The following is a 288,358-nucleotide window of genomic DNA, read 5'->3' as shown; positions in this document are numbered from 1 at the left end:
ACTCGATGACAACAGGTCTTTTTTTTTTTAATTGAATTATCAGCAGAATGTGAAATTGAAATTTGCTATTTTGTGTTAATTACTATACAAAACTGTTCTTCAGCTGGTGTTGTTGGGACTCCAGAAGTACAGATTCTCTTGAGTTCAGAAAGTCTCAACTACTGCCGTGCTACATGATGGCACGATTCTCCATCTACTTTTCTCTTTTCAATGTTGTATGCACTGGTTAAGGAGGGTGTTAGCAGCCATTACAGACAGTCCTTGAATTTCCAATGGCTGAACACAATAAAAGTCGGCTTCTCGTTCACGTCATAGTCTCGTCAGGCAGCCTCCTGGGTTGCCCTTCAGATACCCAATCTCCTTACGTCTTGTGGCTCCACCTGCCTTTAGTCCTCAGAGGTCTTTCCGTTCAGCTGGCAGATGAGAAAGAGAGCAAGTGCTGTACATGGGGTGGGGGGATGGGTGGGGGAGGGCTGTGGAGGCCAAACCTTGAAGTGGCTCACATTTCTGCCGTACCCAACTTCAAGGGAGGCTAATAAATATAGTTTAGCTGCACTAAAAAAGGAAAAAGAAACATAATAACAGAAGATTCCTCATTATGAAAAACCATCACCTTCTTCAGTGAACTAGATGTTCTTACATGAATCCAATCATAAACACAAGGGCCCAAATGAGCCCTGTAATCGTGTAGCATCGACCAGTTTAAAGTGACTATCCACGTGATCTGCATATGCTTATACTGTTTTAGATTATCCATGAATAGAAATGTAAAATGCCAAAATTGTCTGAAAACTCGAAGAGCTCTGAGAAAATGTATAGAATTGCTGAGCCTGAGCCCTATTTTTAGGAAACATTACCTTAAATGGAGTCTTTATCCCAGTCAGGCTGGAACGCTCACCCATGTCTGTTCATTCACTGTTATTATTCCTGAATTTGGGCTTTTGTTTAGGTGATTTACCTGCCTAAAATATTACATCTTTTTCTTTTCAGAAGTTGATCTAAATTCTACTGACCCCGTAGCCAATGGCTCCACACCCCTGTGAAGGCACCCCTAGCCTTCCCATTCTCAATGAACTCTGTATTTTCACAGCTCTTATCTGGCATTGAATTAAAAACTGGCTCATGTCATTACTGAGTTTACAGGTAAATGACTTGTCTCTTCAGTGCAGATCAAATGGTTTCCCAACAAGAAGCTGGAGTTTTTCATTCCACAAAGAAATGGGGAGAATGAGGACAGATACTGAGTTTTTAAAAAAGTTCTATTAATTCAGTTTTCAAAATTATGCTTTTCCTTGAAAGTATGTTTTTTTTTTCCTATTCGTTTTACTGTTAAGATGACCTCACTTTTATAAAATGATAATTTGAGAAGTATAGACCAATCTCTGTCTCTTTCTGTCTTTACCAGCGAGGAAACTGAACTCACAGAGCTGAAGTAATGACTTCAAGGTTACGTTTAAAGTGAATCAGGGTATCCTGGACTACAAGTAACAGAAAATTCCATTTGCAATATCTTCAACAATAAAGAAACTATAGTATGCCAACAATAAAGAAACACTTCACAGGGTTGATTCATTCAGCGACTCAATGATGTCATCAAGAATCCAGATTCTTTATTTTCTGCTCAACCTTCTTTGATAGGGTGGCTTTTTCCTCTTTCGGTTTTAAGGTAGCAGTCACAGTTCTAGATGTCATAAGCAGATATGAGAGCATTTAACAACAGAAGAAAATGGTTTTTCTGTATTTGTCTTTTGTAATAGTGAGGACATTTTTCCCAGAGATCATCCAGCAGACTTTTCCCTCACCTCATTGGCTAAAAATGTGTCACTTGCTAAGACCCAAACTAATTACGGTGGCAAGGGGAATGGAGTAATCGTTGATTAGGATTTTGGTTAGGGTTTACCATTGAGTTGGGAATAGGGTCACTTTCTCTAAGGACTAGAGAAGGGAACAAAATTGGGTTTTGTAAACACATAAGAAGGGGAGAAATTATTGTCAGTAAACAACTATTAAGGTCAACTATACTAGATTGCTTTATTATTTGCTCAGCATACAGATTGAACAAGTGTGGTGAAAGGATATAGCCCTGGCACACACCTTTTCTGATTTTTACTCATGCAGGATCCCCTTGTTCTGTTCTAATGACTGCCTCTTGGTCTATGTACAGGTTCCTCGTGAGCACAATTACGTGTTCTGGAATTCCCGTTCTTTGCAATGTTATCCATAATTTGTTATGATCCACACAGTCGAATACCTTTGCATAGTCAATAAAACACAGGTAAACATCTTTTTGTTATTCTCTGCTTTTAGCCAAGATCCATCTGATAGCAGCAAATATCCCTCGTTCCACGTCCTCTTCTGAATCCACCTTGAATTTCTGACAGTTCTGTTCGATGTACTGCTGCAACGGTTTTTGAATTATCTTTAGAAAAATTTCACTTTCATACGACATTAATGATATCGTTCCATAATTTCTGCATTCCATTGGCTCATCTTTCTTTGGAATGAGCATCTCCAGTACGGCATCCATTTGTTGAAACATCCCAGTTGGTATTCCATCAGCTTCCTGATTGCCTTGTTTTTCACGAAAATTCCTTCAGTGCAGCTTGGACTTCTTCCTTCAGTACCATGGGTTCTTGATCATAAAGTACCTCCTAAAATGGTTGAACATTGTCTAATTCTTTTTGGTACAGTGACTCTTCATATTCTGTCCATCGTTTCTTTTTTTTTTTTTTTAATTTTTATTGTGCTTTAAGTGAAAGTTTACAAATCAAGTCAGTCTCTCATACAAAACCTTATGTCCCACCTTGCTATATATTCCTAGTTGCTCTCCCCCTAATGAGACAACAAGCACACTCCTTCTCTCCACCCTATATTTCTGTGTCCATTCAGCCAGCTTCTGTCCCCTTTGACCTTCACATCTCCCCTCCAGACAGGAGATGCACACATAGTCTCATGTGTCTACTTGTCCCAAGAAGCTCACTCCTCACCAGTATCATTTTCTGTCTTATACTCCAGTCCAATCCCTGTCTGAAGAGTTGGCTTTAGGAATGGTTCCTATCTTGGGGTAACAGAAGGTCTGGGGACAATGACATCCAGGGTCCTTGCCGTTTCAGTCAGACTATTAAGTCTAGTCTTTTTATGAGAATTTGAGGTCTGCATCCCACTGCTCTCCTGCTCCTTCAGTGATTCTCTGTTGTGTTCCCTGTCATGGCAGTCATTGGTTGTAGCTGGGCACCATCTAATTCTTCTGGTCTTAGGCTGTTGGAGTCCCTGATTTATGTGGCCCATTCTGATTCTTGGGCTCATACTTACCTTGTGTCTTTGGTGTTCTTCATTCTTCTTTGCTCCATGTGGGTTGAGACCAATCGATGCATCTTAGATGGCCGCTTGCTAGAATTTAAGACCTTAGACATTGCTCTCCAAAGTTGGAGGCAGAATGTTGTCTTAATAGATTTTATTATGCTAATTGACCTAAATGTCCCTTGAAACCATGGTCCCCAAGCCCCCACCCCTGCTATGCTGGCCTTTGAAGTGTTCAGTTTATTCAGGAAGCTTTTTTGCTTTCGGTTTAGTCCAGTTGTGCTGACCTCTCCTGTATTGTGTGTTGTCCTTTCCTTCACCTAAATTAGTTCTTGTCTACTATCTAATTAATGAATCCCCCTCTCCCTTCTTTGCTCCCTCCTCCCTCTCGTAACCATCAAAGAATATTTTCTTCTCTGTTTGAACTATTTCTTGAGTTCTTATAATAGTGGTCTCATAGAATATTTACCTTTTGCAACTGACTAATTTTACTCAGCATAATGCATTCCAGATTCCTCCATGTTATGAAATGTTTCACAGATTCATCATTGTTCTTTATCGATGCATAGTATTTCGTTGTGTGAATATACCATAAATTATTTATCCATTCATCCATTGATGTGCACCTTGGTTGATTCCACATTTTTGCTATTGTAAAGAGTGCTGCAGTGAACATGGATGTGGATATATCTGTTTGTGTGATGGCCTTTACTTCTCTAGGATATATTCCAAGGAGTGGGATTGCTGGATCCTGTGGTAGTTTTATTTCTAGCTTTTTAAGGAAGCGCCAAATCCATTTCCAAAGTGGTTGTACCATTTTATATTCCCACCAGCAATGTATAAGTATTCCAGTCTCTCCACAACCTCTCCAGCATTTATTATTTTGTGTATTTTGGATTAATACCAGCCTTGTTGGAGTGAGATGGACTCTCATTGTAGTTTTGATTTGCATTTCTCTAATGGCTGATGATCGTGAGCATTTCCTCAAGTATCTGTTAGCTACCGGAATGTCTTCTTTAGTGAAATGCCTGTTCATATCCTTTGCCCATTTTTTAATTGAGTTATTTGTCTTTTTGTTGTTGAGTTTTTACACTAACATGTAGATTTTAGAGATCAGACGCTGATCAGAAATTTTAGTCATAGCTAAAATTTTTTTCCCAATCTGTAGGTAATCTTTTTACTCTTTTGGTGAAGTCTTTGGATGAGCATAGGCATTTGACTTTTAGGAGCTCCCAGTTACCTAATTTCTTTTTTGGCATTTGTACAGTTCTAGTAATGTTTTTTATACTGTTTATGCCATGTATTAGGCCTCCTACCATTGTCCCTATTTTTTCTTCCATGATCTTTATCAGTTTAGATTTTATATTTAGGTCTTTGATCCATTTTGAGTTGGCTTTTGTGCAGGATGTAAGATATGGGTCTTGTTTCATTTTTTTGCAGATGGATATCCAGTTATGCCAGCACCATTTCTTAAAGAGACTGTCTTGTCCCATTTAACTGACTTTGGGCCTTTGTCAAAATCAGCTGCTCATATGTGGATGGATTTATGTCTGGATTCTCAATTCTGTTCCATTGGTCTAAATATCTGTTGTTGTACCAGTACCAGACTGTTCTGACTACTGTGGAAGTATAATATGTTCTAAAATCAGGTAGTGTGAGGCCTCCCACTTTGTTCTTCTTTTTCAGTAATGCTTTACTTATCTAGTGCCGCTTTCCTTTCCATATGTAAGCTGGTAATTTGTTTCTCCATCTCATTAAAAAATGTCACTGGTATTTGGATCGGGATTGCATTGTATCTATAGATCACTTTGGGCAGAATAGACATTTTTTACAATGTTAAGTCTTCCTATCCATGAGCAAGGTGTATTTTTCCACTTATTTAAGTCACTTTTGGTTTCTTGCAGTAGTGTCTTATAGTTTTCTCTATATAGGTCTTTTATGTCTCTGGTTAGATTTATTCCTAAGTATTTTTATCTTCTTAGAGTCTGTTGTAAACGGTATTGATTTTGTGATTTCCCCTTCGTTGCTCTCTTTGTTGGTGTAGAGGAATCCAAATAATTTATGTATGTTTATCTCGTAGCCTGATAATCTGCAGAACTCTTCTATTAGTTTCAGTAGTTTTCTTGAGGATTCTTTAGGTTTTTCTGTGTATAAGTTCATGTCATCTGCAAATAGAGATACTTCTACCTCTTTGCCAATTTCAATGCCCCTTATTTCTTTTTTTTGTGTGTGTGTTGTTGACAGTTTCTTTTTCCTATTTACCTTTTTGTGCTGAGTAGTTTGTCTTTATGTATTGTCTTTTCACCTTATTTGTTGCTGTTGATTTTGTATTTTATTTTGATGAGTAAGATAGTCTCCTTTGTGGTTACCTTAAAATTTACCCCTACTTTTCTAAGTTTAAACCCAACTTTTTGTTTTCCTCTCCATATGAAAGATCTATGACTACATTTCTTAGTCTGTCTTTATTATTTTAACATGGCCTTCTTTTACATAATGACATTACTGTTTCCCTGTTTTGAGCATTTTTTAAAAATAATTTTTATTGTGCTTTAATTGAAAGTTTACAAATCAAGTCAGTCTGTCACATATAAGCTTATATACACCTTACTCCATACTCCCACTTACTCTCCCCCTAATGAGTCAGCCCACTCCCTCCTTCCAGCCTCTATTTTCGTGGCAATTTTGCTGGTTTCTAACCCTCAGTACCCTCCTATCTCCCCTCCAGACAGGAGATGCCAACACAGTCTCAAGTGTCCACCTGATACAAGTAGCTCACTCTTCGTCAGCATCTCTCTCCTACCCATTGTCCAGTCCCTTCCATGTCTGATGAGTTGTCTTCGGGAATGGTTCCCGTCCTGGGCCAACAGAAGATTTGGGGACCATGACCGCCGGGATTCCTCTAGTCTCAGTCAGACCATTAAGTCTGGTCTTTTTATGAGAATTTGGGGTCTGCATCCCACTGATCTCCAGCTACCTCAGGGGTTCTCTATTGTGCTCCCTGTCAGGGCAGTTATTGGTTGTGGCTGGGCACCATCTAGTTCTTCTGGTCTCAGGATGATGTAAGTCTCTGGTTCGTGTGGCCCTTTCTGTCTCTTGGGCTCATAGTTATTGTGTGACCTTGGTGTTCTTCATTCTCCTTTGATCCAGGTGGGTCGAGACCAATTGATTCATCTTAGATGGCCGCTTGTTAGCATTTAAGACCCCAGACGCCACATTTCAAAGTGGGATGCAGAATGTTTTCATAATAGAATTATTTTGCCAATTGACTTAGAAGTCCCCTTAAGCCATAGTCCCCAAACCCCCGCCCTTGCTCCGCTGACCTTTGAAGCATTTAGTTTATCCAGGAAACTTCTTTGCTTTTGGTCCAATCCAGTTGAGCTGACCTTCCGTGTATTGAGTATTGTCCTTCCCTTCGCCTAAAGTAGTTCTTATCTACTATCTAATCAGTAAATGACCCTCTCCCACCCTCCCTCCCTCCCCCCCTCATAACCACAAAAGTATGTGTTCTTCTCAGTTTATACTATTTCTCAAGATCTTATAATAGTGGTCTTATACAATATTTGTCCTTTTGCCTCTGACCAATTTCACTCAGCATAATGCCTTCGAGGTTCCTCCATGTTATGAAATGTTTCTCAGATTCGTCACTGTTCTTTATCGATGCGTAGTATTCCATTGTGTGAATATACCACAATTTATTTAACCATTCATCTGTTGATGGACACCTTCGTTGCTTCCAGCTTTTTGCTACTGTAAACAGAGCTGCAATAAACATGGGTGTGCATATATCTGTTGGTGTAAAGGCTCTTATTTCTCTAGGGTATATTCCGAGGAGTGGGATTTCTGGGTTGTATGGTAGTTCTATTTCTAGCTGTTTAAGAAAAAGCCAGATAGATTTCCAAAGTGGTTGTACCATTTTACTTTCCCACCAGCAGTGTATAAGAGTTCCAATCTCTCCGCAGCCTCTCCAACATTTATTATTTTGTGTGTTTTGGATTAATGCCAGCCTTGTTGGAGTGAGATGGAATCTCATCATAGTTTTAATTTGCATTTCTTTAATGGCTAATGATCGAGAGCATTTTCTCATGTGTCTGTTAGCTGCCTGAATATCTTCTTTAGTGAAGTGCATGTTCATATCCTTTGCCCACTTTTTAATTGGGTTGTTTGTTTTTTTGTGGTTGAGTTTTAACAGAATCATATAGATTTTAGAGATCAGGCGCTGGTCGGAGATGTCATAGCTGAAAATTCTTTCCCAGTCTGTAGGTGGTCTTTTTACTCTTTTGGTGAAGTCTTTAGATGAGCATAGGTGTTTGATTTTTAGGAACTCTCAGTTATCTGGTTTCTCTTCGTCATTTTTGGTAATGTTTTGTATTCTGTTTATGCCTTGTATTAGGGCTCCTAATGTTGTCCCTATTTTTTCTTCCATGATCTTTATCGTTTTAGTCTTTATGTTTAGGTCTTTGATCCACTTGGAGTTAGTTTTTGTGCATGGTGTGAAGTATGGGTCCTGTTTCATTTTTTTGCAAATGGATATCCAGTTATGCCAGCACCATTTGTTAAAAAGACTATCTTTTCCCCAATTAACCGACACTGGGCCTTTGTCAAATATCAGCTGCTCATATGTGGATGGGTTTATATCTGGGTTCTCAATTCTGTTCCATTGGTCTACGTGCCTGTTGTTGTACCAGTACCAGGCTGTTTTGACTACTGTGGCTGTATAATACATTCTAAAATCAGGTAGAGTGAGGCCTCCCACTTTCTTTTTCAGTAATGCTTTACTTATCCTGGGCTTTTTCCCTTCCATATGAAGTTGGTGATTTGTTTCTCCATCACATTAAAAAATGTCATTGGAATTTGGATTGGAAGTGCATTGTATGTATAGATGGCTTTTGGTAGAATAGACATTTTTACTATGTTAAGTCTTCCTATCCATGAGCAAGGTATGTTTTTCCTCTTAAGTAGGTCCTTTTTAGTTTCTTGTAGTAGTACTTTGTAGTTTTCTTTGTATAGGTCTTTTACATCTTTGGTAAGATTTATTCCTAAGTATTTTATCTTCTTGGGGGCTACTGTGAATGGTATTGATTTGGTGATTTCCTCTTCGATGTTCTTTTTGTTGATGTAGAGGAATCCAAGTGATTTTTGTATGTTTATCTTATAACCTGAGACTCTGCCAAACTCTTTTATTAGTTTCAGTAGTTTTCTGGAGGATTTCTTAGGGTTTTCTGTGTATAAGATCATGTTATCTGCAAATAGAGATAATTTGACTTCCTCCTTGCCAATCCGGATGCCCTTTATTTCTTTGTCTAGCCTAATTGCTCTGGTTAGGACCTCTAGCACAATGTTGAATAAGAGCGGTGATAAAGGGTATCCTTGTCTGGTTCCCGTTCTCAACGAATTGAGCATTTTTTAAATCTTGATTTATTTTTGTGATTTCCCTGTCTGGATTGACACCTGATTGCCCTGTCCAACATTCTAGTCTTAGGTTGATACCCGATATTATTGATTTTCTAACCAAAGAACTCACTTTAGTATTTCTTGTAGTTTTGCTTTGGTTTTTATGAATTCCCCAAACTTCTGTTTATCTGGAAATGTCCTAATTTCACCTTCATATTTGAGAGGTAGTTTTGCTGGATATATGATTCTTGGCTGGCAGTTCTTTTCCTTCAGTGCTTTATGTAAGTTATCCCATTGCCTTTTTGCCTGCATGGTTTCTGCCAAGTAGTCTGAGCTTATTCTTATTGGCTCTCCTTCATAGGTGAATTTTCGTTTATCCCCAGCTGCTCTTAAAATTCTCCCTTTATCTTTAGTTTTGGCAAGTTTGATTATAATATGTCTTGGTGACTTTCTTTTTAAGATCTACCTCATGTGGAGTTTGATGAGCATCTTGGATTGATATCTTCTCATCTTTCACAATACCAGGGAAGTTTTCTGCCTACAAATCTTCAACAATTCTCTCTATATTTTCTGTTATCCCTCCCTGTTCTGGTACTCCAATCACTCGTAGGTTATTTCTCTTGATAGAGTCTCACCTGATTCTTAAGATTTCTTCATTTTTTTAAATTATTTTATCTGATTTTTCTTCAAATATATTAGTGCCAAGCGATTTATCTTCGAGTTCAGAAATTCTAGCTTCTACTTGCTCAGTTCTGCTCCTCTGACTTCCTATTGAGTTGTCTAATTCTGTAATTATACTGTTAGTCTTCTGAATTTCTGGTTGCTGTCTCTTTATGGATTCTTGCAGCTTATTAAATTTTTCATTATGTTCTTGAAGAAACTTTTTAATTTCTTCAGCTGTTTTATCTGTGTGTTCCTTGATTTGTTCTGCATATTGCCTGATCTCCTTCTTTATGTCTTGAAGAGTTCTATATATTAATCTTTTCAATTCTGTATCTGGTAATTCCAGAAAGGCACCTCATTCAGAAGATCCTTTGATTCTCTGTTTTGAGAGTCTTTTGAAGCGATCATGGTCTGTTTCTTTACGTGGTTTGATACTGACTGTTGTTTCCGAGCTATCTGTAAGTTATCATATCAGTTTATTTTATGTTTGCTTACTGTATCCTAGTTTCTTGCTTTGTTTTGATATGCCCAAATGAGTTTCTTGAGTAAGCTAGCTTGATTATTTTCACCTTTGGGGCTCTGACGTCCTGTCACCAGATGGCTAGAGCTGTTATCAGGTATATGAGCTTATCAGTCCGTTCACTTTTCTTGTGTGAATTCAGTTCAGGTGTCAAGGTAGCTGTCCATCAAGTGTGTGGTACAGGCACTGTCCTACAGTCTTAGAGGGGTAGGGGTGTTTGGTGTAGGTACCGGTATCTGGTTGCAGCAGGAGGTCATGCTCTGAACAAGGCAAGGGGCTGAGAACCAACCCCCGACTGTCTCTGAGGAAAGCACATCCCTGTTCCCTAGAGCATACAGGCGGGTGGGTTCTGCAGACAGACCATGTTAGATGCCCTTTATTTCTTTATCTATTCTTATAGCTCTGGCTAGGACCTCCAGTAGAATGTTGAATAAGAATGGTGATAAAGGGCATTCTTGCCTGGTTCCTGTTCTCAGTGGGAATGGTTTCAGTCTCTGTTTAGGATGATGTTGGCTGTTGGCTTTGTATAAATGCTCTTTGTAATGCCTAGGAGTTTTCCTTCTATTCCTATTTTGCTGAGAGTTTTTATCATGAATGGATGGTTGAACTTTGTCAAATGCCTTTTCTGCATCAATTGATAAGATCATGTGGTTCTTGTCTTTTGTTTTATTTATGTGATGGATTACATTAATTGTTTTTCTAATGTTGAACCATCCCTGCATACCTGATATGAATCCCACTTGGTCATGGTGAATTATTTTTTGCTATGTTGTTGAATTCTGTTGGCTGGAATTTTGTTGAGGATTTTTGCATCTAAGTTCATGAGGGATACTTGTCTGTAATTTTCTTTTTTTGTGGAGTCTTTACCTGGTTTTGATATGAGAGTTATGCTGGCTTCATAGAATGAGTTTGGGAGTATCCCGTCCTTTTCTATGCTCTGAAGTACCTTTAGTAGTGGTGGTGTTTTAACTCTTCTCTGAAAGTTTGGTAGAATTCTCCAGTGAAGCTGTCTGGGCCAGGGCTTCTCTTTGTTGGGAATTTTTTGATTACTTTTTCAATCTCTTCTTTTGTTATGGGTTTATTTAGTTGTCCTGCCTTTCTTTGTGTCAGTTTAGGTGGGTAGTGTGTTTCTAGAAATTTGTCCATTTCCTCTAGGTTTTCAAATTTGTTAGAGTACAACTTTTCATGGTATTCTGTTGTGATTTTTTTAATTTCAGTTGGGTCTGTTGTGATATCGCCCATCTCATTTCTTATTTGGGTTATTTGCTTCATCTTCTGTTTTCTTTTGTCAGTCTGGCCAATGGTTTACCGATTTTGTTAATTTTTTCAAAGAACCAGCTTTTGGTCTTGTTAACTCTTTCAGTTGTTTTTCTGTTTTGTATTTCATTTAATTCTCTGATTTTTATTATTTGCTTTCTTCTGTTGCCTGAAGGTTTCTTTTGTTGCTCTCTTTCTATTTGTTCAAGTTATAGGGATAATTCTTTGATTTTGGCCCTTTTTTCTTTTTGTAAGTGTGCACTTATTGATATAAATTGACCTTTTAGCACTGCTTTTGCTGTGCCCCAAAGGTTCTGATAGGAAGTGTTTTCATTCTCGGTGGATTCTATGAATTTCTTTATTCTGTCCTTAATTTGTTTTATAATCCAGTCGTTTTTGAGCAAAGTTTTGTTCAGTTTCCATGTGTTTGATTTCTTTTCCCTGATTTTTCTGTTATTGACTTCTAGTTTTATGGCTTTATGGTCAGAGAAGATGCTTTGTAATATTTCAGTGTTTTGGATTCTGTTACGACTTGCTTTATGGCCTAACATGTGGTGTATTGTAAAGACTATTCCATGTGCATTGCATTGGAAAAGAAAGTATACTTGGATGCTGTTGGGTGGAGTGTTCTGTATATATCTCTGAGGTTAAGTTGGTTCATTGTGGCATTTAGCTCTCCTGTGTGTTTATTGAGCTTCTTCCTGGATGTTCTGGTGTGTCGAAGGCTCCTACAATTTTTGTGGAACTATCTATCTTACTTTTCAATGCTGATAGAGTTTGTTTTATGTATCTTGAAGCCCTGTTGTTGGGTGCATAAATATTTAATATGGTAATATCCTTCTTGTATATTGTCCCTTTAATCATTATATAGTGTCTTTCCTTATCCTTTGTGGTAGATTTAAGTTTTAAGTCTATTTTGTCAGAAATTAGTATAGCTACTTCTGCTTTTTTCAAATTGTTTTTTGTTTGATTTTTTTTTTCATCCTTTGAGTTTTAGTTTGTGTCTTTAAGTCTAAGGTGTGTCTCTTGTAGGCAGCACATAGACAGATCATGTTTTTTAATCCATTCTGCAGCTTTCTGTCTCTTTATTGGTGCATTTAGTCCGTTTACATTCAGTGTGATTATAGATAGGTATGAGTTTAGTGCTGTCATTTTGATGCCATTTTTTGTGTGTTGTTGATAGTTGCATTTTTCCACTTTTTTGTGCTAAGTTTTTCTTTGTAAATTGCGTGTTCCTCTTTTTCATTACAGCTGAATTTTTTTGCTGAGACTTTACGTTTTTCTTGTTTTTTTATTTTGAAGTGTAGGATTGTTAGTCTTCTTTGTGGTTACCTTAATATTTACCCCTATTTTTCTGAGTTTAAACCTAACTTGTATGTCCCTATATCACCTTGATTTCCTTTCCATATGGAATATTTATGCCTACTTTATTTAGTCCCTCTTTATTTATTATTGTCATCTTTTACATAATGACATCTCTGATTCCCTATTTTGAGTTTTTTTTAAATCTCAATTTATTTTTGTGATTCCTCTCTCTGACTTGATATCTAGTTGCTCTGTTCTGTGTTCTAATGTTGGGTTGATATCTGATATTACTGATTTTCTAGCCAGAGAATTCCCTTTACTATTTCTTGTAGTTTTCATTTGGTTTTTGCAAACTCCCTAAGCTTCTGTTTATCTGTAAATGTCTTAATTTTGCCTTCATATTTGAGAGACAGTTTTGCTGGATATATGATTCTTGGCTGGCAGTTCTTCTCCATCAATGCTTTATATATGTCATAGCATTGCCTTCTTGCTTGCATAGTTTCTGCTGAGTAGTCCGAACTTACTCTTATTGATTTTCTTTGTAGGTGACTTTTAACTTATCCCTGGCCACTCTTAAAATTTTTTCTTTATCTTTGGTTTTGGCAAGTTTGGTTATAATATTTCTTGGTGACTTTCTTTTGGGATCTACCTTGTATGGGGTTCAATGAGCATCTCGGATAGATATCCTTTCATCTTTCATGATGTCAGGGATGTTTTCTGGCAACAATTCTCTCTGCATTTTCTGTTATCCCTCGCTGTTCTGGTATTCTGGTATTCCGGTATTCCAATCACTTGCAAGTTATTCTTCTTCATGGAGTCCCACATGATTCTTAGGGTTTTTTTCATTTTTTAAAATTATTTTATCTGATTTTTCTTCAAATATATTGTTGCCAAGTGTTTTATCTTCAATCTCACTAATGCTACATTCCACTTCCTCAGTTCTGCTCCTCTGACTTTTTATTGAGTTGCCTAATTCTATAATTTTGTTGGTAATCTTCTGAATTTCTGATTGCTGTCTCGCTATGGATTCTTGCAGTTTATTAAATTTTTCATCATGTTCTTGAATAATCTTTTTAATTTCTTCAACTGCTTTATCTGTGTGTTCCTTGGCTTTTCCTGCATGTAGCCTGATCTCGTTCCTAATGTCCTGAAGAGTTCTGTGTATTAATCTTTTGTATTCTACATCTGGTAATTCCAGGAATACATCTTCATCCAGAGAGACCTTGATTCTTTGTTTTGGGAGTTGGTTGAAGCAATCATGGTCTGCTTCTTTATGTGATTTGATATTGACTGTTGTCTCCGAGCCATCTATAATTTATTGTATTAATTTATTTTTTGTTTGCTCACTGTGTCCTAATTTCTTGGTTTGTTTTGTTTTGATATACCCAAATAGTCTACTGGAGTGAGCTAACTTGATGATTGGAGCCTTTGAAACTGTAATGTCTTGTTACCAGGTGGCTAGAGCTGCTACCAGGTATATGTGTCTAGGAGTCCATTCACTATTTTCGTATGGATTCAGCACAGGTGTCCTGATAATCGGTCTCCTAGTGTGTAGTGTAGACCCTCACCTATTGTCTTAGAGGAGCAGTGGTGTATGCACAGGTTTCTAGTAGCCACAGGGGGTCACATTCTGAGGAAGGCAGGGAGCTGACAGCCTTCCCCCTTGTGTCAGTGAGGAAGGAGCATCCCTGTTCTGTAGAGCGCTCTGGTGGGTGGGCTCTGCAGCTGTACCTTAGGTACCCAATGCTTATGCCTGTAAGGACTGGTATGCGTCACTATCCTTGGACCCCTTTCATGGGGGGCTAAGTGGCATGGGTGGAGCCTCCAGTCCTCAGGCTCCTGCTGTGGGTAGCTGAAGGCCCTGTTTAATAGGCAGGGTGGTATCAAACCTCTAAAACCTGCCTTTCCACTGCACAGCTGAAACAGTTACTGTCAGGCCTCAAACAGATTCACCCTTGCAATATAATAGCCACCTGGATCCATGCAGGGGTGAAGAACAAAGTCTGTGGATCTCTTGTGCCTGGACTGGAGCCACTTCTGCTCTGAGCGTCCAGATTAGGGGAGTTGGCAGAGTATTTTTACCCCATTTGTTAATTTGTTCCTTCTCCAAGGCCAGGAGACTGGCTCAGGGAGTACAGCAGGTCCTATTTCAGGCTCAGGGAAATTAACTGTTAGCGAAGCCAGCTGGGGCAGAAGAAGGAGGGATCAGATAGATAAGAGAGAGTTCTTTCAAAAGAAGATGCTATTAGATCCATGTGTGGTAAATTAGACAAAATCACTTATCTTGTGCCTGGAGCACTGTTTTATCTCAGATTCCAGAGGCATGTGTACCCTGTGTGTGCTGGCTGGGTCTCCACAGAGATCACCCCAAGGGGTTAGGGCTGCATCCTGCTTGCTTTCTTTCACTGAAGCAGCTGTGTCCTAAACTCCACTGCCAGTCCCATAGCCATCACACCAGGGGGTCAGGGATGCCGGCACTTCAGTTGCCTTCTTTTGCTGAAGCAGCTGCTTCCTAAAGGCCATAGCCAGCCCCACTGTAGACACACCACAGGGTCAGGGGTGTGTCACTCTGCTTGCCTTCTTTCACTGAAGCTGCCATGTCCTGGGAAACTACCATCAGCCCCTCCACAGTCACAACAAGGATCACACCAAGGAATTGGAGCTGAGGAGCTGCTGTGGGCTCAGCAATTCCTCACTGCTTCTGCACCATCTCTCCCTCCCCCGTCACTCAGTCCGATTGCTTAACTTTTCCTTTGATGCTCAAGGTTCCTAGCTTGTCATATATATAATCGATTCACTTGTTTTTTAGAGTCTTCATTGTAAGAGGGATCACCAGAAGCATTTGACTACTTCGCCATCTCAGCCCTGCCTCCTGGGTTTCCATCCATTTTCTTTTGATGCAATGGTATTTTCAGTTGCCTCATATGCATGCAAAAGCTGGTCAATGAATAAGGAAGACCAAAGAAGAATTGATGCATTTGAATTATGGCATTAGGAGAGAATATTGACTGTACTATGACTGCCAGAAGAATGAACAAATCTGTCTTCGAAGAAGTACAGCCAGAATGCTCCTTAGAAGTGAGGAAGGGAAGACTTTGTCTCACTTACTTTGGACATGTTATCAGGAAGGACCAGTCCCTAGAGAAGGATACCATGCTTGGTAAAGTAGACCATCAGTGAAACAGAGGAAGACCCTCAATGAAATGGACTGACACAGTGGCTGCAACGATGGGCTCAAATGTAGCAATGATTGTGAGGATAGCACAGGACTGGGCAGTGTGTTATTCTGTTGTGCATAGGATTGCCATGAGTCAGAGCTGACTTCATGGCACCTAACAACAAATGACAATATACCAGATTTATTCTAGAGGTCTTTCTACCACACAATATACCGGCTGAATGAATAAAGAGAAGTAAAAATACACGTGTGGAAGAAAGATACTAAGAGTAAAAATTGAATTGGGAGAAGGGGAATTGATTCCTCATTCCTTTCTTTAGAACCGTTAAATCTTTATAATTTATGATAATGTACATTCGCATGTGCCATATAAAAATTCCTCCCTCATTCTCCTTTATGGTGCTATAAAAATGAATGAACTTTATAAAGTCACACCATAAATATAAGTTTTTATCACAGTATTAATTCAACTCTATCTCTAAGGAGCTATAGAAATTTCATAAAAAAAGAAAAATGAAACTCTAGGAGATGCATAGAAAAGCCTAACAATTACACAGATTTGTAAGCAGCATTTTGTCAAAAAAAAGTCAGAGCTTTGTAAGTATACAAAAAAAAATTTTTAAAGTTCAGCTTCACTAGTAATAAAAAAAATGCAAATTAGCATGACAAACATTTTTCACCTATCAAACTGGCAATTTACTCTTATACTTGTATTAAAGATTGGTGAGCATGTAAGGAAATAGACATTCTCATACACTGATGGTAGGGATGTAACTTGCTACATATTTTCTGGTCGTCATTTTAACATAGTATGACAAAGGATTGTTTACTTTCTGTGTCCTTCACTAGACTCTGGGGTCATTGAGTTCAGGGACTCAATTTGCTCCACTGAGTGTTCCTGCTGCCCAGACCACTGCCTAATAATGTAATAAATATGTATTTAATATTTATTGGATAGTCACATAATATTTGTTGGATTAATAAGCAAATGTTTAAGACAGTATGCCTAGCATTTAGCCAAGCATTAAAATATTTAGGAATATATGTAAAAGAAATGAGTTATATACTAAGAATGGTCTTGTTAACTGCTGTCAAGTTGGCTCCAACTCATGGTGACCTTTTATAATACAGAACGAAACCTTGCCCAGTTATGTGCCATCTTCATGATCATTGGCATGTTTGAGTCCACTGCTTTGGCTATTGTGTCAATCCATTTAATTGAGAATTTCCCATATTTTCTCTCACCCTCTACTTTACCGAAAATGATATCCTTTTCTAGGGATTGGTCTTTCCTGATGATGTGGGCCAGGGTCTCACCATCTTGGCTTCTAAGGGGCATTCTGGTTGTATTTCTTCTAAGACTGATTTGTTCATTCTTCTGGCAGTCCATAGTGTATTCAATATTCTTTGCCAGCAACACAACTGAAATGCATCAGTTCTTCTCCTATCTTCCTTTTTTCATTATCCATCTTTTGAATGTTCTTGAGGTAATTAAAAAGATTGTGGCTTGGGTGAGGTGCACCTCAGTCATCAAAGTGACATCTCTAAAGAGGTCTTTTGCAGCAGATTTGCCTAATGCAGTATGTCATTTGATTTCTTGACTGCTGCTTTCATGGACAAATGATTATTGATTCAGGTGGAATGGAATCACTGACAACTTCGATTTCTTCTTTGTTTATCATGATGTTGTTTATTGGTCCAGTTGTGAGGATTTTCATTTGCTTCATGTTCAGGCTAATCTGTACTGAAGGCTGTAGTCTTTGATCTTCATCAGTAAGTGCTTGAAGTCATCTTCGTTTAACTGACGAAGGTCAAGAATTATTCATAAAGATGGTAATCCCATTGTAATTTACAGTAACAACAAGAAAAAGATGGTGGCGAGAATAACTTAATGCTTAGCAATAAGGAATTAGTTTTCTAAACAGTAGCACATTCAGACAATGACAGCTATTAAAAGGACATTGCAGAAGATCATGTCATAACATTGGGAGATGTTTATGATGTATATTATCAACTCAAAAACATTTTGAAATAGAATGTCTCTTTTTTTTTTTAACTTTTATTGAGCTTCAAGTGAACGTTTACAAATCAAGTCAGACTGTCACATATAAGTTTATATACACCTTACTCTGTACTCCCACTTGCTCTCCCCCTAATGAGTCAGCCCTTCCAGTCTCTCCTTTCGTGACAATTTTGCCAGCTTCCAACTCTCTCTATCCTCCCATCTCCCCTCCAGACAGGAGATGCCAACACAGTCTCAAGTGTCCACCTGATATAATTAGCTCACTCTTCATCAGCATCTCTCTCCTACCCACTGTCCAGTCCCTTTCATGTCTGATGAGTTGTCTTTGGGAATGGTTCCTGTTCTGGGCCAACAGAAGGTTTGGGGACCATGACCGCCGGGATTCCTCCAGTCTCAGTCAGACCATTAAGTATGGTCTTTTTGTGAGAATTTGGGGTCTACATCCCACTGATCTCCTGCTCCCTCAGGGGGTCTCTGTGTGCTCCCTGTCAGGGCAGTCGTTGATTGTGGCCAGGCGCCAACTAGTTCTTCTGGTCTCAGGATGATGCAGGTCTCTGGTTCATGGAGCCCTTTCTGTCTCTTGGGCTCATAGTTATCGCGTGACCTTGGTGTTCTTCATTCTCCTTTGATCCAGGTGGGTTGAGACCAATTGATGCATCTTAGATGGCCGCTTGTTAGCATTTAAGACCCCAGACGCCACATTTCAAAGTGGGATGCAGAACGTTTCCATAATAGAATTATTTTGCCAATTGACTTAGAAGTCCCCTTAAACCATGGTCCCCAAACCCCCGCCCTTGCTCCGCTGACCTTTGGAGCATTCAGTTTATCCCGGAAACTTCTTTGCTTTTGGTCCAGTAGAATGTCCCTTTTTGTTAAAAACACAGATATGTGTAAATGCTGAAAGAATATACAACAAAATGTGAACAGTGATTACTTCACTGATGTGGATACAGCTGATTTTAAAAAACTATTTTTTCTAGACTTGTATTTTTTTGTAATAAGGAAAAGTAGATATTCTTTTATTCAAGTGAGTGATCTGGAAAAAATATCTCTCTATTTGATTGCTTGATTACTTGCAATCAAATGTAATTATTTTATTTTGGTAAATAGTGATGGCTTGATAATGATGTACACTTTATCAACCAAACTCAGCTTAAAGAACTAATTAATGGTATTTTTGTGACTGTTCGTGGAATATTTTCTGATTGTGATTTCTGAAGAGGTACAGGTTTGAAGTGATATTTTTTAAGTTCTCAAAAAGAAAGAAAAACCAAACAAAAAAGCCATAAATTTCTGTCTAAATTGTGGAAAATATACTTTAGATCTGACCCTGAAAATTTAGTCTATTGTATTTGAAGTTAAGCTTCAACCTTGTATATCTCATTAGCAAGAGCAGCGACTTAGTGTTTTTAAAAGCTGCTAGCCTGCTTCCCTCTCCTTGCCAGTGCTATTTAAAGATCATTGTAAGCACACTTATTGATAGGATGTATGAGTCACATCAATAATTATAAGCAACAGCAATACTTTTCTCTAAGATGTGCAGCATTTTATTTTTTTAACTCTGAGCAAAATGGAATTCTAAATGCAACTGAATGATATCAGGGCTATTTAGAAGCAGTGGAGTCTTCCAACACTTTTGGTCAATCCGTATCCAAAATAAATCAAATGATCCAGTAAGCCTAACATGGGGCATTTTTACTACAACACATTTAATGCATGTATTTTTTTTATTAGCAATAAACCCATTGTCGCCAGGGCATGATACAAATTTCTTGACATGCTTTGCCAGGCCCACCATATTTATGAGCAACTCCCCAGGTAGCTCTCTGGGTTCTTCACGGTGGATGTTTGCAATTTGTTTCTATTCTTATCAGACCTATGATTCCACCACCTGCCCCATCACACTTAACATATGACCTTGACACTTTCATCTTTCAGAAAATAGAAGGCACCAGACAAAAAATGACTCTACTTTCCTCCTTAAATTTGCCTGCCTCAGCCCCCACCAGTCTTCTTTCCCTTGTGTGGTTAACACTTCTACCTGCACTCTTGATTTTATCTTCCCCTGCCTTCTCAGGGACGATATTCCACTAATTAGTCCTCTCTTCTATATTTTCAAGGAGACCAGGTGGCTCAGTGGCTGAGTGTTCGGTTGCTAACTGAACCCACCAGCTACTCCATGGGAGAAAGATGTGATTACAGTCTTAGAAACCCTAAGGGGTAGTTTTACTCTGTCCTATAGGGTCACTGGAGCCCTGGTGGCATAGTGGTTAAGCATTTGGCTGCTAACCAAAAGCTTGGCAGTTCGAATCCACCAGCTGCTCCTTGGAAACCCTATGGGACGGTTGTAGTCTGCCCATAGGGTTGCTGTGAGTCAGAATTGACTCCACGGCAATTTTTTTTTTTTTTTTTAATATGGTTGCTATGAGTCAGAATCTACTTGATGGCACACAACAACAACAGGGGTGCTCTAAGAGTCCCTGGGTGGTGCAGAGGGTTAAGTGCTTGGCTGCTAACTGAAAAGTGGGCAGTTTGAACCCACCCAGAAGTGCCTCAGAAGAAAGCCGTTGTGGCCTACTTTTGAAAGGTCATAGCCATTGAAAACCCCGTGGAGCACAGTTCTACTCTGACAAACACGAGCTCGCCATGAGTGGGGATTGACTCAGCAACAAGTTTGGTTTTGGGGATGTTCTAAGTACTAAATGAGAGCATACCTGTAAAGTACTTGGAACAATGCCTCGCATGTAGAAAGTCCTAAGTAAGTGAAACCTATCATTAATATTGCAACTCAATGACTTTGTAAAATGAAGGCTAAAATATGTCATTGAGTACTTTTTTTTACACCGGCCCCACTCTTTGCTTTCCTTTTGCACTTCTTTCATTATCTATTTTCATTTTTTGAAAAAATATGTATGTATGTACCTATGTGTGTGTGAGGATATATAAATATACTGTTGTTGGGTGCTGGCATGTCAAATCCTACCCATATTGACTCTGTGCACAACAGAACAAAACCCTGCCCAGTTCTGCACCATCCTCACAATCCTTATTATGTTTGAGCCCATAGTTGCAGCCACTGTGTCAATCCATCTTGTTGAGGTTCTTCTTCTTTTTTGATGACCCTCTACTTTACCAAGCATGATGTCCTTCTCCAGGGACTCATCCCCCCGATAACTTGTACAAAGTATGTGAGATGTGTGGTCTTGCCATCCTTGCTTCTAAGGAGCATTCTGGTTGTACTTCTTCTAAGACACATTTGTTCATTCTTTTGGCAGTCCATGGTATATTCAACATTCTTCACCAACACACAATTCAAAGGCATCAATTCTTTTTGTTTCTATAGGTACTATTGTGTGTGTATGTGTGTGTATATACACACACATATATATATATGTATATATATGTACTATTGTGTGTGTATGTGTGTGTATATACACACACATATATATATATGTATATACACACACACACATATATCCATTCTCACAATTAGTTCCCCCAAAGCAAACACTATTAACCTTTTTTGGTTTAGTTTATTTGGTGATTAGCTCTACAATTCTAAATAATGTGCTTGTTCTATACCTCTATTTCTAGATTTATCAATTCTAGACATTATGTAGTGTCTCCTTGACACATAATTTGTTGACTGTTTGATCCATTTGTACCTCTATTGGTTATAGCTTTACTCGTATAATACATGCACCCCTTGTTTTTTTCCATGAAATATAATTTATCTTTTTTCTTTAATAATTTATTTGTTGAGAATATACACAGCAAACATATACCAGTTCAACAATTTCTACTTGTATAATTCAGTGACATTGATTACATTCAAGTTATATAACCATTCTCATCCTGTGCCTTTCGCTGGGTTCTCTAGGGAAGCAAAACCAGTAAAGCGTATAAATATACATGTTGTTGTTAGGTGCTGTCAAGTCGGTTCCAACTCATAGCGACCCTATGCACAACAGAACGAAACACTGCCCGGTCCTGAGCCATCCTTACAATCGTTGTTATGCTTGAGCTCATTGTTGCAGCCACTGTGTCAATCCACCTCGTTGAAGGTCTTCCTCTTTTCCGCTGACCCTGTACTCTGCCAAGCATGATGTCCTTCTCCAGGGACTGATCCCTCCTGACAACATGTCCAAAGTATGTAAGAGGCAGTCTCACCATCCTTGCTTCTAAGGAGCATTCTGGTTGTACTTATTCCAAGATAGATTTGTTGGTTCTTCTGGCACTCCATGGTATATTCCATATTCTGCGCCAACACCACAATTCGAAAGTGTCAATTCTTCTTCCGTCCTCCTTAACCATTGTCCAGCTTTCACATGCATATGATGCGATTGAAACTACCATGGCTTGGGTCAGGCGCAGCTTAGTCTTCAGGGTGACATCTTTGCTCTTCAACACTTTAAAGAGGTCCTTTGGCAGCAGATTTACCCAATGCAATGTGTCTTTTGATTTCTTGACTGCTGCTTCCATGGCTGTTCATTGTGAATCCAAGTAAAATGAAATCCTTGACAATTTCAATCTTTTCTTTGTTTATCATGATGTTGCTCATTGGTCCAGTTGTGAGGATTTTTGTTTGCTTTATGTTGAGGTGTAATCCATGCTGAAGGCTGTGGTCTTTGATCTTCATCAGTAAGTACTTCAAGTCCTCTTCACTTTCAGCAAGCAAGGCTGTGTCATCTGCATAACACAGGTTATTAATGAGTCTTCCTCCAATCCTGATGCCCCGTTCTTCTTCATATAGTCCAGCTTCTCAGATTATTTGCTCAGCATACAGATTGAATAGGTATGGTGAAAGAATACAACCCTGACACACACCTTTCCTGACTTCAAACCAACCAGTATCCCCTTGTTCTGTCTGAACTACTGCCTCTTGATCTATGTAAAGGTTCCTCATGAGCACAATTAAGTGTTCTGGAATTCCCATTCTTCGCAATGTTATCCATAATTTGTTATGATCCACACAGTCGAATGCCTTTGCATAGTCAATAAAACACAGGTAAACATGGTTCTGGTATTCTCTGCTTTCAGCCAGGATCCATCTGACATCAGCAATGATATCCCTGGTTCCACATCCTCTTCTGAAACCAGCCTGAATTTCTGGCAGTTCCTTGCTGCTATACTGCTGCAGCCATTTTTGAATGATCTTCAGCAAAATTTTGCTTGCGTGTGATATTAATGATATTGTTCTATAATTTCCACATTCGGTTGGATCAGCTTTCTTGGGAATAGGCATGAATATGGATCTCTTTCAGTCAGCTGGCCAGGAAGCTGTCTTCCATATTTCTTGGCATAGACGAGTGAGCACCTCCAGTGCTGCATCTGTTTGTTGAAACATCTCAACTGATATTCCATCAATTCCTGGAGCCTTGTTTTTTGCCATTTCCTTCAGAGCAGCTTGGACTTCTTCCTTCAATAACATCGGTTCCTGATCATATGCCACCTCTTGAAATGGTTGAACATCAACTAATTCTTTTTGGTATAATGACTCTGTGTATTCCTTCCATCTTCTTTTGATGCTTCCTGCATCATTTAATATTTTCCCCATAGAATCCTTCACTATTGCAACTCAAGGCTTGAATTTTTTCTTCAGTTCTTTCAGCTTGAGAAACGCCAAGCGTGTTCTTCCCTTTTGGTTTTCCATCTCCAGCTCTTTGCACATATCATTATAATACTTTACTTTGTCTTCTCGAGCCGCCCTTTGAAATCTTCTGTTCAGCTCTTTTACTTCATGAATTCTTCCTTTTGCTTTAGCTGATATAAATATATACAGAGAGATTTATATCAAGAAAATGGCTCACAAGGTTGTAGAGGCTGCAATGTCCCAAGTCCATGGGTCAGGATAGAGGCTTCTCTTGATTCACGTGGCCTCAGGGGCTGACCCACAGGCTGCGAAGACTGACAAATCCTAAGATTGCAGTCAAAACTGCAGATAAGCTGCTAGCTCAAGTCCCAAGAACCAGAGGTCAGAAGAACAGGAGCCAGCTGCAGGATCCAGAATGAGCAAAAGCCCCTGAGCCCTACCAGAATGTTTGCCCACACTCAATGCAGGCCACACACCCGAGGAAATGCCCCTTCAACTGATTGGCTACTCACAGCAGGTCTCATCATGGGGGTAATCAAGGTCAGGTCTCAACAGGGAAGTGACCACAACATCACATGACTGCCAAAACACTGAGAATTATGGCCCAGCCAAGTTGACACACAATCTTAACCACCACACCCTGCTTTTCAGAGTTGTTGCTCCCTCATTAACATAAAGTCCCTGCCCCCTGAGTTTTTTAATCTAATCTTTCCAGTTGTTGGTGTCAATTTGATCTCATATAGGTAGGTCTTAAGAGAGCACAATGCTCAAGGCAGACATTCTTTAACCTCTTTTCTTGTTTAATCAGTTTTAAAGCGTATTCTTTGAATTCCCTGAAGCTATTAGTTCTTCTTCTCTTCCCTTCATATTTCTTCCCTCCCTGCTTCTATCTGCTAGACTTTTATTTTTCAATCACCATGGTTAATGTTTATATTTTGTTCTGTCTGTCCGTTTTCTAGAACTGTGCTGTGCAATACTGTGGCCACCAGCTACGTATGTCTAGTGAGCACTTGAAATGTCATTGGTCTAAATCGAGAAGTGCTGTGAAGTGTAAAATAGATACTGATTTTTAAAAACATAGTATAAAAAATGTAAAGTATCCCAAATATTAATTTTTAAATATTGATTACAGGTTCAAATTACAGTATTTTAAATATGTTGGGTTAAATAAAATATAATATTAAAACTAATTTCACCTGGTTCTTTTTTTTTTGATTGTGTCTAAAGAAAGTTTAAAATTACATGTGTTTCAGTAAGATCTGAGATCTATTTTAAATATGTAAAATAGCTCACATTATTTCTTATTTCTCTTTACATAAATATATATAGATGTTTCATTCACAATAGCCTCAAGCTAGAAACAACCCAGATGTCCATCACCAAGTGAACGGCCAAACTGTGGCAGATCCACACCATGGAATTCTTACTACACAGTAACAAAGATGAATGAACCGTTGGTACATGCAAAAATCTGCATGGATCTCAAGCAAGTCAGGCCAAGCAAAAGTCAGTCCCCAAAAGAGCATAGTGCACGATCCATTCATATAGTGCTTTTGAAATAATGGCATTATAGAGACACCACAGATTAATGGCTGCCAGGGATTAGGGCTGGGAAATTGGTGGGTAAGGCTACAAAAAGAACATAAGGAATCTTTGTGGTGAGGAAATCAGTTTTGTATCTTGATGATGGTGGTTACACAATCGACACGTATGATAAAATTGCGTAGAAGTAAACACACATATACACACACACAAACATGCATGACTGTATGTAAAACCGGTGAAATCTGAATAAACTCTTAGGATTTTATTTATGCCAATTTCCTGATATTATACTACAGTTATGCAAGATGTTAGAATTGGGGGAATCTGGGTGAAAGGTACACTGGACCTCCCTGTATAGTTTTTGCAACTTCTCATGAATGTATAAATGTTTTTAAAGGAAGAGTGAAAAAAAGGCCGATTTAGTATGGCATGGATCATGAATGCCTGGTATCTGTGGGTGTTTTTTACTGGAATAAAATGAATTGTAAGCCTCTGATTGTCTGTGCGGGAGAAAGGGCGTATTTTCTTTGGATGGCACTTGTAAAAACTGCTTGGGGGCAGTATCTGATGTCCTTCAGTCCCATAAGGGGGAAGGAGAATCAAGGTCAACAGCCCAAGGCCGATTCCTATGAGGCAAAGGTCAGACGTGGCTTCTCTCTCAGCATCTTTACCACCTCGAACCCCAACTGTCGCTCCCACTGCACTCAACTTCTCTTCTCGGTTTACTTATTCGTTGCAATGGCCACACAGAATTCACAGACCATACTCACAATCACGGGGTTTGTTAGGGAATAACCGTTACAAATCAGGCTCAGAAACACTGAGGATACAGTTGTTCCATCAGAATAGCCTCTCACCAGCTGCTCGCAGGCACGCCTCTCTGTGGCCCTTTAGTCTCTGCCCAGAGGTACTCAGCTTTCTCGCTGCCATCCACTGTGCCTTCTCCTGCTGCTGGTCTCTCCTCCCTTGGTGGTGAAGGGCTCATCCATGCTCCGGAATTGGCTTTCTTTTAAGGCAAAACTGACCAATCCCCTTGGTAGGCCACAATTACCCTATCGCATAATCACCTGGGTGGGAGTTACAAGACCGTGGCTAGAAAGGCCACACACAAAAGTAATTAATCCACTGCAGTGCTGATCTTAAGCTTGACTCTAAAGGTAGAACATTAATAAGCAGTGTTTATATTATCATAAAATGTGATCGTTTTATAACAATTATAAAAATTGCTCATTGCAGAAGCAGTTTGCCTTGATTATATTTTTTCTCTAAAAGTTTAATATTATGATCATTGAGCCACTAAAAAACAATAAAGTCAAATGGATTCTTTTTTTCTTCTAATCCATTAATCTCTCAAAACTATGCCATATTTTAGTTTCATAATTGGACCATAACTTTCTCATAAAGATATTTTTGCCTTAGAGTTTCTATAACTCCTTTTTTTCCCCCAGGACAATAGAATAGGTGCCTTCACCATGGCTTCAAGATTATCCAGCGTTTCTACCGTTTCACTTTTGCCTAGTGGCCAGCTTTCTAGCCCCAAAGCGGACCTGTTTCTGCCTTTTTTCTCAGAAGGTGGTAGGCAGAGAGGGATGCAGCTTTACGTTTGGGAAGTTGTCCATAACATTTAAGAAACTCTTCTTGGAATTTCTTTGTTCCAGAATTTATAATTTCTCATTGTTACTTTTCCTTGACATTGTGGTCTTGTTTTAAGGAGACACCTTCTCAGAGCTCACTGAAACATGATTCAGAAGGTTTTGAAGTTCTCTTCTGTTGCCTAGTTATTTATTTCCTCAAGTCAGCCATACTTTTGCTTGTCTCCCACGTTAAAGAATACTTCCCACTGTCAAAGTTTCTTTCTTCGTTTTCCTTTTTTATGTGTTATAGTGTCGCTATGAGTCGGAATCAGCTTGATAGCAACAGGTTTGGTTTTCCAGTATTGTGAAGTCTTATCAAGCAAATGTCTTGTGTGTAACTGACTCAGATTAAATAAAATAGGACCAAAAACCCTGAGAAGTCAGTGGGGATAAATTTAAAAAATCTAAGGTCATACTAGCATTAGGTGAGTGGAGTAGTTGCGAGCTAGTATTCCCATAGTTGTGCGAAGAAGAAAATGAGGACCAAGATGCTACTAGGACATGCCCAAAAGGCCATCCTCTAGCAACAGGAAAAAAAAAAAAATTAAAGAACTTTCTTTCAGCTATAGCGGCCTAAGCCACCAATACCGTCTAACTTTTTCCTTGCTATCACCCACCTCAGAGAAGCCTTTTGTGGTACCATATTTTATTGCATACAAGATACAATCATTCATTATTTTATGTACCACTAAGAAAGAAAAAAATGCTGCTGGTTAAACTATGGAGCTCTTGTGAGACAGTGGTTAAGAGCTACAGCTGCTAATCAAAAGGTCAGCAGTTTGAAACCACCAGCTGCTCCTTGGAAACGCTATGGGGTCGTTCTACTCTGTCCTTTAGGGTTACTATGAGTCGGAATTGTCTCGATGGCAACAGGTAAGAAATTAAAAATGCCAATGAAGCTATGATATACCATCAGTCATAATTTACATTCAGATTTTAATGATGTTAAAATGTGAAAAAGATGTGTTTATAACCAATCGAATCTAGCATCTTCTCTGTTTGTCCTGATTGTGGGTGTTCAGAACATACCGGGGGAAAAATTAGTTTAAAAAGAATGTTGAGAAGACTTGGTGAAAGGACCTGAATGTTGACCTGCCCCTGTCAAATGATTACCTCCCTAGTTCTGCCAGTTACAAGCTGTAGAACCCATTGCCATGGAGTCTACTCTGACTCAGAGCGACGCTAAGGGACAGAGTAGAACTGCCCCATACGGTTTCCAAGCCTGTAATCTTTATGAAAGCAGAAAGCAGACTGTCACATCTTTCCCCCACTGAGCAGCTGGTGGATTTGAACCTCACCAACCTTTTGGGTAGCAACCAAGCCCGTAACCAATGTGCAACCAGGGCTCCATACAAGTTGTATGACCTTCAGTAGATTAACTCTCCAGAGGACTTTCTTCCTCTACAAAATGAGGACATTGATGCTTAACGCACAGGGTTGCTGGGAGCATTAAAGGCGATAAGTAGGTGGAAAGTGCCTGTCACTTAGTAAATATTCAATAAATATTAATTTTTTTTCATTCCTTCTATCTAAGATCGATGTTCCAAGTTGTCACTTTCCGTGAAATATGGTAATGACTGTTATACTGATGTCAGAGGTTGCAATAAGTGTCAATTTTGATAATATACTAATTTAAGTATATTATGTGAGCAGTGGTGGTTCAGTGGTAGAATTCTCACTTTCATGTGGAAGACCCAGGTTCGATTCCCAGCCAATGCACTCAAGTGCAGCCACCACCCATCTATCAGTGAAGGCTTGCATGTTGCTGTGATGCTGAACAGATTTCAGGGGAGTATCCAGACTAAGACAGACTAGGAAGAAAAGCCTGGGTATCTACTTCCAAAAATCAGCTTCTGAAAATCAGCCAATGAAAACCCTGTGGATCACAGTAGCCTGATCCACAACTGGTCATGGGGATGGCACAGGACTGGACAGCGTTTCATTCCATTGTGCATGGGGTCACCACAAGTCAGAGGCCAGCTAGACAACAGCTAATGACAGCATATATGTGTGTATATAATATATACTTTTATATATAGGATATAAATACAATAATTTATATAATAAAAATATGTAATTTTTCTTTTTAAGAATAATAGATCTTATATAATAAAGGAATTGCTGTATCATTATGGATTTTTTCTCCCATCATTATTATGCAGGCCACACTCCACTCCATCATAATTGAGAACATTTTATTATGTTCTTTAATACCCCAAGCCTCTATGTATAACGGATCAAAAACTAAAAAGAAGAGAGAGAAATGGCTTGATTTTTTGAAAAGAAAATGTGAAGTTTCACAAAGTTTTGTACCAACTACTGTTCATTAATGGTATCAGTCAAGGTCATTAGTATAAATTTTTCACTAAGAGTGACTTGTTGCATTCAGACAGATGTAGTACCAGTAAACAATAACCAAAAGTAGTGTTACTTGAATCTGGTGATCATTAGCATCACTGCAGAAATTTAAAATATATATATATATATATATATGGATTTTTTTCATGCCACCCAGACATACTGAGTCAGAGTTCCTTGAGGTGGGAGCCAAGAATATGCATTTTTATAATGTTCTCGACTGATTCTCTATCATATTTAGAAGCCACTGATGGGCAGGGTTTTAACCTTAAATATAATAAAATAGCCATTATCTTCTTTAGAAGAAATGAAAACTATTTTTTTTTTAGTGCTGCTGGATGTTATTGGAGAGATTACTCAAAGAGTTTGTCCAGGCATTGACTTAGATGAAAACTACAGTTACCAGCCTCCTTTGCACGAAGGTGTGATCATGTGACCAAGTTCTGGTCAATGGGATGATGAAAATGAGGTATGCAAATTGGAGTCTTGCTTTTAAAGCAGGGTCTTCTCATGTTTTTTGTTCTAAGGACCTCTTTTGGCAGTCTGGAGAAACTAAAACATTCCTTCTTAAAATAATATTTTTATAGGTATGCATAGAAGAGGGTTACAAAGGAAGCCACTTTTATGACATACTGGTATCCAAATATTAAAAGAACACATTTGTGATGTAGTGATATAGATGCTTATCAACATACTCAACAGGATTTAACAACAGACCAATTTCAGAGTTATGAGCATCAGAAAAGCTTGGGTTGAAGGTGGAAAGCAATATTTCAGGGTAGGGTAATGTCTTGGATTCAGAGCCCTTAGGTTGCTCTCGATTTTAAAGTTGAATACGCTCTATTCTCATGTTTCCCAGGCCCTGGAAAGTTGTAACTTTGCCTCTATTCTACCCAAATTGTTGATTTACAGCAGTTACTCAGAGAGAAAAAATCACGTAATGGATACGACTATCCTTCAATTAGGAAAGTAAAGAACAGATTCAGGAAAATTTTTAAACAAGTGCAGGTTTCTTTGAAAGTACCCTGACCTGGTTGAAAGAAGTGATATTTTCTTTATTGGACTCTTCAGTACCTAGTTCATCTACCCACCCATTCATCCACCCATCCACTAAGCATGCATTTTTGAGCATTTGATGTATTCTAGGTACTGTGCTTGGCCACATAATAAGTGTTAGTGACTCGCAAAGCTGAGAGATGTTGAGTACTGGTTATGGCCTGTGTTGCTGTTAAGTGCCATGAAGTCACTTCCAACTTATTGTGACCCTCCTTACAACAGAATGAAACACTGCCCGATCCTGCGCCATTGTCACAATTGTTGCTACGTTTGAATCCATTGTTGCAGCCACTGCGTCAATCCATCTCATCGAAGGTCTTCCTCTTTTTCCCTGACCTTCTACCTTACCAAGCATGATGTTCTTCTCCAGCGACTGGCCCCTCCTGATAACATGTCCAAAGTAGGTAAGAGAAAGACTTGCCACCCTCACTTCCAAGAAGCACTCTGGCTGTATTTCTTCCAAGACAGACTTATTCATTCTTCCGGCAGTCCATAGTATATTCAGTATTCTTCACCAACACCATAATTCAAAGGTGTCAGTTCTTCTTGTCTAGCTTTCATGTGCATATGAGGCAATTGAAAATATCATGGCTTGGGTCTGCTGCACCTTAGTCCTCAAAGTGACATCTTTGCTTTTTAACACTTTAAAGAGGTCTTTGGCAGCAGATTTGCCCAGTGCAACATGTCGTTTGATTTCTTGACTGCTGCTTCCATGGGCGTTGACTGTGGATCCAAGTAAAATGAAATCCTTGACAACTTCAATATTGTCTTCATTTATCATGATGTAGCTTATTGGTCCAGTTGTGAGGATTTTTGTTTTCATTATGTTACGGTGTAATCCCTACTGAAGTCTGTAGTCTCTGATCTTTAGTAAGTGCTTCAAGTCCTCTTCATTTTCAGCAAGCAAGGTTGTGTCATCTGCATATCTCATGTTGTTATTGAGTCCTCCTCCAGTCCTAATGCTAAGTTTTTCTTCATATAGTCCAGTTTCTTGGATTATTTGCTCAGCATACAGATTGAATAAGTATGGTTGAAGAATTCAACTCCGACACACACCTTTCCTGATTTAAACCATGCAATATCCACTTGATCTGTTCAAACAACTGCCTCTTGGTCTATGTACAGGTTCTGCATGAGCAATGTTCTGAAATTCCTATTCTTTGCAATATTATCCATAATTTGTTATGGTTCATACTGTCAAATGCCTTTGCATAGTCAATAAAATACAGGTAAACATCTTTCTGGTATTCTCTGCTTTCAGCCAAGATCCATCTGACATCAACAATGATTCCCCTTATCTACATCCTCTACTGAATTCGGCTTGAATTTCTGGAAGCTCCCTGTTGATGTACTGTGGCACAATTTTTGACTTATCTTCAGCAAAATTTTACTTCTGTGTGATATTAATGATATTGTTCGATAATTTCCACATTCTGTTGGATCTCCTTTCTTTAGAATAGACGTGTATATGGATCTCTTCCAGTCAGCTGGCCAGGTAGCTGTCTTCCAAATTTCTTGGCATAGATGAGTAAGTACTTCTAGGACTGCATCAGTTTGTTGAAACATCTCAATATTCCATCAATTTCTAGAGACTTGTTTTTTGCCAATGCCTTTAGTGTAGCTTGGACCTCTTCCTTTAGTACCATTAGTTCTTGATCATATGTTACCTCCTGAAATATATTTTTTCAACAATATAAATGATGACTACATGTGGACCTTAATGGATGGAATATACAAGAATCAAATTGACTACATCTGTGCAAAGAGAGACAATGGAGAAGCTCAGTAGCAGAACAATGCCAGGGTCAACTGCAGAACAGACAATCAATTGCTCATATGCAAGTTCAGATTGAAGCTGAAGAAAATTATAAGTCAACAATAACCAAAGTATGACCTTGAATATATACCGCTTGAATTTAGAGATCATCTCAAGAGTAGATTTGATGCATTTAATACTAATGACTGAAGACCAGATGAGTTGTGGGACAACATCAAGTACATCATACATGAAGAAAGCAAAATGTCATTAAAAAGACAGAAAAAAAAAAAGATTAAAATGGATGTCAGAAGAGACTCTGAAACTTGCTGTTATGGATTGAATTATTACCCACCAGAATATGTGTCTCAGTATTATGTAATTAAAAAAAAAATTACCCTGCATTATTTGATCAGATGTAATCATCCTCCATTTTGTGATCTGATATAATTATCCTCTGTTTGTGACATGATGTAATTATCCTGTGTGTTGTAAGTTGTAATCTCTATGATGTTAATTGGGTTGCAGTCTACAGGATTAGGTTGTATCCTGAGTCAATCTCTTTTGAGTTGTAAAAGAGATTAAACAAGTTAGCCTAGATGGGGGGACCTCCTACCACCAAGAAAGAAGAGCAGGGAAGGCAGATCCAACATGGTGTCCTAGACAGACACATCATGCTCTCCTTCTGCAGCAAAGACCCAAGAAATTAAGGAAGACAGATACAAACATCAATTCTGGAAACTTAAGCATCAAATAAAGGGATAAAGAACTAGATCAAACACCGAATGGAAGAAGAAACTGAAGGAAAACAGAATGAGGAGAGATAGGGAGAGGAAGTCCTCTGCCAACTAACATGGCACAGGATCCCCATCTTGGAGCACAGCCAGCAACAACCCTGGACACAGAGTATGGGAAGGCAACTTCATGGAGCTTCCAACAGGAGACAGAGCACCTGGTAACCAGAGAAACACGCTTTCCCACTGCTTACCCTTCAGCCATGTACAACACCTCCACATCTTCCCAAAAGGCCTTGGCCAAGGAGCTGCTGGCCTGTTGCCAGCCTGGGTCCACCTCACCGAAACTGCCAGCTCCTGTAGTGATATTTCCCCCCCATTTTTCCTTTTCTTTCTCCCTCCCACTTGTCCCTATGCACCACCTCTGCTGCTTCCTGCTGGGCTGTGCTATGCCATTGTGGGTGGAGAGTTGTCAGTCTGCTGCTGACCTGGTTCCCCATAGACCCCAACTACTGATCCCCAGCATGCCACTTTTTTTCCTCTGCTCTTCATTTTCTTTCTCACTCCCACCTGGTGTCACGTGCCACCTCTGCCTCGTCTCACTGTGCCACATCATGCCATGCTGCTGGGGGTGGGAGCTGCTGGTCTGCTGCCAACTGGGGTTCCCTGTGTCCACCTGCCCCCACCCACCACCTCCTGCTGTGCCATTTTTTCCCCTTTTAACCTTTTCTTTCTCCCTCCCACCTAGCCCTGTGCATCACCTCTACCCCTTCCCACGAGAACATGCTGCATCACTGTGAGTAGAGAGCTACTGGCCAGCTGCTGACCCGGATCACGCTCACCCCCACTCACTAGCTTCCACTGTGCCATTTGCTTTTATTTGATTGATTGATTCTTTTTCCCCTTTCTTCCTTTACTTTCCCCTCCCATCTATCCCCGTAGAGTACCTCTACATTTTCTTGCCGGACCATACTGTACCACCACAGTTAGAGGGGCATTGGTCTGTTGATACCATGGGTCCCTCTTCTGCCCCACCCACTGGCTCCTGCTGTGCCATTTACCCCCTTTATTAGTTTTCTTTCTCCCTTCCACCTGGCTCTGTACGTCACCTCTATTCTTTTCTGCTGGATCATGCCCCACCAATGCAGGTAGGGAGCCACTGGCACACCACCACACTGGGTCCGCCCTGTCCCCACCTTTTTCCCCCTTCTTCTTTTTATTTCTCCCTCCTACCTAGCTCCATAACCCCCTCTCCACTTCCTGCAAGCCATGCTGCACTGCTGTGGCTAGAAAAACACTGGCACACCATTTTCTACCTCCCACCTAACCCCATATGCTACCTCCCCACTTCCCACCAGCCTCCAGCTTTGCCCTACCCCCACCTGCCAACTACATTTATTTATTTATTTTATGTCTTTCTCTTTTTTTCTTTGCTCTCCCCACCTAGCCCCATATACCAGCCCCCTTCCTGCCAACACCTGCTGTGCCTCTGCAGCTACAGCACCCCAGAGTAGGCCTGCCACCACACTGGACACTCACTGGTCCTCCTTCCCACTACTTGATCAGCTGCTGAACAGAAGGAAGTGAACCCATACCACTCCCTGTCTGATACCCTTGTCTATTTGGTTAGAGGCAGTGAATGCTCCCACAATGCTGGATCAACATCAGGAGACAGACAGTGCCCACCCTCAGCCCCTGTTTGCCCTCAGCCCCTACACCAAACCAATGTACTGCTCACCCTGCCAGCTGCTGCCCTGCCCACCTGGACAAGATGGTGAGAGCTATCGTGCCCACAGATGAGCAAGCGGCACAGCATGCCTGGCCCACCTGCCTGGACATCAAAATGAAACAAAAAAAGCAGGAAGAAACAAACATACAATCAATGAATAAAGAAAATAATACCTTAATGTCTTGGAGACAGCAGCCAATATCCAAATGTATAAAAAAGCAGGTCACGATGGTTCCAACAAGAGACCAAAATAAAGAATACTATGACCTTCCAGTAGAAGATAAATCAGTGGAACTACCTGATATGATATTGAAAAGACTAATACTTAGGGCTCTCCAAGAGATTAGAAAAAAGATCAAGGAAACACAGACAAAATCAAGGAATAGACAAAATCATGGAAAACACAGATAAAACCAATGAAAACATAGCCCAAATCAAGGAAAACACAGACAAAGCAACAGAAGAATTCAGGAAAATACATCAAAATAACAAAAACATCAAAATAAATAAACAATTAGAAACCATACAGAAACAGCAACTGGAAACCTAAAAGATAAACAACAAAGTTTCAGAAATGGACAACTCAATAGAAGGCCTTAGGAGCAAATTTGAAACAATGGAAGTCAGAATCAGTGAGATTGAAGGAAAAAAACCATTGATGCCACTTTGTTTGAAGAAAATCAGAAAAAAGACTGAAGAAAAATGAAGGAAACCTAAGAATTATGTTGGATACAATCAGGAGCAAAAATGTGCATGTGATTGGAGTTCCAGAACAGGGGGAGAAAATGGAAAACACAGAGAAGATTGTTAAAGGTTTGCTGGCAGAATACTGCCAGATATCATGAAAGACAAAAAGCAGACCATCCAAGAAGCTCAATGGACCCCATCTAGGACAGATCCCAAAATAAAGTCACCAAGACGTATCATAATCACACTTGCGAAAACCGAAGATGAAGAAAGAATCTTGACAGCAGCTTGAGAAAATTGGAAAGTGATTTTCAAAGGGGAAACAATAAGACTCTGATTACTCAGTAGAAACTATGCAGGCAAGAAGGCAATAGGATGACATATATAAAATCTTGAAAGAAAAAAACTGCCAACCCAAGAATAATATATCCTTCAAAACTCTCTCTCAAATATGATAGCAAAGTTAGGACATTTCCAGATAAACAGAAATAAAGGGAATTAAAAAAAACTAAACCAAACTTAGAGGAAATATTAAAAGGAGTCCTTTGGTTAGGGAGCCAAAACATCAGACAACAACTGGAATCTAGGACACAGTACAGCATCAGCCAGACATCAACCTAGGTAAAGAATTCTCAATAATAAAACAAAGCTAAAAGACTTAAAAAAGGGAAACAGAGACCTTAATCTGTACATGACAACATCAAAACAATAAAAGAGGGAATAAACTGTGTAGGTATAGAGCTTTCAAATGGAGAGGTAGTCAAGGCAATATCAAGTAACAAAAGACTGGTTCAGACTTAGGAAGATAAGGGTGAATTTCAAGGTAATCACACAGATTTCAAGGTAACCACAAAGAAAGTTAACACACCTATTCATTAGAATAAAAAAGAAGAACAGAAAGTCTCAGTAAACACAAAATCTATACTAATGAAACAAAAGAAAATCCACAAACAAAAGGAATTCAGCACAGGAAAGTAAGAGGAACAAAGAAAATGTCAGCATCACAAAAAAGTACAACAATATGACAGCAATAAACACAAACTTATCTATAATCACACTGAATGTAAATGGCTTAAACGCACCTGTAAAGAGAAAGACGGTGGCAGAATGGATTTAAACAAAACAAAACGACCCATTAATCAGCTGTCTACAAGAGATACGCCTTAGACACAAAAACATACATATATTAAAAATCAAAGGATTGGAAAAAATATATCAAGCAAACAGTAACCATAAAGAGCAGGAGTGGCAACACTAATCTCAGATAAAATGGACTTTATGGCAAAATCAACCATAAAACATAAGGAAGGACATTATATAATGATTAAAGGGACAATCACCAAGAAGACATAACCTTAATAAAAATCTACACACACAGCAACAGGGCTCTGAAATACATAAAACATAGCACTGAAAAGGATATAGACAGTTCCACAATAACAGTAGGAGATTGCAACATACCACTCTCAATAAAGGACAGAAAGTGTAGAAGGAAACTCAGTAAAGATACAGAATCTAAAGGCCAAAATCAACCAACTGGATCTCATAGACATGTATAGAACACTCCACCAAAAGCAGAAAATTATACATTCTTTTCCAACACACATGGAACATTTTCCAGAGTAGACCACATTATAGGCCACAAAGCAACCCACCATAACATCCAAAACATCAAAATAATACAAAGCTTTCTCTCTAATCACAATGCCATAAAAGTAGAAATCAATAACAGGAAGAGCAAAGGAAAAAAATCAAATACATGGAAACTGAATAACACCTTGCCTAAAAACAACTGGATAATAGAAGAAATCAAAGAGGGAATAAAAAAATTCCTAAAATCAAATGAGAGTGAAAACACATCATACCAAAACCTTTGGGACACAGCAAAGGCAGTGCTAAGAGGTCTTTTATAGCAATAGACAAACATATCAAAAAAGAAGAATGGGCCAAAGTCAAAATATTAGCTTTACAATTTGAACAAATACAAAGAAAACAGGAAAAGAAGCCTACAGACACCAAAAGAAGGAAAATATTAAAGTTTAGAGCAGAAATAAATGAAATAGAAAACAGTAAAAAAAGAAAAGAAACAAGACAAAAAGTTGATTCTTTGAAAAGATCAACAAAATCAACAAACCACTGGCTAAACTGACAAAAGAAAAACAGGAGACGAAGCAAATAACCAAAATGAGTAGGAGGACATTACAACAGACCCAAGTGAAATAAAAAGGATCATAACAGAATAGTATGAAAATTGTATTCCAGCAAATTTGAGAACCTAGAGGAAATGGGCAAATTTCTAGGAACACTACCTATCTAAACTAATACGAGCTGAGATAGAAAATCTGAACAGACACATAACAAGAGAAGAGATTGAAAAGGTAAAAAAACGAAAACAAAAAACTCCCAACAACAACAAAGCCCTGGCCTAGACAGCTTCTCTGAAGAATTCTATCAAACATTCAGAGACAAGCTCACACACTTCCGAGCAAAGAAAAGGAAGGAATACTCCTGAATTCATTCCATGAAGCTAGCATAACTCTGATGCCAAAGTCAGGGAAATATAGCACAAAAAAAAAAAAAAAAAAGAAAGAAAATTACAAACCAATACCTCTTATGAATGTAGATGCAAAAATTATCAACAAAATTCTAGACAATAGAATTCAGCCTCATATCAAAAAAAATAATACACCATGACCACGTGAACTTCATATCAGGTATGCAAAGAATGGTCCAACATTAGAAAATCAATCAACATAACCCACCACATAAATGGAACAAAAGAAAAGAACCATGTGATTTTCTCAATCGATGAAGAAAAGGCATTTGATAAAGTCCAGCACCCATTCCTGATAAACACTCTCAATAAAACAGGAATAGAAGCGAAATTGCTCAACATAATAAAGGGCATCTATACAAAACCAACAGCCAACATCATTCTCAACAGAGAGAGGCTCAAAGCATTCCCCCCGACAATGGGAACAAGACAAAGATGCCCTTTATTGCTACTTATATTTAACATTGGGCTAGAAGTCCTAGCTAGAGCAGTAAGGCAAGAAAAAGAAATAAAGGGCATCCAAATTGGTAAGGAAGAAGTAAAAGAACTCCACAAGAAAACTACTGGAACTAATATAAGGATTCAGCAGAGTAGCAGGATACAAGATCAGTATTCAAAAATCAGTTGGATTCCTATACACCAATGAAGAGAACTTCAAAAAGGAAATCAGAAAAGCAATGCCATTTATAATAGCCTCTAAAAAGATAAAATACTTAGGAAAAAAAATCTAACCAGGGTTGTAAAAGACCTATACAAAGAAAACTACAAAACACTATTGCAAAAACCAAAAGAGAACTACATAAATGGAAAAACATACCATGTTCATGGATAGGGAGACTCAACGTTGTGGAAATGTCAATCCTACCCAAAGCTATCTACAGATATAAGGCAATCCCTATCCAAACATCAACAGCATTCTTTAATGAGATGGAAAAACTAATCACTGACTTGATATGAAAGGAAAGAGACTCCGAATAAGAAAAGCGTTATTTTAAAAAAAAAAAAAAAGACAAAGCAGGAGGTCTCACACTACCTGATTTCAGAACCTACTATACAACCATGTTAGTTGTCTTAGTTATCTAGTGCTGCTATAACAGAGCTACCACAAGTGGATGCCTTTAAAGAAGAGAAAGTTATTTCCTTAGAGTAAGGTAGGCTAGAAGTCCAAATTCAGGGCGTCAGCTCCAGGGGAAGACTTTCTGTCTCTGTCAGCTCTGGAGGAAGGACCTTCTCATCGATATTCCCCTGGACTAAAAGTTTCTCCATGCAGGAACCCTGAGTTCAAAGGATGCACTCCGCTCTTGATACTGCTTTCTTGGTGGTATGAGGTCCCCACTCTCTGCTCACTTCCCTTTCCTTTTATCTCTTGTAAGATAAAAGGTGGTACAGGCCACACCCCAGGGAAACTCCTTTTACATTTGGTCAGGGATGTGACCTTAGTAAGGGTGTTACAATCCCACCCTAATCCTCTTTAACATTAAATTACAACCACAAAATGAAGGACAACCACACAACACTGGGAATCATGGCCTAACCAGTTTGATACATATTTGGGGCAGACACGTTTCAAAATCTGTGACAGTAGTCAAAACAGCCTGGTACTGGTGCAATGACAGACATACAGATCAATGGAACAGAATTGAGAGCCCAGACATAAATCTATCCACTTATGGTCAGCTGATTTTTGACAAAGGACTGAAGTCCATTAGATGGACTTTAACAAATGGTGCTGCCCAAACTGGATATTCATCTGTAAAAAAAAATGAAACAGGACCCATATTTCACACCATACACAAAAACTAACTCAAAATGGATCAAAGGCCTAAGTATAAAACCTAAAATGATAAAGATCATGAAAGAAAAATAGGAACACCAGGGGTCCTAATGGAAACCCTGGTAGCATAGTGGTTAAATGCTGTGGCTGCTAACCAAAAGGTCAGCAGTGTTGAGGAAATGCTCACAGTCATTAGGTATTAGAGAAATGCAAATCAAAACTACAATGAGGTAACATCTTATCCCAACATTACTGACACTAACCAAGAAAAAAAAAGCCAGAAAATAACAAATGTTGGAGAGGTTGCAGGGAGATTGGAACTCTTATGCACTGCTAGTGGGAATGTAAAAATGGTACAGCCACTATGGAAAATGACATCTTGCCTCCTTAAAAAGCTAGAAATAAAAATACCATAAGATCCAGCAATCTCACACCTAGGAATATATGCTAGAGAAATAAGAGCTGTCACAGGAATAGACATATGCACACCCATGTTCATTGTGGCATTATTCACTATAGCTCAAAGATGGAAGCAAACTAAGTGCCCATCAACAGATGAATGGATAAATAAACTGTGGTACATACACACAATGGAATACTACTCAACAATAAAGAACAATGATGAATCTGTGAAATATCTCATAACATGGATGAATCTGGAGGGCATTATGCCGAGTGAAATAAGTCGATCACGAAAGGACAAGTATTGTATGAGACCACTATTATAAAGACCAAAGAGATTTACACACAGACAAAAACAATCTTTGATGGTTATGAGGGATGGAAGGGATGGAGAGAGGCAATCACTTATTAGATAGTAGACAAGTGTTAACTTTAGTGAAGGGAAAGACAACACACAATATAGGGGAAGTTAGCACGAGCTGACCAAGGCAAAGTCATAGACGCTTCCTAGACACATCCAAACACCTTGAAGGACCAAGTTACTGGAGCTGAGGCCTGGGACCCATGGTCTTGGGGGACATCTAGCTTAATTGGCATAACGTAGTTCATAAAGAAAATGTTCTACATTCTACTTTGTTGAGTAGCATCTAGTATTTTAAAAGCTCGTGGGTGGCCATCTAGAATACATCTGTTGGTCCCATCACATTTGAGCAAAGGAGAATGAAGAAAGCCAAAGACTCAAGGAAAGTATTAGTCCAAAGGAATAATGGACCACATAAACCACAGCCTCCTCCAGCCTGAACCCAGAAAACTAGATGGTGCCCAGCTACCACCACTGACTGCTCTGACAGGGATCACAGTAAAGGGTCCTGGACAGAGCTGGAGACAAACACAGAGCAAAATTCAAATTCTCAGAGAAAGACCAGACTTACTGGTCTGACAAAGACTGGAGAAACCCTAAAAACTATGGCTGCCAGACACCCTGACAGCTCAGAACTAAAGACACTCACAAAGTCCACCTTTCAGCCAAATATTAGACAGGCCTATAATGCAAACAATAACACACATGAGGGACATGATTCTTAGTTTAATCAAGTATATGAGACCAAATGGGCAACACCTGCTCAAAAGCAAAAACAAGAAGGCCGGATGGGATATGATAACTTGATGAGTGGACATGGAGAACCCGGGGTGAAAAGGGAAAGGGGGAGAGTGCTGACACATTGTGGGCGTTGCAACTAATGTCACAAAACAATTTGTGTATAAAATTTTTGAATGAACAACTGATTTACTCTGTAAACTGTCACCTAAAACATAATACAAATTTTTAAAAAATTCATTAAACAGCTGAAAGGAAAATAAACAAAAAGAAAAATGCGCTGGGAGCCTACTGCATCCTTTGGACCTGTGGTTCCTGCAATTAGAAGCTCCTAGACCCAGGAGAAGATTGATGCCAAGGTACATGTCAGTCTCTAAGAACACTGGGCTCACAGATGTTTACAGTAGACAAGAACCTTCTCCCAAAACTGACAGAGAAAGAAAGTCTTCTAGAGCTGGCACCCTGAATTCAAACTCCTAGCCTTATAAATTATGAGTGAGTAAATTTCTGTTTGCTAAAGCCATCCACTTGTGGTATTTCTGTTATAGCAGCAGTAAACAACTAAGACATTTGAGAAATGAAGTAAAAGAGCTGAACATAGATTTCAAAGAGTGGCTTGAGAAGACAAAGCATCATAATGAAATATGCAAAGATCTGAAGTTAGGAAACCAAAAACGCTCAGCATTTCTCAAGCAGAAAGTACTGAAAAAAAATTCAAGCCTTGAGTTGCAGTATTGAAGGATTCTATGGGCAAAATACTGAGCAACACAGGAAGCATCAAAAGAAGAGGGAAGGAATATACAGAGTCAATGTACCAAAAAGAATTAGTCGATGTTCAACCATTTCAGGAGGTAGTATGTGACAATAGGCCTGTAAAAAAACTAAATCCATTGCCTTCGAGTTGATTCCAACTCATAGTGACCCGATAGGACAGAGTAGAACTGCCCCACTGGGTTTCAAAGGAGTGAGTGGTGGATTCTAACTGCCTGCCTTTTCATTAACAGTCAAGCTCTTAACCGCTGTGCCACCAGGGCTCCATATGGCCTATAAAAACCAAAACCAAACCCATTACTGCCAAGTCGATTTCGGCTTGTAGCAACACTATGAGACAAAGTAGAACTTACCCCCTAGAGTTTCCAAGGAGTGCCTGGTGGATTTGAACTGCTGACCTTTTGGTTAGCAGCTGTAGCTCTTAACCACTACGCCACCAGGGTTTCCAAAAGTGAGAGGTAAATGGCATTTCAACCTTGAGTCTGATCACATCTGCTTATGCAGTTAGAACAATACAGAAATTAGGTTTACAAAGAACTACAAAGGGATATTTAGGAACTGATTAATTTTTGCTCCCTGTTTCAAGTTTGTCCTATAACTGTCTAATCTTTTGTGAGTGTATCTGGTTCTGTCTTTGAGCAAACTGCCAGGCTGTGGTAGTCAGATGAACCCAGGAAGAGCACACACAGTCATTTTTAGGAAACCTCCCAGAATAAAAACGTTCTCTGTGACCTAATGATTCAACCTTGCCATCTGCATGATTCAGAATAATTTGTAAATTGGTTGCATCTTACATTTCCATTTATTTATGTCACTCAGACTTATCTTGTCTATACCACATGACACTTGCTGTATTTAATGGGTGCTTATCTTGGAGTGGGGCAGAAATTATGTCCTGTTTTTTATTTTTAATGAGCATTTGAATCAGGTTTAAATTGAAAAAGTCTGAAAAAAAATCCTCTCTAGGAAAATAGGCACAATGTGTAAATTTTAGTTGTTCTTTCCTTTCGGAAAGCTAATCTTTGGGCATCCTCTCATGCTATCTGCCTAGCCTGTCTTTGTGAGGGTCAAATGAAATGTTATACATGGCTGGGCCTTGTTAGCTCTAATGCTCTAAGCAAAAATAAGGTATTGTCAATGCTATGGATTAAATTGGGTCTCCCAAAATATTTTGGAACCCTAACAGCTATACCTGTGGATGTATCTTGTTTGGAAATATATTTTTCTTTGTTATGTTAATTAGGGTGGGTTCTAAACCTGATCACTTCTTCCTTATAAAAAGAGCAGATTAGACACGGAGATAAGCACACTTAGGGGGAAGGCATCACGTGAGGATCATTTGTAAGCAAAGGAATGCTAAAGATCACCTGCAAACACCAGACGTAGGAGAGGTGCTCATAGAAGGAATTGAGATGGCCAAGACCTGATTTAGACTTTTAGCTCCTAGAACTGTGAGTCAATAAATTTGTTTTTTAAAGTCACTCATTTGGGGTATTTCTATTAGGGCAGCACTAGAAAACTAAGACCTAGGAAGTCATTTTCTCCAAAAGAAGTTGTATGGTTTTTCCCCATTCTATTTTTATGTATCTGTTTTATCTTTTACTTTTGGCCCGTTTGTTCTTTTTCTCGTCTATATGAGACTGTAAACCACTTATCAGAGAGGACTTTGAATCCTATCTGCATCCTGTCCACTATATTGCTTCGTGGTTTCACTTGAACAAAAGGCTTCCAGGTTTTCCAGTTTAGTGTTTTATTGGATTTCGTTATTAGTTCCACAACCCCCCCACCCAACAGGAGATTATGAAAAAGTGAAGGACAGTGTCATATCAGAAAGAGATGGATGCAAGTGGCATAGAAATTAATAGATTAGATAAATAAGAATTGCTTGGCTGCTTTTGAACCTGCCTATTGTTATCATCTACTACCCATCTGTCAGTTTGCTGTACTGTGCTGCTTTGCTTGTTGCTGTGATGCTGGAAGCTATGCCACCAGTATTTCAAATACCAGCAGGGTCACCCATGGTGGACAGGTTGCAGTGGAGCTTCCAGACCAAGACAAACTAGAGAGAAAGGCCTGGTGATCTACTTCCAAAAATTAGTCAATAAAAACCCTATGGATCACAACAGATTCTTTTTTGATGTAGTGCTAGAAGATGAGCCCCCTAGGTTGGAAGGCACTCAAAATACACAGTGGCCACAACAAGGGACTCAAGCATACCAACAATCGTGAAGATGGAGCAGGACTTGGCAACATTTTGTTCTGTTGCACATAGGGTTGCCATGAATAACAGCCAACTCCGTGGTGATTAACAACAAATTGCTACCATATTATCCTTGATGTGTTACACAGCTATCTCCATGTCTAAGTGTACGGAAAGTAGCAAATATGTTTATTCGCCTTTCTATATTCTCTTCTGCACTCTCCCTCAACTTCAAAATAAGCGGTTCGAATACAGGTAAATGAATAATTTATTTTATAAGCATCAGCACAAAGCTGGTTCCTATGAGGTGGAGATTAAAGATGTCCCAAATATCTAACTTTTCCAAGTTGCTGTACCACTCCATCATCTCTAACATCAACTACTCCCCCCCACCTCAGTAGTCTCCCTCCTGTCTTTGGGTTCTCTAATTTCTTGGAATGTCTCATGTAACTCACGGACCATATAAAGGAAATGGCTCATGAGGTTTTGGAGGCTGGCAAGTCCCAAATTCGTGGGTCAGGTATAGATTTCTCCCTGGCCCTCTGTCTCTGCCGCAGGCACTCAGCTTTCTCGCTCCATAGGCTGGGAAGCCCACGGAGCCGTCTCCTGTGGGTCTCTCCTTTTTTGGTAGTAGTGGTCTCTCCTCTTTGCTCTGGAATTGGCTCACTTTTAAGGCAAAACTGATCAGTCCCCTTGGTAGGCCACAGTTACCCTATCATACAATCGCCTGGGTAGGAGTTACAAGACGATGGGTACAAAGACCACATACTAAGTAATTAATCCACCGCAGTCCACCCCCTGACTTTTCTAGCCATGGTTCTTTCATATTTGGAGGATAACTTCCCCCTCCCATTCATTTCACCAATCCAAAACAATCATTAAAATTAGTCCTTCACCAATGGAACAGAATTGAGAACCCAGACATAAATCCATCCGCATATGAGCAGCTGATATTTGACAAAGGCCCAGTGTCAGTTAATTGGGGAAAAGACAGTCTTTTTAACAAATGGTGCTGGCATAACTGGATATCCATTTGCAAAAAAATGAAACAGGACCCATACTTCACACCATGCACAAAAACTAACTCCAAGTGGATCAAAGACCTAAACATAAAGACTAAAACGATAAAGGTCATGGAAGAAAAAATAGGGACAACATTAGGAGCCCTAATACAAGGCATAAACAGAATACAAGACATTATTAAAAATGATGAAGAGAAACCAGATAACTGGGAACTCCTAAGAATCAAACACCTATGCTCATCTAGAGACTTCACCAAAAAAGTAAAAAGATCACCTACAGATTGGGAAAAAATTTTCAGCTATGACATCTTCGACCAGTGCCTGATCTCTAAAATCTACATGATTCTGTTAAAACTCACCACAAAAAAGACAAACAACCCTATTAAAAATTGGGCAAAGGACATGAACACACACTTTACTAAAGAAGATATTCAGGTGGCTAGCAGATACATGAGAAAATGCTCTCGATCGTTAGCCATTAGAGAAATGCAAATTAAAACTACGATGAGATTCCATCTCACTCTAACAAGACTGGCATTAATCCAAAAAACACAAAATAATAAATGTTGGAGAGGCTGCGGAGAGATTGGAACTCTTATACACTGCTGGTGGGAATGTAAAATGGTACAACCACTTTGGAAATCTATCTGGCGTTTTCTTAAGTCAGACATAGAACTACCATACAACCCAGAAATCCCACTCCTCGGAACATATCCTGGAGAAATAAGAGCCTTTACACAAACAGATATATGCATACCCAAGTTTATTGCAGCACTGTTTACAATAGCAAAAAGCTGGAAGCAACCAAGGTGTCCATCAACGGATGAATGGTTAAATAAATTATGGTATATTCACACAATGGAATACTATGCATCGATAAAGAACAATGATGAATCTGAAACATTTCATAACATGGAAGAACCTCGAAGGCATGCTGAGTGAAATTAGTCAGATGCAAAAGGACAAATATTTTATAAGACCACTATTATAAGACCTTGAGAAATAGTTTAAACTGAGAAGAACACATTCTTTTGTGGTTACGAGACGGGGGAGGGAGGGAGGGTGGGAGAGGGTTATTTACTGATTAGATAGTAGATAAGAACTACTTTAGGAGAAGGGAAGGACAACACTCAATACAGCTCAACTGGACTGGACCAAAACCAAAGAAGTTTCCTGAATAAACTGAATGCTTCGAAGGTCAGCGGAGCAAGGGCGGGGGTTTGGGGAACTATGGCTTAAGGGGACTTCTAAGTCAATTGGCAAAATAAATTCTATCAAGAAAACATTCTGCACCCCACTTTCAAGTGTGGCGTCTGGGGTCTTAAATGCTAACAAGCGGCCATCTAAGATGCATCAATGAGTCTCAATCCACCTGGATCAAAGGAGAATGAAGAACACCAAGGTCACAAGGTAATTATGAGCCCTAGAGACAGAACTGGCCACATGAACTAGAGACTTACATCATCCTGAGACCAGAAGAACTAGATGGTGCCTGGCCACAACTGATAACTGCCCTGACAGGGTGCACAACAGAGAACCCCTGAGGGAGCAGGAGAACAGTGGGATGCAGACCCCAAATTCTCATAAAAAGAGAGATGCTGATGAGGAGTGAGCTACTTGTATCAGGTGGACACTTGAGACTGTGTTGGCATCTCCTGTCTAGAGGGGAGATGAGAGGGTAGAGAGGGTTAGAAACTGGCAAAACAGTCATGAAAGGAGAGACTGGAAGGAGGGACCTGGCTGACTCACTAGGGAGAGAGTAAGTGGGAGTGTGTCGCAAGGTGTGTATAAGTTTATATGTAAGAGACTGACTTGATTTGTAAACTTTCACTTAAAGCAGAATAAAAATTATTAAAAAAAAATAAATTAGTCCTTCAATAGGGCAAAGAGTCCAAAGGGTGAGTTTACTCAGTTACCAGCCATTCAGGTCTGCTGTGGGTTTCCATCTAATCTGGTCAGATTCTCCAGAAGTCATCTCATCTTCACCCTTTCTGGCCTCTGACAAAACTCAACTGAGAGATTATTCCCTTGCTCTGAGTGTCTCTCGAGGTATCAGCATGTTAGATTTCCCCCACTGCATAACCCATTTATTCATTTCTTTACCTTTAGCTATTATTTCTCCTTCCTTCCATTTGTCATTTATTTTTACCCAAACTTTTCCACCTTGGAAAGGAACATAGGGTTCAGCTGCTGTACTAGTGCAGATTGCTGGTAGCAAGACCTGTCTAGCAAGTGCTTTCCTTTCAGTCCACTCCCATCCATGTTGGGTAGGGTTACATAGATACAATACTAGGGGGCTGTCTCATCTGCTAGGCAATACAGCCGTATTCATTGTCAACCCCAATTTTAACAGATGGGGGGAAGGTACACTCCATCCCACTAGGCCCTTAGGAATTCTGGCATACATGTTCAGGGGTATAGTTACAGTCTCTTGTTTAAGGGTCACCCCTGCTTCTGGTACCCACAACTGCATCCCTGGTCCTGGAACTGTAGCATCTGATAGGAAAAAAAATTTTTAGGTGATGTAGGGAAGAACTGTACAGTGGCACGAGCATCCTCCCCCACCTCCTCTTTCTAGATCCCCCAGAGAAGCATAGGCATCTGTCCAGTGGTGATTCTCCCTTTATCTCCCTCATGTTGAGTGGGAGCACACACTCATGAAGGTGTGAGCCAGTTCTTCATGACTTTATTTCCCCAAGTTTTAGATAACAAGTATTTCAATTGCCCATTCCGATTCTCTATCAAACCATTACTCTGAGGGTAGTATGCAATATGGTATGTCCATTTAATATGATGTTTCTTGGCCCATTGCTACCCTGTGGGCTGTAAGGTGTGTTCCTTGGTCTGATGAAATATAACTCAGTGATCCAAATTGGTACAGTATCTTTTGTTTCAATCCCTTAATGGTATTTTTGGCATTTGCGTCTGTCACAGGATATGCAAAGCCCAGTCCAGAGTAAGTATCTATTCCCATGAGGATCCATTTGTAGCCACCTGGTGCCATAGGTGTCATTGGTCCAATATAAACAACTTGCCAGCTATGTGCAGGGCTCTTCTCCCCAGGGAATCTGCCCCACAGCTATTTGCAACTTCTGTCTTTCTTGCTGGCAGAAAGAGCAGTCCTTATTGGCATTTTGTGCCTCAGAGGGTGCAAGGGGAATGTGTCTACATTCAGCCCATCTCTGCATTGCTGTAGCACCCCCATGTGTGCTCATTTCATGGATCCAATTGGCCATCTCAGGTGAACGTACCAACAGGTCCACTTGCTGATTCCAATCACCTTCCGATCCAGGAAGGGGGGTTTTCTGATGGTCATCGACATGCCCTACTCTGATGCACCCTCTAAGTTCTCAGAGTGCTTTCCATAGGCTCATGCCCTACATGGGTATCCCCTTAATAGTCCACTTTTCCATCGCCCATTCGCCTGACCATATAGCTAAGTCATTGGCCACTGCTCATGAAATTGGTAAAAATCCAAATATATAGGCTCTCACCATTCTGCAATTCTTCCATCACAGCGTGCAGTTCAGCCCATTGAGCTGACCCGCTCTTAGCTTCTTCAGCCAGAGTCTTTCTATCTGCTCGCCTTAACGCAGCAGCTCTCCACATCACATGTTGTCCATATACCCCAGAACTGCCATCTGTAAACCAAGCAGCCTTCTGCTGGTCAGCAGAAATTTGCTCATAGGGCACTGTCCTTGGCGCAATGGGCTCTGGCAGCTTCTCAGGTGCTGCCAGGATAGGACCTATGAGAAAAGAGTCTACCTGCTTGCAGATATAGTGGGTGCCTCCCTGCATTCTCCCAGTAGTTTATTCTTGTATGAACCATTTCCATTTTATTATGGAACTATTTTGGGCACTGCCTTCCATATTAGAGTGTTTCCCTGACATCACCCAAGACATTACAGGTATTTTAGGTCTCATGATGACTTTATGTCTTTTTGTCATTGAGGCAGTCTCAACGCCCAATAGCAGGCAAGTAATTGCCTTTCAAATGGCATGCATTCTGCTGCAGCATCTGAAACTTTCTAGTCTAAAATCCCAGGGGTCATCATAGGGCAGCATTCTCAGGCTTTTGCCTTAAGCTCCAGTCTGCGTAAGCACATGTGGTAGACACCCCCAAAATCATGTCTGAATGTGGATGATAAGGGCCTAAAGGCAGTGAAAGTGAAACTGCTTTTTGTGATTCAGACATAGCCTGCTGTTGCTCTGGCCCCCATTTGAATGCAGTTTTCTTCTGAGTGGTTTTATGGATGGGGGCCAACAATATTCCCAGATGTGGAATATGTGTTCTCCAAAATCCAAATAAACCAACAAACCATTGGGCCTCCTGCTTAGTCTTAGGGGTAGGTAGTGAAAATGACATTCTTAGTTGCCTGTGCAATGTCTTGGGTGGCTCCTGCCTAAGTTATTCCCAAGAATTTCATTGTTTCGGCAGGGCCCTGGATTTTTGCTGTATTTATTAACCAGCCTGTGTTGGTCATGTGGGCCACCACTGTATTCAAATCAGCCCTAGCCTGTTCTTCAGTGCTTGATATTAACATGATATTGTCAATGTAATGTATCATTGTACTTGAGATCCACACCAAATCCAAGTCTCTTCTAACCAAACTATGACAGTAAGCTGATGAATTCAGGTAACCTTGTGGCAATATAGTAAAAACAAGCCGAGATGCTTCCCATGTGAAAGCAAACTGTGGCTGGCTCTTTTCTGAGATTGGTATGGAGAAAAAGGCATTTGCAAGATCAGTCACTGAGTAACAGTCTCCTTTAGCCTGCTGTATTTTTTCCACCATCGATACCATGTCTGATACAGCTGAAGCCACAGGTGACACTACTTTATTTATGCCTTGATAGTCTACTGTCAGCCTCCATGAGCCATCTGCTTATTTCACGGGCTATGCTGGGCTGTTATACAGAGATTTTGTTGACATCAATACTTTAGCCTTTAGCATATCTTTAATCAAGGCAGTAATCTCATTTCGTCCACCAGGTATCCTATACTGTTTCACATTAATGACCTGGGTGGCTTTGGGCAATTCTAATGGTTCCCAGTTAGCATGTCCAATCAATACTGGCCTAAGGGCACACTTGCATGCCTTCAATTTTATAATATCAAGTAGTGGGAGTGTCATGTATTGAATTATGTCCCCCCAAAACTGTGTGTATCACTTTGGCTGGGCCATGATTCCTGGTATTGTGTGATTTTCCCATATGTTATAAATCCTGTCTCTATGATGTTAATGAGGGAGGATGGGCAGCAGTTGTGTTAGTGAGGCAGGACTCAATCTACGAGATTGTGTTGTGTCTTGAAGCAATCTCTTGAGATACAAAAGAAAGAAGCAAACAGAGAGACAGGGCGACCTCATGCTACCAAGAAAGCAGTGCCAGGAGCAGAGCACATCCTTTGTACCTGGGGTTTAAATCTTCCAATTCTCATCCAAACTTTCACCTTAGCCCCATCAACCATTGCATCCCCATATCCCACATCCTGTGCTCTGGCCTTCAAGTCTTAAAGCTCCACAAACATGATATTTCCAAACTCACCCATTGCCATCAAGTCAAATTCTGACTCATCATGACCCAAACCTTTTTGTTAGTAGCCAAGTGCTCAAATGTTTGCACCACTCAGGGACCACTCTGTTGTGAGCTAGATGAGCACTAATCATTCTCTCTGTGTATGGGGAATTCTGGTACCCTGGAAATATCATTCATATGAGTGATATTTCCAGATGTCTTGGTCATCTAGTGCTGCTATAACAAATACCACAAGTGGATGGCTTTAAAAAACAGTAATTTATTTTCTCATGGTTTAGGAGGCTAGAAGTCCAAATTCAGAGCCCCAGCTCTAGGGGAAGGCTTTCTCTCTCTGTCGGCTCTAGGGGAAGGTCCTTGTCTCTTTTAAGGATCTGTAGGCCCAGCCTTCCTTGGTTCCTTGGTGATCTTCACGTGGCATCGCTTCTATCTTCCCTCATCTTTGCTTCCTCACTTGCTTGTTTAATCGCTTTTATATCTCAAAAGAGATTGATTGAAGATATGGGCCCTACACTAATCCTGCCTCATTAACATAATAAGGACAACCTGTTCCCAAATGGGATTATAACCACAGGCATAGAGGTTAAGGTTTACAACACATATTTTTGAGGGACACAATTTAATCCATAACACCACGGTACCAGAATTTCCTATCCACAGAGAAAATGATTAATGCTCACCTAGTTCACAACAGAGGGGTCCCTGAGTAGTGCAAACGTTTAAGCACCCCACTACTAACCAAAAGGTTGGTGGTTCTGAAACCACTCAGAGGTACATTAGAAGAAAGGCCTGGCAATCTGCTTCCAAAAGGTCAAACATTGAAAACCCTATAGAGTGCAGGTCTCCTCTACAACACATGGGATTGCCGTGAGTTGGAATCAGCTTGAAAGCAACTGTTTTTTTTGTTCTGTTTTGTTAGCTCACAATAAACTCTATGTAAAGACAAAAATGCTCATATTTAACTGACAACAGGAGTTTTAACTGCCTAAGAGACTCTGCTGGTGAAACCTACCTGAGTAGTTAAGTGTTGACCAGAGGGTTCCTTGGAGAGCATGCAAACCCAGCAGGGCAGGGCAGGCAGCAGAATGAGCCAAAATTTTAAAGCCCTCAGGTTATGACAGCCTGGGACTGAGACTATCACCAGGATGAGATAAGGTTGGACTCTTGAAGCAGAGCATTTCCTCCTCTGGAAATTTCCTGCCCTGCAGGTGACTTGTGTCTGCTGGACATTGCTTGGATGAGCACTGTAAATATTTCTCCAGGCTTCTAGCACAATGCACGGAACAGGCAGTAAGGAAAAATTAGATAAATGGCACTCATAGCACATAGTTGTAAAATGACCTTATTCTTATCCTGCATTCATATCAGGAAGTGATCATCTTTCTGAAATAAGACACCAAGAGGTTTTCCTTTATTCATCTAGCCAGGGAATAAAGGTAACACATTAAAGTATTCAAAACAAAAAGAGGGAAGAAAAGAAAAAGAGAAAAAAGGGAGGCAAGGGGAGAAGGTCCTATCCTAAATAGATATTGCTCAATGTTATTTAATGGCTTATTTCTGTAATTAAAAGCTTTTTAATAAACAGGCGCTCCCAGGAGATTTAAGTCCACCTAGCCCTCACAACTTAGTTCAATTAATTCATAGGGTTTTTTTTTTTTTTTTTTTTTTGGTGAAGCCTAATGCTTGATACACAGAAAACAATGATTAGGAATTTTAGAAATCCATCACTCCTACCCCTTCACTTTAAGTAAGAAGAAACTGTGTCCTAGAGATTCTCAGTGTCTTGCGAAAACTAACACTACTGATTACTTTTCTCCTATTGCACAGTTGATAATGCACTGAATAAATATGCACTAAATAAAGACAGGAAATTTTGGTTTGAGAGAGAGGAAGAGAGGACGAGGTACTTTTTGAGAATGAGATATTAGTAGGGGGTAAGTGGGCCTAAGGGCCCTGGTGGTGCAGTGGTTAAGAGCTTGGCTGCTAACCAAAAGGTTGGCAGTTTGAATCTACCAGCTGCTCCTTGGAAACCCTATGGGGCAGTTCTACTCTGTCCTATAGGGTCGCTATGAGTCGGAATCAACTCCATGGCAACGGGTTTGGTTTGGTTTTGGAAGTGGACCTAAGTGGAGACCTGATGGAAAGGCCATAGGATGCAAAAAAGGAAATGATGCACATCTCCAATGCTATGATTTTCCTGGGCTAGTTGGCAGCTCACACGCCAGGCTTTTTGTAGAGCTTTGGTCTACCTCGTCAGCAAAACCAACTATGTGAAACACAAAACACTTTGCTTTGTTGTCATTGTCAAGTATGTAAGGGGAAAACAGCCACTGGAAGATGCTGATTTTCTGGTTAACGGAGAATTTATAATTTATAATGAATTTCTGGTTCATGGAGAACTTATGAGAGTGTGGTGATCTGTAGATGGTGATCATTTTGTTTCAATCACTATTCATTGAGCACCTGTCCTGAGATATACACTGGGCCTAACCCAGAGGGTGCAAAGGTAAATAACACATGATACCTGCCCTCAAGATGCCACAGTCCAAAAGAGGAGATACGCAATGAAGTAACTACGGTCCTGCGTATTACACCCAACAATTAAAGTGTGTACGAGGTACAGCGGTAAATAATATAGGGATGGGAGAACGGAGTTCTGTTGGGAGTGGTTAAGGAAGGTTTTACAGAGAAGGTGATCTATGAGCTGAGTTTTGAAGGATGAATAGGATAGCATGAATTAAGAAAAAAAAAAAAAAGGAAGGTGCTCAGTCATCCAAATTTACCACTGTATAACCCAGGCTGTTGCTGATAACAGTCTTATCTGGATGAGCATTTTTTAAAAAAAAGTCTCTACACATTATTTCCAAACTCCTTATTATGGCATTCTTGAGCTTCCATTTATCCACTAATTCATCTTCGTTTATCGAGGCTCTGTTATGTGCTAGTTGCTGAGGATAAAAGCCAAGCAAGAGGAGATGTTGGCCCTGGAGGAGCTGACAGTATAGTACAGTGATTCTCTACCCTGGCTGCAGTTTAGAACCAATTAGGCGGGAGGGGGCTTTTAAAACACATGAGTGCCCAAGTTCACTTCCAAGTGCACCACTGAGGTTGAAAACCTCTGGTGTAATGAGGCAGGCGGATATGTGACCAACAGATTAGTGTACTGTTAAATGATAATACCAGTTGCTGTAGAGTTGACTCGGATTCATAGTGACCCTGTGTGCCCCATAAGGTTTTCAATGACTGATTTTTTGGAAGCAGGTCATCAGGCCTTTCTGCTGAGGCACATCTGGACAAACTCAAACCTCCAACCTTCTGGTTAGCAGTCAAGCATGTTCACCATTTGCACTACCCAGGGACTTCCAGTGTTGTATAATGGAGGTGCCTAAATAGTTGTAGGAATAACCAGGCAGAGTCCCCAATCCATCCTAGGGCTGAGGAAAGGGCCCGTGAAGCCTTTACAGAGAAAATGATTCTGGGTTGAGTTGAGCTGTGAAGGATAAGTAGAGTTTAATTAGGCAAAGCGTGTGGGAAAATGTTTTAAGCAGATAAAGGAGCCTGGGCAAACATTCAGGGATTTACAGCCTTTCCCTCTCTCGTCCTTTTCACCTTTCATACCCGTAACCATGGCGATAACCCTGACCTCCACCCCCCACTACAGCCCTGACTTCATGAACCCTGTGTTGCAGTTTCCCTAACCTACTTTCCATTCATAACGCACCATGCATGCCTGTATGTCTTTATGAGTGTTTTCTCCTTTGCTGCCATGCCTTCCCCCATTACTCTAACAAAAGCTTACTTGTCACAGTATAGTAAGTACAGTGACTCTCTACCCTAGAACCATGGCCTAGCTCTAATTGTCCCCTCCCTCCAAACCAGGGGTCAGGAAACTATGGCCATGGGCGGAATCTAGCCTGCCACCTCTGTTTGTAAATAAAGTTTTACTGGAACACAGCCATGCTCATTCCTTTAAGTATCATCTATGGCTGCTTTTATGCTACCAACAGCAGAGTTGAGTCATTTTGACAGAGACAGTACGGCCCCCAAAGTTGTGTGTTCCTAGGGAAATAACTGTTTAACCCCTTGGTGCTTCAATTTCCTTACCAATAATAATAATAAAAAAATACCAATAGCATGGCAATAATTTAAAAAATTGCAACATGTTTTTATAATGATTGAAATGAAATCATGTGCATTTGGTTGATGCTGTTATGATGCCACTACAGAATGAGGATTTATTCCCCCAGTTGTTAGAAGATAGTACTTAGCTGTTAGCCTTCTGCTGTGGTGGAAGAAAGCTTCCTCACCTACAGTCATGTCTCCTTCCTGGGGGCAGCCTCATCTAGTGACTTATCAGCCTGAAGGTATAAAGACCTGGACCCTTACCCCCCAACTCACATCAGCTCTGAGGAGACATCCTAGCACCAAAGCCCCCCATGGATCTGCTGAGGAATTGCATTATAGTTCAGCCTCTCCCTGTGCCCAGTCCTGCTTCCTTCTGCACCCTTCCACTGGTGTTTGTCCCAAGAACATGCCCTAATAACTGTCTTGCACACTGAGCTCCTTGTCGGAGTCTGCATCCAGAGAAACCAACCCTTGATTGTAGATTCCAGGGTTGATTCAAGAAAGCAGACACTAAGATGGGATTTAGAATCTGGATCACCGTCTTCTGGCTGCCAGTGAGGGTTCCATCGCCGTAGGTGGAGCTCATATAGCCCAAGCAGCAGGAGTGGATTACCCAAAAAGCAAGGTAAACATGGGCTTACTTGTGCTTACTTCCTAATCAGTAGTGAACAATTTTATAGGTGTTTCACTACATCTCTTCTCCCATCTCCCCTCTTGGCCAGCAGAATTAAGTCACAAAATAACCCTGCCCAAGGACATGCTGGGTCTGGTAAGAGAGAAAAGGACTGACTACCTCTAGTTTAATTTCCAGAGTAGCCAACTTGGAGAACATGCATGCGCCTGGATTCCAAGGGTGCCCAAGCAAGGTAAGTGGAAGATAAATTGAGATAAAAGTAAGTTTATTGTCCAATGCGGCTCTGGTTTAGGAGACCCTGTTATGCAGGGCAGTCCTAGATATTTGTGCCTTTTTTTTTATGAGGTGGACCCCACCATTTCCAAGGGGAAAATTTAACAGGGGAAGAAAATAATACAGCTGGGTGCCTTCTGTGTGATAATCCATTAGAAGGCAATCTCTGAGCTTTCTTTTTGTGGCCTCAATCTATACTATCTATTGATTTGCAGACTCCAGCATGTCAGCTATTTTACATGGATTCTTTGCCATTTTAAAAATCAACAATGTATATAGTTTGGAGATTTGGACTTCCCTTACCTGTGTGAACATTGTTCTTTGGGAATGATGAACTGAGAATGCCTGCTTTTTGATTAGCCAAGCGACCTTAGCCCACACAGCAATTCTTCCCTGGTTATTTGTTTTTAAATTCTTCTGCCTCGTATCATCTTGATTTCCTACTGGTGGAATAGACATTCACTCTAGTTACAATTCAAAGAGAGTTAGTTTAAATTCCCATTTCTTCTTACACTAACTGGCTTCCTAGAAACATTCTCCCAAAAGATACTAGAAATTCCATTATAATAAAACCACCTTCTTTCTCCTTTGCTCCAGATGAGTATAGGCCAATAGTTGTATCTTAGATGGCCACTCGCAAGCTTTTAAGACCTCAGACACTACTCACCAGACTATAGAACATAAACTTTATGAACTCTGTTATGCCATTGACCAAGTTGTCTCATGAGACTATTGTCCTAAGCCTTCAAACCAGGGCTTTGAACCAGCTCAAACCACTTCAGTCATGGCTGAGAAAGCAAAACAGGAACAGATCTGAAGTTTTAAAATTTGGTAGATTTGTCAAGGTACCTGGAATGGGAAAAATTACAGGTCGAAGCTGGAATGGGAGATTTGGAAGAGGTGTAATGATCCCTTTTGGGAGCCTGATGCATGAGACTGGATTATTGGCAGGACTGTAGGAGAGCGACACACATTCAAAGTGGTGCGATCAGCTGCCATCTTTTAGCAAGGTGCCACCATCTTTGAGGAGGACAGCACTGCTTTGGACTGTGCTCATGATCTGGGGACAAGAGATTCGGTTCATAGGGAACTCGTACAGTGCTCTTGTTCTCTAAGAAGGGGATTAAGTTTCTAGCAGGGCTTTGACCCATAATTTTTCCTGTTCTGTATACCTTCCTGTTCACCATAACTTTAAAAATTCAGCTTTGTCCCAGTGATACTTCCTCGACCACAACTGAACTGGGTAGAATTTGCGTGAAGCCCTGCTTCAAACCCAGTAAACTACGTTCTGTGAGGTGTTTGGTTATATCTAGAAATTATTCATAATAGTGCTCCCTATGTGCTTTGTTATATGTGAACATATATGCAACACTCACAAGCGTGTATATAAATATGCCTACAGATATACCTATGTATGCACGCATACACACACACATATTTCCTTCTATACACATATTTGCATACATACCTACCACTGTAACCTCGTACATATTTTTTGGTTGTTATTGCTATTATTGCAAAATTATGTATGTTATAGCATTCACCAAAAACGTCCCTTATTCTTGTGTACTTCTTATTGTTATCATCTACCTTGGTGAAGTTATGTACACTTCACCCACATTCAGTATTGCCTTTCCCATCACCAAAAATAATAAGTATCTACTATCTATCTATCATAGCGTCTCTATCAGTTGGAATCAACTTGACGGCAATGGGTTTTTTGGTTACTATCTAGCAACTAATTTTCCCTCCCTCCCCCTTCCATCCTTGGCAACCACCAATGAATGTTAATTTCTGTATGTATACCTATTCTTTTCTTTTTATAAAAGTGAGATCATACAATATTTGTCATTTTGTGATTGACTTCCCATAATATCCTCCAGATTCATCCATGTTATGTTTCAAGAACTTACCATTATTCTTTATAGAAATAGCTGTGTAATATTCCATTGTGTGTAGGTATCACATTTTCTTTATCCATTTGTCTTAGTTATCTAGTCCTGCTATAATAGAAATACCACAAGTGAGAGGCTTTAGCAAACAGAAATTTATTTTCTTACTGTTTCAAAAGCTAGAAGTCTGAATTCTGTCTGCTGGCTCTAAAGGAATGTCCTTGTCTCTTTTCAGCTTTTCTTGGGTGGTCTTCACGTGGCTTGGCATATCTCTTCCCCCATCTCTGCTAGCTTGCTTGCTTGTTTAATCTTTTTTATATCTCAAAAGTGATTGACTTAGGACACACCCTACACTAATCCTGCTTCATTAACATAACAGAGACAACCCATTCCAAAATGGGATTGTAACCACAGGCATAAAAACAAAAAACTGATAGTGACCCTGTAGGGCAGCGTAGAACTACCCCACGGAGTCTCCTAGGCTGTAAATCTTTATGGAAGCAGACTGCCACATCTTTCTCCCAAAGAGTGGCTGGTGGGTTTGAACTGCCGACCTTTCAGTTAGCAGCCAAGTGGTTAATCACTGTGCCACCAGGGCTCCTCTCCACAGGCATAGAGGTTGGGAATTACAACACATATTTCTGGGGGACATAACTCAATCCATAACACCATTCATCCATTGATGGGCACTAAGGTTGTTTTTATCTTTTTGTTATTGTGAATAATGCTGTAATGAACTTTAGTGTGCATATGCCTATTTGTGTCATTGCTATTAGATCTCTCAGGTATATACCCAGGAGTGGGATTGCTGGATCATAGATAGGTACATCTACTTCTAGCTTTTTGAGGAAGCACCATATCATTTTCCATAGTGGTTGTACCATTTTACAATCCTATAAGCAGTGGATAAATATTCCAATCTCTCCACAGCCTCGCTAGCATTTGTTGTTTTCTGTTTGTTTAAATTAGTGTCATTTTTGCAGGGTGAGATGGTATCTCATTGTAGTTTTGAATTGCATCTCTCTAATGGTCAATTACTGCAAGCATCTTTTCATGTGTTTGTTGGTCACTTAAATGTTCTCTTTGGTGAAATAAATACATTTTTACCAAAGGGAAAAATTAGGATATGATCTTAAACATATTGGCTTACTTTTTTTCCTTTGTATTTTCAATTTCAAGCAACAAAAATAATCAAATGATCAAATAATAACAAATAGCAATAATATATTGTGCTAAGAACTATATGTATATTATTTCTTTAATTCTGATAGTGAAACTGAGTGTCTTCGTTACTTAGTGCAGCTGTAACAGTGGCTTTAAAGAACAGAAATTTATTTTCCCACAATTTTGGAGGCTTAAAGTCTAAATCAGGATCTTGGCCATGTTGATTCCTTCTGTGAGCCTTTCTCTTAGTTTCTGGGGTCTTTCAGTGATCTTGGTGTTCCTTGGTGTCTGTCTTCCCCGTGTGTGTGTCTTTGTGTCCATTCCAGTCTTTTATAACCTAGAAGTGATTAGGTTTAGCATCTACCCTATACTGGTATGACTTCATTAACATAGCAAAAACCCCAATTTCCAAACAGGATCACATCCATATGTACAAGGGTCAGTAAGTCAACACATATTTGGTGGGGGGAGGATGTAATTCAATTCATAATACTGAGAATGAGTAGCTTTATTCCCATTTTAAGAAACTGAGATGCAAGAAGATGAAGTCATGTGACCAAATTCACAAAATTATTAGTGGCAGATCCAGGATTCAAAGCCAGCATTGTCTGATTCCAAATCCCAGGCTCTTAGTCACTTTGCTCTCCTATCTTCACCTAAAGTCATCTACTCTGAGGAAGGTGTGCTGTATACTGGGGACAGAAGGCTGAGTAAAGTCATATCCCTGTCTTCATCAAGCTCATTTGTTAAAAACAATAAGACTTTGACAATTAGAGATCAATTATTTACTAAAAGAGAAAGAGAGATGTTTGTAAACAGTTCTAGAAAAACTGCTATTGCTGTCCAGAAGCATTTTTTTTCTTTTTTTTTTTTTTGCTTATATGGGGTTTGTTTGGGAGTTATGCTATTTACAATCTCATGATAAAAGAAAAAAAATGTACTGTTGGTTTTTTGAAGTTATACAGTCATGCAGAAGAGCAAGTCACAAGGAATACACAAAATCTTGGAGATACCGCCATAAGAAACTTCTAGGCTAAACATCTACTATCTGTTCAAAGTGAGCAAGGTTCTTGGGAAAACAGAACAGGCATTTTTTTTTTTTTTAATTTTATTGTGCTGTAGGTGAAAGTTTACAGTGCAAATTAGTTTCTCATTAAAAAGTTTATACACAAATTGTTTTGTGACATTGGTCACAATTCCCAAAATATGTCAGCACCCTCCCCCTTTCCGTTTTTACCCCGTGTTCTCTGTGTCCATTCATGTAGGTTTCCTGTCCCTTCCTGCCTTCTTGTCTTTGCTTTTGGTCAGGTGTTGCCCATTTGAACTGATATACTTGATTGAGCTAAGAAACACATTCCTCGCGTGTGTTATTGTTTGTTTTATAGGCCTGTCTAATCCTTGGCTGAAAGGTGGACTTTGGGGGTGGCTTCAGTTCTGAGTTAGCAGGGTATCTGGGGGCCATAGTCTCAGGGGTTCCTCCAGTCTCTGTCAGACCAGTAAGTCTGGTTTTTTAACGTGAATTAGAATTTTGTTCTACATTTTTCTCCCGCTCTACCTGGAGCCCTCTATTGTGATCCCTGTCAGAGCGTCAGTGGTGGTAGCTGAGCATTGTCTAGTTCTTCTGAGCTCAGGCTGATAGAGGCTGTGGTTCATGTGGTCTATTAGTACTCTGGACTACTGTTTAACTTGTATCTTTGGTTTTCTCCACTGTCCTTTGCTCCGAACGAGATGGAACTGATAGATGTATTTTAGATGGCCACTCGCAAGCTTTTAAGACACCAGGCAGTACTCATCGAAGTAGGATGTAGAACATTTACTTTATGAACTATGTGATGCCAATTGACTAGATGTCTCCTGAGACCATGGTCCCCAGCCCTCAGCCCCAGTAACTGGTCCCTCAAGGTGTTTGAATGTGTCAAGGAGCTTCTAGGGCTTTGCCTTTGTCAAGTTGTGCTGACTTCCCCTATATTGTGTATTGTCTGTCCCTTCACCAAAGCTAACACTTGTCTGCTACCTAGTATCTAGTTAGTGGTATTCCCTCCCCACTCCTCACCTCCCTTGTAACCATCAAAGATTTTTTTTTAATGTGCGTAAATCTTTTCTCGGGTTTTTTATTTGCTCCTAAGGCCTTCTATTGAATTGCCTATTTCTGAAATTTTGTGGTTTATCTTTTGGATTTCTAGTTGCTGTTTTTATATGATTTCTAATTGTCTATTTATTTGTCTTTTGTGACTGACTTATTCCACTCAGTAAAATGTCCTTCAGATTCATCCATGCTGTGCGTTGTTTTGTCGATTCTTCATTATTCTTTATTTTTGCCTCATATTCCAGTGTGTGTATACCATAACGTGTTTATCCATTTATCTGTTGATGGGCACTTCAGTTGTTTCCATCATGATAAACGGAAACAATATTGAAGTTGTCAAAGATTTTATTTTACTTGGATTCACAGTCAATTCCCATGAAATTGAATGACATATTGCATTGGGCAAATCTGCTGCAAAAGGTCTCTTTAAAGTACTAAAAAGCAAAGACGTCACTTTAAGGACTAAAGTGTGCCTGACCTAAGCCATGAAGTTTTCATATGCATGTAAAAGCTGGACAATGAATAAGGAAGACCAAAGAAGAGTCAATGACTTTGAATTATGGTGTTGGTGAAGAATATTGAATATACCATGGACTGCCAGAAGAACAAACAAATCTGTCTTGGAAGAAGTATAGCCAGAATACTCATTAGAAGCAAGAATGGTGAGACTTTGTCTCACATGCTTTGGACATGTTATCAGGAGGAACTAATTCCTGGAGAAGGACATCATGCTTGGTAAAGTAGAGGGTTAGTGAAAAAGAGGAAGACCCTAGACAAGATGAATTGATACAGTATTTGCATCAATGGGCTCAAACATAGCAACGATTGTGAGGATGGCGCATGAGTGGGCAGTGTTTCATCCTGTTTTACATAGGGTCCATATGAGTGGAACCAACTCAGTGGCACCTAACAACAACAAGGACGTTTCCCCATTTAATGGACTTCGGGTCTTTGTTGAAAATCTGGTGACTGTAGGTGGATGGATTTACATATGGGTTCTTGATTCTGTTTTCTGCCAGCGAATCTTCAATAATCTTCTCTGAGTTTTCCATTTTCTCCCTCTGTCCTGGAACTCCTATCACACAGATTTTTGCTCTTAGTTGTGTTCCACATAATTCTTAGTTTTTCTTTATTTTTTTTTCCCTCAAACAAAATTGTGTCCATTGATTTGTCTTCAGTCTCATTGGTTCTGTCTTCTATTGTCTCAAATTTGCTCCTAAGGCCTTCTATTGAATTGCCTATTTCTGAAATTTTGTGGTTTATCTTTTGGATTTCTAGTTGCTGTTTTTATATGATTTCTAATTGTCTATTTATTTTGACATTTTGTTCTTGTATTATTTTCCTGAATTCTTCTATTGCTTTGTCTTTGTTTTCCTTGATTTTGGCTATGTTTTCATTGGTTTTTATCTGTGTTTCCTTAATTTCTTTCCTAATCTCTTGGAGAGCCCTAAGTACTAGTCTTTTTAATTTTATATCAGGTAGTTCCACTACCTTTTCTTCTAGTGGAAGGTCATGTGATTCTTTATTTTTGTTCCTTGCTGGAACCATCTTGTCCTGCCTTTTTATATGTTTTGGTATTGGCTGCTATCTCTGAGACATTAAGGTACTATTTATTTACTGATTGTATGTTCCTTACGTTTCCTCCTGAGTTTTTGTTTTGATGTCAGGGCAGGTGGACCAGGTGTGCTTTGCTGCTTGTTTGTCTGTGGGCAAGATAGCTCTTACCATCTTGTCCAGTTGGGCAGGGCAGCAGCAGTCAGGCTGAGCCTGCTTCACTGTATACTGGTTTTGTAAGGTGGCTGATGGCAGACAGGGTGGGCTCTGTCTGCCTTCTGATGTTTTCTGGTGGTATGGGAGCATTCACAGCCCCTCCCTGATAGGCTGGGTTGTCAGGTAGGGAGTGGCACTGTTTTGCTTCCCACCATTCAGCAGTAGGCTGGGTGACAAGAGGTGAAGGGCATGGTGGGCTCAGTGCTGTGGCTGGCCTGAGTCCTGGGGATGATCTAGCCACTGTAGCATGGCAGGGGACAGCATTGAAGGGGGATGGCATATGGGGCTATGTGGGGGTAGGAAGAAAGAAAAGAGATTGAAAAAAAAGGGTAACCAGCTAGTAGGAGCAGGGTGGACGTGGGGGCCAGCAGGAAGGGGGAGAATGTGGCATATAGGTCCAAGTTTGAGGTGGAAAGAAGAATAAAATAAATGGCAACATAGTGTGGGCTGGCATGTGGCAGTGGTGTGTACCTGGGCAGTGGCAGGCTGTCATGTCATTGGCTGTCTATTCATCGTGGTATGGTGGGGGCTGGCAGGAAGGGCAGGAGATTGCCTACAGGGCTAGATGGTTGGGAGAAGAAAAAGTAAGAAAGGAAAAACATGTGGTCTGGCTGGGGCTGGCAAGTGGGGGCAGGGTGAACCTGAGGTCTGGTGGGAAGGGAGGGGAGGTGGCAGACCCAGACTGGCAACAAGTCAGCAGCTCCCTAGCTAAGGCAGCATGGCATGTCCTGTCAGGAAGAGGTGAAGGTAGCATATAGGGCAGGAAGATGAGGGGTAGGAAAGTGTGTTTCTCTGTTTACCAGGTGCTCTGTCTCCTATTGCGAGCTCCATGAAGTTGCCTTCCCATACTCCCTGTCTGGATTTGTTGCTGGCTGTGTTCCAAGATGGCAGTGCTGTACCTTGTTACTTGGCAGGGGACCCTCACTTCGTATCTCTGCTTGTTTTCTGTTTTTCTTCTGTTTCTTGTTCCGTTCGGTGTTTAATCATTTGATGGTTCCGTTTCCAGGATTGGCATTTGTATCTGTTTGTCATGGATTGAATCATGTTCCCCCCAAAATGTGTGTATTTTGTTAGTCCATGACTCCCAGTATTCTATGATTGTCCTACATTTCATGATTGTAATTTTATGTTAAAGAGGATTGGGGTGGGATTGTAACACCCTTACCAGGTCATATCCCTAATCCAATATAAAGGAAGTTTCCCTGGGCTTTGGTCTGCACCACCTTTTATCTATCAAGAGATAAAAGGAAAAGGAAGCTAGCAGAGAGTTGGGAACCTCATACCATCAAGAAAGCATTGCTAGCAGCAGAGCACGCCCTTTGGACGTGAGGTTCCTGTGCTGAGATGCCCCCAGACCAAGGGAAGACTGATGACAAGGACCTTCCTCCAGAGCCAACAAAGAGAGAAAGCCTTCCCCTGGAGCTGAGGCCCTGACTTTGGACTTGTGGCCTACTAGACTGTGAGAGAGTAAGTTTCTCTTTGCTAAAGGCATCCACTTGTGGTATTTCTGTTATAGCAGCACTAGATGACTAAGACACTGTTTTACTTAGTTTTTTGGGTCTTTGCTGCAGAGGGTTGGCATGGTGCATCTGTCTATGGCACCAGGTTGGCTCTGCCTCCTAGAAGAGGCATTCTTTTATTTATTTTTTTTTGTACTTTAGGTGACGGTTTACAGAACAAACTACTTTCTCGTTAAACAGTTAGTACACGTACTATTTTATGACATTGGTTAACAACCCCATGACATGTCAACACTCTGCCTTCTCAACCTTGGGTTCCCTATTACCAGCTTTCTTGTTCCCTCCTGGCTTCTAGTCCTCCCCCCTGGGCTGGTATTCCCCTTTAGTCTCATTTTGTTTTATGGGCCTCTATAATCTTTGGGTGAAGGGTGAACTTCAGGAGTGACTTCATTACTAAGCTAAAAGGGTGTCTGGGGGCCAGAAAGAGCATCCTTGAGAGATTAATGAAGTTGGTTTGCAGGGGTATATTTAATGATAAGACACCTAGAAATCTTGGAGCATTGTCCAGGCTTCTGGGGAGTTCGATTTTAACATATTTAATGTTTGGATGAACATGATCAAAGCTATTAGTGAGAGGCACATCAGAGTGAAATTAATGATTACTGTAATTTTTCATATAGTTAATAGTTTTTACATTTTGAGGAAAAACACATTCCATTTTCAAAAGGTAAAAATGAGAGAAGAATGTATGGTGTATCTTGACTTCAGCAAGATATCAGACAATATTTCATAAAATCCTTAATAGAGAGTTGAAGAAATGTGATTTGAATGATAGTATAATTTGGAGAATTTAGGGCTGATTGAACTTTCATATCAAAGTGTCTGGCTAATAGTCAAGGTGAAACTGGAGTGAGAACTCTAGAGGTGAGCCATTGGGCCCTTCCTAGCCCATGACCTATTCATCATTTTTAACTATGCTTTAAGGCATTGACTTGTTTGGCATACATAAATCTATGAGTGACATAAAACTTTGAGAAATAACTGGCATATACGATTAAAAGCTACAAGATGATCATCATTAAAGAGAATATAAAGCTTTGGATATAGGTTCAGGCAGTCAGTTGCATTAATTTAGGATTGAGAATAATATCAGTTAATGTGAAAAGATTAAAGAGTACAGCATGTCCAAGAACCATGTCAAAAATAAACAACTCAGAACACCATTAACGGATTGCTGTGCAGGTTTAAAAAACAACCTTAAAGTTGGATAGCAAGCCATTACCAAGTAAATCAGTGCCTTGATATATGAAGATTTTCAAGGTATTTATATATAATTCATTAGTAACTTTGAACAAAAAATTCTTGATTGGTTGACAATTATATCAGAATACATAAATCTTATAAGAGAGCAGCATGTACTCAAACATTATCAGAGCTTAAATAGGAACCTTTCTAAGACAATCACAAGATCAGTGAGCCATGGTTGTAAGACCTCTGGAGTCCTGGAATCAGGACATGTTCATCAATCTTCAATTGTTTTTTGAAAGAATATGTTTCAACTGCTTCAGTGAGCCTGATCACCCATGTACAATTATGTGAAACTAGACAAGTTACTTTTAAAAGTTATAGTTCAAGGCGTAACTATATAAAAAAAACTATAGACATGTAAAAAAATCGTATATATATATATACATATCTTATTATATATTTTTATATGTAAAGATGTCACTTTGAGGACTAGGTGCATCTGACTCAAGCCGTGATGTTTTCAATTGCCCCATATGAATGTGAAAGCTGGAAAATGAATGAGGAAGACCAAAGAAGAATTGACGCCTTTGAATTACGGTGTTGGTGAAGAATATTGAATATATGACGGACTGCCCGAAGAATGAACAAATCTATCTTGGAAGAAGTATAGCCAGAGTGCTCTTTGGAAGTGAAGATGGCGAGACTTCGTCTCATGTACTTTGGACATGTTATCAGAAGGGACCAGTCTCTGGAGAAGGACATCATGCTTGGTAAAGCAGAGGGTCAGTGAAAAAGAGGAAGATGCTCATCGGGATGGACTGACACAGTGGCTGCAACAGTGGGCTCAAACGTAGCTACGACTGTGATGAGGACATAGGACCGGGCAGATTTTCATTCTGTTTTTTTTAGAGTCACTATGAGTTAGGACCGACTCGATGGCACCTAACAACAACAATATTATATATTTATGATTATACAGCACATAGGTTTCTAACGTTTCATAAGATGAGCTTTAGTGTCGTAGGCAGGAAAATTCTGTTTTCATACGGTAAAACTTATAATTTTATTTCACAAACTCGATGTTGCAGCTAATGGAGCAGGTATAATCTTAGGCTGCATTAATAGAAGCATCCCATTCAGATAAAGGAGGATAACGGTTCTAATGTATTCAGCATTGGTTGTACTTTCTTGAAATGTTGCAACATTCCAGGTGTTTCCCTTTAAATGAGATATTGATCAAGCATTGAAAGGCAATAGAAATAACATTGATTGAATACCTACTGTGTATCAGGGGACAGTGGTGGTTCAGTAGTAGAATTCTCACTTTCCATATGGGAGATGTAGGTTCCTGCCCAAAGTCCCTTATGTGCAGCTACCATCTGCCTACCAGTGGAGGCTTGTGTGTTTCCATGATGTTAAACAGGTTTTAGCAAAGCTTCCAGACTAAGACGGACTAGAAAGAACATACTGGTGATCTACTTCTGACAATCAGCCAATGAAAATTTTATGAATCACAATGGTCTGATCTGCAAATGATCATGGGGATGGCACGGGACCGGGCAATGTTTCCTTCAGTTGTGCGTGGGGTCCCCATGATTCTGGGACCGATTCAACATCAGCTAACGATAACAACTGTGTATCATTTTATACGCTAGGTGATTTCACACATACTATCATTCAAATCTCACAAAATCCGTCTAAGGAACTTTTAAAGAAAGCTGCAGCAACTGAGCCTCAGAGAGGTTAAGTTGTTTGGAGTAGAGCTGAGATTTTATCTGAGGTACATGTAACCACAAAGCTCATGTCCAGGCCACTAGATCAGGCTCCCAGAGAGTACAAAACACTGAAGGGAACAACTTGGGGTGGGGAAGAATGAATGGGGAATAGGTAAGAATGGAGAAGAGGCAAATTAACATTTATTATGTATCTACTTACTATTTAATAAACTTAGACTATTTGCATGCATACACTCAGTTCATACAGCAACTCAATGAAATAGGTGTTATCACAATTCTCATTTTAATATGAGAAAACTGAGACTCAAAGAGTTTGAATGCCTCATCTAAGATCACCTAATAAATACGTGGTGGATTTGGGATCACGCTGCTCATCTCTTTCATTCTGTGTAATCATAGTTTTGCCATTATTTCCCAAATGTCAGATATTCCACACTCCAACTACATAGATTTTGTGATATCTGAGTTCCATCTATTTTGTAATTTACTTAGTTTTTCTTTAAATCTCTCTTTTAAGACTTTTTGTTGTTTGCTATTGAGTTGCTCCAACTCATTGCAAACCTATATGACAGAGTAGAACTGCCTGCCACCCCAAAGGGTTTCCTAGGATATGATCTCTGCTGAAGCAGATCACCAGGTCTTTTCTTCCATGGAGCCACTGGGTGGGTTTGAACTGCTGACCTTTCAGTTAGCAGCCGAGCACTTGACCATTGCACTACCATGGGTCTTTTTTTTTTAAGACGGAAGCGCAATTATTTAACTAGATAACTGTATACAAAATCACCAGTAAGGAACCAGGTCTACCAATTCTATAGAAGGAAAACTAGCATCCCTGATGCCATTAACATAAATACAATATAAACAAAACGATGTTATTGGATTCTAGATAGATACTGTTGCCTGCAGTAAGTTCTAACCCTGAAGTCTCCTTTCTTTGTGCAAAATCTAAATTAACAAGATCATAGAGAGGTGGAAGACCTTTTAGTACCAAACTGAGACCATCTCCTTGACTTGAAAGGATTGAAAAATTAAAACGGGGCTAATTCCCTCATTATGTCATTATTTGTAATTCAGTGTTGTTTATTGCACTGTCTGTGACTTACCTGAAGTGGTCTCCTGAACCACATAAAGACATCTCATGTTCTACCAGTGGTTCACATCCCATATTTTCATTTTGCTTAATTGCCTTGAAGAACAGTGGGATGATTAATCCAGTAAAGAGAAAATTCGGGACAGTCACCACAATTTTCAAATACTTTAAGACTGGTGTGTGGGAGACAATAGTGATTTATTCTTTCTTGCACGAGAACATCAAACTAGGACAAATTGGTTGACATTTTGAAACGTACCTTTCAGCTCAATGTAATTTACAATATTATCATTAAAGCTTACAAAGGAGATGGCCTTCACTCTAAGAACTGAGTTCTTTGCTCCTGAAAGTTGGTAACAGGTGATTCCCACTCCCGTGGCTGATTTTTGGAAGTAGATTGCCAGGCCTTTCTTCCCAGTCTGTCTTAGTCTGGAAGCTCCACTGAAACACGTTTGGCATCACAGCAACATGCAAGCCTCCGCTGACAGACAGGTGGTGGCTGTGCACGAGATACTTTGGTCTCCCACCTGGAAGGTAAAAATTCTACCACTGAACCACCTTAGTCCCTGTACCAAACTTCCAAAATGATATAAAAGAAAAGATTTTATTGTTTGGGAAGTTGGAGTAAAATTTAAGATCATTTAGGACCTTAAGATTCTTTTCAACTCTATCATCTCCTATGACCCTATGATGCTTCTGTAGGTCAAAGATCTCAGAACTTCTAAGATCCTGTAGTTGAGGCTCTCGCCTCAGACGATGGTTTTACAATCTCAGCACTACTGACATTTTGGACCACATAATTCTCTGTTTGGGGTGAAGGTGCTTTCCTGTGAGCATAGGATGTTTAGCAGTATCCCTGTACTTTACCTACTAGATGCCGGTAGCATCCCCTCCCCCTGACCCACCCTCCGCTGGGTTGTAACAAACAAAAATGTCTCCAGCCATTGCCACATGTCCTCTGGGAAGCAGTGTCACTGTTGGTTCAGAACCATTGTCCTAGGCCAATCTGTCTTGTTCAGGGTCTTCTTGTTTTTCGCTGATTCTCTACCTTACCAAACATGATATCCTTTTCCAGGGACTGATCCCTCCTGATAGCATGTTCAAAGTATGTGAGACAAAGTATCACCATCCTTACTTCTAAGCATTTGGCTGTACTTCTTCCAAGACATATTTGTTCATTCTTCCGCTAGTCCATGGTATATTCAATATTCTTCACCAACACCATGGTTCAAAGGCATCAATTCTTCTTCAGTCTTCCTTATTCATTGTTCAGCTTTCTCACGCATATGAGGTAATTGAAAATACCATGGCTTGGGTCAGGCGCACTTTAGTCCTCAAAGTGACATATTTGCTTTTTAACACTTTAAAGAGATCTTTTGCAGCAGATTTGCCCGGTGCAATATGTCATTTGGTTTCTTGACTGCTGCTTCCATGGGTACTGATTGTGGATCCAAGTAGAATGAAACCCTCGACTACTTCAATATTTTCTCCATTTGTCATGACGTTGTTTATTGGTCCAGTTGTGAGGATTTTTATTTTCTTTATGTCGAAGTGTAATCTATACTAAAGGCTGTAGTCTTTGATCTTCATCAGTAAGTACTTCAAGTTCTCTCCACTTTTCACAAGCAAGGTCGTGTCATCTGCATATCGCAGGTTGTCTTCCTCCAATCTTGATGCCATGTCCTTCTTCATATAGTCCAGCTACTCAGATTATTTGCTCAGCATGAAGATTGAATAAGTATGGTGAAAGGATAGAAGCCTGATGCACACTTTTCCTGACTTTAAACAATGCAGTATCCCCTTGATCTGTTCGAACGACTACCTCTTGGTCTAGGTACAGGTTCCTCATGAGCACAATTAAGTGTTCTGGAATTCCCATTCTTCATAATGTAATACATAATTTGTTATGGTCCATGCAGTTGAATGCCTTTGCAAAGTCAATAAAACACAGGTAAACATCTTTATGGTATTCTTTTCTTTCAGCCAAGATTCATTTGACGTTAGCAATGATATCCATGTCCACTTCTGAATACAGCTTGAATTTCTGGCAGTTTCCTGTCAATGTACTGCTACAACCACTTTTGAATGATCTTCAGCAAAATTTTACTTATGCATGATATTATTGATATTATTGGATAATTTCTGTATTTTTTTTTTATTGGATCACCTTTCTTTGGAACGGGCACAAATATGGATCTCTTCCAGTCAGTTGTCTGGGTAACTGTCTTCCAAATTTCTTGCCATAGATGAGTGAGCACCTGCAGTGCTGCATCCCTTTGTTGAAACATCTCAATTGATATCCTGTCCATGCCTAGAGCCTTGTTTTTCACCAGTGCCTTCAGTGCATCCTGGACTTCCAGTGCCATTGGTCCTTGATCATATGCTACCTCTTGAAATGGCTGAACTTTGACCAAATCTCTTTGGTACAAATGGAAGGAATATTACTCATATTAGGCACAAAACAAGTGGAAGAAATGAAAGCATATTACAATATATAATTACTTCATTTCCATCATGCATTGTATCATACTTAATCAATATTTATGCCAGTTATATTTCTAATTATGTCAGTGCTCATCATTCTGGTTAGTTAAGTCAATAACTTTGAGTAAAGAAACCTGTACACATCACATCCTGATAAACATCTGATGCTTGCGCTGCCCAGCATCCATTCACTTTCTTCTAAGAACTTCATTCCAGTTTGTCTAGGAAACCACCCCCTTCCCACTCGAAGCTCCTGTGCTTCAGCTGTCTGCATCCTTGATCGAGGGGTAAAAGGTACCACATTTCACATTGCCCTGGCCACGATGATTGTTTCAGGATTGGCACGTGGGCCAATCAGAGCAAATAATGTGATGAGGTTTTTTTTTTTTTTTTTCTGTAGCTTTTGGGAAAGGACCAAGAATTTTTTCCCTGATCTTGAATTTGAGACTGTAAAAAGTCTACAGCTGTTGCCACCATCTTGTGACCATGAAGTGAGAGATGCCAGAGAATGCAGTCAATATTGAGGAGACAGAGAGACAGACAGACACAACCAGTGTTCTGTGGACATCGACTGATCCTACAACCAATCTTTGCCGGTGGCAAGTGTGACCGTGGATTATTTTTGGTTATGTGAGGCAGTGTTTTCCCATTTGGCCCACAGGGTTTAGGTTGGTTTTCTGTCACTTCTAACTCATAGGTCTTACTTATACATGCCCCAAACCCAAATTACATGTGGTTCATTTCACAACATATTGTAATGTTATATACATGATGATAATTTTAATGCTCCAGGGGAAAAATAAGTGATTCTGAATTGGAGTTTTAGTAAATATTACGTAACATCAATTCATCTAATATTTACTGAATCCCTATTATGTGTCATTGCACAAGAAATTTGGAAACAAACCAAAATAAAAAAAATAATAAGGACAATTGCTTCTCACATATTTTCCCCCTACGAATACATGAGTTTGCCATGAGTAAGGGTCTGACTTGACAGCAGCTAACAGCAACAGCTGTCACCATTAGGATTAGATATTTGTCATAAACCTAATTAGTGTCTTTCGCATTTCATATGGAAGAGCTATCTATGACTGGTAAATTCTTTCATTCATACATAATATTAAAAAATCATCCTTTTAGAAATATACACAGAAAAAGTAAGTTTTTTTCTTTTTTAATTTATTTTTGTTGTTGTTACTGAGAATATGCACAGCAGAACATACACCAATTCATCAACTTCTGCACGTATAACTCAGCGACATTGATTACATTCTTTGAGTTGTGCAACCATTCTCACCCTTCTTTTCTGAGTTGTTCCTTCCCCGTTAACATAAACTCACTGATCCCTAAGTTTCCTATTTAACCATTCAAGTTGTGGTCAATTTGATTCCATATAAGTAGATCTTAAAAGAGCACAATGCTCAGGACAAACATTCTTTACTAATTAAGCTAAACTATTTTTTGGTTTTAAGAAGACATCAAGGAATAATTTTGGTTTGAGGTTTAAGGTTTAAAGGTGAACTCAGGAGTACAGTTTTGAGGATTCTTTCAGCCCCCATAGCTCCAGAAAGTCTGGAGTCTGTGAGAATTTGAGATTCTGTTCTGTGTTTTCCCCCTTTTGATGTGGATTTGTCTATAGAATCTTTGATCAAAATGTTCAGTAATGGTAGCTGGGCACATTCCAGTTCTTCTGGTCTCATGGCATAGGGGGCAACTGCTCATGGAGGCAATTAGTCACACGTTCCTTTTCCTCCTCCTATTGCTGGCTTTCTTTCCTCTGTGCTCCAGTTACATAGAGACCAGTTATAACTTGGATGGCTGCTTGCAAGCTTTTAAGACCCCAGCCACTATGCAATGAACTAGGAGGTAAAACAGAAGCACTAAACATGATTATTAGGCCAATTAATCGGGAAGTTTCATGAAACCATGACCCTAAACACCCAAACCAAGGAACCAAATCATTTGAGGTATTTGGTTATACCTAGCAGCCTCAGCACCTACTTTTTCTTTTTTTGGTCATTGTTGTAAATATACCTATCAAACAGCTTTAGCAATTCAGCTTTTTACAGATGTACAACTTATTGACAGTGTAATGGTTAAGATTGTGTGTCAACTTGGCTGGGTCACAATTCTCGGTGTTTTGGCAGTTGTATAATGTTGCGATCACTTCCTTGTTGAGATTTGATATGTCATCACCCCCATGAGGGGATCAGCCGTGAGTAGCCAGTCAGTTGAAAGGGATTTTCCCTGGGCATGTGGCCTGAATCTGAATATAAGCAGATGTTCTGGCAAGGCTCAGGGGCTTTTGCTCATTCTGGACTCTGTAGCTGGTCCCTGCTCATCTGACCTCTGGTTCTTGGGACTCGAGTTAGCAGCTTACCTGTAGTCTTGCCTGCTGATCTTGGCATTTGTCAGTCTTCACAGCCTGTGAGCAAGAGCCTGCTTGCCGACCTGCCCATCTTGGGTTCAACAGCCCCTGCAGCTACATGAATCAGGAGAAGCCTCTGTCTTGATCCATGGTCTTGGGACATTCCAGCATCTACAACCTCGTGGGCCATTTCCTTGATGTAAATCTCTCTCTATATAGATATTTATATGTTTTACTTCTCTAGAGAATCCAGCCTAAGACAGACAACAATAACATTAATTGGCTATGTAATTCTACCCTTAATCAATGATATCTACATCACTTTAAACTGAAACTCAGTGCCCTCTAAGCAATACCTCCTTTTCCCTCCCTTGGTAACCACTAATAAGCTTTGGTCTCTATACATTTGCCTGTTCTTGTCTTTTTATATATGTGAGGTCATATAATACTTGTCCTTTTGTGATTGCCTTATTTCAGTCACCGTAATGTCTTCAAACTCCATCCATATTGTAGCATGTTCGCTATGAGTTGGAGTCAACTCAATGGCAATGGATTTGGTTTTATGGAGATTTCATTTCTCTTACTAGCTGAGTAGTATTCCACTGCGTGTATGTACCATATTTTATCCATTCATCCATTAATCGGCATTTAGGTCGTTCTTATGTTTTGACTGTTGTGAATAGTGCTACAATGAACATTTTTATACAAGTATCTTTGAGTCTCTGCCTTCAAGTCTTTTGGGTATGTACCTAGGAGTGGAATTGCTAGATCATATGGTAGTTCTAAAACTCAACAGCACTAGGTTCTAGGTTATGGTAGTTCTATGTTTAGTTTTTTGAGGACTTGCCACACAGTTTTCTGCAATGGCTGTATCATTTTGCCTTCCCACCAGCAATGGATAAGGGTTTCAATTTCCCCACATTCTCACTAACATTTGTCATTTTCTGTTTCTTTCTTTTGTTTTTTTAATGTATCTTTCCCATCCCAGTGGGAGTGAAATGGTATCTCATTGTGGCTTTGATTTGCATCTCTCTGATGGCTAATGATGTTGAACATCTGTTCATGTGTTTGGTGGCCATTCGAATGTCCTCTTTGGTGAAATGTCTATTCAAGTCCTTTGCCCATTTTTTGATTGAGTTATCTTTTTGTTGTTAAGTTGTTGAAGTTTTATATGTTTTTTGGTTATTAGATTTTTATCATATATATGGTTTCTGAAAGTATTTGCCCAGTTGGTAAAGGAAGCAAGTTTTGATATTCATATATGGTTTTTCCAATAATTATACTTTTATATATTCAAATACTATTGTGAGAATTCATTGTAACATTCTTTTTTTTCCTTTAAAATGTATCTTTGGTCATTTAACTTGAGTTTCAATTAGTCTTTAATTTCTATTTAAAACTTACACTTATCCTAAGGGACAATAATTGGGTAACTTTTCTAATGATTGTTGCATTGGGCTTTCTGCTAGGGTAGAGCCCACATGTGTCACGGCTTCTAGGAGCACGAACTCTGTCCTCAACTGTTCTCAGCATGTGGACTATCGTAATGTTAGCTAAAGCAAACATCTTCCCAAATCTGGGACCACTGCACACTCAAGCCTTTAAGCTGGACATTGATATTCTTGAGTAAAATCACTTCTTCTTCGTGGCCAAAAGAATTAGCACCTGAATTGGATTCATTCCATCCTCTAGGTCTCAGTTGTCAATGTTGAATGTTGGATATATGAAAACGCTTCTAGCTTAAGGCAGAAAAATTGACAACTAGTTTCCCAAAACATGTTTGCTATCTACTAATATAGAGAAACAAAGTCCTGAGGAAGATTATTGAACAAATTCAAAGCTATGCTTCTTACTTAGGATATTTTTGATATTTCACAAAGCTTAACAAAATTTGTCCAACACAGAATTGATTATATGAGCTAAGTAAAATGTTAGGTCTGCTTCTGGTTTGAATTATATTAGCTCAATATGATAATACTAGACAGTTCATGTTGATACAAGCTCTGATTGGCAGTTACTTCGGTGTTTAATTAATGAAACATGGGGAATTCATTTAACAATTTTTATTGGGTGTCTATCTTATATTAGTATCTCTGATAGATAAAATGTTTAAAAACTTAAGGCCTAAGGCAGAGAAATAAGGAAATGAGTCCTTGGGAATAAAGATGTATACAGCCAGTGATAGAATGTAACCATTCGTCTTGCAGATGAGGAAACCATATTCTGAAAAAATGGAATGACTTTCCCAAGGTATCATTGGCTAGTGGCTGAGCTGGAATAGGAACCATAGACAGTGATTTTATTAACTGCTTATTCCTTGTCACTAAAAGTTAAATGTCTTTGTAATCCACGTTACAACAGAAATGTAGACAATACAGCGCCAGGTCAATGGTATTTGCTTTGAGCTTACTCTCCTGGCTGGAATGGCGTGTAAGCTAATCCTTGTAAGGTGCTACTTCAGTCCCGGCATCAGTAGTGTGAGTAGGTGATCAGGTAGCAGCTTATATGGTACTTAAATAAATCTTCCTGCACCTGGCTGACATAACCTTATTCAAATTGCAACTCAATCCTCTGGTTTTGAAATTTTCCTTTCTTCATTAAAATTCAGGTAAAACGTATTCCTTTCCCCAAACTTCTCCAGATTTAATTGATGTTCTACAAAATAGAAGTAGCTTTTCTCTAGCTTATTTTTCTTTCTACAAAACTCTGGGCTGCCTGTAATCTCTTGTCTTTTCTATATATGAATTTTTCCAACAAAACTGCAAGGATGTTATTGGTAATGATGGATCTGGGTAGTGATATATGAGGTTTTTTTTTTTTTTATCCTCAATTTTTAAAAAAATGAACATATATCAATTTTACAAAAGTAATTAAGTAGCTACTTAAACATAATGGACTTCTTTAAAATAAGTAGTATTAAAGAAATAGCATACTTCCACACTGTCATCCATATGAGTCATTCCAGCTTCAGTCTTACATGCCTTTTATCGTATTGATATCATTTAAAATCTGACATCTAGTATACATGGTATTATGGATTGAATGTGTCCTCCAAAAAGATATATTGAAGTCCTAACAGTGGGTACCAATGACAGTGAAATAAGGTCTTTGAAGATGTTATCACTTGACGTAAAGCCATGCCAGAGTAGGGTGAGTTCTAACCCAATATGACTAGTGTCCTTACAAAAAGAGAAGAGTAAGCACAGAGCACAGACAGTGGGAAGATAGCCATGAGACAAGAGAGCTCTGCTGCAGCGGCCAGCCGAGGAATGCTCTTCCTCTGGAGCACGTGGAGAGAACATGGACCTGCCAATATCCTGAATTTAGATTACTAGTCTCCAGAACTATGAGATAATAAATTTTGGTTCTTATAAGCCACCCATTTGTGCCTTGTCATGGCAGCTCTAGGAAACTAATACCCATGGCAACATGCCATTCACCAATCATGTTAGAGGAATGTTAGGGTAACACTTGAAAGCTATTAATTCCTACTCCTAGAGGTGGCACAGAGAAAGAAGACTAGTTCCAGGTGGGCAGGACAATATCTGTTTTGTACATTGCCATATCGGCAGTGCTTACAATATAGATGCTTAATAAATGATTACTGAATGAACAAATAAGTGAATGAAATATATTTGTACCATCATTACATTGGAGCCCTGGTGTGCAGTATTTAAGAGCTACGGCTGCTAACCAAAACGTCAGCAGTTTGAATCCACCAACTGCTCCTTGGAAACCTTATGGGGCAGTTCTGTTCTGTCCTACAGGGTTGCTGTGAGTTGAAATCTACTCGACAGCAAGGTTTTTGTTTTTTATCATTATATTCTCTTAAAAATCAACGAAATGAGAATCAAGCCGTCTCTCTATTGCCAGTAAATGGGGAGATGAGATACTCACATACATAACTACTGCTGCACAGATAAAATAATTCTGGGAAGGCCTAAAGATGTTCCTTCAATGGGTATACAATTCTGTGTTCTCACTTAAGAGCTAGAAAATCGAGATCGTTACAATGCGCTATCCATTAAGGCCTCCCACTCAGAAGAACGCAATTTTAAAAGGAATGTATCCCATCTCAAATTTTTGGTGTGCTCTCTTCCCCCCCCCCACCAAAGCATAACGAGCTTGTCAAGAGTTTCCATGGTGAACACGGGGCACCATGGAAACTGATAGATTTAGCTACATGAAAAGAATAAATAAAATAGGCAGGCACTTATTTCACTGTACAGTGACAACTTCTAGATGGGAGAGGAAAAGTGGCTTCTCGTTTAACCCACCTGCCCTACACTCTCTGTGCCTCGTGAAAATAGGAGTTGTTCTCCCTGGATCCTTCTGCTGTCATATGTGGATCGGATTGTTATTCTCCAGAAAGGCCCTTCTCCCCTGTTTGGTTTCACTTTGGGGTATGCCTGGGGTCACCAGCAATTGCTGGAAACAGTGTAAAATGTGACTACAACCCAGATGCAGTGAACAAGCGAGTCATGGCAAAACTGAACACGGTATTCTTCTCAGTCTACGGTGATAAGACAATGTGAGAGGGCAGCTGGAGACAAGTCCCAGGTTCATCCCATACTAACAAGGTGGGCAAGCTAACCTCCCTGAGCCTCGGTTTCCCCATCTGTAAGATGGTTAAAATACACTCTTTTCCTACTTCATAGGTTCATTGTAAGGCTCCAAATGAAATAATAGGGGACAAAGCCTTTTAAATAGTCAGATTTTATCTCTCAAGAAGGATTGTCTAGATGCAGGTATAATTACACTAATGTTGTTAGTTGCCATCAAGTTGATTCCAACTCTCGGTAACACCATGTGTGCAGAGTAGAACGGCTCCATAGGGTTTTCGAGGCTGTGACCTTTCAGAAGTAGATCACCAGGCTTCACTTCTGAGGTGCCTCTGGGTTCAACTGCCAACACTTCAATGAATAGTTGAGCATTAAGTATTCGTGCCACCCAGGGACTCATATTTACTCCTATTACACTAATAAGGGGACCAAAATGTCCAAACTGATCATGCTATATTCCAGTTCTTTATCTTGAGCAATTACAGGTTTAGGATATACTGGTCCCATCCAGTTGTTGTTGTTGTTAGTTGCCGTTGAGTTGGCTCCAATTCATGGCAACCTTATGTACAGCAGAACAAAATGTTGCCCGAGTGTTTGAGTCCGTTATTGTCGCTAGAGTAGTGCCTTCCAACCTAGGGGTTCATCTTCCAGCACTGTATCAGACAATATGCTGTTGTAATCCAAAAGATTTTCATTGGCTAATTTTCAGAAGTAGATTGCCAGGCCTTTCTTCTTAGTCTATCTTTGTCTGGAAGCTCTAATGAAAGCTATCGACCGTGGGTGAACCTGCTGGTATTTAAAATGCTAATAGCATAGCTCCCAGCACCACAGCTACATGCAAGCCTCCACAATAGGACAAACTAATGAATGGGCGGTGGGTCCCTCCTAGTAGTCAGTAGTTTGGAGACCACTTGGCTCCATCTGAAGTAGGGAGAAATGTGACACAAAGAAATAAAGCTTTTCAATTTTTCTGTATGTTTGAGAATTTTCATAATAGAATGTTGGAAAAACAAATAAATGAAATAAAGTGCTTTCTTACTTGTTTGTCCCAATGAATTATTCATCATTACCACAAGCTTACTACAGTCTCTGATTTTCTTTGTCCCTAAAATATAGACAATACATCCTTCTCTTGAAATTCAGCATTCATATGATAAATCTGATGAGCACCTCCTATTATCCAAGTACTGTGGTGAGGGAATATAGTAAAGACAAGGACATGGTCCTTACCTTTAAGGAGCACACAATCTTTTGAAGAAGATAGACTGGTAATGGAGCAATTATAGCACCCCAAGAACTCAGAGGAGGAGCACTTAACACCTAAGGGGAAGAGGAGGTGTAAAGATTTCCTGGATGGGGGCGGAGGAGAGGGGACAATTAAGCTAAGGGAGAGTGGGTGGTGGAATGAGGTAGTAGGGTGTAAGGTAGAAATCCATAGGGGTAAAGCAAATTCACAGCATGTGGGAGACTGGAAGGAGAAGAGCCTGAAGAAGCAGTCAGGGCTACCTCATGAAGAGCCCATGCCAAGGAGCGTATCTTTTCTTCTGAAGGAAGTGATGCGGAGCAGGGGTGCACTGAAGATGCATTCTATTGCTAGATTTTGTTCTGAGAAAGTGTGTTGGCGAAGGTTGAGTCTAGTCATTACTGATGGGGAATAGTGATAGTAGAGCATAGCAGAGAAACACATATTGAATAGTAATCTCCGAGGCTCTTTTCAGTTCTAATATGTCAGGAATTTAAACACGGGCTATAGAAAGGGTCGAAAAATGAAAATTGCTGTTTCCCGGTGTCTTTGGAGGCACAATAAATATCCTTTGTCACATACTCTACCATGGGCAAACCATGGCTTATTAACCAGAAGCTGGCTTGCCATGTGCTTGGGTTATGTTTTAAAGGTGATTATGAAAGTTCTGCAATTCTTTCCTGCTCCAAACCTCAGTACCTGCGAGAACACTTTCCTGGGAATTACCAGAATGGGAGTCAATATCGCGAGAGGACCAGGTCTGTGACTGGAGAGCTGGGGAGAAGACAAGGTGTAGGGGAGAAGCTAGGACTTCCTCATGTGTGGCTGAGCTGGGCTGCCTGGCAACAGCATCAAGGCTTCTGGACCCTGAGGCAGCTGCTTAAAACTCAGCTGGGAATGGAAGCAGGACTGTGCTCTGCTGGAAAAAGCTAACTCTTACTTACATGAAGAGGGCCAAGCCCATGCCATCCAGAAGGCCATGGCCATTCCTTCTGTTTATGGAGATCAACTTTATTTAATGATTGCTCATTTTGTTAACTACACTTCAACATTAATAAACATCAAAACAAAATTCCCTAGTGGTGCATGGAAATCAAATCCCACTTCTCTGATCAAATGTGTTAATCAATCCAAATCAATTTCTTATCAATTCTATTCCCCTCTGTTCTACTTCTGTCCTGACACCAGCTGCACACATGGCACTTCTTCCTCTGACTCTAACCACCCAGGGCTAGGACAAACTTCACAAGTTAAAGGGCACAGTCTTCCAGACTGCCATGTCTGCCAAGACCTCAGATGTTGGCTGCAATCTTGAGGGTCTCCACACCATAACTTCTTTAAAAAAAAATTTTTTTTTAAATTGTGCTTTAGGTGAAAGTTTACAGCTGAGGTTAATTTCTCGTACAAAAATTTGTACTTACATTGTTATGTGACCCTAGTTGCAATCCCCACAATGTGACAGCACACTCCCCCTTTCCACCCCAGGTTTCCCATATCCATTCAGCCAACTCCTATCCTTTTCCGCCTTCCCATCCTGCCTCTGGACAGGAGCCGCCCATTTAGTGTAGTTTTTTTTATCTACTTGAACTAAAAAGCACACTCCTCGTGAGTATTATTTTATGTTTTATACTCCAGTCTAATCTTTGCCAGAAGAGTTGGCTCTGGGAATGGTCTCAGTCCAGGATAACAGAGAGTCCGGGGGTCGTGTCTTCTGAGGTTCCTCTAGTCTCAGGCAGACAATTGTCTTGCCTTTTTGTGTGAAATTGAATTCTGCATCCCACTTATCTCCTGCTCCTTCAGGGACTTTTTGTTGTGTTCCCTGTCAGGGTGGTCATTGGTGGAGCTGGGCAACTTCTAGTACTTCTGATCTCAGGCTGATGGAGTCTCTGGTTTATGTGGCCCATTTGTCTTTTGGGCTAATATTTTCCTTGTCTTTAGTGTTCTTCATTCTCCTTTGCTCCAAGTAGGTTGGGACCAATTGATGCATCTTAGATGGCCACTTGCAAGCTTTTAAGACCCCAGATGCCACTAATCAAAGTGAGATGCAGAACAGTTTCCTAAAAAACTTTGTTATGCCAATTGACCTAGATGTTCCCCAAAACCATGGTCCCCTAACCTACTCTGTCCCTCGAAGTGTTTTGTTGTGTTCAGGGAATTTCTTAGCTTTTGGTTTAGTCCCCTTGTGCTGACTTCGCCTGTATTGTGTGTTGTCCTTCCATTCACCTAAGATAATTCTTTCCTGCTATCTAGTTAGTGAATAGCCCCTCACTCTCTCCCTGCCCTCATAGCCATCAAAAAATGTTTTCCTCTGCTTTTAAACCTTTTCTTGAGTTCTCCAAATAGGTGTCTCACACAATATTTGTCCTTTTTTGACTGACTGATTTCACTCAGCGTAATGCCATCCAGCTTCATCCATATTGTGAAGTGTTTCGCAGATTCATCATTGTTCTTTATCTTTGTGTAGTATTCCATTGTATGTATATACTGTAATTTGCTTATCCATTTGTCTGTTGATGTGCACCTAGGTTGTTTCCATCTTTTTGCTACTGTGAACAGTGCCGCAATGAACATGGGTGTGCATATTTCTGTGTGATGGCTCTTATTCTCCAGCATATATTCCAAGGAGTGGGACTGCTGGATCGTGTGGTACTTGTATTTCTAGGTTTTTGAGGAAGGGCCAAATCGATTTCCAAAGTGGTTGTACCAATCTAAATTCCCACCAGCAGTATATAAGTAAGTGTTCCAGCCTCTTCACAACCTCTCCAACATTTACTATTTTGTGTTTTTTGAATTAATGCTAGCCTTGTTGGGGAGAGATGGTATCTCATTGTAGTTTCGGTTTGCATTTCTCTGGTGGCTAATGATCATGAGCATTTCATCATGTATCTGTTAGCCATCGGAATGTTTTCTTAGGCGAAGTGCCTGTTCATATCCTTTGCCCATTTTTTAATTGGGTTATTGGTCTTTTTGTTGTTGAGGTTTTGCAGTATCTTGTAGATTTTAGAGATTAGGCCCTATGTTATTTATGTCATCACCAATTTTTTTCCCCCAGTCTTTCCATGATTTTAACTATAGCATAAACACCATTTTTTTAAGACTTCACATTATATTATATATATTTCCCGTGTGGCTACATATTTCCCCTAATGCTTTTAATAACTGTAAAATATGCTGCTAAGTAGATATATGCTAATTCAGTAGTCTGCAATTGTTGGGCATTTGAGTTGCTTTCATTAAAAAAAAAAAAAAAGATTGTTAGCTGTATTTGTTTTAGGGAACCAGCATATATATTGAAAATTTTTAATCAGATCCTCTTTCAGAATAAAGAGCTGACATTTCATGACCTTTCTTTTGTGAGGTTTGTGTATATAGGCCTTGGCTGAGGGAGTGTAGCTAGTGTGCCAGCCCTTAGGATGACAAGGAGAGTGTGGTCTGCAGAATCAGGAGAAAGTGGCAGGGAAGGAGGTTAAGTCTCCAAGATGCAATGCAGTGACTTCAGCTTCCAGGACTCCTAATTCTGAGTCCTTAGTAGGGTACTTAACTGTCCCATTTTGCTTGGGAGTAAAGGGTTTGCTGGAACACAAGACTTTTGGTGCTGAAACCAAGGAAGTCCCTGGCAACAGTGATAAGTTGGTACTAGACGTTGGTTCAGGGGAGGTGAAGGAACTGAGAAGGGAATGCATCGTTTACATGATCCAGGCCTCTGCAATAAGATCACATTTCAGTGAAAGTCTGCACATTGACTGCAATGAAACCCTCAGTCTTTATGCAGACACCAAAATAGGTATTTATCCCATGTTATTACTGTGCTCACAAAGGAGCCTTTCATTCATTTATTCAATAAATATATATGGACCACCGGCCCCTGTTCTAGGCATAAGACAGGTTCCCTGCCTTGTGATGTTTCCATTAGTCGTGCGTGTGTGGGTGTGTTTGTGGAGAAAGGCAGATAATAAACAAGAAATGAGAAAACTTTAGATACTGATAAGTGCTATGGCAAAAATAAGGAGACAAGCCAGTGATGAGAAGAGCCAGCCTGGTGAGGATGCTCAGGAGAGCATTAGGGGCAGAAAGAACAGCACCTACAAAGGCCCTGGGGTAGCAACCAGGTAGCCATGCTGGAGAATTTAGTAAACGACTCTGTGGCCATAGTCTAGGGAAAGAATGCTGAGCTAGAATCAACGTTAGCAATGACCCAGTGCAAACTCCATTTTCACAAATGAGAATCATCAGGCTGCTGAGACCCACGTGCCTTGTCCATAGTCTCTTGATTCCTAATCCATTACTCTTTCCACCAAGCCATGCCAAACCACCATTACTTGGTTTAGAGACTTCAATTCCTCCTGTTGTACAACCGGAAGTAAACCAAAGAGGTTTATTTTAGACATGAGAAAAATTAATATTGGAATGGTTTGTGGACAGGCTGATGGGTCAAAACACTGGCCCCCAGTAAGGTTCAGTAAGACATGCTTCCAGGACGCCACGTGTGGAAGACTATGTATTCTGCAGCCCGTGGAAACTGAAAATAAAATTAATCAACAAAGTAGTCAACACTAACCGACCTTTCACCAGACCTTGAACTTCTGCAATTTCAGGTGGGAGAAGTCCAAGGTTTGTCCACCAATGGCCCAAAGAGTTTAGAGGGCAGAGAAAGGCAGATGCGCCTCTAAGCTTCCCAACTGGGGGCGGGGGGGTGCTGGGGAACTGGGGGTAAAAGCAAATTTCAGTTCCAAGTAAAGGTGCAGGGCTGGAAACATGGACTCTTCAAGCTCCTTCCTTCATCTTTCGCCCTCTGCGTGGGTGACTCAGCCAGGGTGAGTTAAAAGAACTGCAATGAGAGCAGTGATTTTGGAAACTCAAAGAGTTAATATCAAAAACTAACGCAGTGGAGAGAAAGACCACACCCCACGGGGGCGCAGAGCCAACTCGCGGGAGAGAAATCCTATTGGCATTGAGAAGGCAGGGAGCCAGCCCCTGGGCGCGGCCTGCAGGGGGCAGGCGATCCTCCGGGGAAGCGGGGGGCAGGACCGAGGCCTGAGCCGGTGCCCGCTTGGCCGCCTCCCGAAGCCCCAGGGAGCCCTCGCTGCGCCTCCACCAGGTGCATCCTCTTCGCTCCGCGGACCCCGCGCTGTGCTCCCCGCTGACATGTGCGCCTCACGGATGCCGCCCCTGGCGCACATCTTCCGAGGGACCTTCGTCCACTCCACCTGGACCTGTCCCATGGAGGTGCTGCGAGATCACCTCCTCGGCGTGAGCGACAACGGCAAAGTAAGTGGCTGCGGGCGTCGGGGGGTCTGGCGCGCTCCGACGGGCCAGCGGCCGGGCAGGTAGAAGGGACCCGCGCGGTGCGCTGCGGCGAGCGTGCAGGTAGAAGGGACCAGCGCGGTGCGCTGCGGCGCCAGGAGCTCGCCGGGTGAGGAGCCAGCCCTGCGGCTCCGGAGTTGAACTTGAGCGTTTGGCTGTCGGGGAACGCGAGCAGAACCCTGGTGCTGGGTTCGTGGGCTGGCTTGGAAGTAGGGTGTTCTCAGAAGCGGGGAGCAGTGGGGTACTCACGTCTGCGACTGGATTGACAGTCGTCCGGGCTGCCAGGGAAGGGGGAGATCGTTAATAAACCAGAACCTTGCCTCATTCATCTCTATATCTCCAGAGCCTGGCACAGTGTCTGGCACAGGGTAGACGGTTCGTAAATTTGGTTGAATTTATTGTGAAAGAAAAAATAACAGAGGAGGGGTCATTCGATAAATGTGGTTTAGCCATAGAGTAAGCAAAGAAATGATTTCATCCACCCGATCATTCAGCAGAGAGATGTACTCATGATTCAGGCTGAACAACTTGACTAGAAAGGATGGTCTGAGAGAAATTTCTCTCTCACATCCAACCACAAACCATATCCATTTGCATCAAAGCGAGCAGTTCCATTTTCAGGTTCAAAATGTCTTCTGTGAGTGCATCTTTTGCACTTCCTTTTCTGAAATCGGAATGTCTACAACCCACATAGGTAACTTGGTGTCTAATATTTACTGTCCCATACACACAGAGGGAGACTGTATCAGCAGTAGCCTGGCTAGTTTTATAAGTGAAGCCATTCCGTTTTTAGAAGAAAAAAATAAAGACGGGGATGGGATATTGTCGAGCTGTTTCCCAACTTACTGCCAGTTTGGTGAGGAAGAGTGCACATGCTTGCGATTTGTCAGGTTGAAGCCTATTCCTGACTAAAGTTGCTACCAAGTCAGTGACAATTTTGAATCGTGATTTGTATTTGGGGGACAGGGGGAGAGTAACTAAACCCAATCGTTTTAATGTGCTTTTAAAAAATACTCTCTATCTGTGCATATTCAGGGAACCTGCCTTTGTGTTTCCTAGGTGATGGAACTCTCAGAGCTCACCCAAATGGAGAGGCCCCAATAAACCCCGAAACTGATGAACTCCCAGGCTTAGGCCAGCTCCCAGAAAGCAGGGAATGGAGACTGCTACACCAGTCGAAGATGAGAGGTGTTAGCCTACTTAGAAGGATTTGTTCAACTCCTGGGCTTCTTTTTTAAAGTTAATTTCCCATATCCAGAATTTTTAGTGGGAGGGAAGCAGGCAAGAGAGTGGGTGGGGGACTGACTTTAAACAGTGGAGAGGAGTGAGAAAAGGAAGCCATTTATCTACAAAATTGTCTTTGCAGGGCGTTGTGCAGAAGAGGAATAAAAGAGGGTCCCGAACATGCAATTAGTAGTTGAGTCAGGGAGTCTGTTCTTAAATAGGGAGCATACTGAGGTTATAAATTTAGAACACATGCCATTCATTCCCCCACAAGATGAAATTAACTGGGGATTGAATACAAAGGTGAGGTAGTCAAATAGCTTAGATTTAGGGTGTAAAAATCCCTAATCAGTGAATTACTAACTGGGTATTGCTGTCTCTCCCTGAGTGCAATAGAGTTGATTCCTGACTGCCTGTAAAGGGAGGGCATGTCATACGCATTTCAAGACTAGATTTCCTTCATTTTGAAACGGGGAATACCTCACCTTTAGGGATGCTGGGATAAGTATTTTCCTCGTTTCAAAACTTCCAGGGGTCTATAGAGAAAACAGTTTGTCCATGAGATAAATAGATGTGTTAAATAAATAATCAGTGTGCTGAGTCATCGTGATCTTTAAATTTTTGTTGTACTCCTAAAGCTGTTCTCGAGCATTGACGTGAATCGGAAGCATCTTGTGGTGAGGGGTAGGGGAGCGAAGCTTGTTAAAATGGCGATTCCTGGCCCTCATCCTCAGAAAGTCTGAATCTGTAGGCCTGCAGTGAGCCCAGGAAGTGGCATTCTGACAAGTATCCCAGGAGAATCAGAAGGACTTAGTGTGGGTGGAGTACATTTTAAGCGACCATAAAGGTTGTGTGATGGGACTGGTTGTGTGTGGTCTCGGGGCCTCAGTTCTCCATTTCAAGCCCAAGTCAGGGGTAGCCTCTCAGAGAGAAGGGACACGACTGTCCTTCTCCGCCCTTCTAGACCTCACCCCCCATCTCATATAACTTCCTTTTGACCCAGAGAATGGGAATGACTAAGTACTTTCAACTCATTAAAATAAAAGCTCATTCTAATTGAGGTTAGTTTTTAGAAATTAACATTTTAATATTGGGCATTTTGAATTCAAAGTTAGTTTATTTACTCAACTGGCATGTAGCTTTTTAAAACAAATAATCCAGAATGTATTATACTTCATTTGCAAATATTTAAATAATTGTGAAGCTCTGTTGAAATATTACTAAATTACCTAATTCTTCCCACATACAAAAAAAAAAAAAAAATGGGCCTGGTTAACTTTAAAGATACATAAAGATGCCTGGTGGGTCTTTTAATGTACATTTACCCAGAAGCAGGAGAAAATCATCTTGATGCTCTGGGGTGGTGGAGTCTGTAGGTAGTACAAATGGTTAACATGCTTGGATGCTAACCAAAAGGTTGGAGGTTTGAGTCTGCCCAGAGGAACCTCAGAAAAAAGGCCTGGTGATCTACATCTAAAAACTTAGCCATTGAAAATCCTGTAGAACACAGTTCTACTCTGACCCACATCGGGTCACAGGTCTGCTTTTTTTTTTTTTTTTTTGCTCTGGGGTGGCAGGAGCAAGGCCTATGGTGAAACAGAGACCTGGGTTCAAATTAGAGCCTCCACCACTTACCAGCTCTGTGACCTTGGGCAAGACAATTAACCTCTCTGATCCTCAGTTTTCTCATTTGTAGAATCAGAATAAAAGTGAATGAATGAAAATGCCTGGCAGTTAGTGGGTGTTCAACACATATTATGTTCATTCTGTCCCTTTCCTTCCTTTTGCCCTTAGCAAATCCTTAACTCCTACTCACTGCAGCATTTTTGCATATTTCCACATGGTGGCACTCATATAAGCCAAGTGGTACAGAAGGAAGCCATGGCTTGGGATGGCATGTGTGGAAAGATGGGAGGATCGAGAACCAGGAATGACCTGTCAGGGAGCCCTGGTCGCGTAGTGGTTAAGAGCTGAGCTGCTAACCAAAAGGTTGCTAGTTCGAATCCACCACCCACTCCTTGGAAACCCTATGGAGGCAGTTCTACTCTGTCCTATAGGGTCGCTATGAGTCGGAACCTACTCGATGGTACCTAACAACAACAGGACCTGTCAGAACTTGAACGAGTTTGGAGGTGGAGGGAAGGCTTTCCTGAGGAAGTGACATTTAAACTGTGATCCGAAGAATGAGTAGAAGTTAGCTAGGTAAAGGAGGCAGGACTGGAGGTAGAGAAGAGCCTTCTAGGCAGAGGCATGGCTTCGCAAAGGCTCTGGGGTAGGAAAGAATAAAAGGACCAGTGTGGTTCAAGTCCAGAGTGTGAGGAGAAGGGTAACACAAGGTGAGGGAGGTAGGACAGGTAGGACAGGTGATGTGTGTGGGAGGGACCTTGTACTGTGATTAGATTTTGCATTTTTAAAAGACCATTCTAGCTTCAGGATAAAGAATGCTTTGGAGGAGGGTTGAGTGCAGGCAAGGAGGTCAGTTAGGAGGCTGTTGCGGTAGTTTAGAAGAAGTGGGTTGGAGAAGCAGTGTTGCGGTGTAGTAATTAAGACATGAACACTTAAGAATATTTGTATCGCTTTTGAGTTGCTGATTCGATTCCAACTCATGGCGACCCCACATGTTACAGAGTAGAGCTGAGCTCAGTAGGGTTTTCTGGGCCGAAATCTTTAGGGAAGCAGATCCTTCCTTCTGAGTGCAACCGTTTGTACAGCCCAGGGGCCTTTATTTGCATGCAATTTCATTTAAATTGATGAAGGCTCCTATTCACATGTAGATAAAGAAAGGAAAGTGGAAATCTCTAATCCTTCCAGCAAGCACGGGATCTTGCAGAGAGCATAGATGCTGAGTAAACATTTATTGAACGAATGTTCTGAAAAATTATAGTGACTGTTGGAATTTGTCTTAACCTTTGTTCAGGCTGTTTCTAAAATGTAGTCGTGTGTACCTGAGAAAGGGCAATGCTACATGTAATTTAGTCTTGTCTCGAGTGATTTTTATTACACAAAATACAGACGCTGAGAAGCTGTTTGTTCCATTGATTAAATCCGCTCTGGTTTGAAAATGATGTTACTTTTAAGGGGTTTTTGTTTTATGTCAAAACATGGAAATTGGATGTTACTTTTTTGCACTCTGCTACCTATAAATATTTTATGCCTTTAACCGTTTGTTGCACAAACATTGAGTGCCTACTGTTACGGATTGAATTGTGTCCCCGAAAAATATGTGTTATAATTCCTAACTCCTGTACTTGCAGATGTAATCCCATTTGAGAATAGGGTTTTCTTTATTATATTAACAAGGCCATGTCAGTGTAGGGTATGTCTTATGCCAGTCACCTTTGAGATATGAATCAAGCTAATTAGACTGAGAGAAGGAAGCAGAGATGGGGGAAGATAGATGCCAAATCACATGAAGATCACCCAGGAAAAGAAGCTGAAAAGAAGACAAGGACCCTCTTCCAGAGCCGACAGAGAGAGAAAGCCTTCCCTAGAGCCGGCACCCTGAATTTGGACTTCTAAGCCTCCTAACTGTGAGAAAATAAATTTCAGTTTATTAAAGCCACCCACTTGTAGTATTTTTGTTATAGCAGCACTAGGCAACTGAGACCTGTGTTCAGCGTACTACAGAACAGGTCTTTGTGTCCAGTGACTCAGTCACAAGCAACACATTCCAACTACCGTGAAATAGAGATTTCACCATTTACAGTCAAATGCTCAGCATCACAGGGTAAAGTGTTGTACTTCAAAAGTAACTCCATCAGTGGATAAAATTACTATAGGGAACACAAAGTTTGGAAAAATGAAATGACTTGTCCAACGGGATACAGGTGGGAAGGAATGGGGTAAAGATTTGAATCCATATCTGTTTCCTCTCCAGAGTTTATTTTCTCACTAGATTTGTTTTAAAGACTCTGGTTGCCATGTCAGCCACCAGGACACTTATCACTCTCTCAGCCCTACCACCTTTGTTGCTGAGTCTTTGAGTTTTAGATAGCAAACCCATCCTTTGCTTTGGGGTGACGCACACCCTTCATTCTGTGGCCATGCCCAAGATCTCCTACAATTTCTGATATTTGCCTCCTGTACCTTCCCTGTTTGCTGCACTCGGTGAAGCTTTATTTATTTATTTTGTGTGATAAAAATATATATGACATTTGCCATTCCCATTTTTACGTGTACAATTCATTGACATTGATTGCATTCACCATGTTGTATATCACCACTAACCATTTCCAATTTTATCATTCGTAACAGAGACTCAGTGCCCCTAAGCAACAAGTTTCCCTTTTTCCCTCCTGCCTACCCTTGGCTGGTGTTGTTACATGCCATCCAGTCAACTTCCACTCAGAGTAGAACTGCCCCATAAGGTTTTCTAGGCTGTGATCTTTACGGGAGCAGATCACCAGGTCCTTCTCCTGTGGAGTCGCTGGGTGGAATCGAACTGCCAACCTTGCAGTTAATAGCTGAGTGCTTAACTGTTGTGCCGCCAGGGCTCTTTCCACTGCTGGTAACCATTAATAAACTTTTGTCTCTATACATCCGCCTGTTTTCAGCACCCACAAAACTCAAAATCTGGAAGTATCCCCAATTCCACAGCATTTTCACAACCCCAGACTTGCCCAAATAATGCAAAAATGGTGGCCCTTAAACTAATCTTATCAATATTTATAAATCTGAATTTACAAAAACTGACTGAGGGAGGATAAACATGAACTTTGCAAACAAGTTGGCAAGAGGTATCTATTATAAACTGAGAGATTCAAAAGGGACCTCAGAGTCTTCTAATCCTGTTTAATTTGACATCCCTTAATCACTACCTCACCTCCCCCACCCCCCCGCCCCACCACAATTGCTCCAGACATGTGGATTTTTCTATGGAGAAAAATAAAGGCCATCTGGCCTTTATTCAAAAACAGTGGTTAACATATGAGAATGTATTGATCTACCCCAATTTCGTGCAAATAATGTTGCTTTTTTTTTTTTTTTTTTTTTTTCATTTCTCATACTTTAAGAGAACCAGTTTGAACTCCAACCACCACAATTATTGGAAAGTCCAGTATCAGTCATTTTGGGGCCTTTCTTTTTTTGGTTCCCGTCCTACAAGAATTCCTGGCAATTTACATGGTCCAAGCATTCATTCCTCCAGGATATTGATGGAGGTGCTGTTCTTGTTCTCAGACTGCAGCTGGGAGCAAGACATGAAATTCTGAGATGAGGACAAACTCTTATGTCTGTGTCCATGGTGGCCACTGCTGCCTTTGTCCCTTGTGGCCACATGATGCTGCACTTGGGTGCTGGTCTCAACCCTTTGCCATTACTACTCTGTGTCACCAGGCTGGAAAGGGCCTTGCCCGAGGGAAGCTCAGTGGCAACTTCATACCCCATGGTCAGCTTATTCTAGAACCCCTTACACAAGTCACTGGGTGACACTGATCTTAATATTTAGCTTTCCTTCTAGGAAAAGGAAACCCTGGTGGCATAGTGGTTAAGTGCTACGGCTGCTAACCAAGAGGTCAGCAGTTCAAATCTGCCAGGTGCTCCTTGGAAACTCTATGGGGCAGTTCTACTCTGTCCTATAGGGTTGCTATGAGTGGGAATCTACTCAATGGCAGTGGGTTTGGTTTTTTTTTGTTTTTTTCTAGGGAAAGGAAACCTTGGTGGTGTAGTGGTTAAGAGCTATGGCTGTAAACCAAAAGGTTGGCAGTTCAAATCCACCAGCCGCTCCTTGGAAACCATATGGGGCAGTTCTACTCTGTCCTTTAGGGTTGCTATGAGTTGAAATTAACTCAGTGTCAACCGGTTTGGTTTGTTTTTTTTCTAGGAAAAAGTACACCATTTCATTCCTTCCTGGCACATCTACATAAAAAGCCAAACTCACTGTTGAGTTGACTCTGATTCATAGCGACCCTATAGCACAGAGTAGAACCGCCCCATAGGGTTCCCAAGGCTGCAGTCTTTATGGAAGCAGACTGGTGTATCTGTCTTCCACAGAGTGGCTGGTGAGTTCAAACTCTGACCTTTAAAGCACCAGAAAAGTACAACGTAATTCCTCAGTTGGCCACAAGAATAATTCTAGAGTTCCAAGGTGCATTTAAAATACGATTTTATAAAAATTTGATCAATGACAATATTAGTAGTAAATCTCTTATATTAAGCAGTTGTGCGTTAAAATGCTAGAACCTGATTAAAAAAAAACACATTTCGTGTGCCAGTCATCTTCTTACATTGCACTTGATTCTTTTTTTTTTTTAATAATTTTTATTGTGCTTTAAGTGAAAGTTTACAAATCAAGTCAGTCTCTCACACAAAAACTCATATACACCTTGCTACACACTCCCAATTACCCTCCCCCTAATGAGACAGCCCGCTCTCTCCCTCCACTCTCTCTTTTCGTGTCCATTTCGCCAGCTTCTAACCCCCTCCACCCTCTCATCTTCCCTTCAGGCAGGAGATGCGAACATAGTCTTAAGTGTCCACCTGATCCAAGACACTCACTCCTTACCAGCATCCCTCTCCAACCCATTGTCCAGTCCAATCCGTGTCTGAAGAGTTGGCTTCGGGACTGGTCCCTGTCCTGGGGCAACAGAAGGTCTGGGGGCCATGACCACTGGGGTCCTTCTAGTCTCAGTCAGACCATTAAGTCTGGTCTTATGAGAATTTGGGGTCTGCATCCCACTGCTCTCCTGCTCCCTCAGGGGTTCTCTGTTGTGTTCCCTGTCAGGGTAGTCATGGGTTGTAGTCGGGCACCATCTAGTTCTTCTGGTCTCAGGATGATGTAGTCTCTGGTTCATGTGGCCCTTTCTGTGTCTTGGGCTTGTAATCGCCTTGTGTCCTTGGTGTTCTTCATTCTCCTTTGATCCAGGTGGGTTGAGACCAATTGATGCATCTTAGATGGCTGCTTGCTAGCGTTTAAGACCCCAGACACCACTCTTCAAAGTGGGATGCAGAATGTTTTCTTAATAGATTTTATTATGCCAATTGATTTAGATGTCCCCTGAAACTATGGTCCCCAGACTGCTGCCCCTGCTACACTGGTCTTTGAAGCATTCAGTTTATTCAGGAAACTTCTTTTCTTTGGTTTAGTCCAATTGTCCTGACCTCCCCTGTATTGTGTGCTGCCTTTCCCTTCATCTAAAGTAGTTCTTATCTACTATCTAATTAGTGAATGTCCCCTCCCAGCCCCTCCCTCCCCCGTCTCGTAACCACAAAAGAATGTTTTCTTCTCAGTTTAAACTATTTCTCAAGTTCTTACAATAGTGGTCTTATGCAATATTTGTCCTTTTGCAACTGACTGATTTCACTCAGCATAATGCCTTCCAGGTTCCTCCATGTTATGAAATGTTTCACAGATTCCTCACTGTTCTTTATCGATGCATAGTATTCCACTGTGTGAATATACCACAATTTACTTATCCAATCATATGTTGATGGGCACCTTGGTTGCTTCCATGTTTTTACTATTGTAAACAGTGCTGCAAAAAACATGGGTGTGCATATATCTGTTCGTGTAAAGGCTCTTATTTCTCTAGGACATATTCCAAGGAGTGGGATTGTTGGATCGTGTGGTAGTTCTATTTCTAGCTTTTTAAGGAAGCGTCAAATCGATTTCCAAAGTGGTTGTGCCATTTTACATTCCCACCAGCATGCACTTGATTCTTGACCATGACACACGGTGATAAATTCATAGACACAAGATGCGTTGATGTCTACAATGATCATGTTAACAATAATGCAAATGTTTATTGAGCACCCATTATGGGCTAGACCCTATACTGAGTAATTTGCATGTATTATCTCAGTAATTCTTGTGACTACTTTATGAGGTTAAACTCTTATTCTTATTTTACGGATTAAGAAACTGATGACTATAAATCAGATGGCCTTTTTTTTCTTCTAAAGCCATAATAGGAGCCCTCGTGGCACAATAGTTGAGTGCTCAGCTGTTAACTGAAAGATCGGTGGTTGAAACCCACCCAGTGGCTCCTAGGGTGGGGGTGGGGGGGAAGGCCAACCTATCTACTCCCATAAAGATTACAGCCTAGAAAACCCCGTGGAGCAGTTCTACTCTGTCACGTTGGGTTGCTATGAGTCGAAAGGGACTTGATGGAACATGACCACAAAGCCATCTTGAAGCTCTTTGCTTTGAAATGGTCAAACAGCAGATTTACAAATAGCTTCTCTAACTGAAATTGTTAATATGGATTCAATTCCTAAGATTAAAGGTAAAGATGACTAATCTCTTCTGATAACATTTACTAAGATTGTCTCCCAAAAGTTCTTGCCTCATGCAAGTCTTTGACCTTGTTTCCTATCTTCCAAAAAACCTCACCCTTTTTATTTTTGATGTCATTATTTAGTTGACTTTCTCAAACTAACTTATTAAAACTCTAAAGGATAAATTACCTTAACTTTAATTTCTCATTGAGGCTTGTCTTTCAAGATCATTTTGACTGTTGAATTTGGGGTCTCCTGCTTGTGCAACGCTAATTTTGTTTTTCATGTGGTATTACCTGAAGTTATTTCATTGTAAATATCCCCCATGTCTTTTCCTGTAATAACCCTGCTCAGGTGGGGCATCACCATCAGTCCTGTTTCTATGATCACAAAGCTCTTCCTTTCTCTTCTCAGCCTGCTTTTGGCTTTTAAAAATTATTTTGACAGAATGAACCTCCTTCAGCAAACTACCTTAAAATCCAAATGTATTGCTCTCAATTTACTGGCAAGCTATTGATTCATGAGTTTTTTTTTTTTTTTTAAAATCTCTGAAAATGCAAGCAATAATAAGGTAATTCTAAAGTGAGATTTTCTAGGCTTGAACAAAATGGTATGCAACCAAACCAAATCAATTGCCGTGGAGTTGGCTCTGACCCATGGGACTCCATGTGTATTTCGGTAGAACTATGCTCCAGTTTTCAAGGGCTGATTTTTTGGAGGTAGGTCATTAGGCTTTCTTCTGAGGCCCCTCTGGGTGGACTCGAACCACCAAACTTTTAGCAGCAGGCATGTTAACTGTTTGCATCAAAATTCCAAGGTTCCCCACCAGCATAAAGGGAAAGATAAATATATAATATGACCATACAACCACCCTCCCTCCAGTGTACCCACACTGTAATATACACATATAAAACACGTTCTGGAAGACAGTATTTAAAAAACACCTAAATAATATATACTTTTGGAGAGTAAGGGAGGGGAGATGTGGATATAGAGATAAATTTTACTTTTGACTTTAATGCTTTCTGAATTATTAATTTTCTGGTTTTGCTTTGCTTTCAACATCTAAAACCAATTTAATTAAAAAAATCCATTATAGCTCTCCATTACCCAAAGCTAGTTTCCGTCAAGTCAGTTCTGACTCATAGAGACCCCATGTGTGTCAGAGTAGAACTTTGCTCTGTAGGATATTCAATGGCTGATTTTATGGAAGTACATCTCCAGGCCTTTCTTCCAAAGTGCCTCTGGCCTTGCTAACTGTTTGCCCAGCCTTCTGTCTTGTTGTATGCTTCCAGGTCATTGTCCTTGCTCTTCCTTCATCCTCCGTCTGCTGGATCAATATGCACTTACTTTACAGACTCAGTTCAAGTATCTCCTCCCTTCCGTTCACAGGCAGAGCTGACCTCTTGCTCCTTTGTGCTCCTCTATGCCCCATTTTCAACGGGGCACCTCTTCACGGCTCTCACTTGATCTCATCCAACTCCCCCATAGCCTAATCTGGAAGGCAGGGGCTATGGCTTTTTCATCTTCATAGCCACGACTTCTAGCACATGCTGGGAACGCAGATGAATATTTATTGGATAAATAGTGTTCGGATTTTTTTTCTCCACAAAGTGGAAAAGTTCACTTTCAGAGTCAGCAAAATGTTTAGCTGGCTAAAAATACCTTCCAAATAATCAATTTTTTGAATAAGAACTCTGGGTTTTCCTAATCTAGATGCTTGATACAAAGTATTTGGCCCTGGGGAGCCCTGATTAGCTTCACGTCCTGGTGAGTAATTAAGAACCCTGGAAGAGTAGATTTTAATTAAAACCCTACAGCCTCATGATGTTCTCAAGCGCTTTTAACTCGGACCATGCTAGGACCTGAAATAATGTAGATTATAAAGGCCTGTTTACTCTCTTGGGTTTTGTATTATGTTTGTTAAGTGTTTGCTTCTTCATTACATGGTAATTTACTTGAAATGTTGCTTGTAAATTACTACTTATAGTTTACAGTCCTGGAACATAGTAGCCCCTCGATAAACAATAGCTCTTATTATCCTTCTCAGGTTTCTCATAGTACTTTACGTAGTGCTTTTGCACAGAGTAGGCATTTGATAAATGCTTTTGAATGAAAGAACGAATAGAATGGACTAGTATGCTTTGTACACCATTTCTTTTCATGCATAGATAGTCCTGGCAGAGTAGAGAAGAAATACTTAACATTCTTGGTTAGTTTTAACCAATAAATTTGAGGGTGCAGCAGAAGAAATAACATTGTTAGCACCTTCCACATAGTGGAGATTTCTTCCTATAGTATCTTACCTATAAATTGGTTTCTTCCTGTCAATGCCTAGGGTCTCATGTAAGCTCTAATCCTTTTTTAAAGTGCAAAACGCAGAACCCAGTCTAGGCCCCTAGCTCAGTGGGGACATGGGGACCTTCTCACCTTTCAATATTGTGCAGACTCAATGGCCCTAGGGAGTTAGTGGGCTTGGAGCTCATTAAAACTGATAACAGCCTATGAAGAGCAAAGTCTTCAAGTTGCTATGGATAAAATGATGAGCAAAAGAGCTACAGTTCCTGCCTTACTTGCACTGAGAGTCAATAATCAAATGAGTATGAATGAGTGTGTTATTTCTACAAAGGAAAAATGCAGAGTACTAAGGAAGTGTTGGCATCCACCTGGCAGTGCCTCAGAAGAAAGGCCTGGTGCTCTTCTTCCATGAGATTATAGCCACTGAAAACCCTGTGGGGCACAGTTCTGCTTGGACACACACACGGTCGTCGTAAGCTGGAATTGACTCGATGGCAACACGTTGTAGATGGAGGTGTAAAACCAGAGGACTTGGCTTACTTTGGGGAGATGTGCCAAGGAATGTATCCCTGCAGCAGTGACATATGAGCTGAGTCTGATGGTTAAATGGGAGTTAACTAGGCAGAGATAGGGAGTAGAAAGGCCTGTGCAAAGATCAGTAGGGGACATGAACTAGGAACTGTGTGGTGGAGAATGGAGAAGAAGGGGGCGATGGAAATAGATGAAACCAGAGAGAACTTGTAGGTCTGACAAGAAGTAATTCTTTCCCTTTCTCCTAAGGGCAATGGGAAGCCATTGAAGAGTGTTAGGTGGAGGGAGACAGATCAGATTTTCATTTTTATAATAACCCTCTGATCGCAGAGTGGAGAACAGACTGGAGCAGGGCAAGAGTAGGTGCTGGAGATCAGTTAGGTGATTGCAGTAGACCATGTGCAGTACACCACAAAGGGTGGTGGTAATGGTGGAAAGAAATGGGCAGATCTGTGAGACACTGATGAGGAAAATATTAGTGGGACTTGGGGACTTGTTGGATATGGAGGGAGAAAAAGAAGCTGACCTCTGGGTTTCTGGCTTTTACAACTAGATGAATGTGGTAGCCGCTGCTGAATTAGGGTACAGAGGAAAAGGCCCAGCCAGGGAGGGCAGATCCAGAGGTCTGTTTTAGGCATGCTGATCGAGATGCTTTTGGAACAACCAGCTGGAGATGTCAAGTAGACAGTTGGCTTATAGGTATGGAGCTCAGCAGAGATATCTGAGCGGGAGATGTATAACCTGGAGTAAGGGGTGAGAAAGGAACCCTGGTGGCCCAGTGGTTAAGTGCTTGGTTGCTAAATGAAAGGTTGGCAGTTTAAACCCACCCAGCGGCTCTGTGGGAGAAGGACCTGGTGATCCGCTTCTGTAAAGATTGTTTTTATTGTTAGGTGCCATTAAGTTGGTTCCAACTCATAACGACCCTATGCAAAACAGAATGAAACACTGCCTGGTCCTGCGCCATCCTCACAATTGTTGCTGTGCTTGAGCCCGTTGTTGCAGCCACTGTGTCAGTCCATCTTGTTGAGGCTCTTCCTCTTTTTCACTGACGCTCCACCAAACATGATGTTCTTCTCCAGGGACGGATCCCTTCTGACAACATGTTCAAAGTATGTGAGACGCAGTCTTGCCATCCTTGCTTTCAAGGAGCGTTCTGGTTGTACTTCCTCCAAGACAGATTTGTTCTTTCTTTTGGCAGTCCGTGGTATATTCAATGTTCTTCCCCTATTCCACAGTTCAAAGGCGTCAATTCTTCTTTGGTCTTCCTGTAAAGATTATAGCCAAGAAAATCCCATGGGGTAGTTTTACTCTGACACATGGGGTTGCAATTAGTTGGAATCTACTCAATACCACCCAAAAACAAGGAGTAAGAAGAGATAAGGAACAAGATTGGATATAGAGTAGAATGAGCAGGTTGAGAAGGGTAACTTGAAAGGCTTGAAAACCATAGGAGGGTAGTGTCACAGAGGAAAAGTATGAGGATACTTCAAGATGGGGGAGCAGGGCAGATGCCCTATGTTACTGAGAAGTAGAAGGTAATGGACTACTGGAAAATTCCCATTGGGTTTAGCAAGCCAAGTTTGTTGTTAGGTGCTGTCCACTTGGTTCCGACTCATAGCAACCCTTTGTACAATGGAATGAGAACACTGCCCAGACTTGCGCCATCCTCACAATTGCTACCGTGTTTGAGCTCATTCTTGCAGCGACTGTGTCAGTTCATCTCATTGAGAGTCTTCCTCTTTTTTGCTGACCTGCTGCTCTACCAAGCATGATGTCCTTCTCCAGGGACTGGTCCCTCATGATAACATGTCCAAACTATGTGAGATGAAGTCTCGCCATCCTCGCTTCTAAGGAGCATTCTGGCTATACTTCTTTCAAAACAGATTTGTTCATTATTCTGGCAGCCAAGGTTATTGTTGACTTTATTTTGGGCAGGAAAGATAGGGTGAAAATCAACTTAGTGTTTGGGTTTTGGAATGGGTGGAAGATAAAGAAATGCAGCTAGTGATTATAGTCAACTCTTTTGAGATAATAAATGTGTAATGTTTTTATTGTAGTAGAAAAAGAGAATTCAACTGTAATAAAATACAAATAAGTTATAGACTTAAGTTGTTTGCAGACTTTCATATAAATGTTTGATTTGGTAGTATTTTGAGGTCATAGTGCTCTATCTGTCCTCTGGTCGTCAAACACTCTGCCTTGCACCCCGGAGACTATGGCCCCCAAACACCCTGCTGACTAAGAACTGAAGCCACTCCTGAAGACCACCTTTCAGCCAAAGATTAGACAGGCCTATAAAATAAACAATAACACACGTGAGGACCGTGCTTCTTAGTTCAATCAAGTATAAGAGACCAAATGAGCAACACCTGCCCCAAAGCAAAGACAAGAAGGCCAGAAGGGACAGGAAAACTGGACCAATGGACATGGGGAACCTGGGGTAGAAAGGGAAAGGGGGAGAGTGCTGACACATTGCAGGGATTGCAACCAATGTCACAAAACAATTTGTGTATAAATTTTTTGAATGAAAAACTGATCTGCATTGTAAATTTTCACCTAAAACACAATAAAATTAAAAAAAATACTTTGGTTTTTGTAGATTTTTGAATTTCAGGTTACTTCAGTGTACACATCAGACTGCTGATTCACGATGCACTTGCGTTCCTATATTCACAGAACGAAGTTTTCCAGTCTTCCTATAGTGTGTCCTGATTCACTTCTCTCCAAGTGCGTTTCAAAAGTTATATAAGCACATTGGTGTTGTCCATTTTCAAATATTTCATTTGCACGGATGCCAAATTGTTGGTAAATATATATGTGCCGGAGCTTAGAATTAGTTGCTGCCTCCTTAATAAACCTTAATAAACATCTTATGGCTTTATCTCAGAAATATATAATTTAATTGCATATCAGTATCACCATCATTCTTGGTGTGCGGTTAATACTTTTGTTTTAAAATTCAAGATGCCGGTAGTGAAAATTTTCCCTTTATTAAGGTCAAACAGGTAAGGCATAATGTGTCTACAAGTTAGAGATTGTTTGGAAATTAAAACAAGCAAACAAAACCAGATAAGGCAATAGAGGCAGATGTTTCCTCTAGTCAAAAATTCAGTTTGGTCCTAGGGAAGCATTTTTTGGATTTCTGCCTTCTCTAAGGCAAGCGTGAAGAAAATCCCTACCTCCTCTCTCCTTCCCTGGTGGATGACTGTTCAAAGAAAACTTAATCCAGCTGAGAAAGATAACATATAGGTGACTCACACTAGGAAAGAAAACTACAACCTTCGTCTGTATGAACGGAAACCTGTACAATCATTCTTTTTTGCTCTGGATTTATGTCAGTTGAAACTAGAGTCAGGGAAATTGTGTATTTTGGTAGGACTGGGTATCTCGAAAGTGCCAGATCATTGAGTGAGAAGACAGCAAGGGAAGGGGGTGTGGAAAGGAAACATTGTAACAATGTTGACAATGTAAACAGTTGCACATCATTTTTTTTCTATGTCTTTGGACTTCCCCATCTTTTTGTCCACACCAGAATGCCCTTAGCCCCCTTTGCCTTCTGTATATACGCCTTATCCATCATTTATTTCCAGTTTCTCCAAAAACCACCCAGATTATTCCAGTCTTCACTGATTTCTCCCTTCTCTGAATTTTCACAGCTCAGCTGGTAACGCCAATTTGGCCCTTAGAAACATGTCACTTTGCATCTTTCTTTGTCTCCTACATGCATGCAAACTTTATTTCCTCAGCCAGAAAGAGGACTCCTGAAAGGCAAGAATTATTTCTTATGTATTTACCTGGATCCTTAGTAGTCTGATGGCATGTGATGTACTTTTAAACAATATGGGTTGCCTTGTTTTTTTTTTTTTTTTTTTTGAGTTGGAATCGGAGCCCCTGGATGGTGCAAATGGTTCAGTGCTTGGCTGCTAACCAAAAGGTTGGTGACTCCAGTCCACCCAACGGTGCCTTGAAAGAAAGCTTGGCAATCTACTCTTGAGACATCAGCCCCTGAAAAATTATGGAGCACAGTCCTTCTCTGACATGCATGGGGACTCTGTAAGTCAGGATCTGGTTTACTAGTTTACTGGTTGTGAGTTGGTATCAACTTCAATGCTGCATTTCTGAACGTGGCAATAGGTAGGCCAAGAAGCACATTTTAAGCAACTTCCTGCCAAAGCCACCCATCTCACCTCCGAGCCTCTCTATGTGATGATTTTATTGGCATAGACCCTGTCACAGGCTTCTGGCGTGCACAAGTGTAACTTTCACCGATGAACCTGGGTGGTAATTTGTAATTTTGCAGAGCGGGGGTGCATGTTTGGAGGCCAACAGCTGCACGTTGATATGCAGATCGCATCCCATCAGCGTCAGCATCTCAGTGCAATATCTTGCTCTTGCCGTATAAGCAGAAACTCTCAGAAATAGTTGAAAAACTATCAAAACTTTGCATTTAAAAAAATGTTATAGCGTTCTTGAGAACATTGATGAGCAAGTGAAGATCTACCAGCGTGAAGGCAGTTTCTTTTCACTCAGGTTGCGGTTGCCATAGACTATAAACTCCTTGGGGGCCGGGATTATGCCTTGCTCACATAATATCTCCAGTGCCAGACATATCACCTGGGAGATAGAACACGCTCAGCAAATATTTGAGAATGGATAAGAAAAGAATTATTTCTAATAAAGGCAAGCAATTATGTCACATTTACTGTGTCCCAGGCACTCATCTAAGGTCTTTACATATATTAACTCGTTTAATTGTTGCAGCAGCCCCGTGAATTAAGCACTAGCATATCTCCATCTTACAGGTAAGAAAACTGAATCATCAACAGACTGAATGGCCTGTTCAGGGTCACGAAGCTGGTAACTGGTCGAACTAGGATTTAAATTCATGTGGTTGGCTTCTAAAACCTGTAGTTTAGCAGCTTTGCTCAGGGAGAAATTAAATTACTGGCGTTCAGTTATTTGGGAGTACAGGACCACAGTGTCTGTTACAAGTTTTTTGTTCGCTTTTGACTTTTTGTCTTGCTAAAGCACATGCCTAAGGTGTTCTGGAAATTTGTCCGTAAACCTTCTAAAGCAGTTACGTGCCTCCTCCAAGATTACTTATCTGTTAATTCTTAATCGGGTTTTAGCAACGCTGTTATGTTGCTACACGTCAGAGGTGTAACCAGGTAAGGTAGACAGACACTAGCTTTGGGGAATAGGGAAAAGTGCATGGCTGGTATCTTTACACAGAAGAACTTTGAACCCCAGTAGCTAGGTTTGTTCTGGGATCTTCTTAACAGCACCAGGAACTGAATTTCTTGAGCTGGATAGGCAGTTCAATAAAGCTCATTAAGTTGTGTGAAACCTACTCTTAAGTCTATTTTAGAACCGCCGTGAAGAGCACACAGACAAACAAGGAGAGCGGGAGTATCAAGTCACGTGGAATTCCTTGCTGGACTCAGATGTTAGTTTTTAAATCTACTCTTCTGGAAGTAGAGTCATGATTTGTCTTAATTTGGCTGCTCCGGATGCATGTTTTCTAGCTAGCCAACACAATTTGTTTATACGTTCGTGTCATCTTTTTGAGTAGGCTTCATAAATCAAACTTGGGAATAATTGTTGCTGGTGCTACCTAGTTAAAGGGCACCCAAAAATGACAGGTACAGAGTCTTGGGAGTTCTGTTTAGCAGAAACCAACGAGGCCCAAATTTTGCCTTTCTGCCCTCATCCAGCTCTCTGTATGCCGTCAGTCTGATAGAAAATAAGTTTGTGAGCTCACACTAGAATTAGAAATTGAAAAATGTTTGGTTTTCTGAGGAAACTAGGAATGGCTTTGTAATTAATGTGACAGAGAAAAGCAAGATATTTTCACCAATTTTACCATATATGTTTGTTGATAAAAATAAATAATATTAAAAAAAAAGCATTCTTCACCTCTGCGAACAGATAACCCAAAAGCCAGACCCATTGCTCTCGAGTCAATTCCAGCTCCTAAGCAATCCCGTAGGGCAGACTAGAACTGTCCCATTGGGTTTCCAAAGCTGTAATCTTTACCGAAGCAGACTGCCACACATTTCTCCCTCAGAGCAGCTGGTGGGTTCAAACTCCTGACCTTTCTGTTAGCAGTCGAGCACTTAATTACCGTGCTACCAGGGCTCCTTGAGAACAAATAAGGGTCCCCACATTCCCAACCTCCTGGAGGAAGTGCTCTCTTATTTTGCACAGTCAAGTCCCACTGACCAAGAGAGTAAAGAGACAAATTACACATCAAACAGAATGGGGCATAAAGAATTTTTCCCTCTGTAAAATGAGGGAGTATGACACCAGACACCATTTTCTGGTTGCTGTAAGAATGTATTAGGAAAGTTGGACTAGACTACAGGTTTGACTAATGGAAACATGTAACTATCACTGAGCTCTTGGAAGGAGACAACGGCAGTAGAGTCTAAAAAAAAAAATTTTTTTTTTTTTTTTTTGGGCAAAAATGACTTTGCTAACAAAAAACCAAACCTACTGCCGTCGAGTCGATAGACCGAGAGAAAAACAAAACTCATTGCTCTCTTCCTACCAGTACAGATCGTAGCACATAATAACTGGGTTTTTGTGCAACTGTGCATAAAGGCGGTTTTATAAATTAAATAATGGGGAAAAATCCATTGGCCAGAAGTTGGGATACCTGAGTTATAGAAGGGATTCTACTTCGCAAAGGATGGTGTGATCATGGGTAAATCAGTATCTTCAGTGTGTCTTTCTTCTTCATCTATGAAGTGGGGATTGCAGAGGCATCTCTGCTGAGACCTTTCTTTGTGTCTTACGGAGATCCTTTGCCGCTTGAGCGTGCAGCAAGAGCTTCAAGTCAGCAGTTTGCAGTATGTGACTCTTGTTTAAAAAATTCTAGAGAATAAAGTCCAAATTTCTCAGCGTGACCCCTCAAGATTCCTCAGAGTCCAGGCGCTACATCACATTCATTCATTTATTCGCCAAGTGTGATTAGGCATCTGTCATGCACTAGGACTGTGCCAGGCACTGGGAGTATACTAGTAGCGTAAAGATGAACACCTCTATTCTTAGGGAATTTGACACTGAATGAGAAAGAAAGATATGAATAAAATAATACATAATTATGAATAAATGTGAAACTGACGTTGCAAATAATAAAACAATAGCTCACACTCATGGAATGTCTGCCATATGTCTTGTAACATTCTAAGCATTTTACATGTATTATCTCATTTAATTCTCACAACATGAATATAATCATTATCTGTACTTTACAGATGAGAAAACAGGCACAGAGAGTTTCAGTGACTTTCCCAAATTAACCACTATTTCATAATTTCCATAAAGGAGAGGTGTGTGATATTTTGAGAATTGTTAATTAGGGCTGGGGATTGGAGGGGATGTTGAACTAGTCCATAAAGGCTTCCCAAGGAAGGGGGCAGCTGAAATGAGATAGGAAGGATCAGTTAGATTAATTTGGCAAAAGGAAAGAAAAAGTGTCTCATCCAGAGGAAAGGTCATGTGTAAAGGCCCTGTGGTAGGGGAGCAGGGTGCTTATGGGATCTGAAAGGAGACCACTGTGGTAGAGCAGAGAGCACAAGGGGGAGAGAGGAGCAAGGTATGGATTAGGCTGAGATGGGGTTAAACTGGGGAAGCAGGTAGATGCCAACCCATCCAGGACACTATAGGCCATGTTACAAACCTTCTTCTTTATCCTAAAAGCAATGGAAGCCATTGAGATCTTAAGCAAAGGGCAAGAGTTCCTGAGTGGTGCAAACGGTTAATGCGCTCGGCTGCTAACCAAAAGTTTAGAGGTTTGAGACCACCCAGAGGCTCCTTGAATGAAAGGCCTGGTGATCTCCTTCTGAAAGTCAGCCATTGAAAACCCTATGGAGTACAGCCTTACTCTGACACATGTAGAGTACCATGAGTTGAAATCGACTTGATGGCAATGTTTTTTTCTTTTTTAAGTGAGAGATGTGTTAGACATTTCTTACCGTGCCCTGAACTGATGTTCTCATTCTCTAGAACAGGGAACTTGGAAAGAGACTAGGTTCAGAAATAAGATCACGGACTCAGTTTTGGACATACTGACTTTGAGGTGCCTTTTGAAACAACCAAATGAGATATCAAGAGAAATGTGATATAGATCTGGAGTTCATAGGAGAAGTCTGGACCGGACCTTTAAGCATAGGTGAGTATGTGGCGCCATATTGAAAAATAAATAATGGTTCCTTCAATATAAAGGCAAGCCTAGACCTTGTTTCATTGACTTCTTGCAATTGAGAGACGAACTTGCTGAAGGACTTCAGTCTTGCTAAACAGAACTTTAAGGTCTTTTATGAGGTCGATGTTAATCTTTTGTAGCAGATTTGAATGTGGGGTGATAATCAGATAGAGATTCCCTCTCCACTTTGTGCTTATTACAAGAGAATACCTTTGGGTAATATTTTATCCTCCAGTGATAGGAACAAGTTTTTGTAAATTATGGTTCAAGTCTATTAAAAGGAAACTGGTTAAAAAAACAAAACAAACCTGTGTGGGCAAGCTTCTTTCAAACTCTGAAATTTCAGAAACCTCAGCATTCAGGTCAGAGTGGATTTTCTTTGTTATCTACTGCTTTATAACAAACTACCTCAAAATTTAGGGGCTTAAAACAACAATACAAATTTATTATCCTAACAGTTTCTGTGGGTCAGGGATTTGGGAGCAGCATACTTGGGTGGCTGAGGCCTGGGGATCTCTCATGAGGTAGCAGTCAAGATGTTGGCCAGGGCTGCAGTTATCTGAAGGCTTGAGCAAGGAGAAGGACTCTCTTCTTAGGTGATCCTTCACAGACCACTGTTGGCTTTTCATCAGAAATCTTTGATTCTTCTCCACAAGAGCCTCTTCAGGACTGCTTGAATATCTTCACAATGTAAGTGCAGGCTTCCCCCAGAGCAAGCAATGCAAGAGTCAGAGAGCTGAGTGGAAACTATTCTTTCCATGAGCAAGCCTTGGAAATTACGTAGCATTGTAAGTTCTTTGTTCCAAGCAAGTCAGTCAGGCCCACATCAGGGGTGAGGAAAGGATCTGTCGTTGTTGCTAGATGCCATTGAGTTGATTCTGAATCACAGTAACCCCATGTGACAGAGTAGAGCTGTCCCATAGGATTTTCTTGGCCATAATCTTCCTGGCAGCAGATTGCTATTTCTTTCTGCTGCAGAGCTGCTGGGGAGGTTCGAACTGCCAACCTTTTGGTTAGCAGTTGAGCACTTAACTGTTGGTGACACTAGGACTCCTTGGGAGGCAACTAGAGTAGGCTCCACCTTTCGAAGGAAGGAATATAAAAGAATTTGTGGAAACATTTTAAAAAATAACAATGATTTATTTAGGTAATAAATCTGCAGTTTGGGCCAGGGTCAGGGGGGACAGCTCATTATGCTGTGGTATGAGCTGGGGAGGTTCATTTAAGGCTGGAAGATTCTCTTCCAAGATGGCTCACTGACATGGCTGGCAGTTGGGTGCTGGCTGTGTTATTTTCCACATGGACCTTTCCACAGGATGGCTTGGGCTTACTCACAGCGTGGTGACTGGATTCCAAGGATGAGCCTTTTATGACCTAGTCTTGGAAGTCATAGGGCATCACTTCTGTCACAGTCATTACATTCACAAGATTCAACAAGAGAAAACATAGACTTACATTTTGATAAAGGAGTGTTGAATCACAGTGTAAGAGGAGCATATGAGATCAGGGCTATTGTTATGGCTATATTTGGAAAATAAAACCTGCCACAATGAGCCTTCTGGCCACAATAATTCACGTCCTTCCTTTTGGCAAAGCACACCCCCTCTCCCAAAACCCCCAAGTCTCATACCATTATGGCATTAAGTGCTGTTACTTGATTACCACTCTGAAGACCTGTGACTAAAGAAATTTACCTGTTCTCTTCACAGCCAACATACAAAGATGAACAGGCGTGGAATAGCCCTTATATATATTTCTATTCAAAGACAAGGCACTGAGAAACACACAACTGTCAGGAATCCGTAACAATTCTGAAATCCAGCTGGACACATGATTAGACAGCCTTGATTAGGGCCCATCCTATTGTCTGAGAATGGTTCTCAGCCTCTTGACTCTGCCCTCTGACTCTTGAGTCCATCCTCTGAATTATTTTTCCTCTTCTCTGTCTAAAGCCAAGTAATTTTCTCAGTCTACATTCCAGTCCAAATGCCTATTTTAATTTTGTGTTGTCTGTCTCTTTTTGGTCCACATTGGCGGGGCTTCCACCAGAACAATTATCTTAAAAACTTTGTGGATTTTCTGTGAAGTGCATTGATGTCTACCCATTAGACAGAAGTCATACCCACAGACCTATTTGAGACAGGCTCTTCTCTATCACTGGCCTTCTATGAGGCTCCTGAAAAACATCACCCTTAAAATTTTTTGAAGCCCTGTTATTTAATGGAGAGAATCTGTGAGATATGCCTTTCAAATCTTTAGATGGCTTTTTCTCTCCTTGAAGGGTCTTTGACACACCAGCTTAAATATTTCTTAAAAAGAGATTTACAGTCACACCCTGGATTTGATTGTTGTCTTGAAGCCATTTATAGATTTAAGAATTTTGGAGAGGCTGGAAATGAGAGTTTTATTTTCACACACAGCCCTTCCTGGCTCATTTGTATGCAACAGTTTGTTCTTTAGCTCATATGTCTCCTCTCACATTTCCTCATGGGTAGTGAGAAGAAGGAAGGTGACACCTCTAATAGTCTGTCTGGAAATTCCCTTAGCAAACTCATCAAGTTCATTAGGAACATTTCCTATTTGCCATGTTATCTTAGTTGACTGAATTGGCAAGTTTTCTGCCACTAGATAACATGAGAACCCTTTCCTTCAGCTTCCAATAACAGTGGACATATTTTAGAACCACCACATTGATGTTTTGAAACCGAGCTGTGGATGGGGCTTCCCCTCTCACCCTGTGTAGGAATTAATTTCTGCTACAGCCTCCCTGACAGATGGTCATTCAGCCTCTGCTCTGGCACTTCCAACCATGAGGGGTTGGCTGTGTTGTGAGTCAGTGAATTCCATTTATATCCCATTTTAATTGTTAGAAGTCTCTTCTATTCATGAAATTTTGAAAGATTTATTGCAGGATTTTCCATTGTTGAAGCTAGTTCTGTTGCTCTGCAGTGGCACTTTTAGGTGATGGCTTTTCCAGAGTTTGTAGCTATAGTAACCTTTCTGACTTTCCTCTAGATGAAATATTGTCAGTTCCATTTTGAGTTCTGTCTTAGGTTGCGTTCTCTAGAGAAGCAAAACCAGTCAAGTGTATATGTATATGTGTATGTATATGTATATGTGTATGTGTATGTATATGTATAAATATGTAGAGAGAGAGATTTATCTCAAGGAAATGGCTCACACAGTTTTAAAGACTGGCCAGTTCCAAGTCCATGGATCAGGCTTCTCCTGCCTCACGTAGCTGCAGGGACTGATGAACCAAAGATTGGCAGGTCAGATGGCAGGCCACTGGCTCACAGGTTGTGGAGGCTGATGAATTCAAGATCAGTAGGTAAGATGGCAGACTGCTGGCTCACAAAATGTGGAGGCTGATGAATTCCAAGATTGGCAGGTAAGGTGGCAGGCCACTGGCTCACAAGCTATGGAGGCTGATGAATCCCAAGATTGGCAGGCAGTATGGCAGGCTGCTGGCTCAAGGCCCAAGAGCCGAAGGTCAGATGATGATGAGCTGGATGCAGGTAAGCAAGTGAGCTTTGTCAGAATGTCCGTATATATTGGATGCAGGCCACACCCTAAAGAAACTCCCTTTTCAACTGATTGGCTGCTCATATCAGATCACAAAATAGAGGATGATTACATCAGATCACAAAATGGAGGATGACTACATCATTATATAACTGCCAGACCACTGGGAATCATGACCCAGCCATGCTGACACACAACCTTAATCATCACAAATTCCCTCTCATGTTTTGGTTTCAGGGTTTTTCTGAATTCTGGTTACCCTCCTTCAAAAACATTCCAATTCAGTTCACTTTCCCCAAATCTGAACACAGACTACTATTTATGTACTCCAAGCAAAGTTTAAAGGACACAATAAGGCAGTTCTTGCCTTATTGCAGGACTAAAAAATGACTGTGTAAGCTGAAATTGTGCAAAGTTATTTTAACAATCAATGGGAAAAATTATGACTGTCCCGTGAACTTTAAATATTTTTGTCAAAACATTTCAAATTTACCGTTAAGCCAAAGATTAGGTAAACTCATAAAACAAAATGAGACTAAAGGGACACACCAGCCCAGTGGCAAGGACTAGAAGGCAGGAGGGAACAGGAAAGCTGGTGATAGGGAACCCAAGGTCAAGAAGTGGAGAGTGTTGACATGTTGTGGGGTTGGTAACCAATGTCACAAAACAATATGTGTACTAATTGTTTAATGAGAACCTAGTTTGTTCTGTAAACCTTCATCTAAAGTACAAAAAAAAAAAAAAAAGATATGACCTGTGCCTGCCTAGCTCCCTGCCTAGTGGGGAGACAGACAGGGAAACTGGCTATGATGGTACGTGGGTCAGAGCCCAGAATGGGGTGGAACAAGTCAGGGACAGGGTGCCAAACCCAGTCAGGGGTGGGCAATTTGGGGTGGGAGGAAGGCAGGAAGTTTTCTCACTAGAGGTAACAATTTTAGTGGTCTTGGAGGATGAGCAGGAATTAGTCGGGCAGGGGAGTGAGGGTGGGAAGGGGGTGATCCATGCAGAAGGAACAGCCTGAGAAGCCCAGAGGACATCTTACTTAATCCTCAAAACTAGAATGCAGGCATTCTAGTTCCCATTTTACAGATGGTGAAACAAAGGCCCAGATGTAATAATAATGCCTTACTTTTGGGCAAGTGTTACAGAGTTTGAAAAAGTGGTTTCTCACCTACCCTCTTGGTTTTCTGCTCACTGCTAACCCTATGATGTAAGAACTTTATCTGCACTTCACAGACGGGGCAACAGGCTCAGAGAAGTGGCTGGAGAGACAGACGCTCAGCTTTTCTCAAGTTTGCTCCAGTGTCTGGCTCAGCAATTAGAGGGCCAGGGCACCCTAAAGGAGGTGGAGCCACAAATCCATACCCCTGTTCCTTCCTTCAATCTTTGTCCTGGGAGGTGGGGCTCACCTTATCCCCTACCCTGTAACATTACCCCCTGCCCCTACCCTACACTGATCATTCCCATGACTAAAGCAGAGTTTAGGTGAGAAAACACTTGTCCAGAGCCACCATTCAATTAAAGAGAATGTCTGGAGTATTGGTATTTGCATGAATTATTTAGTAGCGTTGGTTTGCAGGATGGTGGCTGGGAGGAAGGTGGGAGTAGGTGTTCCCATATGCCAAGGGTGTCAGCTGCAGAGGAGGTGACGCCAGAGGCTGAACTCTCAGCTGCCCGGTCTCCCTTACTCCACACCAGAGAAATCTCAAGCCTGGAGTGCAGGGGGAGGGGCCGTGGGGAAAAGGTAGGTGTGGGGAGGGAGCAGCTTGAGGGTAATTGGTAAGAATACGTTGCATGTACTGAGTGCTTATCACGTGCTGCATGTTATCTTGTTTTTCCTGACAATAATCCTGTGTGGTAAAGTGTTACTATTGTTCTTTTATGGAGCCCTGGTGGTACAAGGAAACACTGGTGGCATAGTGGTTAAGTGCTATGGCTGCTAACCAAAAGGCTAGTAGTTTGAACCCACCAGGTGCTCCTTGTAAACCCTTTGGGGGCAGTCCTACTCTGTCCTATAGGGTCGCTATGAGTTGGACTTGAAGGCAATGGGTTTGGTTTTTTTTTCGTTTGATGGTGCAACAACAACGAAAGCTTACTGTTAGTTTTAAATGTACAGGGAGATGAAAAAATAGTAAAGCTAATCTTTATTTAGTACACTGTAATTGACCATTAGAAACATTGGGAATTAGAGAGTTTTCAATTTCTTCCCGAAAAACTTACTGAGAGTATTTTGAGCAGTGTTTGCTTTCTTCTTTTCCTCACATAGCTTAAGATATGGAACGAGCATCTCTCCTGTCTTGGTAAATTGTCATACTATTTTTTCAGTTTGGATCAGCTTCCAAAATTTTATCCTTTGCACTTTCGGAGTCGTGAAGTATTTCTGAGATATTTCTCAGAGAGTTCCTTTAATATGAAGGGTTTTTTTTTTTGCCATCATCACAGCCTCTGGGACATCGTCAGCCACTTGCCTCATTTGTATTAACGAGTTCACTTTCCCTAAGTTCGTCTTGCTGCATATTTAGAGTCTGTTGAAAGGCAGCAGCGTCAACATTGCCCTGGTCAGCTGTTTCTTCTATAACTCCATTTTTTCTTTATTCGATTCCTGCAGCGTCACTTTTTGTTGCTGTGTAGGTTTATCACTGGGAGAGAGACAGAGAGGCAACACAACTACATGCTTTGCTGTCTGTGCATGAACTGAATAACAGGCTTTGAAAGAGGTGACATGATTGATCACTGATTGAGATGTGCATCAGTTATTTACAATAACTTGATAACTGTAGAGCTGGCGGCCAAGTGTGTGTTCTGTGTAATTAAACCCAACCCACACAGTTAATATATTGTGGTAACTGATATTTGAACCATGTTCAAATATTATGTTGTTGGGGGTACTGATGTTATTTAACCAAACTATGGTAACTGAAATTCGTGTGTATCAGAACCACACAAAGCCAGGATTGCCTATATTTCTGTGAATTTGAACTTAGCTAGGATCCATTTTTTTTATGGGCAGCTGTACCACACAGTTTGACTTATTTTGAGAGCATGGTCCTTGCTCTTACCAAGTCTCATATATCTTTACCTTGTATATTTGATTTTTTTCTAATGTCTCATTCATCTTTATCATGTGCATTTGATTTTTTAAAAATGTCAATGTAGGATTTTACTTATATTCCTGTTAAGCTTCATCTTGTTAATTTTAGCCTGGCTTGATTGGGTTGTCTAGGGAACAAACCGTTCCTTCGAAGCGTTATCCTATGTACATCTAAGCCATTAACAAGAACATGGCTGGGGAGAAGCTCTGTGGTAAGTCTCTAAAGGCCTCCACCCATGCTTCCTTCATCATATTAATCAACACCAATTGAGTAGGAATATGTAACTAGATGGGAATTTCTCCAGGTCTGTTGCCCTCCACCCTGCATTATTCAAGCTTGCTCAGTGAAGTTTTCCGGTGCAGCCAGAGAGATGCCTTCCTGAAATCAAGCCACGCTGTGTCTACAATTGACTCCTGACCCATCACTTTTGTTGCCATATCAAAAATTTACGCTAATGATGATAACTTATGTTTATAGAGAAGTTTTTCAGTTTATGAACTATTTGACATATTTCTCTTTAAAAATATTTTGTCTTTATGGACTTAAAGGGAGATAAAACAACAACAACAACAAAATAGGGCAGCTATTATTACCGTATTTTTAAAAACTGTGAGTCAAAGAGGTTAAGGGATTTTCCCTTGATGTCCAGGCTAGTAAGTGGAAGAATCTTGATTCTTCAGTGATTCCAGTGTCTTTATTACCCCCAGACTATTTCAAATGAGATGCTTACAGGAAAAAAAAAAAAAAGAGAGAGAGAGAGAGATGGAGGGGGTTGTGCAGTTTTTTCCTTTCTTGACTTATTAGAATGGATCAGCCTTAGAGACCCTATTTCGTGTTTTTAAAAAATGATCAAAGGAGTGGGTTAACATAGCCAGTACTTCTATGCATGCCTGCATTTTCTTATCCATACCTAGCATCTGATACAGTCTGTTAAGTTAAACTTTGTGGTTAGTTGATATCACCTTTCAGTCTTCACATGACAGTGCAAACGCCTTTCCTGAATTCATTCTCAGTTGGCCACTTGCTGAATTTAGTCTCTGAAGGTGTCTTTTGAGAGGCAGCTGCTGAAATTATTAGCTTGTCTAACCATTTCAGTATTCAAATGTGTCATTTAACTTTTGCTGTGAGATTTGTGGTGAAAAGTGAATTTGACTCAGTGCTTAGTGCTAATTATATACCCATCTAAGCAGTTTCCTTATTGTGCAATTTTTTTTTTTTTTTTTTTTTAAGCAGTTTCCTTGTTGTGCAAGTTGCTTAAGGAATCAAGGAATTCTGAGTTTAGGAAACAAGTAAATTAGAGAGTAATAATTTGTATTCCAAAGGCATTCAGAAACTATCAAGTGCATTTAAGAGTTGTTTAGCTGATTATCAACTGCTTAAGAAATAAGGGACAAACATGACCTCATTTTAGACCGCTGGCATGGGGGGAGGGTCTTACAAATGTTAGGCCTATGTCATTGGCTCTCCCCCTCCTGTAGCTTTTCTTCTTGGTCATTTGTATTTTCTACTGATTAGCAAATATGAGTGTTTTATATATGTTTTGATGTTTTTAAAAAATACATTTTTAGAGAGCAAAGAATTTGTATTTTCTGATACAGTTTTCCCGTGATCCTTGTGCATTTTGCTTATATGCTTTTTAGAAGTGGTTCTTCTTAATTAACTAACTCATCTGGTAGAAAACGGAGCAGTATGACTCTGTGTAAGGTGTAATGCATAAAGATGATGAACCATCAAGGATCTTTAGAGTCCCCTGTATGCCCTCACCCATCTCATTCCCTTCCTTTCCCTCTCAGGGGAATCCATTACCCTAAATGTTATGTTTATCATGCCCTTGCATTTCCTTATAGCTTTACTTTATATATTTGTACTTCTAAATAATCCATGGTTCAGTTTTGCACTAAAACTTTTTAAAATTTTGAAATAACTTTAAAATTATAAAAAGAAGTACAAGAAGAATACAAATAGCTTTCATATAGCCTTTTACCCACATTCCCCAGGATTAACATTTTACCACATTCTCTTCATCATTCTTCCCCACTGTTATGGGTTGAATTATGTCCCCTCAAAATGTATGTCAATTTGGTTAGGCCTTGATTCCCAGGATCACATGATTGTCCACCATTTTGTCATCTGATGTATTTATCCTATGTGTTGTAAATCCTGTGTGATGTTAATGAGGCAGGATTAGAGGCAGTTATGATAATGAGGCAGCAATCAACCTACGGGATTAGGTTGTATCTTGAGTCAATCTCTTCTGAGATATAAAAGAGAGAAGAGAGCAGAGAGGAGAGGTACCTCATATCACCAAGAAAGAAGTATTAGGAGTGGAGCACTGAATAGCTCCACAACCAGGGAAAGATTGATGACAAGGACCTTCCCCCCAGTGCTGGCAGAGAGAGAAAGCCTTCCCCTGGAGCTGGCACCCAGAATTTGGACTTCCAGTTTCCTCAACTTTGAAAGAATAAATTTCTCTTTGTTAAAGCTATCCACATGTGGTATTTCTGTTATAGCAGCTCTAGATAACTAACACACCCATTTTTTCTAGATATATATACAAATACATAAGCACATATATATTACTATATTTTTTCAGAGCCAATTGGGGTAAATTGCAGATATATTTTAGTCTATCCACTTCAGTGTGTATTTACTAAAAAACAAGAACACTGTTTTACATAATCAGATTATAACTATCTAAATGAGGAAATAAACGATGGTATAATTTTACTGTGTAATCTACCAAAAACCAAACCAAACCAGTTGTTGTCAAGCCTGTTCTAACTCAGTGTAATCCAAGTGTAATCCATGGACACTTTGAAATTTTGCCCATTGGCACAATAATGGCCTTCATACCTAAATTCTTTTTCTTTCTGGTTCAAGATCCAATCCAGAATCACAAATCACATTTGTCGTATTTTTTTTATTGTAGTAATATTAGTTTTTTTTTTAATATATATATAAAACATTAAAAAAAAACTGTTGCCATCAAGTCAATTCTGACCCATAGAGACACTATAGAACAAAGTAGAATTGTCTCATAGAATTTCCAAGGAGCCACTGGTGGATTTGAACTGCTGACCTTTTGATTAGCAGCCTGGCTCTTAACCACTGTGCCAATAGGGCTCCATATATAACGTAGCATTTTCCATTTCAGCATTTTTACATATATAATTCAGGGACATTGATTGCATTAATCACGTGAAAACATCACCTGTATCCATTGCCAAATTTCCCATCACCATTAAGGTACCCAATACTTTCTAAAAAATAATTCCCCCTTGTCATATTTCTTCAGTGGCCTTTCATTTGGAACCGGTCCTCAGTCTTTCTCAGTTTTTTATGGCCTTGAAAATTTTGAAGAATACGGACAGTTATTTTTTAGAATGTCCCTCAGTGTGGATTAGTCTGATGTTTTTCATGATTAGATTCATGTTACGCATTTTTGGCAGGAATCTTATAGAAATGACGCTGTGTTCTCCTCAGTACATCCTGTTAGGAGGCATGTGGTGTTGTCTCATTACTGGTGATAATTAACTTTGATCACTTGGTTAAGGTGGTTTCTGTCAGGTTCCTCCACTGTTACTATTTTTTTGTGTGTGAAATAAATTTAGTGGAGAGATGCTTTGACACTATATAAATATCCTGTTCTTCAACAGATTTTCACCCACTAGTTTTAACATCATTGATGATTTTTGTCGGAGTCAATTATTGCTGCGATGGTTGCCGAATGCTCATTTTCTAACTCCATCATTCCTTCCACATGTACTAGTTGGTATCCTACTGTAAGGAAGAACTCTCCCTTCTTCCTTGTTTATTTGTGTAAGTGGACTCATGGATTTCTATTTTATTCACTGGGTTTTAGTCCATTATTGTCATTATTTATTTTGATGTGCAAATTGATTTGTCTAGTGGGAACCCCTTCAAAATGGCTTCTGTGTCCTTTTTTTTTTTTTTAAATAAGTGTTTTAGGTGAAAGTTTATGTAGCAAATTAGGTGCCCTTTTAATAATTTCTGTACAACTTGTTCTATAACATTGGTTACATTTTTCATAATGTGTCAACATTCTCGTTATTTCCATTCTTTTTGTTCTGTTTCCATCAATCTAGCTTCCCTCCCCTCCTTAGCTTCTCACCTTTGTTTTAGGGTAAATGTTGACTGTTTGGTCCCATATCATGGATTGTTTAAGGGAGCACAGTATTCATGGGTATAATTGTTTACTTTATAATCCAACCTATTATTTGCATGAACAGTGACCACCAGGAGTGGTTTCAGTTCCAAGTTCAAAGGGTATCATGGGGCAGTAGTCTCAGGGGTTCTTCTAGTTTCTGTTGGTTCAGTAAGTCTAGCCTTTTTTAGAAATTTGAGTTTTGTTCTGTATTTTTCTCCCTTTCTGCCCAGGGCCTTCTATTATGTCCCTGGTCAGAATGGTTGGTAATGGTAGCCAGGCACCATCTAGTTCTTTTGCTCTCAGGCTAGATGAGGCTGTGGTTCATATGGACTCCTGTGTCCTTTTGACCAATCTCCAACTATGTTTCTTAACACCTCCTTACTTTTTGGCACAAAATTATGTTTCCAGATTCATCTTACACTTTGCCTGCCCCAGACCTAGAATCATCCCTGGAATCACCGTGGTTCCTTTTAGCAAAGAATGGTATTCTAAAGTTGCTGATTGCTACTTGGTGTCATTGATTCTAGGATCTCTTAGCAGACAGAGCTAGGAAGTACCATATTTTTATGCAAATAATTGTGTGCCTTCTACGTTTGTTTGCCAACTGCACCCTTTATCATGATAAGTATTTTCGTAAGCACCGCTATGCCAATTTTTTTTTTCATGTTGCTGTAAAAAAATTAGCATAGTGTACTTACAAAAATATTTCATTGGGGAAGGGCACAGTTGGCAAACAAAGGTAGAAGGCATGAGTTATTTGTGTAAAATACGGTATATGTATATATACATATGCACTCTTTTCTCTTTATTACATTATCTATCCAAATTAAAAACCATGACTTAATGCCAGTACCTCCAATTCAAATCCAATACCACAGGGTTTATTCTAGCCTTTTCCCTTTTGCTCTTTAAAACTCAGGGAGCCCTGGTGGTACAGTGGTTAAAGTGCTCGGCTGCTAACCAAAAGGTCAGTGGTTTGAACCCACCAGCCACTCTGCGGGAGAAGGATGTCGCAGTCTGTTTTTGTAAAGATTTCAGCCTTGGAAACTCTATGGGGCAGTTTTACTCTGTCCTATGTGATCACTGTGAGTCAAAATCAGCTCAGATGGCAGTGGCGGTTTTTTTTTTTTTTTTAATGGATTTACTTAAAAATCCTTTCTGAGAAACCTGTCTCTCATTATTCACAATATTTTCATTTATTTGCTTATTACTCCTATATGTAATCAATCTCGTGACCCTTGTGGCTGCCTCCTCAGCCCCAGACTTGCCCACACCATCTGCCTCCTTGACTACCGCCTCTTCAGCCCCAAGTCCACTGGTCTCAGCCTTCTCCGCCTTACCACCTCCTTAGCCCTGACTGCCTTCTTGCTCCTGACCTTGCGAGGCCCACCAGCCCTAGCTCTTTCAAGAAAAGAGCAGACAAAGGAAAAGCACCAATAAACATTTTATACAGAAAAAAAGAAAGGAGAATTTTTGTATGAAAATGTGTTTTACAAAAATTAGGATAGTGTTCGATAACACTCAGCCTGGAGCCAGACTTGGTTCAGATTCTGTATTTACACGTACCAGCCTTATATTTTGGGCAAGGTAGTTACCATCTTTGTTCATAAGTTTTCGTAGCTGAAAATCGGGCCAGTGATATTACCTGCCTCATACAGTTCTTGCAAGGTTTAAACAAATTAATACATGTAACATACATGAGACAGCGTCTGCCACACAGTAAACATTTTCACGGATTTTTATTAAGAGATAGCCTATCGTTTTGAAATGTTGTTTTATTTTTCTAATAAAATGATGTTAAATACCAAAAAAATTGTTCATGAGGTCTTCTGTAGAGATCAGAAGAGTTACTGAAGTTACTTATTTCTCTATCAAGAAATATATGATTTCCAAAGCAAAATGGGGCTTGGTGAGGCAACCAGAGCTACTCTTCCCAGGGTATTTTGATCAGGCCATAGGGTGAAAGGCAAAGTTAAAAGTTATCACCAGTTGCAAACCAATTATACATGAAAATAAAGTTTCCTGGAAATATGGTAATGGCACAGAAATTGTGTCAAATTATGAAATTTTAATTTATATGTGTCTTTTTTAGGATACTTGTGAAATGGTGGGAGGAGTAGCAGTAGCAGAGTCATGGGGGATAAAGGGAATCAAGAGCAGCATCAGCCCAAAGCTGATCCGACCTCCATCTGCCAATCTTTTTACCAGCTCTGACACCAGCCTTCCCTCCTGTGGTACTCTCTACTTCTCTTCTGGGTTTGTTAAGTCATTGCAATGGCCACACAGAACTCATAGACCATACTTAAAATTAATTATCTATTAAGGAAGTAATGGGATCAGGTTCAACAAGCTACAACTCAGGAGTAGGAGCAGGAAGCATATAGGCAAAGTCTCCCCTCTTCAGTGCAGGACAGCTCTCTTAGCTCCTTTCAGCTGTGCAGGCCTCTTCTCAGCCCCCTGAGGACAGGCCTCCTCTCAGCCCCCTGAGGACAGGCCTCCTCTCAGCCCCCTGAGGGCAGGATCCCCTCAGCCCCCTGAGGACAGGCTCCTCTTGGCCCTGCTCTCTGTCACCACCGGCTCTGTTATGGGGCTTCTTCCAGGCCTGTTGCGACTAGCCCTACCATTGGGACTCTTCCTGGACTGTTGCTGTCAGCTCTGTTGCTGAGCCCGTTCTGAGACTCTTGCTGTCTTCAGTGATAGAGGCCTTGACTTGTGGTACAGCTCTTTTAGGAAGTTCCTTGCCTACGCTCTCTCAGTGCTTCTTCTATCTTCTTTCTTCCTTTTGCTCCTGTCTGCCGCTTCTCTTCCTGTGTCTTTCTGTCTCAAAAACTTCTGTGGAGTTGGCTGCATATATATACAAACTCCTTGTCAGTTTCAAGGCATGGCCCTTCCACCAGGGCCAAGAATTTACCAATCCCCTCTTAGGAGGCCACAGACACTTTTTGCATAGTCTACTGACCAGTCCCTGAAAGGTGCATACCAATCATAGGATAGGCTGCAGCCCAGCCAAAAAACCCACTGTCATTCAGTCGATTTTGACATAGCAACCCTACAGGACAGAGTAGAACTGCCCCATAGGGCTTCCAAGGAGCAGCTGGTGGATTCAAACTGCTGCCCTTTTGGTTAGCAGGCAAGCTTTTAACCACTGCGCCATCAGGGCTCTAGTACCAGGCAAAAAGTAAACCACAAGTTGTTTATGGTTTACCCAGGAATAGCAATCAAACCAGATAAAAGTAACAAGCTCTCTGGGGTCGAAAACTAAGGCAAAGGTGACTCCTTGGCACTTAGGGAAAAATTGTTGCAAGCTGCCCTTCCAAAGAGCAAAGGCAAAAGGCCACATAAAGGAACTCATTTCATGCCATATCAGGTTGGCAAACTATGGCCATTGGCCAAATCTGGCCTACTGCCTCATTTCATATGGCTGAGAAATAAGAAAAGTTTTTACATTTTTAAGTAGTTGAAAAAGAGTTAAAAAAAAAAAAAAAGCAAACAATATTTCAAAGAACCAGCTTTTGGCTTTGTTAATTCTTTCAATTGTTTTTCTGTTCTCTAATTCATTTAGTTCAGCTCTAATTTTTATTATTTGTTTTCTTCTGGTGCCTGATGGATTCTTTTGTTGCTCAGTTTCTATTTGTTCAAGTTGTAGGGACAGTTCTCTGATTTTGGCTCTTTCTTCTTTTTGTATGTGTGCATTTATCGATATAAATTGGCCTCTGAGCACTGCTTTTGCTGTGTCCCAGAGGTTTTGATAGGAAATATTTTCATTCTCGTTGCTTTCTATGAATTTCCTTATTCCCTCCTTGATGTCTTCTATACCCCAGTCTTTTTTCAGGAGGGTATTGATCATTTTCCAAGTATTTGATTTCTTTTCCCTAGTTTTTCTGTTATTGATCTCTAGTTTTATTGCCTTGTGGTCTGAGAAGATGCTTTGTAATATTTCGATGTTTTGGACTCTGCAAAGGTTTGTTTTATGACCTAATATGTGGTCTATTCTAGAGAATGTTCCATGTGCGCTAGAAAAAAAAGTATATTTTGCAGCAGTTGGGTGGAGAGTTCTGTATAAGTCAATGAGGTCAAGTTGGTTGATTGTTGTAATTAGATCTTCCTTGTCTCTATTGAGCTTCTTACTGGATGTCCTGTCCTTCTCCGAAAGTGGTGTGTTGAAGTTTCCTACTATAATTGTGGAGGTGTCTATCTTGCTTTTCAATTCTGTTAAAATTTGATTTATGTATCTTGCAGCCCTGTCATTGGGTGCATAAATATTTAATATGGTTATGTCTTCCTGATCAATTGTCCCTTTTATCATTATATAGTGTACTTCTTTATCCTTTGTGGTGGATTTAAGTCTAAAGTCTATTTTGTCAGAAATTAATATTGCTACTCCTCTTCTTTTTTGCTTATTGTTTTCTTGATATATTTTTTTCCATCCTTTGAGTTTTAGCTTGTTTGTGTCTCTAAGTCTAAGGTGTGTCTCTTGTAGGCAGCATATAGATGGATCGTGTTTCTTTATCCAGTCTGTGACTCTCTGTCTCTTTTTTGGTGCATTTAGTCCATTTACATTCTGCGTAATTATAGATAAATAAGTTTTTAGTGCTGTCATTTTGATGCCTTTTTATGTGTGTTGTTGACAATTTCATTTTTCCACATACTTTTTTGTGCTGAGGCGTTTTTCTTAGTAAATTGTGAGATCCTCATTTTCATAGTGTTTGACTTTATGTTAGTTGAGTCGTTACGTTTTTCTTGGCTTTTATCTTGAGTTATAGAGTTGTTATACCTTTTTGTGGTTACCTTATTATTTACCCCTATTTTTCTAAGTAAAAACCTAACTTGTATTGTTCTATATCGCCTTGTATCACTCTCCATATGGCAGTTCAATGCCTCCTGTATTTAGTCCCTCTTTTTGATTATTGTGGTCTTTTACCTATTGACTTCCATGATTCCCTGTTTTGCGTATTTTTTTTTTTAATTAATCTTAATTTGTTTGTTTTTGTGATTTCCCTATTTGAGTTGATATCAGGACGTTCTGTTTTGTGACCTTGTGTTGAGCTGATATCTGATATTATTGGTTCTCTGACCAAACAATATCCTTTAGTATTTCTTGTAGCTTTGGTTTGGTTTTTGCAAATTCTCTAAACTTGTGTTTATCTGTAAATATCTTAATTTCGCCTTCATATTTCAGAGAGAGTTTTGCTGGATGTATGATCCTTGGCTGGCAGTTTTTCTCCTTCAGTGTTCTGTATATGTCGTCCCATTCCCTTCTTGCCTGCATGGTTTCTGCTGAGTAGTCTGAACTTATTCTTATTGATTCTCCCTTGAAGGAAACCTTTCTTTTCTCCCTGGCTGCTTTTAAAATTTTCTGTTTATCTTTGGTTTGGGCGAGTTTGATGATAATATGTCTTGGTGTTTTTCTTTTTGGATCAATCTTAAATGGGGTTTGATGAGCATCTTGGATAGATATCCTTTCGTCTTTCATGATGTCAGGGAAGTTTTCTGTGAGTTCTTCAACTATTTTCTCTGTGTTTTCTGTCCCCCCTCCCTGTTCTGGGACTCCAATCACCCGCAGGTTATCCTTCTTGATAGAGTCCCACATAATTCTTAGGGTTTCTTCATTTTTTTAAATTCTTTTATCTGATTTTTTTTCAGCTATGTTGGTGTTGATTCCCTGGTCCTCCAGATGTCCCAGTCTGCATTCTAATTGCTCGAGTCTGCTCCTCTGACTTCCTATTGCGTTGTCTAATTCTGTAATTTTATTGTTAATCTTTTGGATTTCTACATGCTGTCTCTCTATGGATTCTTGCAACTTATTAATTTTTCCACTATGTTCTTGAATAATCTTTTTGAGTTCTTCAACAGTTTTATCAGTGTGTTCCTTGGCTTTTTCCGCAGTTTGCCTTATTTCATTTGTGATGTCTTGAAGCATTCTGTAAATTAGTTTTTTATATTCTGTATCTGATAATTCCAAGATTGTATCTTCATTTGGGAAAGATTTTGATTCTTTTGTTTGGGGGGTTGGAGAAGCTGTCATGGTCTGCTTCTTTAAGTGGTTTGATATGGATTGTTGTCTCTGAGCCATCACTGGGAAACTAGTTTTTCCAGAAAATCCGCTGCGTCCAGTCCAAATCCCGGCGGGATGGTTCCCCGGCTGGGACGCTGCTCTTCCTGCTCCAAGACCAGTCACTGCCTCCCGGGGACTTCTCCTACCGGCTGCGTCCCACGCCGCCTGCGGAACCGGCTGGTCCCCCTCCTGGGGTTAGTTCAGGGAGGTGGAGCAGCTCTCTGTGCTTGTGCCGTACCTGACTGGTACGCTGGCTCCAGGCTCTGAAAACAATCGCTGCTTCCCCATATTAGTTCGTTCTCCGTCTCTAAATCTGTGTTTGTTGTTCAGGGTTCATAGACTGTTATGTATGAGATTGATTCACTTGTTTTTCCGTGTCTTTGTTGTAAGAGGGATCCGAGGTAGCATCTGCCTAGTCTGCCATCTTTGCTCCGCCTCCAAATGCAAACAATATTTCATAACAGTGAAAAAGATATAAAATTCAAATTTCAGTTTCTGTAAATAAATTGTATTGGACACAGCAATACCCATTTATTTATGTATTGTCTAGAGTGACTTTCAACTTCCTTGCTAAAAAGGCAGAGTTGAGAAGTTGCAACAGAAATCATACGACTTGTGAAGCCAAAATATTTACTGTTCGGCCCTTCACAGAAAGTTTGCTGATTCCTGGTTAATACTATTAGAGAAGCATTCATAGAGGCTCAGAAGAACCTCTGGGAAGATGTTGCCCTGGGTCTAGTTCAGCAGGTACTCCTGACTTGCCCTCTGACATTGGCAACATAACCAGACTTTTCTCCTCAACTATATGATGAGAATGTTGGACCAGAAGACCTAAGTCCCTCATGCTACCCTGGTGCCTTTGTAACGTGCTTAGCTCCAGTCTGCCTTTACAGCCTGACAGTTTTATTGTTTTTTCACAAAAGCAATGTCATTTCTTTCTTTTCCATTTGTTGTGAATTCAGCTAACATAACAATTCTCATCTTTGTCCAGAAGCTTCAGAAATCTTTGAAACTGCATATTTTTATCTGATTTTATTTCCCATTACAGTGCCTAAGAGTGGATTTTGTGTAATGGGTTGCAATATATGTTCCCTTATTTTGCTGGATGGCTGAGCTATTTCAGAGTGGTCTAAAGAGGAGTTTACTCTGTTCCATAGCAACAAGCCTTTTGCCCAAAATTGCCATCTGGTGTTTGAAGCCTCTGTTTTGCAGAGATTTTTTTCATTAGCTGACAATCATTACTCGTCTGCTTTTGGCTTTAGTATACCTGACATTCTCACTATTGCTCATCTTAAGTAGTCTTCATTTCAAGAAGTGGAGCACTTGGAGTTTTTTGCCCAACAGAAGGGACTCAGCTACCTCATCTGGAAAACAAGAGCCTTGGACGAATGGGTTTTTGCTGGCTGGAACCATCTATGGTTTTATGAAACTTGTTTTTTTATGACTTGTGTACATTATTGACAGGCCTCCTAGACTGTGACTTAGGAAGGTGGCCCATAGGACATACTAGGCACTCATTAAATGATGAATGACTGAATAGGGGAATGAATAGTGGTATAGATTGAATTGTGTCCCCCCGCCAAAAGATATGTTGAAGTCCTAACCTGGGACCTGTGAGTGTGAGCCTATTTGGAATAAGGTGTTTACAGAAGTCATCAAGTTAAAATGAGGTCATACTGGAGCAGGGAGGGTCTTAATCCAGTATGACTGGTGTCCTTATAAAAAGAGGAAAAGAGACACAGACTGACAGAGGAAAGATGACTTTGTGAAGGTGGAGGCAGAGGTTAGAGTGAGGCATTTATAAGCTAAGAAATGCCACAGATTGCCAGGAACCGCCAGAAGCTAGGAAGAGGCAAGGAGGGTCTTCCCTAATGTCTTCAGAGGGACCAAGGCTCTGCTTGCCACCTCCATTTTGGAGTGTCAGGAGTCCCTGGGTGGTGAAGATGGTTAGTGTTCTTGGCTGCTAAACAAAAGGCTGGTGGTTCGAGTCTACCAGGAGGCACCTCGGGAGACAGGCCTGGTGGTTTACATCAGAAAGGTCAGCCACCAAGAATCCTATGGAGCACAGTTCTACTCCGGCACACATGGGGCTGCCGGGAGTTGCAATCGACTTGACAGCAACTGGTTTCACCTCTAGAACCGTGAGGATATACATTTCTGTTGTTTTGAGCCACCCAATTTGTGGTACTTGCTTATGGCAGCCCTGCCAATGGCTACGTAAGCCCACACCATCTCAGAACAAAAACCATTGCCCCATGAAGGAAACATCGATGTTATTTTATGATTTTATCACATTCCTTTGTTTTCTGAAATATTTTTAGAGATTTCATAAAAATGAAATGAACAGACCATACATACCATGACTTAGAAGACCTTGGCTACCTCCACAGTCTGATATCCTTCCCCTCATTTTTCTAGTCCTTTTAATGTATCCCTGCTGGCGTCCCTGGTATTTCAAAACATGCCAAGCACATTCCCATCCTGGGGTCTTCACATTGGATGCTCTTCCCAAGATATCCAAGTGGTTCATTCCCTCCCTTCATGCAAATCTCTGCTGAAACATCACTTCTCAGAGGGACCGTCATACCCCATACTTTATTATTACATCCATTTTCCTTTATTTTCTTCATAGCTCTTTCTACCATATGTAATGTATTTTATGTTCCTCTATCAATTTATTGTTTCTAGTTCCTGGAAAAGTGTTCCTCACACAGCAGGAACTCAGGAAGTATTTGTTGTGTGAATACATAAATATGAGCAAGAAAAAACATCTATTAAGTACTTGATTTGTAGATTAAAGTTCTTCCCAACCCAATGCCCCAATGTTATTTAAAGTACACTCTTTCCATAACACATCTTGTAGCGTTTTGTCTCTGTGCCTCTGCTACTATCATATTTCCATCCCTTTTCCTCCAACCCTGAATGCTTATCAAGCATCAAATCCTACCCATCACTGTTTGATTCTGCCTTTTCTTTGGAACCTTCGCTTACCACACCCGCTGTCTCTCCATCTGAGCCGGTGGAAGCTTATTGCACACCCTGCTCATGCCCTCCTCCATCTGATTCATTATCTGCCTTTGTGTGTCCTAAATCCCCAACTATAGCTCTATGAATGGAGATTGTAATTAATAATAGAATTTAAAATAGAATTATCTTTATTGTTTTGGCTAGAATAAAACATTTATTATTAAAAAATTTGAATCCAAAAAGGTGTTAAGATGAAAATAAAAATCACCCTGAAATTCTACATAAAGAAATAATAGCCATTGTCAACATTTAAACACAACCCCCCCACACACACCTTACTCTTAACAAAAATGTGAATATATACCATCATGTTATTTAGTAACCTACATTTAAAAAAAATCTTAACATTGTATCAAGGATAATTTTTCATTCAGTAAATATGTCATCACTGTTACTTTTTTTATTGTGGTAAGTATGTATGTAACAAAACATTTGCCATGTCAACATTCATCACACTTACAATTCAGCAACACTAACTTACGTTTATTATGTTGTCCAACCATCACCGTTGCTTTTAATCACTGCAGTGTTTAGTTTTATTTAACCAATCCCTTATTGACTCTGAGATCGTTTGCAGTTTTTCACAATTGCACGTGTGTGGTGTACATTTTCGAGGTAGATGGGGTGGGAGATTTGAAGAGAGGAGAGATTTGAAATCGTCACTGTGAAGGGCTAGAACATTAGTTGACTTTTTTTTTTGCTAATGTGTCTCCTAAAATAATTTTTAAAAACTTTGTACCCTTTTGTGGTTTTAACAGTTATATTTTTTCTTAAATTTAAATGGTTATAAAGCCTGCAATTTCTGACAGATTGTATATAAATATATATAGAGGTGTGTTAAAATTGAATGGCAATATTATTTTTTAAATGTATCCAATGGATACATTTATATATCCATTTATCCATTTGGAAACCCTGGTGGTGGTGTGGTTAAGAGCTACAGCTGCTAACCAAAATGTCGGCAGTTTGAATCCACCAGGTGCTCCTTGGAAACTCTATGGAGGGAGTTCTACTCTGTCCTATAGTATCGCTGTGAGTTGGAATAGACAGCACTGGTTTTTTTTTTTTTTTTTTAATCCATATAAATGTATATGCTTATATATTTATATATATTATATGTAAAATAATTTGATAACGGCCTTTATCCATTTTTTTTAAATCATGAAGTAGCTGTTCTTTAATGATTTGAAATGTTACATAGCCCCCTTTTCTTCTTGAATTAGTAATTCTATTCCGCTTTCCTTAAAGAGTTTGTACTAATGTAATAAACCTTTACAATTGAAAGTCTTTTATTGATCAACCTATCACGTTTCTTTGCAATAAAATTCGTGCACATAAACTGAAATGTTTAAAATTTCCTGGGACCATAATGAAATTAAAAAAAAAGTCTATATTACAAAATTTGAAAAGTAATTTGTTAAGTGCAAAAGGGCTGTGTTTTCCTCAAACTAGTTAATATATCTATGGATGAATGTTACTTATTGATAGAATGAAATAGAGGGTGGCATTACTTTTTCTATTTTTCATTTTTTTAGGTGGAAGTGGTGAGAAATGTTTTCACATAAATTAAGTAAATGGGAATAGAAGGAGTTTTGTTATAGCAATATTTCTCAATTATTTGAACTCCTGAGTTACTTGCTAAAAATTGTATGTTGCTCTCTCACCAAAAATATTTTTAATGACCTGTCAGTTGATAAGTAACTTGGTCTTCCTTCAGTTTTATTGACCGTAATGACCACTATGCTAGAGAAATAGCGTCCCAGGGACTGTTGGGAGCCCATTTGAGTTTGGTGACGGTGGATAGTCCATCTGCTATGTTGTGTGCCTTGCTCCAACATTGCTTGACTACTCAGATATAACCCAGAGCAAAAGAGATTTGAGTTCAGTCAGGGTTGGAATTTTGTCAGATGTGTGTTAAATAAAAGACAACAGAAGTAAGAAATAATAGATGGTGGAATCTAAGCTGGACAAGGAAAGTAGTAAAAGGAGGGTGCTGGAGGACTGAGAGAAAATCAAAGCAGGGCTCAGTCAGGTGGTTGAAATAGCAAATGGAAAAGAAAGGAGAATGTGATCAGAGCCTGAGATGTGTGACACCTGGTTTTGGGGGCAAAGCAATTATGGATCATGAACAAGTCCAAGGTGTGAGCATGGGTGCAGTGGCTCATGGAAGTGGAACAAGTCACTGAGGTTGACTTCACTGACAATGAGTATTAGAAGAGTTGTCCATGTTGATATTGAAATTATAAGCGATGAAGACAGGGCTTGGAGTGGAGAGAAAACTGTGAGCCAGGCATCAACAAATTTAGAGAATGAGAAGGTTGGTAGAGGAGAGCATCAATGAGAGAGGAAAGACGGTATACCTGAAAAGGGCACGTTGCAAAGGAACAGATATGTCTATTTATAAGAAGTTGGAGAAAAAATGGTTTGGAAATAGCCATGAAGTAACAGAAGGTACCAAACTCACTGCCTGGCCCTGGTTTATGATAACCTATTTGGTAAGCATAGCATCCCTGGGTGGTACAATGATTAATGAGCTCAGCTGCTAATAGAAAGGTTGGCGATTTGAGTCCACACAGAGGCATTTCAGAAGAAAGGCCTGGAGGTCTACTTCAAAAAAATCAGCCATTGAAAACCGTGTGGAGCACAATTCTACTCTGACACACATAGGTTGTCATGAGTTGGAGTTGACTCCATGGCAACTGGTACTGAAAATTTGATAGGCATAGGGGCAGCCATGTCCTTGAGGGACAGCACCAGGAAAAGCTCAACATAGATGCTGAAGATGTAGGGGAGTTTGCTGCTTACGGAGGGACACTAACAGAAGTCACAGTGATGCGTTTTGATAGGTGAGGGGCTTGGTCAAGGTCAAGGAGTGTAGAGCTCTATGATGGTAATGGGGCAGATCAAGATCCCTGGTGTGTACCCAAGGGGCAGGTGGATTGTAGTTTGGGTGTTGGCTGAAAAAAACAGGGATGAGGGGTAGGTGGATTTATTCCAGCAATCTTTGAGAAGTTGGGTCTTTGCCTAACTCCTAAACTTCTGCTATGAATTGACAGAAGACATTTCCCAAATAATGAAGTCTTATGTGTTACAGATACTTTGAATTATTTTTTAAAATATACTTTTGCTTTTTACTTCCAGCATATCATTTGGGATATTTTTTGCATCTATGTTGTTAATTAACAAGTAGCATTGGTCTGAAGCTCTCAGGACCTCTTTCCATAGCACAGACATTACCTGGTCTTAGTGAGTTTGAAAGGACTTCGCTATGAAATTCACTGAACCTGCGTGGTCCAGTACTGCAGCCACGTGTGAATACGAGTACCTGAAGTGGGGCTAGTGCAACTAAGGAGTTAAATTTTATATTTTAAATATATTTACATTCGCATTAAAAAATTTATACTCATTTCAACTTTGGAAAAGCTAAGTGTGTTTGGAATAACCTGGGTATGTGAATATCCTCTTTTAAAATTTCATGGGACCTAAATGCAGATCAGACACTTCTGATGAAAATTTCGTGACCAATTTGGAATGTACTTTAAATGCAAAATACACCTTGGATTCAAAGACTCAGTACAAAGAAACAATGTAAAATTAGTAACTTTTATATTGATTCTAGGAGCCCTGGTGGTATAATGGTTAAGCACTCAGCTGCTAACTAAAAGGTTGGTGGTTCAAACCCACCCAATGGTTCTGAGGTAAAAAGACGTGGTGACCTACTCCCGTAAAGATTATACAGCCTAGGAAGCTCTGTGGGGCAGTTCTTCTCTGTCACATCGGGTCACTATGAGTGGACATGGACTCAACGGCACCTAACAACAACACATTGATTCTGTGTTGAAATGGCAAACTTTTATATATGTTTTGTTAAGTAGAACATGTTATTAAAATGAATTTTACCTCTTTCCTTTAACTTTTTAAAAAATATGGCTACTAGAGAGTTTAAAACGACACATGTGCCTTGAATTCGTGACTCCCATTATATTTCTGTTGGACAGCGCTGTGCTGAACTGTGAGCTTTCGTTAAGGAAACGTCCTTAGTTTCTTCTGAAGTTATGGGTTAATTCAGCTTTTGTATTACTTTAGAACAAATTTTTATCATTCATATTGTCCTCAAAAATAATTTATTTCAAGTATGTTTCAAATGTGTGAGTATAGTGCTTTACAAATGACATTTTTATTTACAGTTTTTATAGTAAATCAGGTCAGAGATACACTTACAAATTCTGTATTTTTTAATTAATTATGTATCTGCTTTGAGGTTTTTTTATTCCTTTTTTCCAAATATTTTTAGGACTCTCAAATCACTTTTCCTTAATTGATCATGTATGCTTTTCATTTTCACTTTAGACCAGTATCCTTAATTATTTTTTCTTTAAAGGTATCTTAATGATTGAAGAAGTCAATATTGACCTTATTTTCTCTTCAGTTCCACAAACAGGTTATTTTTCCTGATGTGTCTTGACTTGCTTCTAATTAACTAGATATATTTTATCAACCAGTTTTATTTCATGTTTCATGAAACATTTATTCTCACTATATTACATTAAAAATATGACAGGAATTTCCTGTATAAGTAATTTATTCTTTCTTGTCCTTTCTAGCTTTACAGTCCATTTTAATAGAGAAAGCTATCACACTCTACTTACAAAAGATTTAATAATAGACATCATTTATCTAGCTTTTAACATGTTTCAGAGATGTCCTTACTTCACCAGAATTATTATACTTAGCCTTCACAATGTTGTTGTTGTTGTGGTTGTTATTGTGTGCCATCGAATGGATTCGGACTCATAGTGACCGTATATGACAGTTTCTGTCTTAGTCATCTAGTGCTGCTCCAGGGGAGGTCTTTCTCTGTCAGCTCTAGAGCAAGGTCTTTGTCATCAATCTCTGGGAAGCTCTTCTGGGAGCTTCTCAGTGCAGGAACCTCTGGTCCAAACGACATGCTCTGCTCCCAGTGCTGCTTTCTTCAAGAGGCCAAGGAACCAGGAAGCAGAAGCTGAAGAGACCAGGAACACAGGAAGCCAAGCTGCCTCAGTCTCAAAGGGTATGACCATACCCTCTGGAGTTTCAAAAGGTGGAGCCATGGCCTCCAGTGTTTCCAAGGGTGGAGTCACCACTCAGATGGACTAGGAGAATGGTACGCCTAAAGCCAAGGGAGCAGAGTTGCTGTCCTAGTGGGCCTGGAAAGGTAGATCCAAAACCCGGAGCTGAGGGGCCTCTACTCAGAATCTGGAGAGTGTGGCCAATACCTAGAGTCTAGAGGGCAGGGTCATTGTGTCAGTGGTCTCAGAGAACAGAGGATTATTTTCAAGCTTTGAGGGCTAATGTAATGTGTTCTACTGACTTGTTTGATGTCTGTTATCCCTTCTTTCCCTCCAGTTTTTCCCATTTGTAATGGAAATGTCTAACGTGCCTATTCCACCATTGTACTTTGGAAGCGGATAAATTGTATTCTAGATTTCACAGATGAGATAGAATTTTTGGATTTTGGACTTGGAGCTGATTTAAAACTTTGTCTATGATATGATGGGATGAATATATTTTACATATAATGAAGACCTTCCTCTGGGGCCGACAGAGAAAGCTTTCCCCTGGAGCTGATGCCCTGAATTTGGACTTCTAGCCTACTAGACTATGAGAGAATAAACTATTGTTTGATAAAGCCATCCATCTGTAGTATTTCTGTTATAGCAGCACTAGATGACTAGGACAGTTTCCTAGGCTGTAAACTTTATAGGGGGAGCCCTAGTGGCACAGTGCTTGGCTGCTAATCAAAAGGTCAGTAGTTTGGACCCACCAGCTGCTCCGTGGGAGAAAGATGTGGCCATCTGCTTCGGCTTCCATAAAGATTTAGTCTTAGAAATGGTGCAGTTCTATTCCGTCCGATAGGGTCGCTGTCAGTTAGAATCAACTCCATGGCAACGAGTTTGGTTTTCTTTTTTGGCTAATCTTTATAGGAGCAAATCTCCAGGTTTTTTCTCCTGCAGAGCGGCTAACGGGTTCTAACCTCCAACCTTTTGGTTAGCAGCTGAGTGCTTAACCATTACATCACCAGGACTCCTAGTCCTCACAATAGCCCTGTGTACTATGTACTGATGTTACCCGTAGTTTGCAGATGGGCACCAGACCAAGAAACATGAAGAAACCCTGTGAAGGTCACCCAACTATTGGACATGGGCTTCAGACCTCACAATTAAAGGTTGCTGTTTTACCTCACTTCACTGTAGTGTCTCTTACACACAGAACTAAAAAAACACAGCAGACCTCTTTATAGTAGATGTCCAGCATCAAAACATCAGCATAGTTCATATGGAAAATCAATCGTCAGACAATTTTTATGTGTGATTATATTTGTTGTTGTTGTTAGCTGCTGTTGAGTCAACTTTGACTCATGACAACTTTATTTACAATAGATTGAAACATTGCCTAGTCCTGTATCATCCTCACAATCACCAGCACGTTTGAGTCCATTGTTGCTGCTATTGTGCCAGTCTATCTTACCAAGAGTCTTCCTTGCCCTCGCTGGTCCTCTACTTCACCAAACATGATGTCTTCCTCCAACAATTGATCCTTTCTGATGTACTGTCCAAAGCAAACAAGCCAGACAATGTTCTGTTGTGACCCATAAGGTTTTCATTGGCTAATTTTCAGAAGTAGATCACTGGGCCTTTTTTTCTAGTCTGTCTTAGTCTGGAAGCGCCACTGAAACCTGTCCACCATGGGTAACCCTGCTGGTATTTGAAATATCAGTGGCATAGTTTCCAACATCAGAGCAACACTAAGCGACCACAATACCACAGACAGACAAACAAGTGATGGCAATTATATTTAATGTTAATAAGTTGCCCCATGATTTCACTACCACTGCACTCTAGTCTTGGATTTCCCAGCACAGCTAACTAAAATATGTGCTTAATCTGCTGTGAGGTAATATTTCTATAACCAATTTTTTCCTTTAATCATTTTCAGAGGTAGGAGGGAAATAGATATTAATTCACCATTTTTAATACCCTGTATCTTCAAATTATAGATTTGAATCCTTACTTATTTCTATATAGGTAGTCCCCAATTATGACGGGTTCCATTCTGACAACTCTGTCATAAGTCGTTTCTGACGTAAGTCGAATACCTCTTTTTTTTTTTTAGTTTTCATTATTATTGCCCTTTGTTATCAATATCTTTACAAATCCAATCTTTATTTGTCTTTGGGGGTTGGAAACATTGCATATAAAGTTACAGATACATTTTAGTAATACATACATAAAAAAATACACAAATCATAAAAATTTACTCTGACGATGAAGAAGAGTTGGACAACATTGGCATTTTGTCAGTTGCAGTAATAACTCCACTTGTGGAAGGTTCTGGATCATCTGGGTTATAACATCAGCAAATTACATGCTGCAACATTGTTAAGATGTACAAAAAAAGACTGTTGTAAGTGCGGTTTGTCGTAACTCAAATGTGTTGTTAATCAGTGACCACTTGTACTGCAGCAGAAAAGGAGAAATTTTACCACTTTATTCTTCTGGTGACCAAAGGCACACCCTTCTCTGTTTTATCTCTAAACTCAATCCCATTTGTTACCAAAGACCTTGGAAAATAGCTCAGCTACAGTGTAGTCTCTTTAAAAGATTTAGATATTTAATGGCAACCAAGGCTGAGGTTCATTAATTTGTGACCCTTTTCTTTTGCTCTTTCTTTTAAAGATAATGTTTGTAGAAGAAGCATCTGAACAAGAAAAACTGGCCAAAGAGTGGTGCTTCAAGCCATGTGAAATAAGAGAACTGAGCCACCAGTAAGTCATGGCCAACTTCTTTCCTTCTGCTTGATGCTATTAATTAAACTCAGATTACAAGAAACCTGCCTGAGAGACAAGGATGCTTTTTGTTTTTGGAAAGGCGAGGTGGGAAGGAGAAGATAGAGATTAGGCAGCTGAAGAACAGAAACTTTGAGAACTAGAGGCTGTCATTAGTCATTTATTTCTTTGACAAATATTTAGTGCACCTACTATGTACACATACTAGGATCTGGAACTGAAAAGATCTACAAGGTCCTTGTCCTCATAAGACCTACAGCCTATGGCAGACACAGACAGTAAACAAGTAATCAGATTGTTAGCACCACAGGGATAGACTGATACTTTCTATAAAGAAAGTAAATGGGGAGGGGGGCTATGATTCCAAGAGCAACCAGTGGATTCGAACTGCCAACCATTTGGTTAGCAGCTGTAGCTCTTAACCACTGTGCCATCAGAGCTCCAACATGATATAGATAAAACATTGGAGGGGAAGGAGGAACAGGTATGCTGACAGCATGATTAGGGTCTGCAGAAGTGTGTTTAAGCTGAGATTTTATGTTCCAATTACTTTTAGTGGTTTTTAATATTTGTATAAGACATGTTTGTTGTAATTGGCCCACTTCTTCATAGCCATGTTAGCTGTTTTACAACAGTAAAAATCATTTTTAAAAATCAAATATTTTATCTTGTGTCAGGACAAGTGTGTTTGCAGAGTCAGTAGAACTGGTACTTTCACTCGGAAAACACTTGTGTAACTAGGGATGTAACTTTAGTCATGTAGTTCAAGGAACATTGAACTTCGAATTCAAATACTTAATTTGAATCCTTGCACTACAGCTTTCTAGCTGTTAGATCTAAAGCAAGTCACTCTCCTCTTTGAGCTTGCCTTCTCTACAAGCTTTTAAACAAAAGCATTGTCGGAGGTGAGTATGAAAGTCCCTTCTCGTGCTGAGGCTCTGTGAATTGGGTTACCCCTAAAGCTTTGCAGCAGAGGGGCTGGTCATAGTCCAGAGGAACAGAGTTTGGTTACAATTGCAGCTGTATTCCCATCTCCTACCTCCTTCCCTCTCCCTGCTGTCTCTCTTTAGGCTTGGAAGCCCACTGGCAACGGGCATGGAAATTTAATGCAGGAACTTCTGACATTACCTTCTGCTTCCTCTTACTAGATTTTCATGAGAAGAGATGTTGAAGAAAAACTGACATTTATAGTCACCTGCGCGCATGCCTTCGGGATAGAGGGATTAGAAGGAGGTTTGGGAGGTGGAGTGGATGAACATATCTGTGGGTCTTCGCATCCTTTTGCTCCTTTTTATGAGGCTGCTTTTGGAGTTAAATCCATGGAAAGTGCAGATCCCAGGGGCCCTGTAAACACTACATACAGAGAAGCAGTAAGGCAAGAATTCACACTTTGGTGGAAGACTGAGGCCTATAACAGAAAGTCATATTTAAAATGCAAAGGGATTCTAATATCAAACACAGAATATGAGCAGTTGAATTTCTTTATGTCTCATGATTAAAATACCGTAGAAAATGATGTCTCTGATAGTATTTTTTAATAGACTTGGCCCAATACCCAGGTATGTAGAGGCCTATCTCAGCACCAAGTGGATTCTTAAAAAGTGAAAATTATAACTGGAGCACTGTGGGCAGTCCCTGGATGGCAAAAACAGTTAAGTGCTTGACTAGTAGCTGAACGGTTGGTGATTCAAACCCACCTAGAGGCACCTTGGAAGACAGGCCTGGCAGTCTGCTTCCAAAAGGTCACAGCTTTGAAAACCTCATGGAACAGTTCTACTCTGTACATATGGGGTCGTCATGAATTGGAATGGATTCAACTGCAGCTAACAACAACGGTGGGCAGTGTCTTGGCAGGAGTGGATCAGATTACGGCCAAGGGCTATAGACAAGGTTTGTAGTGCTGGGATTAGGGTGAGATGAGCGAGTCATTTACCATAGGAACAAAATTTAAGCTGGGAGGGGGGGTGTGCGGATAAAAAACTCGGTAATCAAGACAAAATATTTTAATGCAATAGCTTTAAAAATCAAAATTAATGCAAAAAATCCATGATGAACGAAATAACCCACATTTTAAATAAAGAAAAGCTGTTATCGTTTGTTTTATGCCCTTGTGTTTTTATGCAATCTATTTTCAAAAACCAGCCAATGAGAACCGTGTCGTTAACAATGGAACATTGTCTGATCCGCAGTCAATCAAGGAGATTGCGTAGAACCAGGCAATGTTTCGTTCCATTGTTCATGGAGTCCCCAGGAGCTGAGGCCGACTCGACGGCAGCTAACGACAACAAAATAATAGGAACATTTACGGTTGTCTGATGTTTCAGCTGTAAACCTGTGTGCTGATCTATTAAATCCTTGTCGAGATAAAATGTGATGTAAAGATACGGAAAATGACTAAAGATGTTATTATTTTCCTCTCATCTTAATTTCCAGTGAATTCTTCATGCCTGGACTTGTTGATACACACATCCATGCTTCTCAGTATTCATTTGCTGGAAGCAATGTAGACCTGCCACTTTTGGAGTGGCTGGCCAAATACACATATCCTATAGAGCAGAAATTTCAGAGCGTTGACTTTGCTGAAGAAGTATATACCAGAGTTGTCGTAAGTATCCTGTTTATGAATACTGGTGTATCACGTTCTGTTATCTATACAAACACCCATTTCTCTGGGCAGATTTAAATGATAAAATACAGGTAGTTAAAGCCAGATGGACCATAGGGAACTTTTAGTCATTTCACAGTCCAGGGAGTTTGTGACCCCCTCACTTACGTAACTGATGAGCGGCAAAGAGAGAACTTGAACGCAAGTTCCCAAATCTCCACTCTTATGGGCTCCTACCTCTTAGGTATTACTTTACCAAATTTGGGTTTAATACATATACATATAGGGTTTTTTTGGGGTGGGGTACATATACGTGTTCTGCTATTCCTGCCAATCCCCGGTGCTGTTCTGAGGGTCATGTGGAATAGCTGTGTGACCTTTGGAAAGGTCTATGACTCTCTTCTCAATTGCAGCAGTAAAGATAATAGTGCCTGCTTCATAGGATTGTTAAGAGAATTAAGCAAGTCAGTATTTTTGAGAGTCTTGGAATAGTGCCTGGCACATGATAAGTGTTGTATGTGTTTGTTTTTTAAAAAAAAAAAACTCAAAAAATTAAAATTAAAATGTCAAATGACTGTTAGAAGGACATCACACTATTTTGGTAACTTCCCAACTAGGGAAAACAGAAGGGTGCCATATTGCAGGACACGTGGAAATGTGACTTGAGCATTTGCACCACTAGAGGGGACCATGGGGCCAGTTTAGTCATTCAACAGTGGCTGTAGTGGTTGTAGTGCCAACTGTGTTTTGAAGGCTCTGATAATGTCCTGCCTTCTACTCTCTTAAGAAAAACAGCTTCCTTCTTTCAAGTCCAACCCTACTCCCACCCACTCAGCCACCCAAAACAGCCTCTTTAGCAGAGAAGTGAAGGCTGCAAGATAGCTTTTTATCTGACTGCTGACTCCTGTCATCCAGGATGCTTAGTCTGGACACTGCTAGTTGTTTGTAGGATCCATTGATGATTTTTCTCCTAAGGCATTGGCTACGTGATGGTGACAGTATTACAAGCCTTACATAATGACTTACCCAGTCTGCCAGTTTCTCTGGTCGTTCATCTTCAAGCCTTGAAGGGTAAAAGCAAGCGCGAACATTTACACGCTTCCCTTGCTTCATCACAGATTCAGTGCAATTGTGGATCTTACATATTTAGCCTGCATCCACATGACACAAGAAAAACTGAGAAGGACTAAAGCTGTGTATTAAGTTGCTGGTGCACTATGTTAATAACGAAGTGTGTTAACCACGCCAAATCTTTTTTATTCTCAACATTTATTTATACCTCACATTATTCTAAAAAGATCTTGAGATAGCTTAAAATTGCATAGTATACCACAAAAGAAAATTAGTCACAAAATCACAGCAAGGGAAAAAATGAGGAGAGGAAACCTAAAATAAAACCGAGGGGAAAATGTATGCTTTGGGGTCTATGCATTTGTTAGAGTTTGCCACAAATTTGGCTTTAAGTTTTTAGCAGCTGATCCAGAGGGGGAAATCAATTGTGAAATTTATATTGCATATATGATTAAAAAGAAAATATTTGTTAAGGTAAAGGATATGTATTTGTCGTATTAAAATTTAAGAAAATTAACCCCAATAATGTGGGTAGAGTCTGTATTGTCAAAATGTAGCTCAGTAAACTTAATAAAGTCCAAATTTATCTGTCTCTGACATGTAGAGGGTTTGAGTATGTAGGACTATCTGTGTTTCAGGCAGAGCTCCGTAAATATTACTTCTTACATCTGAGGTATGTTAAGTATCTGTTTAAGCATTTGATGTCAGTGAAGGAGGTCAGGTTTTACTTCTGACAAGCCTTTGCAGTGCAAATACCTCTCTTTCTGATTCCAGGCAAGCCCACACATTTAACAGTTGGGTTAGGTGAGGGTAATGTTGACATCTGTGTGAGACAGTTGAGGCTGTTAACCAGAACCTGTCCCTAGGCTGAAGGCTTCCTGTGTCTATGTCAAGGGTTGCTAAAGAAGGTACCTATGAATAGAACCGAGATTTCTTTTGTATGCCCTCTGCACCCCTGAATAAAGTCCTAGACTTGAGCAATCAGGACTCCAGCATGTTGCTCCGTGGATGATGACTGTGATTATTGAATTGGCGAGTTATTTGAAGTATATATTAGCAAACATCTCCTGAGATTATTTTTTTTTAATCTCAGCAAGTCAACCTGAGAGTATCTACCTTTAAATATTTTAAACTAGGTGAGAGGTTGCAGATTCAAATTGGACTGAAATGAACTCAAAAGACTAGAAAGATAAGGAATCTGCCCAAATTGTAGTCAAAGGACAGGACAGGAAGATCCGGTCTTGGTGAATGTGCAAGCCAAACTACTTGTAAATATTCACCCAGGTAATAGAGTGAATATACACGTGCTGCGGGGTCATCAAAGATTTAGCAGATAAGTAAAGATAAATCCAACTAATTTGAAGAAGGTATCAAGTCATTAAGATACAAGGTGAAACGAAGGAGATCAGACCACTTTTTTTTTTTTCTTTCCTATTTTGCCTCACAGGAAATTATCTAATCTGTTAAGAGGCCATTGCTACTAACCTTGACGTTCATAGTCCTCTTAAATTGGGAATCTATTTTGAGCTCCTAAAGCTTGGTCTCAAAACCCTTCTTGACAAGAATCGAAGGCTGAGGCAAGGTCGGGAAACACGGCAAACAGTCTGGTGTTGCTTCTGGTAGATTTCTACATAAATGGTAAAAATACAAAATAGTCATTAATGGAGTAGCTCCACTAAAGCTCGTGAACTCCTAGTGCTCAACAGGGGCCCAGGGAGCCTGGGCACAGACTGTAGGAAGAAGGATAACCAAAAAACCAGTTGTATCACTCCCAGCTGCAGCAGGGTTTGGTAGACTTAACCGATCCTAAGAAATAAGGAATTGATACCATTTGATGAATTCTGAAACGGAATCGTGTGACTCTAGGAAATCAAAAGTATCAACTTATCCTCCAGCTAACACTTCCAGAATATAAATGCTTTTCCTATTTCTCTTATAACTATGTTCCATGTCAAGATGGCATACCTTTAAATAAAAACATTTTAAAATTAAAAACTAGAATTCTGTCTTCCGTATATGCCATGTGACTTCTTTGGGCACACACGATTCATGGTTTTTGTGATTTATTTTTAGCGGAGAACACTAAAGAATGGAACAACTACAGCTTGTTATTTCGGAACAATTCACACTGACTCATCCCTGCTCCTCGCGGAAATTACAGGTGAGCAGATGAAAGCTTGATTTATGGGCATATCAGGCAAAGACAGCCAGATCATACCTGGCAACAGTTTATACTTGTGGGCAGTACTTTTATTTGGTAAAATTTGAGCACTGCATTTCTTATGGGTAATTAAATGCCCTGTATTACAATGGCCCTTGAATGTTTAATATTGTTAAAGTAATTTGGTTATTTCCTTATGGCTTTTGATTCCAGACTCATGTCTACGGGTCTGCATTTTGTGGATTCATTTAGCTTTTTAGATTTACTAATTCTAGCTGCAGCAGCACTTATAATCAATAGACGTGTCTTGGCTATTGTCTAGACTCAGGACACTGTGCTAGATGCTGGGAACATGGTGACACAGAAAGTAGTCTCTGCCCTTGAGGAGCCAGATGGGACACCCATGCACAGTGATTAATAACTGTAGTAACAGGTATAGTGCTGTTACTGGATGCCTGGCCACCACTCATCTGTCAGTTTGTTGTACTGTGATGGCTTGCGTGTTGCTAGGATGCTGGAAGCTATGCCATCAGTATTTCAAATACCAGCAAGGTCATTCATGGTGGACAGGTTTCAGTGGAGCTTCCAGACTAAGGCAGACTAGGAAGAAGGACCTGGAAGTCTACTTCTAAGAAACGGGCTGCTGAAAACATCATGAATAGCAGTGGAACTTTGCCTGATATAGTGCCAGAAGATGCGCCCCTCAGGTTGGAAGGCACTCAAAATACTATTCCGAAAGAGCAGCTTTCTCAAAGTAGAGTTGACCTTAATGACGTGGATGGAGTCAAGCTTTCAGGACCTTCATTTGCTGAAGTGGCACCACTCAAAACGAGGAGAAGCAACTGCAAAGATCTATTAGTGGACGGGGCAGCGTTTCGTTCTGTTGTACCCAAGGTTCGTTATGAGTTGGAACAGACTCGACAGCACCCTACAACAAGATGCCTGGCGTCCTGTGAACCATTCTACATAGATTATCTCTGCTTCCTTGAAAACAGCCTTATGAGACAGTTATTAATGTCCTAGTATTACAGGTGGATGAACTGATGCACAGAGAGATTAAGTAATATACCCAAGGTCACACAGCTAGTAAGTAGAGCTGAAACTGGATTCAGGCTGGTAGTCCCAACATTTCTACCCAGTTCAATGCCTGGAAAGAGCCCTGGTGGTGCAACAGTTAAGCACTTGACTGCCAACTGAAAGGTTGGCAGTTCGAACCCAGCCGGTGGGCTCCACAGGAGAAAGACTTGGCAATCTGCTTCCGTAAAGATTATAGCCAAGAAAATTCTATGGAGCAGTTCTACTCTGTCACATGGGGTCACCATGTTGGAATCAACTAGACGGCATACAACTACAATAGCACCTGGCACATAGCAAGTGCACAGTTAATACTTGTTGGCTGACACACTGATGGGACTGCTTGCTGACCATGGTGGTTTATGCCACAGTCCCAGTGTGTGGCACGATAAAGAAATACTGCCTTTTTCAGGGGAGGCAGAGAGAGCCCGGGACTGCAGCATCTGGGATGACTTTAAGGAAGGGGGCCTTTAAGCTGGGCTTTAAAGGGAAGAAAAAATGGGGGGATAGGGAAATGTCTTCTAGGCAGGGGAAATGATGGGGACAAAGCTATGGGGACAGGACTACTGACAGTGGATCCAGGAAACCTGGAGCAGAGTAGTTTAACTGAAAGAGAGAATTCATTTCATGGTGGGGTAGGAGATGAGATTGGGCAGATGAGATGACTCAAATTGTGAAGGACCTTGAATATACATCAAAGACTCAACAAAGGTTTTGAGCTAGGTGAGTTACATGATGAAAGTGATGTTTTAAGGAATGACAGAGGGCAGAGCAGCAGGAAGACTTTTCAAAGACTCATATGACAGGAGTGGAGAAATTCTAAAAAAAATTAACATTGCCCAGCGTGGCTTCAACTTTGCAGCTGAAATAGAATTCCTCCAGCCCCTCTAATGAGGACTAGGTTCTTTAGTACTGACAAATGAGCTAGCAGGAGTAAATAAAACCTCTCACAGATAATAACATTGACTTTTCTACCGTTAAGAATAGAGGCAGTATCTTTCCTGAATCCTGTGTGCCAGACATTTTGTATACATTATTGCCTTTATTTCTCATTGTTGTTGTCAATTGCCGTTGAGTAGGCTCTGACTCATGCCAACCTCAGTGTAACTGAAGGAAACATTGCCAGATCCTGCTCCATCTTCGTGATTGTTGGTAATGTTTGAGTCTGTTGTGGCTATCGTGTCAATCTATCTCAGAAAACCAAAGAAGAATTGACGCCTTTGAAGTATGGTGTTGGCGAAGAATATTGAATATGCCATGGACTGCCAAAAGAACGAACAGATCTGACTTGGAAGAGGTACAACCAGAATGCTCCTTAGAAGCAAGGAAGGTGAGACGGCATCTTACATACTTTGGATATGTTGTCAGGAGGGATCAGTCCCTGGAGAAGGACATCATGGTTGGTAAAGTACAGGGTCAGCAGAAAAGAGGAAGACCCTCAACGAGATGGATTGACACAGTGGCTGCAACAATGGGATCAAGCATAACAACAATTGTAAGGGTGGTGCAGGACGAGGCAGTGTTTCATTCTGTTATACATAGGGTCACTATGAGTAGGAACTGACTCGATGGCACCTAACAACAGCAACATCTCATTGAGTGCTTACTTTGTTGACCCTCTACCAACTATGTCCTTTTCTAGCAACTGGTAACATAAGGTTGCACATAGCAGAGGAAACTGGTCACATATAGGTTTGGACCTTACACAAATACATCTGCTGTCCTGGGAGGAGTAAGGAGACACATCTAAGTCTGTCCAACACCCAACATCCATGTTTTTATCACTAGACCAGGGAGTAAGAATGCAGAGAGGGACTCAACAATGAGGAAGGTAGAGCAGGAAACAGGAAGGAGATTATGGGGTGGTAAGGGGGGGAGAAGAAACAGACTGTAGGCGTGTCAGTGACTAATAGAATGTTTCACAGGATCACAGGCCGTCTAATACTCTACCATGAAGATAAAATGAAAGCACACGATAGTTATGACTTTAGTAAAGACATAGATAAACTATATAAGTAAAAGGAAAAGCTCAGTAATCAGTGAAAAACCCTAGTTGTTATCTAGATACCCTGGGAGTGGGTATGGGGGAGAGGGTGGGTTGGAGTGACAGATAGAGGAAATTTTACTACCTACTAAATTTAGTGGATACCACCCATCTGTCAGTTTATTGCACTGTGGTGGCTTGTCTGTTGCCATGATGCTGGAAGCTATGCCACAAGTATTTCAAATACCAGCAGGGTCACCCACAGTGGACAGGTTTCAGTGGAGCTTCCAGACTAAGGCAGACTAGGAAGCAAGGCCTGGCAATACTTCTGAAAATTAGCCAATGAAAACCTTATGGATCACAGTAGAATGTTGTTCAACTTGCTTGCTTTGGATATGTCACCACGAGAAATCATTTGCTAAGAAGGACATCATATTTGGTGACATAGAGGATCAGAGAGGGTGAAGAAGACTCTTGGTGAGATGGATTGGCATAGTAGCTGCCACAATGGACTTGAACTTGCTGGCTATTATGAGGATGACACTGGACCAGGCAATGTTTTGTTCTGTTGTACATAAAGTCAGCATGAGTTGGAGTTGACTTGATGGCAGCTAACAGCAGCAAATTGGGTTTTGGTGGTGATTGTTATTATTCTCGAATGTCATGATGATGGGTAATCTTGTAGATTCTGGCTTATGTTTTTCGTAAGAATTTTAAAGGCTCAGAAAAAGTGCTGTTGGGAATGAAACATGATTTTAGACTTTGTGTGTGTGTTTCACAGATAAATTTGGGCAGCGAGCATTTGTGGGCAAAGTGTGCATGGATTTGAACAACACTGTTCCAGAATACAAGGAAACCACTGAGGAATCAGTCAAGGAGACTGAGAGGTAAGATGCTCCATTGTCTTGATTTGGCTTGTGGGCAGGTCCCTCTGCTGCAGGGATGGAGTTAGAGATGGAAAGAGGAAACCAGGTACAGGTGTTACGCGGGTGAGATGTACACACAATGATTCAGAATGTTCTGTTTAGTGCAAAATGGGACAGCTAGTCTACAGTGAATCTGCTCAACCATTGATCATCATTCACAATTTACAAAGAGCCTCCCCCTGCAAGGCCACGATTAATCCTCGCCTTTAAGGCCGTCTGTCTTTCATGCTAAGAAAACTGAGTCTCATATAGGCTAAATGACTTGACCAAGGCCTCAGCTTTTAAGTGGCAGACCCAGGATTGGAAACCAGCGTCAGTGGCTCTAAATTCAATATTCTTTCTACCGTAACATAAACCCTTGCCTCACGTTCAACGTAAATGCATAAAAAAGGTGAGAGAGAGAGAGTGCATGCAAGCGAGCAAGGAAGCAACCAACCATGTGCTGTGGTGTGTATTTAAAAACGATGTGAATGTGAGAAATCATTTGTGGGATGAAATATCAGAGAGTTAGGAAAAATTAGTAACATTTAAAGGCTGCTTAAGGATCTTATTTTTTTTTTTTATTACAAAAGTAATATATACTCTTTGGAGAAGCACAAAAAGGTACAAAGAAGAAAAAAGAGCTCCATAATCCAACTGCTTAAAGTTATCGATATTGGTATTTTACTCTGTAGCCTTTCGGTATTTTCCCAAGGAGGCATATGCATCCCCTCACTAGTATTCTGTCCTACTATGAGAAGAGAGAGGTTCTTCTAGATACATCTGGAACGGCCATACCATGTCAATGCAGGGAGCTTGACTAGCTCCTCTTCAAAGACCTGACCTGAAAGAACACCTCTGCAAGGAGAAGTGCAGAGATCCAGGAGGGAGGGCCTTCAGGTTAATTCCTTTCCTGCTTTGGCACCACATCTGTGTGCTCACGGGGGGGCAGGGCCTCTCTGTGCAGCCTGCAGTGAAGATTCTAGGATGCCCAATGGTGATACATACAGCTAGAAAGAGACGATGTGGAGGGACCAAGGGTCTTTGCTCCTGCTGCCGCTGGGCATAGAGCTGGGTTTGCCAGCGATGGTGGACAACCTGCTCTGGGAAAACCTCCACCTCAGAGAACAGAGTGCGATATGCACGTAGAATCATGAAAAGTAGTGGAGTGCAAGAGACATGAAAACGTTTGTCCGCACAAACATATGTCCACATTTCTATGAAACATATAAGAACAAAACCTATGAAAATATGAACATGAAAATGTATGCCCGTATCCATCAATGAGTAAACAAAATGTGGTATATCCACTAAGCTTCTGTTAAGAGCGATAGAAAATTCTGGAAATGGAGAGGGTTAATGTTGCGTGACATGATGAATGTCAATGAACTGTACACATAAAAAAGGTGTTAAAAAATGTTGAAATGCAAATGTTTTGTTATGTATATACTCACCACAATAAAAAAAGTTTCTAATTGAAATTATGGTTGGAATCTTAATAAAATTATATATCAATTAAAAATATGGTATATCCATATAATGGAATATTATTCAGCCATAAAAAGTTCTGACACATGTTAAAACATGGATGAAGCTTGGAAATGTTATGCTAAGTGAAAGGATCCAGGCTTATATAGCAAGGTTCCATTCATAGCTGAGCACTTAACCACGGTGCCATCAGGGCTTCTATGAGATATTTAGAAAAGACAAATCAGAGACAGAAAGTCGATTAGAGGTTGCTTGGGGTTGAGGGTAGGAGCGGCTATTAACTGTAAATGGACACAAGGGTTTTCAATGGGCTGATGAAATGTTCTAAAACTAGATTACGATGATGGTTGCACAACTCAATAGATTTAACAAAAATAATTAAATTGCACACTTAAAATGGGTGAACTTTATGGTATGTAGAGCCCTGGTGGTGTAGTGGTTAAGAGCTCAGGTGCTAACCAAGAGTTCAGCAGTTCGAATCCACCAGCCACTCCTTGGAAACTCCATGGGAAGTTCTTTTTTTTTTTTTTATTTTTTTATTGTACTTTAGATGACAGTTTACAGAACAAACTAGTTTCTTATCAAACAGTTAGTACACACATTGTTGTATGACATTGGTTAACAACCCCACGACAAGTCCACACTCTCCCTTCTCAACCCTGGGTTCCCTATTACCAGCTTTCCTGTTCCCTCCTGTCTTCCAGTCCCTGCCCCAGGGCTGGTGTGCCCCTTTAGTCTTGTTGTGTTCCATGGGCCTGTTCAGTCTTTGGCTGAAGGGTGAACCTCAGGAGTGACCTCATTACTGAGCTGAAAAGGTGTCCGGGGGCCGTACTCTTAGGGTTTCTCCAGTCACTGTCAGGCCAGCAAGTCTGGTCTTTCTTTCTGAGTTAGAATTTTGTTCTACAGTTTTCTCCAGTTCTGTCCAGGACCCCCTATTGTGATCCCTGTCAGAGCAGTCAGTGGTGGTAGCTGGGCACCATCTAGTTGTACTGGACTCAGTCTGATGGAGGCCATGGTAGATGTCCGTTAGTCCTTTGGGCTGATCTTTCCCCTGTATCTTTATTTTTCTTCATTCTTACTTGCTGTGCGTGGGGCAGTTCTCCTGTGTCCTGTAGGGTTGCTATGAGTCACAGCCCACTATATAGCAACAGGTTTGGTTTTTGGTTTTATGGTATGCAAATTATAACCCTATAAAATTGTTTCAAAAAATAGGGGTGTGGGTGTAGGGTATGTGTTCATGTATATTTGTGTTTTCTAGTTCACATCTCTTTGGACAAGAGTTGAGTAGAAAGTCATCCTTTTTTAAAAAAGTAAATTTATTTTTGTAAGTTTACTTTTAAACTCACAGCCAGGGCAGAAGTAACCATTTCATAGGCTCAACAATGGCCATTGGAGGGGTGGTACAAAAGGTTCATGTGCTTGGCTGCTAACCAAAAGGTCAGAGGTTGGAGTTAACACAGAGGTGCCTCAGAGAAAAGGCCTGGCAACCTACTTTTGAAAATGCAGCCATTGAAAATCCTTTGGAGAACAGCTCTGCTCTGACACTTGCTGTTGCCGTGAATTGGAGTCCAAGTCGACGGGACAGCAACTGGTTTTTTACAGTTGCCTCTGTCTTTGCAGGTGTGACTAGTAGACTCTCCACCCCAGTCTCCCTGTGCCTCACAGCCACCTCTGGCCTATTCTTACTGCCTCACTCTGACATTCATCCCCAGTGAGACTCTGGTCTTGGAAAGAAATGATGATACTGTGTGAGTGAGTTAGTTTTCTGCTTTAGGAAAATTAGGAGCAGAAAAGCCCCCATAGCTTATACATACTTCCAGGTGCCTAGGACTTCACAACGCTAATATGCGTGGAGAGTCACACATTGCGATATCTGCCAAACAGAGCTTAAGCTAGTAGGATAATTTGAGTGCTGTGGCAATACTCAGTTAACAGTCCAGCTGATTTTAGATGATAATTACATTTCTCCATGATTTTGGGGCTGCAAATGAGAAAGGAATCGACACTTGTTAATCTTTAATGAGCGGTGCTGAAAACATGTGCGGTGTTAGAAATGTTTGCATGGAAATTAGGGCATGTAAGGATCATTTTTTCATCCTTTTAAAATTTATTTGAAAATGTCTAGATTTCCTAACTTCCCATTTGTTGCTTTATTTCAGATTTGTGTCAGAAATGCTTCAAAGGAACGTAAGTAAACTTGTTAGCAGCTTATTTTTGGATTGCTGTGGCATTTGTTGTAGGATTCACTGCCAATTTGTTTGGTAGAGATTAGCCTGTGTGTGTTTGGTTAACTGCATGTGTGAAGAATGTGCCTAGAATCTGAAAATGTTCTCACAGAAAATTCATCGTCTCAGCTCAGGTCAGATAGTTTTTCCCTTTCATTGAAGGCAACTGTGGCTCTTCACCCAACCCTCTGTGTTTTGTATTAAACACAATCTGGAAATCAAAACTGATTTTGGTAGGTTTAATTAAACAAAGCAGAGTCAGCAAAAACGAAGGAAACCCTCAGTAAGATGGATCGACATAATGGCTACAACAACGGACTCAAAGATAGGAACAATCGTGAAGATATCACAGGACCAGGCAATGTTTCGTTTTCTACATAAGGTCACCGTGAGTTGGAGCTGACCAACGGCGACTAACAAAATAATACTTAAGCAATCACCATTCAGATATGTGCAAACATGAAGCTTGCTTTATTCATAGCACTTTTCTTGGCCCCAAACTCCTATGCCTATACGTAGAGGGAGAACTAAATTTAGTCAGGTGGCTAAATTTGACCCAGTCCACTAAGTTTTTAGTTGAGCTAAGTGATGAATGGAAACCCTGGTGGTGTAGTGGCTAACAGCTACAGCTACTAACCAAAAGGTCAGTAGTTCGAATCCAGCGGGAGCTCCTCAGAAACTCTATGGGGCAAGTTCTACTCTGTCCTTTAGGGTCACTAGGAATCGGAATTGACTCAATGGCAATGGTTTTTTTTTTTTTTTTTTTTAAGGGGTGAACAACTTAGTCTTTGCCCAGGTCTCAGGACAGCTTTCTCAATGCCTCCCTCCCCGCAAACTTTGGGTCCTTCTAATTTCATAGGACTAGTTTCTGGGGAGGGGGACTTCATGGAGGGCATGAAACTGGAAATTGTGGAACTGCTTGATGATTATGTCAACATTGGCTCTGGCCACTTCTGCCTCTTTGTCTGGTCTTAAGCCCAGGTACTGTCCAGCTGTTATGCCTTGGCCACTGGCTGCCATGTTGTTGTTGTTGTTAGATGCCGTTGAGTTGGTTCCAACTCATAGCGATCCTGTGCACAACAGAACGAAACACTGCCCCGTCCTGAGCCATCCTTACAATCGTTGTTATGCTTGAGTTCATTGTTGCAGCCACTGCATCAATCCACCTCGTTGAGGATCTTCCTCTTTTCTGCTGACACTGTACTCTGCCAAGCATTATGTCCTTCTCCAGGGACTGATCCCTCCTGACAACATGTCCAAAGTATATAAGATGCAGTCTCTCCATCTTTGCTTCTAAGGAGCATTCTGGCTGTACTTCTTCTAAGACAGATTTGTTCATTCTTTTGGCACTCCATGGCATATTCAATATTCTTCACCAACACCACAATTCAAAGGCGTCAACTTTTCTTCAGTCTTCCTTATTCATTGTCCAGGTTTCACATGCATATGATGTGATTGAAAATACCATGGCTTGGGTCAGGTGCACCTTAGTCTTCAAGGTGACATCTTTGCTCTTCAACACTTTAAAGAGGTCCTTTGCAGCAGATTTACCCAATGCACTGCATCTTTTGATTTCTTGACTGCTGTTTCCATGGCTGTTGATTGTGGATCCAAGTAAAATGAAATCCTTGACACCTTCAATCTTTTCTTTGTTTATCATGATGTTGCTCATTGGTCCAGTTGTGAGGATTTTTGTTTTCTTTATGTTGAGGTGCAATCCATTCTGAAGGCTGTGGTCTTTGATCTTCATTAGTAAGTGCTCCAAGTCTTCTTCACTTTCAGCAAGCAAGGTTGTGTCATCTGTATAACACAGGTTGTTAACGAGTCTTCCTCCAATACTGATGCCCCATTCTTCTTCATATAGTCCAGCTTCTTGTATTATTTGTTCAGCATACAGATTGAATAGGTATGGTGAAAGAATACAACCCTGATGCACACCTTTCCTGACTTTAAACCCATCAGTATCCCCTTGTTCTGTCCGAACAACCGCCTCTTGATCTATGTAAATATGCCTCACAAGCACAATTAAGTGTTCTGGAATTCCCATTCTTCACAATGTTATCCATAATTTGTTATAACCCACACAGTCGAATGCCTTTGCATAGTCAATAAAACACAGGTAAACATCCTTCTGGTATTCTCTGCTTTCAGCCAGGATCCATCTGACATCAGCAATGATATCTCTGGTTCCACGTCCTCTTCTGAAACCAGCCTGAATTTCTGGCGGTTCCCTGTCAATATACTGCTGCAGCTGTTTTGAATGATCTTCAGAAAATTTTGCTTGCGTGTGATATTAATGATATTGCTTTATAATTTCCACATTCGGTTGGATCACCTTTCTTGGGAATAGACATAAATATGGATCTCTTCCAGTCAGTTGGCCAGGAAGCTGTCTTCCATATTTCTTGGCGTAGATGAGTGAACACCTTGAGCCCTGCATCTGTTTGTTGAAACATCACAATTGATATTCCATCAATTCCTGGAGCCTTTTTTTTTTTTTTTTTGCCAGTTCTTTAAAAGCAGCTTGGACTTCTTCCTTCAGGACCATCAGTTCCTGATCATATGCCACCTCTCGAACTGGTTGAACATCGACTAATTCTTTTGGTATAATGACTCTGTGTATTCCTTCCATCTTCTTTTGATGTTTCCTGGGTCATTTAATATTTTCGCCATAGAATCCTTCACTATTGCAACTCGAGGGATGAATTTTTTCTTCAGTTCTTTCAGCTTGAGAAACGCCAAGCGTGTTCTTCCCTTTTGGTTTTCCATCTCCAGCTCTTTGCGCATGTCATTATAATACTTTACTTTGTCTTCTGGAGATGCCCTTTAAACTCTCCTGTTCAGTTCTTACTTCATCAAGTCTTCCTTTTGCTTTAGCTGCTTGATGCTCGAGAGCAAGTTTCAGAGCCTCCTCTGACATCCATCTTGGTCTTTTCTTTCTTTCCTGTCTTTTCAATGACCTCTTGCTTTCTTCATGTGTGATATCCTTCATGTCATTCCACAACTTATCTGGTCTTCGATCACTAGTGTTCAATGCATCAAATCTATTCTTCAGATGGTCTCTAAATTCAGGTGGGATGCCTTGGTCCATGTATATATAGCAGTCACATGGTCTGTAGGCACTCAGCCAGGCTACCCCTGGAGTTGAGGATCCTATGGAGACAGTGCTGTTTCTGCCCCCACCCCCAGCAGGCTCCATTGGGTGATCTTATACAGGCAAGTCAAACCCTTCCCTTACTATTTTTAAGGTCTGATTAGAAACCATAGGAAACCTTAGAACTTCTTTCAATCTATCTTTGGGAGCCCTAGGTGGAGCTTTATAGATCTTTACCCTTACCACACTGCAATGGGTCTTCTCCCTGGCCTGATCCCTGACCTCAGGTAGATCCAGAGCCAATCTGGCAACTGAACAATCTCAGAGAGGCTACGGCCAGTACAGTTCTACCAGGTGTAGAAAGGGGAATGCCACCACCTCGTGTTTTGTCTCCCCAACACTCTCCTTCACAACTTCTTCTGTCTTCCAGTTACCTGCATAAAGGTCACCTGAGCCTTAATGTGGATGTGGGCGGGGGGGAATGCCTTTCATTGACAACACACCCTTTTCGCATTGAATTGGTGCTAAAGAATACACTCTCCTTCAAACACATGGAGTTGCCATGAGTCAGAATTGACTCCATGGCAGCAGGTGTGATTTTTTGGTTTCTTCTCAGCCACGAACTGTTTCCACATAACCTAGTTTTCCCACTCACTCTTAGAATGAGGGACTACCCCCCAAAATGAAGTCATAAAGTCATCTTTTTGTATGACATGCATTTTGGATGCAGTACTGGTTCATGATATCCGTAGTTTTCTTATCAATTGTTTTTGGTTATTTCTAGTATTTGAGAGTGAAGCCCATAGTGACGCCACGTTTTTCCCTTTCCTGCTCCGAGTCTTTGATGAGTGAACTCGGCAACATTGCCAAGACCCATGATTTGTACATTCAGGTGGGTATTTTTCTTCTGTGGGTATTTTCTTCTTCAGGACCTGCGGAACATCTCTATACCCTAAATCCTGGCACTAATTTTCAGTTCCTCTACTGAAGTCTCCCAGAGTTGTGGTGTTAGAGGGCTGGAAGGAGCCTTACAGAAATCACCTAATCCTGTTCTTCAGTTTCACAGATAAGAAACTTGAAGCCCCATTTATCCTCCACCTCCTATGATTATCCATTGAGAGACAGGGGTATCTTCATAAATAACTGAGCAAGAACAATAATAGACTGTTTACCTATTCTCTGTAGACTACATTTAATACATTTCTTTCCTACTTCTCTTTGTTTGATACTTTCTCTCCATGTTCTATACTCTCATTTTGGGAGAAACAAGCTATTATTTGAAAAGCAAAAAGAACCTAATTTCCACCTTACAAAAAAAAAAAAAAAAAGGCACTTAAAAGGCCCTTTGTTCCAAGTTTCTTAATTTAATGTCAGGAACAAAAAGTATATCTTACTTTGTCATTAAGTTGTTGCAATTTAGGAATAAAACACTTTTTAAAGCTTACAGCTGGATTAAAATTGGATGCTCCCCTTCCCCTATCCAAGCTTAATTACATACTGTACTAAAATTTCTTCTCTTAAAAGAGTTAGTTGACTATCTTATAAGAAAAGGCAGGTGGGGAAAGGCAACATAGTGATTCTTTACCATTTTGTAGTTGGGTTTTTTTTTTTTCACGATGTATCTTCTCAGAGCCCGTTAACTATTCTCATCTTTCCCCACTTTTGTGATCTGTAATACATGAATTATTGATTCTATCCCACACAATTCTTTCCTGGAGACAAACCTTAGATGAATTTTCTAGTTTGGAAACAGAATGTTTCTGCTTCTCAAAAAAGAACATCAAAATAATATTAAAGTACATGGGAAAATAAAATAAAAAGGCACACAACGGAATCAAGTACATCCTTCCTGGAGGAGTGCGTGTGTGTGTGTGTTAAATTTGTTACAATGACGTGACTCATTCTCGTTGGTCTCTTCTTCTCTTCTGATGTCCATCCAATGGTCTGGAATTTCCTCAAGAAACACCCTGTTTTTGGAACCCTGTTATTTTTTTTTCTTTTATTTATTTGGGTATGCATACTCTACCTCATGTGGAGAGAAGGAAAGAGCTTTGTTATTCTTCAAAGTGATAATATACTTGTGAGTGATTTCTCATATATACTTGTAACTGGTTGTCCCGACATAATTTTTGTAGGCTAGTGGTTGGACTGGTTGTTGGACTGGTTATACTTAAGTTTCGTGTCTTAAAAACACTTTATGCCTCTTAGGTTATGTGGTGCCTTGGAAGGCCAATGGAGGGGACCTAGGACTCACTTGTTTTACTTGCATGTGGATTCTTAAGGGCACTTTCTTGAAGACTGCAGGTATTGTCTAGTATGGTTATTTTCAAACTGTTTTCTGCAAAATCACTCATCTGGAAGCCAGCAAAGGAGGCAGAATGCGGACAGGGTTTCAGAGTTCCAACCCTGCCTTGCCCTGAGGAGCAGCTTGTTTATGATGCCTTTTATGTATTGGATTTCTGTGAACTTTCATATGAGCAACACATACAAAGCTAAAAGAATTTGGAAACCCACTCATCTAGCCTAACCCTTTTATTTGAGAGATGAGAAAATGGAGGCATAAAGAAAAAAACTTACTTGTCCTAAGACACATAACTAGGGTCAGCACTTGGGCTAAAACTTTGCTCTCTTTACTCATATCCCAGTTTTCTTACCAGTGAACCCTGCTGTCTATCCTTGTGATGGCCACTGAAGTCTTTTCTTAAATGGCCAGCACCAGAAGGGGCAGTTTGCCTTAAATAGCTAGGCTCTTGATCTTCTTCGCTGAGTGCTTTTTATTTGTTCTTGGTATATTTTGGAATTTAAGAAGATTTTCTTGGAAGAATTTGTCTTAAAATGCACACACACACAGAGTACATTTATGATATTCATAGTTTTCTTATTTTATATATATGTATATATATATATATATATATACCCACTTTATATGATATACATAATTGTTTTAAAGAAAATCACATGTCTAATCCTCATTATCTTTCCATGCGGTCCCTTACATAGGCAAGTAGAAGCCATCCATACCACTTTGGGATAGAAACTATAGTATCTAATGGTATTTTATTAAAAAAGAAACTGAAAATACAATCTTTTTCTTGTAGAGCCACATAAGTGAGAATCAGGATGAAGTTGAAGCTGTGAAAAACTTATACCCTGGTTATAAAAACTACACAGATGTGTATGACAAAAACAATCTTCTGACAAATAAGGTAAATTGTATATAAGGACATAATTTATGTAAATTAGGGTTAGTTAAATCTTAAAATCCTAGTAGTAATCTTCAGACTCCTGTGACGTGTATATTTCCCAAACTAGAGTAAAACTCAAGGTTAATTTACTAAAATACAAGCCTGAATTATCATCCCAGTAAAGAAATCTAAAGGCTGCATTGAGGGTGTGGATGGATTTTGGGCCAAGAACATTTTGATAGTATCCATTAGGATTTTGTTTTTAAATAATATTTTATTGTGTTTTCGGTGAAGGTTTACACAGTATCCATTAGAATTTAAATGTGCATTCCTTTGAGTGAGTAAGTGCATTTCTAGAGACCCATCCTATAAAGAGTCCATATATTCATACTAACACTAAAAAAAACCCAAACCCATTGCCATCCAGTCAGTTCTGACCCATAGCGACCCTATAGGACAGAGTAGAACTGCCCCATAGCACATCCAAGGCTGTAAATCTTTACTGAAACATCTTTATTCCACAGAGTGGCTGGTGCCTTTGAACCATCAACCTTTTGGTTAGCAACCAAGTGCTTAACTGTTGAATCACCAGAGCTTATTATATTGATATTAACTACACATAATGGCTGTCGGTGGTGGATTGGCTAAATTATAAAGCCTCTATAATTCAGACTAGGAATCCTTTGGTGGTGCAAATGGTTAAGGACTCGACTTCACTAGCCAAAAGGTTAGCTAGTTTGAACCCACTCAGAGGCTCTTGAGAAGACAGGCCTGATGAGCTGCTTCCAAAAAAGCATAGTCTTGAAAACCCTATGGAGCAGTTCTACTCTGACACAAATGGGGTCACCATGAGTCAGAATCAACTTGATGGCAACTAGCAACAGCAGCATAATTTAGAATTTTATGCAACAGTCACAAAGAATTAAGTGTACAGGCTTATAAGGAAGAATGTTTGTACACTGTTGTTCAGTGTATGTGTATATATGTATGTGGATGTGCCTGCTTAGAAGAACAGTCTGGAAGACACACATTGAATGTTATAAGTGGCTATTCCTGGGGGAGAAAATTGGAGGGATGACTTTTTGCTTTTTATATTTGAACACCCTGAGATTGCTCTATTATTATTTTTTTTAGTGAGCATGTATTGTTTTTGTAATTAAACAATTTAAGATAATTAAAATGAATAGAGAGAGACCTTATTGCAACAATGCACCCTTTGGCCTTGGCCTTATAGGAAATGTACAAACTGTAAGGAGAGTTTTACTACTGCAGCAAACTACTTTTCAGTTACTATGTGAATGGAGATCTGAATATGACCGATTTGAAATGTTAACACTCTGCATAAATCATGTAAATGCGACATCATAATCTTCACCCTCCTTTACATATATTTCCATATGATTAATATATTAACCTTCAATTTGCATGTTAATTTTAGTTGTACACAGGTTGTGAATATTTTATTTTAATAATAATTCTGTGGCCTCTGAACCATGCCTCCCAAAGGAGAAGGCTATTTAGATACAGGTTTTGTACTGAGAGAAAAGGAATTTTGAAAGATAAAAGTTTTTTTCAGGAAAATCCACAAACATTACTGAGACAAAAAATAAAAGAAGTTTCATAAGTATGCAGCACCTGCTTGCTTGGATTAGTTTTACCTTCTGAACTAAACTCTATAAGATATTAAAACCAAAAAGCCAAACTCGTTGCTGTCGAGTTGATTCCGACTCATAGTGACCCTATAGGACAGAGTAGAACTGCCCCATAGGGTTTCCAAGGAGCAGCTGGTAGATCCGAACTGCCGACCTTTTGGTTAGCAGCCAAGCTCTTAACCACTGCGCCACCAGGGCCCCCTATAAGATATTACATACACTAATTTTTATGAAAATGTAAAGAGATGAGTTAAAGTTTGTTTGTGTCAACACCATTTGAGCCTGTATTATAACTGAGAATAATGGAGGTGGGGGGGCATGCCTCCATGTACTGAGAAGTGAAAGTTGCCTACTAAAAAATGCATATTACAATAGAAGCAAACACAGTCTGCCAGTAGGTTCCATGTAGACATAAGAAAGAATGTAACTTGACTGTTTTCTAAAGTGGAGATGATAGAATTGTGACATGTTCAAGCTGGATGGATGACCTATCTTGCAGATAAAAAAAAAAAAAGGAAATTGAAAGGTAAGATCTACAAATTTGCTGAGACTTTTGTAATAAGATGTTTTTATAGGTTTTTTATGAGGTGTAACTCGTAGACAGTGATTTGATGGATACAGATAATCATAAATGTTCTTGTAAAGATGGTAGCAGCCAGGCACGGCTTCCATCTGCACCTGTAATATCTTGTGGGAGTGAGTACTAACCTAAATGTTTTTAAGTGATAAACTCTGCATCCCACACTCTTCTCTCCAGACAGTGATGGCGCATGGCTGCTACCTTTCTGCAGAAGAGCTTAACGTATTCAGTGAACGAGGAGCCTCAATCTCACATTGTCCCAATTCTAACTTATCGTAAGTAGGCAGTAATTGTTTGGTGGATTTTGAAAACTTGGGTTGCAAATACCAAATACCTTTGCTTTCTTGGTTGTTCCTCCAGGATCTCTCTTCTGTAATACTCAAACCCTTTGCCAAGGAGTCAGTTTCGACTCATAGCGACCTTATAGGATGGAGTAGAACTTCCCCAGATGGTTTCCAAGGAGCAGCTGGTGGATTTGAACTGCCGACCTTTTAGTTAGCAGCTGAGCTCTTAACCACTGCACCACCAGGGCTCCCTCACTTCTATAGTTAGGTGTAACTGAAATGGAAATGAGGTAGACTGACCTTTACCTGGGCTGTGATGGAGAGAAAGAGAGCATTTAAAAAGGCCATTTTTTTCAGAGAATGCATTTCAAAAGCACCTTGTCTCCTAAAATTTCTGAGTTTGAACAAAACAGAATAGGAAATACAACAGAAAGATAACTCAAAACCAAAAGGATTCAGAATTTACAGCTAAAGACTGAGAGGATACAGATTGCAGCCAGGTGTTCTGGGAACAGGTACTGACTTCCCGTTACTGTTTGTGCTCTGATGTCAGACAGAGTGCGGTGCTGCCACCAGAAGCCAGCACCCTACCATGTATGTCATGTTGCTGGATCTGATAGTGTGCCAGCTCACACAAGGGGACCTCAGGAGGGACCTCGTCCTACTGCAGTTCTCAGAATGCAAAAGATTTATTGATAACTGATTCTTAACTTTTGAAGGGTTATTGATCCATAACTGAATCAGATGAAAACTAGGGTCTGTCTCTTCAGAAAAAGCCCATAGATAGAAAAACTTTGCATCTAATTTCAGGGGATTCATGGACCCCATGATGCTGGTCCTGAATGCTAAGTTAAGGGCCTGTTCTCCAGGATTAGATTAAATGTCTGTCATTTCTAGTGCTAGTGGACCCCAAATAGACCTCTGTCTCCTTAGTAACAGGGTGGAATGGATCAAATTCATTCCACAAATTTATTAGCTTCTGCTAGATTTTAGCCTTTTTGAGGGTTCCTTTGTATCATCTCTTGGTTTGGGTTCTCGCAGAAGTAGAGTGTGAGCTGAGGATTCATGTACAAGTAGCTTATTTGGGAGGCAATCTCAGGAAGCACCTGTTGGGGTTGAGACAAGGAAGGGAAGGACGTCAGTAAAGAGTGGATCGTCAAGCAGGTTACCACAGGTTCCTCTGGAAAACCCAGTAAGCCGGAGTACAAAACAAGCCTCAAAGTTACCTTGCCCAAGGGAGCTGGGGTAGTTATACTCTAACATTCATCAGTCATTGGTGGAGGGCTGCTGGGTTGGAGCCAGGGGCACTAATTCTCTGAAATTTTCAACCTTCCCCAAGCAAGGACAGAGCAATCTCTAGCATCCAGAAAGAGCCCAGGCAGAGCAGGTGCTGGCAGCTGGAGGTCTAGGGACTTGGTGAAGGGAAAAAGTATGTCAATGGCATTATGGGTAGAGCCTAGGAGTGTTTTGAAAGCCTTTAGAGACTCTTAGGTTTCAGACATAAAGGTAGTCAATGTGACAGAGAATTTTGCCTACCTACATCTTAGTGACCATAATTATGGTCTAGCGACTTAGTGACCATAATTGTGGTCTAGCGACTAGACTGGAAGGATTTAACATCCCTTGGGTGAGTTGGACATCTTCTAAATTAAAACATGATCCAGCTTTGCAAATTGAGGTTGAAGTTAAATTTCTTAAGGATATTTCCCTGTTTCAGTGGTCACCACTTCTCTTTCTTCAACAGTTTGGAGAGATTTATTACTTATGCACTGGGGCTTTAGAAGTTATAGTTAGGTGTCTCTTTGAGCAGATGACTTTGACCTTCACATCTTCTCTGGCTTATAAAGATTGCTTAAGTTTTCCTTTGTCTCTTTAGAAAAGCAGTACATCTATCAAGCTCAGGGTCATGAGGTCCAGAATTCTGTCTGGGAACTCTCTGTCCTGGTTGCTGCTGTCTTCAGAGGCAGCACTTGAACTTTCAGTCCCTAATTCACCAGACTGTACTCCTTTTCCTGTTGTGGTCCCTCCTCTTTTTGAGTTTGCAAATTGCTGATCATTCAGAGTAACAAATTATTCCAGATACAGAGAAAAGGTAATGCGTTACAATTTCTACTTCCTATAGAAGGATGAGTTAGTTAAGAAGTGTGTATATTAAAGACTGATAAGACTTTTGGACTAATCGCAAGGCTTGATTTCTCCATTTTTCCTTACAAGTGACCTGTTGCATTCCCTTCTGTCACTTGCCGCTTTGTGTCCTCCTGAGAGTTTAAGACAGGATGTGGCCAGAGTATCCAAGCACCTTTATGATCTTTTTTTTAAACTCCAGGGCTTGGATGCCATGGTTTGACTAATGTTTGTATCAGCATTAGGGCTGATATGACGGGAAATACAACTTTTAGTGATATCGCCATCATTGCTATTTTGTTGGAACCACCTGGGTCTCCTTGTTCTGACTATCTCCTCTCTCTCTCCAGGCTGACCAGTGGCTTTCTAAATGTGCTCGAAGTCCTGAAACACGAAGTGAAGATAGGACTGGGTACAGGTTAGTAGTTCACCATTTGTAGCTATGGCAAAGTGGCCGATCAAGTACATAAGTTTCTAACATGACTAATTGTTGGGTAACAGCTCTTTCATGTTAAAAAAAAATCAGCTTTGGTATTTGTAGTAATACTTTGAGGTGATGAAATGGTGAAGTGGAAGCAGTAAGAAAATGTACACAGAGGGAGAAGTTTTGATGACCATAACCTCCTGAAAGAGACTCTGGGTACTGCAGATGGCTCAGCACTTAGCTACTAACTGAAAGGTTGGCAGTTTGAATCCACCCAGAGGTACCTCAGAAGAAAGGCCTGGTGATCTCCTTCCAAACTATCAGCCATTAAAAACCACATGGAGCACAGCTTCGCTCTGACACGCATGGGGTCGCCATTTGCCTGAATCAACTTGATGGCAACCTTTTTTTTTTTAACCTCCTGAAAGACATTATCCCTATTTACTGTTCATAGAGTGGTCTATAAAAGGTATTTCCTTTTAAAGTGCTTCAGGGTTTTTTTCAAAAAGTCATTGATTTTTTTCCCTTTTTGTTTTATCCTTCCGGCTAAGTTTTTATGGTTTGGATTTATCTGGTTTTATTTTTCAAGAACTGTGTAATCACAAACATTGCCTCCAAAGAAAATAAAAATTATGTGACCTTGCTCTAAACCAAAACCAAACCCACTACCGTCAAGTCGATTCTGACTCATTGCGACTCTATAGGACAGAGTAGAACTGCCACAAAGGGTTTCCAAGGCTGTAAGTCTTTATGGCAGCAGACTGCCACATCTTTTTCCCAGACGAATTTAATCCATGCCAGCTTTGAGAACACTGAGAAATCTGTTGAGAACTTGCATTGCTTTTAAGCAGCATTTAGCAAAATGAGTCTCCTCAATTCCCACAGATAGTCTGTGTGTTTATGAGGCTGAAGAACATTCTAGGTGGTTGATACGGTAGTTGCCTCTATGCCTGTGGTTATGGTCCCATCTGGGCGTGAGTTGTCCATTATGTTAATGAGGTGGGATTAGGGTAGAATGTATCCTTTTTTTTTTTTAAACATTTTATTGTGATTTAGGTGGAAATTTTACAGAGCAAATTGTTTCCCATTCAATAATTTATACACTTTTTGTTTTGTGACATTAGTTGCAATCCCCTCAATGGGACGGCACTCTACCCCCCTTCCTCCCTGAGTTCTCTGTTTCTATTCACCTATCTTTCCTGCCTCTGAACTTTGTTTTGGGGCATACGCTGCCCTTTTGGTCTCATATGCTTGGTGCGCCTGACCCAAGCCACGGTGTTTTCAGTCTCCTTGTATGTGTGTGAAAGCTGGACAATGAATAAAGAAGACCAAAGAAGAGTTGATGCCTTTGAATTACAGTGTTGGTGAAGAATATTGAGTATACCATGGACTGCCAGAAGAAGGAACAAATCTGTCTTGGAAGAAATACAGCCAGAACACTCCTTAGAAGCAAGGATGGTGAGACTTTGTCTCACATACTTTGGACATGTTGTCAGGAGGGATACTTTGGACATGTTACCAGAAGAGACCGGTCCCTAGAGAAAGACATCATGCTTGATAAAGTAAAGGGTCAGCGAAAAAGAGGAAGGTCCCCAAGGAGATGGATTGACACAGTTGCTTCAACAATGAACTCAAGCATAACAATGATTGTGAGGATGGCTCAGGACTGTACAGTGTTTTGCTCTGTTGTACATAGGGTCGACGGTACCTACCAACAACAACAGTTGATTGTTCTGAGGAGCACGTTCCTCATGGGTGTTATTGTTCATTTTTTGGCCCTGTCTATTGTTTGTATGAAAGGCGATTTCCAGAAGTGGGTTCAGTTCCAGGTTTGAAGGAAGTCTAAGGGCCACAGTCTCGTGGGTTCCACCAGTCTCTATCAGCCTAGTAAGTCTGGTCTTTTTTATGCACTTGAATTTTATTCTACATTTTTCTCCCACTTTGTTCTGTCCAGGACTTCCTTCTGTGATCCTGGTCAGAGCAGTTGGTATTGGTAGGCAGGCATCATCAAGTTCCTCTAGTCTCGGGCTAGTGGAGGCCATGGTTCGTGTGGTCCATTGGTCCTTTAGACTAATTGTTTCCTCGAGCCTTTGATTTTCTTCACTCTTCTTTGCTCCGGACAGACAGAGACCAATAGTTGTATCTTAAATGACCACTCGAAAGCTTTTAAGACTCCAGTCTCTGCTTAACCAAAGTAGGATGTAGAACATTGTCTTTGCGAACTATGTCTCCTTCTTTTCAGAGCACATTTTAATTGTTTTTTTCTGAGTGTGTGCACTGCTGCTCACTTCAGAAGTATGAGTCAGGCCCAGAAGTCTAGACATCCACCATGAACCTCCTTTTATTACTGTGTGTGACTGAACTAAAAATTAACCCCCCCCCAAAATAAATAAATAATGGGCATGGTAGCACAAGGACTCTTTTCCCATTCTTGATGCCTTGATTTTCCTTATGTTCAAGAGCATCAGGACATATGCATGCTCACAATGCTACTTTCCATTGTTTTCTGCAATAGCTGAAGTCTCAGTTTGTCACCATGAGACCCTCTAAAGATCTCATGCAGTTAATTGGCAAGATGCACAATAATGCATAGGATGTAAATACACAATCATATACATAAAGACTCAGTATTTTTAAAGAGGTGCACTAGATTAGAGGTTCTTCCCAATTTTACATGAACCAAAGGAATTAGGATTTTCCAAATTTTAATTAAGACTTGGATTATTGATTCCGTGCCAATCCCTAGGTATAGTCACAGGTATTAAGGTAGGGAGGAGCCCTGGTGGTGCAGTGATTAAGCATTCATCTGCTAACCAAAAGGTCACCAGTTTGAACCCACCAGCTGCTCCAAGGGAGAAGGATGTGGCTGTTTGATTCCATAAAAGTTACAGCCTTGGAAACCATATGGGGCAGTCCTACTCTGTCCTTCAGGGTCACTATGAGTCAGAATTGACTCAATGGCAATGGGTTTGGCTTTTAGTTCTTAAGGCAGGGAACCAGTTATTTTATCTTCACAGAAAAGCTTTAATGGATAAGAAAAAGACAGCCAGGAGTTTTTGTTACATGCCATAGTCAGTTAAAGAAACTCTTAGCAGATGAGATGCAAAAACCAGGTAGGTGCTGTACAGGATTTCGCTCTCCATGCTTTAAATCCATTACGTGGCTTCCAGTTCTTGACTTTGGGTTGTGTTTTATGGCCTAAAAAGTGTAGATAAAGCTCCAGCTCTGAATTCTTTGTCTGTCACTTATTAGCTGTAAAACTTTGAGTAAGTTACTTAAATTTTCTAAGACCTTATTTCCTAATTTGTATAACACCACCAACAACAGCTATAACAATGTTGACCTCACAAGCTTATTGTGAGAATTAAATTAAAAAAAAAAAAAGTGTAGTTAGTACAGTACCTGGCACATAGTGCTAGTCAATAAAGATTGGCTTAAAAAAGAAAGAGCAAGGTTGTGTGTTGACCAAATGTTTGATTAAATACGATGTATTAGCTTAAGGAGCTCTGATGGTACAACAGTTAAGTGCTTGGGCCACCAGCCACTCCAAGGGAGAGAAGAACTGACGATTTGCTCCTGTAAAGATATAGCCTAGAAAACCCTATGGGGCAGTTCTACTCTGTTATATAGGGTCACTATAAGTCAGTATGAGGTTGATGGCATACAACAATAACATTAGCTTATTACCTTGGAGCCTGCTGTTGCATTTTCACAGTCTTGACACCAGAAGCCTTCTTATATTCCGCTATTTCCTAAACATGACCTTTATATACCAATTGCCCTTCAAGTGTAGTTTTTAGAAGATTATATAAACTCAGAGAGCAGGACCAAGAACAGTTTATTCACCCTGCCCCTTAATAAGTCTAGGTAGATCTTGACTTGTTCAAGTATAAAATAGGAAAAACCCATGTGAAGCCTGATAAAAATATCATGAACCAAGAAAAAAAAAAAAAAATCAAAAGAAATAAGAGGAAAAGTATACCTCTGAAAATGATGTACTTCAGGATCCAGAAGAAAGTTTCAGAAAATTGCCATCATCCTTGGAGTACAAGAAGACATGAGTCTATGAAAAGACCCCAAGTTGTGATGGAAAAGACAAATTTAAAAATGAAAGAAGGAAATTACAAAAAAAAATTTCAGAATAAAAAATGCATACTTTTTTTAATGTGCTTTAAGTCATTTTTTTTAAGTGAAAGTTTACAAATCAAGTCAGTCTCTCATAAAAAAATTTATATACACCTTGTTTTTTACATACTCCTAATTGCTCTTCCTTAATTAGACAGCCCTCTCCTTCCCTCCACTCTCTTTTAGTGTCCATTCTGCCAGCTTCCAACCCCCCTGCCCTCTCATCTCCCCTCAAGATAGGAGAAAACAACATAGTCTCAAGTGTCTACTTGATCCAAGAAGCTCATTCTTCACCATCATCTTTTTCTATCCCATTGTCCAGTCCAATCCCTGTCTGAAGAGTTGGCTTTGGGAATGGCCCCTGTCCTGGGCTAACAGAAGGTCTGGGGGCCATGACCACCAGGGTCTGTCTAGTCTCAGTCAGACCACTAAGTCTGGTCTTTTTACGAGAATTTGGGGTCTGAATCCCACTGCTCTCCTGCTCCCTCAGGGGTTCTCTGTTGTGTTCCCTGTCAGGGCAGTCAAAGGTTGTAGCTGGGCACCATCTAGTTCTTCTGGTCTCAGGCCAATGCAATCTCTGGTTTATGTGGCCCTTTCTCTCTCTTGGGCTCGTTATCACCATGTGTCCTTGTGCTCTTCATTCTGCTTTGGTCCAGGTGGGTTGAGAGCAATTGATGCATCTTAGATGGCTGAAAAAGCATGTAAACTCTTATATACTGTTAGAGAGAGGGTAAAGTGGCACAACCACTTTGGAGAACAGTTTGGCAGGTTATAATACATCTACTTAGGACCCAGCAGTTCCAGTTTTAGGTATCTACCCAAGAGAAATGGAAACATATGCTTACAAAAATTCTTGTGCAAGAATGTTTATGCCAGCTTTATTCATAATAGACAAAAACTGGAAACAATCCAAATGTCTGTCAAGAGGAAGATGGATTAGCAGATTGTGGTATATTTATATAATGGAACACTCCTCAGCAATAAAAACAAAACAAAAAAAAGATCAAACCACTGATAATATGCAAAAACATGGGTAAATCTCAAAAGCATTTTTTAAATGAAAGAAGTCTGGCACAAAGAAGCTCATACTGTATGATTGCACATATATGAGATCCAGGGACCAACAGAGCTAATATATGTTGATAACCAAAAAAGCCCCACAAAACCTATTGCCATCAAGTTGATTCTGACTCATAGAGACTCCATGTGTTACACAGGAGAACTACTCCAAGGGTTTTCTTGGCTGTAATCTTCATGGCAGTAGATCACCTGGCCTTTCTTTCATACTGCCATTGGTTGGGCTCAAACTGCCAACCTTCAGGTTAATAGTTCAGCACATTTGTGCCATTCTGTGAACCTAATCTACGTTGATAGAAATCAGAAAGTGGTTGCCAAGGGATGGGAGTGGTAGATAGGGAGATTGGAAAAGGCCATGGGGGAATTTGCTGAAGTGATAGAAACCTTTAATAGCTTGTTTTTTTGAAATGCAGTTAAAAGGGTGTATAAAATTGTCAACATCAAACTAAGCACCTAAGATGTGTATGTTTTATCATATCTTAATTATAACCAACCAGTTGTGTCTAGTCAATTCCAACTCATGGCGACCCCATGTGTGTCAGAGTAGAACCGTGCTCCATAGAGTTTTCAATGACTGATTTCTCAGAAGTAGATCACCAGGCTTTTCTTCCAAGGCATCTCTGGACTCAAACTTCCAATCTTTTGTTTAGCAGCCAAATGTGTTAACCATTTGCACCACCCAGGGACTCTCTTAATTATACCTCAGTTGAAAGACAAAAAACCCAACCATGTAGGAGCCCATGACTTATTGTTGCAGAAAATTGAATCAGTGATGTGGAGAACAAAGTTGACCAAAGATCAAAGGATGTGTTTAAGGATGATCTATATGGAGGGCAGAAAGCATAATGCCAACAGATGGGATTTTCCTGATGGAAGATCAATAACAAATGGAGCAGAAGCAATCATCAGAGTTTTTATCATGGATTAAATTGTGTCCCTCAAAAATATCTGTCAACTTAGCTGGGCCATGAGTCCCAGAATTGTGTGATGGTCCACCATTTTATGTATTTCCCTATGTGTTATAAATCCTATCACTACAATATAATAAGATCATAATCATAAGATGGATTAGTGGCAGGTATTTTGATGAGATCTACAAGATTAGATACTGTCTTAAGCCAATCTCTTTTGAGATATAAAAGAAGTGAGGAGAGAAACAAGGGGACCTCGTACCACCAAGAAAGCAGCTCCAGGATCAGAGCGCGTCCTTTGGACCTGAGGTTCCTGCACTGAGATGCCCCCTTGGTCTGGGGACATAAGTGGTATTTCTGTTATAGCAGCACTGGATGACTAAGACAGCTTTAAAGGATAAATCTTTTCTAAGCCTAAGAAAGAACTGTGCATCATATTGAAAGGGCTTACTCTGTTCTAGGCTAAATCATAATTGAATATATAATATATCCTAGAAAAACTTTTGAATTACAAAGATAAAGAAAAAAATTTCATAAAACATTAAGGCATGGGGAAAATCACTTATCAACGAAACAATAAAATCCAGTTTGATTCAGCCTTTCTTTGCTAGGTCACAAAATACCAAAAGGGAAGAAAGAGTTTGGAGGCAAAGCAATTGTGTTTTAAGAGTATTGTATATGACCACATTCTCCTTATGTGTGAAGGCAACAAAATTCTCAGATATGCAAAGGCTTGGAAAATGCTCTCCCCATAAACCCTTTCAAAAATTTTCTTGAAAATCTACATCATCCAGTAAGATATGAGGCAAAATGAAGGGCTATAGTATAGGAAACTAATGGTATGATAGGATTGTCAGAACTCAGCTAAAATAGAAATAGTACCAAATAATTGTAAAGGAGTTTAAATATTCAATGCAAAAGTCAAAATATATCTCGAGAGAGTACGTATGGTATTAAAAGCAATATACATTAAAAAAAAAACTGTCAGAATGGCAACATAAATCAGGAAAGTGTTTCCTTCTGGTTGGGAAGAGATTCCTGAAGACTGTATACATGAAACTCATTTATAAAACTGAATGGCAGGTCTTTGAGTTTTGACTTTATAAGGGTGTTGCAGACAGTTAACATGCTTGGCTACTAACTGCAAGGTTGGTGGTTTGAGTCCACCCAGAGATGCCTTAGAAGAAAGGCACTGCAATCTGCTTCTGAAAAATCAGCCACTGAAAATCCATGGGGCACAGTCCTACTCTGACACACATAGGGTAGCCATGAGTGAAAATGGACTCCACAGCAAATGGTTTAATTTGAACGTCTTCAGTGTTTTATCTTAAAATTTTAGAAATAATATATGTGCTACAAGAAAGAATTTTTCAGTACCAAAAGAGTTCTTCTATTTCTGATTTTGTTAACAAAACCCAAGAAGTTGTGGTTTCTGCATAAGATTCTAAACCAAACCAAACCCATTGCCGCTAAGTCGATTCTGACTCACAGTGACCCTATAGGACATAGTAGAACTACCCCATGGGGTTTCCAAGGAGTAGCTGGTGAATTCAAACTGCCAACCTTTTGGTTAGCAGCCGAGCTCTTAACCACTGCACCACCAGGGCTCCATGTGTAAGGGTAAAAGGATGAAAATGCATTTGGCAAGAAGAAGCGAAATTATAAATTTATGAAACTCTTTGTGTCAGAAAAGAGAGACACAAATATCCCATTTCACTTCTGATTTTACAACATGAAAATATTAAAGATAACAGCTTGTAGAACTTAAAAAATAGGATACCTCATATCTGAAACATAAAAAAAAAAAGCACAGCAGAAGTTAAAAAAGGAATCTGATGGAAAAATTAAAAATTCTAAAACAAGTTTACATAACCAAGACCTAAAAATTAAAACAAAAAACACCCCACTTTCTAGCATCTTACATTCCAGCCACGATCCTCTGTCTTTTTAACTGTAACTTGTTCCATTATTCCCAAAGCTGTAACAGTTCTTTCATCTCCTATGGACTCCGATCCAGTGACTGCACATTTTCTTACGTTCCATTATCCTCTTCTTAATTTACCTATCTTACGTGATCCCATTGTGCATGGGGTTGCCATGAGTCCAGGCCAACTCAGTGGCAGCTAATGACAACAACGGATGCCAGGATACACCACTGTATTTATTCCCTTGGAAACATCCTTACTTCTTATTTCTCTCTTGCTTTCTTTGACCTCACTTAATAAAAGCCCAACCCTAGAGGAACTCGACTACTTTTTTTCTCTGTGGCTGAAGCTGAGCAGTTGGAAGTTGCTGGAGAAAATCATCCAGTGACATTTCATTTCAGATTTATGCTCTCCAACCCCACATGGTCCTCAACACTGCCTTCATAGACAATATGTGTCTCTAATAAGAGTGTGTTCCCATATTCTAAGACAGTTTTTTTTCTCATTTCTTCTACAATTTTCTACCCTACCTCATACTTTCCTTATTTCCAACTGATGCCCTCATCTCATAAGTCATTGATAAAATAGAAACAACCAGAGACCCTTTCCTCATCTTCCTATCGTGGAATTCTGACACCTTCCTGCATCTGCATGCATTTTCTTTTCTTTTTCCTGCTACAGCTGAAAAACCTTTGTTCTCCAATCAAAGACAAAATACTCAAATACCCTGGCGTGTGCTCTGTATTCTTTCCCTCTCCCAGTATCTGAAGAAATTAATTCCTTTGGCCAGTCATTCTCCTGAATCATCAGTATCTTCTCCCTAATGGATCATTCTTACCACCACACAAACATTCTCTAGTATCTTCTGATCGTTTAAGCGAAGGAACAAAGACTCTTAGCCAGACATCCCCCTCTGACTCCTGCCCCACCCAGACGCTCTATTTCACAGCAGAACTTCTTCAAAGAGGGGTTACTCACACTGCCACCATGTTCTAGGTACTTTCCACTTGTCCACCCACATCAGTCTGGCTTCTTGCCCCACCTTCCAGGGTAACTAACTGTCCTTGTCCATTCTTTACTGGGCTGTTACCACAGTGACCTCTTTGCTGTCAATTCCAAAAGACACCATTCTGTCCTTATTACACTTGACTTCTCAGCAGTGTTTGCCATGGCTGACTACTCTCACCTTTGTCAGAACAATCTTATCTTGGATTCTTGAAACAACATTGTAGTGATTTCTCTTCTTCCTCTCTTGCTAGCCCTTTTTTTCTTTTCTTTGAAGGCCCATCCTCTCTATGACACAGCTTTCACCTTTTGATCCTCATTTCCCAGCACTTATGTTATTTAATTGAATTCTCTCTTTTATGAGAAAATTGAGGTTCCCAGACATCATATAACTGGCCAGTGGTCAACAAAGCAAGAAACTTCCAGATCCACGGTCTAAAACTAGGTCTATAAAATGCAGAATTTTATTATTTCTTTTCCAGCCCTCCATAAAATCTCTTAAAAAAAACAAACAAACAAATCCATTGCCGTTAAGTCGATTCCAACTCATAGTGATCCTATAAGACAGAGCAGAACTGTCCCATAGGGTTTCTAAGGCTGTAGTCTTTATGGAAGCAGACTGCCACATTGTTCTCCCATGGAGTGGCTGGTGGGTTCAAACAGCTGAACTTTTGGTTTACAATTGAGCACTTAACCACTGTGTCCCCAGGGCTCCTCTTCTTCCGTGGTAAATAAAGTATTCTCAATAATCTTCAGTAATTCCACCTGCATTAAATATGCTGTGGATAGCAGAGGAAGCCACTAACTTCAACCAGTAGAGCAGGGATCAGGAAGTTACTATCACAATGGAAATCCCCTGGAGGAAAACTTGACTGTCATACAAATAGTCCTAACTAACTAAATACCTTGGTTTGTGTGACCCAGGGTTCATTCTCTGACCAGCACATTGTTGTTCCTTTTGAGTAGCTCACTGTTCCTTTGGCATTTATTACATAACATCGGCAGCCAGAAGAATACAGGATGATTAAATGGACAGCATAATAAGGCATTTCTCAAAATATTCTCAATAAATTGCATAAAGTTGTTCCCTGATCTCTCCTTATTCTTTCTACAGGGATAGTTTAGATTAGGTTTTGAGGAAGATACTACTTCCTGTGATTTTTCGTAACTGCAAGAATTTAAATCCTCCATAATTACACCATCTTAACTGCACTGATTTTGTTTTCTTTGTTCTCTTCCAGTCTTTATCCACAGATACATATTTAATTTTTACATGTTTCATACCATATGTTGATATTATTCTGCCTCGTACACTTAACATTGTATTTATTCTAGCAACAAAGGAAGAAGTAGCAGACAAAATATATTAAAGCTTAATGTGCATTTTCCCCAAATCTTATTTGTTTTCTTTGGTTTGATGTTATGTTAAAAATTCAAATTCAGTGGACGGTTAGGTGATGGGTCAGCAGTAGAATTCTCATCTTCCATGGGGGAAGTTTGATTTCTGGTCAGTGCACCTCATGTGCAGCCACCACCCACCTGTTATTGGAAGTTTGTGTGTTGGTGTTAGAAATGCCAGCTATCGCGTGATTGAATTTAGCAAGATCAACAACTTATTCATTGCAGATACCTTTTTTCAACAACATAAATGGCAACTATACACATGGACCTCACCAGATGGAAAACACAGGAATCAAATCCACTACATCTAGAAAGAGATGATGGAAAAACTCAGTATCATTTGTCAGAACAAGGCCAGGGGCTGACTGCTGAACAGATTATCATATGCAAGTTCAAGTTGAACCTGAAGGAAATTAAAACAAGTCAACGAGAACGAAGATACTACCTTGAGAATATCCCACCTGAATTTGGAGACCATCTTAAGAACAGATGTATTGCATTGAACCCTAATGACGGAAGACCAGACAAGTTGTGGGATGACATCAAGGACGTCATACATGAAGAAAGAAAAAGACAGGAAAGAAAGAAAAGACCAAAATAGGTGTCAGAAGAGACTCTGAAACTTACTCTTGATCATAGAGTAGCTAAAGTGAATGGAAGAAATGGTGAAGTAAAGGAACTGAACAGAAGATATAAAAGGGCAGCTGGAGAAAATGAAGTATTACAATGAAATATGCAAAGACCTGGATTTAGAAAACCAAAAGGGGAGAACATGCTTGGCATTTCTCAGGCTGAAAGAACTGAAGAAAAAATTCAAGCCTCAAGTTGCAATTTTGAAGAATTCTATGAACAAAATACTGAACAACACAGGAAGCATCAAAAGAAGATGGAAAGCTAGTGTAACAGGTGGGGGGGTAACAAGATGGTGGCAGACAGTGGACTTCATAAGCTGAAGCTTGCTGAACTAAAGTAGGAGTGCCTTGCTCGTGGTTTTGAGTTCAAGGGAATAAAACAAGATCCCATCAACAGGCTCCAGGCAGATCTTGAAGAATATGCTGAAGAAGAGGCAAACGAAGAAGATGTACTGGGAGGTGAAACAGAGGAAGAAGAACCAAAGCCCATAGAACTGCCTGTCAAAGAGGAAGAACCCCCTGAAAAAACTGTTGCTATGGCAACAGAGAAGAAAGTGGTAAAAATTACATCTGAAATACCACAGACTAAGAGAATGCAGAAGAGGGTTGAAAAATTCAACATATCTGTGAGCTTAGTAAGAAAGCTACCTGAACAGCTAGGGTTGGTATTTCTTCAGTTCCAACAAAAGGCCTGTCATCTGATGCCAAACCTATTGTTAACCTGGATAAGCTGAAGGAAAGAGCTCAAAGATTTGGTATGAACATGTCTTCAATCTCCAGAAAGTCTAAAGATGATGAGAAACTGAAGAAAACGGAAGGATCTATTTGGGATTATCACAATTCAGCTGGAACTGGAGCCACAAAAGATACAGAGGCAAAGAAGAGGAAAAGAGCAGAGCGCTTTGGGATTGCCTGATGAAAATTTCCTGATGTTTTCTGTTCTCCGATGGTTTCCCTTGCTCTTGATTTTCTTGGTCACGTAGATACCCAACGCACAGTTGTGTGCCTAGATCTTGCCTTGCAATGAGGGAGCAGGTACTCCAGGTACATCTGTGAACTCCAGCAGCAGTTTGACTTATTGCCGTTTCAACTTTAAAGTGTTGCCGTGTTTTTGTTTTTAATCGTTTTGCTTAATAATAATAGTAAGACTGTAGAAAAGAGAAGAAAAAGATGGAAGGAATACACAGAGTCACTGTTCTAAAAAAAACTGGTCAGTGTTCAACCATTTCAGGAGGTAGCATATGATCAAGAGCCAATGGTATTGAGGAAGAAGTCCAAGCTTCACTGCAGGCATTGGAGAAAAACAAGGCTTCATGAGTTGACAGAATATCAATTGAGATGTTTCTCAACAAACAGATGCAGCACTGGAGGTGCTCACTCGTCTATGCCAAGAAATTTGGAAGATAGCTACCTGGCCAACTGACTGGAAGAGATCCATATTTGGATCTCCCATTCCAAAGAAAGGTGATCCAACAAAATGCAGAAATTGTTGCACAATGTCATTAATATCACACTCAAATAAAATTTTGCTGAAGGTCACTCAAAAGTGGTTGCAACAGTACATTGACAGGGAACTGCCAGAAACTCAAGCTGGATTCAGAAGAGGACATGGAACAAGGAATATCATTGCTGATGTCAGATGGATCTTGGCTGAAAGCAGAGAATATCAAAAAGATGTTTACCTGTGTTTTATTGACTATGCAAAGGCATTTGACTGTGTGGATCATGACAAATTATAGATAACCTTGTGAAGAGTGGGAATTCCAGAATACTTTGGTGTGCTCATGTGGAACCTGTGCAAGAGGCAGTCATTGAAACAGGACAAGGGGCTTTTACAGCAAAGGTGTGCATCAGGGCTGTATCCTTTCACCACACCCATTCAATCTTTATGCTGAACAAATAATCCAAGAAGCTGGACTACATGAAGAAGAATGGGGCATCAGGACTGGAGGAAGACTCATTAACAACATGCAATATGCAGATAACACAGCCTTGCTTGCTGAAAGTGAAGAAGACTTGAAGCACTTACTGATGAAGATCAGAGTACAACCTTCAGTATGGATTATACCTCAACATAAAGAAAATAAAAATCTTCACAAGTGGACCATGAGCAACATCATGATTAACAGAGAAAATATTGAAATTGTCAAGGATTTCATTTTACTTGGATCCACAGTCAACACCCATGGAAGCAGAAGTCAAGAAATCAAATGATGCATTGCATTGGGCAAATCTGCTGCAAAGGACCTCTTCAAAGTGTTGAAAAGCAAAGATGTTACTTTGAGGACTAAGATTTGGATAACCTAAGCCATGATGTTTTCATTTGCCTCACATGCCTTTGAAAGCTGGACAGTGAATAAAGTAGACCAAAGAAAAATTGATGCCTTTGAATTATGGTGTTGGCAAAGAATATTGAATATACCATGGACTACCGGAAGAACGAAAAAGTCTGTCTTGGAAGAAGTACAGCCAGAATGCTCCTTAGAAGTAAAAATGGTGAGACTTCATCTCATATACTTTGGACATGTTTTCAGGAAGAATCAGTCCCTGGAGAAGGACATCACGCTTCGTAAAGAGTCAGCAAAAAAGAGGAAACGCTCAATGAGATGGATTGACACGGTGGCTGCATCAGTGGGCTCAAGACTTAGCAACAATTGTGAAGATGGCTCAGGACCGGGTGGTGTTTCATTCTGTTGTACATAGGGTGGCTATGAGTCAAAACTGACTCGACACCACCTAACAACAACAACAACAATGACATAATGCTGAACAGGTTTATATGGAGCTTCCAGACTAAGACAGACTAGGAAGACCTGGTGATCTGCTTTCAAAAATCAACCAATGAAAATGCTATGGATCACAACAGTCTGATCTGCAGCCAATCATGGGGTTAGCTTAGGACCAGGTAGTGTTTTGGTCCATTGGGCATGGGATTGCCATGAGCCAGGGGCCAACTTGACTATAGCTAACAACAACAACTGTATATTAACACAACCTAATAACTTAAGTGGAGGTAATAACTTAAGTGGAGGTAATAAAACTTCTCAGGGAGCTGGATAATCCTCTGATAATAGTGTTCAGGTTAAAGAAAAGTAGTTTCTAAAAAAATCCATACAAGTTTATCGAAGGATGTGCAAGATAATTGAACATAAAATTGAACTGCAACCTAAAATTACAACTTAAGAGGCTATTGCTTTTGATCTTTGCAATATGTATAAAAAAAAAAAAATATGTATAGGCACTAACAATTATAAATGTCTACCTAGGAATGACGGAAGGATCCCATGAAATATAAAGTGCTTTTTATTAGCTATAGTTGTACTTTTCTTCTAATAAAACGTGCTGACTTACTTGACATTTACTTATTTAAACTGATTTTATAACTTCTACGTTGTTCTGGCCAAAGGCGGTATTTCAACTTAATTATGCTTAGGGACTTTATTTAAATCACCATAAATCTCATTTCTCATGTAAAGATGCCAACCAACATATAAAGCTATCTACATCAGCATGGCTCATTTATTACACTAATTTTCTAGAGTATAAAAGTTCATTCTAAAAACTCTTCCTGAAAAATTATCATGAAGAGGTGTATTTTTAATTTCCCTTAAGTTCTCATCTGAATTAGAATAGAGTTTGGATAAGTTTTTAGTATATAGAACGATGAGCTTATTTTAAATCACATATTATATTATCTAAATTATCTTTATGCAGTCACATTTGAATAATTTCCATGAGAGTTCTACCAGGGAATATTCAGAGATAAAAGGTTTTTCTCTTAACTTCATGTAACCATTTGAGTATTATAGTGGGTTGAACTGTGGCCCCCAAAAGATATGTCTACCCAGAACTTCAGAATATGACCTTATTTGGAATAAAGGTCTTTGCATATGTATTTGAAGTAAGGATCTTGAGATGAGATCATTCTGAACTAGGGCGAGCCATAAATCCAGTGATGAGTGTCTCTATAAGAGACAGAAAAGGAGAGACACATAGAGACACACGGGGAAGATGGCCATCTAAAGATGGAGGCAGGAATTGGAGTGATGCTGCCATGAATCAAGGAACACCAGGAGCCACCAGAAGCTGGAAAAGGCAAGGAAGGTATTTCCCCTAGAGCTTCAGCAAAGCGTGTAGGCCTGCTGACGCCTTAATTTTGGACTTGTATCCTCCAGGACTTGAAAAAATTAATTTCTGTCATTTTAAGCCACCAAGTTTGTCATAATTTATTGCTTCAGCCCTAGGAAACTAGTATAGGTGTACATTTGATACTGATTCCAAGTTTTGTATTCCTTTAAAATGTCAGTCTGTGGCCATTCTGTGTTTATAGATAGTGCCCTTCCAGTAAGTATATTAAAGACTGTATCTGTCACTAAAAACAAAAACCTACCTATATATCTAATATTCCATTTATCCTCATAAGGTTACTGTTTTGGCTCTATCTTATTTGCTGTAGATGTTGCTGGTGGTTATTCATCCTCCATGCTTGATGCCATCAGAAGAGCAGTGATGGTTTCCAATATCCTTTTAATTAATAAGGTAAATGAGAAAAGCCTCACCCTCAAAGAAGTCTTCAGACTAGCTACTCTTGGAGGAAGCCAAGGTAATGACTTCTTTCTTTCTCACCTAAGGTCCAAGCATGCCTGTCTGTGTCCTAGGGTGCAAGGTGAAGGCACGTGTGATGATACCAGCATGTATTCCATAGTCCAGTTGCATCTTAGATAACAAACCCTAAATATAACAAGCAAAGCTGAAGTTCAGGCAGGCAGTGAAGGCATCATTCTTTCAATGAGTTTGCTGTTTGTTTCATGATTGTTGTATTAATTATTTTAATGGGTATTTTTTTTTTTATATTGCTCGCCTGCAAATAAGTTCTTTAAAATAAGCAGTTTTCCCATTGAGTCAAATAACTTGCTTTCTATTGGTTTGAGTAATAATAATAATAATAATAGTTAAAACAATAGCCAGGACTTCCTGGATGTTTACGTGAGATAGGCACTATGAAACTTGCTTTATTTACATTTCTTAATCTTCACAACCACTGTTATTAATTCTATCTTCCAAGCAAAGAACCTGAGGCTCACACAGCTGTCAAGCTACAGTGTGTCATAATTCAAATCCAGAAAATCTGATACCAGAGTAAAGATTCTTACCTGCTGACATCTTCCTATGTAATATGCCTGCCGAGACCATGCCTTTTGCTTGTATGTTTAAGTACACTATTTACCCAAGCTTCTTTAAAAGGAAAAGATGTAAAAATATAGTTGGTTGATATGAAAATATCACTCATCAGCTTTACTTGTTCTCACATGTAATCATATTTGTATGGAAAAAATAGAAATGCTTATTGTATTGCTTTAAGTCACTTTCAAATTATAGTGTAATCTGGAAGGATGATAGTGAAAATAGCATGGGGCCATAAGTAGATAGCTAGAAACAAAAATATAGACACAAATACAGATATGTTGTTGTTGTTAGCTGCCATCGAGTCAACTCCGACTCCTGGTGACCTTATGTACAACAGCATGAAACATTGCCCAGTCTTGAATCATCTTCACAATCACCAGGATGTTCAAGCCCATTGCCATGACTATGGTGCCAATCCATATCTTTGAGATCTCCCACACCCTTGTTTGCCTTCTACTTTACCAAAGATAATATCCTACTCTAGTGATTGATCCCTCCTGATGATGGGTCCAAAGCAAGCGATTCAGGCCATATTCTGCTGTGATCCATAGGATTTTCATTGACTAATTTTTGGAAATAGATCTCCAGGCCTTTCTTCCTAGTCTGTCTTAGTCTGGAAGCTCTGATGAAATCTGTCCATTATGGGTGACCCTGTTGGTATTTGAAATACCAGTGGCATGGCTTCCAGCATCACAGCAGAGGCAAGCCACTACAGTAGGACAAGCTAACAGAAAGGTGGACTGATACAGATATAGATGTAGATGTATCATGGGTATTCTGGGCTACTGAGGCCAAGGGTATTCTGGGCTATGAAGGCCAAGGGTATTCTGGGCTATGAAGGCCATGAGTTACCTGGGAAAGGAAACTTCCTTGTTCTTCTTTGCATATCCTGGACTATGACAAATACTATAAAGGACATTTCAAGAAAAACATGCATGAGTTATGCTCTTTGGATTTCCTTAATTTTTTTTATTTCCGTTCCTGAAGTTTCAAGTTTTAATTCAGCCATCCTTTTAACGAGGGCGATACTCTACCTCCACCACCATAGCCATATTCACACATCTGATTTTTTTATTGTGCTTTAGCTGAAGATTTACAGAACAAACTAGTTTCTCATTAAACAGTTAGGCCACATATTGTTTTGTGACATCGATTAACAACCTCACGACATGTCAACACTTTCCCTTCTCGACCTTGGGTTCCCTGTTACCAGCTTTCCTGTCCCTTCCTGCTTTCTAGTCCTTACTCCGGAGCTGGTGTGTCCTTTTATTCTCATTTTGTTTTATGGGCCTGTCTGATCTTTGGCTGAACGGTGAGCCTCAAGAGTGGCCTCGTTACTGAGCTGAAAAGTTGTCCAGGGCCATATTCTCAGGGTTTCTCCAGTCTCTCTCAGGCCAGCAAGTCTGATCTTTCTTTTTCGAGTTAGAAGTTTGTTCTACGTTTTTCTCCAGCTCTGTCCAGGACCCTCTACTGTGATCCTTGTCAAAGCAGTGAGTGGTGGTAGCCAGGCACCATCTAGTTTTACTGACTCAGTCTGGTGGAGGCCTTGGTAGATGTGGTCCATTAGTCCTTTGGACTAATCTCTCCCTTCTGCCTTTAGTTTTCTTCATTCTTCCTTGCTCCTAAATGGGTGAGACCAGTGTAGTATCCTAGATGGACACTCATAGGCTTTTAAAACCCCAGACACTACTCACCAAAGTAGAATGTAGAGCATTTTCTTTATAAACTATGTTATGCCAATTGAGCTAGATGTTCCCTGAGACCATGGTCCCCACAGCCCTCAGCCCAGCAATTCGGTCCCTCAGGGAGTTTCGAGGTGTCTGTGGAGCTTCCATGACCTTGCCTTGTACAAGTCGTGCTGGTTTCTCCAGTGTCGTGTACTGTCTTACCCTTCACCAGAGCTACCACTTATCTATTGCGTATTTAGTTGCACTTCTGATTTTAAGTAGTTGTTTTACCGAGGGCTTTGAACAGATTCGTTCTGGTTCAAACCCCTGGTGAGAATTTGCATTTTGAACATGTTCCCAGTTGATGCTAATGCTGCTGGTTAGGGAGCAAGTCTGAGAACCACTAGTAGAAGAGTGGTTCTCAAAATTTATTATACATAAGAATCACGTGGGGATCTTGTTAAACCGTAGATTCTGATTCAGTATATCTGGGGTAGAAATGCAAATTCTCAGCAGTGGTTCAAACTGGAACGAATTGCTTCATCAGGATCCTGTGTGTGAGCAAGCCAGCATGGGGGGCCTACCAAATTATTTCTACCTTACTGTGTAGCTTTCAGATCTTTTTCTGTGCCACCAGGTACACTGTTACAGAATTTCTTCTCCTTAGCTCCTGTGTCTACCACAGTCTGAATAACATGAGATCAGCGGATTCTGGTTTAAAGAGTGACATCTTCCAGCTCTGCCACAGACTTTACGTTCAGTCTCAAGAAAATTAAGATGTGTATAAAGCACCTTCATAGAGCCAGCATTCGCTCCAAAAGGCAGTAAAACTGAAACGCATTTGAGTTGCTTACCACTTGGGCCCATCTGCAACAATCTGAATTTAGATCACTTTATAAAGTCACTGAAAGCAATGTGTCCAGTATTTATAAGTATGATTAGTTTGTGCCTGAACACTTCCGGTCCTAGTGAATGACCCAGTTAGTTTATATCGCCAAAATGACCTGGATTCTAACAAATATATCTGGCCTATTAGACACACAACAATTTTGTGTTGAATACAGTCATTAAAAAGTCATATTTGCCATGCTTCTTTGTCAAGGGCCCAAAAGTAGAGTGTAATCAGTGAGGGAGGAGAGAGTTTCCTGTAATTTTCTAATATATCCAATCCCTGCTCATATAATTAATAGAAGCCCCCTAACTGCTTTTAACATTTCTAATTATTTTTATACTCCTGTCTTGCTATCGAAGTCCTTCAGCCAAAAAAAAAAAAAAAAAAGTTTTTTTCCCGAGAATAAAAGAGTGCCCACTGTATATTATCTTTCATAAATAAGCAGGATTCCTAAGTCAGTGCTCAGAGAATTGGCAGAAGATTTCTGGGTATTCATGTACAGAAATATAAAGTAACAGATGTTGCCTAACAGGAATCTGTAACCCAGTGCATTTCACATCTGTATTCTGACAGCGATAGACTACAACAAACGCATGCAAAAATTGAAATAAATAATATTGCGCTCCAGTTGACCTTCCTTTGATGTATGCCTTCCCTTGGTACCTCAGTGTACACCTTATTCAGATTACAGGGCCTAAGGAGCTTTGGATCCAATACCCTCATTGACCAGGAAAGCCAAGTACCCTATTTTCTGAAACGAAATCATAACGAGAGATGTTCTTATCCAGCGTCCAGTAGCCATGAAAGATGAATTCTAGCTCTGAGATGGACAGAGTCAATAGACATTATTGACCTATGTCCTATTTTAGAAAACCATTCTTTTCTGACGATCAGAAAACTGTTGAGGTTACAAAGAAATTGGGCTGCTCTCAAAGCATTGGGACTCTTGAGTTATGAGACCTAGTCACTTTGGAAAGTAAAAAAAAATTTTTTTCTATTTAGAGGATTTAAACTAAAGAATTTATGATGGATATGCTTGCATTGGCAGATGTGTGAAAGGATAATTTTTTTTTAATTTATTCGAGGTTCATTTTACTGCCATGAAAATGGATCATGTTAGCGACCTCATAGAAAAAAGAACGAAACAGGCAGGGAAAGGAGTTGGAGTGTTGGGGGGAGAATCGGAGGGAAAAAGAAAAAAAGGTTTTATACGTCAAGTCAGTTATGCTTCGTAGAGAACTGAAGGGAAAACATAGAGGGGCTGGGGTCTGAAGTATACCGACGGAGCTGGGAGAGAGAGAGAGGCTGCCAGAATTATGTTCACAGTCATGAAGGGAATGGATTTTATTCTCAATTTTGCTTTTCCTGTCCTTACTCTGCTTTGCTAAATAGAAGTCCTGTAACCTACTGGGCTGAGACCACTTTCCTGCTTCACTATTAGGATACTAATTTTTTTTCTAGTGTTATGTTGGCAGACGCTGTCCCTACAAACTAGGGCATTTGCATCGTCTCATGGCTGGAAAACTGACTGTTTATTACCTTGTTCTGCTCTGTAGCCCTGGGGCTGGATAGTGAGATTGGAAACTTTGAAGTGGGCAAGGAATTTGATGCACTCCTGATCAACCCCAAAGCATCAGACTCTCCCATTGACCTGTTTTATGGGGATTTTGCTGGTGATATTTCAGAGGTAAGTAAAAGAATGTTAATCAAAAGGCATTCACCCCATGAAGCAGTCACAACAGCTTCCCTGTAGAAAAAAATAGAAGCTGAAATATTTTAATAGAAATTGGGAGAATCTTAGAAGGGGAACTAGATCTTTGAGTTGTAATTACAATTTCATGACAGTAATATTAAGAATAATGATATTCTATTAACAAAATATTTGTATTTTGAATTGATTTTAGCTCTAAGCAGCCATACTATAGCTAGCACTTATGGAACACTTGCTATGTACTGGGTAAGCATGGGATTAAGCACTGTCAAACGTCATTTCACTTAATTATCAGAACAACTCTAGCAGGTAGGTACTGTTATTATTGCTATTTTACTTACGGGGCAGTGAGGCTTAAAGGAGGTTAAATGATTGACATACAGACTCATGGCTAGTAATTAAGTGGCAGAGTTTGGATTCAAACACGAGACCTTCTTACTACCAGAGGCTGCACTCTTAACCACTCTGCTTCACTGATTTTTCTTATTTTATAAGAAAATGAGTTTGATTAATTTCCTGTGTATAAAATAGAAGAGTTCTTCTTAGTTTAATAACAATTCTTTATCTGACACAAGATTTTTCTTTAAAAAAAAAAAATTATATCACCTTTTACATACTGATTCATTAGTGTAAGGACAATGTCATGACCCAGAATCAGCATAAGACTGCGTTCTATGAGACAAAGACAGATATATTTCCACCTTCCCCCTTCTCCTTTATTTTGCTCCATTATTTTTTTGCTGGGTTCAATATCTGCTACAGTGGTCACAAAGAACTGTCAAGAACTCACGGACTATACTCACAGTTATGTGGTTTATGAGAGTAACAATGCAGAGGTAACAGGATGCAATGCAATTTGGGATGCAACTCAGGGTAAATGTCAGGAAACTCAGAATACAACTCAGGGAAGCATATGTGGGTGAGGCCTGGGAAGGTTGAAGAAGAGCAGGTCTCTCCCTTTGTCAACCAGGACAGCTTAAGACAAGATCCCAGCTGGAACAGGTCTTCCTCAGGCTGACTCCTGAGCAGCTCTTCTCTGGCTCAGGACTGCTCAGCTCTCAGGTTCCAGGGTTTTCATAAGCTAGTCATGTAAAAAAAAAAAAAAACTCCTTGTTAATTACAAGGTGGGCTTCCCAGCCAATCTGTGTAAAGGTCAGATGGGGTGCCCTCCCCCAGCCAATTCGAGTAAAGGATGGTTACCAGGTGGGTCTCAGGAACCAGGACCAAAAGGCCAAATTGAAGGTGAAAGTAACTGTGGTAAATACAATAAATATAAATGTGATAATAAAAGAAAACCAAACCCTTTGCCATCGAGTGGATTCCAACTCATACCCAGACCCATAGCAACCCTATAAGATAGAGTAGAATGGCCCTGTAGGATCTCCTAGGGTGTAAATCTTTACAGAAGCAGACTGCCACATCTTTCTCCCATGGAGCAGCTGGTGGCTTTGGACAGTCGACCTTTCGGTTAGCAGCCGAGTGCTTAACCACTGAGATTCTTAGAAGGAAGGTGCTAGATTATTTGAAATTGGCACCGTTTGTTATTTTCACTTTATTTATTCTTTTTGTCCTTTGTTGGAGTGAACTTCTTAGAATAGTACTCTTCTCACTCATCTGATCATTTTTGTTAATTCATATACCTGTTGAAATGGTTGAATTATTTTGTTACATTAACTTCTTAAATTCATATAAAACCTTCCTCTGAAGATTTCAAGGTTATAGACCAAGAAATTCCAGTCCATGAATAAACAGTTGTTAGTAGTTGATGATTGTTTTAAGCTAAACACCATTTCTTATTAATTAATGGAGGTAGATTTTGCGATTGAAAAAAAAATTTGTATTTCTTGACTTTGCCAACACTATTGACTATGAATCTGCTTTTCTAAATGCATAAAGTATTCTTTCTTATTATTACCTTTATTTTCCATTTAGGCTGTCATCCATAAGTTCCTCTATCTAGGTAAGGTAGATACACGTCTCTATGCTAAATAAAATACGTCTTTGTCTCTTTCTTGGATGTTCCCTTCTGTATTCATGGTACCATATGTTAAGCCCTGTGTGTGATAATTTGCTTTGAGTCATTATTTTTTCAAGACTCCTCCCTATTAAGCCCATTTAAGGCATGATATTTAAAAGACATTATTTGAAATGTGCATGCTCCTCTGTGATGCAGAGTCATAAATCCTGAACTGAGAAATAGAAGGCCAGAGACTGTCCATTCCTCTCACACTCATGCTGTTCCCCACCGTCTGCCCTCCCATGCTCTTATCTGTGTGCAGTGAGTCTCGTCACACAGGCTTTAACCTACTCACATTCAATTCTACTCACTGAGAGAAATAACAAATAGTGCACAAGGTTCTACTTTGCATTCGGCTCCATGAGCTCAGACCCCTGAGTGAACTTGATGTGGGAGATATGAGTGACTTTGAATGGAGCTCAGTTGCTGAAGGCCGTTCACCTCATGCTGAGTATGATTCTGGAGTTGAAAGAGAAAATAAAACCAGTTGCCATCAAGTAGACTCCAACTCAGGGTGACCCCATGTGTGTCAGGGTAGAATTGTGCTCCACAGGGTGCTCAATGGCTGTTTTTTTTAGAAGTAGATCTCTAGATCTTTCTTCCAAGGCACCTCTGGGTGGACTCAAACCTCCAACTTTTGGTTAGCAGCTGTGGGTGAACTGTTTGTGCCAGCCAGGAATTCCCTAGTTCAAAGATAAGTACTCCCTTTACAACAGAGGCTAGAAATGCAAACCAGCTACTCCAGCTGGAGAACAACATAGGCTAGAAATGCAAACCAGCTACTCCAGCTGGAGAACAACATAGGGTCCTTTCAGCTTTATGTGGCTTCCATCTTAGGTGCAGATTTCAGACCCTTGCCCTCAAGTTATGTGGAGCATGTTATATTGGTCATGCCCCTCTGTCCAGATTATAAACAATCTGACAGACAACAAAGGTAGATTTTTGTATTTCCTCTCTTAGAAGTATTTTTTTGTTATTTCTTTTGTTTTTTTAAATCATGCTGGTGGCAATATAGATAATTATTGACACATAAGCACTTCTTAAAAGATCCCTTGCTTTTTCTTTCAGGAGATGATCGAAATATTGAAGAGGTTTATGTGGGCGGAAGGCAAGTGGTCCCGTTCTCAAGCTCTGTGTAAGACCCTTGGGTTTCTGCAAATGTTCTCCTGGGATAAAGTGGTCTTGCGTCTCCCTTCTGCCCAGGCGGAGTTAGACAGTCAAAAAATAGTACCTTGTTCTTGGGATGACTATCTCTTTCTGTGTCTACAGTATGCGCTTGACAAATCCTTTGAAGGAAGTTGCGTTAATTCTTAACTCTCTGGTCGGGAGAGTTCATAATTTCATGAAGTTCGTCCATCTTGAGCTGTTACAGATTTACTTGAAGCTCAAACATAAGGAAATGTTTTTGGTGGTGGTGGTCTTATTCTGAGATTTAAGTAAAATCTATTTCATATTTTGAAATGTGGAGAGAAAAAATATTCCTATAAGGTTAAATATTTTGAGCTAATAAATGTGAAAATTAGAAACCTAAGAAGCACCACTGAGAATATTTTTGTGAGAGGGTAGAAGACTGAACAAATTTTGGAAAATCACTTAGGATTGTGTTTGAAAATTACATGCTGAGCATACTACTTTAAAGAGAGAACTTGTTGAATTTTAAAATGTGTTTCTAGACCGACCTTGTATTCTGGAAACTTAAAAGAATTTGCATTTCAGAGATGTGTTATTGTTGTGCTTCGGCTTCTTTGGGGATGAAATGTTGGAAATTGAATGCCACATCTTTGCTTAAGGTAATCCTGTGCTTGAGAGTGTTTGACAGAAGTGAGTATTCAAGATTTAAAGTCTTTTAGGAATATTACTCATATAACTATGTGGCATAAATAGTTGTATTTTTGTGTACTTTAAAATCACCTTGATTTATAGTTGTGTGATGTTATTGCTTCAGTTTTATTAGAAGAAAAACGAATCCCATATTCCACTGCTGTGTAGACTAGAGTCTTCCTAAGTTGGAGCAAGTAGTGGACCTGCGGTTGTCAATACTGAGAGGAAGGGTTCCATGACACTATACCATAAAAAAAAAAAAAAAAAAAAATAGTTACTGGAAATTTCATACATAGATATCAATCTGCTGGAATTTTAAAAATAAAGGACAAATCCTGTTAAAGAAATGTTATTAAAAATATGTAAGCCCTGTCTATTGAAAGCGCTGTTTCCCAGATTTATCCAGTTGTCTGTTTAATTCCTTACTCTCTTCAGGACATTAGAAATTTAGAATAACAACAACAACAATAAAAAATGCATGCCCCCTTTGTGTTTATATTAATGGAACATAATTTGTACTAGACATCTAGGAACATTAAACAAAGCAAAGAACATTTTATACTTCTTAACTAATATAGCGTGTTTTCCCATAACCTAGAATTGAAACCAAATTATGACCTTATAATAAGTCCTTAAAAAGTATTGATATGAACGTATCATTTAAATCCCACACATTTCTCATTTAATTCTGATTATTGTAAATCAACAAGGAAGAGGGATAGTTTTTCTTAATATATCATAAACTTGTTCCTGGAACTTAGATGGGACTTCTTAATATTGCCTCATGGTAAAGAGTTTTATGTAATATGGCTAACTCCATATTTACAGAACTAAGAACACAATTCCTCCTCCTGTACTATAAATTCTATTTTCACATATTCATGCAAATTCAGCAGTAATTTACCCAGTTTTTTCTATTTTTTTCTGGCAGGCTGGCAACAACAACAGAAACACTTTTAGATTTGATTTGATTTGATACCCTAAACCTAAAGATGGAACACATTTTTGCTTGTATGTGTATTTTTTAATAACAGAATTAGTGTTGTGGGATATTACATTTACTCAGTAAATCTGATGTCAGTCTGCTATTTCCAGTATTTTTAATTCCTGACCCATGTCAAAGATGACCTGCCAGATTTCTCCCCACTTCTCTATAGTGCTGGCAGGTGTTAGCTGCTCTGTCTTCCAACTCCTCCCAGAGGAACTTGGTTGCATGGTGTCTAACCCAAAGGAATAGACTCAGAAATTCAGTGAGATGGGCAAGAGCTACTATTAGACAGCAGCTACTCCCAACAGTTGCAAGATCTTATACTTTTACTTTCTTTAAGCGTAGACATTTTGATGTTGAACATCAATTTTCATTTAGATTTAGAATCCACATACAGAAAATATAAATGTGTGGCAACAGAAGCAGGAAGAATGGCCATTTACAACCAATCTGTCAAACATTAGATTTAACCTTGATAGTATGTTAAGACCTGCATATCATTTCTAGTAAGAATAGAATGTGTTGAGATGTTTACATGTACTTTGATCTCCCTACATCCCTATAGCTTATGTGTTTTCTTCCTCCAAGTGCAGCGTTTCTGAATGTTGCCTATGCTCTTTGCAGTACTGTAGGCACTAGCCATACTTGTAGCCAGATGTTCCGTGCTTTGAAATGTTGCCTTTGCCTGATGTAGGTTGACTTTCTGAATTGTGGAGAGGCAGTATTCCAAGCCAATCCTAGTTGTCACTTTATCCTTGAATACTTTGCTCTCTGACAGGAAAGAGAATGAAAACTTACCAGCCCCCTCACTCCACCCCACACCATTTCACAGTATTTTTTAATGGAATGCACTTGGAAAGGTAAAAAAGTATTCAATAATAGTGTCTGTCAAAAATTTATAAGATTTTTTTTGCAACAGCAACACAAAAGCAAACAGTCTTTTTTTTTTTTTTCCCAAAAGAGATTGAAACATGGGAAATAAAAGATTAGGCCATGAGAGGTTGTCCTAGTCATTGAAAATTGAGATTCAGGAGCCTCCTCTCCCCCTTATTTATGCCCTAGTTTTTTTCTATGATTTAATTGTCGAAGATTTCAGAATCAAGAGGATGTCTTAGAACAGGAAGAAGTCTTTCTGAGTTAATGCTTGTGAGCATTGAACCCCATTGGATCTCTTTTTTTACTTCAGTGAGAATGCTACACGTTAAAGGAGGGGAAGTGGTAGGAAAACACTGCCTATGATGCTTAGCTGATTTTGAAGTGTGCTTTGAATATCCCTGTTGGCAGCTGCAGCTGAGATCTTAGAGAGGAAATGTAATGGGTGTGAGATCCAGCAATGTATTTTGAATCTTCACGGCCTACCAGACTTTTCCTATTTTGAATCTTTTCATTTCAGCCAGGCAGATGGTGAGCTTTAAAGGCAAGCTGGAAGGCATGTTGTGTCAGTTCTACCTTGTGCCATACACAGAAGTACCCAGAATTGAATGTTCCTGTAGCCTAATGGGGAGTCCCTGGGTGGTTGTAAACGTTTAACACTTGACTGACAACCAAAAGGTTGGAGATACAAACCCACCCAGAGGCACTTCAGAAAAAGTCCCCCTGGTGATCTAATTCTGAAGAATCAGCCATTGAAAACCCTACGGAGCGCAGTTTCTACTCTGATATACGGGGTTGCCATGAGTTGGAATGGCCTTGACAATAACTGGTTCACAAAATAATACTTACTCTGTCTGTGATGCCCTGAGATATTCCCTGTACTATTTTATTTTATTCCACCCCATTTTATTCTATTTAATTTTTTTATGTTGATTGGTAGCCTACTGGAAATCTTTTCATTGTCCATTATTTAGATTGATGATGATGCTGGAAACATGCTTAAAAAGAGGTTTATGCATTATTAAAAGGTAAGCTAAGATATGTCCCATGGATAGTGATTTGAAATTATTTTTAAATTGAGTAGATTTTTATGAATTTTGAAGTTATTTTTTTGAGGACTTAAAGGAGATATTTGCAGTTTCAGACATGCCTCCACTTCAGGTATGATTTTAGGGAAAGCATAGAAAGAAGTGCCCACATGAATAGACACAGCTAGGAAACCTTAACGTTGGTCCCAGGCTTGTTTTCATGCTTAGCCTCATCTCACTTCCCCTCCCACAAGCCTGAATGTAAGAGATAGAGAGTTAAGGGGCCAGTTCGTGGACATAGTCCAAGTCTGATGAAATGCAAGAGTCCAACAAGCCAATGGTGAAGTTAAATGTAAATTCCAAGACGGCGTTCACAGTCAAGTAACTTGGGGTTCAGGTAACTTGGGTAACGGATGCTATTCTTAGCTCATCTCTTATGTGGCAGTTACTTATCTGTCCATTCCCTACTCAAAATCCTGTCAAAAAGCGTTCTTTAGAGAAAACCATCTTAAATTGTTGTTAAACTCCAACTGCTACTCTTAAGAAGGTATATGTATGTATTCTTAGGGAAATTTTTTCTCAATATTTTTATCGATTTGCTTATTGTTCTTGTGCTGAGTGAGCTCTTTTGTGCTTCAGACAAAAATAAATGAGACCTTGTGTTTACATTAATTTTTGTTGTGAGTTCTATCTAGTCAATTTTGTTGTGAGTTCTATCTGTCTGATAGAAAGAGGATTAATTTTATGATGTTTTTCTCCTTTTAACAAGAATTTTGAAAAACAAAATAGATTATGTAGCTGTGGGCCAACATGTACCTTCCATCCTATGCTAAAAACCAAACCAAACTCATTGCCGTTGAGTGGATACTGACACATCACGACCCTGTAGGACAGAGTAGAACTGCCCTATAGGGTTTCCAATGGTGACTGGTGGATTCGAACTGCTGACTTTTGGTTAGCAGCCAAGCTCATAACCACTGTGCCACCAGGGCTCCATAGCAATGTTATGATAAGGTCACTGTAAATAGCTTCCTAAAAATTAAGCTATAATGTTGAGCCCTTTAGAGTCAGATTGCTATCACTTTTTATCTCACAATAGTTAGTTAAGCTCATTCTACTTGGGTTTTATGTACCTGGGGTTTTAAAAGGAAAAAAGGCTGAGAGGTAGTATAAAGGTTAAGTGGGTCCTAGACCAATGTATTTCATACTATTTAAACCACAATCCAGAGTGAGAAACGCACTTTACGTCAAAAGTATGTGCATGTATATTTAAAACGAAGGTTTCACAAAAATAATACTTTCCCTATCTGTGATGCCCTGAGATATCCCCTGTACTGTTTTATTCCACCCCATTTTACTTTATTCTATTTAATTTTTTTATGCTGATGATGAGTTCCCAAATTGGTTTCATGAACCTCCAGTGGGTCATGACCTGCAGTGTCAAAGCAGGTCTTCAGGGCTGCATTTGCATCTAGGCTTGGCTACTGCCTGACTGGGTGGACAAGTTATGCTTTAAATCTCCATGTCTGAGTTCCTTCCTCTGTGATACGAGGATAACCTGAGTAACTGCCTTAGAGTCATGAGGGTTAAGTAAAATAATACCTGTTGCTGTGCGGTCAATTCGGACACATCGTGTCCCGTAGGGCTTTTAATGGCTGGTTTTGGCAGTAGACTGCCAGACCTTTCTTCCATGGCACCTCTGGGAGGACTGGAACCACCAAATTTTTGGTTAGCAGCCGAGCACATTAACTCATTGCACCACCCAGGGACTCCAAAATAATACACAGGCAGCTCTTAGGTGGCATCTGGGACGTAATGAGTGCTCATGATGTGGTAGCTGTTATTTTAAAAATTATTTTTTAAATAAATGAACAAAAAAATACAGACTAGAAAATAAAAATGTTTGAAATATATTTCTGTTTATTTTTTAGAATATAAATCAAGTGATGCTAAAGATCCACAATGTTAAAAGTTCTGTAAGGACCTCATCTGACTTTTTTTGGCACTGATTTGTTCATTATTTTTTATTTATAACATGAACTCATAAGAGAGTAGTAGATTTAATCTGTAAATTCACCCTCAGTGCTCTGAGCACTTTTTTCTCCTCCTCAAGAGCAACGTAGTCAAAATACCCAGAAAAGAAATTTCATGTGCATAATTTTGCATTAATGTGTGGCTAATTTGTATGTTGTGGGCACTGGGCCCCACCCTAGGTAATTAATAAAAAAAACATGAAAATCATTATATGAGGCTAAGTTCAGGATTTAAATAAAATAAGGTTTGGACTTAAAATAAATACCTGCCAGCAGTAAGACAAGACTTGGGCAAAAGTGTTTAAAACTCCATGAAGAGGCTACTCAGACAAAGGCGCTGTCCACATGAGGGGCTGTCACTGAGAGGAGGGTGAGTTTCTTTTTTTTTTTTTTCCAATCTTGTTTTAAAATAAGGGAAGACGTCTCTGCCCTTTGAAAGTGATACCAAAAACCAAACCCATTGCCATCTAGTCGATTCCGACTCACAGTGACCCTATAGGAAGAGTAGAACTGCTCTATGGGGTTTCCAAGGAGCAGATGGTGGATTCAAACTGCCGACCTTTTGGTTAGCAGCCAAAGGCTTAACCACAGTGCCACCAAGCGATATAACATCATCGTAAAACATAATTATTCTTTTTTTTTTTTTTTTTCATCTTTGGGAGGCAAGAACAGTTTGCAGTCAACTACTAACCTAAAGGTTGGCAGTTTGAACCCTACCCAGTGGCGCTGTGAGAGAAAGGCCTAGCAATCTGCTTCCGTAAAGATGACAACCAAGAAAACCCTATGGAGCAGTTCTACTCTATAACACATGGGGTTGCCATGATTCAGAATCGCCATGATAGCAACAGGTTTGCTTTTTTCTTTTTTTAATTATTTTTTTCACTGATCTTCCTTTACCCGTTACCTCCAGCACCACTGTAAGGTTACAATGAATTTGTCAGACTTCTTGAGTTTGTCGTTAACTCTCGAATTTTTTGTGTTTCTGTCATAGCTTGGAATTGACTTGATGGCAGCAAGGCTTCTATCATAGTTCAGTCTGTATTTCAGGGTATAAAGTTTTTTCAAAGATTGCTAAAAGCATTCCCTGCAGCAGCAACTTTGTTAGGAAATTCTTCAGTAGTAGCTCAGAGAAAAATAAAATCAATATTTTTCTTCTAATTTAAGAAGTGGTAAAGAACTGTGAACAGATCCCATGGAAATTTACAGGCCACTTGGACCCACCTAGATTGCCCACATTCTGCCCTTATCCCAACAGGACTGCCCAGCCTTGTAGGGAGTAAGCAAACATTCATCACCGTGTTTGTAGGAAGGAAACCCGAAGTCATAGCAGTAAAGTCTAACATAAGAGAAATAAAGGCCCTGGAAAAATGATCATTTGGTCAGATGACAAGGGGTTCTTATACCTTACTTGAAACTGGAACTTCTAGCCTCACTGTGAAATTAACTTCTGTTCTTTTAATCTTGGATAGTCTCCACAAATAAGACTTTTGTTTTACTGCCGTCAAAGACAGCCATAACCTACAAATGAATAAACCCAGGGAAAAGTTTCATTCTTTCCTTTAATTTCTAAATTTGTTGTCCTGGAGTGCCTGAGAGACTTTATAAAGCTCCTCCCTGCCCCACCCGCAACACTTTGCAAAAGCTGGTTCTGTCCACACTTGAGTCTGGGAACAAATGCAGGGATGATTTTGTGCTTGTAAAGCACTTTGAAAACCTTGATTGAAGCACAGAAACAGATAAAGGCGTGAGAGGCTTTTGTTATTTCAAAGGATATAACTAAGAGGCTCAGTAAAAGCAGCACACTTCTTTCAATTCATGAACACTTCCTGGCAGAATGATGAAAGATGAATCGGGCTTAGCAAATTATGTATTCTGGACTAATTTATATAACCACAACAAACTCTTCAGTGTCACGAACATGTCCTAGCATAATGCGATGACATACTATGTAATCAGTAAAATCTCATGGTAATTATTCTGTAGCATGGATGTGAAAGAGAAGCCACAGAGTAGCTGTTGAGGCTGCTTATGAACAAGCAAACACCTCATGGAATTTGGTTCCTTGGTTTGGAGGTTTAGGGTGATGTTTTCATGGGACATCCCAGTTAATTGGCCTAATATCATGTTTAGTGCATCTGTTCTACCTCCTAGTTTGTTGTGCAGTGCCTGGGGTCTTAAAAGCTTGCAAGCAGCCGTCCAAGGCACAACAATTGGTCTCTATTCACCAGGAGCAACAGAGGAAGAAAGAGAATCAAGAATAGGAGGAAGATATGGAATGTGTGGCTCCATGAACAGCTGCCTCCTTTGTCATGAGACTAGAAGAACTGGAAGGTGCCCAGCTACCATTACTGAACATTTTGATCAACGATTCCATAGACAAATCCTCATCAAGAGGAGGAAAATGCAAAACAGGATTTCAAATCTCATGGACTCCAGACTTTCTGGAGCCATGGAAGGTGGATGAACCCCTGAAACTATTGCTCTGAGATAATCTGTAAACCTTAAACCAAAAATATCCCCTGAAGTCTTCTCAAAAGTGAACAGTAGTTTAGCTTAGCTAGTGCAAAAGGTCTACCTTGAGTGTTATGCTCTTTTAAGAACTATCTATATGGCATCAAATTGACAACAGCAACTTGAAAGATTACATATGAACCTTAGAGGGCATAGAATTTGTGTTAATGTGGAAAGAACAATTCAGAAAAGGAGGATGAGAAGTTGCACAACTTGAAGAATGTAATTAATGTCACTAAATTGTACGTGCAGAACCTGTTGAGTTGGTGTACGTTTTGCTATGTATATTCTCAACAAAAACAACAAAATTAGAAAAAAGAAGGTGGCTAATTTTTTAAGTTCAGTAATTTTTTTTTTTAATCTTGTCCAGAACAATTATGCAATTCTTGTGGCAAATTATTTAATAAAACAGGTTTTTGTTATTGTTAGTGGCTATTGAGTCAGCTCCAACCCATAGTGGTCCGTATACAACAGAACAAAATGATTTCTGGCCTTGCGCCATATTTACAATCACTGGTATGCTTGAGTCCATTTTTGCAGCCACTAGGGGCCTCATCTCCCAGCACTATATTGGACAGTCTTCTATTGTGATGCCTAAGGTTTTCATTGGCTAATTTTCAGAAGTAGATGGCCAAGCCTTTCTTCCTAATGTGTCTTAGTCTGGAAGCTCCACTGAAACCTGTCCACCATGGGTGACCTTGCCTGTACTGGAAATACCAGTGGCATAGCTTCCAACATCATAGCAAGAAACAAAACACCACAATACTGATGTACAGATGGTGGAATAAAACTTAATAGGAGAAAACATTCATTATGTAGAACCTTATACAAAATCTTCATGTGCATGTAAAATTACTGCCCAGTTTAAATAAAAAGAAGACAACATAAATGTGTATAAAATCTTCACTTAATGCTGTTTATGGTGGTACAGTGGTTAAAAACTCAGCTGCTAACCAAAAGGTCGACAGTTCGAATCCACCAACCACTCTTGGAAACCCTATGGGGCAGACCCTCCTCTGTCCTGTAGGGTTGCTATGAATCAGAATCTTCTCCATGGCAATGAGTTTGTTTTGTTTTACGACACCATTTAACATGGCATAACCCAAAAGAAATTGAAATTAATTAATTGGGTTCCCCTGAAATGCACTTGGCTATTCTCTTTTGCTCTTCATGTCTCGGCAATATTAATACTTAAAACTAGGTGCTTGTTTTGAGATAGGAATCCATACACGCAGGAAGCACAAAGTAACTGACTATGAAGTAATATTGAATTTATTAATCATAAAAAAAAAGAATCATAAGGTTGGTAAAATTTCAATGATACTCATTCAACCAACGGTTCATTGAGTGCACACTTGATGCCCTGGCACAGGCCAGCCTTGAGAGTTAAAAACAACGTTCATCTCCTTGAGGAGTTCACAAGCTGGGATGTAGTGAGAGGAACTATGTAATCAAGTCAATCTATTACATTAATGACAGACTTATAGAGCACCAAGGAAGAGGTGAGTAGAGTGAAGAGAGGGCAAAGGATGATGGAGAACATCTCACTGAAGAAGAGAAAATTCCTGGAGCTTGGTTCCAGGAAGAATAGGAATTTATATTGAGTGTGAAGACTCTCAAAATTTTATTCCAACATGAGGATTCAGCATAAGCAACAGCAAGTCATTATGAAAAACTTGGCCTCTGAGGTAGAATATTAAGAAATTCAGTGTGACCTTAATACCTGGTTTGTGGAGAAGACTACTTTGAAAAATAGGATGGGATTAGACTGAAAATTTTATTTGCTGTGCTCAAGAACATAGACTTTATCCTGCATACAATAGGGCTTTAAAATCCTTTCAAGACCCAATTATTTTTTGCTTTAAATTTTTTTGTCAATACCATGTATTTTCATTAATGGAATGCATACTGAATCATTGAGTGTATTTGAATTTTTGGTAGGTACTTTGTGTGTTTTTCTTGCCTCATCCCACCAATCCTAATCTCAGTGTCCAGAGCACTATGTGTACCACTAATTCTACTCCCCCAGAGTCCAATGGGACATATATGTCTCAAATAGATTTTTTTATTATCAAAATCCGTGTTTTTCATACGAAAAACATTGATTCAGCACTACCTCATACAATACCCTGTAAAAAAAGTAATTTGTGGTACAAGCACATTTCTTCTATTTCATACAATTTTGGAGCAGCATGTCTTACAACAGCACGCACTGTCAGTGGGATCACCAAAGCCAAATCCGTTGCCGTCAAGTCGGTTCCTTCTCATAGCAACCTTGTAGGACAGAGTAGAACTGCCCCCATATGGTTTCCAAGGAGTGCCTGATGGGTTCAAAGTGCTGAGCTTTTGGTTGGCAGCTATAGCTCTTAACCACTACACCATCAGTGTTTCCATAAGTGGGATAGCTTCTCGATAAACCACATGTAGGTGTAGGTAAGAGGCGGGAAACATAGGTGGTTGTTATATGTACCACAGGTCACAAAACGGACAAGGAAGTGATATGATTAAAGAAAAAAAATCACAGTAACAAACCAGAAGGTGGGTTAGAAGTGGGCAGCAAGGAGGGTAAATTGGAAGAGGGAAGTTATCCCAACACTTCAATGAGAGGTGAGGGTCTAAAGTTGATTAAGCGAAGAAGTTGGGTGTTGGGAGAAAGCATCAGACTGAGGAGTATTTCTGAGGGTAAGTGGGTAACTGACTAATCCTATATGCAAGGAGGGGCAGAGTTGATATAATCTGGTTTTTCTAGCTTGAGAGAATGGGAAGATGGGAAAGCATTACAAAGATGTAGAAAGAAGGAGCAGGGAGCAGTTGAAGCACAGGGAACAAAGGGCAGGTCTTAATGAGTTTGTAGGGTCAATAAATAAATATCTGGAACCAAAGAGGTCTGAGCTGTTGGGCATTGTAATAATTTTTATCACATTACATTAGCAAATTAAAAACTCTGAGATGCCTATGGTAAAGAAAACTGTTTAACGTTAAACTTTCCAAATTAATGTTTCAACAAATTCCATGCCTTAATTTTTTAATGTCTCATCTAATTAATATCCCATCAATCAAAAATTTTGAGTACCACAGTTTGAGAGACTATTCTTTTAAAAATGTGGGCTATAGCTGGAGTTGTAAATTTGGAGAGCATAAAGAAAAACAAAAACTTTTTTTTTTTATGGTGGGAAAGTTTGAATATATTGGCCACTGAGGGAAAAGCCCTTGCAAAGAGAAAAGTGCAACAGATGGAAGAGAGAAAGTTAATTGGTGGAACGAGGATCTGCCCGGAGCATGAGGGGATTGGTTAGCAGTGAGAGGAAGAAGGGCATGACAATGGAAGCCACTATAAATAGGTTTAGAGACTGAAAAGAAAGAAGTTGAGTGAGGACCAGCTTGATGGCCTTTCTTCTGTGGGTGTGTGAGGTAAGATTATCTAATAATGAAGAGGTGCAGGTCAGGTCACAACTTGGCAGAAAAGTAGTAACACTTGGAATATTTACATTGGAAACTATAATTAGTACTTCAGAGGACAATAAAGAATAATTGAGGTGCATATTTGAGAACCCACATTGTTTGGAAATCATATAATTTGCAATCAGCAAATGTAAGTGAATTTTCATTAGTCTTAGTCAGTAGAAATGATAAAAAGCAACGACATGTATTTAATTTAGGTTTGAGGGTTGATAAAAATGGATGTCGTTGTGTAGGGGCAAGGGAATTTTGGGTGAACACTCTGGATTGGGTAAAGAGAAAAGTAAGGTAAGAATGAGGTAGACAAATCCAGTTACCAGGGGCCTTGGTTCAAAATTGAGGTTTCCGGACCCTTCTCCCTGGAGATGCTGATTCAATAGGTCTAGACGTGTCCTGAGAATCTGTATTATGTGGGGAGAGCCATCTTGGAGGTGACAGGTCCTGGTGTGATCATGCATGTGAGCCGCTAAAGAGAGAGGGCAGGAGACTTGCTGAGTCAGAAGCTGTGAGCATCATGTGCTACCTGGCAGTTATTAGCATTCATGAAGCAGTAGGTGAACATTCAACATTTCATGACCTAGGCCCAGCTGGTGGGGAAAGAGATGACGGTAGCCATATTCTCACCACATGGAGGCATCTGAAAGGGTGAGCTCTGCATAAACATCCAGAGAGGCCTTGTGCTTACTCTGGGATGAGATACACATACACATTCCTGGAGGTAGTGAGTCTGTGATTACCACCCTAAATTCCAGGATGCCCGCCTCCTGTTGCTCTGCCCTTTTATGTCCCCTCCCCATTGTTGTTAGCTGCCACGGAGTTGGCCCCTGACTCATGATGACTCCGTGCACAATGGAACTAAACGCTGCCCAGTCCTGCACCACCCCTATGAGTGACTGCACAGATCTGACTATTGTGATCCATAGGGTTTTCACTGGCTGGTTTTCAAAAATAGGTCACCAGGACATCCTTCCTAGTTGGTTTTAGTCTGGAAGGTCCGCTGAAGCCTGTTCAGCATCAGAGCAACTCACAAGCCTCCACTGACAGGTGGATGGTGGCTGAGCTTGAGGTGCATTGCCTGGGATCAAGCTCAGGTCTCCCACGTGGAAGGTAAGAATTCTACCACTGAACCACCCATTTCTCATCTCCACCACTCCCATTATCCTTACCTACTTTCTCTTAAGCTACTTCCAGCTGAGTTTGTCACTTGCAACTTAAAGGGCCCAGAAAATCCTAAAGACTCCTCAGCCCCTATTTTTCCCCAGGATGCTGAACACTTTACTTTAGAAACAGATTAGAGGAGTCCCTGGGTAGCATGAATGATTAAGTGCTCACCTACTAAACGAAAGGTTGGAGGTTCTAACCCACCCAGAGGTGCCTCAGAAGAAAAGCCTAGCGATCTGCTTCCAAAAGGTCATAGCTTTGAAAACTCCACAGAGCGCAGTTCTGCTCTGCAAAACACGGGGTCACCATGAGTTGGAATAGACTCGATGGCAACTGGTTTGTTTAACACCCTTGAGTACTGCACTCTTGTCAAAAATCATCTATATGAGACCAAATGGTCCACAGTTACTCTAAAGCGTAGATGAGAAAGTTGAGGTGCAGTGAGGCTAGGTTAATGGGAATGGACAGAACAGTTAAAATGGAAATAATGGGGTTGTTGATACAATGCAAAGAATGCAAAAAATATGACTCAGCAATATGTGTAGAAATTATTGAATGGGAACCTGTTTTGCTGTGTACATTTTGCCCCAAAATACAATGAAATATTTAAAAAAAAAATAAAATAAACATAAAAAGAAACTGATTATTAACTTAGAAATGCCCATTTTCTTTTAAGTGAGTAAATGAATTACAAGCAAAGGAACAATTCTCTATTCATCAGGCATTTGGCCACTTTACTCTCCCCTCCTCCCTTCTAACTCCAAACCTGGTCAGAATCTGTAGGCCCTATATCCTTAGGGTCACCTCTAGCCTGACTGTGGTGCTCTTGGGGGCCCCCAGTGGGTCTCTCATTTCTGTACATAAAAGTACTGAGGATTAGTCCCTCACTGCAGAGTCCCATGAGATACCAGGAAAGTAAGGTATTGTTATAGAAATAAATGGTGGCAAATTCAGGCAAAAGAAGGACCCACTCCTCTGCAGAGAAAAACATGCTTCTCAAGATGACTTCGTGAGTTGACCTACTGCAGGACACCCTGGCGAGCCACGTGGAGCAGATGGCTAGGCCGTTTGATAGAGGGCACTGAGGTCATTGGGTCACCCCCAAAGGGGAGCCTCCTCCATCCAGGCATGCACAGATTAAACAGGACAAACCGGCTCACTCAAAACCTTGAAATGTGAAGCCCTGGCCATTTCTGATTGATTTCTTTTGAGTTCTTACCATTGAAATCAACAACTGTTAGTTAACACCTTTGTGGAAGCCCTTCCATCCTTTACCTCTGCCAACCTGGACTGATTAAACACAGATGAGGGAGTGGGGAGGCATCACAGAAGAAAGACCCATGTGACCTTTGTAGGGAGGATCAAGTTTCCTTGCTGTAGAAGGAAGCTTAAAGTCAGGAGAGGGATTCTAACTCAAAAATACAGGGACACAATTCTACTACTGTAGTGTGCTCCCGGCCATTATGTCCTGACACGCTTACGGGCAATGAATGGGCAATGGCATGGGCCTGCTTTGATCTTCTAGGTGTCCTAGAGGGGCCAGGTGAGAACTACCGTGGCCAGAGATCATGCGCTGTTCTACTGTGGCTACAATCAACCCTACCCTTTTTTTCAAGGCACTGTACAAATAATATCACCCTCTATTTGTGCAGGAAACAGAGTAAAGTTAGAGAGCACTGTTTTATACAACCTGGCCTCTTCTGCCCCCAGCGTGCTGGTGGTTTGTCCTGGTTGCCAGACGCTTGTTTGGTTAGAAGCAGAACAGTCCTCAGAGTTCCCTGTGGTCAGTTGCGGCTCACTGGACACCAGCAACTGGAGGCAGAGCAGCAGTACCCTTTGGAGCCATAGCAAGCCTACTGACTGCCACAGAAATGTCTTTTCATTTCTTTCCTGGGGCTGCTGAGTGCTTGAGACAAGGTCTAAGTCTCTTTGGGCTCTCCTGGGGGATTCTGCTATATGCTGCTCTGATTGTTTTCATAGCGAAGACCAACTTTAAGGAGGGAAAAAGAGCAAGTCAAAAGTTTGTCTGTCTGTATTCACAAATACTGTAGAGCTAGCAAGAAGGTTCCACAGATTACATGAACTCATGAAGCCCTCGAGTCACCTGGAGAGGAAGCCAGTCCTCAGGAGCTACAAGCACGGAGTTTGGCAGCACTTAATGAATATCTCAACAGCATCACCTCTTCACTTGGGGATATGATAGCTCTTTTCAAAAAAATAACAGAAAATGAGCCCCCTAAACCTACATTTCCTGCGATGATGATGGCTTGACTTCAAGAACAAAACAGTCGCTTCAAAATATATCAAAATCCCTTCAAAAGCAACCAATGCAAATGCCATCTTAAGAACATTACCAAAGAACACACAGCTTCAGATGGAAATCCGGGATAGCTTGGATGAAAACACTCATTTTACGGAAAGCCTAAAACTACATCCCCAAGAAGCTTCCAGTTGGAAGGGAAGAGTGTGGGAAATGAAAGAGCAAAAGAACAAGCGTCGCAACTTCAACAGGACTCAAACAGGGTGTAAATGCTAAGAACAGCCAGTTAGAATATCTGCAACTATACTAAAAGGAGGAGGGGGGAGACCTGGCGGTGCAGTGGTTAAGGCTGCTAACAAAAAGGCCAACAGTTTGAATCTACTGGCCAATCCTTGGAAAACCCATGGGGCAGCTCTACTCTGTCCTATACATTTGCTATGTGTTGGAATCGACTTGACAACAACGGGTTTGGTTTTTGGTGTACACTAAAGAGGATAAGTCTGCCTGCTCCTTTAGAAAGATGACATGGGTGATGTCTGCTCGAAATTAGACAAAAAGGTGTGATTCTGGATTCATGCAACCAACCTCTGAACGTACGTAATCACAACAGGATATCTGAATGTGTTTCTTCTTTTTAAAATAGATATCTCTCTTTTCATGTTAACTGCTTCACCTTAATTGATTCTATGTTTGCTTTTATTTGCTGAGATAGTATTTTTAAATAAAGATGGTTAAAATATAATTCTTATGAACATTATTTTTACTTTAATTCTTTTTCCTCTAGAATAGGATGGTATAAGCATTGCATTGAAATAAAGGGTCAACTATTACTTAAACCGTAATTGAAGTTTGACTTAACTGAGTAGAGACATTTAAAACAATAAAGAGCATTTGTATATGAGTTTTTATTGGAAATATGTAAAGAAAACTAAATGTTTACATCAGTAAGTTTTGACTGATTTTAAAAATAATGCAAAACCCCTGCACAATAGAACAACACAAAGGTAAACTTAGTGACATTTTTATTAGTTAAGCCAAAGGTTAATGATTAATTTAGGAGAGTTGACATTTTGTAATCATTTGTTTCTTCTTTTGTGATTTTTATTTAGCCTTTATTATTTTGCTTAAGATATTCCTTACGTTTTAAACATTTCTAAATTTTATGTGGCTAAAATACATTTTTTGTTATGGAAAATAAGATTGGGTGACCCCATTGCCAGTAGGCAGCAGTAGCTCAACTGTCCCTTAGTAAAGGTGACAGTCATCCTCTCCACCCTGCCGTGCCCTGCTCTTGGATTACCTGCCCTTCCCTCATTCTCATGCCAGTCAAAGGCAGTACTTTGTACTATGACATCCCACCCCACAATCCCAGGTATGTGAGTTTTGGAGTTGCTTGGTGCCTGTTATCCCTCCTTTCCATTTGTAATGGCCGTGTCTACCTTGTGCCTGTTCTACTATTGCACTTTGGCAACAACTTGTATTCTAGGTTTCAGGGGTTCGCAGATGAAAAGGAATTTTGCAGAAGATGAGATTTTGGTCTTGGAGTCTTTTTAAGACTTTTGGGATGATATGATGGGGTGAACATGTTTTACACATGGCACAGACATGAATTTCCGGGGGCCAAAGGGTGGAATGTCATGGACAGAATTGTTGTCTCAAAAATGTGGGTCAGCTTGGCTAGGATCCTCCATATTGTGATCTGATGTAATTATCCTATTATCCTCCATTTGTGTGTTATAAATCCTGACCTTTCTGTGTTAATGAGGCAAGGTTAGGGTGGGAGGTACATTGAGTCACCACCCTTACTCAAACCACACTCCTGCTTCAGTCATACCTTTTGCCTTACAAGAGATAAATGGAGAGAGTGTAACAAGCAGAGGAAGGGACCCACTACCAGCAAGAAGAAGAGCTAGAAGTGCAGCATGTTGTTTGGACCCAGGATCCTTGTGATGAGAAACCCCTAGACCCAGGGAAAGATTCAGGACAAAGACCTTCCGCCCAAAGCCAACAGAGAAAGAAAGGCTTCCCTTGGAGCTCGCACCCTGAATTTGGGTTTCTAGCCTCCTAAACTGTGAGAGAATATATTTCGGTTTGTTAAAGCGATCTACTTGTGGTATTTCTGTTATAGCAGCATTAGATAACAAGACATACATGTTTGTCCAACTTTTGCTGGCACACTCCATTGACAAACTCATTTTTAAACAGCTCATTTCATTACAGGATAAAACACCATTAGAAAATACAGTTCCATGTGAGTCAAGTGATAGGATAAGTACAATTATTTCAAGTGAATGAAATTGGCCTTTGGGTACAAGATACAAAATTGATATTTTTTAGGTACAATGTAAGATGGTAATGCCTGTTGGAATGCAAGCCAGCCAGCAAGGTGGAGATAATGTTTAACCAGTGCACCACCTAGTGGTTAAAGTTTGAACAGAAGGTTCTGTGAAACAACCAAGCTCTCCTTCTAAAAAGACAAAGTGCAGAGAAAAAAGGAGCTAAATTAATTTTTTGACACTCAGCAAAATAGAAATCCTAGATTTCAGGAGGTTATTTTTTCTAGAAGAAAACGGGACTTATTTTTCCTATGTAAGAAAAACATAAAAAGCCAAAAAAGGAAGAAAGCACCTGAGAAGGACAGCAAGAGATGACAAATACTGGGTGGAAGCAGGGACTGCTCGAACCTAAATCCAGTTTTACCCTTACAAAAGCTTGATAAATTACTTTCCAGGGATTGACTGAATAAACTTATTGAATCTTCACAAAACCTAATGGGAAGGAATTTATTACCATCTTAATTTCACGGATACAGGAACTGAGGCCCATCTCTCAGTTCTCACCAGTGAGAAAGCTCCAATGAGCTTGTCAGATACTCAAGCGAGAGTCTACATGATCACAGGCTGTCAGCAGACACAACCCATCCAGCTGCATTGGCTGAATTCACAGGTCATAATACCTTGATTCTAATCAAAGAATCAGTTTCATTTTTTGAATCTACTATTCATTTTGTCAAAGTCGAGCAAAACAGAGCAAGCAGCTGTATGTGTATCTTAGTCTATATGGTCTCTGTGATAGTGTTTAATATCATAAATTGGGGTTTCTCAAAGATCTCCTAGATACATTCCAGGAGATCTGCTAGCTCTCACTAAGAACTTTAAATTTTTTACCTTTTTAATCCACAGTAATATAAAATAACCTAATGCTCTGAGTCATCAGGATAAAATTTTTAGGATTGAGCTCTGTCAAGTAATTCCAGGGACTAATTTGCATGTACATCTAAGATTGCCTTGGTACCAAAGGGTAATGTTACCTTATAATAGAATGTTTTGCAAACTGTGATCTACAAATACAGTCTTATAGATCCAAGGTTTCTCACATTGAAGAAATGCTGTCTTTGACCACAGACCTCTAATAAGAAATACAGAGCCCCTATTTTTTTTTTTTTTTTTATGTTTTAGGCTGAGTTCTCTAGAGGCACAAAACCAGTGAAGCATATATATAAATATATAGAGAGAGATTTACTTCAAAGAAATGGCTCACACAACTGTGAGGGCTGGCAAATCCCAAATCCGTGAGTCAGGTGGCAGGCTGAGTGCTTCTCCTGATTTAGGTGGTTGCGGGAGCCGACGAATTCAAAGTCTGCAGGTCAAGCAGCAAGCTGAAGGCTTCTCCAAGAACCAGAAGTCAGACCACCAGACCACTGCAAGTTTGAGAGAGAGGACGCGAGCTTTGTCAGAACATCCATATATATTGGATACAGGCCACACCCCCAAGGAAACTCCCCTTCCAACTGATTGGCCGCTCACATCAGATCACAAAATGGAGGATGATTACATAACATCTGCCAAACTACTGAAAATCACGGCCTAGTCTGGATGACACCAAACTCTAACCATCAAAATCTACAACATTTTTGCTAGTAGATAAGTTCCCTGAATGCATTTTTATGATGGTGTGGATGTTGGTGGTGGTGGTGGTGATGATAGAAATGATAGTAATGAGCAATAATAATAATATTATATATGTGCATGCTGAGAATTGCACAAGGTGTATTCACAACAAGAAACTGAGTTTTTATTTCATAGGTGGAGCCCAGGCTTTTTAATAGATGAGACATAAATAAAATTATATTTGCAATGCAAATACCATCATTTACTTGTTGCTCTTAGTGAAGACAATTTCACAAGGAAAAAATAAAATAAAATTGTGAAATCTCAAATGGCTTTTTTACAATGCCTCAGTTCCTAGAAGATGAAAAGTAAAGATTGTGTCCGTCAGAAATGAATCTTGCTTGTGGAAATACTGCAAAATGATAAATTTCTGCAGCTTAAGAAGTAAGAATGTGTCAACACGACAATAAAAAGCATAAAAAAAGACAACAGTAAATTCATGTATTGATAATTACACTGCATGTAAATGGTTTAAATGCATCAATCAAGAGACAGCGGCAGAATGGATACAAAAAAATGACCCATCAATATGTTGCCTAAAAGAGACACAAAGACATAAATAATTTAAAAATCAAAGGATTGAAAAAAATACATCATGTAAGCAGCAAACAAAAAACAACAGAGATGGCAATATTAATCTCTGATAAAATAGACTTGAATCAAAATTTACCATAAGAGACAAGGAGGAGCATCACATTAAAGAGACAATCTACCAAGAAGACATAACGACAATAAATATCTACACACCCAATGACAGAGCTCCAAAATACATAAAAATGAACTCTAACAGCATTGAAAAGAGAAATTAAGAGTTTCACAATAATAGTAGGCGACTTTAACACACCACGTTTGATGAAAGACAGAATAAATAGAAACTAAACAAGCAAACGAACAACAACAACTAAAAACCCAAACCCACTGCGGTCAGGTTGATTTCGACTCATAGCTACAATACAGGACAAAGTAGAACTGCCCTACAGGGCTTCCAAGGAGGGGCTGGTGGATTTGAACAGCCAAAGTTTTGTTTAGCAGCTGAACTCTTAACTACCGGGCCACCAGGGCTCCAAACAAAGATAAAGAAGATCTAAATAACATAATCAACCAACTTGACCTCACGGACATATACAGAAGATTTCACCCAATGGCAGCACTGTATACATTCTTCTCCAATGTACATGGATCATTCTCCAGAATAGACCATATTTTTGGCCACAAAGCAAGCCTCAATAAATCCTAAAACATCGAAATAATGCATAGAATCTTCTCTGACCACAACAGTATAAAATTAGAAATCAATAACAAGAACGGGGGAAAAAAATCAAATGCATGGAAACTGTATAACACCTTGCTTAAAAACCACTGGGTAATAGAGGAAATTAGAAATGAAAAAAAAAAAATTCCAAGCATCAAATGAGAACAAAAATGCAATGTATTAAAACCTGTGGAACACAGCAGAAGCAGTCCTCAGAGGAGAAATCATAGCAATCAAAAAACAAGAAAGAGCCAAAATCAATAGCTTAACCCTAAAGCTTGAACAAATGGGAGAAAAGCAGCAAAAGAAGCCCACAGTCACCAGAAGAAAGAAATAACAAAGATTAGAGTAGAAATAAATTAAATAGAAAAACAATAGAAATAATCAACAAGAATAGAAGTTGGTTCTTTGAGAGGATCAATAAAATAGCCAAACCACTGGCCAAATTGACAAAGGAAAAGAATGGGAAGATGCAAATAACCAAAATAACAATGAGATGAGTGACATTACAACAGAACCAACTAAGCTAAGAAGGATCATAACAGAATAGTATGAAAAATTGTACTCCAACAAATTTGAAAACCCAGAAGAAATGGACAGATATGTAGAAACACACTACCTACCTAAGGTAACACAAATATACCTGTGTATGCAATAGTGCATACAGGGGACACAATCATGAAAACTTCTAGCCATTACCATTGACTTAGTCATCTAGTACTGCTATAACAGAAATACCACAAGTGGATGGCTTTAACAAAGAGAAATTTATTTTCTCACGGTCTAGTAGGTTACAAGTCCAAATCCAGGGCATCGTCTCCAGGGGAAGGCTTTCTCTCTCTGTTGGCTCTGGAGGAAGGTCCTTGTACTCAATCTTCCCCTGGTCGACAAGCTTCTCGTGTGCAGGGATTCCGGGTCCAAAGGACACTCTCTGCTCCCGGTGCTGCTTTCTTGGTGGTATGAGGTCCCCAACTCTCTCCTTGCTTCTCTTTCCTTTTATCTCTTAAGAGATAAAATGTGGTGCAGGCCACAACTCAGGGAAACTCTCTTTACTTTGGATCACGGAGGTGACCTGAGTAAGGGTTGTGTTACAATCCCACCCTAATCCTCTTAACATAAAATTACGATCACAAAGTGGAGGTCAGCCACACAATATGGGAATCATGGCCTAACCAAGTTGACACATACTTTGGGGGGGACACAATTAATCCATGACAACCGTATACCTCCTGGGACTGAGATACTGGACTTGAAGGCCAGGGACCATAGTCTTGGGGGACATCTAGGTCAATTGGCATTTAATAATCCGTACAGACAATGTTCTACATTCTACCTTGACGAGTAGCAACTGGGGTCTTAAAAACTTGTGAGCAGCCATCTAAGGTACAACTATTGCTCTCTTCCCCTCCAGAGCAAAGGAGAGTGAAGAGAACCAAGGACTCAAGGAAACAATTAGTCCAAAGGACTAATGGACCACGTGAACCACAGCCTCCACTAGCCTGAGACCAGAAGAACTAGGTGGTGCCTGGCTACCACTACTGACTGCTCTTACCTTTACCACAATTGTAGGTCATGGGCAGAGTGGAAGAGAAATGTAGAACAAAAATCAGACTCATCTAGATAAGACCAGACTTATTTGTCTAACAGAGACTGGTAGAACTTAGACTATGGCCTTAGACACCCTTCAAATTTGGAACTCCTGGAGATGACATTATAGCCATAAAATATACTGGCCTATAAAATGAATAATAACACCAGTGAGGAATGTACGCCTCAGAAGACTCAACTATGTAAGACCTAAAGGGCAGCATTTGCCCAAAAGCAAAGTTTAGGAGGAAGGTAGGGGCAGGAAAGCTGGTCAAATGGACATGGGGAACCCAGGGAGGAACCGGGGAGAATTCTGACATATTCAGGGGTTTACAACCAATGTCACGAAACAAGCTGTGCATAAATTGTGGATTAGGAAACTAATTTGCTCTGTAAACTTTCACCTATACCGCAATAAAATGTTCAAAAATAAATAATAAACAATAACACCAGAACCCTCCCCCCACAAAAAAGTAAGAATGTAATATAAACCGTTTTACAAATTTACCATATATGAAATTGAACAACACTGCTTATAGTTTGGTCAAATTGTTTTAGATTCCTATGGATACATGTTTGTGTCAAACCATAACGCTTGCTCTAGCTTATGCAAACAGTTACCAGTCAACAGGCATCACCCCCTCTGCCAGGATTAGATAGTCAAATGAAATTACCAGCCGGGAAATGGGGAAGGTAGTTCTATATTGGTCCCATGAGGGACGAAACAGTCGAGGTTTGCAAACCTAATCTCAGTTTTGGAGAAGATCTTCTTGCCTGGCCGATGCTTTGTTCCCTTCTTCAACAATGAATATTCAGCTTTTTTTAAGCAACAAGAGTGATGAAGAGCTCAAGGCTATGTCCCAAGTCTCTTTTCATTCTTGAACAGCCAGGTTGGAAAAATCCTTTCTCTTGAGTTTCCAAAATTGTTCTCCTTGTATCCTCTTTACTCTCACCCCATCGATACCCCTCACAAGAACAAGTCTATTCATCTGTGTACAGGAAGGTAGTTACTATGTCACTCTGAAGTATTTCTTCTCCAGATGAAGCATTGCCGTTGAGTCGATTCTGACACATAGCAACCCTATAGGGCAGAGTAGAACCGCCCCATAGGGTTCCCAAGGAGTGGCTGGTGGATTCCAACTGCTGACCTTTTGGTTAGCAGCCATAGCTCATGATAGCTCTTAACCACTGCCCCACCAAGGCTCCAAAGCATCCTTAGTTCTTCATATAACACTGGTCTTCTCTTTTTTATCAAGATCTCCTCCCCCTGACCAGTAACCACATAATACATTGTTGTTGTTGTTGTTGTAGTTAGTTGCCATCTAGTCGATTCTGTCTCATGGTGATCCCATGTATGCCGAGTAGAACTGCTCCATAGAGTTTTCAATGACTGGGACCTTTTGGAAGCAGATCACCAGGCCTGTCTTCTGAGGTATCTTTGGGTGGGTTTGAACACCAGCTTTTTGGCTAGTAGCCATTTGCGTCACCCAGGACTCCTACATAGCACATTACCAAACCAAACCAAACCAAACCCGTTGCCACTGAGTTGATTCCAACTCATAGCAACCCTTTAAGTATAGTGCCCTAGGCTGAAGAAAAATCTTTAGGATTGGTGGCCAGTGAAGAGAAGAGGAAAAATATCAACTCCTTGATTCTAGACCAACATTTCTTAAACTGTGTTCTTTGGAATACAGATACTGGAAGATGCTTCACAGAAAAAGAAAAAAGAAGGTTTTGTGGTCAACTAGCTTTGGGAAATATTGTATCCTTTATTGACCCTCTCCTAAAGACTCATTATTTACGTTAGCACATTATTGATATTGAGAAGTTCTTTAGCAAAGGCACATGTTTAGCTTGCTTTACCCGGTATTTCTAAAATTATTAGATCACAAAATCACCTTCCAGCCTTTTTCTCCGTTAGATACATATTCATATTTCATTGACATAACTTTCAGAAATTAATTTTTAGATGTAGTAATCCTATCCATGCAGGCTATGATCATGTTTTAGTATTTGATCACATGACATTATAAACTCATATTGAGCTTTATTATCTACTCAAAACTTTCGTTCTTTTACACATTGCTTCTGTTAAGTCATGCTTCTTCTCATCCTGAAATTTTTCATTAGGAATTTTAGACCCAAATGTTGACTTTTCCTCTATATCTACTAAACTTCATATTACTAGAGCCAGCCCATTATTTTAACCTGTAAATGTCTTTGGATCCAGAATTTACTATGCCTACCAGCTCTGTAGGAGGCAGAGATGGTTCAGTGGTAGAATTCTTGTCTTCCATGCAAAGACCCAGGTTCAATTCCCACCCAATGCACCTAGGTGCCTGCAGGACAGCTTTCTCTAGCATTTGGACACCCTGTGTTTTCTCCAGCTCTCGAATCAGGCAGTGGCAGTGTAGCTAGGAGAGCCAAACAGTATTGACCTGCACCCCAGCCCAGGTTGGGGCCCACTATACCCTCTCCTCAGACCCAGGCCCATGCATGCTGGGGCCCCAGGAGGAGGGGGAAAATGGCCATCTAATGAGGTGGTTGCCTAATCTTCCCTATACAAATCCTCCTTATCCTGTTACTAGATCAGATATAGCCATGATCCTACACACATAACAACTTAAGAGTAGACTGCATGTATAATGATACTTCTTGATTTCTCTGATACTGTGTCTCTCTGGAATGGAGGAGCCTTAGGCTAGATAGGACCAACCTAAGTAGGCCACAGTGAAAAAGTCTGATATTCCATTGTCTGGGTTGAGTGTGGTTTATTACCACCGTTTGAGTCAAATCATTCAGATGGTAATGAATTCAACTAATGTCCCCTTGTCTAAAAAACAAGTGACACAACCACAGTACTGAATAATGATAGGAATGAGGCAGAATTGGAAAGCCTATTATGGGCAAAAATACAAATTAAAGCACATCTGAATATCTGAGCCAACTGGGCTATAACCCAATGCTAAATTCAGAAAGTAAATAAATCATATTAAATTGATTTGTCTCTGCAAATCTCAGAGTGTACGACTAGATGTGTACTTGTCAGAAGAGTCATTACCAAAGCCACTCAATTCAATTATAGGAATTTCTCAGTCATCTAGCTGTGACAATAATTGAAAACAGTGTCAACTATTCTGCCTTTCTAAAAGTACTGTATTTTTAGGTCAATAAAACTGTTTTCACATTTCCTAATTCATGTTTGCTTTTTCTGTCCATCAAGAGAAGGGTTTCATGAATACACTATTTAATTATTGTAGTGGAAATTGTTCATTAAATTTCTAGGATTGATAATCCTGGGAAAGAATTTATGTTTAAGGAGAGAAAAAAGAAAGAAAACAGTGAATTTACCTATGTTTTAAGACTTTGTGGACAGACCTAGGTTTTCTTTTAGACATATAGAAATGTACAACTTCCGGGTCAAAAATAGGCTGTGACACTCGTATTAATAAGAATTCGTTTTTGCCAGCTACTGAAACTCACTTAGGCTATTTTAAGGTTAGTCTTTTTAAAAATCGGCATGGAGGTTGGACATCAGGCTAAGAAATGAAGCACTACCCAATGTGTAGTCTGCCTGGGTGGAACCACAATCAAAATCAGGCTACCAGAAAAGCCTGGCCAGGGCCCTGCTGACACCACTTCCAGTAGACACTGCCAATGCTGAGCACCAGGTGCCATCGCCATTGTAGGACCCTGCCATGGTGAACGATTCTAAGCCGTCCTTCACCTTTAGTTGCTGGGTGTCTGAATGGTCAGCCTGGGTCATGTGCCCCTTCCTGTCTGCAAGAGGTATGAAGAAGGAGGACCACATCTTGAATGTCCATACTGAGAGTTTGCGGACTCTGGCCAACTGGCTGCACAAAGACTGGGGGATTCCTGCAAATGACACTAAGTGTTGAACGTAGGCACAGTCTGGGTAAAAATAAAGACTGTTTTCAATGTTCATCTCTATGGCGCAGGCAGGTTCTGACCTACAGGTCCCATTCCAGGTCCTTGCATCTCCATGAACATTTCTGTTCCTCACATCAAATGTCCTTCCTCACTTCCTTCTTCCAAGCCTGTGTCATTATTTTGCCTAAGTAGACTCAATCCAGCTCTCATCACTGTGAACGCTACCTTCACCATCACCACTCTCATCTCCTTCTACTTCCTGCTCAGTCTTGCCCTAATCATGTAAGACGCTCATCACAGGTGTTTGAAGAAGAAAGAACAAAAATGGGCAGAGGGGAGCAGAAGACTGACTGCAGTGGAAAGTCCTTGTCCTCACTGTCAAGGCTGAGTCAAGATTGATATGTGTTCCTGGTACCCATGGCCAGAAGTATGAATGCGTGTGTCCAGGAAATATTTTTATCCATGACTCAGGACTAAATTTCAGCTATGTCAAGGGTTTGCAGGACTACATAAACTAATCTGGGAGCCTAGCCATCAGAAATAAGTAGAGCTTTGTCTTAGTTTCCTAGGGCTGCCATAACAAAATACCACAAAGTGGGTGGCTTTAAAGAGCAGGAATTTATTTTCTCACAGTTCCGGAGGCTGTAAGTCTAAATTTGGGGCACTGGCAGGGCTGCACTCTCTGTCACCTCTTAGAAAAAATCCTTCCTTCTGATAGTGCCAGGTATTTCTTGGCGTTCCTTGGCTTGTAGATGGATCATCCCATGCTGCCCTCTCCTGTGTGTGACTCTGTGTCTGTCTTCTTTTTAAGACACCAGTCATATAGGATTAGGGGATTAGGACCTACCCTGCTACAGTATGACTTAATAGATAATACCTTCAAAAAACTGAAAACCAAACCCATTGCTGTTGAATCGATTCCGACTCGTAGCTACCCTTAAAGGAAAAAGTAGAACTGCCCCATAGGGTTTCCTGGCGTAGTGGTTAAGTGTTATGGCTGCTAACCAGGAGGTTGGCAGTTCAAATCCACCAGGCATTCCTTGGAAACTCTATGGGGCAGTTCTACTCTGTCCTGTAGGGTCGCTATGAGTTGGAATCGACTGGACAGCAGTGGGTTTGGGTTTTTTTTTTTTTTTATGTAAATCTTTACGAAAGCAGACTGCCACATCTTTCTCCTGCAGAGCTGCTGGTGGCTAGGACTTCAACATATCTTTTGGGAGAAGACACAATTCAATCTGTAACAATGATCCACCCTCTTCAGTTGCCAGGCCTGAGGGTATTCCAGAATGTGGAATAATCAGTGACAAGCTGGGGAAGTCAGGACGAACTGCAATGAGCTTGTCACTTTAGAAAATAGTGTTTTCATGGGAAAATACATTCTGCACCCCAAACAATCCTTGGAGACAGCCTTTTGGAAAGTATCTGTTCTCATCTTATTCGATGCAATTTGGCTTTCAAACAGGGCAGGCATGGATATCTTAATATGATTTTCTGACAGCTTCAACTGGAAATCTTAATATTCAGTAATATTTTACAGGGTCTGAACCTGGGATACCACAGATACCAAGAGAATATTAGTAACTTGGCTAAAAGTCAAAGAAAAGAGCCAAGATATGGCTTGAGTACTTTTTAAGGAATCTTTCTTATTCTGGTTTCTGGACAAAATTTGCCCTAGGCAGGCTGGAGAGGCCATGCTGGCTAAAAGCCTGTTTGGCAAGCTTTGTGAGAAACTTGGTCACCAACAAGATTCCAAGGTCAGCTCTGCAAGTGGGAAAAGCTGGTGGTTGAAAACTGCTAACAAACACCAAGGAAACCAAACTCAAAGCCCTTTGAGTCATGCAGATCCATTTGGGTGACACTTCATACTTTTAGGGACTCTTGAACTTATTTTCTTGTAGGCCAGAAAAAAAAAAAAAAAATCCATGGGCACAAAGAGAACTTGCCCCCCTTGTTTAAACTCCTTGCTTAACATGCCTTTAAGAGCTCATCATGATGGGTATGTTAGTTTAGGTTCTCCCTAAAAGCAAATCCTAAGAAAAGAACTTGGGGGTACATAATTTATTAGTTTATTTGAAAGATAATACAAGGAAGCAGGAGAGAGGGAGCAAGAGTGAGACAGGGAAAGGAGAAAAGCATTATCAAGGTTACTGTCATGGCAGTGGGGGCTCAGTTTTGCTAGGAACACTGAAAAGCATGCAAATAACTCCCAGAATTGTCCCACATAAAGGAAAGGCATCTGGAGCATTTATCCATTGATTCCTGTGCCCTCCTGGTTGAGGATTGTCCAAGGGCAAAGAGAAAGCCCAGGGGCAGAAATCAGAAGGCACTCATGTGGTACTTGCAGCAGAACCCTGAGAGGGTAGAGGGAGTCTGGTTTCATGTAGAATTGTCCACCACATCTGTAGTTGAAATCAGAGGTGGGCCCAGGGAATATGACAGATGCTATTAGCATCTTCTACAAAGTGTAATATTTGAATAAGGCTTTGCCCTAACAGATCAGCTGAGTTACTCTCAGCCACCATACTATTTTGCCTGGTGTAACATATGGTACATAAAAGGCGATGTTTGATTAATGAGGGAGGATGCAGCATAGAGAGTCCTGGTGACACGGTGGTTAAGAGCTTGGCTGCTAACCAAAAGGTTGGCAGTTTGAATCCACCAGCCATTCCTTGGAAACCCTGTAGAGCAGTTCTACTCTGTGCTATAGAGTTGATATAAGTTGGAATAGACTCTATGACAATTTTTTTTTTTTTTTTTTTTTAATGTAGCATAGTGGAGCCCTGGTGGCACAGTGAAGCCCTTGTGGTGCTGTGGTTAAAAGTGTGGCTGCTAACCAAAAGGTCGACAGTTGGGATCCACCAGCCACTCCTTGGAAACCTTATAGGCAAGCCTACTCTGACCTATAGAGGGTCACTATGAGTTGGAATCAACTCACTGGCAATGGGTATATAGCATGGTGGTTAAGTGTGTAGGCTCTGAAGACAAATAAGTCTGAGTTCAAATATTAGCTGGGTCAATTACTAGTTGTGCAACCTTGGGAAAAGTAGTTAAGCCCAGTGCTAGGCCATCCTCAAAATCATTGCTATGTTTGAGCCCATCGTTGCAGCCACTGTGTCAATTCATCTCGTTCAGGGTCTTCCTCTTTTTACTGACCCTCTACCAAGCATGAAGTCTTTCTTCAGGGACTGAGTCTTCCTGATAACATGTCCAAAGTATGGGGACAAAGTCTCGCCATCCTCACTTCTAAGGAATATTCTGGCTGTACTTCTTCCAAGACAAGTTTCTGCTGCTATGGAATGCATAAACATCGATATCCTAGGCACTAGTGAGCTGAAATGGACTGGTATTGGCCATTTTGAATTGGACAATCATATAGTCTACTATGCTGGGAGCGACAACTTGAAGAGGAATGGTGTTGCATTCATTGTCAAAAAGAACGTTTCAAGATTTATCCTGAAGTACAACTCTGTCAGTGATAGGGTAATATCCATACGCCTACAAGGAAGACTAGTTAATACGACTATTATTCAAATTTATGCACCAACCACTAGGGCCAAAGATCAAGAAATTGAAGATTTTTATCAGCTGCCGACATTGATCGAACATGCAATCAGGATGCATTGATAATTACTGGTGATTGGAATGCGAAAGTTAGAAACAAAGAAGAAGGATTGGTAGCTGGAAAATATGGCCTTGGTGATAGAAACAATGCCAGAGATCGAACGATAGAATTTTGCAAGACTAATGACTTCTTCATTGCAAATGCCTTTTTTCACCAACATAAACGGTGACTATACAAATGGATCTCGCCAGATGGAACACACAGGAACAAAATTGACTACATCTGTGGAAAGAGATGATGGAAAAGCTCAACTTCATCAGTCAGAACAAGGCCAGGGGCCGACTGTGGAACAGACCATCAATTGCTCATATGCAATTTCAAGCTGAAACTGAAGAAAATCAGAGCAAGTCCGCGAGAACCAAAATACGACCTTGGGTATATCCCACCTGAATTTAGAGATCATCTCAAGAACAGATTTGACACATTGAACACTAATGACCGAAGACCAGATGAGTTGCAGAATGACATCAAGAACATCATACATGAAGAAAGCAAGAGGTCATTAAAAAGACGGGAAAGAAAGAAAAGACCAAGAGGGATGTCAGAGAAGACTCTGAAACTTGCTCTTGAACATCGAGCAGCTAAAGCAAAAGGAAGAAATGATGAAGTAAATGACCTGAAAGGAAAATTTCAAAGGGCGGCTCGAGAAGACAAAGTAAAGTGTTATACTGACATGTGCAAAGAGCTGGAGATAGAAAACGAAAACGGAAGAACATGCTTGATGTTTCTCAAGCTGAAAAAACTGAAGAGAAAATTCAACCCTCGAGGTGCAATAGTGAAGGATTCTATGGGGAAAGTATTAAACGACTCAGGAAGCATCAAAAGAAGATGGAAGGAATACACAGAATCATTATACCACAAAGAATTAGTCGATGTTCAACCATTTCAAGAGGTAGCATATGATCAGGAATTGATGGTACTGAAGGAAGAAGTCCAAGATGCGCTGACGGCATTGGCTAAAATCAAGGCTCCAGGAACTGACAGAATATGGAGATGTTTCAATAAACGGATGCAGTGCTGGAGGTGCTCACTCGTCTATGCCAAGAAATATGAAAGACAGCTTCCTGGCCAACTGACTGGAAGAGATCCATATTTACGCCAATTCCCAAGAAAGCTGATCCAACTGAACGTGGAAATTATCGAACAGTATCATTAATATCACAAGCAAGTAAAATTTTGCTGAAGATCATTCAAGAGCAGCTGCAGCAATATATTGACAGGGAAATGCCAGAAATTCAGGCCAGATTCAGAAGAGGACATGGAACCACGGACATCATTGCTGATGTCAGATGGATCCTGGCTAAAAGCAGAGAATATCAGAAGGATGTTTGCCTGTGCTTTATTGACTACGCAAAGGCATTCGACTGTGTGGATCATAACAAATTATGGATAACATTGTGAAGAATGGGAATTCTGGAACACTTAATTGTGCTCATGAGGAACCCTTACATAGATAAGTGGCAGTAGTTTGGACAGAACAAGGGGATACTGAGTGGTTTAAAGTCAGGAAAGGTGTGCGTCAGGGTTGTATTCCTTCACCATACCTATTCAATCTGTATGCTGAGCAAATAATCTGAGAAGCTGGACTATATGAAGAAGAATGGGGCATCAGGATTGGAGGAAGACTCATTAACAATATGCGTTATGCAGATAACACAACCTTACTTGGTGAAAGTGAAGAAGACTTGAAGCACTTACTGATGAAGATCAAAGACCACAGCCTTCAGTATGGATTGCACCTCAACATAAAGAAAACAAAAATCTTCACAACTGGACCAATAAGCAACATAGTGATAAACGGAGAAAAGACTGCAGTTGTCAAGGATTTCATTTTACTTGGATCCACAATCAACAGCCATGGAAGCAGCAGTCAAGAAATCAAAAGACACATTGCACTGGGCAAATCTGCTGCAAAGAACCTCTTTAAAGTGTTGGAAAGCAAAGATGTCACCTTGAAGCCTAAGGTGCACCTGACTCAAGCCATGGTATTTTCAATCACATCATATGCATGTGAAAGCTGGACAATGAATAAGGAAGACCGAAGAAGAACTGATTCCTTTGAATTGTGGTGCTGGCGAAGAATATCAACTATACCATGGACTGCCAAAAGAACAAACAAATCTGTCTTGGAAGAGGTACAATCAGAATGCTTCTTAGAAGCAAGGGTGGCGAGACTGCGTCTTACATACTTTGGACATGTTGTCAGGAGGGATCAGTCCCTGGAGAAGGACACCATGCTTGGTAAATTACAGGGTCAGTGGAAAAAAGGAAGACTCTCAACCAGGTGGATTGACACAGTGGCTGCAACAATGGGCTCAAGCATAAACAACGATTGTAAGGATGGTGCAGGACAGGGCAGTGTTTCGTTCTGTTGTGCATAGGGTCGCTATGAGTTTGAACTGACTCGACAGTACCTATCAGCAAAAACAAGACAGGTTTGTTTGTCCTTTTGGCTGTCCATGGTACATTCAATATTCTTCGCCAACACCATAATTCAAAGGCATTAATTCTTCTTTGGTCTTCCTTATTCATTGTCCAGCTTTCACATCCATATGAGGCAATTGAAAATACCGTGGCTTGGGTCAGGCGTACCTTAGTCCTCAAAGTGATATCTTTGCTTTTTAACACTTTAAAGAGGTCTTTTGCAGCAGATTTTCCCAGTGCAATGTGTCATTTGATTTCTTGACTGCTGCTTCCATTGGCATTGATTTGTGAATCCAAGTAAAACAAAATTCTTAACAACTACAATATTTTCTCTGTTTATTGTGATGTTGCTTATTGGTCCAGTTGTGAGGAATTTTGTTTCCTTTATGTTGAGGTGTAATCCATACTGAAGGCTGTGGTCTTTGATCTTCAGCAGTTAGTGCTTCAAGTCCTCTTCACTTTCAGCAAGCAAGGTTGTGTCATATGCATATTACATACCCCAAAACTTAGTGGCTTGAAACACCACTTATAGTTGGTTTTCTCTCACAGTTTCCGTGAGTCAGGAATTTGGGAGTGGCTAGTCTGGGCAATTCCAGCTCAGGGTCTTTCATAAGGTTTCAGTTAGATGTCATTTGGGGCTGTAGTCATCTAAAGGCTTGTCTGGGGCTGGAATATCCTCCAAATTGACTTACTCATATGGCTGGTAACTAAGTTCTGGCTCGTGGTTGGAGGCCTCAACTCCTGGCCACATAAGCCTCTCCAAAGGGCTGACTGCTTTAGCTTCTTCACTGCAGGGCAGCTGGCTTCCCTGAGAGCAAGTGATTCAAGATACCAAAATGGAATCTACAAGGCATTTTGTGATCTAGCCTTGGAAGTCACACACTGTCACTTTTCCTGCTATTGGTTACACAGATCAGCCCTGGTTCAAGGTGAAAGAGATTACATGAAGGCGTGAATACCAAGAAAAGAGAATTATTACCATCTTGGAGGCTGGTTTCAGCCTGACCTCAGTTTGCTTATCAATGGGAATAATTATAAGACTACTTCGAGGATTGTTAAGGGGATAAAATGAGATAACGAAGCTCTTAACACATTGTCTGGCAAAATAAATGCTCAGTTAAAAAAAAAAAAAAAAAAACCTGCTGCCTTCCAGTTGACTCCGAAAATGCTTGGTATGTGTTAGTAAATACTACTATCATTAGCTGCTTTCTTCTTTTCTCTTCCTCCTACCCAAGAGTAGACCATCATTATTGCAGCCATGTACTAATTTACAATTACTACTGGTCACATTACTGAAAGAGCTACCTGACTACTCTGTACCCAAATAGAATAACTTAATGCAAAACTTAAGTTTTGAAGAGCAGAGGTCACCTGAGAACTTGAGAGCTCTCTCAGTTTCAGACCTGTGATATGCTTGTGATTGCATTCACAGCCCTGCACCCCAGTCAAGCTATCTCTACCCCTCAGGGCTTCTCTGTACCTTCTGTCCAACCCTGGCACCATCCTCATCATGCTAAGTAATGATCATCTGAGAGCTGCTGGAGCTGATAAAAACTCACCTGTCTCCACACTGCAAACATTTCTTTCCTTATGACACTAATCCCCTTTCTAGCCCCCCAGTTGTTGTTGTTAAGTCACCATGGAGCCTGCACTAACTCATGGCAACCTTATTTATAACAGAAGAAAACATCGCCCGGCCCTGCACTATCGGTATGTTTGAGTCCATTATTGCAGGGATTCCTAGTTGTCGCCTGGTTTCTTTGGAACCAGGATAGCATCCTGCTTATTTCTTTGGTTTGATTTCCACTCTTTGGGGCCAGCTCTATGGATAGGTTTTATTACATTTTGTCCCCAAAGGCTGCTCAAAGCCTCACCTGGGTGGCACTTTAATATATTCTCCTCTTCCCCATCCCATAAAATAGTAATGAACGAATAAGCCCAACCTTTGCCCGATTGCCAGAGCTGCAAAATACCGTCTTTCTCCCATCGTACTTCTGGGGATGACTTGCTAGTTTTCCTGTTTGCTTTTGCTTTTCTCCCCCCAGCTGCTATTGAGGACTGTATTTGTTTTCCCATCTTTTGGCCAAGGCCACGATTGTTTTGACTTTCAGTAAAAGCCTTTAGATAAGACCAGTTGTTCTCAACATTGGCGGTACATTAGAAGCTCCCACAAGCTTTTAAAAATACCGGTGCCCAGCTGAATAACAGACCCATTACATGAGGCTCTCCAGGTGTGGAACCCAGGTATCTGCATTGTTTCAAGCTTCATGAATCAATTCCGATGTGCAGCCAAGGTTGAAAGCTGCGATGCTCAAACTTTGGAGCCTTAGAACATTTTTACGCTCTTACAGATTACTGAGAATCCCAGAGAATTTTTTGTTCAAGTGGATTATATCTGCCAATACTTCTTGTATTAGAAATCAAAACAGAAAAATTTATATTCATTCATAATAAGCCTGTTATATGTTAGCAAAAGTAACATCTTAAAATGAAAATTAGCTATATATTTTTAAAGCAAAAAAAATTTCATGTTTGCAAATCTCTTTAATGTCTGGCTTAATGGAAGACAGTTGGATTCTCCTATTTGCTTTTGTGCCCCGTTTGTTGCAATTTTTCATGCCATGTCATCTCTGGAAATCTGTCTGTATACTCATGAGAAGATGAGAGTAAAAAAGGCAAATCTTTATGTTATTATGAAAATGGTTTTGTCCTTACAGACCACACTTTGAGAACTGCTGGTCTAGAAGGCTATAACGTATATGGCTGTCAGAATGGTTAGTTAACAAGCACTCTGGCATTCCACCCTCTCTTTTTTACTCACTTCGCTGTTCATTGCATTTTTGTTTCAACTACCTTTCTGTTCTCCCTGCCCTTGTTATTATTGGCCTCTAGAGGGAGCCCAAGGCCCTTTACTCCAACACCAATGAGGCTGGTTCCCTGGTCGGCTTTAAATACATCTATGGATCTCTAAGATTAGGGCTCGAGATTTTGTTTATAAGGGAAAAAGGAATTAAAATTACTTCTTCTGTCACAGCCTCTCTCTCTCTTTCTTTCTCAGAATTTCTGAAATTCCTGAAGTGTTTGGCCTTTCTTTTTGGAGAGCTGCCCTCTTTCTCCCAATCAGCTGGTGCAATAAAGAACAAGGTCTCTGGAGATCAGTTGGGCCTAGAATCATGGATCTCAGACTTAATAGTCATCAGAGTCACCTGGACAGTTTATTTAAAATGCAGCTTCCTAAGTCTCCACCACGAAATGTTGGTTTCGTAGGACCAAGGTGAGAACCAAGAATCAGCATTTTTAACAAGTACCTCCCCAACCAGGTGATTCTAATTCAGGTGGTCTGAGGACATTGCTTTGAGAAACAGTGACCTAGAAGAAAAGGAGAAGCAAAAGTTGGCACAGATCAGGGAGCCGTCTTTAAATATATGAAGACCTGCAAATTTGCTTTAAATGACTCTAAAAGTGAAATTTAGAAAGCGGTTAGAAATTTCAGGACTAAAGACTGGTTCGTTCCACAGAATTTTCTAAAATTAGAGGTGCTGAAAAATGAAATGGACTGACTTGGGATGTGGTGAGTTCACCATCGCTGGAGGTATGCAAACAAAGCTCAGACAATGGCTTGGTGGGGATGATATGGAGGGGACTCAGCCATAGGATGGGTGATTGGAGAGGACTTCTAAAGTCTTTTCTCTCCTGGAGTCCTTGCTTTATGAACTATACAAAATAAGCCATCTTTACCCCATGGTGTCCTACTATTTCTTTGTGAAGGCGTCCCGGGGCTTTGTGCAGACCAAGCCATGCTTATAGATTGCATTCACAGTGTCTGTGGCAGACCTTGGGCATGAATTGAACCAGAAGCTGTAGATGTGGTTTGAGTTGCAGTCAGTGGGTTCTCTCCACCCTAGCAGAGTCCATGCATCCTTAGGCATGCTGCAATATCTTCTCTCCCTACACCTGGGACATCCTTTAGAGCCTTGTACTCAGAGTGTGGTGTTTGCACCAGTGGCAATGGGATCACCTATACCCCAAACTCTGCCCTCTCTCACCCTGTGCTAGTTATCTATTATGGCATAAAAATTCCCTGAAAACTTTGAGTTGTGCAGAGAACCCCTGAGGGAGCGGGAGAACAGTGGGATGCAGACCCCAAATTCTCATAAGACCAGACTTAATGGTCTGACTGAGATTAGAAGGACCCCGGTGGCCATGGCCCCCAGGCCTTCTGTTGCCCCAGGACAGGAACCATCCCTGAAGCCAACTCTTCAGACATGGATTAGGCTGGACAATGGGTTGAAGGGGGATACTAGTGAGGAGTGAGCTTCTTGGATCAGGTGGACACTTGAGACTATGTTGGCACCTCCTGCCTGGAGGGGAGATAAGAGGGTGGAGGGGGCTAGAAGCTGGCAAAATGGACACGAAAAGGAAGAGTGGAGGGAGAGAGTGGGGTGTCTCATTAGGGGGAGAGTAATTGGGAGTGTGTAGCAAGGTGTATATGGGTTTTTGTGTGAGAGACTGACTTGATTTGTAAACTTTCACTTAAAGCACAATAAAAATTATTAAAAATAAAAAAACTTAGCGTTGTGCAACTAACACCACTATCAATTTTAGACCATTTACATCACTGGAAAAAGAAACCTCATGCCCATTAGTGGTCACTCCCCATGCCCTCTCCTACCAGATCCTTTCTGTTTGTATATGTATAGTATATCGGACATTTACTATAAATGGAATCATACAGTATGTGGCCTTTTGTGTCCAGCTTCTTTCACTTAGCAAAATGTTTTCAAGGTTCATGTTTAAATGAATACTTTCTTCTATAAGAACCAGTACAAAGCTGATTCCAATGAGGCAGAAGTTAAAGATGACCCGAATGTACAACTTTCTCCAAACTGCTGTACCACTCCATCGTCTCTAATGCCAACTCCTCTCCCTTCCCTCAGCATTCTCCCTCTGGTGTTTGGGGTTGATAATTCACTACAATGCCTCCCAGGGCTCATGAGCCATATTTACGATTATGAGGTTTAATAGGGAAGTAACAGGTTACAATTTAGGATTAAGATCAACTTGGAAGTAACAGAAACAACTCAGGATACAGTTCTTCAATCAGGACAGCTTCTTCTTGGCTTGCTGCTACTGGGCCCTGGTCGGGTTTTGCTGCCGCCTCGCTCTGTGGTCCAGAAAGCCCACCACAGCAGTCTTGGCTGGTCTTCCGGTTTTTTCTGCACATGGCACTGTCACTCTTGCCACAGTGTCTCTTAAGGCCTTCGATGTTACAGCCCCTTCTGTCTCTCTCCCTGTCTCTCCCTGAAACCTCTGTCTAGAAAGCTAGTTGTATAGAAATCTCCTTATCAGTTTCAAGGCATAACCCCTCCTTCCCCGTAGCAAGACCATGAGCTAACCGAACCCCTACAAGTGTTCCATGTACCTTATTTGCATTGGCAAAACTATCCAATCCCCTAGGTGAGCCACAAGCAACTTATTTGCATAGTCCCACCCAATCATTTTGTGGGAGTTACAAGACCATGCATGGCTAGAAGGGCCATATAAAGTAATTCACTGCACCACAGTGTTGTATCATGATTTAGTCCTTCATGCCTATTAATGGTCAGATAACATTTCATTGTATGGATATACCACATTTGGTTTATCCATTATCGTCTGAAGGACACTGGAATTGTTCCCACTTTTTAGCTATTTTGACTAATGTTACCATGAATGCTCAAGTACAAGTTTTTTCTGTGGGCATATATTTTCATTTCTTTTAGGTATATACCTTGGAGTGAAATTGCTGGGCCATATGGTGAACTCTATGTTTAATATTTTAAGGAACTCTTTTCCAAAGTGGTTGCACCATTTTACATTCCCACATTCTCTCCAGCACTTGTTATTATCTGTCTTTTTGATTATAGCCATTGTTCTTGTTGTTAGCTGCCATTGAGTCAGCCCCTAACGCATAGTGGCCCCATGTGCTACAAAGTAGAACTGCTTCGTATGGTTTTCTTGGCTGTAATCTTTATGGAAGCAGTGTGCCAGGCCTTTCTTCTGTGGAGTCCCTGGGTGGGTTTGAACTGCCAATTTTGGGAAAGCAGCCCATTGCAAATCACTTGCCCCTGGGCTCTATAGCCAACCTAGTGGGTGTGAAGTGGTTTTGCTTTGCATTTCCCTAATCACTAATGATGTTGAACATTTTTCATGGACTTATTGGTCATTTGCATATCTGCTTTGGAGAAATGTATTATTCAAACTCTTTGCCCATTTTAAAATTGAGTTGTTTGTCTTTTTACTATTTTAAGTGTTTTGTTGTTGCAAAAACCAAAACCAAACCCATTGTCATTGAGTTGATTCCGAGGCATAACGACCCTATAGGACAGAGTAGAGCTGCCCGTAGGGTTTCCAAGGAGCAGCTGATGGATTTGAACTGCTGACATTTTGGTTAGCAGCCATAGCTCTTAACCATGATGCCACCAGGGCTCTGTTGTTGTAAATGTTCTTTACATATTCTAGATACAATATGATGTGTAAATATTTTTTCCCATTTGTGAGTTGCCTTTTCATTTTCTTGATGATGACTTTTAGGCACAAAAAGTTTTGATTTTGAAGAACTCCAATTTCACTCTCTCTTTATATATTTTTGGTGTCATATCTAAGAAACCAATGCCTGATCCAAGGACATGAAGATTTATCTTGGGATAAATGATACCCGGTAGTGGTGTATAATCCTTTTTGTATGTTGCTAGTTTTGGTTTGGTGGTATTTTACTGAGAATTACACATAGTGTCGTGATAAATATTTATTGAATGAATGAATGTATGAGTGAATGAAAATATAGACTTTTTAAGAGAAGAAAGGTCTCCATAATATAGGCAGGCCCTCAAATACATGCACACAACATTTGTAACATAATTTTAGGAAATTCAAGGACGTTAGATTAAGTACCCCTAAAGAGTTTGGCACCCTGGTGCTGCAGTGGTTAAGAGCTTGGCTGCTAACCAAAACGTCGGCAGTTCAGATCTACCAGCCATTCCTTGAAAACCCTATGGGGCAGTTCCACTCTGTCCTATACGGTCACTATGAGTCGGGATCAACTCAATGGCAACAGATTTGGTTTGTTTGTTTCTTTGTTTTTTGAAGAGTTTGTCAGGATATATTATTGCAGGATAACCAAGTGAGAAGAAATTGATAATATTCAAGTGAAAAGAATACTGATTGGAGTCCAGAGATACGGATGCTAACCTTAGCATCCTAATTCCTAGATGAGAGACCTTGGGTAGTTATCTGACTTTGAAAGGCTCTGCTTCTTCATCTCCATAATGGCGGTGGGGAGGAGGGTTGGTGAAGGGGTATATTTGGATTAATAATCTCTTGCGTACCTTCCAGCTCTAATAATCCGTGCTTCTCTAAAGTATCACATGATACTCAGTTTTAAGAAGAACATTTGAAATGTTTTCTACTTCTTATTTAACATCTCTGGAGTTGCTATGGGGGAGAAAGATATATAAACGATTTCAACACAATGTCATAAATACCAAGTATATTTATAGGAGCATAGAAAAGAAAATGGGTAATTATTTTTAAGGGAGTATGATTAAGTCTAAAGAAAAGATGAAATTTGAGCTGATTTCTGAGAAATGAATACGAGTTTGCAAGTTATATTTCTCTATTTCCGCTGGTATATTTTCTGTTTCTCAGATTTCATATAAAAAATTTTAAGAAGTAAAATTTTTATTTGCTTCTAAAGTGTTCTCATAAATAATTTGTGAAACAAAATCCCTTGGTCAAAGGTGGAATTTTGTATGTACAGAGGCCTCAATAATGCGTCCTTATCTTGTTCCTGAACTCTGAATTTTCTGGACTGAGTATGGGATTAAAGTTAATCTGAACAGACAGTAAGAGCCTTTAAGGTTCTTGAAATGATAACAAAGCCAGATGGGGTCAGATTGGGTCTTCAAAATAACGGCACCCAGTTCTAACAAAATCTTATGGCCGGCTGCCATGTCACAACTTCACCAGGAGGTGGCAAGCTTTTTAAGCTAAGTAAATTTGTACACAGAAAAGATTTCACATCCTTTTCACTTTGGGCTCGTGGGCTTTAGTTTTTGTGCATTTATCATTACCATAATCAGTTATTAGTGTACCCAAAAGGATTTATTTAAAAATAAAGTCAATCTTCTAATCACCGTAAATAACAACAAGATCAGAGAACACTTTTCTCAACATAGTAAAAATAGGTGGTAACAGCACTTCTATACTTAGCTGTACAGAACCATCAACAAAGGCTGTGTTTAAGCACGCAGACTAAAGTGAAGATGAGGCAACTACCCAGAAAATCTAGGTAAAAAGAATGCTTTTTGAATGCATTTTTGAAATATTTATGCACAACTTAAGTTTGCTTTGACTTAAGCCAAATAATTGTTTAAATCTTTTAATTTGCATTTAACACCTTTTCATAAGTAAACAACTAATCAGCAGTCTATGAATTGTGACTACATATATACATCATGGTGGGGTACATAGATCATTAGACAAGGCCTCAAGAGACCCAGCTTCTGTTTTTATCGTAGCTGTCCCCCTCCCCATTTTTGTTGGTTGCCCCCAAGTGGATTCTGACTCATAGCGACCCCATGTGACACAGTAGCACTGCCTCATCTTGGAAGAAGTACGGCCAGAATGCTCCTTAGAAGCAGGGATGGCGAGACTACATCTCACACACTTTGGACGTGTTATCACAAGGGATCAGTCCCTGGAGAAGGGCATCACACTTGGTAGAGGGTCAGTGAAAAAGACGAAGACCCTCAACGGGATGGATTGACGCAGTGGCTGCAACAACGAGCTCAAGCGTAATGATTGTGAGGATGGCACAGGACTGGACTGTGTTTCGTTCCCTCGTACATAGGGTCACTTTGAGTTGGAGTCAACTTGACGGCACCTAACAACAATATTTACGGAAGCAGATTGCCAGGTCTTTCTCCCGTGGATATGCTGGGTGAGTCTGAACCACCGATCTTTCCCTTAGCAGAGCTTAACCATTGTGCCGCAAGGGCTCCTTCCCCTCCTCTTCCTCCTGACTAGTCTTTGATCACTTCCCTTCTCTAGGCTTCATTTTTCTCAAGCACAACGTGGAAATAGTATCTATTTGTCTACCTCCCTGGGTTGTTGAGCTAATCAAGTGAGATAACATACATAAAATGACCTTTTAAAATAATTAAGCTGCACATATGTAAGTTATTTTTAAAACAAGAAATGCTTGGTCTTGAAACTCTCCCCACTGGTAAGAGACCACATACTCAAAGGCCACAAGTATTTGAGTTGCAAAACCTTACATTTCCTAGAAGGAGTCCAGTTGCACTCAAAATTTTCATAGAAAAACATGTATCATTGAGGCATGGGGTCTTAAAGACTTTTTCTCACTGGAACATCAAACCTGAGCCTCTTCACTGAATCTCTTAAAAGTAAATTTTCTGTGGAAATAAGCCCCCAAATACAGCAGTTATCTATATATACATATTAATTTCTTTTATTCAACAAAGATACATTGAGCATCTTCCTTGTGCCAAGCACTGGCCTAGGCACAAAGGATACTTCAGTGAACAAAACAGACGAAAACCTCTGCTCTGAAGGAGCTTCCATTTCAGGATGGGGTTATAATTACTGGGGTTTTTGTTTGCTCATTTAATAGAATATAGAAATACTTTAGGGAACTTGAATTTCTGCACCTAAACATGTTTACCTCAAATTGATGAGGACGTTTCTGGCTCCTTAAACAAAACTATTGATTTCTTTTTTTTTTTTTTCAAATTTCATTTCACTCTTGGGGAAGATTTTATTAAGAACTCAGTTTCTTCCATGGCTTATACTAATTTATCCAGCACCCAAAGCAGACAACAGAGTCTAATGGTATATGTTAAATACTTAGAGTGACTTCTGGTTTAGTCTACATCTTTGTCATTTTTCTCTTTTTTTTCTGAAAGCTCTTTTCTGTCATCTGTTTACAGAGACTTAACAGCAAATGGCCTTGGTGGGGCACTTAATAACAGCCAGTATTTTTACAGTACATTTTAGGGTACAAAACATTTTCTCAAACAAAATCTCATTTGAGACACCCTGAAATTCCACCCATAGATACCATTTCCATTTTGCAACTGAAGAAACAAGGGCTTAGAGACCATAAGTCACTACTGAAAGTTGCTGAGGTAATGAGAAAATTCCAACTTGCATTTTCTATATTGAGATCTCAAGACTTCCTTTTCCTTCTCTTTAAAAAAAAAAAAAATTCAAAAATCTCTTTGGAAACTGAAAATATCACCTAACTCTTTAAAGTGTTCGACCCCTCTTAGACCTCCCCAATAGCAGACTGTCGAGACATTTATTATAATCATTAAACGGACATAGGCAAACTTTAGAATATTATCGCTTTTAAGTTAATGCAAACTCTTGAATTCTAGGGTTTAAAGTTTAATAAAATCAATAACACCATTGGTACAATAATTAACACCAACATCTACTTGATTTACCTTTATTCCTAACCAATGCTATAAGAAGGATGTTGTTGTATGTTGTCGAGTCGATTGCAACTCATAATGACTCTAAAGAACAGAGTAGAACTGCCCCAGAAGGTTTCCAAGGAGTGGCTGGTGGGTTCAAACTGCTGACGTTTTGGTTAGCAGCTTGAGTTCCTAACCACTTTGCCACAAGGGCTAAGAAGGATAGGAATGGGATTTCTTCCAAGTACTTTAAAATACAAGCTTTGTTTAGGGTAAGAACTTTTAACACCTATTCTGCCTTAATATCTATTTAAAGTAAGAGAGATTATTAATATGAGGTAGCAGTTTTTTTTTTTTTAGCAGATACAGATTTGAAGGCAAGAAAAAGCACTGATCACCCATGAAGATCAAATATGGAAAAAATCCTACTCCAAAAGGCTAGGAAGGGGCAGTTCTAGGAGAAAAGACCTGGTTTAGAACATGAGGCAAAGCTGGGCATTCCATGACCACAGGTGTCTGTGCTGTTAGGTAAGTAATTTAGAGTTTCATAATCATGAATGATGGTGGTTTGTCTTTGTACACCTGCTTGTGACCACCTAAGCAATGGCCAAGGTGGACACAGGCCAGTCTTCCAGCCTGTGCAAGGGAGAAATCAGATCATGAGGAAGAGAGTAAAAGAATAGAAAGAAGAAAGAAAACAGGAAGCCATGGCGTTAATGGCACAAACAACACTCATGGACACCACTTACACCAAAGATTTTTCTAGCCCTCGGTTAAGGGGGAGAGACTAAGAATCTCTATTTTTATCTATGTCGTTGTTGTTAGGCGCTGTTGGTTCTGACTCATAGTGACCCTATGCACAACAGAACCAAGTACTGCTGGGTTCTGTAAAATCCTCACAATCGTCACTATGTTTGAACCTATTGTTGTAGCCACTGTATCTATCCATCTTGTTGAGGGTCTTCCTCTTCTTCGCTGACCCCCTAACCTTACCAAGCATGGTGTCCTTCTCCAGCGACTGATTCCTCCTGATAACATGCCCAAAGTACGTGAGAAGAAGTCTCACCATCCTCACTTCTAAGGAGCATTCAGGCTGTACTTCTCCCAAGACAGATTTGTTCTTTCTTCCGGCAGTCCATGGTATATTCAATATTCTTCACCAACACCGTGATTTAAATGCATCAATTCTTTTTTGGTCTTCCTTAATGATATATCTCTATCACCTGATCGATATATCTATATCATCTATATCCATATCCATTTCTATATATATGGCTATACATTCTAATATAACATAATTAATATATAACATATATAATATAACATATTATATATGTTATATAATATCCTTCTTATATATTCTTCTATATAATAATATTATATATATATATGTATATTCTATAAACCAATTGCTGTTGAGGTAACTCTGACTCATGGCAGCCCCATGTGTGTCAGAGTAGAACTGAGCTGCATAGGATTTTCAATGGCTGGTTTTTCAGGAGTAGATTTCCAGGCCTTTCTTCCAAGGCACCTCTTGGTGGACTCCAACCTTCAACCTTTTGGTTAGAAGCCAAGTGCATTAACTGTTTGTACCACCCAAACTCCCCATATAGATTTTATACACAGTGTTGTATAACCAAAACCAAACCCACTGCTGTCGAGTCGATTCTGACTCATAGCGACCCTATAGGACAGAGTAGAACTGCCTGATAGAGTTTCCAAGGAGCACCTGGTAGATTCGAACTGCCGACCTCTTGGTTAGCAGCCATAGCACTTAACCGCTATGCCACCAGGGTTTCCACAATATTATATAGAATACTTACATATTCTAAAACATAATAAATTATTATCTGTTCTAATATGTATATGTGTATATATATATATCTTTTTCTATCAGACATTTTGTGTATCCTGGGCCCAATGCAAACATTTGACGGGTTTTAGGTAAGAGCACAAAGAAAACCCACATACCATATGTCTCAATATTTAAAAAATATATTTAAAAATAAGTCACGCAAACAAGCTGTTAAATTGTATACCTTGTACTTAAAATCCTCAGACTCCCCAGACTTCCATGTTGGCCAGCTCCTCCACCCTGCCTACCTTCCCACCCAGGTTCTGTCCTGAACATCCGTGCTCTGTGCACATCCGTACTCTGTCCAAACCGCATAAACCACGGGTCCTTGGTTACACCCTGGCTGGGGATTGCTACCCCAGTAGTACAGTCAACTCTCCAGAGGATAGACTTGAGGACAGAGGACAGGCCAGGTCATTTAGTCAAGATGGGGAGGGTGCGTTTTGCATATCCTCTTGACCCCCTGGACTTCTCAACCTATAAGGAGAGGTGTGGTGTGGGGAGAGCCAGAGAACTCTCTGAATTATGGGTCCCAGGGCAGGACCCCCCTTTGCCTGGATCTAGAAGTGATTCTGTTGCGTCCTAGTGTCCTCTCTAACCTTCTAATCATGAAAAACACATGGAATGCTCTCTTTCAAATAGCCTTAGAGGCATGAGCTGCTGCACTGCCAGCCAAATGTGCTACCAGGCATGTAGTATCCAGCTGCTTTGGGGGGACTGTGCTAACAAAAAAATTTAATCAATAAAGGCCAATTCCCAGCATTTTCTGTGGTCGGACGCTACCTAATAAAACTGCGCTTTTTCCCAGGAGTGTTATTATTTGACTTTTGCTGGTAGTGTGTTTAAGCTCAAGAACCATTAAATCTTAATTCATTTTCAACCATCATTGCTCACTTTCTTTCTCCTGTCTCATTTTTAAAACCCTGGACTAGCTTCATCATTGGGTTAATGTAAAGCTAATTGTAGTTTCTCTGCTTGCATTGGTAAAATGTAGCTAATTGTTTTTAGATTCTTTCATGTTATAATCATGGTGCATTTCTACTCACTCCAAATGTCCTTAAGCTGTTTAGAAGAGTTTCTTGGCATGTGTGTCTAGAAACTCATTCCCCTCAGCCCTCAGGGCAGCTGGTGAGGCCTGGGGTGGCTGGAGCTCCCTGGCTGGTGACTTCTAGCTTCTAGCTTCTAGAAGCTTCATTCATTTTCTCCAATGTGCCATATAAATATTGCCATTTTCCACTGAGCTTCTATAAAATGTGATGGAAAAATTTAGAAAGCAATAGCGGTGATGGTTGTACAACATGATGGATGTAATTAATGTCTTGCTTTGAATGTTTCTAGGGATACATCTCTTTAGGGTCACTCTAAAATTTTCCTCTAATTTAGCAGTTTAATTGCTCACCTCAATCTTCTGAAATGCCTTTTCTTCTTCCTCGTCTCAGTTTCTCCAGGTTCTACTTCTCCTTCAGTGCCTTCCTAATTTATTCAGTCGTCAAACATTTGTGAAATGCCTGTGTTCCAGGCATTGTGCCAACCTGCCTCACAAAGACTTTGCTGTTCCCTGACCTTGCTGCTTCACCATGGGCTTTCCCTCTTCCTAGTAACGTATTTCATTTTCACCATTTATTTGCGCATAGTGCCTTGTTATCCCAGTTTTGTGTTCACATACATAGATTGAGTCTTCCCAACAAAGATCCTTGAATGAAAACACCACCTCCTGAAGTGTACCTAGTGTATATACATAAAATCTGCTGATCAATGGATTGTGACTCTAGTTATAATATTGTTTACTGAGCAGTCTGTGGGGTCAAACTAAATTTATTCAAATTCTGGCACTGTGGTTTGTCAATTGTGTGATCCTGGACTACTAACATCACAGTTTCTTCATCTGGAAAATAGAGATAAGAAAAGTGCTTCCCGTGTGATCTGTGAGGACTCCATCTTTTCTGAAGGATTCCCCAGCCTGCCTTTAGGGTCGCCGGGATCTAAATGCTTGGACATTCTAATATTCTCTCCAGGAGAGGGGTGCCCACTGCATGTAATGGACTGGAGGAGCCCTGGTGGTGCAGAGATTAAGTGTTTAACTGCTAACCGAAAGGTCGGTGGTTCAAATCCACCCAGCAGCTCCACGGGAGAAAGACCTGCTAATCTGCTTCCATAATGACTACAGCCTAGAAAACCCTATGGGACAATTCTACTCTGTCACACGAGGTCAGCTATGAGCTGAAATCAACTAGATGGCATCCAACAACACCGCAATATAATGGACTAGAAGAGGAAATAGTGGGGATTCTTTTCAAGCATAAAATACTATGAGTTTTTAAAAATCTCTAAATTCCATTTTCAGCACTCTGCTGGAATCGACTTGATGGCGACAGGTTTCGGTTTTGGTGCTTTGACCTTTAATGCCCCCTTTGTTTCACAGTGTCAGGTTTTTTTTTTTTTTTTTTAATTTGGAGGACAATTATTTGAAGAAGGACAATAAATTGCTCCTATGTTTATATTATTGGAAAACAAACAAACAAACTGTGTCTCCCTCATAGGTTTGAGAACTAAATGAGACAATACCTGAAAGAAATAACAGAAGAATAAGCATTCAGAGAATGCTAGAAGACAATGACAATGATCGCAATGTGCCATGTGTGGCGATAAACCCTTTACATGTTTTATCCAAGTAATTCGGTCCCACGACATAAGAACGATTATTATACTTATTTCAAAGACAGGAAAACCAAGGCTTAAGGAAGATAAGTATCTAGCTCAAGGTTACAGAATGGGATTTAATCGTAGGCAATCTACCTGCAGAGCCTCCATCCTTTACCACCACAGGAAGTCCCCTTCATGTTACCTGTTGAGGAAACATGTTAAGGAAGTAGAAGGATTTATATGCAAAAGAGAAAAGGGTCCCCCCCTCAACTGCAATTGGGTCCAGCCTTGTCTGAGGATGTGAACAGCCTGACAGGGAAGGCTGCCTGAAGTCCATGTAAATGAGGTTTTTGGCTGAACTTGGAGCAGGAGTAAGGAGGAATGGCCTGATGCTTGATGTTATAGACCAGGGTAGGGAGCAGAGCATAGCATTTGGTTCTAGACGGTCTGAGCCCAGTAGGGCAAAGTGCAAAGATGGCTGTGCAGCTTCGGCAACCCCAGCACTGGGCTCCCTTGGCAGAGACATCCACGTCTTCTCCAAGACCTCTGGTGGAGTGTTGGTGTAGAGGGGCCCTCTCAAGTGGCTTCCCAAACAATGGATGAACTTGTAAGCAATGAGCACCTGTAAGATACCACCTGAGAACAACCTGACATTCTTGGGGGTGGAGGGGATTCATACTGAGCTGAGGTCTTGCATTATGCAGATAAACGTACAAGACAGTGAAATCTGAGATACTATCACTAAGGAAATCTGTTTCCTATCTCCACACCAGTGAGGCCTGAGTTGACATTTTAGACTCACACTTAAATCTCACCATACATGTTTGAGGCAAGTATTATCACTCGTATTTTACAGAGGAAGAAACCAAGGCTCAGGGAAGGTAAATACCTTGCCCGAGGTCACACAGCTCCTAAGTAATGGAGCCTGGATTCAAATCCAGATCTTTGCAACTCCCCAATTTATGCAGCGTGTGACACTACCTGTATTCTCCCACACCATAAACAGTGATGTATTTTACCCACACACTGATCACTAAGTGACTAACAGAACTGGCAAGGCCCACGTTGCTCTGATGATACTAAGAAGACTTATTCTTCGTGTATGAATCGACGACAGTTGACTGTGAGGTAATATAAAATGTGTGCTAGCAAACGAATATTTAATTTCCTTAAAGCATTTTGAAAATAAATATTCCTAAACAACTGCTGCTCAATACCATAAAATGGTCATATTAAAATGATGTAGAGTGTGGCCTGAGGAAACTAACAGATATATGGGTTGATTCCTGGGTACATATGTGTTAGGCAAGCATGGGAGGTGAAGGAAATAGGGCAGGGGAGGAGAGGAGATGAGGGCTTTTCTATACTTCTCAAAGTCAGGGACTACGTCCTAGTCTTTGCTATAGCTCTCAGGGCCTAACAGGTGTTGGAGTGTATGGGCTTTGGATGTATACTTGTTGATTGACTGACTGAACAAATGAACAAATGGATGAATGAATAAATGAAGGAATTCAAGCCTCTAATGAGAAGAAAAAAATCCTTAGGCCTTCAATGAGCTAAATTTGTCCAGGTATTTTGAACTTTTCCTCCTATGTTTTTTGTTTTATTTAATCAAATGAGATGGAACTTGAGAAGTAAAGACGGAGCTGAAGAATTAAGCCATTTAGACTGAAGCAGGGCAAAAAGGTGTGCTTACCTGCCTATTTGAACAACATTAATGGAAATATGTCTCCTTGTCACAGTTTACAGTCATCATAGATTGCCTCAGGTAAGCCCCAGATGTATTTCTTTCAGATAGATAATCTTGCCGTGTATATGGTACACTATAGACCGAGATGCAGATGCTGAGAGCTCAAAAGACAGGATACAACAATAGCAAATATAGGCAGAATTACCACAGATTTTTGAAAGTCAAATAGATTTGTTCAGGCTGCTGCTTTATGAAAACTGTCTTCAGAGTTTGTTATTTAAATTATGCTAAAAATAAATACCTACTGAAACAAAGAATATAAAATGTACTCCCCACCCTCACCAAGAAAAATAAATAATAAGGTTATGAACAGGGCAAAACAAGGTGTCTCTAGAGCTTGCAGGTACTATTTTAAAAGCAACACTATAGTACTCTTTACTGTAATAACATGCAAACATTCCTGAGCAATCTATTCAAGCTTTGATAAAGGAAAAAAGGAGAGCATTTTTCACTCTACTTTGGTTTATTACAATTATTAGTCTTATTTTCCTTAGATGTTATTATCCATTGGTATGAAGAATATCATCAATTAGGGTGAGTTATTTTGCTTTCATACGACCCCAGTGTTCCTGGAGGGCAGGAGAGGGTTCTTGTAAAGGAATCATTTTTTTTTCTTCATTTTTTCAATAAACTACTCGTGTTATTATTAATGTCTCAGTCCATCTGGGGAAATTTTTACAGGGCTTTCAATTACCATGCATGCTTCTGTTTAATTTGCAAATAGAAGATACTCCATCCTGCTATCTGCTAGTGTTGTAAACACAGCTTTGAGGCTGAACAATCCAATGCTGATTAGAGGTTTTCAGCATGAAGCATTGGTCTTGTTTTGAAAGTTTAACAAATAACACAATACATAATTCCCCAGCATGTCCAGTCCTTTTATGTCATGCAGTCGAAGCTTCCTCTGCTCACGTGACAAGCAAACGGAATGCATACTATAATCAACTGAGCAGGCTATGATTAACTGCGCATAGAGCTGTCCCCTCAAACTCCCTGCAAGCTCCATGGTGGCTCTTAAAAACACAGGGCAAGGCATATTTCTCTCATGATGAGAAAATTTCCAATTAAGAACCTCTTTCTTGTTTTTTAGGTACTTATGAATTGAATCAGCACAGGACCTAGCCACTACTCTCTCCTGTATTATTTTCATTTGCTTCTGCTACACAATACCAAATATTTGTGAGGTGAGGAACTTGGTAATGTCCCTGGGACTATTAAGTTAAAAATTATTTGAGCAATAATTCAGAGAGCTCTGTTGTCATTGTTCTATGACAGGGCATGTTGCAGCCATGTCTGTGAAATCAGTGATGTGCTGTTCCTTCCACATTTCTTGAGTGGCTGCAGATGCTGTTTCCGGGTGCTGTTGCTGGGTGCTGCTGAGTCAATTCCAACTCCTAGTGACCCCATGTGACAGAGTAGAACTGTGACTTAGGGTTTTCTTGGCTGTAATCTTTACGGAAGCAGATCTTTCTGCAGAGCCACTGGGTGGGTTCGAACCACCAACATTTTGGTTAGCAGCTGAGCACTTAACCATTGTGCCACCAGGGCTCCTTGGCTGCAGATAGTCCTATTGAAAAATGAAAGAAATGATTTTTCCTCCCCCATGGTTAACACTGAGCACTACAGAAATTTATTGTTAGGATTCTTTGATAGGTCAGGATCATCAGGTTCCTGGCAGAAATTTTATGAGTTCCTTTTTGTTGAGAGCGAAGGAAGATCTCACTTGACTGTCCTGTGTCCATAGTTGAGAATTAATAATGTACTTCAAAATATGTCTCAGAGTAGGAGCTGGTCGCTAAGAGGTCTGAACTCAGGGCATCTTCACAAGCTTGGTTACTTGCTCTCTTTATTTACGGCAGACATTTTAGTTTTAAATATTAGTGATTGAGCAGCATCTCAGCTGCCTTCCCATGACAGCACTGTCAACCATTTGATCCCTCCATAAACCCTAAGTGAGTTAATAAAATGAGGAACCTGATGCATGTTGTTCTTAGCTGCCGTAGAGTTGGCTATGCTTCATGGTGGCCTTATGTACAACAGACTGAAATGTTGCCCAGTCCTGCACCATCTTCTTGATTGTTGGTATGTTTAAGTCCGTGGTTGTGGCCATTGTGTCAGTCGATCTCACTGAGGGTTTCCCTTGTTTTTGCTGACCCTCTGCTTTACCAACCGTGATGCCCTTTCTTAGTGATTAGTCTTTCCTGATGATGTGTCAGTAGTCAGTGCTAAATACTTTTGTTCTGATAGTGCCGAATGTAATGACGCTGCTGTGATGCCTGCCCCAGTGAACTGATTTTTATCTGCAACGTTTAGGATTTTAAGTATAAGGACTGAGAACTCAGCTGCTTGAATATGAGCATAGGAAGCTCAAGTGGGGACTAGCTTACAAGAGCATATTCAGGTTATGTTTAAACCAAAAGGGAAAATATTAATTTTTCACCAGAATACCTTGAAAATAAGAGCACCTCTGTGCTCCAATTATCCAGACTATTTAATTCTATATTTTTTATTTAATCCTATTACTTGATTCTTAATTAACATCTTTGAACGATTCTTCTTGTAGGTGTTATTAGTTAATGTGGAAACAATTCTTGTTACCGTATGTAGATGGCTTACCTAGCAGCTACACAGACACCCTCAGGAACCCAACTTTTTTCTCAGTGTATTCCTGAACCATTTTCTCTACAATCAATGACCCTGTGCTAAGAGGTGCAAACATGATAATAATTATTAATATAAAATAATATTGTCATAGGAATGTTGTTGCTGGGAGTTGGCTCGGACTTAAGGAGATCTTACCTATAGCAGAACAAAATGTTACCCGTCCTGTGCCATCCTCGTGATCGCTGGTATGTTTGAGTTCATGGTTGCAGCTATTGTGTACTGCCTGCCTTCCAACCTAAGGGGCTCCAATGGGTTAATAAGGTAGTTAAGTATGGAGAGCCTTCCCGGTCAAGGAGAACCTGCCCAGGAGAGTCATCTCCACCCCCCTCAAAAGAACAGAGAGGGGTATTAATACGTCCAGAGCATCACTAGATTAATTGCATTTCAAGACCTTAAATACTTTCTGGTAGTGTGGATGCTATGTGCTGTGTCACTCAGATTCCCTTTTAGGGCTGTAGAATTTATTCCTCCAGTTGTTTTGGGGAAGGATGTCAGCTGACAGTCCTCAAACCTGCACCACCCAAAGTCACATCCCTTCTTGGGGCAACCAGCTTCCAATTATTGGTTGATGCAGGCTATAAAGGTCCAGCTCCCTCCTCCCAATGCAGAGCTCTGAAAGGCCATCTTAGCTTCAGAGTTCTCAATGGTGGTAGTGGCCTCAGGCTTTAGTTTAGATTGCATTCCATCACTCCTTTTCCCCACCCCTCATACCCTCTCCCCAATTCTACTTCCTTCTATTTCCATCCCCTTCCTTCTCTTCCACAGGTGTTGATCTGACAGCACTCCCTAATAACTTATTTGCATGCTAATCTCCTCCTTAGAGACTGGGGGCAACCCAGTCTGCAATATCTGGCTTTTCTTCTTCTTAGTTTATATATACCATTGCTTTCTTGTAATTGGAATCAGACAGCAGAGAATATATTCATCATATAGATTATATTTGTTCCTCATGTAATTTCTGGGCTCAGCCCCTGCCCACTTTACAGCATATATTCCACAGAACATCTAGCACAAACATATACACCCAGTTAGAATTTTAAAAGAAGTCCCAAGAGTTGCAAATAACTAAGCACTCAACTGCTAACCAAAAGATTGGCAGTTGGAACCCACCCAGCGACCCTCACAAGAAAGGCCTGGTGATCTTCTTCTGAAAGTTCACAGCCTTGAAAATCCTATGGAGTGCAGTTCTACTCCACAACACACAAGGTCACCATGAGTTGGAATCGACTCCATGGCAACCGGTTGATTAGAAAGTTTCAAATGTTAACTGAATAGAAGTAGACCAAGGTGGGGTGGGGTGGGGTGGGTGGGAATGGAGAATGCACATATTTCTCACATTAAGCGCTAAATATCTTATTTGTGGCTAACTAGGAACTTCAGTAATTAAGTTAGTGAGGATCTAGCATTGAGAACAGGCAGTTACATGAAACACTGGAGAGCACAAACATTTTGTTTTCCTTTTTGGATACGTTTGGGGGTGGGAAAGCTGAGTTCTTGTAAAGCAGTACTGTGGAAAAGTTTGTTGATTTTGAACACCTTTGTTTCATGACATGTTAGGGGAAAAGGAATCAATTACCATTGTTGCTTACTGTACACATAGATTTTTATTTGTTTGCCTTTTGGGTTCCTGTTTAACCACTCCAAAGTTAGAAGTGGTTAAGAAACCTCCTCACTAGCAAGTACTGTTTTTGTCAAATAAATAGAAATAATGTGAGCCATAGTTAAAAAAAAAAAAAAAAAAATTTTTATAGTTATTTGGGGTTACTCTGCGCCTTAAGATTGAAAACAGATAAGCTCAACGCCCCTATCCCAGTACTTGTGGGAAGTCCAAAGCATTCTGCAATAATTCTATGAATTGCCAGAGCGCTTACATTGTCATAGTCAGCTTGAGCTCCCAGCTCCTATTCTGCTAACTTTGTTGAGGGTAGAAGCGCCTCCATAGGGTTTCCAAAGAGCAGCTGATGGATTCCAACTGCTGACCTTTTGGCTGCAGCCAAGCTCTTAGACCACTACGCCACCAGGGCTCCTTGTTGAGTTTTAGGGATCATCTTTTCATCTCCTCTTGCTTTTCTTGTTCTGCATCACGTCAACATACTGTAGAACACAGTCTTTTTCTTGCACTATCTCCATCTCTCTCTGTCATGTTCACACGCCATTCCTACAAGAGATTCTTATATGTAGCAAACTTTACTAGAGTTTTGGAAGATAAAAGTTATTTTATATAGAGTAAAAATCACACACTCAGAACAAAACAATATCTGTCACCCTGGTCTCTCTCATCCTTTAACAACTCTGACTCCAGCCTTTCTCTCCTCATTTCCTCTTCCTTTGTCTGCCTCCTTTTTAGGAGAAGAAACAAATCTTTTCATTCTCTTAAATGGGATAATTTAGCCCTATCAAATATTTATTAATCAGGTCGTTTTGACTGCAAGTGACAAAAAAAAAAAAAAAAAGCAACTCAAAAGGGTTATGCAAAGGGGAGAATTTACTGCTTTTTACAACTTAAAAGTCGAGGGATGGACTTTGTTTGGGGCACAGGTGGATATGGGAGCTCTGCCACTTCCACAGATCAGCTTTCCTTCTCTGTTTCTTGTCTCCATTCTCCCTGATACTGGCTCCCTCCTCAGACCGCCTTTGTGCCTTTGCTCATCGTTCCAAGTTGGCTGCAGCTACTCTTCATATCTTCTAGCGTTCAAGACCAATGGAAAGAGTGTGCCTTTTTCCCAGAAGTCTTAGCAAAAGTCTCATTGCATTTCATTGGGCAAGAATGAGACTGAGTCACATGACTACCCCTGGGCCTTCATTGTGAGGCCTGCTTATTGGCTTAGGCCTAGTTTCCATCACCTCATGCTGGAGCTCTGTGGATTAGTTCCTCTCACACCACATGGAGAAGAGTGGCTCCTCAGAGGGAAACTGGCTATAGCTACCACATAAGGGTGACATGTTGCATAGTTGTAGTTTTATTGTATTATTTCATTGTCTTATTGAAAACAATATCCATGTGATTTTTAGTGCATTAATGAAGCCTATGAGTTTATCTTTGGTTTGCTTCCGTGTTAATCCTTTTTCAACTAGAGATGAAAAAATAGCCTAGCTCAGGTCACCAGAGCTGGTAACCCAATATGGGCTTGGAGTCAAATCCTAGCTGGTGTTAATGCTTGTGTATTTGCCAGGAGTCGCTTCTGGAACATATGTATGTATCCCTTAGAACTTAGTATATTGACATATGAACATTTAGAGACATGATAACCGGCAAGACAGTGTCAGTAGTTAAGGCTTCTAAACAGTTCCCTAAATTATTCAGGTGAAAATATTCAAAGCGGAAAGCTATTATTTTGCCTTTTATCATAAAGGGGCACTAATCAAAGTCATCAGATCTCAATGACACAACCATATTTGATGTTCCTCCAAACCCCTTACTGTCGAGTTGATTCCCACTCATAGCAACCCTATTTTTTAGCAACCCTATAGGACAGGGTAGAACTGCCCTATAGGGTTTCCAAGGCTGTTATTTTTACAGAAGCAGACTGCCACATCTTTCTCCCTCAGAGTGGCTGGTGGGTTCAAACCACCGACCTTTCAATTACCAGCTGAGTGCTTAACCACTGCACAGTCTGGGCTCCTGATGTTCCTTCAGAACAGGTTATGATGGACTTAGAATTGGAAGATCTGTGTTCAAGCCCTGGCTTCAATCTTTACTAGCTGTGTGACTTTAGGCAAGCCACTTAACTGTATCTGAGCTTCAGCTTCACATTCGTAACATAGTGAAGATGCGTGAGGTTCCTGGTTCTTCACACTATTCTGAGAAGTGGAGATGACACAGGCAAAAGGCCTTTGTGAGACTGTAACACCTCATTATTATTTTGATTGCCCTGCCCATTGCCTTTGATAGCTTTAGTGACACATTTTTTTTTTTTTTTTCCTCAGTGCCTCCTTCGAACTTACCTTCTCAGGCACTCTCCTGAATGGATTTTTTTCTCCGTAATTACTCTAAGGTTAAGTGATTCGCAGGAGTTGGTCCAGCAGCACCTTCCATTTTGCCAAGACATCAGAGCACCTTGCCTGAATCGTAGCTAACATTTTTTCAGATGCGAGCTCCGTATAGCTTCATCCTGCCTTTCTGGATCTTTTGCAGTTCAATCTCCTAATTTTCTCTGTTTACAATGTAATTCCTCTTTGAAAATCTCATTATCAGTTGCTGCCAACCCAAACAAGGGCAGAGTTTCTTGATTTCTCTTCATCTGTTTCAATTATTGTATATGTCTTTGGCTATAAAAATAATATGAATGAGGAATAATTTTTGGTGGTATAGAGAATGGCAACTTTCTTTTGGAAAGGCAGGACTATTTGCTATATAAGGAAAAGCTTACCCTTTTTCATAAACTACTGGGGAGAATGATGAGAGAAAGGAGATTTAATAAAAATTGTTAAAATATTTGAGATAAACTTAGGTCCATGGATAGTCTGTCAGGGAGAGGCGCTGTTTTTAGGCACTTGTATTTCTTATCTAATTTAATCCTTATCACTGTTTCACTAGTTAGCTATTGTTATATCCATTTTACAGAAGTTAAAACTGAGGTTCAGAGGGGTTAGCTTGTCCAAGGTCGCACAGTAGTTAAATGGAAGAGACAGGATTCAGATCCCCCAAAAAACCAGTGCCATCGAGTCGATTCTGATAGAGATGTATATAAATACAAAGTCTACAGTTTTTCCATAGAATGTTCTGTGGCATTCATCTTGTAGATCTTGGGAGAATCTCTAACCACGTGAAAATAAGAGTTAAGCTTTTGTAATAGAATACTGACCTTGCTAGCCACATGGCTTGTATTCAGTATTCATATTTCCTTTAACTAGACTATAAATTAGGAAGGAAAGAGCAAACAAAGGAACAAAAGAAGAAAGAAAGATGGCCACTTTCCTCTGCTCGCACTGAGAATTCCTTAATAATAATAATAAAATCAGGCTTACTTTGCTTCACTAGAAAGTTTTATTAATTTTAAGAAGCTTTATTCCAGAAAATAGGTCATTCAATGTAGAGATGGACCACCACGCAATTAATAAAAATGAACTTTCCTGAAAATTAGTGAGCCTAAGATCTTCTGGAGACAATTAATTGCCACCTTATAGGATAATAGGAATCTGGACTTAAAAGTCTTTTGGGAAACTGCAATTTTATAATGTGATTACTTCCTTTAATATTAATTTAAATGTAGTTAAATCGAAGCGGCCATGAGAAGGCCATCTAAGTACGTCCTCATGGCGGCACATTTATTTTGTAAGTTTGCAAACTCAAACTACCTAGAATGACACAGAGTTATAAGTATTTACACATGCTATTGTGAACATGACTAATATTATTCACATATTGAGACTATCCAGGTACTTATCTATTAAACTACCATACAGCTAGGAAAAATGTAAAATTAAAAGCAGATAGGAGGGCCAGCTTTCTTCATTCTTTGGAAAATCATACATTGTTATTCACTACAAAGTTCCAAGATGATCCTTTTCCTAGACTTGGAGGCACCGATGGTGTATTACTAGGTTGAGTGACTCAGATTTACAGTCTAAGCAAGTTCCTGCATCAGCTTTCACACCCCTGATGTTGGATCATAACAACTACTACTACATTTCTGGGACCTTCTTCAGCCCCTCTCATCTGTGGCTCTCCCAGATCCATTGCCTAAAATGAATTAAATAGGTAAAGCTCAAAAGCCAGCTTTGAAATATAAAACTGTTATGTCCAAATGTTAAAAACAAGGTCAGCAATAAACCCTGTTGAAAAGAAGCCGGATGTTATAAATGGAAGAAAAGAGATTATAAATCATAATTCACAGCATGGAGCTCCGCTGCCCTAAAAGAATTTATTAAAAAGCAACAACGACAATGAAGATGATAATACCAAATAGCATAGGTCAGAGATCTGAGGTTTTCAGGAAAAGGCCAGAAAATGTTCAGAATGTTCAGAGGAAAGGCAAAGGGCAAAGGTCACAAGCCTAGGCAGACTAACCAGGTATCATAATAGTGTTGGCTTGCTTGTTTGTTGTTTTTTGTCCTAGTGAATGCTATATTTATGATTTGACTTTTTTGTTTGTTTGGTTACTTCGTTAGTTCCCGAAGGTCGCTCTAGCAAGTGTGCTATCAGTTATTTAGGGAGCTTGAAGAATACAATCTCACGTGTTCAATCCAAGATGTTCCTGATATCTTAGAGGCAAAATACTGGGAATCTTCAAGTAGGCAAGAATAAACTTACATCAGGTTCTTTTGGAATCACTTGGCAATGCTAAAATATCATTCAGACTGCTTTCAATATATGATAGCAAATTGCTGGCAAAAAAGAATGATTTAACCTTAGGTTAGAGATAAGCCCGGGCTGCAAATCTAAATGTCAGCTTTCTTGGCCAGCGACAAACCTAATAATGATCTTAAACTGCGAATAACTGTACACCCTATTTTTCTGGCAATGAAACCTAATTACAATACGTTAATATTTATGAATCATTTTGAGATTCCCAGATGAAGTAAAGAGATAAGCAAGTAAATGAATATTATATAAATAAGTAATTACCCAAGCAATTAATGCCTCTCAGATTGTGGATTGTAAATTTGAAAACACTAATTGCTTTCCAGGACCTAGACCCACAAACAACACGGGAAGTGGTGCTATTTAAAACAGGATCAACTCCTCTGTACTGTGACTTGGAAACTAAGTAAAACAGAAAGAAAACGAAGTTCCAGCCAGCCCAGTTTTTTTTTTTTTAATATAGAACTGGGGACATTCCGAACACATAGTGTCAATTCAGTATGGTCGATTTAAGGACATGGAAAATGAAACTATATGATCTTTTTTCTACTACATGTTCACACATTTAGCTAGTGCACGGAAATGGCCTTTTAAATAGATTTAAAACATTTGATGACCAGTATAGGGAGAAAGAAATATATGTGAGGGTAACTTGTTCTTTAAATTACATTCAGAAAAGACAACGACTATTAAGTACTTTAACGACTATTAAGTACTGCAGATATCCAAATGTGATTATGGAAAACTTCATGGTTATAATTTTCTTCTTTTAGGTATGATATTTTAACCTTGGATAAATAGGAAGGAAAATGGGAAGAAATAGAAGAGAGGGAAGTGATATTTCTAGTTAAGTCTTTTTAAACCACAGCTTTGGAAACTCAAGATTCCAGACCATTTTGACTCCAGATTGTTTTAAGTAAGGCAAGAATCCAGTTTGCCATACAATAGAAAACGCTTGGGAATGTCCTAAGCTTACTTTCCCCCATTCAACAATTCTCTAGAGACTCACCAGTAACAATTAGGAGGAGGAAAATTTTCTGTTTTCTAACTCAGCTGCTTTAAAATGACTTGTGGTGAAATATCTTAAACTTGCCCTGGAATCAAAAGGTTTTCCTTCATAGTTCATCACGAGAATAACTGCAGAGGTATTATTCAAACTCAAAAAAGCTTTGAATCTGGGCCCAAATCAAATACTAAGAAATTCGGCCCTATTTCAATGGCTTCTTTATGCTCTTCTGTATTTGCTGAATTTCCTACAATGAACACATATCACTTTTATAATCAGAAAAAAAATCAACGTTACATGAAAGAGTTTCATTCGATCCAAAACTTCTCCAAAGGCAATAGAAATGAGAGGATCGGCCGGGGACTGTTGTGTAAGTTCTTACAAGCATCACTGCGTATGTGTCTTGCTCTAAAGAACTGTTGTGTTTAGTAGCAAACATCGTGGCTGATGTAAGCAGACACTATTACTTCTTCCCCCCTTTCTGAGGAGCACTGAAAGATGTGTGTACTTACATAATTTTCTTCCCTGTGGAGGTTACATGGTAAATTGTCCGGCAGCTTTACAAACAATGTGAAGGCTGCTTTAAATAAACCTGAAGCTGAGTATGCTCTGGACAGTGTGAAGCCTGCCATCTGAGACTTTTGCTGGGGGGACTATCAGGCCTATCGACGTGAGCAAGGATGAACTTCTCAACAGAAAATTATTATTTTAGGGAGTATACAGAGAGACAACACAGTCTCATAAAATTTGGAGAGATGGAATCAGCATAACTCAGGAGGCTCTGGATTTACTGCTGGCTCTTCGATGGCACTAGTTTTTTTTTTTTTTTTTTTTTACTAGTTTTCTTATACTTATAAGGTCCGTGACCCTGGGCCATTTTCTTGACCTCTCTGAGTCTCCGTTTCCAATCATAAAATGAAGATGATAATAATGGTTTTTTTTATGGGAGGGTTACTGAAAGGATTAACTAGATAAATTGCTTAGGAAATCTACCGTTGTTGTTAGGTGCCTTTGAGTTGGTTCCAACTCATAGCAACCCTATGTACAACAGAACAAAACACTGCCCAGTCTGGTGCTACCTTCACAATTGTTGCTGTTTGAGCTCATTGTTGCAGCCACTTTGTCAATCCATTTCGTTGAGGGTCTTCCTCTTTTTCTCTGACTCTCTACTTTACCAAGCATGATGTCCTTCTTCAGGTACTGGGCCCTTCTGATAACATGTCCTAAGTACCTGAGATGAAGCCTTGTCATCCTTGCTTCTGAGGAGCATTCTGGTTGTACTTCTTCCAAGACAGATTTGTTCATTCTGTAAGTTCCTGGTGTATTCAATATTCTTCATCAGCACCATAATTCAACGGCATCAATTCCTCTTTGGTCTTCCTTATTCATTGTCCAGCTTTCACAAGCATATGAGGCGATTGAAAACACCATGGCTTGGGTCAGGCACACCTTAGTCCTCAAAGTGACATCTTGGCTTTTCTTAAAGAGGTGTTTTGCAGCAGATTTGCCCAATGCAATGCGTCCTTTGATTTACTGACTGCTGTTTTCATGGGCATTGATTGTGTGTCCAAGTAAAATGAAATCCTTGATGACTTCAGTCTTTCTCTGTTTATCACGATGTTGCTTATTGGTCCAGTTGTAAGGATTTTTGTTTTCTTTATGTTGAGGTGTAACCCATACTAAAGGCTGTAGTCTTTGATATTCGTTCTTCGTAGATAAGTGCTTCAAGCAGACTTCACTTTCAACAAGCAAGGTTGTGTCCTCTGCATATCGCAGGTTGTTAATGAGTCTTCCCCCAGTCCTGATACCGAGTTCTTCATATAGACCAGCTTCTTGGATCACTTGCTCAGCAAACAGATTAAATAAGTATGGTGAAAAGATACATCCCACACATGCCTTTCCTGATTTTAAGCCATGCAGTATCCCCTTGTTTTGTTCTAACAACTGCCTTTTGGTCTATGTACAGGTTCCTCATGGGCAGAATTAAGTGTTCTGAAATTCCCATTTTTCGTACTGTTATCCATAATTTGTTACCATCCACACAGTCAAATGCCTTTACATAGTGAATAAAACACAGGTAAACATCTTTCTGGTATTCCCTGCTTTCAGACATTTACTAGCACATGGAAAATTCTCAAATAAATGTTAACTGTTATGAAGACTCAAACTCTGCCTTCTCCACCTATGACAGTGATGTTAGTATGAAGAGCAGAGTCTGAAGGTTTTTAACCATATTTATTACATAGTACACTGTTTTGGAAACACCAAGTCCCCTTACCTTTGAGCTAAGAGTAAATTATTTGGAATTAGACTTTCAACCAGACCCTAAAATACTGCCAACTAATTAGCTGTTTTTCTTATATATGACAAGTGGAACTTCCTTGGACAAAACTCGAGAGAGATTATGTTTGTGTTTAAGGTGCTAGATGTATTTCTAGAGGGAAAATTGTGTTCTGCTGGGGGATAAGAAGCTGCTTATACTATTAATGGTAAACCATCCTGAATGTTCACCTGAAATTAGAGTTGCCCCAACTTGGCCCACATTCTCGGTGAATACTTACTACCACCCTATGCAGCAGGCACTGTTGTAAATCCCAAAAGAAACCTAAGGCTCGGAGAGTTTAAGTAACTAGCTCACTGTCACCCAGTGAGTAAATGGGAACTCCAGTGTCTGACTGGCTTCAGAGCTGGTGTTCTTAGCTACTCCTTCACAAGGGTTTTCACCATGATTTTGAGAGTAAAAGATGAGAGGCAGACAGCCCTCCCTGAAACGTAAAATATTTTGCCCACCCTTCCTTATACTGTGCCCTCCCTCCCAGCTTTTAGCCACATCTTATTTTCTGCCAAATAAGTCAGGCAGCATGGGAACATGCATTTATTTCACACATGCACAAAAAAATGTTAGCCTCACACTTTTTTAAGATGGCGGGGGGTAAGACCCACACACAGAGAGAAGAAGGAGGAGAAATTCAACTGGCAATTTCTTTCACTTGAGGGCAGAAACGTCTAAAATAGCCTCAGAAGAACAGGCCAGAGCTGGCAGACACTGCAGTGAAAGACAATCTTCCAAGGACTTTAAGGAGAAGTTGTGCGCCCAAAAGGTGTTTGCTTTGGTTTTTTTTGTTGTTTTTATTTTTTGCCTTTCTCCTCTAACGTGTTTGTCGCTGGGAAATGAAATAATTTTGGTTTGCAAGCTGTCGCCAGGGAGTGGAGCAAGACTTTGTCTAATAAACAAGAGCAACTGCAGGAGGCTTGGCAAGCCTCTCCGCGGCCAGACTGCCAAGGAAACCTGGCGCTGTGACAGCCGGGTCCATTCAGCATGGCCAGTGGTTACAGCCAGGTGGGGCACCCCCAGACTCACTGAGGCGAAGAGCGCAGCCTCTCTTTCATGAGTTGCGCAGGCTCTTAAAATTCCTCTAGCCAGGACATTTCAGGAAGTCCCCGAAATCAGTAAAATGGCGTCTGTGTGTGTATGTGTGTTCATTTTTCTAGAAAAAGGTCTAGCAGTTTCAGCAAATTCCCAAGAGCCCACGATCCTCACAGTAGAAACCACAGTCAGGAGAAGCACACACTCTGATTTTCTAGAAAAGATCACCAAGCTCACCACTTTTATTTCTGGAGCAAATGAGCTGAGGTCGTCAGCCCACTTTGCTCTTACAAAACCCTAAGGCACTTAAGAGACCACAGGGGAAAAAAAATAGCTCAACCCTTTTTTAATCTAAACCTAATCCTCCTTAAACCTCGCCTGACCCAGGCTACCCGGAACCCTGCCAGTGCCAAGTGATACGATGTTTATTCAGCTCAGGCCTCAGCCTGCTGCTCCTGAGCGACAGAAATCAAAGGGGAATCTTTCAGCCACCACCTGCTGATGAATGGGTAAACAAAAGGGTAGTCAAGGCTGACGAGGACTGGTGGTTGAGGACAATCCCTTTGTGTATTTCCAGCTCAAATAAAGGCACGGCTTCTAAGGAACAGGCTTGAGACTTACACAAATGCTGTGACAAGTAGTTCAGGAGCCTGGGCACAGCTACTCCTGAAGGCACCCTTTGCCCCCTGCTGCCCCCTCAAACCACAATAGGATCCCAATGACACCTTGTACCCTCTTACAGAAGAAGTTGGCAAGCATTACCATTTATGAACGTGTTAAGTTGGGCTTGGAACAGCGTGTTTCAAATTATGCTCTGAGAAGCCTCAGAATCTGTAAGGGTAAAGTGGAGCCCAGGTCTGGAACACACAGACCTGACCCCGGCTTTCACCAGAGCAGCTGTTTTGATCTGTCTTATGTCTGGGGAATCTGCACAAGAGTTCGGGATGAGGGTGGTGTTTCCACTGCTAAGAACAGAAGGTTTGAAAACCACTCTTTTAATATCAGGTTTGACGCATCCTTACCTGAAAAGACCTAAAATGAAGGAAGTAAGTCTTTTAGATCCTGAGATCAGGCAAAGGCTGGTTTATTTCTAATTTTCTCTGCTTCCTTTCTCTGAACAAATACCTTCTTATACTTCTTTTTGATTTTTTTTTTATTGTGGTAAAAATATATAACACAACATTTGCCCTTTCGACAATTTTTCTGTGTCTAATTCAGTGATATTAATTACATCCATCATATTGTGCTATCGTCACCACTATCCATTTCCAAATTTTTCTGTCACTCTTACCAGAAACTCAGTGCCTCCTAAGGAATGACTCCCCCCATCCCCATCCCTGGTAACCACTAATAAACTTTCGCCTCTATATATTTGCCAAATTCTTGATATTTCAAATAAGTGGGATCATACACTATTTGTCCTTTTGTGACTGACTTTTTTCACTCAGTGTGTTTCCAAGGCTTGTCCATGTTGTAGCATGTGTCAGAACTTCACTTCTTTTTAGGGCTCAGTAATATTCTATTGTATGCGTGGTGCAAAAACCAAAAAAAACCAAACCCAGTGCCGTCGAGTTGATTCCAACTCATAGCGACCCTATGCGACAGAGTGGAATTCCCCCATAGAGTTTCCAATTGCCCCATAGAGTGTCTGGCAGATTTGAACTGCCAACCCTTTGGTTAGCAGCCATAGCACTTAACCTCTATGCCACCAGGGTTTCCTTGTGTGGTGTAATGGATCACTTTTATGTCACCTTTCTTGCCACGGTCTTGTAACTCTCACCAAATGATTGGATGGGACTATGCAAATAAGGTGCTTGTGGCCCACTAAGGGGATTGGACAGCTTGGTAATAATACAAATAAGGTGCATGGCACCCTTGAGGGGGTGGGACCTTGTAAATAAGGTGTATGGGACTCTATTGAGGGGACTGGTCAGTTTTGCTACCCTGCTAGGCTTAAAATGAGCCATCCTAGAGGCAGAAAGGGGGATCTCACTACCACCAAGAAAGAAGAGCAGGAGTGGAGTACATCCTTTGGACCTAGGATCCCTGTGCTGAGAACCTCCTAGACCGAGGAGACAGAGAGCTGTAACATCAAAAACAGTGAAGATGGTGGGAAGTGGCAGCAAACCTGGCAGAGAACTGGTGGCAGCAGCAGAGCCAGGAGGAGGAGGCTTATTGAGGAGTGGGGTCCCTCTGGGCACTTATTGGTGGAGCTAAAAAGCTTTGTAACACTTGCCAAAGCAGGGCAGAGACTGAGCTGGCCCAAGGGGCCTGAGGGACTGAGGGTCTGAAGTGCCGAGGGTCTGAGGGTCAAGCGGCCGAGGTTCAGGGAGAGTCCTGCCTGTGAGCATGGCTAAGAAGCTGTCTCGACCAAAGAACTACATCCTCAGTTGTTCCTGATCCTGAATTGTAACCTGTTACTTCACTAATAAACCCCATAATTGTGAGTATTGTCTGTGAGTTCTGTGTGGCCATTGCAATGAATTATTGTACCCAGCAGAGAGTAGAGAGTGCTGTGGGAGGAACGGTTGGTGTTAGAATTCATGAAAAGGTTGAAGAAAGGAGGTATGTCTGACTTCCGCTTCACAGGAATCAGCTTTTGGCTGATGTTGATGGTGATTTCTCTCCCCCTTGTGAAGTTACAGGAGGTCGGATGTTCCCACTGTGCCATTTTTACAATATGTATACACCACATTTTGCCTATCTATTCATCTGCTGACAAACATTTAGGTGGTTTCCACCATTTGGGTATTGTGAATAGTGCTGCAATGGATATTGGCGTACACATTTAGGTCCCTGCTTTGAATTCTTTTGGGTTTATGCCCAAGAGTGGAATTGCTGGGTCATATGGTAATTCTATGTTTAACTCTTCAAAGAATCCTTATAACTCTTTGCATGTGTATTTTAATATGCGTTATCCTCTTGGTAATATTAACCATGAGAAGAATAATAGCTAGCATTGATCGTGTGCCCGGTGATGTATGGGGCACTTTATGGGCATCATTCTACTGGACCCCTCAGCAGCTCTCTGAATGGTCCTATCGCTCTCCTCGCTCTCAGGTGAGGACACGAAGGCAGAACGCAACAACAGCAGCAGCCACAGCAGTGACTTGCCTCAGTTTGCCCAGCCTAAATGACAGACTCAGAACTGTAACCCAGATAATAACTCAGAGCTTGCAGTTTGACCCAGTACATAATTTTGCCTTTAAACAGTAACATTTAGTGAGCAAGAGGTGTGTTCGTGTGTAAATAAGGGATCTTTTTCGTCTTAAAAATCAGTGTGCTCAATAAAGACAATCTGAAAGTAAAAATAGGAAGAAAAAAAATCACTCTTTTCATGGCTCCAAGACCACCACTGTTAATGTTTGGACATATTTCCTTTCAGTTTATTTTTATATGTAGTTCTTAGTTCTGAATTTAAAAACAGCTGTGATTGTCTGCATATTTTATTCTGGTTTTGTCACTTAATAGGACAAGATAATATGGTGACATTTTACATATTATTCAAATCCTCTATTTTTACTGGCTAAATAATAATCTCTTGAGTGGGGCAACTTAGTTTAACAAACATTTATTGAGCACCTAATATGTTCCAGACCCTGTACTAGGTTGTGAAATGCAAAGATGTATAAATTACTGTTCTCTTCAAAGAACTTGAAGTCTAGCATAGGGAAAAGAACGTATATAGATAATTATATTGTTATATCATTAGTCTGGAGCCCTGGTGGTGCAGTGGTTAAAGTGCTTGGCTGCTAACCAAAAGGTAGATAGTTCAAACCCACCAGCTACTTCGTTAGAGAAAGAGGTGGCAGTCTGCTCCTGTAAAGATTTACAGCCTTGGAAACCCTATGGAGCAGTTCTACTCTGTCCTATACAGTTGCTGTGAGTCAGAATCGTCTTGATGGTAGTGGCTTTTTTTTTTTTTTTTAGTAATTACACTACTGAGCATATATTATGTTCTAGGCAATAAAGCTTTGTGCCTATGTAGGATGATTTCCTTAGTATTAAAAACACCTAGAAGTAGAATTGTTGGCCCAATGGATAGAAACATTGGAAAAGTATATATTAAACAAAATAATGATAATGGAGATAATAGTCAGTGAGCCAAAATAAGGGGAGAGGGGATATTTAACCAGGCAAGAGAAGGTATGATAATTGTCTACTGATATGTGAAGGCTGATACATGGAAAAGAAAGCTCCGGAGGAATAATGAAGAGCAATGGAAAGAATTTCTGCTCTGTCTGAGAAGGGAACTGGGTAATAGTTTACTATTTCCCATAATGGAACAGAGCTGCGGAATGAACATGATGGTTATACTATTTATCTGCTCACTCTTCGCTCCCAGCCCTGCCCCAATGCCTGTCCTGCCTGGTAGGGCTGGGCCACATGTAAACTGCATAGACCTACTTCTGACCTTTCCTTTTGGAAGCTTCACCCTGACTTTTCCCCCGGTTTCCACCCTGGTATCACTTTATTTCTGCAATCTGTCTCCCAGGACTGCATGACAAGGGAGAGAATAAATCATGCGTAGGAATAAAACTTCTGGCTTCCTTAACCTTCCCAGCAAAAGCTCCACTATAACCTCTATGTGTCCTTCACTTGTCCTTGATTTATGTCACATTCGTCCCCTCTAGGAGTGGGAAAAGTAAGTATGGATGAAGTCTTGAGCTTTCTCCTAAGTTTAGAAGATATCAGCAACAAAGAGGTTTGTATAGTGTGATGCAGGAGTCAGCAAACTATTTCTGTAAAGGGCCAGATAATAAACATTTTAGGCTTTGCAAGTCCTCTGGTCTATATTAAAACAATATAACTCTAACATTGCAGCACCAAAGCAGCCGTAGACAACACACAAACAAATGAGCATCTTTGTGTTCCAGTAAAACTTTATTTACAAAAACAGACAGGAGACCATATTTGGTTCATGGCTCAGCGTTTGACAACCCTTGCTCTAAAGCCATAACTCAAGAAAATCGAAAATGTTTACCATGAGTTAAATTAATTTCTTTGTTGCTTTATTTAATAAATCACATATTTCTGAGTGTGAATCATAGTCTGGCGCCTTTCCAATACTCTCTGTGCATTCTTTACTATAAAAAACAAAGCTCTGAAAATTAAGTTAACGATATTATATTTCTGAACCTGAACCTGAAAATTTTTGAATTTGTAATAAGTTTTTGCCACAAACCCTTAGTTTAATTTGCAATGGGAATGACACTGTCACATTAATATTACATAATAAGTAACAAAGATAAAGGTCAGCATTATGAGTCCAAAGTGATTGGTCTTTCATTCATTTCACAAATGTTTGCATGTCTCTGTGTGGTGCAATGGTTAAGCAGTGGTCTGCTAACTAAAAGGTTGGCGATTGGAACTCACCAGCTGCTCCACAAGAAAAAAGACCTGGTGATCTGCTCTCACAAATATTACAGCTTAGGAAGCCCTCTGGTGAAGTTCTACTGTGTCACATGGGGTTGCCGTGAGTAGGAATCAACTTGACGGCACCCAACAACAAATGTGCAAGTCACTAGAGTGGATGTTTTGGAGAATTCCAGAGTGAAATAGACATGAACTCTCTCTTCAAAGTCTCCGGCGTTTCTCCCCAGACAATGTGAGAAGAGAATCCCCAGGCATGGTGATTAGAGAACAGCTGTTGTTGTTGTTGTTGTTAAGTGTCATCAAGTTGCTCCTGACTCACAGTGACCCTATAGGACAGAATAGAACTGCCCCATAGAGTTTCTAGGCTGTAATCTTTACAGGGAAGCCCTGGTGGTACAGTGGGTAAGCGATATGGCTGCTAAACAAAAGATCAGTAGTTAAATCCACCAGCTGCTCCTTGGAAATCCTATGAGGCAGTTCTACTCTGTCCTCTAGGGTCACTATGGATTGGGTTTTTTAGTCTTTACAGAAGCAGATTGCCAGCTCTTTCTCCCACAAAGTGGCTGGGGGGAGAGGGTTCAAACCTCTGACCTTTCAGTTGGCAGCTGAGCGCTTAACCACTGTGCCACCAGGGCGCCTTTTAGAGGAGAGCACATGACCTAAATTAAGTCTCCTCCCATGGAATTTGAATCTAAAATAGAATGCTGTTTGGAAGAGGGTGGAATAGAGGAGACGGTTCATTATTAGTTCCTGCCACTGAACTACATGGAGGTGCCCTTTTTCCAAGGTTCTTTGCTTTGGGAAGAAGACTAATAAATACTATTGGAAAAGTAGGCTGGGGTCAGTTTGAGGTGAGTCGTTAAAACAAGAGGGAAAACCTGAACTATATATTCTATAAATATATATATATATATATATATAGGTTAAAACAAAACAAAAGTTTTTATAACACCAAGTGTGAGTGGGTTAACAGTAAACCAGGCAAATACAACTTCTACTTCACAAATTCTGTAGGTCCACCGGACTTATACTAGACAGGAGGATAACTGAATTTTCAAAGTGCTTAACATTCCATGATTTTCTTCTTCCAGTGCTCTATATAGCAGGGTTTCTCAACCTCGACACTAGTGACGTTTTGGATCAAATAATTCTTTGTTGTGGGGGACTGTCCTATGCATTGTAGAATGTTTATCAGCACCCTTGCCTTTACCTGCTAGATACTACTCGACAGTTCTACCTAGAATTATAACCAACAAAAACGTGTAGAAATTGCCGCATGCCCCCTGGGGGTGCTGTATTAGTTTTCTATTGCTGTTGTAACAAATTAGAACAAAGTTAGTGCCTTAAAACAACACAAATTTATTCTGTTACAGTTCTGGAGGTAAGCAGGACTAGCTCTTTCTGGAGACTCAGGGGGGAATCTGTTTCCTTGCCTTTTTCAGCTTCTAGTGGCCACCTGTATTCCTTGCATTGTGGCCCCTTCCTCCATCTTCAGAGCACACCCCTCCAATCTTTGTTTCTGCCATCCCATCACCATCTCCTCCATTCTGACTCTTCTTGAATCTCTATTATGAAAATCCTTGCGATTACATCAGTACTACCCAAATAATCCAAGATGATTTTCCATCTCAAAATCCTTAATTTAATCACATCTGCAAAATCCCTTTTGCCACATTTACAGGATCCTGGGGATTAGGATGTGGGCATTTTAGCGGGTTTATTATTCAGCCTTCCACAAGAGCAGATTTACCGGGGTTGAGACCCACTGCTCTAGAACAATGGAATTAGACAATCTCAGTTTGAATCTAAGCTCCATCCTACCTACCAACTGTGTGAATCAAGTTTCCTCATCTGTAAAACGGGGCTAGTAATAGTACTTACCTTGTGGGGTTATTATGGAGAAAAATATTAGATAAAACATGTAAAGTGTAAAGCACTTATTGAAGTTCTTGGCACATGGTGCTCAGTACATGTTACTTGGAGTCCTTAGGTGGTGCAAACAGTTAACTCACTTGGCTGCTAAACAGAAAGCTGGTGGTTCGAGTCCACATAGAGGTACTCCTACTTCTGAAAAAGCAGCCCTTGAAAACCCTATGGAACACAGTTCTACTCTGACACATGCCGAGTTGCCATGAGTCAAGCGTTGACTCCATGGTAACTGGTGACATGTTAATTATTAAAAACAAACAAAAGGGACCTTAAATTTGAGATTTGTAAACACAGGGGTTAGTTACATGGAGAAGTGCAGAAAATGAGAAATGGTCTCTAAGGAATAAGTCGCTGGCTAACTTGGAGTGGGTAGCATAATCTCAACCTGTTTAAATATGAAAGTCCCCTAATTCTCATGCCCTTCTAATGAGGTATGTGAGATCACACAAGAGTTTGTTCCTTCAATACGTGCTAGTATTTACTGAAATGTGTGATAGGCCAGGCTCTATTCTATGCCCCTTGTATTTAGTAGCTTGTTTAATGCTCACAACTACTCTACAATGTAAGTAATATTATTATCCCCATTTTACAGACGAAGAAACTAGGGCACAGAGAGGTTTGGGATCTCACCCCGTTTCATACAGCATCTGTCACAGAGGTGAGATGTAATCAGGCAGACTTTCTCCACGGTTTCCTTCTTAACCTCCATTCTATACTGCCTTCGAAGACCCAGCCCTTCTCTTAAAACCAAGTTATTTCTTAGACTGGGGACTAATTTGTATTACCTCCCTGAGAATAAAGTTAGTTAAACAGAATGAGAGAATAAGAAAAATTCCCGAAAATGATGTCCCTGCCCACTTATATTTATTGTCTGTTACTTTAGCACCTCAGAGATTTTTGGAGCAAGAACAGCATATATATTCCATTTTATGAGATGCAGACTGGATCCTCCTTTTTTTTTTTCCATCTCTTTAACACTTTTTTGCAGACTCCCGAGTTCCACTGCACACTGAAGACGTATAGATTCCCTGGGGGTGAGGCCAGGGGATCTTCATTTTAACAGGCTCTCCTGCAATTCTTTCCTATGGTAACATTTGAGAACACTGCTTCCAGCATTTCTAATCTCAGCTCCAATTCATCAGGGAGCCGTTTTCTCCTTCATGGAAAAATCGCCATCATAATGATAGCTACCCAGAATTGCCTTATTAGCTGAAGGGGACATAGAGGCTCGACTCTTAGTGGTTGGCAATTATTGCAAGGTAATTCCTGCCATTTTTTCCTCTCCCAGTTGGCAAGTTAATAGCAAATGGCTCACTATTAACTTAACCATTGGAAAAGGGTAATAACAAAATGAACAAACAACTAAATTTGTTTTGGGTAGGTAGAAAAATTTGCTGCCTCTGTGGTGTAACAGGAAAGTTGAATGAAGACTCGTCTCTCCAAATATTTTTTTCACACCAGTCTGCCAAGGAGGCAGGGTCCTCCTAAATTCAAAATATGTTTCCTAGGAGGTGTAATAAGGTATACATTAAACTGTTATGATTCAACTACAGCTTAATGAGGATTGCAAAATTAGCTAGGAGGTTAATTATCAAATAACCAAAAAAGTCCCTGAGAGAGTGAGATTGAGAACTGGTAAATTTAGATGAATCAAAAAGGCTAGGCAAAGTCAAGAACACGGGATGTTACCTAGAGCTGAATGGACATTCTGGACCAGTGTCTTTTCTTGTTCTTCCTTTATTTCCCTTTAAGTCCCTTAGGCTTCTTCTAAAGTAGAGTAAACAAATTTTTTCTATGAAGGGCCATATAATAAATATTTTAGGTTTTTCAGCCAGACGTTCTCTGTGGCAAATACTCAATTCTGTGGTTGTTGTACAAAAGCAACCATAAACAATATGTAAATTAATGAGTATGACTATGTTCCAGTAAAACTGTAGTTATGGATCCTGAAATGTTAGTTTTATATAATTTTCATGTGTCACGAATTCTCCTGTTTTTTCTTTTTTTTCCACAGCATCTAAAAATGTAAAAACCAGTCTTAGCTCGGGAACCATACAAAAACAGGTAGTGGAGTGAATGGACCATAGTTTGCTGACCCTTTTCAAAAGCAAAAATAATTTGCTATTTTAAATATATACTCCAGGCTATTCCACTTCTCTTCATTTGCTCCTGCTGTTCCTTCTACTTGAAATGCTATTTTCCCATCTCTATACATCCAAACCGTACCCATCACAAGTTTTGATTATGACCTCCCTTTCAAAGTTACCTCTTCTTACTCCAAATGCCTTCATCTGTGCTTCTTGGATGGCCTCGGTCACTTCTGATCTGCTCTACTTTGTGGACCAGGAGGCATTGTATTTATATCCTCCGTGGCACTGTACCTAACACAAAGTTAGTGCATTAATTTGCTTGAATCAAGGCATGACCATCAGCATTTAGGAAATAGCATAAGAATATTGGGTACATGGCCAAGAATGAAACAAGAATAAAATTAAAAGAGACGTGAAAGGGCACAAATGCTTAACACCTGTAGTGGGTTGACTGGCAGCCCTTCCCCCAAAAGATTCGTCCAGGTTCTATTACCAGCACCCTGTGAATGGGACCTCATTTGGAAAAAGAGTTTTTGCAGGTGTGATTAAGTTAAGGCTCAGTTAAGGATCTCAAGATGAGATCATCCTAGCTTACCTGGGGAATGGTGGGGGTAAGTCTAATGACAATTGTCTTTCTAAGAGGCAGAAGAGAAGACAGATAGAGAAGGCATGTGAAGACAGGCAGACATTGGAGTGATGCAGCCATAGGAATGCTGAGAGCCAGCAGAAGTTGGAAGAGGCAAGGGAGGATTCTCCCCTAGAACCTCTAGGAGGAGTACACCCTGGTGATACTTGATTTTGGACTTTTGGCCTTCAAAATTGTCCAGCACACTCCTCCCACAAAAGTTAGATGTTGATTTATAGTAATAGCTAATATTTATTCATCAATGATTATTTTTATTGTGCTCTAGGTGAAAATTTACAGCTCAAGTTAATTTCTCATACAAAAATTTATACACATATTGTTTTATGACATTAATTGCAATCCCCACATGTGCCAGCACACTCCCCCTTTCTATCCCAGGTTCCCTGTGTCCTTTCAGCCAGTTCCTGTCCCTTCCTGCCTTCTCATCCTGCCTCCAGACAGGAGCTGCCCATTTGGTCTCGTGTATCTGACTGAACTAAGAAGCACACTCCTCACATGTATTATTTTTTGTTTTATAGCCCTATCTAATCTTTGTCTGAAGAGTGGACTTCAGGAATGGTTTTAGTTCTGGGTTAACAGAATGTCCAGGGGCCATAGTTTCGGGGATTCCTTCAGTCCCTCTCAGACCATTAAGTCTGTTTATTTATTTTTTTTTTCTAATTTGAATTTGAATTCTGCTCCACACTTTTCTCCCTCTTCATCCAGGACTCTCTGTTGTGTTCCCTGTCAGGGCAGTCATTGGTGGTAGCCAGGCACTATCTAATTCTTTTGGTCTCAGGCTGATGGAGCCTCTGATATATGTGGTCCTTCAGTCTCTTGAGCTAATATTTTCCTTGTTTCTTTGGTTTTCTTCATTCTACTTTGCTCAGGATGGGATGGGACTAATTGATCCATCTTAGATGGCTGCTTGCAAGCTTTTAAGACCCCAGACACCACTCACCAAAGTGGGATGCAGAACATTTTCTTAATAAACTTTGTTATGCCAATTGACCTTGATGTCCCCCAAAACTATGGTCCCCAGGCCCCAGCCGCAGCTACTCTGATCCTCAAAGTGCTTGGATGTGTCCAGGAAACTTCTTAGCTTTTGCTTTGGTTCAGTTGTACTGACTTCTCCAGTATTGTGTATTGTCCTTTGCTTCACCTAAGATAATTCTTGTGTAATATTTTATCTAGTTAGTGAGTCACCCTCCTCCTCCCCCCACCTTGTAACCATCAAATAATGCTTTTTTCTGTGTTTAAACCTTTTATTGAGTTCTTATAATTTAATAGTGGTCTCATACCACATTTGTCCTTTTGTGACTGGCTAATTTCACTCAGCATAATGCCCTCCAGATTCATTCAAGTTGTGAGATGATTCGTGGATTCATCATTGTTCTTTATTGCTGCGTAGCATCCCATTGTGTGTATGTACCATAATTTGTTTATCCATTTGTCTGTTGATGGGCACCTAGGTTGTTTCCATCTTTTTGCTGTTGTGAACAACACTGCAGTGAACATGGGTGTGCATATATCTATTCATGTGAGAGCTCTTACTTCTCTAGGGCATATTCCTAGGAGTGGGAGTGCTGGATCGTATGGTACTTCTATTTCTAGCTTTTTAAGGATGCGCCACATCATTTTCCAAAGTGGTTGTATCATTTTACATTCCCACCAGCAGTGTATAAGTGTTCCAATCTCTCCACAACCTCTCCAACATTTAGTATTTTGTGTTTTTTGGATTGGTGCCAACCTTGTTGGGATGAGATGGTATCTCATTGCGGTTTTGATTTGCATTTCTTTAATGGCTAATATTTGTCACTTACTTTATGTGCAGCTCTGTATAGATTATTATATTGAACTTTCACAGCAACTTACGAAGTAGGCACTATTATTACCCCTCAGACAGATGAGGAAATTGATGTTCAGAGAAGTCAAGAAACCCAGTCAGCTAGTTAGAGGTGGAACTGGAATCAAACCCCAGCAATCTGACTCCAGAGTCCTCTTCTCTTAGTTATTATGTCATCTATTAGGTTCTTTTTAATTATTCTCCTTACATTTCACATACCTTAGAAGAGCAGGGGAGTGAGACAGGAATAGAAGGAGAAAATAGAATATGTGGCTAATTGCCCCCATAAACAACTGCCTCTTTCACCATAAGACCAGAAGAACTGGATGGTGTCCGGCTACCATTACTGAACATTTTGATCAAAGATTCCATAGAAGACTTCTTATCAAAAGGGGGAAAATGCAGAACAGTATTTCCAATTCTGATGGAATTCAGACTGTCTGAGCCATGGAGGCTGGATAAACCCTGAAACTATTACCCTAAGATAACCTTTAAACCTTAAAACCAGAAATATCCCCTGAAGTCTTCTTAAAACCAAATAATAGTTTAGCTTAACAAGTAAAGAATGTATACCTTGACCATTGTGCTCTTTTAAAATCTGTGTGGGATCAAAGTGACAACAACAAATTGAAAGATTAGATAGGAAACTTAGGCAGCAGTGAGTTTAAGTTAATCGAGGAGGAACAACATGGAAAGGGAGGACGAGAATGGTTACACAACTCAAAGAATGTAATCAACGTCACTGAATTGTACATGTAGAAACTGTTGAATGAATGTATGCTCTGCTGTGTATACTCTCAACAACAGAAAATTATATATAAAAAAGGAATAAACCTACGGCTTAAAATGTTAAAAAATAAATGAAGGAGAGGGAGGGAAAGTGTTGGTTAATAATTTCTTTCTTTGTGAGAAGAAATTTTCTAGCAGCCCATTTTTGGTGAACAAGCATAGGAGAGTCTGCTTCTCGGGTCAGGACAACAGAAGCTCACTCTCTGATTTCCAGGAAAAAAGAAAAAAAAAAAGGTTTCTGTTAGCCTTTTAAGGGATATGACCTTCATGAAAGTCTGTTTCCCTGAGCAGCTCTATTTGAATGCATCTAACAACCTTAATTTCTAGTTTCCATTAAGGAAAATAAGTAAGAGGAAACACAACTCCAGGCAACCCTGGTAAGATGCTGGCAATGGAAATACCAGTCTGTTGTGGAGGGAGTCATGCACAGCAAAGTGCTGAGCTGCCTTTGGGACACTTCCAAAGGAGCCCAGTCCCGGGAGAAGGCTCTCTGGACCAAGTGCTGGCAATGCAAGGTGGTCCCCAGTTAGGCTCCACTAGGGAAGCAAGAGGAGTCCCTTGGTGGCACAAACAGTTAAGTGCTCAGCTACTGACAGATTGGTGGTTTGAATCCACCCACAGGCACCTTGGAAGAAAGGCCTGGCCATCTACTTCTGAAACATCACAACCACTGAAAACCCTATGGAGCCCAGTTCTCCTTTGAAACACATGAGGTCACCATGAATCAGAATCGGCTCAACATCAACTGGAGGGAGGCTAGACCCCACTATGGTTAAGAGCATGGGTGCACTTGAGTCTAGGTCTGAATATCCTGGCATTGCCATTTATGAGCAGTGTGACCTGGGCAAACTAACCTTGAGCCTTAATTTTCTCATCGGCAAAGTGGAGATAATACAGTGAAACCTGTGAGAGCTGGAAGTCCAGGAGACTGCCTTGTTTTTCTGGTCTTGCAAGTTTTCCGCCTTTGACAGGGTGCGGTCTTATCGCTTTTCTATGGCTATTATTGGAAAATAGTTTGAGTTTTCCTTCTCTGACAGGTTTCTGCCTTACAGAGGTTCCAGCTTTCATAGATTTTAATGTAGTGCCTACTGCACAAGTACTATTAATGCAAAATGCTGGCACATGTGAAAAATAAAAAAAACTAACCCATTGCTGTCGAGTCCATACCAACCCATAGTGACTATAGGACAGAGTAGAACTGCCTCCTAGGGTTTCCAAGGAGCGACTGGTGGATTCAAACTGCCGACCTTTGGGTCAGCAGCCAAGTTCTTAGCCACTGCCCCATGAGGGCCCCTGGCACAAGTAAGTGCTCCATATTAGTAATCAAACTGTTCGCCATTAAATCGTTTACGCTAAAGCCTTGAGGGGAGTGAGGAGAATGTTCTTTAATTTGCTGCTGGTCCTCTCACCCTCCCCCATCACTCTGTCCCTCTCGATAAACCATTACTCTTTTACTAGGTATAATTTAGCCACTTCATTAACTTTTGAGTACCTATATGGAAGGCCAAAAGTAAGTTGGTAAAAGGAAAAATAGGAATGCCCAAAGTTCACACAAACTCTCCTTTAAAAAATAATGAGAAAATAAAAGATGCTTCTAGAGAACAGAGATTTTACATTATGAAATTTAAGATCTTTTGCCCTGTGTTCAAACCCAGCTAATTCAGGTTATTTCCTGGCCCCATTACTGGAAAATCTAGTTAGAACCATTTTGGTCACTTAAACCCTCTCATCCCCCACTCCTGCCTCCTTCTAGAAGCATTCATTATCTCAAGATAATTTTACCGATGATTGAGGCATTATTATTCTGATGCTTCTACTGTGACCTCTTCATTCCTGAAATCACTTCTTTGCTTCAGAGATGGTATGCTGTTAAGAATACTAATTTTTCCCTACTCTGTATTAACCAGGTCCCATAGCCCCAGCATCTGAAATTTGAAAAAACAAAAAGTATACTACCAGTAGAAAGGAGCACATGGGAGCACTCATCACAGCACTTATTTTGCTAATAAGGCATAGCTTTTCTTATCCCTGTTTTCTATCACTCTTACTTTCAAAGCATTTTGTATATATTTGATATAGGCTTTGTATATATAGATATACACACATATGACTCAATATACACGTATTTCATATAGTAGTGGTTATAGAATGCGAGCAGCCCCCAGATTATGAATGAGGTTCATTCCTAAGTGTGTCTTTAAGTCGAATTTGTAGGTAAGTCAGAACAGGTGCATAGGGTTCTTACTTAGCCTTATTTTAGTGCTGGGCTTAGAACTGGTTTGAACCAGTTCAGTCATGGCCAACGAAGTGAAACTGGAACAACCCAAATTTTTAAATAAACATCTGACTTATGGACAGCTCATACTTACCCTTTAATGTTAAGTAACCCACATTTTTAAAATTTTTAAAATTTGGGTGCTCTGGAACCATAACCAGAACAAGAAAAACTGCGAGTAGAAGATCTGAAATGGGAGACTTGGAAGAGGCACAGTGAGCCCTTTCAGAAGCCTGATGTGTGAGATTGGATTATTGCCAGGAATGAGGAAAGAGTCACACGCATTCAAAGTGGCATAGCTGGCTGCCATCTTTGAGCTAGGCTCCACTGTTTCCAGCTCTGTGCAGAATCCGATGAGCAAGAGATTTGATTGCTATGCAGTGTGTACGCTGCCCTTGTTTTCTAAGAGGGAGATTAAGTTTCTAGCAGGGCTTTGAACCATAATTTTTCCCATGGTTCCAGGTCATTCAAATTTTAAAAATTCAGGTCTGTTTGGGTATCACCTCCCCGGCCATGACTGAACGAGGAAGAACTGGTTCAAAGCCCTGCTTTAGTACAAAAAAAGGCTTGAAGCCTTTTCAGTGATTTAAAAGGTGCACATGCAGCAAGCGAAGGTGATTGTGAGGAAGAATAGTTGCAAGTAGGGAGGGGTAGGTTCAATCCTTTCAAAGTGAGGGCAACTTAACGTAACATTACAGGGTAAGTATGAGCTGTCCATAAGTCAGATGTTCATAACCCAGGCACTTACTTTATAGGGTTATTCACTCTTTATATGTGGTATTATTTGTTGATGGATTCAGACCCAGGGAGAGTTAATGAATTGCCTAGGCAGGCATGGGGAATCCATTGCAGAACCATGAATCCAGAATCTAGACCAGAATCTAGATTTTATTTCTCAGAAGTCCCAAGTTTATGCATTCTTGAGCTGATAACTTTATGCCTTAGCCCTTCCAGCCAACATTTAATACCTCTTGGTCTTCACATAGACACCAAAGTAACTCTGTTTCTTTAGTCTGCTTAATTCTGTCCCATCCTAAAGAACCTTACCTTGATCTGCCCTGTCATTTTCCCCTTCCTGTAAAAATTTTCTTCATGTCTTCATTCTTTCCCTGTTGTTGTTGCTAGCTGCCACTGAGTCAGCCTCCAACTCATGGCAACCCCATGGGTGACACAGTGGAATCGATCCGTAGGGTTTTCTTGGCTATAATCTTTTCTGAAGCAGATCACCAGGACTTTCTTCCCACGGAGACTTTGGGTGGGTTCAAACTGCCAACCTTTGGGTTAAGAATCTCTGAGTATCGCAAACAGTTTGCACTCAACTGCTAACCTAAAGGTTGGGGATTTGAACCCACCCAGCAGCACCACAGAAGAAAGGTTTGGTGATCTGGTTCCATAAAGATTAAGCCAAGAGGGCTGTGGGGACCATGGTCTTGGGGAACATCTAGCTCAATTAGCATAACATAGTTCATAAAGAAAATGTTCTACATTCTACTTTGGTGAGGAGCATGTGGGGGTCTTAAAAGCTTGTGAGTGGCCATCTAAGATACTCCATTGGTCTCACCCTATCTGGGGCAAGGTAGAATGAAGAAAACCAAAGACACAAGGGAAGGATTAGTCCAAGGGGCTAACTACCACAGCCTCCACCGGACTGAGTCCAGCACAACTACATGGTGCCTGGCTACCACCACCGACTGCTCTGACAGGGATCACAATAGAGCTGGAGAAAAATGTAGAACAGAATTCTAAGTCACAAAAAAAAAAAAAGAAAGAAAAAGACCAGACTTACTGGTCTGACAGAAACTGGAGAAACCCTGAGAGTATGGCCCCTGGATACCCTTTTAGCTCAGTAATGAAATCACTCCTGAGGTTCACCCTTCAGTCAAAGATTAGTCAGGCTCATAAAACAAAATGAGACTAAATGGGCACACCAGCCCAGGGGCAAGGACGAGAAAGCAGAAAGGGACAGGAAAGCTGGTAATGGGGAACCCAAGGTCAAGAAGGGGAGAATGTTGACATGTTGTGGGGTTGGCAACCAATACCACAGAACAACACATGTATTGGTTGTTTTATGAGAAGCTAGTTTGCTCTGTAAACCTTCATCTAAAGCACAATTTAAAAAAAAAAAGACTATAGCCAAGAAAATCCTATGGAGCAGTTCTACTCTGACATGGGTTGCTACAAGTCAGGCTCAGCAGCATTGAGTTTGGTTTTTTGTTTATGTGACGAGAACATAGGCGGGAGGTTTCAATGTTCCTAGTCCTAGGTCACTGAAAAAGAGTGTGTGAGAAGCCTTCAGAGATGGGTTGCTCAGTGTACTGGAGAAAATCCCGTGCTTTAGGTTTAAAAAAAAAAAAAAAATTTTTTTTTAGGTTTAGAGCCCTCTATTTTAATCCCTTCCTTTTATTCTTTGCTACCTCAATTGCATGTTCTCTTTAATAATGATTCCAATATCCCCCAGAGCTGGGGTAAGTGTCTGTTCCTTTGGAGCAGAAGAGGCAATTACTGCATCGTAGAAATGGTGTGTGATGTGAGAGAACCAGGTTTCAACATCCATCTCCTTCTCCTTCTGGCTTCTCCATCCCCTCATTCCTTACAAAGGGGTTATTCTTGTTACTCAATGTCTCTGGAATCAGATTTTCAGTGTGGGGTAGCAGCCTGGGAGGGATTGCTCACATGTGCCGAAATGATTTGCCTCTTGTTCAGGGTTCTAATGAAACCCCAGGTAGTCCTCGACTTAGGACGGATTCCAGTTATGACAAACAGCACTTAGGGCTGTCCATTTTTTTTAATGATTTCTGTATTTTTTTATGTATGTATGTATGTATGTATTAAAATATATCTGTAAGTTTGTATGCAATGTTTCCAACCCCCAAAGATGAAGATCGGATTTATAAAGATACTGATGATAAAAGAAAATAATAATGGAAACTAAAAAAAAATATGAGGTGTTCTATTTACATCAGAACCGACTTACAATGGAGTAGTCGGAAAGGAAACACATCGTAAATCAGGGACTCCCCATATATACGTTGCCAGTGATTACCATTATTCAAAGTCACATAAAGGAGAATGGGCGTTACTATTACTCAGTGCTACATAAAGGCCCGTTCTCCTCTAGGTGGCTGTCAAGGATTGAATTGTGTCCCCCCAAAAATACATGTCAACTTGGTTAGGCCATGAATCCCAGTATTGTGTGGTTGCCCTCCATTTTGTGACTATAATTTTATGTAAGACGATTAGGGTGCGATTGTAACACTACCCTTACTCAGGTCACCTCCCTGATCCAAGGTAAAGGAAGTTTCCTTGGGGTGTGGCCTGCACCACCTTTTATCTCTCAAGAGATAAAAGGGAAGGGGAGCAAGCAGAGAGTAGGGGACCTCGTACCACCAAGAAAGCAGCACAGGGAGCAAAGCCCGTCCTTTGGACCCAAGTCCCTGTGCCTGAGGAGCTCCTCGATTAGGGGAAGGTTGAGGACAAGGAATCTTCCTCCAGAGCAGAGAGAAAGCCGTCCCTTGGAGCTGACACCTTGAATTTGGACTTTAGCCTACTTTACTGTGACAAAATAGATTTCTCTTTGTTAAAGCCATCCACTTGTGATATTTCTTTTACAGCAGCACTAGATGACTAACACAGAGGCTTTGTGCCCTTTTGCCACTGTTCTCCCCACACTCAAGTGGGAGGGGTTTTACTTGGTGTGTGATGACTTAGCACAGATGTCAGGCCACAGGTTACGTTTTTTCTGCCCTTCACTTTCCCTTCACTCTGAGCTAGCTCTCTGTCCCCTTTCATACTTGAAACCACCTCAATTCTCCTTTTTCTTAAATGACGACAAAACACTCAGACTTTTGCCCTGTTGATAATTAGTCTTTTGGCTCCTTTGTCTGAATAAATGTTTTTAACTATTTGGTCTCAGTGATATTCTTTTTGCGTTGCCACGACACCTACTATAAGAATTCTGCACTCGTTAAATCATGACTCCCTTTGGCTGAACTCAAAGAGTAAAACAAATGCTTCATTTGGATATAAACCTGTGATTTCTTAGCCAGTGTACAGATTTAAAAGGGAAATTTAGTCATGTTTATAGTCTCTCTTTATCAATCTTAAAAAATGAATTTCAGTGTTGTATTTCATTTAGTCTTCTGTCTTCTTTAAAAATTCCAGCAAATAACTTGGGAAGACAGCTTTTCTTGGGTTTGTTTATTGGATTATCTTTAATAGCCCTGTTTTCTTATTTATAGCTAGAGCTCAAGCACAGTCAAATCATCATTAATTAAAATGTGCAAGGCACTCACTATCAACATAAATAAAACAGAATGGAGCCAGCAGCCAGCCTCCTCTTAATACCTTAGAAGGTAGGTTAGCCTAAAATGAAAGGTATGCTCGCTCGCTCTCTAAAACCAGACAGGAGAAGCTTTATCTACTCAGTTAAATGCCAGGAAATATGAAGCCACAGATTTTCCAAGAGAAAGGTCTTTTTCAAGCCCCTCTGAGGGTTAACTTATGACAAAATGAAAGATTATCCTCCGCCATCTGTCACTGAAACCCAGACTCCATTCTATATCCAACCTCCAGAGCAGGCAGAAAGTAAAGGAAATTGAGAGATTTAAATGTACTAGGAGCTGTTCCACAACAAATTTATTTCTCATTCGTCTTCATCAGGAGGATTTAAAGATTGGGCTGTTTAATAGACCACCCACTGACAGTTGACGGGAAGATTGGTGATCAAGGGTTAGAGATATTTGGAAAAGGAATGTGTTCTGCTGTGGGAATTGATGGGGAAATGAGGAGAGAGAACTATAGGTCCTGAAATGGAGACTGATGAAGCCCAAGAAACCAATCCTGGGGAGGAGAACAATGGATTCTGCCTCCATGTGGAGACTGGAGGGGAAATGCATGCAACCCTCTTCAGAGAAAGGTCCCTGGGCGGTGCAAATACTTTGCCCTCAACTACTAACCTAAAGGTTGGTGGTTCAAACCCACCCAATGGCGCTGGGAAAGAAAGCCTGGCAATTTGCTTCCATAAAGATTAGAGGCAAGAAAACCCTATGGGGTTCTACTCTGTAACACATGAGGGCTCCATGCATTGGAATCGACTTGATGGCAATGAATTTTTCTATTCAGAGGAAGGTGAAATAGCCAGGTGGGGCAGTGTTCTTGAGAAAGCCAACTGTGGGAATAAAGGGCTCAGTTCTGCCTGAGGAGAAAGAACATTCGTCAGTGAAACAAAATATGTCAGGAAGTCATGGCCTCTATGAAGAAACGGGGTATGGTATTTGAAGCACGGTTTCTCTGGATCCACCGTAATCATTTACCAGAACTTAACCTATGGATATATTTCTGTAGCCTCAGTAAATTCAGGTTCTCCTGATGGAATTTCAGAGGAAAAATCAAGACTGTGGACATTTTTGTATTTTCAATTCTTAGACCACTTTATGAGATAGATAGTTATCGGTTCCGATCATGTGCATTTACCACTCACCCCTCCATCCCACTCCCTCAAAGTTTATCTATGCATTCCAGAAACAATGGCATAGACACTACCAGATGATAGACATGAATTTTTACTCAGAACTGAGCCGGTGTTAAGCTTCAAGCAAGAGGAAAGGCTCTTGTTTGTAAATAGTGCTGGAAAGTCTAAACAAAGGTGTCTGTAGCCAGAAGGAGCACCTCGTGGTGGCACTTAAGATCAGCGAATGCCCAGACCAAACGAGGAAAGCTTCACTGAATAGTTCAGTGGCCATGCCCTCTGAAGTCTAATACTGTCTTTCTAGAAAAAGGAAGAGTTCCTGGGTGGTGCAAAGTGTTAACAAGCTTGCAGCTAATGGAAAAGTTGGAGGTTGGAATCCACCCAGAAGTGCCTTGGTAGAAAGGCTTAGCAATCTACTTCTGAAAAATTGGCCGTTGAAAACCCTATGGAGCCCCGTTCTACTCCGGCACACATGAGGTTGCCAGGAGTCAGAATCAACTCGATGGCAACTGGTATTTAAGAGGAAATGAGGCTCTGAATACGAGTTCTCCTTTTTTAGAATGCCAAACTGTTAAAGTTGGAAAGAACCTGAATACCATCTAAACCAGACCCCTCATTTTACAAATGAGGAAAATCGAGGATCTCAGAAGCAAAGTAACTTGTCTGTGGTCCCAGAGCTGCTTAAAGACAGACCCAGAAACACCCTGTGAATTTTCTGAGGCCCAGTTCACTTCGCTCTGTTCTGGAAGCCATTTATTTTCTAATCATCACCAACGGGGAAAAGAAAGACTCTACTCTCTGTGTTTATGTAATTACAGTTAAGTAATTTATAAGGGATGTCAAAAGAGGACTAAAATCCTTAACTAAAAATGAAGTAAAACTTTCTGACACAACTGTGTCTTAATTATTGACTGAAAGTTTTCTTTTTTTTTAAATAAAATGTTCTCTTATTTCTACAGGATGGCCAGAAATGGTACTTAAACATTCTGAGGGTCTGCCCCCACTCACTGGTCTGCATTATTCTCATTCCCAACCCCATTTATGTGCTGAAATTTCCCAACTCTGATAATATTGCCTATAAATGCTACACCAAAACCAAACTAGTTGCTGTCTAGTTGATTCCAACTCATGGCAACCCCATCTGTGCAAAGTAGAACTGTGCTCCATCAGGTTTTCAAGGTTGTGACCATTCAGAAGCTGATCGCCAGGCCTTTCTTCTGAGGCATATCTGGGTGGTTTGAACTGACAATCTTTCAGCTGGTAGTTGAGCACTTTACTGTTTGCACCACCTGGTGACTCTCTATAAATGCTAGGAGCATGCAAGTTAATTTTTAAAATTCCCGTATGCACTAAATAAAATATTAAAACTAAAATTTTAAATTCTTAATCCATTTAAGTGGAAAAAAGTCCATTCTAAATTACAGACTATTTTGGAAGACATTAAATTGACTTAAAAACAAGAATTGAGTTTAAATTTAAAAGAAAAATGTTAGGGGGACTGGATAAGAACGAGCTGTAATCAACATGAGACGTATTTGGATATTTTTCCAGAGGAATTTGTGAAGTTTGTTTGCAGATGAGCCCAGTCTTTGAAACCTTTGCCACATTATTGTCGTGCTTACTTCCGCCGACTCTGGGCCCAGGCCTCAGGTAGATGGCCCAGCTCTAAAGAAGAGCCTTTATTTCAAGAATAGGAAAATGAGGTTTTAAATTTATCAGCAGTTTATTGAAGCATTTGAAAGTTAAAATGTACATAAAACAATTTTTGCTAATGCATCAACCCCTTGGGGGCTCTAATTAGCAGTTGCATCGATGTAGATGCATGAATTCGTTGTCACTTCCAAAATTCTTGTCAAAGTTGTCATCATTTTGAAGGCCTGACTCATTTTCAGCTTATCTGAGCAGGCTGTTCAGCTCTGTCATTTATAATTGTTCTTCATATTTTTCTAGTCATTTTGGTGACTGCACAGCCCACCAAACCTCATTTCCTTGTTGTTGCTAGTGTCACACCTGAATTTGCTGTTTGTTAAGACGTCCAGTTGTGAATGCTACTACCCCCTGTCAGTTTGTCATACTGTGGTGGCTTGCATGTTGCTAGGATGCCGGAAGCTATACCACTGGTTTTTCAAATACCAGCAGCGTCACTAATGGTGGACAGGTTTCAGTGGCGCTTCCAGATTAAGACTGACTAGAAAGAAAGGCCTGGTGATCTTCTCCCAAAAATTAGCCAGCGAAAACCCTGTGGATCACAACAGAATATTATCCAAAGATAGTGCTAGAAGATGAGCCCCTAGATTGGAAGGCACTCAAAATACATAGTGGCAGCAAAAATGGACTTGAATATGCCAGTGATCTTGAAGACAATGCAAGACCAGGCAACATTTCATTCTATTGTACCTGGGGTAGCCGTGAGTTGGAGCCAACTCAACAGCAGCTGTCTTAGTCATCTAGTGCTGCTGTAACAGACATACCACAAGTGGATGGCTTTAACAAAAAGAAATTTATTTTCTCACAGTGTAGTAGGCTAGAAGTCCAAATTCAGGGCATCAGCTCCAGGCTTTCTCTCTCTGTAGGCCTTCTCATCAATCTTCCCCCAGGCTAGGAGCTTCTCTGAGCAGGGGACCCAGGTCCAAATGACGTGCTCTGCTCGGGGGCACTGCTTTCTTGGTGGTCTGAGGTCTCCCTGTCTCTCTGATTACTTCTCTCTTTTATATCTCAACGGATTGCCTCAAGACACAATCCAATCTTGTAAATTGAGTCCTGCCTCAATAATACAATTGCCACCCATACCCCCTCATTAACATCATAGAGGCAGAATTTACAACATAAAGGAAAATCACACAAAACTGGGAATCGTGGCCCAGCCAAATGATACACACATTGTGATTCAATCCATGACAGCAACTAACAACAGTAACAGCACTATCTGGTCATAAAACAACTGCTGCTTTATATCAGGCTAGAGAGGTGACTGAACCCTTTCCCTCCTTTTGAGAATATTATATGAAATTATGAGGTTTCTTCTAGATGGTTTTTTTCTATATGTTGATAGCTTTCTTTTCAAGAATAAAATACCTAATAACTCGTTAGTGGAAACTGCAGGATGTTTTGTTAACTTATTACCTGGGTAACCAAACTGGAATACATTGTCAGTATCTTTTCCTCTAAAGTAGATTTGTTCTACGTATTTAACAAGAGAGCTCATACGTTGTAGGCAGTCACTGATTTTTGTTGTTTTCCTTATTGTTGCTCATTTTTCTCTATTTCTTCTAAGTCATTAAAACATACAAGATATCATATAATGAGTTTTCATTACAAGTAGCATGAAAAGTTAAAACATGCTTGTACTGATTTTTAAGAGACATCAACTCCTGATGTAAATATAAACACTAAAATGAGCTAGTGGCTGATTAAATTGCTGGGGATACAAAGATGTTTACATTACAGTCAGTCTTTGTGTTCTAGGGGCTTTAAATACACATAACCTTGTTTTCATACAATTAGATGATGTTATAAACTTTCTTGAACCACGGCCTGCATTAGTGAGCTAGGCTCTGAGACAGTAGCATGGTGACAGTTCCTTCATTACTTATGTCACACTGCTATGTGGTGAGGTAGCCCTTTTCCACCTGGTACATCTGCCACTGGAAAACGTGGTCTCCAGAATCACCCTAGCAAGGAAAGAGAAGGGTGGAAGCTCAAGCAAAATGTTTTTAAGAGCTAGACTTAGAAGTGGCTTACATGCGTTCTGCCCACAGTCCGTTGGTCAGACTCTGAAGCACAGCTAACTGCAAAGGAAGCTGGGAAATATTGTCTTCCTGTGTGCTGGGGAAGAGGAACTGGGGTGGTAGCATATAGCATTGTTTCTGCCACACAGCCAGAGATCATTTTTCTCTGAATCTTTCCAAATATAAATTCAAGAAAATGCAATTGTTGAAAACAAACGCAAATATTTCTCAGAACCATGAGGAAAATAAATGTTTTTAGAAGCATTGTGGTATTCCTCAAAAAGAGTTACTTGATTTCTCATCGAGTCATATACATAGATCCTACACATCAATGTAGTTTTTATCTGTAGCTAACACTGTTAGGAAAGTCTTGGCAAATGTTAGTCAGGAAAGTCTTGGCAAATAATAGTCATGTAAAAAATAACATTCATGTAGGCCCCATGACTCCCCTTATCTTATGCTACAATTGACCACCCATTCTTGCAGCATAGATAATCGTCCTCAGCTAAGTGTTAATGAAAGTGACTTCACTTTTAGAGTCATCTCAATGGTTATAGTCCTTTCGTCTTCATAGGAGGGAGGACAACCTTCCCATCCACTCAATAATCAATGAGAACTTGGATTTAATATTGCCTCTACTTCTTTCTTAATTTGACTGAGGAAGCATGGGGTGGAGGTGGTGGGCGGTGGCAGAGGGAAGGTGGGATGGCAAAAAAAGCATGCCAACATTCTTGAGCATCAACATCGACTCCGTGCTAAACACTGTGTTTAGCTCTTTGGTTGTTTCATTTCACTGGGACAAAAACCCTGTAAAGTTGTGTAAGTCCATTTTCCCACTGAAAAAACAGAGAGGTTAAATAACTTGCCCAAGACCACATAGCTACTAAGAACTGAAGTAAAGTCTTGAGTCCAGGTCTGTCAAATTTCAAAGTCCATGCTTTTTTTTCTACTACATTCCTCTCTGAATCACACTCAAGGATGTCAGACCTACTCGGTTAAGGTCACCTCTGCCTCACTCTGACCCTGGTGCCCTTCCCATGTTCCTGGGAAGATCATGAGGGACACCTCTCTAAATGATTCTGTCTCATCACTCTCAGGACCAAAAAAGGCATTCCAATAATTCTTTTGTATTCCTTAGCATATGCTCAAGTGGCCACAGATTGAATTTAGAGAAATGAAACAAAGACCTCTGTGACAACTACACATTAGTGTCTATCTTTTGATTACGTACTTACATTTAAATAAATGGGTGCCTACTTTTTAAAAATTTTTTTGAGCAAGATTCTGAAGTTGTGCCAGGGAGCCCTGACAGTGGGTACGCTGGGAACTCTGATTTCCTTGTCCCGAATTCTCAGTCAACTTTTCTAGATAACTCGCACAAGGCTAAGGAAAAATGATTCTTTTATTCCCACTGCCTTTTCTTGATCCTTCTCTGGAGCTGGGGAGGTATGACTACAGTTTTAAGTAGCTGTCCTTCAAGGATGGTAATTCACAAGTAGACATAATGGGTGGAGTTCCCAGGCAGAGAAGTTGTAAAAAGTAAGCAAGATGTGCTACCAATGAATTTGAAAGGAAGATTTGTAGATAAATCTATTTATCTACAATTGTATTTATTGTTTGAGTTTTATTGTTGAGTTTCCTAAACTCTGAAGAATAATGTGATTAAGTAGTTACCTTTTGGAAGGAGTTTCCAGGTGAAATGTCTGAGCTATCTGTTGAGGAACCTATTGGATTAAAACTGATATGGTTTTGCTCCTATGTCAACGTTTTGCAAAATAATATAGTCCCAGGGACAGCAAACAAGAAGTGTAAGAGTTCTGATGGGAGACCATGTATATATGCACTTTGAAGTGACAATACATATAAACAGAAAGCTACATTTACAACGGTTCAAGCAAGTGAGACACTGGACTGTCAAAGTTCACCACATGTTTCACCTGTATGGGTTTAGTTTGTGGAAAAGGAGGATAAGTATACTCTAAAGCAGTAGTTTCCAAACCCGGCAGGTTAACAGAAAAACTTAAGTGACAATTTGTTAAAAATACAGATTTTCCCAGATATTCTGATCTAACAGGAATAAATTGAGACCCAAGTATGGGTATTTTTTTTTTTTTTAATTGTGCTTTAGGTGAAAGTTTACAGATCAAGTCAGTCTGTCATACAAAAAGTTATATACACCTTGCTATGTACTCCTAGCTGCTCTCCTCTTATTGAAACAGCACGTTCCTCCTCTCTACCCTGTATTCCTCGTGTCCATTCAGCCAACTCCTGTCCGCTTCTTTCGTCTCATCTCACCACCAGACAGGAGTTGCCCACATAATCTCAAGTGTGAGAAGCTCACTCCTCACCAGTATCATTGTCTTTCTTATACTCCAGTCCAATCTGTGTCTGAACAGTTGGCTTCAGGAATGGTTCCAATCTTGGACTGACAAAGGGTCTGGGGGCCATGACTATCAGGGTCCCTCTAGTCTCAGCCAGACCATTAAGCCTGATCTTTTTATGAAAGTTTGAGATCTGCATCCCACTGTTCTCCTGCTCCATCAGGGCTTCTCTGTTGTGTTCCCTGTCAGGGCAGTGATCGGTGGTAGCCAGGCACCATCTAGTTCTTCCAGGCTCCGGCTGATGGAGTCTGATTTATGTGGCGTTTTCTGTCTCTTGGCCAAGTATGTATATTTTTTAAACTCTCCAGTTGATTTTGGTTTGGGAATGACTCTGCTAAAAGGTTGAGTCTACTTTGCGAGTCTTAGGCATGATTTAAGTTTGGGAATGACTCTGCTAAAAGGTTGAGTCTACTTTGCGAGTCTTAGGCACCTCATCCATTTTCAGTGTCTTCTTCAGTAGATTGGGAGGTATTATAAGCATTATTAAAAAAAAAAAAAACAAACCCACTGCCATCGAGTCGATTCTGACTTACAGAGACCTTATAGGGCAGAGTAGAGCCACTCCATAGAGTTTCCAAGGAGCGCCTGGCAGATTCGAACTGCTGACCTTTTGGTTAGCAGCCACAGCACTTAACCACTATGCCACCAGGGTTTCCATTATAAGCATTAACCCAAAAACCAAACCCAGCGACTCATAGCGACCCTATAGGACAGAGTAGAACTGCCCCATAGTTTCCAAGGAGCGCCTGGTGGATTTGAACTGCCGACCCTTTGGTTAGCAGCTGTAGCACTTAACCACTACACCACTAGGGTTTCCTTATAAGCATTAAAAAAAAAAAAGGAGAGTTCAGATATTGACTCTTAGACATCCCTTCAGCAGTAGAAGACTGGGAAAGTATGCACCAGAAGAGTGATCACTCAGAAATGAGGTACTGTTGCCCTGAACACACTCAGAATAAGTTTCAGTGTCTCTACTATTTTTATCTTGGAAAGAACAGTACAGAGATGGTTTAATTTCTCTCCATCAGACAGAACAGTACCCTGACAACTCAGACAAGACTATGAAAGGACATGTAGTCCTTGAAGCTGAGAACAATCATTATGTATAATAACATGCTTGAAACTCACATTTCCTAACTTGCAAAGCATGCATGTGCATCATGAAAACATGGTGTCTTGAGATGCTGGTCTGTGTTCAAGGGGAGGACAAGGAAAAGGGGATTAGGAAAAAGCAAACTAAGATGGCAAAGCAAGATTATTTTTAAAAGGACCAAAGGACTATGTTTTCCATCCACCAATTAATTTCCTCCTTCAGTTCATGGAGTCATTGTTGTTGCCTCTAATAAGAGGAAAAAAAAAAACATTGCTGTCAAGTCGATTCCGACTCTTAGTGACCCTATAGGACAGAGTAGAACTGTCCCATAGGGTTCCAAGGAGCGGCTGGTGGATTAGAGCTGTCAACCTTTTGGTTAGCAGCCATAGCTCTTTCAATAGTGTCTCAGAGAGGCAGCAGCCAAATAAGGCAGATTTAGCACTCCTGGTATGTACAACAGCTACCTAAGTACTCAGCTATCTCTACAGGAAGGCCAGGCAGATCCTGGGATTCCTATCTTCTTTGAGTTATGAATCTCTTTGAAAATTCTACCAAGAAACACAGATATTTTGCATACAATTTCAGGGGGCTCATGCATCCCAGGTTAAGAATTGTTAGACTTGCAGAGAGACTAGTGGTGGGGGGTTATTTCCATTCCACCTAATGAGTTTCGGTCGATTGCAAAAATACTGCTATCAAAATGACTGATCGTTGCAATTCACAGATCAGCATCTGGCCTCTTATACATCTGTAAGTATCGCCTTGTACCAAGGTTATTACCCATGTTAGTAACACTAAACCATCTACCCTGTATCAAACACTTACGATGTACTTACATACAATGTCATTTTAATTCTTCAAGTCTGCATACAAGAAGGCACTCAGGAACTCAAGGTTACATAACTTTTCTAGAGTCACACAGTTTTTCAGTCACAAACCCAAACTGACTTCAAAGCCAGCATCTTACCACTATCTGCTCCATTACTTTCCCACTCTGGAATGGAAAATTCACTCTCCGGCTACAACAAGCAGTTCGGTAAAGTATTGTCATAGGAAGAAGAGGCATCAAGTAATGATCTATACCTAACAGCCAACATTAATTTTAAAATTCTGCCCACCCACTCTCACAAAACTCAAAGGAAATTCATTTTCTCCATTATAGGCTCAACACGGTCAACTCAATCATTCAGAAGGGAATTCTTAACCATTGTGCTAATTCGTGATCTCCTTGGAAGCTGAAACCATGTGTGTCTTACTTACTCCTCTCATCCACAGCACACCTAGAACACAGGGAGATTGATGCTCAGCGTCAGACGGAATAATCTGTTTGCTCCTCTCAGTTCTCAATGGCTTATTGAAGAATAACATAGCATCGCACAGAGGCAAACCATAAGAGAATCTTCTCCTAAAAATTTTTATAGCCTGCTTCCCTTGTTCCTACCCTAGATCACACATCTAGCTTTGCTATCACATTTTTAAATGTAGCCATTTATCCTTTACAAATGCATGCTACTTAACTAACTTTATTATAAAGTTTAAAATGCTGTAATTCAATACTAAGTTATTTTCAATCCAATCTGGGCACTTCTGTGTAAGGGCTGCACATTAGAGGGCAGGTTTGGCCATTGGTGAGCTGTGGCAATTGTCTAAGGTCTTTAAAGATGCCTTTCTTAGACTCTAGTGCTATCCTAGGAACCCTGGTGGAATTTAGGAGTTATGACTGCTAACCAAAATGTCAGTTTGAATCCACCAGGTGCTCCTTGGAAACTCTGTGGGGGCAGTTCTAACCTGTCCTATAGGGTCGCAATGAGTTGGAATCAACTTGATGGCCAAGAGTTTTTTAGTGCTATGCTAATACAGTAGCCATTAGCCATATGGTAAAAATTTGAAATGTGGCTAGTCTAAGATGTGCTCCAAGAATTTGAAGACAGTACAGAAAAAAGAATGTAAAATATCTCAATCATGTTTCTAGTGATTATATGTTGAAATGACAATACTTTGGACATATTAAGATATATTATGAAAATTAATTGCACCCATTTTTTACTTTCTTAACGTGGCCATTAGAAGCTTTAGACTTACATACTGACTTGCATTACATTTCTGTTGGACAGCACCAGCGCAGGACATTTAAAATACCAGCTGTTGGCACAAGAAACTATTGATGGGAAGTATTTTGAAGAAGTAATTCCAATTTTTCTATTTTTGGTAAATTGTCAGTTCTACAGAATTATTTTCAAAATATTTGGCTGTCAGTTTATCAATATGGAGATTATAAATTAGCAATTTTCTTAAATTCTCTTCTGACTTCTAAAACCAAAAAAAAAAAAAAAAAACCCCAAAAACTCATTGGCGTTGAGTTGATTCTGACTCATGGTGAACCTACAGGATAGAGTAGAACAGCCCCATAGGGTTTCCAAGGAGTGGGTGGTGGATTGGAACTGCCAACCTTTAGAGCTCAGTAAAAAAAAAAACCAAAGTCATTGCAGTTAAGTTGAATTCCTACTACAGCGACCCTGTAGGACAGAGTGGGACTAACCCATAAGGTTTCCAAGAAGGAGTGGGTAGATTCGAACTGCTGACCTTTTGGTTAGCAGCTGAGCTCTTAACCACTGTGCCACCAGGGTGCCAGAGTTCAGTAGGGTCTTTTAAAAATACCCTCCACAGTCCCGAAAAGTTGTGTCAGAAAAAAACCCTCTATCTTGGACCAAAAAAAAATTTGAGATGTTTTAGCATTTCGTCGGATATTTGAGCATTCATGTCCAACCTGGAGAAAAGGGATACTTCCATTATTACCACTCTGCTTCTTAAGGTAACTTTATTTTGTGGTTGTTTTATAAAACAAAGAATTTCACAATATCAGTTATTGAAAAGCACAAATGGGATAAACAGTTTAGGGTATTGGGAATGTTTTATGGTTACATGCCCTTGATTTTTCCTAGGAGCAAATACACAAGATTGCTAGGCTGTGTTAACACGCTAAAGCAGACCTTGCTTAATTCAATTCAGTTGTTCTTGGCAGATACATAAAATCAAATACTTAAAAACCACAGGAAAAAAAAAAATTCATGCCCTTAAAATGGAAAGTTTTAGGTTAGTACAATTCTTATCAAAGCCATGGAAAATCTTAAGAAAACTTTCACCCAAATGTGAGTTTAGTCTTGGAAGACAGGTCCTAGCAAAGAGATTAAGTAAACCTATTCTGTTAATTTCCTTCCCACTAGTTCCATACTCTGACTCTTTACTCGTGTGATAAGCTGGATTTCCTTAGTATTCTTATGGTAATGTTTTATTCTGAATGACACCAGTGACGCATTAGTGGGATGTTCAATGTTTACATGGGTCCCGGTTTAGCAAGTAGAAACTGCTATGCTTGGTTTACCTTAAAAGCTATTTAAATCAAAGACTCAAATAAACGTCCCAATCACTTGATTGCTGAAGTGCCAGGCCTGGATACGAATGCATATTTTGATGGCTGTCGAATGCACTTGCTTCTAATAGTATCATTGCTTTATTTATTAAACCACTTAAGTCTCATGTTTGTCATCTGATATAATCTCGCCACTGATAAAATTGGTTATTTTGCCCCAGACATGCAAAACAATCTAAGTTTCCTTCCCACCAAATAAATAAGCAGCAGTGTAGCTGAGAAATAAAATTGTTTGAACATACTGTAAATAACTTTAGCAGGCATTTAAATATAACACAGATGCTACGGGCTCATAGTTGGGGGTGGCGGAGTCACCATTCCTATTTAGGTATTGTAAATTTTCACTCTAGGACTACTTTTCCAATAGGAGGGGTGCCTCTAGAAACATCACCCTGGTAAAGAAATACTTTTCTCTGACAAGGAGCCAGAATACCAGGAGGCTTGAGTTTTCTTTAAAGAAATAGCTTACATAGTAGCTTAATTTGTATATTCAAACATTTTTAATAATGGGGAGGGATCAGATGACAGAAGCATATTACACAGCAAGGGTCAACTCATGTTTTTTAATTTGCCATGGATTGGTTCAAAGAATATATTCAGACACTAGTGTTCAAATAGAGCTCATGTGGATGACTTCATTTGTGTAATTTTTTTCTGGCTGATGTCTGAGGTCTAAAGGGTAAGTACTTAAACACTAATTTGTGAACAGGTCTTCAACTCAAATTTAAAAATGTCCTAGAGTTCTTAACTTCTGAATCGACTGATAGGTTTTGATAAGCATCATAGTAGACATATGAAACTATCCTAATTCCTGAACAGCCTTGGTTACCTCATCATCTCAGCTGAGGCTCTGTAGTGATAGTTTCAATCAAAATTACCAGTAAAAAATACACTTTAAAAGGGTATTAACTAGAAAATAACCTCATCCTGCTGTTAGTATCTTAAGTATAAAATGTGAAGTGTGATTTAGCAAGGTTAGTACTCATGCTGAAAAGTAGCAGACAAAACGGAGTCTCACACTTATTCCACAAGATGGGTGTAACTTATTTCTAGGACAACAGAAATGGACTGGGGAGCAGGGTGAGAGGAGGTAGACAAAAATAAATGAAGAAGCCAATGGTTAGTGTGTGTAAATAACCACGAGTATTAAATGGCACTTTTGTACTTTGTTACACATGTAGACTTGTTTTTAAAGTAGATTGTACACACACGAGAAACTGCCTCGTCAAATGTCAAGTTACTTTTCATTAACTGCCTGCTGCCTCTCCCAGGTAACCTCTTCAGTACAGGTGAATGCTACATTATCTTATTGCTAATCAACTAGCAACCTATATTCATCACTCTTCAGAATTATAAACTACAATTTATAGCCAAAATTTTCTAGAAAAACTTTGCATCCAAACAAATTAGGTCATTGTACATATTCTGACATTTGTGCGATGTGAAGGGTATAATCTAAGTTATGACAAACCCATTAAAAAAAAAACCCATTGCCGTCGAGTCGATTGACTCACAGTGACCCTACCCTGTAAGATAGAGTAGAACTGCCCTATAGAGCTTCCAAGGAGCACCTGGTGGATTTGAACTGGGATAGAGTAGAACTGCCCCATAGAGCTTCCAAGGAGCGCCTGGTGGATTTGAACTGTTGCCCTTTGGGTTAGCAGCCATAGCTCTTAAACCACTATGCCGCCAGGGTTTCCTAAGTTACGACAGTTACCTAAAATGTATGTTTATCGTTGGAGTAGGAGGGTATAGAGTGAACCTGGACAGGATGAGAGGCTTTGCTTCTCAATGTGTATCTACTGCCAATTCAAAAACAAACAAAAAAATCAGTTATAACAGTACTATGCTTATCTGCTGAGACTACTTAGCAGACATTTGCCTGTATTTACTTACTTGCTAGGAACTTCATTTACAACAGACATCTGCAAAGCCTTACAGAAAAGCATTTGTCACTTTAAACTGAAAGTTAAAAAGTTACAGATCTTTACCTTTTATGCAGTAAAGTTTAACCACTTAATCTCATTAATCCTCAACTTTCTTTCCAAGTTCTGGAAATCATGACTTGTACAGGACATTAAAATTATTAATAGCAAATATCATGTGTCATGGCACTGTTTTAAAATGCTTTATCCTCACAACTCTGAAGTAGGTACTGTTCTCATTTACAGATAGCCCGGTTCCAGAGTCCATACTTGTCAGTTAAATTTTCTTTGAAAATTAATCCACACAAAGGGAAGCCCATCTCAGATCAAGCCTGAGAGGCTAGTTTTACAGACCAGGCCCACTGAGAACTGGATTTGATAAAAGGACTAGCCCAAGGTCATATAGCTAGTTCCAGTTATCATGGCCTGCCTTAGTGAAACACTTTTGGAGAAGGGGAGAAAAGTATAGAGATGAGCCTGTTTATGTAAGGGAAGACATTCTTAACATGCTTAATATTTTTTAGTGTACACTGCAAAGTCCATAGTCTGGACTGAGAGAAACATTCAGGTTTGAGAGTCTGGGTAGAATACAATTTTCCTAGTTTCCTGAAACTTTTATTCCCTCCTTCTCCTCACCAACCAACTGGTGCTCTTTTGACAAAACAAACCCTTAAACCAAAAACCTGTTTTTTACTGCATGTACTTCTATTTTCAAAATCTTTTAAGATTTAAAATTTATCAAGCAAAACTTTGTTGATAGAGGTAGCACTGAGGGATGGGGGTAATACATCTCATTTTAAATTTAAATATAAAATTTTCCTTCTAAATGCCATCATTTTCAACATGTCATTCCTCAATACCCTTCATATTTAGGAAGATACTCTCATCTCAGCACATCGTCTTCACACATACGCATCTTCCCTACTTGAACACAAAAAATAGCATGCAAAGTCTAAGTGAACCAGGGGGTAGTATTTTTATCCCAAATTCCATTAGAGGCAGTCCCCGGGCTACAAACATCCGGCTTCGATACAACTTGTAGTTAGGAACTAAGCCTCATAAAGCCTATTAAAAAATCATACAGTGGTTCATAATAACAGAATGGGTATTACTTTGCAACGTGCACCAAAACATTACTGTATTATGTTCAAGAAGTCTTAGTATATCTGGAAGTGTTTAATGCTTTTTTATGCATAGAAAGGTACACTATATACTAGGACAAGCGTTTGACTGATGTTAGATACAAAACGTACCTAACTGTTCCAACTTACGTACAAATTCCATTTAAAGACAGATCTTGGAATGGAATGCATTCATTATCTGGGAGCTGCCTGTATTGAAAAGCAATGGTTCTGCTCTCAGTTTAAGCTAACCCACTGGCAAAGTCCGCATGTTAACTATTCCTTTTTCTTCATTATCTGGTGTCACACCTGCAAAGACCAAGCTCTTGGGTCCACTCTACATTAGGACCAAACCAAAAACAGAAACAAAACTATGCCTATTTTTGTATACAAAAAGTCACGCCTACTTTTGTCTTCAGATCTATCAGAAGTCATCTATTAAGCAAAAAAAGAAAAGGTAGGTCACAATCGTTCTAATTTCATTCCCTTCTCCCCTTAAGCTGTAACACTGTTCTGATCGTAAAGGTACCTAATTCATTTCTTCAAACATAAATTGACTATCTCGTACCACACTTGAAAATGTTTCGCAAAACTCATCTCATGGTTCTTACTTGAATAAGTCATGCTCAGGGATGGCAATGAAGAAAAAAATCACAATATAACCATGCAAAATCTATGTATACAACTAAAAGGTTGAATATGAAACATTTTCTAATTTTCTCCCTTTGGGCTTCTAGCTATGGCTCAAAAACCCAATGAACAAGTGGATGTTTCCCTCTGTACATGGCTTTTATTATTTACATAATACAATATAGCATTGATGCTGAATAGCATGATTATGTGCAATACATAAATATGAGCTATCTGTACACATCTGCAGGTCTAACTCAGAACTAAGGTACATAAAATTGAAAGCAAAACTGAATGTTTTAAGAATAAAAGTAAAAACTAGGACCAAACACTGCAATAAATCAGAAGTAGTGCCTCGTGTACGTAATTAACTATTTACAGATGAAAACAGGCATACCACAACACTAATCTAACTGTACTCATTTATATATAAAAAACACAAGTTTCATACATCACAAAAAAAACCTTCCATTATAACACAGAAGTGATATTACCAGACAAGCATCAGTGAAGTATACTGCCTTTTCTAGTTGTTATTGTACAATGCTGTAGATAATGCAGCCCATGCAATACACCCAAGAACACTAGAGTCCTACACCCAAGTACAATTAATATGATAAAGCAGCCCTCTGCAAGTGGTGCTGGATACCACTAAGAAGTCTACTGCAGCCATGTTGGTTATGGTTTTCCATGCAGAAGGGTACAATTACAGTAAGAACTGAAGTCTTTAAAAAGCTTTAAACGTTCTTTCTTGAACCAAAACATTCAACAAAAGATGCACACGAAAAATGAACTGTTCAGATAACTTTTGCAACTTAAAAATTCAGATGCATGTTATTTGATAGAGCTGCTGTGACAACCAAATGTTAAGTTTTAATTTCTTCTTGTAAACAAATTAATCCTAGTGCAGTTCTGTGCTACGCATTTTTAGCAGAGTAATGCAGACATCTTCTGGTGCAGACCAGCACAGTAAGCTTTCAAAGATACCAAGACCCTGTTGGCTTGACGGTTTTACTCCTATAACCAGTTGTGTTTACCTTTCACAGGACGTCTTATAACTCTGACAGCTTTTAGAAGACCAATCAATCAGGCTTACAAATGGCACCAAATACTGATTTCACGGAAAGGTCTGATCCTCTTTACACTTTCCTGCTTCGAAAAAACATGTTGTGGAAATTAACAGGGTGAACTTTTAACTATGGTAGAAGTAGACTGCCAGTCCTTTTCTGGTGTACCATTTTTTAAATAAAGTACAGGCACATAACACTAGCCAAAGGTTATACCTTGGTTACATTCCCAAAAGGCAGATATGCTGCAAACATGCAGAGATTTCATGTATTTTGTTTGGCACATGGGAACTAAATCTTGTTCCTGGTATCAGTGTTTTTCAATATGCTGTGCAGATTTTCATCCAATTTTATTCAGGGGGAGGGCATATACATTTTGTAGGGCTGTATCTATCCAATTCTGCCTGTAAAACACACCCAGACATCCTAAAATATCAGTAAGACAGACAAGTGTAAAGTAAAACTCTGGAGAACATCAAAGGAAAATGGCCATGCATCTGCTCTTTAATGTTTTCCTACGATATATTAAAATAAAAACAAAGTTTCAGTCTCTTCACAAGTAGTAAATTTATATTCTCTGGATTTTTTCAGCCACAACAACTGGATTCTCTTTTCTGATTTTTGCTGCAGCTTCTGCTTTGTAATCATATGGACAGTTGTGCTTGTCAGAGTAACGGTGAAGTCCACAAAACAAATTTCCACATCGGCAGTCAAACCCTGTACGAACAAGAGGAAGCACAGTCACCTAGAAACTTCTGGCAATTAAAAGAAAAAAAACCTTAAGTCACTATAGAAAAGGAACCAGATTCTCATTGCTTTTTGCAACATGAAAGACAACTCTTGACAGAGCATACGCTTTAAACTGAAAAACTTTTAACCTCATTTGACATGGTGAGAAATTAAAATACTACATTAATTCTTATCCTCCAAGGACAATAGAGACTGAAGTGCTTGGTAAACTACTCCATATTGAGAGAACACAAAATGGGCTATCTACAAGCTCATTCTATCAAGTGCTGTTTCCATAAACTCTCATAGAAATTACACAAGATCTGGAGAAGGTCTTCCTGGGTTCAAATCCTAGTCCTACCACATTAACTGTGCAATATTTCAAGGGGAAACTAGGGAACGACAACCATAAAGTTCTGAGGTTTAAAGGAAACAGGTGAAATGTATCCAGAACACTTCCTACCTAGCTCAAAGAACTGTATTTTTTCATATATCACACGCCCACATACGTAACTCACGGAAATGATGAAATTAAGTAAAATAATTCTGGCATAGTGCGCCCAATGCATATACCATGCATGTCTCATGACATTTCCAGAAGTGAATTTCAGCCTCGTTCACTCATTCTCCCGTACTACAGGTAAATCATATCATTCTTCTCATTTTCTTTTGCTCTGCTCACTTTAATCTTCTGCTTATGTGTATATAAAAACAGTCAAAAAATGTTACTTTTAATTATAATTGTATACTAAATGTATCAGCCATGGTCTAGAAGTGATGGCTCAAGTTTGGTGAAGTCCTCTGGTAATTAGAAAATAAGTGATGAACTATTAAAAAGCTGATGATTACAATGCATTAACTCAACAGTTAGATGCAAAAAACCTTATCAGATTGTCTTAAGTGAAACAATTAGGATATGTTATGTCTGTTTATTTTGTAGTTTAATTATGTCTTCTTGGTATCAGTTGAAGTCAGCAACATGTAAAAAAAAAAAAACTGGCATAGGGCAACTAGGAAAATAATGCATGGGGGGGTGGTTTGAACGGTTGGCAAAAAAAAAAAGTTATCAATGTGCATGTTATTTATGAAAAAATACAGTAGGTGCTTTATGCTACTGCTAGTTCCAGTACCTTTTCCCAGGAGTACCCCCGCCCAAAAAAAATCAAAAGATTAATTTTTATCAATCTAATAAAGGAAAATAATTCAGAGAGCCTGAAGTTAATAAAGGGTTTTGTATGATCAGAAACAGATGGAAATGCAACCCAACTTCTCTCCAGCCCACTATCATTCTTTTCCAGGCCACTCTGGAAACTTCCTATTCCTAGAAGTCTGGCATTTTATCTTAAATATAAGACCAACCAATCCCTTAGAGTCCAACCAAGAGCTCTTTGTTAAATGCTGGCAGCAAAATACACATCATTTTATGTGATCTGTAATACCTGTAAGGCCAACTTTCTTTCTGCACATGAAACATCTGTTCTTCTTTGGTTTGGGCAAGTCAGGAGCTTTTTCTTCACTTTGAGAAGTACTGGGCTGAGAAACTGATGGACTGGGCTGAGTGACAACTGAAAAACAAGAGTGGAAATCAGCAATCTGTCAAGAATTCACCAGCTGATAGAAGTCAAAAAAGGAAACATTTAAGAGAAATGGTAATGTCTTTAGCAAAAACTCGTAAGAAGCCTTTTTTAAAAACACATACTTTAAATAAGGATTCTCTACTTTAAAATCAGGACTTCCAAATCTGAGAACATTTTGCTAATCACCATAGAGTGCTTGCACCCCTGAATTTTATAAATTTTCTACATCTTGTATTCTTTAAACTCACTTTTTCTAGTACCGGGAAACAAAATCCTAAGTTGTAAAAACCTGGGAGATGCTGGTCATGTGCTCAATTTTTCCACATTGCAATTTTCTAAATGCAAACTTCTTAATTAGGGTAGTTCAAATTCATTAACTCTCAGTGAATTAAGATGAAAACTTCTGAGGCATCTATTAAAAAGTCATTTTGGTTTTAAGCTGATAGAAAAAAACAATCCTGTAGAAAAAATGGGCAAATCTTGACAAACCCAAAATCTTAACCCCTAATCAGCTTCAGACCCGATAACTCCAAAATAAAAATTATTTTACCATTTTCCTAAGTGCATTATATTGTTACAGGGAGAAAATCTGGAAGTTTTTTTTTTCTTTTTAAAGGTTAGCAAAGATAGTCTTTAGCCCAGCATAAGCACTTGTGAAGCTTCAATTTTAGACTATTAAGGATTCTACAGGCAGAACATGATTTTTTAAAGCATGGTTTTTATTTTTACTTTGAGATACTTATTTCAAATGGGTACCAGATTTGGACAATGAGATATGACCTAAAAAAAAAAATCCTATTTCTCCACCTAAAAGGTCTTTAAGTTTTAATTCACACATGACATCAAATGTCAAAATAAAAATTACAGATGACTGTATCAAAGGCCACAGACACGTTAATTCTTTAAAATACCAAAATCTACTTACATAAAAGTCAGTTATACCAGAAACACTATAAACTCTTGTGTTATTATCAATCCAAACCCTAAAAGTGGCGTATGTATGCCACGCTGAAATTTCTGCCTAAACAGTAAGTCAGCTATTAGTGTAAATCCAAGCTCCTAAAACAAGCTGACTGGTTTAATGACAACTTACTCTAAAACCCTCTCCAAATTTATAACTCATTTGTATTAGCAATATAACCAACCGGATTAACAGCCTAATATTAGAATAATATTCTATCTACTGCTTATTCCTAACAAGCTTCTATGATAACCTCAATATAATTCTTCCTGGTGTTATGAGGATAAAGCCTAATAATTTATGGGAATAAAAACGGGGGCTAAAGAGGGAGGTCACAGCCAATTTTTTGGCCACGACTTACAAAATAAACAGTGGTTCCTAAGACATACAGAGAAGGAAGGGGTAAGAGAAAAATGATACAGAAAAGCCAGACAGCTATGAACCACAGAATGCCTACTAAGTTATGATAAATGCAGGGACAGCTATAGATCTAACTTGAGTATTCTTCCAAGGTCAGAGTAAACTTATTTAAAAAAAGAAAAGAGTCCAAATAACAAAAGCCTCAAAAACCTTTTTAATTTGGTCAGCTTTTGTTCAGAAGGATGAAACGTTTCAAAATACCAGATGCATCTGCCAAACTTCAGAATCTGACCTAACTTAAAAGGACTGTTTATAATATAATAAAGTTTACTTACAGCCATAGCTTGACTATGGTGTTAGTGAAAGCAAGCCTGCAAAGAAGCATTTCCACTGACACCATTTTCTCCTCACAACGATCTTTTACACTGTGTTCAGTCAACCACTCTACCACAAAATAACGAACTGACTCGAACTATGTGCACAAATCCTCTTGTTCAAGGGCCCAGCACAAGTAATTTCAACAAGTCAGTGTTCTCACTTCAGTTGTGATAACTGATCACAGCTTCAAAGTCACTAATGAAAACCAAAAGCCTTTCCATACTGAGTTTTAAACTCCTACAAAATGTAATAGTGATACTGCATCTTTTCAGTTGGAAAGTTTTTTAGCATGCAATGTGTTCTGTTGTGCTTGATCAGTTTTCTACAATATTGACTTTTTTTTTCTTTGTGGCTCTTAAAATTTAATCTAGAATTTCTTCTATATTTATGAACAAATTTAAGTGGACAATACCTATTTAGATAACGTCAAAAGATGTCAAACTACCTTTCAATTTCATTAAGCTCTCAACACTTCCAGTATCCCGATCACAAACTGGTGATTTATAGCAGTGGGGTGAGTGGGTTAGGGAAAGATATAAGAGAGAAACTATTTTACACTTCCAGATACTTTAAAGGTAGTGCTTCTTGCTTGACTTGTACTTTATAGCTCTTTGGTCCTATAATTGGAAGGAAAGAAAACCCCTCAACCAACCTTCTCTCAAAATACCAAATTCAGAACTGAACTAGTATTAAACAAAAAGCATACCTGGCTCTGACACCTCTGTTTTCGGGGTAGTTATTTTGTCCTCTCTTGAAATGCTCATTTCTGTCATTTGTTGAGTTACAGGCAAGGCAGCCACAGGCACATTTCTATTTGAGTTCAAGCAAACAATTATTTCTAAAGACGTTAAGGGTACTTTCTGGTATAAAGAATAAGTTGTCAGTTCAATTTTCAGTTATGTTCTTTCAAATAAGATCAAATAAATCTAGATAAACTTAAAAAGAATATCAGAGTCCCATCATAAATGTCTGAGGATAAAGAAAGCAATTTGATAAATGGGGCAGCCTTATGTGGTACTACCATATACAAAGTCTGCAGTCTCACTACAATTCCTAAACCTTAATTACAAGTGAAAGCACAGCATTCTCAACACAGTACCTGAGGGTGTTACATACTGTGTTTTAACATATTTCTCTTTACTCAATGACCTACGAGATTACGTATTATCCAAAACCAAAACTAAACCCACTGCTGTTGAATCGATTCCGACTCAGTGAAATCTCTGTGTGATTCATACAAAGCCAAAGACATGTGATATATTAAAATCTTTATAAGGGTACTAATAGCAGATGTATTGCTTTCTTGTGATCCTAAAAACCCCCAAATATTCAATCTTACCTTGATTTTTCAGATGTGCTGCCAGCAGCACCTTCACAGTTGTTTAAACTAGCGTCTGCTCTCTGTACAGATGCAGAATCTGAGGTAGGACTGTTGGAACCACTAGCTGTCCCTATTTAAAAAAAGGATTTATAAGAACCAAATCAACACTACAAAAACTCATTTAATATCAAAACTATTAATAAGTAATACTTGCATTTAATTAGATTAGTGAGTTAAGAACTTTCACTGTGTTGCAGAATCCTATACTTATGTGAGTATCCAAACAAAAAAATATATAAAAAGTAATCCAGTGAACACAACTAAAAAAGCTAGAAGATGCCGGTAGATAGTCATTCACTCCTCATGCAGTCAGGCCAAGTACTTGAGCCGTTTCTTTAATTTCAAGCTCTTCTCAGAGGTCCTCACTCCTTGGGCTTTTAACATTGATACTCAGTCTCAGGCCCCCAATTGTTGGCTCTGTATTTTCTGTCCACCAGTTCTTCAAATGTGTTTGTCCTTGGAATCAACTTACCCATTGGGCTCATTCTGCCACTATTCTGCTGCCTCTGAAGATGTTCTTTGTAGCAAACAGAACACATTCCATTTGTCCTAGGATTCCCATAAAAGCCACATCCTGTACTACACAGCATGGGCCCTGGGGTCTGGTTAGTCTCCTGAGCCATATTTTCCTGCTAGAAACAAAACAAACAAGACAAAACTTTAGAATTAACGTGCCTCCAAAATAAAATCAACTTAGTGTGATACAGTCATCAAACCAAAAAACCAAACCCACTGCCATCTAGTCGATTCTGACTCCTAGTGGTTAAGTGTAGAACTGCCCCATAGGGTTTCCAAGGCTGTAAATCTTATGGAAACAGACTCACATTCTTCTCCCTGGACTGGCTGGTAGGTTTGAACCCTCTTCACTTGCTTTAATCACTGAGCAACCAGAGCCCCAGTCTGTCTACCTTTATTTCTAAAAACCAAGTCTGTTTCTAACAAAGGCTCAAATTGTGTGAGTCGTTAAAAAAAGTGGGCAAAAGGATGATGAATATTTCGTTGCCTTTGTAGAACAACAAAGAAATTGTGTTACAGCTTGATAGTGGACTATAATAGCTTTATATTCTTTAGGAGAAACGAAAATTATCATTAAACATTAAAATTAATTATTTCAGCTGTTATTATTATTCTATTTTCAATTTTTGAAAAGGTCAGTTGGCCAAGTATCAGAATACGTTAATTAATTTGGACAACTGGTATCTTTAAGTGACTTTTTGCTCTCCAACAATATAAGCAGACCATTTCATACCACAATTTTACTTCACTAGCCAAAAACATACTAAATGGAACTTGCAAATGAAAATACAACTACTACGATTACAATTAACCCCTGACTCTTTATGTCTGTTAGTGGTTCTTAAAACCGACTGCATATTGAATCTACCTATTAAGCTTTCTTAAAACACTGAATAATATGATCGGATAATTCTGCTAAGGGGCAGGGCATCTGTACTTTTTAAACTTTGAAGTATCTTCACAGATGACTGAAGAGACAGCCAGAAGATCAACTAACCCTTCCTGTTACTGGGCAGCAACAAGGGAAGCTCTTTAAGAATTTAAGGGTCAGCTGCTTGCAAAACTCCTTTTATGTTCTACAATTGAGGTGTAACATTCTGGTTCTAAGTAGTTTAAAGCCAGTGCCTAGAAACCTCCAACGCACAAATTATCAGCCATAGACTTCTCAGTCAAAAGTTTTAGCTATTAAAACTTAACAAGCGCTTGTCTTCCTCATACCACAAAGTAATGAAACCTTCCCATGGCTCAAACGCAGTATGCAAAGATAAAGCACTATAAATACATAACCTTTAGTAATGATTAATATTTAATGCTAGGTTACCAGAAAGAACATCATACTGCAAGCTTTTTTGAAATTAGCACAAATATTGTTTTGCTGAATTCAGTAAAGTTTTCCCCTTGGTGAAGAAGTCAATGTTGCTAAAAAAGTAAACATTTAAGAAAAATTATTTTTTAAAAAAGGAAAACTGTAGAGGGTTTTCACATCATCTTAAAATATGAATGACCAAAATGCATTTGACAGCATTTTATCAAAGGGAAATTGTGTGCTGTAACTTGTGGTCACTGTCATTTGATAAGTACACTTTACTCTTGATAATAAAGGTTACTTATGGTTTCTCAAGTTGTTTCATACAAGTACTTCTAAAGCATGAACTTGTCATTTCCTGGAATTTCACGTTTTTCCCAACTACCACATACTATAATAAATATACTCTCTACTGTGTTACATAAACATTCAAGTATTAACACTTTTTACCAAAATTATAAAAAGGGGGTGAAGGGACTAAGCAATTTTCTTTACCTGGCCAGAATCCTAGCAAGTATAACCCTAACATTTACTTAAAGGTTAGTAACCTTCCTTGTTAGCAAAAGGACACCATACAAACATTCAAGCCAATAAATCTTGTATGAAGTGTAACCAAGGTCCACAACTTTGAACAATAGTATTACTTTAGTTGACACTGTCTCTTTAAATAGTAAGTGGAATTTAGCTGACTCATTTTGGAACAGGGTAGTGCAAACATTTCAATATCACTTAAGTTTATTAACAAACACATGCAGCTGGGATTTTTTTTTTTAACTATGTTGAGTACAACATAAGCATAAAAATGCTTCAAATAATTATGTATTTATTTGCATGCTCATCATACACGAAGTATATCAACCTTTGCCCTATGCAAAAAGTTGGGCATTCCTGCTAGCTTAAGAATTATGCTAGCTCATCCTTTCTAATTTCCAATGCCATGTTGACATTGGCTTTAAAAGCAAACTGGCATACATAAGTCAACACACATTAAGTAGTTTTAGTTAATCCTATTCTTAAAGCTCTCTGTGTTTTTATATAAATAAAATGCAGGAAGCCCTATCTAGTAATTTCACCCGCTCCAACATGCAGAGTAAGAGCAGTCCAGCCTTCCTTCCCCAAAAACCACATCTCCCTTCAATTCACTATAAATCACCTCTAGAGTTCTAAGAGACAAGTACCGGGGCATGAAACTCTTCTAACGGCTTCCCATCTTTTAGATTTTTCCCCTAGAAAGCCAGCTTTTAAAATGCCATCACATGTGCATAGCTTGCCTTAATATTTCTCAGAAGCTTAGATCACATGGGCGGGCGCCTCAGCCTGTCACAAGGCTGCAATGTGACAGGCTGAGCTGAGCTGGATGGAGGCTCTCACATAAAACCCAGTCAACAGCGGCCTCTGAAATCAGCTTCTATTTATATCTCAGAGCCTGCCAACTCCTACACAACCTCAAAAACTACCCCAAGAACTAAAGATGCAGAGTTCATACATTTAACATTAGGAGAAAGCAAAAACAAATCCGATTAAAGCTGTTTTGGGTGTTGTTTTTTTAAATGTCAGCAGGGAGAACTAGAGGACAATCTCAAATTCAATCTAAAAGATGCAAGCATCATTAATCACTCGTAAGGCCAAAATGGTCAAGTTGTTTATAAACCAAGAAGGAACAGGAAAGAGTACCAAAGTAATAAAGAACTCTCGGGTTCTGTGGCAAGTCTTTTTGGGGGGAGCGGGGAAGAGTTCACGGATTAGGCAGCATAAACAGGTCTCTCCTACTTTATTATACATATATTTAAATACGGTATCCTTACAATTTAGTACCTCTAGAGTTAAACTGGAGCATGTATGTGTAGTTGTATCAGGTATAGCTGTTTTTTTTTTTAAATAAAGTCTGCGGCTTCCTCTAGTTCATAGCTTAAACAAACAAAAACCCAACAACAACAAAAAAAACCTGGGCATGTAACTGAAAATAACTCCCCAACCCCAAATCTGAATAAAGGGCTTTTACACTCATGGCATTTATTTCTCTCAAGGTGCACCTGAAGTGAAGCAATGACTCACCTGGGTGTTTAGGAGACCTGAGTTCTATCCTCTCACCTACCACTAACTAACCAGTGACCTTGGGCAAGTCCTTTTTCTTCAGATCTCAGTTCCCATTTTGCCCAATTAAGGAGATTAGAATGATTGGTAAAGGCCTAATATCAGGCCTGAGAGACAAAGTGGGGGAGAAGAAACTACAAATTATTTAATTGTACGTTTAAAGGAAAAAATTGAAAAAGTGCAATACCCTATCAATTGAGTTCTGAAATCCTATTTTTTTTTAAAAAGTCTTAAAAAGGAAGAGTAAAATAAAATTAGATTTTAAGTCTGTATGTAAGTCACCTGAATGCCAGGTTTAACAGGGGCTCTGTGACCCGACGACTTTACCCTAGTCTCCTTAGATGAGATTCTTAAGAGGCCCTCAAATCAATAAAGATAACCTGGCCTTTCCCCAAAGCACAGCCTCACGGAGCGCATGGAAAGCGACCGACGAATTCTGCGTTCACCAGCCCAAATGCCCGAAACAAAGGGGAAGGTGCTCCATTTTCTTCAGAAAAGAGATCTTGGGGGAGAAACGCGGCGACGTCGGGAAAACCAAAACACGACGACAGAGAAACCCCCTCCCACCTCCCAGCAGATTTTAAAACAAGTTGGGTCCCACTGGGTCCCCATCCCCCTCCACGCGACGGCTTCGCGCAGCAAAGCCGAGCAGGGCCTTCTCCCAAAATCACTGAGTCATGCAGCCCAGCAGCTCGGCCCGCCGGCCAGCCCCCCACCCCGCCGTCCCCCGACGCCCAGCGGCCGGTCTGCGGAGGGGCAGGGCCGGGGGCGCGGCGGGCTGGGGGCCGGGGGCGCGGCCACCGCCTCGGCCCCTTTGTTTCTCCCCGTTGGGCTGCCCACGCCGGGCGCCGCTGCCACGAGCGGCCGAAAGAGACACGAACGAGGCCCGGGGCCCGGGGCCCGGGGCCCGGCCCGGAGAGGCCGCACGCCCAGCACTGTGCCCCCCACCATGCGAGCGCAAGCGAGAAGGGGGCGCGGGGAGCCGGGCCTCGGCGACAAGATGACGCCTCTGCCTTTGTGCTTCCTGAGCGGGCGGGCTCCCCTCCCCCGGCCGCCGCCATCCGGGGCCCGCGCGAGCTCCGCCGGAGGCCCGTGGCGTGCCTGTAACCCCCCAGAGGCACGAGAAGCCCGGCGCCCTCCCCTAACCCTGCCGCCGCTCACCCTGCGGGCTCCGCTGTGTAGAAGCCGGGCTCGCGCGCGTCGCCGGCGCGGTGGGGCCGGGCCGAGGCCTCCGGGACGGGCGAGCCGGGCGCCC

General features: G+C 40.1%; 2 protein-coding genes and 1 pseudogene across 5 annotated transcripts in view; 2 read left to right on the top strand and 1 right to left on the bottom strand.

Moving 5' to 3' along the window:
- Nucleotides 1-83,227: 83,227 nt before the first annotated feature.
- On the top strand, nucleotides 83,228-206,169 carry GDA (guanine deaminase). 4 transcript variants are annotated; one of them, XM_003407387.4, is made up of 15 exons: nucleotides 83,230-83,492; nucleotides 131,587-131,675; nucleotides 134,130-134,301; nucleotides 137,446-137,533; nucleotides 141,373-141,478; nucleotides 145,144-145,171; nucleotides 149,088-149,195; nucleotides 151,402-151,509; nucleotides 153,898-153,995; nucleotides 156,479-156,546; nucleotides 172,085-172,231; nucleotides 176,931-177,061; nucleotides 179,018-179,045; nucleotides 180,171-180,237; nucleotides 201,850-206,169. In XM_003407387.4, the coding sequence occupies exons 1-15, from the start codon at nucleotides 83,370-83,372 to the stop codon at nucleotides 201,905-201,907; spliced, it is 1,419 nt and encodes a 472-aa protein (XP_003407435.2). In that variant the 5' UTR covers nucleotides 83,230-83,369; the 3' UTR covers nucleotides 201,908-206,169. The 4 variants fall into 4 exon arrangements, with proteins under 4 accessions (XP_023400517.1, XP_003407435.2, XP_023400515.1 ...); XM_064291224.1 differs by lacking the exon at nucleotides 179,018-179,045 and having other exon boundaries at nucleotides 83,231-83,492; XM_023544747.2 differs by lacking the exons at nucleotides 179,018-179,045; nucleotides 201,850-206,169 and having other exon boundaries at nucleotides 180,171-196,617.
- Nucleotides 161,033-172,069, top strand: LOC135232427 (SAP domain-containing ribonucleoprotein-like; annotated as a pseudogene).
- A 72,113-nt stretch (nucleotides 206,170-278,282) lies between the features above and the next one.
- The window catches only part of ZFAND5 (zinc finger AN1-type containing 5), a 10,115-nt gene continuing 39 nt past the window's right edge, over nucleotides 278,283-288,358 (bottom strand). Inside the window, exons 1-6 of the mRNA XM_010587512.2 lie at nucleotides 288,265-288,358; nucleotides 283,660-283,819; nucleotides 283,146-283,257; nucleotides 282,513-282,616; nucleotides 279,970-280,095; nucleotides 278,283-278,518 (exon numbers count right to left, since the gene is read on the bottom strand). The exon at nucleotides 288,265-288,358 is cut by the window's right edge and continues 39 nt beyond it. Coding sequence (XP_010585814.1) covers nucleotides 278,370-278,518; nucleotides 279,970-280,095; nucleotides 282,513-282,616; nucleotides 283,146-283,257; nucleotides 283,660-283,810 — 642 coding nt within the window. The 5' untranslated portion in view covers nucleotides 283,811-283,819; nucleotides 288,265-288,358 and the 3' untranslated portion in view covers nucleotides 278,283-278,369. The remainder of the gene's footprint in view (nucleotides 278,519-279,969; nucleotides 280,096-282,512; nucleotides 282,617-283,145; nucleotides 283,258-283,659; nucleotides 283,820-288,264) is intronic.

The sequence above is a fragment of the Loxodonta africana genome, chromosome 9 (genome assembly GCF_030014295.1).
Source record: "Loxodonta africana isolate mLoxAfr1 chromosome 9, mLoxAfr1.hap2, whole genome shotgun sequence".
Taxonomy (NCBI): domain Eukaryota; kingdom Metazoa; phylum Chordata; class Mammalia; order Proboscidea; family Elephantidae; genus Loxodonta; species Loxodonta africana.
The sequence above is the reverse complement of the archived record's forward strand: the minus strand, read 5'-3'. Positions and strand labels throughout refer to the sequence as shown.

Bases quoted from the DNA above. Each gene is read 5' to 3' on its own strand.
- GDA (XM_023544747.2), top strand. From the start codon at position 83,370: ATGTGCGCCTCACGGATGCCGCCCCTGGCGCACATCTTCCGAGGGACC. The intron at 83,493-131,586 runs GTAAGTGGCTGC...TTTCTTTTAAAG, and splicing joins GCGTGAGCGACAACGGCAAA to ATAATGTTTGTAGAAGAAGC. The intron at 156,547-172,084 runs GTTAGTAGTTCA...TATTTGCTGTAG, and splicing joins GAAGATAGGACTGGGTACAG to ATGTTGCTGGTGGTTATTCA.